This window comes from Lonchura striata, chromosome W, assembly GCF_050655825.1.
Source record: "Lonchura striata isolate lonStrDom1 chromosome W, ASM5065582v1, whole genome shotgun sequence".
Classification (NCBI taxonomy): Eukaryota; Metazoa; Chordata; class Aves; order Passeriformes; family Estrildidae; genus Lonchura; species Lonchura striata.
In genome coordinates this window covers 41,223,731-41,512,088 of record NC_140743.1, presented here as the reverse complement: position 1 = coordinate 41,512,088, position 288,358 = coordinate 41,223,731, and the positions used below count along the sequence as shown (strand labels likewise).

The window sequence follows — 288,358 nt, the reverse complement described above, 5'->3', positions numbered from 1 at the left end:
TATTAAGATATATGTAAAGGTTAGGAAACGGAGTGTGAGAAACGACAGACTGAGGTATTGTTTAGGAAACGGAAGATATGCAAATAGCCTGCGGGCACAACATTTGCAAGATAAGAGAACCACAATCACTTACACCTGGGGACTGACGATACAAGATAAAGATAACCACAATTACTTACAGACTGCTTACGTAAACAGAAGGAAACTGCAAGAGGATCCAGGAATTAGCTTGCAAATTCCAGGAAAACAAAAGGAGGCCCCCAGAACTTCATGGAAAGGATGGAATAAAAAGAAGGCTGTTTGAACGAATCGGGGCGGCAGAGGTGGAGCAGAGACTCCCCGTCCATCCAGCGCTGTCTTTGCTCATATCCTACTTGCTGTAATTAATAAAATTCTAATTGGATTATGATCCGTTGTGGCGTAAATTTATAACAATGTCTGTTGACTTCTTGCCAAAATCCTGGCTCAAATAGCAAATGGGATTCTGAATGTGGATAATTACAACGAACCCATAACAAAAGGTCTTTGAGCTCCTTCTCATGTATCGTCACTGAGCAAGTGGCTGTCATGCTCTGTAGAGCTGACAAGATGTTAAGTTGCTCCTGGAAACGAGCTCCACCTCATGTTCTTAATTTTGACCGGTCTTACCAATAGCTGTGTCACCTGCAAAATCGATTCAGAGGTTTTCCTGGTCACTGGCCAGCAGATCTCAGGTGGAGAACACCCAGGGCCCTTGGATCTTCTCCTTTCAGAGTCAAATTTGAAGTGATCTTTTCTCCGGAGTGTTCAAGCTGTCTGCTCAGGAGTTCTTCTTGGGCACTGTTCCTTTTCTCGGGCTGGAATTTGATGTCTGATATTCTGATGTTCTGATGGTCTGGGCTCAAGTCTTTTGAGCTTGTGCCCACTTGGACTCGTACCCACCCAGGGACACCTATGTCTTGGGGTTCTGTGGTCAAGATGACCCTGAGATCGTAAAAAGTCTTTTTCTCCCAGCCCTGCAGCCAAAGAAGAAGTCCAGATGCATCGGTTTTGCTTCTCAAGATTGTTTATTTTCTCTTATCTATAACATTCTTTCTCTGACCTGCTAAGCTCTGTCTATCAAGTCGGATCATGGCATTCTGTTTGCCCTCTAGGGCAGTGTTTACATTTTATACTATGAATTATGTGTACTTTATTTACTATTAATTCCCAAAACCTATCACCTGTGTTAGACAGCGTGTCTCAGCTCTAAACCAATAAAAAGTGTCACCATCACAGTGAAAGATGGAGGACAAGAAGAAGGAGAAGGACAAGCCACACCCAAATTCCTCCATCTTGCCTCCTGAACCCCATTCCAAAAAATACTAAAATTCTACTTTTTCACCCTGTTTTACATTAACTGAAACTCTTGTGACCTGTAAATCTTCACACAAAGTTGGCAGTTTTTTCCACGGGCTAAAATCAAAGCCACAGGTGTTTTTGACTTCGTGCCAAGTTCTCCGAGCCCCCTGCCAGGGTCTCGAGACAGCCAGGGCAGCCTGAGGGATGTGCTGGGTTCCCATACCCAAGAAGAAAAATTGGAATTTGTGGTAGACACAGGGGCAGAAAGAACCTGCCTGTTAAATATTCCAAAAGGTTATAGTGTAAGCAAAGACACCGTTGTTGGGGAAGATGAAACAGGAAAACCTTATAAATATGATTGCCTTACAATAGATTTTGAGAATATGGAAACTATAAGCGAGACTGAAATGAAAGCAAGCTTTGAGATACCAAGATTTAGTTACTGAACAACTAGAAAACAATGGTATGGCTGGATGAAGGTAATCCCCTTTTGATTAAACAATACCCTCAGCATGCAGACAGGTCCAAAGGTCAGAGCAGACCCTACTAGCTTGGCAGAAGGTGTCCAAAGAGTCAATTTTAGGGTTTAAAATGTAACACACAATGGTAATGTAATGATTCTTATAGGCTGTATGTAAATGCTATAGGATTTGTATCTCGTACTAGATTGGTTAGTGAAAATTAGAATATTCAGCACAGAAGAAGATTTATTGTATTGTAACAGGAACTTCCTCATGATGCTGTTGAGGCAGGGACGGACAAAAAGACTCACTCGGTTCAGAAGGCAAAAGAATGTTTATTAGCAGGAAGTAGCATCCCTTTATAGTCAGGACCGCTAAGGTGAAAGCCTCAAAGTAAAAACCTTTCACACCATGGGTGCACTATGAATAGCACACTGTGGTAGAACAGATCTATAAACAACATGAACAGAGAGATAACCATTGTTTTCATTCCTTCTCCTAACTTTCCCAGGCTAGGCCTGGGAGAATGTCTCTCATTTCTCTCTGACTGAACTGAGAATATCCACAATTTCCCCTTTTTGTTTAAAGGAGGAGGTGGTGTTTGTTGCCCTCCTGCGGGGCCCCTTGCAGGACAGAGAACAAACACAGCTCAGAGGTTTATCAACTGTCAATCAAAACCTCAATTGGATATTGGCTCAGAATAGTCGAAGAGATCCCAAAATTATAAATTCTCTACCATTACATTCCCTTTATAAGCTTAACTATTAATTCTAAGAAATCCATCACCAACCCCAGTATAGTAACAAAACATTGTTAGTCTGCTCATAACACAGGCAGTCTAACTCGTCAACAATCTGTTTCCAGAAACAAAGATAAAATGTTCATTCTCCACTCACAGAGGGGCCAGTGGGCTGATGGTCGGTGTCTTGATCTTCGTTTGAAGACTGTGATGGATGGTCAGCACCTTTGTCACTATTTGAAGGTTGCCTGCTGGCCACATTCTCTTTCTGATGTCTCACGTCAGGGCGAAAACACCTTGCAGGTATCCATCATACTTCTGTACCTGTGGAGACACATGCATACCTGCAGCCCCAAGTGATAAGGTTGCACGGGCCCTCCCACTTATTGATGGCATGGTCCTGTATCCAGACCTTCGCTCGAGGCAGGTGCGTCTCACCTGCTGTGTGCAACGAAAGAAAATGATTTAAAATAACAGGGGTTTCAGAATTCTGTGCCACTGTCAGATGGTTAATTGTGTATAAGGCTTTTTCCAATCGACTGTGTGACGTCTCTCCAGGCATTCCCCTTTTCTGTCTGGGCAGAACACACTTTAAAGTGCCATGAGCACATTCAACAATAGCTTGACCCGTTGACGAATGTGGAATACCAAGTTTGTTTGGGACTCCCCACAAGTGTAAAAACTGACGCATCTTCTGTGAGATGTAGGCAGAGTCATTGTCAGTTTTCACAGAAGAAGGTATTCCCAAGACTACAAAAGCCATCCTCCAATGGGCAATCATGTTGCGACCCTTTTCTCCAGTGTGAGCAGATGCCCACATGGCAGAGGAGAAGGTGTCAATAGGCACATGCACATATTTGAGTCAACCAATCTCAGCAATGTGAGTAACATCTGTTTGCCAAAGCTGCAAGGCCTTTAGGCCTCTGGGGTTCACCCCTGCTGGTAAAGATGCAGCAAGACCATGACAGTCAGTGCAAGAGCTGACAATGTCATGAGCTTCAGTCAATGTTAATTCAAATTCCTTTTGCAGAGGATGTGCACTTTGAAGAAAAACATTGTGTGACATGCCATGGTTTGACACAGAAAAAAGAATTTTCTCCAAAGGAAGAAGTCAATCCAGTCAGGGGTCAGGGTTGGATATTGACATTTGGAGTGACCAATTGAGGGTGGACATGCCTCTGACAACACAGAGGGGTTAAAAGCAGAATTCCCAGAACTCGCTCTCTTTGGTTCTGGTCATTGGAGAGTGCAGACCTCCCCTGCCCAGGAACGGTCTGGAAGGGGAGGGGGAGCCATATGGCCTGTGGAGGTAGTCCGAAGGGTGGAGGGACTGGAACCGGGCTGGCCCCCTGCAGATGGAAGGGTGGAGAAATGTGGGATGTCTGCGTTCCCCCCCCCCCCCCCCCCCAGAGTTGAGAGAGAGAGAGACAGCGACAGTTTGTCAGCAGTACACCGTGGGGAAGGAGGAGAGCTGGGGGGGCGAAGGAAGGTGCCCAGCTGTAGAAGCCAGAGATTCGGGCAGAGAGCCATCCAGGGAGTCAGGACTTTTAACCCTTCCTTGAGAAAATGAAAGCTTTGTGAAATATTACTCCTCCTCGGTTTGAAAGAGAGAAAGAGAGACAGCCTGGGACCTGGGATGTTAGGGAAAGAAGATTGGGGGGGACGATGATGGAGTGGCTTTTGGCTGGACTTTTTCTTATTAGCCATAGACTGAACCAATTTTCTCCTCCAAGAGAGACTGTATTTTAGGAGGATGCCAGTGAGCCAAGTGACCTGCTTCAGCAGCTGAGAAAAGACAGGAGTGAAGGAAACAGAGAAAAGTTGGGGAGGTTTGTGGTGGTGTCTCCTGTCTTCAGAGAAGAAGAAGAGAAGAAAATCTCTGTTCCTGAGACCCTCGGCCCCAGGGGAGGAAGAAAATGGGGGGGACTGTGGTCCCAAAAAATGAAAAACTGAACTTTTGGTTTTTCCCCTCTTGGCAGAGCATCCTTGAAAGGAAAAATCCTAAGAGCAGTCTGTCCATCCATGAACTGGTGGTGAGAGCACTGTGCATGGAAAGGAGAGTGTCATCATGGCAAACTTTTTCTCTGGGCAGTGCCATGTGTGACATGGAAACACAAGAAGTGGCAGCTGTGTTTCTTGGGGGTCTATGGCACAGGAGAGGCTCCTCTTCCCTCGATGAACTGAGTATTGATTATCTGAAGGGTGGGAACCTGATTGGGGGTCCAAGTTGTGTCTCACTGGTTTGTTGGAATTGGGGTGGGGGGAGGAGGAATGTTTTGGAAGGTTTTCATTTTGGATTTTGTGTGTGTTTTTCTTTCCTTTTTTTCCTTTATAGTAGTAGTAGTTTAATAAAGTTTTTCCTTTGTTATTAAGCTTGAGCTTGCTCTGCTCTGTCTCTTGATCGCATTTCACAGCATTCAATTGAGAGTTTGCATTTTCATGGGGGTGCTGGCATTGTGCAAGTGTCAAACCATGACAGGCGCTTTGGCCTGCGCTATCTTGTCAGGCTGAGGTGCCACCCATGCAGGGTTAGTCAACCTGTGAGCCCTGGCATTACCTTCCATTATGAAACCTGGTAAAGTGGTGTGCTCCGAATGTGCAGGATGTAGTACGGATGAACCTGGGTTTGAATTGCACACCACAAGGCTTTCAACAACTGAAACAAAGCTGTGTTATTGACCTCCTTCAGAAGTGAGCAATCCAACCGCGTGGTTACGTCTGTGACATAGGCAGAGTCAGTGACCAAATTCAGAGGCACCTAAGAAAATCTCTGGAATGCCATAGCAACAACCTTCAGTTCAACCAATTGGGCTGAGCCTCACACGTGGCCTTCCAGCACTTGCCATCCAGACTCATCCTTCCAGGTCACAATGGCCTTTCCTGTTTTTCCCAAGCCATCGGTGAAGACGGTGGGTCCCCACACTGGCACTCGACTATTTTTCGGTCATAAGGACAGACTGGTCATTTTTGCCAGTTGCAGCAATTTTTGACTGGGCAGATGATAAGCAATTTGCCCTGAAAAGTTTTGCAGCACACTGCAAAAGAACACTGTTAATGAAACCCCATTCAAAAGTGTCCCGCTCCACTGGAAGAACAATTCTCACGGGATCCGCTGCCATCAATTGCAAACACCGCTGACGGCATTTGATTATCAAATGGGCGAGCAAGTCAAGCAGCAGGTATGCTGTCTTTTTAGGGTTATTGGGCAAGAAGACCCATTCCAAAATGTGCAAGGGATGAGGCCATTTGTCATTCCATTGGGAAATGACACCTGTAGGATGATCATCTGGATAGGTAATAAAGACAGTGATATCAATGGAAGGATCTACTCGATAAACCTGATGAGCAGAAAGATCCTGCTGGACATCCTCCAGCAATTGTCATGCCTCAGGAGTCAATTTCCAAGGTGAATTCAGATCTGGGTCCCATTTTAAAAAGTTAAACAGTGGGGACGTTTGTGCCACAGTCAGTCCCAGATAAGGACGTAACCAACTGACGACCTCTAGCAATCTCTGGGCATCATGCAAGGTCGCAATAGACTTTGCAAATTGCACCTCTTGATGCTGAATAGTTTGATCAAGAATCTTGACCTCCAAATATTTCATAAAAACATCAAACTGCTGAAACATGGATGAAAAATCAAAACCCTACAATTCTAATAAAGATCTATTTGCTCTATCAAATCCCAATCACCAGCCTCCAAAGTCTGTGCCCTGACTGCATCCCAAAAGCGGCGGGGGGTTATTATTGGCCGCACAGTCACCCGACAGTGAGGCAGCATCCAGAGATCCCTCTGAGACGCCGTTCCCCCCTGTTGGCACTGGCATTCTATCTTTCAGTCACACCCCCGTCGCAGGGTTGAGCATCGCTATCACTGCCTGCCTCCTGGGATGGGGGTGAGCGGGACTGCCTGCGACCCGCAGGAGAAGGCAAGCTGGTGAGAGGCACCAAGGCAGGAGAAGCGGCTGCTGACTGTGAAACAGAAGAGCCAGGCACAATCTCTGTGCTGGGAAGGATGAATAAATATAATTGCCTGGCAAAAGATTCGCAATAGTACAGCCAGAATGAAAACAATCCCCCCCTACTGGCTGGACAATGCCCTTACCTACAGATAGGTCCAAAAGTCAAATGGACTGTTCTATCTCAACCCCCAAAATGTATGGTTCATCCCACACCTGTAACCCTCCCCTGAAACATCAGGTGTCTGTGACCCCATTGGCCTAGGTCTTGTTCCAGCCCACCTTGAAGCCCCTTGATAAGGGGTCTCTGAGGGGCCAGATGCTCTCTTGGAACTTCCCCCCTCTTGGAACTTTCACCCTCTCCTAGGGCGTCCTCTCTACCCCTTGTCAATCCCCTCCCCCATCCCCTCAGGCCTTGCCACATGCTGCATCTGGCAGCTCCAAGCAAGACCTTTCACCATCCTTAATAAACCTTATATTCTAAGAACAGACTTCAGAGATCTCGTCTCCATTCATCAAAGCCGTCCTGGAGCCCAGCGTTACCTACACTCTGGGCCTACAGCCTCCGGGGCATGGAAGGCAGTCATCGGTGATGGAGTGGAGACCGGAGCCATGGCCGGTGGCGTGGCAGATCCCCCCATCGCAGGCGGCGGCACGAAGAGACCAACCGCAGCCCGTAACACAGCGGGCGATACGGACGCCAGAGATGCAGTCACTGGAGCCACAGTCCGTGCAGGCTGCAGAGCCACAACAGGCTGCCCGTGCACCAGAGCCATGGCAGGCGGACCAAGAGGCAAAGCTGCTGCTGCTGGTGCGGTGGGTGGAGCGAGAGGGAAGTCTGCTGCTGCCGATGTGGTGGGAAGTACAAGAGGCAAGGTGGCTTCACTGTTCCAGCCTCTGATGCCCCCCCTCTCCGAATCACGGGGGGGGGGGGGGGGGGGGGGGGGGGCGGTGCCACCCGCAGTCTGTGATGCAGTTGGAGCTGCTGCCCCCCCCCGGCTCCTTCACTATCGACTATGGAGCCTGCGCAGATGTACAGGCCTCCCCCCCATGGCAGCAGCCATGCACCAGCACATCTTGGGTGGAGCCCCCATGTCATTCTCTGCCCTGCCCTCTGGTAGACTGCCTTCCATGCCAGTGACGATGGCTGCCTTCCCCGCCCCGCCATCTGTGGCGCTGCCTCTACTGGCGGCTGGGTTCAGCGTGCCGCCCACCGCTTCAGCAGCAGCAGCAGCCCTGCCTCTCCACCCACCACTCCAGAAGGAGCAATCAGTTCTTCCGTGTTTTGGGCCGGCACTGAGCTGGCCGCCACTGCTGCCTACCCCGGGACTGACAGAGTTGCCGCAGCCACCAGCCCCAGTCCCAAGAGAAACCACCGCAGCGCTTTTTCGCACATCTGTGGCCCGCCCACCCCCCGCCAGCCAGCTCGCCTGCCTATGCTGCTGCCTGCCACGGTGGCTCCAGCGGCACCTGCTGATTTGATGACTGCGATACCAGTGCCGATCAGCACCCCCGTGCAGCAGCCCACTTTGCTTGGAATGGCCACGTGCCACTGCCCACCACAATGCCAGAACTGGCTGCCCCTCCCGGACCTCCGGCTCGATCACCTGAAGCCGGCTCATCAGCAGCAGTTCCGCTCTGCAATCTGCCGTCAACAGTGGCTGCCAGCCCCGTGCAGGACAACACATCCAGCCCACTTGTTTCAGAGCCTGCACCCAGCCCACCTCCACCTCCGCTTCCCCCAGACTGCCCCCAGCTGCGTCCCTCTGAGGCAGAGGCAAGGGCACCAAGAGGGAGCATGGGCTTCACCTGCAGCAGCATTGATGCTGCTGGTCCCATGCCTGGGGAGGAGGGGCATGGGGCTGCGAATCAGGGAGCTGGGCAACAATCGACTGTATTACTCAGAGAGCAGACACACAGGGAGCAAGGAGCAGCCCCTTGTAATGGGCAGGCATGGGCAGTGCCAAGGGCCCCAAATCTAGGGTGGAATTTTATATTCCCGGGAAAATGTCCCCTGCCCGCACCCTGCACATACTGCTCCTGTTCACAGAGTGGGAGAAGCGGGATCCCAAGAAGCTGTGGCTTGATCCATGGCTGGGTGGGGTGGGGGAAGGGTGAAAAGCCAGAGGACTTCCTGAGACTCTGGCAGCCTGGTGGGGGCGGGTGCCGAAAAATAAGGTTGCAATGGGTCGCCCATCTGTGGGTGGCCATGGGGTGTCCCAGGGACCCCAGATCCAGGGGCCCCAAGTGATACCAATGAGAAGCTGGGGGGAGGGACTGAGCCGAGTTGATCTTGGCTTGGCAGAGGAGCTGGGCTCCCCACCCCCCCGGCCAGATCTGGGTCTCTTGGCCCAGCCCCCGCCTCACCCAGCACCACAGGGTCCTAAAGCCTGAGTTGTTCATTCAGGACATGACTGCATGGGCCAAAAGCCTTGCATGATTCTTCTCTCAAGTGCACATACCTTGCAAAAAGCAATTTCGATAAATACCAACCAAGACTAGACCTGCTGCACCTTACTGGCTGGGATAAATCCCAGAGGCCTAAAGGCTTTGAAGCTGTGGCAAACAGATGTTACTCATCTTGCCAAATTCCAAATTTGGCTGATTTGGGTATGGTGTACATGTTTGTTAATACCTTCTTTTCTGCTATGTGGGCATCTGCTCACACTGGGAAATGGGTTTTGACAAGTTGGACTGTCAGTCCTTTGGCAGACTGACAATGAGTTGTTACTATCCTAGAGTTGGTAAATGATTTCTTGGAATTTATAAGTTAGAGATCTCTTTGACCATTCTGAGCCAATGTCTGATTGTGTTTTTGATTGACAGTTGATAAACCTCTGAGCTGTGTTTGTTCTTCTTCCTGCAGAAGGGCAACAAAAACCGCCTCCTCCTTTAAACAAAAAGGGGGAATTGTGGATATTCTCAGTTCAGTCAGAGAGAAATGAGAGAGAATTCTCCCAGGCCTTGCCTGGGAAAGTTAGGAGAAGGAATGAAAACAATTATTATCTCTCTTTCTCTTCATGTTGTTTATAGATATGTTCTACCACAGTGTGCTATTCATAATGCACCAATGGTGTTAAAGGTTTTTATTTTTACACCAATCATATTTCACCTTAGCAATCCTGGCTATAAAATAGGAACACTACTTGTTAATAAAGATTATTCTTTGCCTTCTGAAGATGGAGTTTCTTCATTTCCATCCTTGCCTCAAAAGCGACATCGCCTGACCGAGTGTCTTGGTTCGACAAGACAGGAGTCTGTGGAAGAGGGCAAAGCCTCCTGTGCAATGGAGAACGGCAAACCCCCCTCCCTTTGAATTACCAGGATCTTTAAATTAAAAGGCTCTCAGGCAAAGATGTGGGAATGGGAGTAACAATTCTTTACTAGGAGAAAACTAGACAACAATTTAAAAAGGCAAATGCAATCGGTACAAACAAAACCAGTGAGAAAGTCCAGAACCTGAGGAGTCGGGGTGCCCGTAGCAGTTCTGCTGGGACAATTGCTTCCCTTGCAGTGGATGATGAATTGCACCTGCAGTGGTGATCTTTAGAAGGGTACAGTTTTCCTCTGAAGATCTGGTGGCAGTGGGGCCGGTCTTCCTCTGCGCCGGGGTTGCCTCTGAGCTCCGCTGCCGTCGCCTCAGCGCGCTCCGGCTGCTTCGCTGCGAGATCCCGCGAAGAGAGAGAGAGAGAGCTGCTTCTCTGGGAATCCCGCGAAGAGAGAGAGAGCGAGCTGCTTCTCTCGGAGTCCCGCCCAGAGAGCTGCCTCCTCTCCCCTGAAAGCTACCCCTTTAAACAATAATAGAGTGCTTGGCTTCCCCCTCTGGGTGGGACCCCTCACGGTGTTACATTTACCAGCCCGGCAGTGAGTCAGTCAATAGTGTATAAACAAACCATTGCCTCTACGGGGCAAACCATTGTCTCTGAGAGAGATAACAAAAACCTGTCCAACCGGTTTGCCTTCAACAGATGGCAAATGGAATACAAGCTTATTTTACAACCCAGGACACCGAGGTTACACCCAAGATGGACAATGGGTCACACATTTTCACACTTTTATAAGTTTTGGTCTATTTACATATTGGGGTTAATTGTTCGATTACAGCTTCAGGTTATGAAGTCGCATCCTCCCAATTTGCTCCCTCAATTCGCTATTGTTTATACTTTTTGGGCCTGAAGTTGCAACGGTGTCATTGGTTCTTGGGCTGGAAAAGGATTGTTTTGTCTAACTAAACTATGAGAAGAACTTGCTAACACTTTATATGAATTTCAGAGTTATAAACTAATGCAGTACAGAATCTGGATAATATGAAAGCTAAAACTTAAGGCATCATTCATACCTCTGAAAACACATCCCTTACTGCTGTCTCCCAGAGGCAGGTGTGTCAGCCCTACACATTTCCTCCAGAAGCTGCTGCCGGTGGGAAAGAGTCCAAAACATACAAATGACCAGTCTGGTGAAACAAAGGCCCCCCACCACAGCAGCTTGAGCCAGTGTGCTGCTTTAAAAAAAACAGCTGGAAAATTAAACCCCACTTAAACTGCTGTCTTCCCCCACCCCCCCCAGTGAGAGGGAGACTAAAAGTAGAGATTTTGAGTTAAGAAACATCTACTTGAAAAAGAAACAGAACTGAAATAAGAAAAGTGAACAGTAACAGTAACTATATTAAAGTGCACAAAAAGAGTGTGATTTACATACAAAAGTGCGACAAGGGGCCTCAGACAACAGGAAAGCTGGACAGGACAGAACGCACATCCAATCAATATGATTAATGCAACGTTTTCCGTTTATTCAAGAGAAGATGGCCGTTTTTATACACTTTTATATAGTTTACAGTTTACAAAGGCACTCTCATTGGCAAGCCAACATTGTTTGTCTTTGTCTTAAGGTGGCCTAAACCTTACACTATAAACCTATACTACTTCACACCCAGACAGCCCAGTGCTTCCTATCACACCTTAATACAATTTCTAACTGTGCCACAAGCTCTTAATTTCTAACTGCATCAGAGGCTGGAAGGCCTCACAAGGCCCAAATCTGAGGCCTAGACTGGAGTAGCTCAAATCTCATTCCAGACATACATCATGCCCTCTCTCTCTCAGAAATTCTGTAACACAAAAGGGTGTTCACTAACCAAGGCCCCTATCAGTCTCAGACAAAGATGAAAAAATTATGTCCCCCTGTACTGGGCCGTGCAATACCTAGGAAGCTATTTAGTCCAGACAGAATTTGTGCTGCCAAGAAATTCTGGAGGCTGCAGCAGCAGTCCTGCTCCTTTCCCTTGGGGCAGCAGTAGTCCCAGCAGATGCTGCAACTTGTGGCAGTAGCAGCAGTTGCTCCTTTTTTTCCCACAACCTCAGTAACAGTAGCAGTAGTAACAGCTTGCCAAATGTTAAGGATAACATTTTCCACCTCTTACTCATAACCATCCACATCATGTCCAGATCTTATACCTTTCAATTATATACATATATATACACACATATAACTATACACAAGTATGGTTATTATTTCAGTAGTCATTGACCATCCCCCCCAAGATGTTGGTTGAGTTCATTTAGTCCATGACTGGTATAATTGGAGTGGTCCATACTCATTATCCATGGTATTTATGACATGCAGTGGCAGCATCATTCGGCAACCAGTATAACATATATAATTCAACATTACAGACTGTTCTCACCCAAAAATCAAAGCCCGTTGAAGCACATCATGTTCCCCCATCCCTCTGCATTATCCACCAAGTGTACCCAGGTCCTTGAAAAAAAAAATCCCACGGATGGGTTTGACTTTTCTTTGGCCAAGATTAGGCCAAACTGCCTTTCATCACACATTTCTCATGCACCATGGGGATTTTATCCCCTTCTACAGTACCTAGAGGTTCAAATTGAGCAGGATCATCTTGATTGGTAGACCCTCAAGTTTTAACTAACCAGGTGGCTGTCGCTAAATCTAGATCTCAATGTTTCAAGGTCCCCCTGCCCATTGCTTTCAGTGTGGTTCTCAACAGTCCATTGTACCATTCAATTTTCCTAGAGGTTGGTGCATGATAGGGAATATGATACTCAATCCTGTGCTCTGTGGCCTGGGTGTTTATGAGGGTATTTATGAATGAGTCTCATTGTCCCACTCAATTATTTCTAGGGTGCCATGTCACCACAGGACTTGCTTTTCAAGGCCCAAGATTATGTTCCAGGCAGTGGTGTGAGGCATACAGTACATCTCCAGCCACCCAGTGTCTGTTTCCACTATGTAGCACTTGCCAAGGTGGGTTTGTGGGAGTGTGATGTAATCAATCTACCAGGCCTTCCAATTTATATTTCAACCATCATCACCCATACTGCAGGGGTTTTTCTCTCTTGACTTACGTGATTGCTGCACGTTTCACAGCTATGGATAATCTAGGAGATACTGTCCATTGTTAAGTCCACCCCTTGATCACAAGCCCATCTTTATCTTGACTTTCTTCCCTGATGATCTGAGGTGTCATGGGCCCACTGGGCCAGAAATAAGTCTCCCTTGTGTTGCCAGTCCAAATCTACCTGTAACACTTTAATCTTGGCAGCTTGGCCCACCTATTTGTTGTTGTGATGTTCTTCATGTGGTCCGAATCCTAGGTATGTGTGCATCTACATGACTGTCACAGACAGAAACAAGATGTTTTCTATTGCCATCTGTGTTAAGTAGGCAGTTTTCCTTATCTCCTGTTAATGGGCCCATCAATGTCTTTCCACATGACTCAGAGATAACTCCCTCCAGGAGCCATTTCTGTTTAATGGGTAATCAAAGACACACCGCATGACTCAGAATGACATCAGTCCATTGTGAGATGCTCTGTCCAGGGTGAAGGAGCTAAGCATCCCCACCTAGATATATTCTGGGGTTTGGGACAGAGCAGTCAGCCTTCCCACAGGTTTCCATAAGGAACAGCTGGGGCTTCCCACTGGACCTTCAGAAGGAGACTTCAGAGGGTCCTTCTACAGGACCACTGCTCCAACAGAACCACATCTGCCACTCCAGGAGGACTGCAGCCACTCCAATTTGGACTACTACCAACACACTGGCCAAAGGGGTGTCAGGTGGTATTCTGACTGTCAGTGGTTTTCCTTTTGTATTATTGCATGTATTTTGTTTATTTTCTCTTTTCTTAATAAATTGTATTTCTGACTTAGAGTCTCTCACTGGTTTTGCTTTCAAATCAGAACAATGACGGTCTTTCACAACCAACTTCTCTACCCAGGCAGCAATGTCTTGCCGCAATTCAGCAGCCCAGGTCGGTTTTCCTCTGTGCTGTCTATTGGCCTTTTTCCATCAGTCTAGACACCCCTGCAGAGCATTTGCCACCAACCACAAGTCAGTGGAGAGCGTTGGCCATTTTTCTCATTCAGCAAGATCTAAAGCCAACTGGACAGCTTTCAGCTCTGCAACCTGACTTGATCTACCTTGTCCTGCAATAGCTTCTGCAACTCACTGTGTAGGGTTCCATATGGCAGTTTTCTGTCTTTTATTTGTGTCGTGGCTTGACACGGAAAAATAATTTTCTCGGAAGGAAGAGGTCAATCCAGTTAGAGGTCAGGTTTGGATACTGACACTTGAGGTGACCAATTGAAGGTGGACACGCCTCTGAGAACACAGAGGGGTTAAAAGCAGAATTCCCAGAACTCGCTCTCTTTGGTTCTGGTCATCGGAGAGTGCAGACCTCCCCTGTCCAGCAACGATCTGGGTGGGGGAGGGGAGCCATGTGGCCTGGGGAGGTAGGCCAGGGGATAAAGGATTGGGAAACGAGCTGGGCCAGCTCCTGCGGACAAAAGGGTGGAGAAAATCTGAGATGTCTTTGTTCCCCCCCCCTGCCCCAACCTAGAGGAAAGAGACAGAGAGCCTGCAGACACCTGGAAGTTTGCCAGCAGAGGAGAAGGAGAAAGGGGGGGAAGATGCCCAACGTGGGAGACGGGCGACGGAGTCCTGGGCCAAGATTTCAGCTGTCTGGGTAGTCTGGTACTTTTAACCCTTTCCTAGGAAATGAAAGATTTGTGAAATATTACTCCTCCTCAATTTCAAAGAAAGAGAGACAGCCTGGGACCTCAGATATTAGGGAAAGAAGGTTGGGGGGAGATGATGGAGTGGCTTTTGGCTGGACTCTTCTTGTTGTTAGGAAAATAAGGCCTTTTTGTTCATATAGAGTCTCTCATATTCACAGAATAGAGTTTTAATTAGAGCTTGTACTTGTCTGAACATGTTCTCATCTTGTCAGGCATTCCAGTGTCTATCTCATGCATTCCAGTGTCTATCTCATGCATTCCAGTGACTATCTTTCAAGGTTGACTTCGTTACGAAGTTTTTAGGGAGTTAGAACTGTTTTGAAAAGGCTGCTACTAGACACCCAAACACCTAAGCAAATAGATATGTTTCAAGGATAGTTCCGTTACAGACTTGGCAAAACATGTAAACGTGCCTCGAGATAACATTTCTTGTTTTTGAGGGAATTTCCAGGTCGCAGAGACAACCTTAAAGAAGACCACTGGCGCCATCAAGAGGCAGAGAACGACCACCTAACAACAGGGTGCGCCTGCGCAGAAGAGACACTGGAGCGTCACCAGAGCGTCACACACCCGGAAGAGACAACCCAATAAGTGGGGGGGAAACGGGGAGCTAGGCGCGGTAGTTGAACCGACTGCCGCCCAGCGCGCGCTGGTTTGCTTTCGCTTTCTGCTATTAATAAATCCTTTTAATTGGATTTGACAGCCTATTGTGCTCGTTTATAACAATTTGGTGCCGTGACTCGGATCGGGATCTGGGGAACCTCTCTCTGAGAGGGGCGCCACGATTCCGCTCCCTTGAGCGGACTCAGACCGGGGTTTTTTACCCTCATCCCGACCGACGAACCTAAAAGCCTAGAGAGCGAAAGCAAAGAAAGGGAAGCGGGCCCAGGGTACCCCGTAATTTTTGTGCACAAAGTCCGGACGAAGAGAAGACGCAGGACGCGTGAGTATAAAGGGGATCCGTTCGGGCGGGGTTCGGGATCCCGGAGTACGGCGAGTGTGTGTGTGTGTGAGAGGAGGACTGGCAGCCGGATTCTCCAAGCGAGTGTGGACCCTCAGTAGTGCGTTTTCCAGAGCCCGCGAGGGCCTGGGCCACGAACCAGGGGAAGCGATTGTGCTGTCGTGAGTGACTGAAGGTACTCCGGAGGACATGGGGCAGGGGGGAAGCAAGGATAAATCCCCCTCCCCGGTGGGGGTAAAACTTCCCCCAATTCCTAAGGAGAGTCCCTTAGGGTTTATGCTAACAAATTGGGAGCACTTTCCAGGGGCACCTGGAAAGGATAAGGCAAAGATGATACACTATTGCATAGAAGTATGGGGAGGACAAGAGATTTCTAAAGGAGTGTTTTGGCCCGTCTTTGGATCCTCAGAGGACTGGGTAAAGCAACTGTTGAATGGTTGGGTACACGCTAAGCAACCTTCTAACCTTGAGGAGAGTGCCTATGCCCAAGTCTGGATAGAAAAGCCGGAGGTGCTCGTGTTTAAACTCTCGGAGGCTTCAGGGAAAAAAAAAAAGAAGGGGCGAGCGGAAGAAGTAATCATTGCACCCCCGCCCTACATTCCCCCTGCACCAAATGCACCCCCTCCTCCTCCACAATCGGATGAGGAAGAATCAGACTCAGACTCTGATCAACCCTCAGGCTCGCGTGGTCCTCTTACCCGAAGTAAGACGCAAGGCAAACTATTTCCCTTAAGGGAAATGCCGATGGGGGGACCAGAGCCGGGGATTGGATTTATTTCGGTGCCCTTAAGTTCGGGGGATGTTAGAGACTTTAAGAAGGAGATGGGAAATTTGCTAGAAGACCCCTTGGGCGTGGCAGAGCGGGTGGATCAATTTCTAGGTCCTAATATATACACCTGGGAGGAATTACAAGCTATACTTAACATTTTATTCACGGCCGAGGAAAGGAACATGATAAGAGTTGCTGGAATGCGAGCCTGGGATGCCCAACCCGCACATGCCCAGCAGCGGGCCGATACCAAATGGCCTCTGCAGAATCCTAATTGGGATAACCAGGATGAGGCTCATAGAGCTAACATGCGGGACTTTCGGACCATATTAATTGATGGCATAAGAGAGTCCGTTCCTAGGGGCCAGAATATAAATAAAGCATTTAACGACCGACAAAAGAAGGATGAAACCCCCACTGAATGGTTAGAGAGGTTAAGGAAAAGTTTCCAGCTGTACTCGGGATTAGACCCGAATAACCCAATGGGACAGGCAATTCTCAAAGTCCAGTTTGTCTCGAAATCTTGGGATGATATCAGGAGAAAGATACAGAAAATGGATGATTGGCAGGACAGGGATTTAGCAGAATTATTGCGAGAGGCGCAGAAGGTTTATGTCCGCAGAGAGGATGAAAGTCAGAAAAGACAGGTGAAAATGATGGTTGCTGCAGTGAGGGAAAGCAGGCGGGTAGAGGAAGAACAAAAGAGAGTTACTCGGAAAGGGGGGGGTGACAAGGGAAAGGTAGGAGAAAGGGTATGCTATTATTGCGGTAAGAAGGGACATTTCAAGAGGGAGTGCAGGAGGAGGCTAAGGGACGAGGAGGAGTTCAAAATCGAATAGGGGAGTCAGGGGCTCTATTTTATGGGGACCAAGAAACATCAGAAAGAGCCCTTGATAAAATTGAAGGTGGGTCCCCAAGGCCAGGAAATAGATTTCCTGGTCGATACAGGGGCAGAAAGATCTACTATTCAATTTCTGCCTCAGGGCTGTAATTTGTCAAAACAGACAGCCACGGTAATAGGAGCTAAGGGGGAACCTTTTGAAGTACAAATTATCAAAGGGGTGGTGGTGGAATCGGGAACTAAAGTGGGGTTGGGTGACTTCCTATTAGTTCCTGAAGCGGATTACAATTTGTTAGGGAGAGACCTGATTGTTGAATTGGGAGTTCAAATTGAGGTGGTAGAGAAGGAATTAAAGATCAGACTTTGTTCCCTCCGTTTAGAAGATGAAGAGAAAATAAACCCCGAAGTGTGGTATAATCCAGGGACTGTGGGCAAATTAAATATAACCCCATTTACAGTGAAAATCAGAAATCCTGAAATCCCGGTAAGAATAAAACAGTATCCAATTTCACTAGAAGGGAGGAGAGGGTTAAAACCTGAGGTTGAAAGGCTGTTAAACCAAGGACTGCTAGAGCCTTGTATGTCGCCTTTTAACACCCCTATACTCCCGGTAAAAAAGGCAGACGGATCCTATCGGCTGGTGCACGACCTTAGGGAAATTAATAAGCGAACCGTGGCCCGATTCCCAGTAGTGGCGAATCCCTATACTCTTTTAAGCAAACTGGGACCTGAAAATGAGTGGTATAGTGTAATAGACCTGAAGGATGCCTTTTGGGCTTGCCCTCTGGACGAATCCAGCCGAGATTATTTTGCCTTTGAATGGGAGGACCCTGACACGGGGAGGCGACAGCAACTCAGGTGGGCGGTACTTCCACAAGGCTTTACGGAATCACCTAATTTATTCGGGCAAGCCCTGGAACAAATTTTGCAAGACTATAAAACAGACCCAGAGGTAAAGCTAGTTCAGTATGTGGATGATTTGTTAATAGCAGGTAAAGAAGAAGACAAAGTCCGGAAGGAAAGTATTAAACTATTGAATTTCCTGGGACTAAAAGGATTAAAAGTCTCTAAAGCAAAACTACAATTTGTAGAAGAAGAAGTTAGGTACCTGGGACATTATTTGAAAAAGGGAGAAAAGAGAATTGATCCAGATAGAGTACAAGCAATCCTATCTCTGCCCCTACCGCAAAGTAAACGGCAAATTCGTCAGGTATTAGGACTTACAGGATATTGTAGGCAGTGGATTGAGAACTATAGTGGGAAGGCAAGATTTTTGTATCAAAAACTTACCCAAGACGGGCACCTCAAGTGGACAGAGGAGGAAAAATCTAAATTCCAAGAATTAAAAGAAACTCTGGTCCATGCTCCAGTCCTAAGCCTCCCAGATTTAAAGAGGCCCTTCTTTTTATTTGTTAATATCGCAGATGGAGTAACTTATGGAGTACTTACCCAGGACTGGGCGGGGAAAAAGAAACCTATTGCATATCTGTCTAAAATCTTAGACCCTGTAAGCAGGGGATGGCCGGGCTGTTTACAAATAATTGCAGGCTGTGCGGAGTTAGTAGAAGAAGCAAGGAAGATCACCTTTAATGCCACTCTGAAGGTATTAACTCCACATAACATACGGAGTGTAATGCAACAAAAAGCAGACAAATGGATCTCCGACGCTAGGCTCCTAAAATATGAGGGGATTCTATTAGAAACCCCTAATTTCACTTTAGAAACCACCTCATTACAAAATCCAGCCTCCTTCCTCTTCGGAGAGCCCGAAACTGAATCACTGATACATGACTGTGTAATTACTATAGAAGAACAAACCAAAATTAGACCTGACCTGGAGGAAGAAGAATTAGAGACTGGAGAAAAATTGTTTGTTGATGGGTCATCCAGAGTAGTTGAGGGGCAAAGGAGATCAGGATATGCCATAGTGGGGGGGGCTGATTTAAAAGTAATCGAATCTGGACCCCTAGACAAAACATGGTCAGCCCAAGCCTGCGAGATATACGCTATCCTAAGAGCCTTGGAACTATTAAAAGGAAAAGAGGGGACCATCTATACAGATTCTAAATATGGATACGGGGTGGTGCACACTTTTGGAAAATTATGGGAAGAGAGAGGCCTCGTAAATTCACAGGGAAAGGACTTAATCCATCAGAAACTAATAATAGCCCTCCTGAGGGCCTTGAGAGGCCCTACTAGGATAGCAGTGGTCCATTTAAAAGGGCATCAACGGGGAATGGATTACCGGAGTAGGGGTAACAATGCGGCAGACTATGAGGCAAAGAAAGCTGCAATTATCAAGACATTAACCTTAAGTGAGGGAATTAGGAAGGACCTTGTAGATACCCCAAAGAACCCTGGGTCTACTACCCAGGATAAGCTTATATTTACAAGGGAAGAGCAAGAGAAGCTTACAAAATTGGGAATAAAAGAGGAATCAGGGAAATGGCTGTTAAAGGATGGGAGGGAGGTTTTACCTAGAGCCATAGCCCAGCGGATGCTCAGTAAATTACACCAGAGAACACACTGGGGCGCTCAAGGACTGGTGGATCACTTTGCCACCCATTATATGACAGTGGGCCTACATGACTTAGCGAAAGGGATTACTAGAAGCTGTCCAACCTGTCTACGAGTAAACAGAAGAAACCTAAGGAAGCTACCCCTGGGTGGGAGGCCAGTGGCAAAGAGGCCCTTTTCAAATTTACAAGTAGACTTTACTGAGCTCCCCAAGATAGGGAGACTAAAATATCTTCTGGTTATAGTGGACCATTTAACACATTATGTAGAAGCAATCCCCACTGCCAGAGAAACAGCTCGGACGGTAACAAAAGCCTTGCTGGAAGAAATAATACCTAGATATGGGGTCCCAGAAACGATAGACTCTGATAAAGGCCCCCATTTCACTTCAAAAATAACACAGATGCTAGCAGAAGCTCTGGGCACAAAATGGGAACAACATACTCCCTGGCATCCACAGAGTTCAGGAAGGGTAGAAAGAATGAATGGGGAAATTAAGAAACAACTCACCAAATTAACACTAGAAACTAAATTATCCTGGATAAAATGTTTGCCGTTGGCATTATTAAATGTTCGAACTCAGCCACGAGCTGATGTAGGACTATCCCCATTTGAAATGCTATATGGGATGCCCTATTCCCTAGAAAAAGTTCAAACCAATCCTAATATTACTGATCAAAGTATTAATAAATACTTAACCATTTTAATGAAATATAAAAAACAGTTATGGGAAAAAGGGATGTGGGCCCAAAGACCACCCCTAGATCTTGTGTTACACCAGGTACAACCCGGCGACTGGGTCCTCATCCGGAGCTGGAAGGAAGATTCAATCACCCCAAAGTGGGACGGACCATACCTGGTTTTAATCACCACTGACTCCGCAGTCCGTACAGCAGAGAAGGGATGGACTCATGCTAGCAGAATAAAGGGGCCGGTGGATCCAACTCGATTTCATACAGCTTCCAAAGAAGCGAGCTGGAAAATTGACGGGAAGCCGGGGGATTTAAAGCTAACAGTAAAGAGAACTTACAAATAATTTTCATGAGCTCTATCAGCTCTAAAGACATTTGGGTTGGAGATAACTGGGAACTGCAAGTACAACTAGTTGGAGAAACAAAACCTCCAGGATACTGTAAACGTCTAGAGGATTCAGCCCAGCAGCCCTTCTATCGGTTCATCCGACTTGAAAAAGAACAGAGACCTTGGGAAGGGGAGGGCCACGCTGAACATCAAAGTATTAGAGTAAGGTGTAGTTGGTTAGATTGTCGTTGTTACCCTTTTGCCTGTTTTTCCTGCAAAATCTGTAAAGGATTGTGGTGGGCTCACTGCAGAAAGGGGAGAGCTCCAAAAAGTGTATGTCAACGCTGCTGGCTGGAGCAGCGCAAATTGACATCTGAAGTACTAAATTACAAGGTTGCCACTCGGGAATTGACTAAAGGATCCCCTGAGTGGTGGGAGGTTTTCGTAAAGGGAATCAACCCTGAATTCCACTGTTACCATTCCAACGAGCCCCTGGGTCCGTTTCTCACGGATATAGTCCAGGTTAAGTGTCGCAAATTAGTTAAAAAACTCAGGTGCGACACTCCACAGTTGAATACAAAAAATTGGATCTCCCGGAGATCAAAGTGGGAGAGAGGGAACAATCCCACCCCTGAAGAATATCTCTGCTGTCGGGAAGATGGCTTGCCCTGTAACTTGTAGCAACCAAGTTGACAGGCGAGACAGAGAGGTAGATAGTGGGGATGAGGGGCCCTCCCAAACCTTGAAAGAGAACGTAAATCATCATGAGTATGAGAATGGTGACAACGGAATGAGGGAAAATGGGAATGTAAAACTGAGCATGATAAGTAACATCCTCCCCTGCAGTGCGTATCACTCAATCCTATGGGTTTTTATGTTTGTATGGTTTCCCCTTCAGAGTGCTACAGCTAACACACATGAACCCTTTAAATGGACCTTAAGCAGATGGGAAGATCACGATACCCGTCATATTTTACAAACAATAACGGGACCTGGAGCACCGAGCTTCAAAGTTGGAATCTGTGATTTAACTCGGAATTTAAAATGCGGGCGACTGTTAAACTTAACAAGCTTCTATATGTGCCCCGCTTCAAACCCAGGGAAGCAATACTGTAATTACCCCAAACATTATTACTGTGCCTATTGGGGCTGTGAAACAATAGCATCAGCGTGGGCTCCGGGTGGGGGATTAGATAAATATTTAACGGTAGGACATGGACCAGTAGGATGTAAACGACCACGAGAGTGGCCTTGGACTGGGAAAAACTTACTTGGGAACTGCACCTTTCTTTACCTAAATATCACTCAACCAAGCGATTCTGGGTGGTTAATAGGCAAAACATGGGGGGTTAGGCATTGGATAGAAGGACATGATCCGGGAAATCTGATTCAAATAAAAAAAGAAGTAGCACCGCACGACCCTAGCCCTATAGGCCCAAATCCAATAATAAGCAATGACTTAAAAGAAAGTAATAAAGCCAGAGATAATGTTATAGACAAAGGTAATCAAGAACCTCAGTTATTAGTGCAGAGGTATACAACTTTATGGAAAATCATGCAAGCTACTTTTGGGGTTCTAAATCATACCCATCCTAACCTAACTAAAGGATGTTGGCTTTGCTATATGATAAATCCACCCTTTTATGAAGCTATTGGGATTACATCCGAAGCAAGGGAAATAAATGGTACAAATCCAAAGGAGTGTCTCTGGAAAAAAGAAGGAGATAATGTTCCAGGCATTACCTTGTCCCAAGTTAGTGGGCAAGGAAGATGCGTAGGAAAAATTCCTGCAGATATGCGACACCTCTGCAACACAACAATAAGCATTAACAGAACAGACAAACCTTTTGATTGGCTTATGCCAGCAGTCAATACTAAATGGGTATGTCAACAACTTGGAGTTACACCCTGCCTATCGGTAAAAGCCTTTAATAATTCAGACTTCTGCATTCAAGTTCTAATAATCCCCAGAATCGTATACCACCCAAAAGAATACGTGTTAGAACATCAACAAACCCCTGAACACTACTTGGTTAAGAGGGAACCACTTACAGCACTAACGGTAGCAATCTTGCTCAGCATAGGGGGAGCGGGAGTCGGAACAGGGGTCGCTTCCCTAGTAAGTCAAACCCAAGGTATGAAAGCTCTGCGCACATCTGTAGATGAAGATCTAAGTAGAATAGATAAAGCCATAAGTGAACTAGTTAAATCAGTAAAATCCCTTTCTGAGGTAGTCCTCCAAAACCGAAGGGGATTAGATTTGTTGTTCTTACAGCAAGGGGGACTATGTGTTGCTTTACAAGAAGAATGTTGCGCTTATGTAGACCACACAGGTATTGTAAAAGACACGATGGCTGAGTTACGCAAACAAATAGAACAACGAAAAAGAGAAAGAGAATCCCAGCAAAGTTGGTATGAATCCTGGTTTACATATTCTCCCTGGCTGACCACTCTATTATCCACCCTTGCGGGACCAGTAATTTTACTAATTCTAATACTTACTTTTGGACCATGTATCCTTAGCAAACTTATTACCCTAGTGAAAAATAGGTTAGAAGCTGCACATTTAATGATAGTAAAGCCAAAGTATGAGCCACTTAGCGAAGTAGAGACTGAAGAGTATTTAGAGTTAAGCAAGAAAGAGTTAGAACGCTTTAATGAACAAAAAGGAGGTTAAAATAAAAAGGGGGGATATTGTTAGGAAAATAAGGCCTTTTTGTTCATATAGAGTCTCTCATATTCACAGAATAGAGTTTTAATTAGAGCTTGTACTTGTCTGAACATGTTCTCATCTTGTCAGGCATTCCAGTGTCTATCTCATGCATTCCAGTGTCTATCTCATGCATTCCAGTGACTATCTTTCAAGGTTGACTTCGTTACGAAGTTTTTAGGGAGTTAGAACTGTTTTGAAAAGGCTGCTACTAGACACCCAAACACCTAAGCAAATAGATATGTTTCAAGGATAGTTCCGTTACAGACTTGGCAAAACATGTAAACGTGCCTCGAGATAACATTTCTTGTTTTTGAGGGAATTTCCAGGTCGCAGAGACAACCTTAAAGAAGACCACTGGCGCCATCAAGAGGCAGAGAACGACCACCTAACAACAGGGTGCGCCTGCGCAGAAGAGACACTGGAGCGTCACCAGAGCGTCACACACCCGGAAGAGACAACCCAATAAGTGGGGGGGAAACGGGGAGCTAGGCGCGGTAGTTGAACCGACTGCCGCCCAGCGCGCGCTGGTTTGCTTTCGCTTTCTGCTATTAATAAATCCTTTTAATTGGATTTGACAGCCTATTGTGCTCGTTTATAACATTGTTAGCCATAGAGTGAACCAATTTCTCCTCCAAGAGAGACTGTATTTTAGGGGATGCAATGGTGAGACATGAGACCTACTTCAGCAACTACCAGTCCAGGAATGAACAGAGAAAAGCTGAGGAGGGTGTGATGATGCCCTCTGTCTTCAGAGAAGAAGAGAAGAAGATCTCTGTTCTTTGACTCTTGGCCCCAGGGGAAAATGGGGGGGGACTGTAGTCCCAAAATGAGACACTGGACTGTTGTTCTTTTTGGTCTTTGGCAAAGCTTCCTTAAAGGAGCCCTATAATCAGTCTCTGTCCATACACAGTGGTGAAAGCATTGTGACATGGAGAGGAGAGTGTCACACTGGCCGGTGTGTCTGGGCGGTGCCATGTGTGACATGGAAACACAAGAGGTGGCAGTTATGTTTCCTGGGGGTCTATGGTGCAAGGAAGACTCCTCTCTCCTCTGATGGGCTTAGATTTGATTATATTGAAGGATGAAGACTTGATTAAGGGTCCAAATATGTCTCGCTGTGGTTTGTTGGAGTTGGGTGGTGGGATGAGGAATGTTTTGAAAGGTTTTCATTTTGAATTTTGTGTGTGGTTTTTTTTCCTTTCTTTTTTTTCTTTTATAGTAGTATAGGAGCTTAATAAAGTTTTTTTTTTTTTCCCTTTGTTATTAAGCTTAGGCTTGCTTTGCTCTGTTCTCAATCACATTTCACAGCATTCAGTTGAGAGGTTGCATTTTCATGGGGGTGCTGGCATTGTGCCAGTGTCACACTATGACAATTTTTCCCTACAATAAGGCAGGAAGTGTCAGTGAAAAGATCAGGTCACCTTTCATTTTCTGGTAGCTGGTTATATGGTGGGGCCTCCTCAGCACGTCATCTGCTTCTCTTCCTCTTCTGATGATATTCCACAATTTTCACCTTCAGTCCAGTTCATTATGATCTCCAGGATCCCTGGATGACTAGGACTTCCTCTCTGAGCTTGCTGTGTGATTAGCAATCCAATTACTCCATGTGACATCAGTAGTATGATGTGTGAAAGGGACTTTCCCTTTGAACATCTACCCAACACTGGCAGTTGGAGTGCCAAGAGGATCTGTGCTTCAGTGCCAATCACTTATGAAGAAGCTCAAACCCCTTCATAACATGCTAGTATGTCTTTTTCAGTTGGGGTGTAGCAGGCCTCAGATCCTTTGTATCCCTGGCTCCAGAACACCAGGTTCATTCTCAAGTCTTCCTGGGTACTTTTTCCCAGAGGTTCGAGGAAGGACCATTCTCTCCATCTGCAGTGTAGAGCACGTTTGTTGGCATCCTGTTCTGTCCTGACTGGCCCAAGGGCTACTGCATGAACAATCTCCTGTTTAATTTGTTCAAAAGCTAATTGCTGTTAAGGACCCCACTTGAAATTGTTTTTCTTCCCCATCACAAGGTAAAGAGGGCTTACAATCTGACTGTAATCTGGGATATGCATCCTCCAAAAACACACAGTACCTAGGAAAGCCTGCATTTCCTTCTTGCTGATTGATGGGGATACAGCTGCTAATTTGTTAACCACATCCATCTCAGTCTGATGACATCCATCTTGCCATTTTACTCCTAGGAACTGAATTTCCTGGGCAGGTCTTCTGACCCTACTTTGTTTTATAACAAAACCCACTTTCAGGAGTGTGAATGTGGGGGGGAGTGGGTCAGAGACTATGACAACCACTCACCCAGTGTCCATGTGGCAAAAGAGTTTATTTCTCGAGCCCCTCCTTATAAAGGGGTGTTTGAAAAACCTGGTCTGGATAGCCCATTGGTCTGATCTTTGACCCCGCCCAGTTCCCGGACCAGTGAGATGTCTGCAGCTTAGGATGGACTGTAATTGGTTGAGGTTCCTGTCAGTCAACCCAGGGACCAATTTTATGGAGCTGGCTGGGTTTATCTATAGCTGAATTAATTGCCCAGTACAAGCCAGCTTGTACTGGACATAATGTGACATCTCCTCTGTTCTTTCTTTATTAAAAATCGCAACCTGTTCTCTGTCACCCATCTACAAGAGCCCTTTGCAAACCAGGTGACAGAAGAGAGCATGGGCTTAATTTGCATGAGACCATGTATCACTGGAGTTGCAACATTCATGTCCAGGAGCTGTTAGGCAAGAACTAATATTCTTTCAGGCTAACATATCACAGGCTATTTTCTTAGAAGTTACAAGTTACAACTTATCTCTAAAAACATGAAACCATTTAACCCTTAAACCATTTAACTTTTAGAACTGTTAGAGAAAAATCCAACTTCTAGAAAAAACAATCTGTAAACAGAAAACCAGCTTGTAAACAGGAAAAAATAAACAAATCAAGCCCTTATATGAACTGTCACTTTAAGAGTCTCAGATTTCCATGAGGTAGGTGATCAATTGTTCTGGTTACACAGTTCTGTTGAAGGGTTAGCAGGTGGATTCTGCCTGTGGTTCCAAGCAGGATGTAGTATAGGCCAAACACATCTGGCAGGTATCCAACATGTCTCAGTGTCCATTGAAACACATTCATATCTCTGTTCCTAGGAAATAAAATCTCATAGACCCTCCCCCCCCCATGTATTAGTGAGGAGGTCTCTCACCATCACCTTGGGGTTGGGCAGCTGAACATCATAGGATGATTGTACTGCTATATGATTGACTGAAAGATGAGAAAAACATGAGAACATGATATCACCTAAGACTTAAAGGAGGGTGTACATTCACCCCAACCTTTTCTCCCTTTTCTTTGTTTTAATAACTAAAATAGGAATAAAACATGGACTTTTGAACAGCATTAATAACGTACTATGACTAGGCTCTGCTATTGCTGAGGGACTTCTTTATCACAATGAGGACTTGAAAGAACCTCTTCTAGATGAGGCATCCTCATCTCAAAGGAAAAAGGGTTTAGCTTTTGCAAAGTTTACACAGAATCATCTAAGTTTAATAGTATGTTTTTCCTTTACCAGCCAGGCTCAGGGCTTGATCAGGGCCAAGACCTTGGTTGGGAAAGGTTTTCCCTAATCATATTTCAAAAACAAGCCTTTATTAAGAGCCACTGCAAAAATTATTTAACATGAACAACTTATGAATCAGTTATTATGGTAATAGTGCAAGCATTATACTTTTCTTCTTTTTGTTAGAAGTTAGAAATTTGTTATTGACCTCAGTAGGTGACTTTTAGCTTTTAAAATGGTGACTGATGGCAAATTTTTAGTTAGAAAAATTTTGTCACTGAAATTTGCTTATGATATTACTAAATTTGTGGGTTTGTGTTTGCTTTAATGGATCTACAATGTAAGAATAAGCAAATCAAGCAAATTCCCTGAGTTTTTCAGGCTGATCTAGCTTGTATGCTGCTTGCATTGTGCATAGAATTAACATTAATAAACTTTGTATCATAAATTCTAGGATATATTTAATAAACAGTAGTCCATACTTGAAACAGAGATGCAATAACATCTTAGTAACTGTAACACAATTGGCTAAGAATGACACTTTAATTTTGGTTTTAGCACAGGCAAACAATAACAACAAATATTGTATTATGAATTCTAGGACATATTTAGCAAACAGTTGTGCATATTTGTAACCCTTGCGTGACACTTTTATTATAACTGCGATAGAATTGGTTAACTTAGTTACGTTGCATTAGTCAGTTTCAACTTTTACACGTTATCAGTTTATTAGAGTCGGTAGAGTGGGCAGCTGTGAGGCTTTGCTGAGGTATGTGGAGTAGGAACTCAGCACTGCCTTTGTTGGTATTGCTTTGGCTGGTGCTGTTAAATTTTTCGGTTTGCCTCTTCACTGCCCACATGCAGGGAGCTGCTGACTTCCTGCTAGACTCGGTGAGAGGGTGGCCCACTCTTATCTGCCGAGTGATGGCTGTGCCATGTGGCCAGCACCATGTTTTTGGGGACGCTTGTTTGTTACTCTTCCCACGATACAACACCCCCGCATGCTTTCTCCCTCCTCCTTTTGCTTGATGGGTCCCTTGCAGGGGCTTTTCCTACACTTTGGGAAACTTACAATTGCTGTTCAGAGATGTAGAAAGGCTTGGAGAGGCTGCAGCAGTGGAAGGATAGAGCAGGACTGCCGGCAATAAAACAGCTGCGGTGTTCTCATGGTGTTCTGCAGGGGGGTGATGGCTTTGGCTTCCTCTGCTGGTATCCCTTGAGTTCCTTGCTGGCATATATTCCAGGGAAGGCTGTAGCTCCAGCAGACGTAGTGCAGTGGGAATAGTGTCTCCGCTTATGTGTTTGACATCTGCAGGAGCTCTTAGTGATGTCATTCCCAGACCCGCCCATGGAGTAGGGGATGCCAACATGGTGGTGCAGGGTAGCGGAGCAGGGCAGCATAGTGTGTGCCCCCAAGGTGGCGGTATCACTGCTTGACCCGGGACTGCAGCCTCATGCAGCTGCGTGGGGATCTGGCGCTGTGCAAAAGGTCTGTGGCGCAGCCAGAGGGCATCTCAGCCCGGTGCAACATCTTGGCGCCGCTGGAGCTGCACAGTTCTCCGGGGCCATGGCAGTCGCCATTACTCCATATGGCTTGATTGCATAAGCTGTTTTGCCACCTCCTTGGCATTGTCTGCAACTGCAGCATGGGCAGCCCCCGAATTGTCTGTGTTTGCGGAGATTCCCCCATTCCCTAGGGCAGTGCTGCTCCCTACGGTCATTTTGCAGTGGCCAGTCACGGTCCCACTGCAGAAGGGTGCGTTCTCGCAGTGGTGGCTGGGGCTGGTCGGGGCCGGCACGGTGAGGCATAGTGAAGCAGCCGTGCTGCCATCCAGCGTGGCTTGGCAACATGGTGTTTCCCTGCCTCTTTGCCCTGCAGAGGAACACCCCGCCAGCAGCGCATCCCCGCCTGGGGCGGCTTCCCAGCTCCATGCGGAGGTTTTGCAGCACACTATGACTGCTCCGCCCATCCTCTTTCACCGTTCATAATTTAACTGTTGTAGTAATTCCAGGACAATCCTCCATGGCTTTATGTGAAAAATGCCATTTACTTGTGTTAAAATTTTCAAAGTTTAATAGTAATAAAATAGTAATAAAAATAGTAATAAAAATTAGGACAAGAAGAATTTGAACAATCAAAGTTAGGACAATAAAAGACAATAAAAAGCAAAGAATTATGGATGTCTAGATGCTCTTGGGCACTAAGTGTAATGAACAAAGTTCCCAGTGCCCCCAGGGTCACTGGGCAAACAGGGCCTTCCTGGTTCCCATAGCAACATAGTTGCTTGTTCTAATTAAGTACCAATATTGAAATGTTAATTAGATAATTGCTCTGTTTGTTTTCTCTAAACCACCTGGAGATCACCTACCCTCCACCCATGCTGGCATTCTAGGACTAAGATGCAAATAGGGAAAACCATGGAACCATGGGAGCGTGTTTTGAGGGGTAAGGACACCCCTAAATGGAGAACTAAACACAGTAGAGGGAGCTGGACAGGTACGGTACACTGGCTGAGGAAGAGGAAAACACATCCCCCAATGGACATTTGACCTGTCACCATAACCTACGGAAGACTAGACTAGAGTGGACTGTGGAAAGCAGGAACAAAGAGACAAGATTTTCCTGGTGTTACCAGGAGGAAAGGAGAGGGGACAGCTGCTGCTGGGACTTCAGCAACAGACTCTGCATGCCTCCTCACCCTTCAGCTGCCTGGAAAAGCTACAACAGCAGGGACGATCTCCGTGTCAGGCCCCCTGCCCAGCTGATCTTTTTAATATAGAGCTGAACATTAATAAAGGCATAAGCCCTGTTCATTTTACTGTTATGTGTAGTAAACTTAATTTGCGCCATTCCTTGTATGAAATGTGTAATATTGGATACTTGTTAGATTATGCTCATGTGTATTAGCCTCCCCCACCCTCACAGGCGAGACCAGGTGTATATTGGAAACTGATTTACAAGTAAGAGGGTGCGGCTACGAGCCGAGATGGATATCATGGAAATCCTTGGGATGGATATTATGGAAATCCTTGGGCAGATACATGTGAATGCAGTGTTCTGTAAATTTCATCAAGGGATTCAACAACTCCGGACACTGAATTGTTCTTCCTCATCACCAAAAAAGAAAATCGTATTAACCTATGGACTCTGAGTACAAGAAAAGACTGATTTCTGAAATCTTGGCTTCAGGTGGAATTTTTTCTATAAAAACCGCTTGTGTCAGGATGGAGGTGTGTGGGCATAGGGGAAAAACCTTTCCTGAGGCTGACTCCTTGTGGCACACCCAGGGTCAATCCCCGGCTCAGCACTGTGGTTTTTTTTCTGTGGCTGGCTAGATAGAATTTGACTGCTAATAAAGCTATTTTATTTTTAATTTGGCCAAATAAATTTTCATTTATAACATTATTAAGCCCAAAAAGCATGCCTTGCTAACAAAGGATTAACCCTTAAAAGCAATAGCCTGTTGCATATTCATTTATCTCGTACATGATTCAAAAGTTCTTTGCAGGAAAAGGGTGTTTTCTGATTATTGTCAACTTCCCCCTCTCATCTTGTAAATTAATGTTTTGGATCCTCAAAATGAAACACAGATAAAAAATCAAAACCCCACAATTCCAATAAAGATTTGTAGGGATGGTATGTTTATTACAGCGCTGGGTGCACATAGGAATTGTTACCCTTCAAAGGACATGAGCACCCCTGAGAACTCCTGATCCTTTTTTATCACTCTTACTAATTTACATATGCATAGAATTTCACCCCCTCCCGTATAATTAGAGCTGCTGTTGCCTGCATCAAAAACTGTGCTTGTATAAAACTGAAAGCTAAAGACACATTATCTTGAACCATACCAAGCGCTACTACTAACTTGTGATCTTGGACCCCGGACTTTTAGGGATAACTGTAGGGGTTGTTTTAAGTTTGCCAGTCCACCTGCTGCAGTGGCCAGCTCTCTCATAAATCCAGTGCACTGATTAAAATCTGGAACTAAGGCCATTCAGCATTTTTGGATAGAGGTATTCTAGGACTTCAATTACAATTATACACAAAACAATTCTATAAATAAAATTCCAAACTACCTTCTCTGCAATACACTCATTTTGCCTGAATAAGTTTTCGTCTAAGTTCACTGTTTCTTGGTGTCAATTTCCAAGGGGCTTCTGGGGACTGCATCATTCAAGCGTGGTGGATCCAGGCATTCTGCTTCTTAATCTTGATTGTGGTGAAGGTGGTGAGAAGCGTCTGGAATGGTCCTTCTCACTGTGGTTCCAAAGTCTTTTCTGTAAGAGACTTAACGTATACTTAATTCCTAAGCTGTATGTTATGTACTGGTTCACTTAGTTCCCTGCTCTGAGTTCCAGCCACATGTCTTTTCATTTTCTTTGACCTGTCTACTTAAAGCCACCATATCGGTCTCTGGCACTATTCTGGAAATAAAATGTGATCCTTTGTCTGGGAATATTGTGACTGGAACTATGAAAGTGGTATTATTTACTCTGGTCACCTTGACAGTTTTGGTGGGGAATGCTTCTGGCCACCCTGAAAATGTATTTGTCAATACTCATAAATACTGACACCCCCCCTTTCCATGGGGGTTTTGAAAAGCCAATTTACCACTGCTGTCCAGATCCATGGCCCCTCCCAATCTGACCAAGTTCTGGTCTGGGGGTATTCTTGGGGTTAGTTTGGAGGCAAGGATCACACTGTCAGTTCACCTGAGTGATAGTAGCTGTTCTGGTTTGAAAGCAAAACCAGTGAGAGACTCCAAATCAGAAATACAATTTATTGGGAAAAGGGAAAAGAAACAAAACACATCCAATAATACAAAAGGAAAACTACTGACAAAGTCAGAATACAACCTGACACCCCTTTGGCCAGCGTGTTGGTAGCAGTCCAAATTGGAGTGGCTGTAGTCCTCCGGGAGTGGCAGATGTGGTTCTGTTGGAGCAGTGGTCCTGTAGAAAAGGTGTAGTCCATCCAGTGGAAAAACCCCAGCTTTATCCTCTTGGGAACCTGTGGAAAGGCTGCCTCTCTGTCCAAAACTCCCAGAATATATCTAGGTGGGAATTCTCAGCTCCTTCCCCGTGGGTGGAGCATCTCATAATGGGCTGATGTCATTCTGAGTCATGTGGTGGGTCCTTGATCACCTGTTAAACAGAAATGCCTCCTGGAGGGAGTTATCTCTGAGTCATGTGGTGAGACATTGATGGGCCCATTAACGGAAGATAAGGAAACCTGCCCAAAAGACAACTGCTACACAGGTGGTAATATAAAACATCCTGCTTTTCTATCTCAGACAGTGGCATATAAATTCCTGGCAATGATCCTTTAAATCAGATATGTGTTATAAAAAGCGTGTGGAAACTACCACTTAGAGGTCAACACTTCTTTTTGATGCACTCTGTAACACTGGCGGCCTTGGTCATTCTGGGAAAGGAGCCACACTTTATAAAAGCTTTTAAGTAGTTAGGCCCCAGTGTGTTTTCTGGTGCTCCTCTCTTACTAGTGACCACATGTATGGGAAGGGACTTCTAGCTCGCTTCCAATGGTAGCCCACCCTTCTTGGTTATATGTCCCTTTTGATTAGTATTATTATTTTCTGGCTTACCTTTAAGGGAATTCTGTCCATAATTACCTCACCTTTTGCTGCTTTCTTTGCCTTTCCATCCACCAGCTCATTTCTTTTTCCCAATTCTGAGCTCACTCTCTAGTGTGCTTTAATATGCATACTTCCTGCAGCCGGATTATCTCTTGCACATGTTTCATGTTTTTTCCTTGTGAGGTCAGCAGTCCCCTCTCTCTCTCTAGACAGCTCCATGTGCATGCACAACTCTGAATGCATATCTAGAGTCTTTAAAAAAGTTTATTCTCTTTCCTTTTGCCATTTCCAAGGCACGGGGCAGTGCAATAATCTCGGCCTTCTGTGCAGAGGTGCCTGTTGGTAAGGGTCCAGGTTCTATTACCTCTCTGCAGGTAGTGACTGCATATCCAGCATGTCGCTTTCCACTGGCAACGTAGCTACTCCTGTCAGTGAACCAGGTCTCTGCATGGTCCAAAGGAGTGTCCTTTAAGTCTGGGTGGCTGGAGTAGGTAGCTTCATTAGTCTCCAGGCAACCATGGTGTACTGCTTCTCCTTGTTTTCTACTGAGAAAAGAAGTTGGATTGACAATGTTAGTTACGACTCTCTCTATGTTATCTTGTTCTACCATGATGGCTTGGTACTTCAGGAACCTCTGTGGTGAGAGCCAGTGGCTGCCCTTTACTTCCAGTACTGCAGACACTGTGTGGGACACTAGTACAGTCAATTTCTGTCCCAGGGTAAACTTGCATGTTTCTTGTATATTCAGCACGACTGCTGCTACAGCTCTGAGGCAAACCTGGCCATCCTTTGGCATTGCATCTAGTTGCTTGGAAAAGTAAGCCACTGTCCTCTGGTATAAATTCAAGTCCTGAGTCACATGGGAGAACAGAAAGAATGGTTTACTTACATCTGGAAGTCCCAAATATGGAGCTGACATGAGGGCACTCTTTAGCTAGTAAAAGGCCTGTGTGGCTTCCTTTGTCCACTGGAGATGTCAGACAAACAGTCTGTAATGACAGACCCACAGCCAGCACCACCCTGCCATGCCTGTGTCTTTTTCTTTCATACTCTGTATCCTTGGAGTTCTAGGAAATTTGAAAGGCTTCTTCCTTCTTCCTGTGGAGTTTCCCAAGATTCTGGATCTTTGCAAGATGTTCTCCAAACAGAGTGGGGGAATTTTGAAGTCTTGAGGCACATGGACCATGTGAGCTAGGTTTTGCGCCTGCTATTAGGGCTTTTCTATTAAAATGCAAAATTTTTTTGGCTGGCTTCATGGATAGGGAAGCAAAAGAAAGCATCTTTCAAATCTAAAACAGTAAACCAGGTTAGCTCAGGTGTTAAACAAGTTAGTAAAGTATATGGATTTGCTACCACAGGATATCAATCCTTTGTTATCTTATTGACAGCCTTCAATCCTCTACTATCAATGATTGAGCTGATTCCTTCCCTGTCCTTTTTTTTTCAGGGGATACTGCTTAATTCTTACTGGTCATGTCCCTTCCTTAAGCTTGATTACAATGGGGGGGGGGGGGGCATTTTTCACTTTCCTTGGTATATCAGAGGCCCCTGAAAATACTTGTCCTAATATTTTGTCACTAATTTCCTCCTTATTTTCAATGGTCATTAATGTTAAGCTTAACACCTCTATGTGCCTTTGATCATTTACCTCCAGAGTAACCTCCCCATTATAGAATGTTTAGTAAGTTGGATATATACAAAAACTTGTAAATACCCCATTGTTACTTTAAAGGTTTGCAAAAGTATGCCTTCTCAGACTGGCCAGTTGTTCCCCACACTACAACATAATCATTCTCCACAGGTACTAAAGCTTTATTTAAAAGTGAATATATGGCCCCTGTATCAACCAAAATTCCACCCTTTTCCTTTATTCTGGTCCCACTGCCTCTCGCAGAGGGGTCTGTTACCTTCTAGTTCTGGATGAAATTGGACTGCCAGGAGGGGGATGGGTTCAAGTGGGTATACCTTGGGAGCCTGAGTCCTCTTCCCTTTTGGGGAGGTCCTCCTCATCCTTCCTTACCTTAGGAGGAGCCTTTAACAAATCATGTATTTCGTTTTTGCGTTTCAGCATGATAAACGTTGTCTGATTTCATACATCACTGCCTCATATGGCATGCTGAACAACACATTTGATTTGCCTTCTCTTTGCTCTGTTTTTTCAAGAGCTAACACCAGTGGGTCAGAGGTATTATGTATAGTAAATATAATTTGCGCCATTCCTTGTATGAAATATGTAATATTAGATACCTGTTAGATTATGCCCAGTTTGTATTAGATCCCCCCCCCCCCCCTTTACAGGCGAGACTGGGTGTATATTGGAAACTGATTTACAAGTAAAAGGATGTGGCTTGGACAGGAGATGGGCCATGTCTGGACTCCAGGTGCTGACCATCGGGACTCCAGGTATTGATCATCGGGTTCTGATCATCACATAAATGGCCCAAGATGGATATCATGGAAATCCTCAGACAGATACATGTGGATGCAGCCTTCCCTTAAATCTTATCAGGGATTCACCTACTCCGGACACTGAATTATTCCTCCTCATCACCAAAAAAGAAAATCTTATTAACCTATAGACTCTGAATAGAAGAAAAGACTGATTGCTGAAATCTTGGCCTCAGGTAGAATTTTCCCTATAAAAACCGCTTGGGCCAGGATGGAAGTGTGTAGGCATGGGGGAAAACCTCTGCTGAGGCTGACTCCTTGTTGCACAACCAGGGCCGACCCCGGGCTCGGCTCTGTTCTTTCCTTGTGGCTGGCTAGATAGAATTTGATTGCAAAATAAATATTTTATGTTTTCATATAAAGTTGGCTGGACAAATTTTCATTTATAACAGAGGGAACTCTGAACCCACAGTTACTCTGCCATTCTGGGTGATTCTTTAAGGCAAAAAACATATCAGCATACAAAACCTCACTTTATTTGCTTTCCCATCTTAAAACAGCATTAATTGCAATATAAATATTTTTATTTTCCGAGCCACCCCTACGGGTGGCTTTCTCCCAGTGAGCTGCCCTGTGAGAATAACACTCTCCAGCACAGTGTGGGTGGAGGAAGGCAGAGATCTCCGAAGTTTGCTTTTCGGGAAAGAGGTTTATTGGGGGTGCAGGAAGGTCCTGCCTCGTGCTCTCAGTGTAGCACGTGGCGGGCCCTGAGAGGGTGGGGGAGGGGAGAGATAAAAGGAGGGTTTAGGAGAGGGGAAGCCCCAGGAGGGGAGGAAGTTCCAGGAGGGGGGAAGAGGTTCAAAGAGGGCGCGAGGCCCCTCGGAGCCCGCTTATCAAGGGCTCCTAGGTGTGTTGGGATAAGGCATGGGCCAATGGGGTTACATACACTAATGTTTTAGGGGAAGGTACAGAGGTGTGGGATGAGCCATACATATCTTTTGGGGGGTGGGATGGAACAGTACATTTCACCCCAGGACTCATCCGAGGGCAGGGGTGTAATCCGGCTAGCTAGCTGTATTATTTATGAACAATCATATCTATCTATCATCTGCAACACTGCCCCAAAGGGGCTAGTTTGGGAACCTCTTTGGTCTGGTTAGTTCTCATTCCTTATACTATTTTGTTTCCACTCAAGCGTCACAGTCTTTTCTCAGTTCTTCTCACACACAGACCTCCAGGTAGCAGGTATCAGATGTGATCCTCCACAAATAAGCTTTAAGATCTCAGGTCCTGAACCAGCTTGATCAGTGTTATGAACAAAACAGCCTGGCTGGGACACTTGGCTCGAACTAAGTACTGACATTGAAATGTTAATTAGCTAATCACTCCTGGGAATCACCTACACCCCCACCCAAACTAGGACGAGGATGAAAAATAAGCCAGTGGAATCATGGGAGGGGGTTTTGGGGATGAAAAACACCCCAAAATGAAAAAGAGGGGCACAGTGGAGGGGGCTGGATGGGTGTGCTGGTTGGGGAAAAGGGAACCCCACCCCTAGTCTGTGTTTAACCTGTCACTATAACCTGCAGAGGACCAGATTGGACTGGGCTGTGGGAAGCAGGCACAAGGAATCAGACAATCTACCTGGTGTTACCAGGAGGGCAGGAGAGGGATAGCTGCTGCTGGATCTCGGCAGCAGGCTCTGCACATCCCTCCACCCTTCGGCTACCAGTGTGCCAGGAGGAAAGGAGAGAGGATGGTCTGCTGATCGGGACTTCAGATACAGACTGGACACCTCTTCACCTCCGGCTACCAGTGTGCCACGGAGACTCCAGGGACAGACTCTGCACACCTTCTCCCCCTTCAGCTACTGGAAGAAGCTACAACACCCCCCCCGCCGAGCTGACTTTTTAATAAAGAGCTGAACACTAATAAAGGCATAAAACCTGTTCATTTCAATTTGGGGGCTCGTCCGGGATAGCCACATCCGAAGAGGAACCCTGGACTGCTGGACAGCTCGAGCACCGGCTTCGAGAGACCCTTGGGATTTGCTGGCTACTGGACCCTAGGATCAGTGTGAGATGAGCCATGCAGAGGAGCAACGCGGACGAGCCACATGGAGGAGCAACGTGAAGGGACGACGGATTGGTGAGAAAAACCAGGAGACGAGTGAGTGAGTGAGTGAGTGAGTGAGACAGGGGCCGTCAGCTCGGACCCCCGAAGTGAGAGGGACCCGCTAGTACCACGTTTCCGGACTCCTGCGAAGGGGCCAGCCGGGAACGGGGGGAAGTGAGATGAATAGAGGAGTGACTGAAGTGTCTCCTTAAAGGTAAAAGCCCTCCTCTGGGCATGTGGAGATTCTCTAGGGATAAAGTCCCTGGCAATCAGGGCGAGGGGGTTGTCCACAGCGGGGCAGGTAGGATGTCCCTGGCAGGTGGGGAAGGATGTCCTGGGAGGCAGAGGGCATGTCCTGGCAGGCAGGGTGCATGTCCTAACAGGCAAGGCGCATGTCCTGGTAGGCAGGGGCCAGTGTCCTAAAGGCAGGGGCCAGTGTCCTAAAGGCAGGGGAGCATGTCCTAAAGGCAGGGGGGCATGTCCTAACAGGCAAGGAGCATGAGCGGGCAGGCAGGGGGCATGTCCTGGGAGAAAGAGCGCATGTCCGGGCAGGCAGGCAGGTCCTGGAAGTCAGGGGCATGTCCTGGCAGGGAGGGTGCAGGTCGTGGCAGGCCGGATAGGTGTTATGGCAGGCAGGAGGCATGTCCCAGCAGGCAGAGTAAGCAAGCAAGTAAAGAAGCAAGTACAAAGGCAAGCAGGCTAAGCCTATTAAGAGACTTAGGCGAAGGGACTTTGCCGGAGTTCGAGTGTTAGGCTCGGCAGGATGTTCGACCTTACCTCGGCAGGGAGACCAAGCTTCCTAAGCCTAGTAGGAGTCAGGCGAAGGGACTTGGCCGGAGTTCGAGTGTAAGGCTCGGCAGGACGTTCGACCTTACCTCGGCAGGGAGACCAAGCTTCCTAAGCCTAGTAAGGAGGTTGGGCAAAATGCCAAGTAAGAATTGGGGCAAGACCTCCCCAGGGTCCAAGCTTAGAAAGTCCATCAAGAAGTCCAAAAAAGAACTGGAAAGCAGAAGACAATATATGTGAGTGTGATTAGTGGTTATCCTGGGCAAGGGACAGATATAAATGCCAAGATTGGGAGGTTAGCTCGAAGAGATTAAGTTCAGTCAAGAGATTTAAAATACTAAGTTGTGGGAAAGAGCCAAATGAACTATAGTTGCATATCTGTATATTCCATTTTAGAGGGGGCACCATTTGAGGTATTTTTTTCTTTTCTTTTTGAGGCCTGGAAATGGGAACAGGTTATAGCAAAAGGAGCTGATCCTTCAAAAGAGAAAGCAAAGAGAATTTCCCCTTAACAGGCCATTAGGGCAATAGTTTGACCAATGGGATTCTTGAGAGACCACAAATGGTTCAGACAAGAGTACAGAAGTATGGCCAGAGTTAAAATTACAGGGAGAGTGGCCATGGTATGGAACCTAATATCAGTAGATGTATAATCAGCTAAACCAACACCTAGAAACCCTAAGAATATATTTAAAGAGGGAGGAAGAAAAGGCCAAAACCAAAGCCAGAATTATGGTTGCAGTTGCTCGAGAAAGTGTAAGAGTAGAGACCAACCAACACCATCATATGAAATAAATAAGAGTCTTAACAAGTTCAGGAAATCTGAGGCCTCACAAAGCAACAGGAGGTGCTATTACTGCGGTGAGATAGGACACCTTAAGAAGAATTGTAAGAAATTTCACCTTGATGAAGCAATTCAAAAAGAACAAGAAGTCTTAGAAGAGATTTCAAGAGGAGACAACTAGGGGTGTCAGGGGCTCTATAAGTTAGGGGATCCGATGAACCATCAAGAAGAGCCCTTGGTAAACTTTAAAGTAGGTCCCCATTATGAAGATTTTGAGTTCTTAGTTGACACAGGGGCAGATAAGTCCAGTACCAGTAGGAGTCACCATTGGAAAGAAGGTCTGTGAGGTTTTAGGGGCGGAAGGAAGGCCATTTAAAGCATCTATAGCTGAAAATATAGAAATCAAGGGGAATTCTAGACAAGGTTTGGCAGACTTTATCTATCTGCCTAATTTAGGAAGTAATCTCTTGGGAAGGGACTTGCAAGTCCAATTGGGGGTAGGGATCATCCCACGAGATGGAAGGATGGTAGTCCAGGTCATGAGACTGACCCAGAGAGACATAGAAGAAATAGACCCCAAAGTATGGGCGGAAGAAAGTAAGTGGGGATATTTAAACATCACACCAATAAAAATAGAAATGCAAAGAGATACACCCCCTATCCGAGTCAAGCAATACCCAATATCCCCTGAGGGCAGGAGAGGATTAGCCCCAGTGATCGAACGACTACTAGAGCAAGGTATTCTAGAATCATGTATGTCCCCCCATAACACCCCTATACTAGCTGTAAGAAAAGCAGAAGGGAAATACAGGCTAGTTCAGGACTTAAGGGAAGTAAACAAGAAAACTATTACCAGACATCCCGTGGTATCCAACCCCTATACCCTGTTAAGCCAAATTCCAAGAGAGCATGCCTGGTTCACAGTTATAGATTTGAAAGATGCCTTCTGGGCATGCCCGCTAGCAGAGGAATGTCGTGACTGGTTTGTATTTGAGTGGGAAGATCCTGACAGAAGGAGGAAGCAGCAGCTAAGATGGACACGTCTCCCACAGGGGTTTACAGAATCCCCAAACCTCTTTGGGCAAGCACTAGAGAAATTATTGGGGCAGTTCACCCCTGAGGAAAATGTTCAGATCTTACAGTATGTAGATGACTTATTCGTATCTGGAGAAGAGCGAGGCTGGGTCAAAGCCACTAGTGTTCGACTCCTAAATTGCCTAGGAGAAAATGGCCTAAAGGTATCCCAAGAAAAACTACAATTTGTAGAATCTGAGGTGATCTACCTAGGTCAAATAATTGGAGAAAGATATAAGAAATTAAGTCCTGAAAGAATCTCAGGTATCCTGTCTATCCCAGCTCCCAAGACGAAGAGAGATGTAAGGAAGCTACTAGGCTTGTTTGGTTATTGTAACCTGTGGTTAGATCAATACACTAAAAGTGTGAGGTTCCTTTATGATAAATTAGTAGACTCTGAGACTATAAAATGGACAAAAGAAGATGAAGAACAACTACAAAATTTGAAAACGAAACTATCCTCAGCACCTGTTCTAAGCCTGCCTAAACTTAAGAAAGAGTTTAACCTCTTTGTGAGCACAGAAAGAGGAATTGCATATGGGGTATTAACTCAGGAGTGGGGAAGGCATAAAAAGCCAAGAGCCTCCCTCTCAAAGCTACTAGACCCAGTACCTGGAGGATGGCCAACTTGTCTGCAAGCAATTGCAGCAGCAGCCATCCTAATAGAAGAAGATCAAAAGTTAACTCTGCAAGGAAAAATTGCAGTCCATACCCCCCATGACCTAAAAACGGTACTAGGCCAAAAAGCTCAGCAGTGGTTGACTGATTCTAGAATATTGAGGTATGAAATCATCTTAATGAACACAGGTGACCTAGAGTTAGTCACCTCCAAATGTCTAAACCCTGTAGTTTCTTGCTGGAGAACCCCTGGCTGATCTAGAACATGATTGTATTGAACTCATAAATCTACAGACCAAAGTGAGAGAGGATTTAGAAGATGTACCCCTACCATATGGGAGATCTCTTTTTATAGATGGGTCCTCAAGAATAATAGTAGGGAAAAGAGCCTCAGGGTATGCTGTCATAGATGGGGAAAGCATGACAGTCGCAGAAAAAGGGAAACTACCCTCAAATTGGTCAGCCCAGTGTTGCGAAGTCTATGCCTTGAAAAGAGGACTAGACCTATTAGAGGGAGACCAAGGAACTATTTACACAGACTCGCAATATGCGTTTGGGATCATCCATACCTTCAGAAAAAATTTGGGAAGAGCGGGGCTACCTAAACTCAACAGGGAAGAATTTGGTGCATGAGAGGCTGATAAAACTAGTATTAGAATCCTTACAAAAGCCCACAGAGATAGTTGTGGTGCACATAAAGGGACATCAGAAAGGACATACCCATGAAGAGGAGGGAAACAGATTAGCAGATCAGATAGCTAAAGAAGCAGCCTCAGACACAACAAGCCCAGTAAAAGCTTTTAGAATGGAAGTAGGACTAAGTAGAGATGGAGAAGAGCCAAGGTTCAGTGAAAAATAATTAAAATTAATAAAAAACTAAGATTACATCAAGGGGAACAGGGAGAATGGTTAACTCCAGATGGGCGTAAATTCCTAAATAAAGCCCTAGCTCGAAGAGTGCTAGTAGAGTTACATGAACTGACACACTGGGGAATACAAGGTTTGTGTGACCACTTTTTACGGGAAAATTTATGTATTGGAGTATATGATCTGGCAAAAGCAGTCACAAGAGGGTGTGCAATTTGTTTGAAAACTGACCAAAAGGTAATGAGAAAAAGAGCACATGGGGGAGGAAAACTTGCTTTAAGACCTTTCCAGAACATACAAGTAGATTTCACTGAAATGCCTTCTGTGCAGAGGTACAAACATTTACTAGTGATCGTAGATCATCTCACTCACTGGGTGGAGGCTTTCCCAACCAAAAAGGAAACCGCTCAAGAAGTTGCAAGAATAATCTTAGAAAATATCATACCTCGATACAGGCTAGTCAATAACATTGACTCGGACTGAGGTCCACATTTTGTTGCTCAAACTTTGCATCAAATAACAAAAGCCCTGGGGATAAGGTAGAGATTGCACACCCCATGGCATCCTCAGAGCTCGGGAAGGGTAGAAAGGATGAATAAAACTCTTAAAAATGTAATAACCAAATTAATTGAAGAGACAAAAATGAATTGGCTCAAGTGTTTACCTCTCGCTCTCTTGCACATCAGAACAAGACCTCGGTCCAACATAGGGGTTTCTCCTTATGAAATGATGTTTGGACTCCCTTTTCTAATCACCCCTTTCAGTACTGCAGATTATTTAGAAGGGGAGGCAGCAACTCAAAAATATTTAAAAATCATAGGAAAATCCCTAGAAGGCCTCAGAAAGAAGGGATATCTTCCCCAGACCTCCCCTCTGGATACCAATGCCCACAACATCAGTCCTAGAGATTAGGTGTTAATAAAATCCTGGAACAACACCACTCCACTAACCCCCAAATTTGAAGGACCTTTCCAGGTGTTACTCACCACACACACTGCGGTGCGAACCCAAGAAAAAGGCTGGATCCATATCCCCAGAGTAAAAGGACCAGTGCCACCCCCAGATGCCAGACCAGACCCAACAAGGTCACCCAACTCCTCTTGTGCATAGACGGTAATTAAGGAACCAGAAGACTTTAAATTTACTTTAAAGAAGACTTGCTAGAAGCTGATATACAGTAAGGTGGTAACCGCTTTTGAGTTAAGGTACCATGGTCAAAGTTTAAGTACTTTGTAACTATTTAATAAGAGTAAGTGTCCTTTAGAGGGTCACCCAACCCACCTCCTCTTGTGCATAGACAGTAATTAAAGAACCAAAAGACTTAAAATTAGCTTTAAAGAAGGCTTGCTAGAAGCTGATATATAAAATTAAGAAAATTACCCAAAGAAGCTAACCCTCAAAAGCCAGAGACTGTAAGTTGATGTGGGCTTAAGCCCGATCAAAGAAATAGAGGAGGGATTTGTTATGAACAAAACAGCCTGGCTGGGACACTTGGCTCGAACTAAGTACTGACATTGAAATGTTAATTAGCTAATCACTCCTGGGAATCACCTACACCCCCACCCAAACTAGGACGAGGATGAAAAATAAGCCAGTGGAATCATGGGAGGGTGTTGGGGCGCGGCATGCGCTCCGAGCCGCGGCACTCCGAGCCGTGCTGTGCTGGGCGGTAAGGGAAGAGAACGGGCGGCCGCTTTCCCCCGCAAGCTCTGCAGTTTCAGTTCGTGGCGCGCAGGGACAGACGAAGGCGACACGGGACTTGGGGGGAAACGAGATGGTTTTATTCCATGAGCCCCAAGACCCCGGCGGGCGGGGGGGCAAAGGTTTTATACAGAACTCAGGAGGACGGGTGTAGGAACAGTAACCAATGAGGGAATAGCAGGGGAGGAGTTTAGGGCAGAACTAACATCTGGAAGCTGAGGAGGGGGCTAGAATGAATGACAGGGAAGGTTCTAGGGAAAGGGGCAGGGAAAGGGAGGATTGGGGGGGGGGAAACAGATATTAAACAAATATCAAATGAAAGAAAAACACACCACCGCATCTCCCTCTTTTTCTTTACAAAAAGAAGGAGAATTTTGTGGTTTAAGCAAATTAATAAAACATGCAAATAATATAAAATCATATGATAATATTGTAAATTACTTAAAGGATATGAAAGACACATTATTGCATTTATAGGGCAGGAAGAGTAGTAACAGCTTAAATTAGACACAAGACTGCACAAAACTTGCTGTTTTGCTGCTCTGAGTAACAATCTAAAATAATGTAAATAATGTAAATAATTGAAATAGAATGAAATAATTGACAGAAATTAAATTTTAAAATTTAATTAGAATGATTAAAATTACAATTATCTAATTTAAATAAAATAATTAAATGGAATTATTGGAATTAAATATAATAAAAAATTAACTAAATATAACTAATAAATTTTTAAATTTCGCAGCAATGCAGCAAGCCTGAAGCGATATAGTAGCTGAGTGATTCTTGTAGCAATAATGGTTAAACACAGCCTTTAAGTTAAAAAATATCAGAAAAGACTGAATTAATTATAATTACAACAAAACAACTTAATATAAAATTAAATTGTAACATTACATATTATTAAAAAAACATAAATTGAAAGACATTAAAAAATGATAAACTAATTGTGATTACAACATATGAAACATATAAAAACTTCATCTGGAATATATAAAATTGTTTTAAATGAGAGTCCAAATTAAGGGTACAAAGCACAGCAGGATTTGTGACTTCATCTGATTTAGAATTTGCTGCGTCGCGGCGTTTGCGATGTTCAGCTTCTTAAATTTTTAAAGCAGAGTCAGCGGATAACGGCGCTTGTCTTAAAGCAGAGTCAGCGGACAGCGATGTGGTTTGTTCAATTTGAATGTCCGTTTGAGAGGTGGGCATAATATCTTGAGTATTAATTAACTGGGATGGTATTTCTTTCTATAAAATATAACTCAACAAACAGATTATTCAAAAATAATCAAAAGCAAAAAGAGGAATTTGTAGTTAAATAAAAAGGAATATTGGGTAGGGTACATTAAGGAATAGGGTAGGGGAATCAGACAATCACTTAATTAGTGATTGCCATGATTAACAGGGGGTATCGGTAAGGGGTGGACCGGGGCGCCGCCATTTCAGGGGGAAGACAAAATGACGGATCCCCAGTCCCGGGTTTCGGCTCCATTTCCTCGGGAGAAGATCCCTCCCGACCCTCCCCCCGGAGGACGAGCCCGAAGAAGGATGGGGAATATCCAACCCCGCCTCCCCACAATAGGGACTAGCCTCGTGCAGGGACGGTGCAGGGCTATTGGGAGAGAGATGGGACTGGCGGGAAGCCAGGGGCGGAAAAGAAGGGTCAAGGCGGGAAATGGGTCCCGAGCGGCGTGGCCAGCGCCATCTTGAGAGGGGGTGCCAGATACACTGCACTTGGCCTGAGCAGTGTCCGGCAGGGCACTTGGGGCGGCTCGGCCACAGCAATCCCCAAGGGAGGATAGGAAAGGGTTTTAGGAAAGTCCGAGGGGATGGGGATATAGGGAGCTTCACAGAAGCAAAAAGGGGAAATTTATAGGAGGGGGGGGGGGCCGCCCGACGCAGCTGGATGTCGGCGCAATGCGTGGGTGTAAAGGGCCCCTTTTAACAACGCTCCTATAGCTAACGTGTCGCCCTCTTAGCTGATCCCTACTGGTGTCTTTTCTACCCCCTCCGTCCAGCCCAGAATGGGGAGGGGAGGATAGAGAAGACAACTTTTTCGAGGAGAAGAAAAAGCGATCTAATCTAGGTCCCCACAGAAGACTAGGCGAAGGATAGCACTCAGTGCTAGCTTCTCCCAGAAAAAGAAAACCCACCCGCTTGCCAGGGACATGCACGGCTACAGCCCCAGTCTGGGCGCAGACGGGGGTTAAAACGCGAGAAAAAAAAAGGTGGCAGACCCAGCCGTCCGTCGGGGCGACCCCCACCCCGTGTAGCCCACCTTACCTTGCAGGCTCGGACGGAGATGGCTTGAATCTTCTCCTCGACTCGATGGAAAAGTCGCGCTAAAAACTGGGGATGTTCCTTCCCGGTTTTGGCCCTTCCGGAAGCCTGGGTGTTCCCGTTAAACCAAGACTCGTCCCCGAAGCCTTGGTTTCGGCCACTATCAGCCTCCGGTGGTCTCACTGCAGATGCTGACCGAGGAACTAACCTCTTCTCGGTCAGCCCCTCTTCAGGCTCCCCCGAGCCGCTGCCAAAACCGCCCTCTGTGTTCTCGGGTAAGTCTGCCCGCCAAAAAGCTCTGCAGCCCGGCTGCCCGTGCAGCGCGGCTGCTCCCGGGCGGGTAGATGGCGAGAACAAAGAGGTCCCGGAGCCTCAATCTTTTTCGCTCGGCGCTCAGCTCCTCATAGCATCAGGCAGAGCTTTTATGGCCGTAGATGTTCCTCTTCCCTCCTTCTTCTTCTGTGAGGCGGGCGCCCCCACAAATTTGCCCGTTTTTTTTACAAGACGAAGGAGGGAACCATCCTCTCGCTACCAGATGTTGGGGCGCGGCATGCGCTCCGAGCCGCGGCACTCCGAGCCGTGCTGTGCTGGGCGGTAAGGGAAGAGAACGGGCGGCCGCTTTCCCCCGCAAGCTCTGCAGTTTCAGTTCGTGGCGCGCAGGGACAGACGAAGGCGACACGGGACTTGGGGGGAAACGAGATGGTTTTATTCCATGAGCCCCAAGACCCCGGCGGGCGGGGGGGCAAAGGTTTTATACAGAACTCAGGAGGACGGGTGTAGGAACAGTAACCAATGAGGGAATAGCAGGGGAGGAGTTTAGGGCAGAACTAACATCTGGAAGCTGAGGAGGGGGCTAGAATGAATGACAGGGAAGGTTCTAGGGAAAGGGGCAGGGAAAGGGAGGATTGGGGGGGGGGGAAACAGATATTAAACAAATATCAAATGAAAGAAAAACACACCACCGCATCTCCCTCTTTTTCTTTACAAAAAGAAGGAGAATTTTGTGGTTTAAGCAAATTAATAAAACATGCAAATAATATAAAATCATATGATAATATTGTAAATTACTTAAAGGATATGAAAGACACATTATTGCATTTATAGGGCAGGAAGAGTAGTAACAGCTTAAATTAGACACAAGACTGCACAAAACTTGCTGTTTTGCTGCTCTGAGTAACAATCTAAAATAATGTAAATAATGTAAATAATTGAAATAGAATGAAATAATTGACAGAAATTAAATTTTAAAATTTAATTAGAATGATTAAAATTACAATTATCTAATTTAAATAAAATAATTAAATGGAATTATTGGAATTAAATATAATAAAAAATTAACTAAATATAACTAATAAATTTTTAAATTTCGCAGCAATGCAGCAAGCCTGAAGCGATATAGTAGCTGAGTGATTCTTGTAGCAATAATGGTTAAACACAGCCTTTAAGTTAAAAAATATCAGAAAAGACTGAATTAATTATAATTACAACAAAACAACTTAATATAAAATTAAATTGTAACATTACATATTATTAAAAAAACATAAATTGAAAGACATTAAAAAATGATAAACTAATTGTGATTACAACATATGAAACATATAAAAACTTCATCTGGAATATATAAAATTGTTTTAAATGAGAGTCCAAATTAAGGGTACAAAGCACAGCAGGATTTGTGACTTCATCTGATTTAGAATTTGCTGCGTCGCGGCGTTTGCGATGTTCAGCTTCTTAAATTTTTAAAGCAGAGTCAGCGGATAACGGCGCTTGTCTTAAAGCAGAGTCAGCGGACAGCGATGTGGTTTGTTCAATTTGAATGTCCGTTTGAGAGGTGGGCATAATATCTTGAGTATTAATTAACTGGGATGGTATTTCTTTCTATAAAATATAACTCAACAAACAGATTATTCAAAAATAATCAAAAGCAAAAAGAGGAATTTGTAGTTAAATAAAAAGGAATATTGGGTAGGGTACATTAAGGAATAGGGTAGGGGAATCAGACAATCACTTAATTAGTGATTGCCATGATTAACAGGGGGTATCGGTAAGGGGTGGACCGGGGCGCCGCCATTTCAGGGGGAAGACAAAATGACGGATCCCCAGTCCCGGGTTTCGGCTCCATTTCCTCGGGAGAAGATCCCTCCCGACCCTCCCCCCGGAGGACGAGCCCGAAGAAGGATGGGGAATATCCAACCCCGCCTCCCCACAATAGGGACTAGCCTCGTGCAGGGACGGTGCAGGGCTATTGGGAGAGAGATGGGACTGGCGGGAAGCCAGGGGCGGAAAAGAAGGGTCAAGGCGGGAAATGGGTCCCGAGCGGCGTGGCCAGCGCCATCTTGAGAGGGGGTGCCAGATACACTGCACTTGGCCTGAGCAGTGTCCGGCAGGGCACTTGGGGCGGCTCGGCCACAGCAATCCCCAAGGGAGGATAGGAAAGGGTTTTAGGAAAGTCCGAGGGGATGGGGATATAGGGAGCTTCACAGAAGCAAAAAGGGGAAATTTATAGGAGGGGGGGGGGGCCGCCCGACGCAGCTGGATGTCGGCGCAATGCGTGGGTGTAAAGGGCCCCTTTTAACAACGCTCCTATAGCTAACGTGTCGCCCTCTTAGCTGATCCCTACTGGTGTCTTTTCTACCCCCTCCGTCCAGCCCAGAATGGGGAGGGGAGGATAGAGAAGACAACTTTTTCGAGGAGAAGAAAAAGCGATCTAATCTAGGTCCCCACAGAAGACTAGGCGAAGGATAGCACTCAGTGCTAGCTTCTCCCAGAAAAAGAAAACCCACCCGCTTGCCAGGGACATGCACGGCTACAGCCCCAGTCTGGGCGCAGACGGGGGTTAAAACGCGAGAAAAAAAAAGGTGGCAGACCCAGCCGTCCGTCGGGGCGACCCCCACCCCGTGTAGCCCACCTTACCTTGCAGGCTCGGACGGAGATGGCTTGAATCTTCTCCTCGACTCGATGGAAAAGTCGCGCTAAAAACTGGGGATGTTCCTTCCCGGTTTTGGCCCTTCCGGAAGCCTGGGTGTTCCCGTTAAACCAAGACTCGTCCCCGAAGCCTTGGTTTCGGCCACTATCAGCCTCCGGTGGTCTCACTGCAGATGCTGACCGAGGAACTAACCTCTTCTCGGTCAGCCCCTCTTCAGGCTCCCCCGAGCCGCTGCCAAAACCGCCCTCTGTGTTCTCGGGTAAGTCTGCCCGCCAAAAAGCTCTGCAGCCCGGCTGCCCGTGCAGCGCGGCTGCTCCCGGGCGGGTAGATGGCGAGAACAAAGAGGTCCCGGAGCCTCAATCTTTTTCGCTCGGCGCTCAGCTCCTCATAGCATCAGGCAGAGCTTTTATGGCCGTAGATGTTCCTCTTCCCTCCTTCTTCTTCTGTGAGGCGGGCGCCCCCACAAATTTGCCCGTTTTTTTTACAAGACGAAGGAGGGAACCATCCTCTCGCTACCAGATGTTGGGGCGCGGCATGCGCTCCGAGCCGCGGCACTCCGAGCCGTGCTGTGCTGGGCGGTAAGGGAAGAGAACGGGCGGCCGCTTTCCCCCGCAAGCTCTGCAGTTTCAGTTCGTGGCGCGCAGGGACAGACGAAGGCGACACGGGACTTGGGGGGAAACGAGATGGTTTTATTCCATGAGCCCCAAGACCCCGGCGGGCGGGGGGGCAAAGGTTTTATACAGAACTCAGGAGGACGGGTGTAGGAACAGTAACCAATGAGGGAATAGCAGGGGAGGAGTTTAGGGCAGAACTAACATCTGGAAGCTGAGGAGGGGGCTAGAATGAATGACAGGGAAGGTTCTAGGGAAAGGGGCAGGGAAAGGGAGGATTGGGGGGGGGGAAACAGATATTAAACAAATATCAAATGAAAGAAAAACACACCACCGCAGGAGGGTGTTTTGGGGATGAAAAACACCCCAAAATGAAAAACAGGGGCACAGTGAAGGGGCCTGGATGGGTGTGCTGGTTGGGGAAAAGGGAACTCCATCCCTAGTCTGTGTTTAAACTGTCACTATAACCTGCAGAGGACCAGATTGGACTGGGCTGTGGGAAGCAGACACAAGGAATCAGACAATCTACCTGGTGTTACCAGGAGGGCAGGAAAGGGATAGCTGCTGCTGGATCTCGGCAGCAGGCTCTGCACATCCCCCCACCCTGCGGCTACCAGTGTGCCAGGAGGAAAGGAGAGAGGATGGTCTGCTGATCGGGACTGCAGATACAGACTGGACACCTCTTCACCTCCGGCTACCAGTGTGCCATGGAGACTCCAGGGACAGACTCTGCACGCCTTCTCCCCCTTCGGCTACCGGAAGAAGCTACAACACCCCCCTGCCGAGCTGATTTTTTAATAAAGAGCTGAACACTAATAAAGGCATAAAACCTGTTCATTTCAATCAGGAACCTTCAATTTATACTTGGGGCATAGAACAGCAATACCAGCCCCTCTCACAAACTCTTAATTGCAATAGTACTCACACAAGGTGCCAGCCTCTCAATGCACCAAAAGCTCTCGGGAATTGCCTGCAGGCTATTCCATTTCTCACTTTGCCATTTCTCCTTTATTTAAACTCTCTTTTACAAAATCTCAGTTATTTCCAGTTCTCTTCCCGGACAATCTAATTAAAGCATTGTTTCTACTGACACTTACTTTGCTGCCCTGCAAAAGGCTGTGACTGTTACAGCAAAAACTCTGATATGCACACAAACATAAAGCCCCCCTCCTTATCTCAAATTCACAAGAATCAGGGCTTAAGGTTCTGTGGGCGTGTGAGAACCCCAGCCTTGCTCTGGGGTCTCCTATGGTGGTGAAATTTCTCCTTCAACCCGTGCTTCCAAAGAAAAACTCCGCAGGCTTTAGCTGTTCGGTCTCAAGGCAGTTTATTGCTAGTTATCTAACAGATTATGTTCTTGGACTGCGGCTATTTGATCAGCGGCCTGGGTAGAGGCACACACACACACTGACATCCTCTCTATCTGCTCTCTTCTTCATCTCTCCCCCCCGCCCAGGGCTGCTGCTATCTTTTATAAGATATATTACGTATAACATGTTTAGAATTATTCCCCAATACCTACTACCTACATTGCCAAGTGTTTTTCTACTCTAAACCAATCTGTGAGTGCCAACATCACCAAGAACATGGAGGTAAGGAAAAAGAAGGAGGAAGAACAGGATCAGCCCACTTTCCTCCATCTTAGAACTTCTGACCCCCATGTACAAAGTGAAAACCCCCCTGTACAATACTAAAAAAATTTCCCCTCTACTTTGTAACTACTTTTACTATACTATCTAACCTTTTGTGACTGCTTGTTCCACCTCCAAAGTTGGTAATTCATTCCATGGCTCAAACTCAAAATCACAGCTGTTTTTCAGCTTTCTGCCAGGGTCTAGAATGCCTCTGACCAAGGCCTGGAACCTCTAAAAATGTCTGAGAGACATTTTGAGTTCCCACATGGGGGAGGAATTCCTGGAATTCCTCTAATTTGTTTTACCACAGTTAAACATAAATCACCATACTGTAGCTCTTCTGCATAAAATGCTACACTTGTTGCAAACAAAATCATAAAATCTCTACAAACGCAACCATACAAATCCGGGAATCAAATTACCACAATGCAGGGGAATAACCACACAAACTCACTGGGAAAGGTGGTATCTCTTGAAGTGTCCACTTTTCTCAACACAACACAGCATCAGCACCTATCCATATCAGCTTCCTCTGGTCCCCACACACTCTGGACACAATCAGAATAACAGCACACAGTAAAATTCCAGGAATCAAGTCTGAACCAGTGGGGCAGAGGAACCCCACAAGTTCCTCTAACCACAGTAAAAATGTGCACCGTCTACACAAATCACCACCTTTAAACACAGTAAGCATCCTCACCCACGTTTCTCCACTTGTTCCACTTCTCTGCAGGGCACTCCCTGCCCCCACAGCTTATCCCAGCCAGGGCCTCGGGCCTCACTCAGCTGCTTCAGATGCAAGTAGAACTTCCCAGCCCCGCGCCACGGGTACACTCATTCGCTTGTTCACTCTCTTTATACATCACGCACTCGCACGATTAAAAACACATTAACTACACAATGTCTGGACACAACAAGCATACAAACTTCGGGATCATTCGACTCACCACCAGAGCTGCTCGCGGTCGCTCTATTGAAGAATGAACCCATCTCAAGCCATCTGCAGCCGCTCTGTCGGCAAATGCACCCATTTCCAGACGTTCTATCAGCTGGGCTGCCTGCAGGCACAGGAACCAGACATCTCTTGAGTGACTTATCAGCAGTCCTGTCTCTCTCTCCCCCGGGCCCTGTGATATACATACAGTTTATCCGCACACCAGCAGGTCATTGTCTGTCTCCGCAGGTGGCAAGCCGAGGCAGAGCGGAGCCCCATCCAGGGAAATTCCCCGGGGCACGCCAAGGAGGTCCGTTCTCCCCTCTGCCACTGCGAGGACAGAAAACCTTCCTGCCTGGCTCGCCATAATGAAACGCGGATGAAAAATCAAAATCCCACAATTCCAATAAAGATTTGTAGGGATGGTATGTTTAATACAGCGCTGGACGCACATGGGAATTGTTTCCCTTCAAAGGACATGTGCACCCCTGAGAACTCCCGATCCTTTTTTATCACTTACTAATTTACATATGCATAGAATTTCACAATAGTCTCATGCATATTCATTCTGCTGATTTCGGGTTACATTTACAGCAAGTTACACTTGTACTCAGTTTTTGTCAGAAAGTACAAAAATAACTCCTGGGTCACTCTGCACTGTCTGTTTCAAGGTCTGAGGAGTCTTTCTTATCTCTTTAGCTTGGAAATTCACATTCTTTCTCCTCAACTTGGGCAGTTTTGCTACTGCTGCAGTTACCGGATTAACAGCATATTTTACTTATGTTAGCAAGCTTAAAGCGGTACATTTCACCTAAATGCAAATGGATTTCTACCCTGTTAAATTTTCACTCTGTCTCAGAAGTCTGGAAGAAGTCTGGTTCTTCCCGATAAGGAGGCAATAATTCTTCTTTTGCGATCTTAGTGTTTGTTGCTGTTTTCTCTATGCGAAGAATTTCTTGATTATCTTATCCATTCCTTGAGCTAGTTACAGAAAGTATCTTACATAGCATAGTTCCTTTTTTAATATTATGTTATAGCCTAAAACTATATTTACCACACTACTTAAAAAATATTAATACAACATAACTTTCCAACTTAACACATATAGTATTCATTTTAATATTTGCGAAAAGCCAATCATATAATATGCATCTATAACACTTTATAACATCGATGGCTGTATCATCGCTGTGATAGATGAATAATGCAATGATTGACTCTCACAATTAACAGACAAATATAATGTATATAAGTTACATTTTATAGATTTATAGTTATATTTTACTCCCTTGCATTGTTATCAAGGGATAGCCGGGGTTGGGACATTTTAAAGGGTCGGCTTGTCACTATGGTGACGTCTGACCTCCAGTCAGGATTTGAGGAAGTAAAATCTATCATTGGTCAGCGAAGAAGGAGTTGATGGACAGGACTTTGGGAGGGGCTAATGGGTTAAAAGGCGAAACCTCCATTGTGTAGGTGAGCACATGGTGGGAAAAATCCTTTACTCCTGGCGCCATAATATTTTCTCTATTTAGTCTTCTGTTGTATTTGTGATAAGGTTTAACAAACCTTTCTAAACTTATGAAAAGTGTATAACAATGTCTCACAATCGCCAGTGGAGGCTGCTGCAAGTATATTTCGTCCAGCCTGCTCCCAATTTGACAAGTTCCTTTGGACACATTGAGTTCATGGCTTTTGCACCATGTGAGCAGGACTTGCAGAGCCTGCTCATCGTAATTAATTACTCTTTTTTAAAGAAAAAAAGTCCATACCTTCAGAACAGGGTCTTCTGGTGCAGAAATCTGTTATGCAATGGGCTCCCAGCCAGATAATTGTGGGAGTACAGGGCATCCCTCTCACTGCCCTTGAAGGTCTAGGACCCTGGCAGGGGTCAGGAACCCCCCTGTACAGAGCCCCCAGAGACACTGGCTGTGATCTCTGTCCATGGAAAAGAGTTTTCAATCTTACAGGATGAATTACAAGCTCTGAGTGTTTGATATAATAATTAAGTGTGGCACGGGTGCAAAAGTAAAATTTTAGGATTCTAGATAAGGGGTCCAAAGGGGACAAGATGGAGGAAATTGGGTGCGTCTTGTCCTTTTTCGTCTTCTTCATGCCCTCCATGTTTCACTGTAGTGTTGCCATTTTTCTATTGGTTTAGGCTGGGGACACACTGTTCAACGTAGGTGATAGATATTGGCACATTATTGTAAATATAGTACACATAGTTTCTGGTATATAATATTTGTAACATCCCACTGAGGGGCAGAGCCCCACACGTTGTCCTGCAGGACAGACCTGCGTCAGGGCAGAGCCCCACATGTTGTCCTGCAGGACAGACCTGCGTCAGGGCAGCAGAACATGTTATAGGTGAGCAAGAATAAACAACCTTGAAAAACAGCACAAACTATTTATGACTTCTTCTTTGGCTGTGGGGCTCAAAGACAGAGACTTTCTACTATCTCGGAATCATCTAAATACCACAGATTCCATCAGGTAATAATTGGCATTGACTCCATGTATTACAGAAGGCTGATCAATCCTTTATTAAGAAACCCGTTGCTCTTTTATAGACAGTTATGACACAGCTGGACCTAATTGGTCCTCCAATACAAACACCATCACCATCGGCTTAATTAAGAAATCACCCTTTGGTAAACAAAGCTCCATAACACATTTCACATGTTCACAACAACAGGTGCAACAAGTTAAGATAAGAATTGATTCTCATTATTTTCTCTGATCTTCTCACAACCTTTACCAGAACAGTGCCTGGGAAAGTTGTTTTTCTCTTTGTGGCCAGAGAGCTGCTGCCACAGGTCACCCTTTTGTGTTTAAAGAGGAAGGCTGCATTTGTAGTTCTTGCAGAATTTCTGAGAGAGAGAGGGCATGATTTATGTCTGGAATAAGATTTGAGCTACTCCAGCCTAGGCCTCAGATATGGGCCTTGTGAGGCCTTGAAAGACTATGACACAGTAAGAAAAAGAGCTTGTGGCACAGTTAGAAATTATATTAAGGTGTGGATGTGAAACACTGGGTTTTCTGGGTGTGAATTAGTATAGGTTTATAGTGTGGAATTTAGTCCACCTTAAGACAAAGACAATGTTAGCTTGCCAATGAGAGTGCCTTTGTAAACTGTGAACTATATAGAAGTGTATATAAACTGCCATCTTCTAACTAATAAACAGAGAACACTTGACTGACCACATTGGCCTGATCTGCGTTTGTCCTGTCCGGTTTTCCTGTCTTACGACGTCCCTGGCTTTGTGTAGTCCTCTGCAGGACCCTTTGTAGGAAGGAGAACAAACACAGCTCAAGAGGTTCCCTTAGCAATTTGCTGGTTATCAATCAGAATCTCAATCAGATGATGACTTAGAATGGTCAGGGAGATTCTCTACCTGTAGAATATATTTCTATCATATCATTGAGACAGAGTTTACAGTATGAGAAAACCAAATAGTAATGTCTAATATATCTTAGGAGAATGCAATGAATGATCATTGTTTTAAAGTCCAAACAGATGAATTTCAGGAGAAGGTCTATTAGTTGGAAGTGTTGATCTTTGACATCACTGAATGTCCTTCTTGATCCTGAGACAAAGAACAGCTGAAGAAGGTTAATAGGGACATCATACTATGATGATGACAAAACCTCCATTGACGAATTGCTTATATGTTTCCAGACACAGGTGTGTTCTGGTTATGAGTGTGAGGAAACGTCAGAGCAAAACCATGCTGTCCTGGTTTGTAAGATAAGCTTGTATTCTATTTGCCATCTGTTGGAGGTTGGGCAGGTTTGTTATCTCTTCCAAGAACAATAGTTTGCTCCGAAGAGGTAATGGTTTGTTAATGGGCCATTGACTGACTCAATGCAGGGCTGGTAAATGTAACACCATCCCATTGTGAGATGCTCCACCCAGAGGGGGAAGCCAAGCACTCTTTTATTGTATAAAGGGGTACCTTTTGGGAGACAGAGAAGCAGCTCCTTCGGTGGGATTCCCAGAGAAGCGGCCGGAGCGCGGTGAGGCGGCGGCGGTGGAGCTCAGAGGCAGCCCCAGCGCAGAGGAAGACCAGCCCAACTGCCACCAGATCTTCAGAGCAAACTATACCCTTCTAAAGATCACCACTTCAGCTGCAATTCATCAGCCACTGCAAGAGGAGCAGCTGTCATTTCAACTGGACTGCTATCAACACCCCGAATCCTCAGGGTGTCAGGTTGTGGGCTTTATCACTAGTTTTGTTTGTACCAATTGCATTTGCCTTTTTTAAATTGTTATCTAGTTTCTCCTAGTAAAGAATTGTTACTCCCATTCCCATATCTTTTCCTGAGAGCCTTTTAATTTAAAAATCCTAGTAATTCAGAGGGAGGGGGTTTACCTTCTCCATTGCACAGGAGGCTTTTGCCCTCCTTCACAGACTCCTGTCTTGTCAAACCAAGACACATGCAATTAGGAATGGATCAGAAAATGTACATAATCAATAACACATGTGACATTATATAATTATCAGGCACTATAGCACTGTCATCCCAGAGTCTACAACAGATGATAGTCCTCAAATCAGCAGAGAATTGGAAATCATGTCTGGATTCATGCTTTTCCAAACTCCCTTTGAAAGTATGCTCAGCTGTCACATATATGAGATAAGTAGAAGATCATTTGTTCACTGTGGTATGCTTGCTTACCTTGGTTTGCATAAGAATGTACTGGTGTGTCTTTGAAATGCTTATTTGCTTACAAGGTGATAAGGAGGTTGAGATTAAAGTCCTGGGTGTGTGTATCTGGTCTGCTTGCTGTATCTCAAAAGAAGAGACTTAGAAGCTATCACAACGACCAGACTCAGACTACATCTGGAGAGTCACGCCTGCAAGGAGAAGGGGGGGTGTCATGGTTTGACACTGGCACAATGCCAGTGCCCCCATGAAAATGTGAGCCCTACCTGGAATGCTGTGAAGTGGAATCTAGAATAGAGCAAAGCAGGCCCAAGCTTGATAACAGGAAAAAAACTTTATTAAACTACCACTACAAAAGAAAAGAGAAAACTAAAGAAGGGAAAAAAAACACACAAAGATCCAAATGAAAACCTTGCAAAACATTCCTCCCCTCCACCACCCAACTCCAACAAACCACAGTGAGACACAATCTGGACCCCAATCAGGTTTCCACCCTCCAAACAACCAATACTCAGTCCATCGAGGGAACAGAGTCTCTCCTGTGCCACAGACCCCCCAAGAAACACAGCTCCACATCCTGTGTTTCCATGTCACACAGGGCACCGCCCGGAGAAAAAGTTTGCCATGGTGACCCTTCTCCTTTCCATGCACAGTGCTCTCACCACCAATGCATGGATGGTCACTGCCTTTAGGATTTTTTCCTTTCAAGGATGCCCTGCCAAGAGGGGAGAAAACAACAGTTCAGTTTTTCATTGTTTGGGACCACAGTCCCCCCCATTTTCCCCTGGGGCCAAGGGCTCAAGAACAGAGATCTTCTTCTCTTCTCTTTTCCTTTCCAGGGCAAGGGGGCGCCACCACAAACCCCCTAACCTTTTCTCTGTTCACTCCACTTTTGTCTTTTTCTCAGCTGAAGCAGGTCTCTTGACTCACTGGCATCCTCCCAAAACACAGTCCCTCTTGACAGAGAAGATTTGGTTCGGGTTGTGGCTAACACGGAAAAGTCCAGCCAAAAGCCACTCCTTGTCCCCCTCCCATCCAGAATTCCTCCTTCCAACATCCCATCCCAGGGTCCAAGGTGTCCCTCTTCCTCTCTTTCAAACCGAGGAGGGGAAAGGAAAATTCACAAAGCTTTCATTTCTCAAGGAAGGGTTAAAAGTCCGAACTCCCAGGATGGCTCGATGCCCGGACATCCAGCAACTCCCACACAACTGGGCACCTTGCAGCAGCTCCCCCCGCTCCTCCTTCCTCACGGCTTTCTCTCTCCCTCTCGGGAGAGGAACTCTGGGGGGGGGGAAATGGAGACATCCCAGATTTCTTCCACCCTTCCATCTGCAGGGGCCAGCCCGGTTCCAGTCCTTTCACCACCCTTCGGGCTTTCGGCCTACCTTTCAGGCCATGGAGGCTTCCCCTCCCCCACCCAGCTCGTGGCTGGGCAGGGGAAGGTCTGCACTGCACGCTGACCGGAACCAAAGAGAGCGAGTTCCCCTGGGAATTCTGCTTTCAACCCCTCTGTGTTCTCAGAGGCGTGTCTACTTTCAATTGGTCAATATCTAAATTGACCTCTTCCTTCCGGGAAAAATTATCTTTCCGTGTCAAACCACGACATTCCACCCTTCGCCTCTGAGAACACAGACTACAAAAAAATCATTATCAAAATTACATTCAACACATTCTACATGAAACAGCAACTTACACTAAATCTCCACCCCAATTCATCTCAAAACCCAACACATGCTTTGCTCTTATTCCTCCTGATCCCATTTCACAGCATTCACCTTATCACCATCTTATCTTATCTTATCTGATCTTATCTTTTCCCGGTCAGGGAACCAAATGTCATGGTTTGACACTGGCACAATGCCAGTGCCCCCATGAAAATGTGAGCCCTACCTGGAATGCTGTGAAGTGGAATCTAGAATAGAGCAAAGCAGGCCCAAGCTTGATAACAGGAAAAAAACTTTATTAAACTACCACTACAAAAGAAAAGAGAAAACTAAAGAAGGGAAAAAAACCACACAAAGATCCAAATGAAAACCTTGCAAAACATTCCTCCCCTCCACCACCCAACTCCAACAAACCACAGTGAGACACAATCTGGACCCCAATCAGGTTTCCACCCTCCAAACAACCAATACTCAGTCCATCGAGGGAACAGAGTCTCTCCTGTGCCACAGACCCCCCAAGAAACACAGCTCCACATCCTGTGTTTCCATGTCACACATGGCACCGCCCGGAGAAAAAGTTTGCCATGGTGACCCTTCTCCTTTCCATGCACAGTGCTCTCACCACCAATGCATGGATGGTCACTGCCTTTAGGATTTTTTCCTTTCAAGGATGCCCTGCCAAGAGGGGAGAAAACAACAGTTCAGTTTTTCATTGTTTGGGACCACAGTCCCCCCCATTTTCCCCTGGGGCCAAGGGCTCAAGAACAGAGATCTTCTTCTCTTCTCTTTTCCTTTCCAGGGCAAGGGGGCGCCACCACAAACCCCCTAACCTTTTCTCTGTTCACTCCACTTTTGTCTTTTTCTCAGCTGAAGCAGGTCTCTTGACTCACTGGCATCCTCCCAAAACACAGTCCCTCTTGACGGAGAAGATTTGGTTCGGGTTGTGGCTAACACGGAAAAGTCCAGCCAAAAGCCACTCCTTGTCCCCCTCCCATCCAGAATTCCTCCTTCCAACATCCCATCCCAGGGTCCAAGGTGTCCCTCTTCCTCTCTTTCAAACCGAGGAGGGGAAAGGAAAATTCACAAAGCTTTCATTTCTCAAGGAAGGGTTAAAAGTCCGAACTCCCAGGATGGCTCGATGCCCGGACATCCAGCAACTCCCACACAACTGGGCACCTTGCAGCAGCTCCCCCCGCTCCTCCTTCCTCACGGCTTTCTCTCTCCCTCTCGGGAGAGGAACTCTGGGGGGGGGGAAATGGAGACATCCCAGATTTCTTCCACCCTTCCACCTGCAGGGGCCAGCCCGGTTCCAGTCCTTTCACCACCTTTCGGGCTTTCAGCCTACCTTTCAGGCCATGGGGGCTTCCCCTCCCCCACCCAGCTCGTGGCTGGGCAGGGGAAGGTCTGCACTGCACGCTGACCGGAACCAAAGAGAGCGAGTTCCCCTGGGAATTCTGCTTTCAACCCCTCTGTGTTCTCAGAGGCGTGTCTACTTTCAATTGGTCAATATCTAAATTGACCTCTTCCTTCCGGGAAAAATTATCTTTCCGTGTCAAACCACGACAGGGGGGATAAAAGGAAGGTTGGGACAGAACATTTTTGCGTGCCGTTGGTGGAGCAGGAGACTCCCCGGCCACCCAGCGCTGTGCTTTGCCTGCCTTACTCGCTTGCTATTTTAAATAAAATTGCTTTATTGAATTAAGACACTTCAAATTGTCGTGTCACAATTTATAACAATTTGGTGCCGTGACTCGGATGGAGAAGTAGATCAGTCGCTACGGGACGATCGGGAGGCGCCCCGCCCTTATGGCGGCCCGGCTGCCCCAGGCTCTCTGATCACTCTCCACCGACGAACCTAAATTGAGTAACGGGCAAAGGAGAACCGGTTACCCCTGTAAACTTTGTGCACGAAGAACCAAGCGAAGACGCAGGACGCGTCAGTATAGGCCGGTTTCCCGCTCGGTTTGGGGTGGTTTTCCCGGAGTGCTGTGTGTGAGAGGTCTCGTGGAGACCAAGTGAGTGCGGACTCTGTATTAGTGCGTTTTCCATTCCCCGCGAGGGGCTGGGCCACGAACCAGGGGAGCACGTGTGTGAGAAATTGAGTGCACTCCGGAAGATGGGACAGAGGAAAAGCAAGCCCTCTGGTCCCATGGGAGAGGGGACCCATGCTAAGCTTCCCCAGATTCCCAGGGATAGCCCCTTGGGTTTGATGATAATTAATTGGGATGCTTTCCCATCTAGAAAAGGGAAAGACAAAGTTAAAATGATACATTATTGTATGGAAGTGTGGGGGGGGAAACAAATTAGGGGAGACCATTTGTATTGGCCGGTATTCGGGTCCTTTGAGGATTGGATTTGTCAGGCTCTAAATATATATGTTAACTCAAAGGAAGCCTTTGATTCAGAAGAGAGCGAATATGCTTCCCTGTGGACAGTTGGGGAGACAAGGACAAAACTATTTGCCTTATCAGCCAGGGAAAAGAACAAGAAAAACAAGGAAGAAGATAATATGCCCCCCTACGTTCCTCCTCCATATATTCCTCCACTCCCACCCCCTGCTAGTCAAAATATATATCCCCAGCTGCCTGCGGACCCGGTTGGCCCCAGGGTCCCCACGGCTCCTTCAGACTCTGATGATGAGGCAGAGAGTGGAGGAACAAGGGAAAACAATCGTAGGGTAACTAGAAGTCAGACTAGGAAAAAGGAACAGGAATTGGGGATGTTTCCCCTAAGAGAACAAAGCATTGGTATGATCCCGAATCCCCAAGCGGGACAGGAAGGTCAGCCACCCCAAATAGCAGGGGTTGCCTATGTAACTGTGCCTTTAGACTCTGGGCAAGTCAGGGACTTTAAGAAGGAAATGGGACATTTGTTGGACGATCCTCTAGGAGTGGCAGAACGGTTGGACCAATTTTTGAAACTAGAAAAGTTGGACGGATGGCAGACTAGAGGATTAGAGGAGCTCTTGAGGGAAGCGCAGAAGGTTTTTGTGAGAAGGGAGGAGGATTATGGCTGCAGTTGTGCGGGAAGGGCCTAACCCTAATTCCCGTGCAAGGAATGTAGAACAAAGGGAGAATCGGGAGCAGAGTTATATTTCTAGGGAAGGAAAAGGAAGAGGTCGTGAAATTGTCTGCTTCTACTGTGGAAAGAAGGGACATAGGAAGAGGGGATGCAGACAACGGATAGCGGATGAGAAGGCCTTTAAGGAAGATTAGGGGTGTCAAGGGCTCTATTTGTTGGGGAAGAAACATCATAAGGAGCCCTTGGTAAAGCTTAAAGTGGGACCCCAACAACAAGAGATGGAATTTTTAGTGGATACCGGGGCTGAAAGATCCACGGTGCAAGCCTTGCTGCTTGGATGTAAAAAGTCATCTGACACTGTACATGTAATTGGGGCAAAAGGAGAGCCCTTTGAGGTATCTGTTATCAAGGATGTGATGGTAGAAACTGATTCCAAATTTGGTATAGGTTCTTTACTACTGGTACCTGAAGCAGATTACAATTTATTAGGGAGAGATCTGATAATAGAATTGGGTATTAATTTAGAAGTTGTAAATAAAGAATTACAGATAAAGCTCTGCCCTTTAAGGGTGGAGGATGAAAAGAAAATTAATCCTGAGGTGTGGTATACCCCAGAAACGGTGGGGAAATTGCAGATTAAGCCTTTCTCAGTGGAAATAAGTGATCCTGGCAAACCCGTAAGAATAAAACAATACCCTATCCCTAGGGAGGGAAAATTAGGACTAAAACCTGAAATAGATAGGTTATTGGAAAAAGGGCTTTTAGAGCCCTGTATGTCTCCCTTCAATACTCCCATCCTGCCTGTAAAGAAGTCAGATGGGTCCTACAGATTAGTGCACGATTTAAGAGAAATAAATAAGAGGACTTTGGCCCGGTTTCCAGTAGTTGCAAATCCATAAAAAGATTTAAAGGTAATTGAATCCGGACCACTAAGTAACTCCTGGTCTGCACAAGCTTGTGAATTATATGCAGTACTCAGGGCTTTAAGGTTATTAAAAGGAAAAATTGGAACAATATACACAAACTCTAAATATGCATATGGGATAGTGCACACATTTGGAAAAATTTGGGAAGAGAGGGGACTTATAAACTCACAGGGAAAAGATCTAATTCATCAAGAGCTAATTGTCCAAGTTTTAAATGCCTTAAGGGGCCCGGCTCAAATTGCTGTGGTCCACTTAAGGGGACACCAGAGAGGATTGGACTTTAGAAACAGGGGAAATAATTTAGCTGACCAAGAAGCCAAGAAAGCAGCCCTACGAACTCGGGGGGACATGGGGCAGAGCGACACTGTATCTGTGGACTCCCCCAAAGAAAAATGGCAAATATATAGTTTTACCACTCAAGAAAAGGAAAAATTACAAAAGATGGGAATTGAGAAGGGGTCTGAAGGGCAATGGAAGCTCCCAGATGGGAGAACTGTTTTACCTAAAAGCAAGGCCTCAGAAATTTTGCAAAGATTGCATGACCAGACTCATTGGGGAACTCAGGCATTAGTAGATCAATTTGCCACTAAATATATGAGTATTGGAATCTATGATTTGGCTAAAAGAGTAGTGGGAGATTGTCTGATCTGTCAAAAAGTAAACAGAAAACATCTTAGGGAAAGGCCCATGGGAGGAAGGGAATTAGCTCACAGGCCTTTTGCCAAAATACAAATAGACTTCACTGAATTGCCTAAAGTGGGTAGATATAAATATTTGTTAGTAATAGTAGATAATCTCACCCATTTTGTAGAAGCTTACCCCACTACTCGGACTACTGCTCAGACAGTGGTCAGAATATTATTAGAAGAAATAATCCCTAGATATGGGATAGTAGAAACAATAGATTCTGATAGGGGACCCCACTTTGTGTCCAAAATAACTGAGGATATCTCACATGCTCTGGGAATTAAGTGGGAATACCATACCCCATGGCATCCCCAAAGTTCGGGAAGAGTAGAAAGAATGAATGGGGAACTAAAAAAGCAATTAACCAAATTAATAATAGAAACAAAATTGACATGAGTCAAGTGTCTCCCTTTAGCCCTATTGTACATAAGAACAAGACCCAGAGCAGATGTTGGGATTTCCTCTTTTGAAATGCTATACGGGATGCCATATGATTTGGAGGAACCCCGAGACCACCCCCGGTTGAAGGACTATAAAATAACCTCATATATTATTGCCTTAATGAAACGCCGCAATGAACTTTGGGAAAAAGGAATCATTACGCAAAGACCCCCTTTAGATTTAAAAATACATAAAATGCACCCAGGAGACTATGTGTTAATAAAATCCTGGAAAGAATCTACACTAACCCCACAATGGGAAGGTCCTTATCTTGTGTTACTCACTACAGAAACTGCAATTCGGACTACAGAAAGAGGATGGACACATGCCAGTCGAGTAAAAGGACCAGTTAACAACACTGTGTGGCAAGTAACCAGTCCTCCCGGGAACCTGAAATTGAAGTTACAGAGAAACTAATGGACTCTTATCAGATTGAATACACATCAGACTTATATTACTTAGATAGTGGACTAATTAGTAATTCAAGTGTTAAAGTGTAAAAATCAAAATTGTAATTGCTATCCTTTTGTATGCTATATCTGTAAGGTGTGTGGGGAACGGTGGTGGTCACATTGCAACAGAGGGTATCCTCCACGAGGAACTTGCAATTCCTGTTGGAACGTACAAAGAGAGATTACAGCTTGGGTACTGACCTGTAAAGTGACTAGAGGGGAAATCCGATTGGAATCTAAAGAGCGGTGGGAAATTTTCTCAAAGGGCATTCACCCAGACTATTACTGCTACCATACAAACGAGCCGAGCCCATTTGTGGCAGAGATCATAGAAGGCCTTTGTAGGAAAGACCTAAAAGGGGTCAGTTGTACCGCACCGAAGGTAAAAGATCAGAATTGGCGTTCTTATTGCATGCGGCAAGGCACTAGAGGGCATAAATCCCCTCCTGAAGAATACTCTTGCTGCCGAGAAGATGGTACACCCTGTGGCTCGAAGCACCCGAGTCGACGGGCGAGGCAGAGGAGTAAACAGCTGTGGAGGAAGGAGCCCTCAGGATGGAATACGCAAGCAATATTTGCGGAACTACCCCGGGACTGGGAGTAACAAAGGCAGAAATAGTTTTTGGGCTCAAGGGTATTTTGGTGATAACCAGCTAATAGAGGGAAAGAAGTCACAAGGGTATAATTGTTGCAGTGTGAGAAACCAGACCCCACATGCCATTTGCTTACTGCTTGTGATTTTCCTTTGTATATCTTGTAATACTGCGGAAGTAACAACTCATGAACCTTTCAAGTGGACTTCAGGAAGATGGGAGGATTCACGAGTTATAAGGAGCTGGAACTGGGGTGGCATCCCTAGTAAATCAACAAAAGGAATTTAAAGCATTAAGAATTTCAGTAGATAAAGATCTGAGTAAAATTGAGCAGGCCATCGATGGATTAGTAAAATCATTAAGGTCCCTATCTGAGGTGGTGTTGCAGAACAGAAGGGGTTTAGACTTGCTATTATTACAAGGGGGATTGTGTGTAGCCCTGAAGGAGGAATGCTGTGCATACGCTGATCATACTGGAGTTGTTACAGACACCATGGCAGAATTAAGGAGAAGATTAGAGCAGAGAAAGAGGGAAAGAGAGGCACAGCAAAGTTGGTATGAATCATGGTTCAATCAATCTCCTTGGTTAACTACCTTGTTATCCACCCTTGCAGGACCTCTGATACTGATAATATTGGGACTGACCTTTGGGCCATGCATCTTCAATAAGGCAATAGAAATAGTGAAGGGACGCTTAGAGGCAGCACATTTAATGCTCATTAGGGCAAAATATAAACCCATACACGATGTAGATGAGACCCTAATACTAAGTCACCAAGAGTTACAAAGATTCAGTGAACAAAATAAAGATGAACAAGAAAAAGGGGAGAATTGAGATAAGTAGAAGATCATTTGTTCACTGTGGTATGCTTGCTTACCTTGGTTTGCATAAGAATGTACTGGTGTGTCTTTGAAATGCTTATTTGCTTACAAGGTGATAAGGAGGTTGAGATTAAAGTCCTGGGTGTGTGTATCTGGTCTGCTTGCTGTATCTCAAAAGAAGAGACTTAGAAGCTATCACAACGACCAGACTCAGACTACATCTGGAGAGTCACGCCTGCAAGGAGAAGGGGGGGGATAAAAGGAAGGTTGGGACAGAACATTTTTGCGCACCGTTGGTGGAGCAGGAGACTCCCCGGCCGCCCAGCGCTGTGCTTTGCCTGCCTTACTCGCTTGCTATTTTAAATAAAACTGCTTTATTGAATTAAGACACTTCAAATTGTCGTGTCACAATTTATAACATATATATTGTCAAATTGCCAAGCCAAAATTACTTGAATACTTTGGATGCAGAAAACATCTGGGTTGATTGTTAATCATCCCATCCAGGTAGAGTCAGGGCCTGCCCACAGGCCAAGCTCTAATTGGAGGGTGTCACAACACATTTCAAACAAGACTCTTAAGAATAACCTTTATGTGCGAATTAATGGTTCAGATATTCTTTATCTTATTCCTGTATATGTGCCCTCTGGGCTTCCTGCTTGTTGGGTTTGCAGGATTACCTTTTCTGCCTTTTCTCTGTATAACTGTGATCAAATTCAGAGGTATTTCAGAAAATCTCTGGAATGCCATGGCAACGGCCTTTAACTCAACTAATTGGGCCGAGACTGACTCGTCGCCTTCCAGTACTTTGAGCAGTCAATGAAGACAGTGAGTCTCTGTACCTCTATCACCTTTTTTTTTGTTGTTTTTCAGAAGCCAGCAGCGGGGCGGCCACTCCACCGATGCCGGGCCCAGATTCATTTGGCTTGTTCCCTTCCCCCAGCTTTGCACTGGTGTCATTTCGGGCCCCTGGATCTGGGGTCCCTGGGACAGCCTGTACCCGTCCCTGGACGGGCGATTCACTCCCACCTTCTCCTTTACCGCCCACCCCCACCACGCAGCCGATGTCTCGGCAAATTCCCCAGCGCTCCACCCTTTCCCCGCCCCTCCCCGGCATTGTGCAAGCCGCAGCCTTTCGGGATCCTGCTCGTTCCGCCCCGCGAATGAAAGCGGGACACACGGGGCGCTCCGAGGCATGTCAGGGACTCCAAAGAAAAAGGGGACCCCCGTCCCAGGGAAAGTGCTGATCCCAGAAAAGCGCTGATCTTCAGATTTCGCAGCAATAGTCGGGCCGGCGCCCAGCTGCGAGGGCCCTCCCCTGCAGAGGGACTGGCTGCTGGTGTCTGCTTCTGTCCTTGTCCGTCTTCCCTGGCAATCTGATGGAGGCAGCGGGGGGCGGGCCAGCTGGAAGCGGCGAGGCGGGCTGGGGATCTTCTCCAGCGTCACAGCTTGCATCCCGGGTGGGAGCCGGGCTGGCTGGAGGAGCCGGAGCAGATGGGGGGGGCATCCCCAGCCGGCGCTGTAAGCGCCGCTGCCGATGACCCAGCTGCAGGCTGCAGGGCAGAGGGGCTGGTTGTGAGTTCCAGTGCGGGGGAGCCGGCCGCTGTGGTGGAACTGGGTGCATCCCTTTTCGGCGGCGGAGACGGCTGCGCCCCCACCTGCGGTGCAGGAGAGAGGAAACCCAGTACCGGGGCTGAGGAGCTCCTGGCTCCCGCCGTTTCATCCGCCTCAAGTGGGGCCGATCCACACGGCGCGCGGGGGGGGGGGGGGGGGGGGGAAGAGGAGGAGGCGATTGTCCTCTTTGCGCTGGTGAAAGCGGAGGGGCAGGAGTGACCGCGGCTCTGGTCAGAATTGCTGACCGTGGAAGCAGAGCCGCTGAAAGCGTCGGTCCTTCCTGCGCGTGCGCCGGGAATCCGGGAGAGAGCGGCACTGGGGGCGATGCCTCCCCCACCCACGATGCGGGGGGGAAAGGAACCAGCGGTGGCTGTCCGTAAAGGGATCATTCCCCGGCTGGCCGCGGTGGAGAGGGGAGTGGGGTCGACATACAAGGCCAGCCGGCTTGTGGAACAGGGAACGCCACCACCGGCAATCGGAGCAGTGCCGACCGTGGCGAAGGCTCGCCAGCTACTACGTATGGAACAGGGAAAGGCCGATCCGCTGGTCGTGGCAGGGGCATTCCTGCTGCAGTCTGCGATGCAGGAGAGGCTGGGGGCCACCCGCGCGGAGGGAGACGCTCCTCCAAGTCCGATTGAGACATGCCTACCGAGGTGGATTCGCTTTCCCTTGGGGTCCAGCCCTGTATCGCTCTGGAAAGGACTCCCCAAACCGGTATTAGTCAAGGCACAGCCGCATTTCCCCTCGTGAGTTCCTCCCACAGACAGTAACCTAGTGAGTCCCAGGCTTGTGGGTACAAGGTGCTTTCCACATCTATGGGGAAACCATTAATTTTGGCCCAAATTAAAAGCTTGTAGAGAGCATCTTCTGACACAGGAAGTCCCTTATGATGGATCATATGTCCCCACACTGTAAGAGTTACGTGTTCTGCATAGAAATTCGGTTGCCCATTTTTGCAGGCACCTCTTCTCAACTGCAAGCCCACCCTGGGTTGCTGGCAGTGCTATGTTGGGAAATCTGTTCCCCGCCCCAGCTCCTAGGCTATGCGGGTTAAATCGCAGTCCCGAAGGGACATACTGTCTCCAGGAAGACACAGGGAAAGGTCCCTGTTACCTCTTCAGGGGAACAGAAGGTGTCCAGATGCAAGCGCCCCGAGGTCCCGGCGGGGTCCTGGCGGGGTCCCGGTGTCCTAGTTTAGGGCAAATTTGGGGAAAACCCTTTGGAAGAAGCCCCCAGAAAACAAACCCCCACGGCCCCTCCCACCCACCTGGTTCGGGAAAAAATTTTCTCTGAGAGGACTGGAAAATAACCTGTTTATTTAACAAACAAAGCACTCCCCAGCACCAAAAAAAAAAAAAAAAAATTAACACCAGATGACAACAAAACTCTTTCACCACTCTGAAGAGATGAACAAATCCAGAAAATCTTTCCTGGGAGTGGTCGCCACGGTCTGGACGCTGGGGATTGCTCTCCTTCACTGGGGATGGCTGTTGCAGATCACAAAATGCAGGCTCTTGGTGTTCCTCAGTGTTTCCAGGTCCCAGTCCGGAGCAGGTTGGATGGTATTCAGGAAGAGGAAAGGAAAAGAAACAGTCCAGACAAAGAATTGGACTGCTTAGCTAAACTAACTAGGAAGCAAAGGCAAAAGAAGAAGCAAGAAAAGCAAGCAAGCAAGCAAGCAAGCCAGCCAGCACTAGCCTTTCCTAGACAGCAGACCATGGGGGGAGGTGAACCGGCTGATAACAAGGCAAAACAAACCTTCACTTTCAGAGTCAGTTCTGAAAGCACAGAACATAATATCAAGCATACCAAGCATACACAGAACACACGATTGGAGATAGAAACACCATAACGTCACCCTAGGACACGGTGATAGTAAAAGTGTTGCGGAAGATAGATAAATATGATTATTTATAAACAACACAGACAGGATGAGAACAGTTCTCCCAGCTAGCCGGACAACACCCCTGCCTAAGGATGGGTCCTGGGGTCAAGTGGACTGTTCCATCTCACCCCCAAAAGATGTATGGTTCACCCCGCACCTCTGTCCTTCCCCTAAAACATCAAGTGCCTGTAACCCCATTGGCCCGAGCCTTGTTCCAGCCTGTTGCAGAGGATAGATAGATATGATTGTTATTTTAGCTAGCCGGATGTCACTTCTACCCTTGGATGAATCCTGGAGTGAAATGGACTGTTCCATCCCACCCCGCAAGAGATTGTGGTTCATCCCGCACCTCTGTACCTGCCCCTAAAACAGAGTCTGTAACCCCATTGGCCCATGCCTTGTCCCAGCCCACCTGGGAGCCCCTGATAAGGGGGCTCTGAGCGGCCATGCGGCCTCTTGGACTTCCTCCCTCTCTTGGACTCCCTTCCTCCCTGGGGCTTCCCCTCTCCTAAACCCTCCGTTTCTCTCTCCCCTCCCCCGTCCTCCTAAGCCCAGCCACGTGCTATGCCTGAGAGCACGAGGCCTGGGCATCCCTGAATTCTCCAATAAACCTCTTCCCCCAAGAGCAAGCTTCAGAGATCTCTGCCTCCCAACACCCCCAACCGTGCAAGAGGAGCCTACTCTTCCCACAACTGGCGCCCAACGTGAAAGAAAAAGGAATCCACGAATTTCGACACCTCCATGCACGGTAATTACCTGTGATAGCCTCCTCTTCGCTCTGAGCACAGGCTGTCGTTGCTAAGCAACGTAGAAGCCTTATCTCTTTAAAGTTTGCCGAGGCATTTTACCCTCGAGCACCATCGCCTGTGAATAGCGGGCTTTTGGAGCTCTTGGGACTGCCCGAGCAAGGAGCTGTGAGCTGGTGACACGTGGCCACGTTAAGAGAGCGCACCGAGCACTGCCTAGCACTGCCTGCGCTGGAAGCCCCGAGGGGGGAGGTCTGAAGGTCCCGAGCACGGAAAAGCCGTCCGGAGAGACGCCCGGAGCTCTGAGGGGACCTGTGCAGAGTCCTGAGGAGAGGATCTCTGCTTTTGCGAATTTGAGGTGAGCTACACAGGTCTAAAATATGGGACAATCCCACTCTACCCAAGATAGAGATCTCTATAAACAATTGAACCATCTGTTACGTAGTCATAATAGTACTTTGCCCAAGAAAGAGTTAAAATCCCTCTTGGAATGGGTCCTGCCCCACTTCCCTCATGCGGATCGATCAGCCGCCTTTACCAAAGAATTCTGGGACTCAGTAGGTGATAAGCTTTTTATTGAGATTTCCAGGAGAGATGCCGTTGCTTGCGAGTTACTCCCAGCTTTTAGAGCTGTGGCCGAATTGTTCGTTCCGCGAAAGCCGGTCCCGGCCATGTGGCCGGCCCACGCGGCTGCTGACGGCCCCGCCGCGATCCCCTTCCGCCCCGCCCCTCCCCCTCCCGCCGCGGCCCCGGCTGCAACCGCCCCCCTGAAGGACGTGGTTCCCGCCGCCCCCGCCCTGGCCCCTGCGACCCCCCACCCAACCCCCGCGCCGCGCCGCCGGCCGCCGGCCCCCGCGGCCGCTTCCACCCCTGCCGCTTCCGCCGCGACCGCGACCCCACCCCCAACCGCCGCGGCTGCGCCGGCCCCCGTGACCACCCCCCGCACCCCCCCGATCCCCGCGCCGCGCCGCCTGCCGCCGGGCTCGGCGGCCCCCGCCGCGGCCGCCCCCGCCCCTCCCGACTCCACCATGACCCCAGCCCCCGCGGTCGCCGCTCCTGTCCCAGCCCCCGCGGCCGCCCCGCCCCCGCCACTGGCCGCGGGGCTCGTGCCCGCCCTGGCTCCCCCCGAAAACCCTCTAATAGCAACGGCTGTTGCTACTTTCGCTGGCTCCTTACAAAGCGCCTTCGCCGCGTTTCTACAAACGCTCAATCCAGCGCTCGCCGCTGCCTTGCCGCCGTCGCCTGCGCGGGGAGAGCGCGTGGCCACGCCCCCAATCCCGGACGTGCGACAGGAAGCACCGGGAAGCCCGGTGCGCCCACCCCAGCCCAAGCCCCGGCCGTGGGGGGACACCCCGGGTCCCCGCGCCGCGACCCCGTCACCCCCCGCCCCCCGCAAACCCCCCCGCGGAACGTGCCCATCGTCAGCATGCTCCGGCGGGGCGGCAGACGCGGCCGCCATCTTGGTTCGGCCGGCGGACCACGTGGTGCGCCCCGCACATGCGCAGTTCGCGGTGCCCCCGGTCCGGCCGGTCCCCGTCGCCTCTGCCGCGCCGCCTGCCACTCCCGCCGCGCCCCGTGCCGCGACCCCACCACCCCCCGCCTCCCGGCAACCCCCCCGCGGTGCGGGCCCAACATCAGACGGCTCCGGCGGGGCGGCAGACGCGGCCGCCATCTTGGTTCGGCCGGCGGACCACGTGGTGCGCCCCGCGAATGCGCGGTTCGCGGTGCCCCCGGTCTGGCCGGTTCCCGCCGCCTCTGCCCCGCCGCCGACGGAGCCCGCCGCTCCCCCCGCGCCCCGTGCCGCGGTCTGCGATCAGCCAGACCCCCCGAGCTCAGCGGCGGCGCCGGCAGAACCCCCGGAGCCGCCAGAAGGAGCCCCACCGCCGACGCCGGGGACCACCGAGTCGCTTCCGGGTTTGCCGCTAAAGCCCTCCGTGCCGGGTGCCCGCCCGGAACTCCGGCCAGCCGTGCAACAAGTAGTTCTCGTCACCCCACCGCCGCCCCTACAGCCCCTGGATGCCCCCGCTTCCTCTCCTAGGCTGCATCCACATTCCACAGCTGCAGCCTCAGCTTGGAGAGATCCCTCCGCATCCTCAGGTTTCTCCCATGAGCCTTTGCTGACAGTCTCCACTCCTGCCCCTCTGCCCCAGCTGTTGGCAGCTGCTGCATCTAATTCACAGCTTAGCATGCAGCCAGGGAAAGAGGAACAGCACCTGGCAGCTGCTTTGACGAGTACAGGATCCACAGAGAACTGTGCTAGCCCTACCAGTACCACCCCTGCTGCCTCAGTTTCCCAGGATGCTCAGGGGAGCATTGATGGCCTCCAACTGATGGACAGGCATATATCCAAGCCTCATGGTCCCAGAGAGTGGACGGCTGTCCCATCTCTGGACAAGAGAGAATTCCTAGTAGCGGCAGGAGATAGTTGCTTCCCTTTCTCCTATGGTTACCAGCTGTTGGGGGGTACCATAGAAAAGACATCTAAAGCCCTAGAAAGCAGCTTATTAAAACAGAAAAGGGGAATATATAAGGCCACACCCCAAAATTGGTTCAGCAAAGCCCCATACGCATACAATCTTTCAAATTACTGTATAGGACAGCCTGACATGCCCATTTACAGACACTTCCTGAACAACAAAAAAGTAAAAATAAAAGTCTTGATCAAGACCTCAGTCACAAGACAAATAGAAAGCCCATGCAACCTCGTAACATGGGAGAGAGGGTTTGCTTGTGTCTCTACAGGTGAAGGACTCAGATGGATCCCGGCAAAGAATGTAAAGCCTTACCATACACCGAAATCTGGCAGTGCCCTCACCAATGGCAGTGACTTTGCAGGTGCAAACCAAGAAGCAGGCGCTCAGATTTGAACTGTGCTAAGACGAGATGAAAACTACCTGCCAGAAACAATTCAAGACTATGGACATTTATTTTCACATGCATGTTAATTTTGTACCCTTGTTGTTACATTTGTTCTCTTATTTCAAATTTTTGTATTGAGATTTCACCTATAGGTTAACCAAAGACAAATGCCTGGGTAACTCTGGCCAAGACTGCAAGCTCTGATACCATATCTCTAACTGATACAAAGCTCTAATAGACTTTTTCAACCTAGTCAATTATAGAACCTTCCTCAAAAGATTTTAATAACACTACCTCAGTTAAATTCTTCCATTAGACTAAAGCAGTCAAAAGGTTAAAATGCTCAATCAGTAAAGAAATAAACGCCACCTTGATTACAATTAATAATCTAGCTAAACAGTTTATCTGAAAGTTTGAGCTCTGCATCTTGGCTGAAGGAACTCTGTAAAGTAAGCTTGATTGTTTTTAGAGTAATAAGTATAGTTTCATTAGCAATATGTTATGTACCCCAAGTTGTGCAAAAATAGTAATTAAGTCTGTATTTACCTTTTCAAAAGTTTAATGAAAAGGGGCAATTGTTGCAGAGGATAGATAGATATGATTGTTATTTTAGCTAGCCGGATGTCACTTCTACCCTTGGATGAATCCTGGAGTGAAATGGACTGTTCCATCCCACCCCGCAAGAGATTGTGGTTCATCCCGCACCTCTGTACCTGCCCCTAAAACAGAGTCTGTAACCCCATTGGCCCATGCCTTGTCCCAGCCCACCTGGGAGCCCCTGATAAGGGGGCTCTGAGCGGCCATGCGGCCTCTTGGACTTCCTCCCTCTCTTGGACTCCCTTCCTCCCTGGGGCTTCCCCTCTCCTAAACCCTCCGTTTCTCTCTCCCCTCCCCCGTCCTCCTAAGCCCAGCCACGTGCTATGCCTGAGAGCACGAGGCCTGGGCATCCCTGAATTCTCCAATAAACCTCTTCCCCCAAGAGCAAGCTTCAGAGATCTCTGCCTCCCAACACCCCCAACCGTGCAAGAGGAGCCTACTCTTCCCACACCAGCCCACCTTGAAGCTCCTTGAAAAGGGGGCTTTGAGGGGCCACACGGTCTCTTGGACCTTCATCCCCTCTCTTGGAACTTCCCCTCTCCTAGAGCATCCTTTTGTTTCTCCCCTCCCCCACCCTCTCAAGCCCAGCCACATGCTGCATCTGGCAGCACGAGGCAGGACCTTTCTGCATCCCCAATAAACCTGATCCCCCAAGAGCAGCCTTGAGAGATCTCTTGTCTGCATTCACCCAAACTGTCCTGGAGAGGCAACAATTTTCTACATAAAAGGGTTTTAAAATCATGGGAATTTGGGGAGTTAGAAGGAACATTAGGCTTCGTAGGCCCTGGGAAAATACCCTGGAAAAGTATTGGCCTTGTACTTGCTAGAACTGCACCTGTGTAGCTAGTATATGATATATGATATAATTGTTAGATGTGATGATTGTTTAGTAATTAAATATAATTGCTGTTTAATCATAAGAATAATCATGAGAAACTGTGGTCAGGGGCCTAAGAAAGATCACGAGAAACTCATGTCAATGTATACAATAGAACAATATAAGTTTAATAATTAATATGTAAGTTATATAATGATAGAATATAAAATACGCTCAGCTCAAAAGCCATGTTGGAGTCAGATTTGGGTCTGTACCCCTGATTCCCAGAGCTCTTCAATAAAAGCACCTGCATATAATCATATCCCGTGATTATGTGTGTTCCTGAACACTAACACCGGCAGGAAGAGAAAGTTCAAAGGATGCCACCTTGGAAGTACCTGGGCTTGGAGATCACTGCATGGACCATTGTTCCGCAGAAATTGGAAATTGATAGTGATCCCAAAACCTAGCAGTTCTCCATTCCCTGTGTGGGTCTTTGAACTGGGTCACGCCTTGGCTAGGCCTGACCAGCGAGGAACTAGATCCCCTCCCCAATTTATTGAAGGGGTTATTTTTATTATTTGTCCTGGTTTAGGGCAAATTTGGGAGAAAACCTCCAGGAGGAGCCCCCAGAAAGCAAACCAGCATGCCTGGTTCGGGAAGAATTTCTTCTGAGAGAAGTGGAAAAAAACCTGCTTATTTAACAAGCAAAACACTCCCCAGCACAAAAAAAAAAAAATCAATAAGTGTCTCCTGCCAAGTGGTCACCCAGTTCTCGGTCTCCAGTGCTGAGGATGCCTGCTGCAGATCACAAAATGCAGGCTCTCTGTGTTTCTTGGTTTTTCCCCAGTTCCAGTCCGGAGCAGGTTAGAATGATATGCAGGAAAGGGAAAAAAAGCAAGCAAGCAAAGCAAAAGCAAGCCAGCCAGCACTAGCCTCTCCTAGACAACAGACCATGGGGGGAGGTGACCCGGCTGATAACAAGACAAAACAAACCTTCACTTTCAGAGTCAGTTCTGAAAGCACAGAACATTATATCAAACATAAACAGAACACACAATTGGGGATACAAGCATGATAACATAACCCTAGGACAGCTGAGGAGAAAAAATGCAAATTTCAGAGCTGAAGAGATAAGAGAGGCCCCTAGAACCTTGAAACAAACAAAACAAAGCAAAACAAAGACTGTTCTCTGTATAAGGACTACTTGCAAGTTGTAGTGTGAAACCAGTAAAATGAATATGCATAAACCTATTGCGAAACTGTCTGCATATGTGCTAATAAAGAATAATAATAAAAAGTTCTCAAGAACACACATGTTCTTTAAGGAAAGACAATCCCCGCATACATCCAACATTGCAATAAACATACCAGCTTTACAACTTCTACAAGTTTTAAAGTTAGGGTTTTTTTTCACAAATCACTTCTTTATCTTGGGAGTTCTGCCAAATGTCCTTGTAGCCCATAAATTCTGCATTCCTTGTGTCCATTATCAGTGGTACATCCTTCTTCTGAAATGTTAATCTCCCTTCCCCCCCCCTTCCTCCCCCATCTGAGATCACTGAAGGATGTCAAGCCCTAAATTTTAATTTATTTATCTAATACCTGGACATCACTCAGAGCTTGTCAGCTGCTCTCTGTTTCACGGATTAAATCTTCCTTCATGTTGATTAGGCTAGAAAGTTACAAAGATGAAACATCAAAGAATATCCTTTCTTAAAAAACATTTTTACATATTCCACCTATTGTAGCAACTAGGCAGGGCCTTGTCTTACCACCTCCTTCTCATTCCCTCTAACTCTCTGAATTAATTGTTAACTATTTTTGACTCTTGAGATGTCTCAGCATCAACAAAACTAAACACTATTTGTTACAATTAAATATTTTCCCAACAGTATCTCTTCTTTGAGCAAATACTTAGGTTGGAAATGGGGGTGTGTATTCTACTCCTATCTGATGGGGCAGTTAGCTTCTGTTAATTGGGCAGTTTTTCTTTATCTCTTCCACAACCAATCCTCCCTCTGGGGAAATATCTTCTGTTAATAGGCCATTGAGTGTTACTGCATGACTGATAAATTTACATCATCACCTTGTGAGAAGCTCTGCCCAGAGAGAGGAGCCAAGCAATCCTAACTGGATATAATCAGAGATTTAGAAGACCACACTCAGCCTTTTCTGCTGGATTCCCAGAGGAGCAGCCCTTTCCCACTGGATTCCCAGAGGAAGATCAGGCCCATCTACACCACCACTGGACCTTCAGAGAAAGACTACATCCTTCTACAGGATCACTGCTTCAACAGAACCATATCTGCCATTCCAGGAGGACTGCAGCCACCATTTCAATTGGACTGCTACCAACACCCTGACCAACAGGGTGTCAGGTCGTATTCTGACTCTGATAGTGGTGTTTTGTATTACTGCATTGTTTATTTTTTTAAAAAAATTATTTTCTTCCCTAATAAAGAACTGTTATTCCTGCTCCCATATCTTTGCCTGAGAGTCCCTTAATTTCAAAATTATAACAATTCAGAGGGAGGGGGTTTACATTTTTCATTTCAGGGGAGGCTCCTGCCTCCCTTAAGCAGATACATCTTTTCAAACCAAGACACTTATTTGATAAAAATAAGAGTGATAGCTATATCCTTAAGCTTTGTTTTGGCATTTGACCTGGTACATTAAAGCATTTGTGTTGGTTCGTGTGAGAAACACGTTCACCCTCCTGTGAAAATTTAAAAAGTTTAATAAAGGACAATAGGAGACAAAGACAGTAAAGCAAGGATTATGGCCAGGCCGGCTAGGCCTTGGTACTCAGCCAAGAGCACACCATCACCTTCTGGGATGCCCCTTAAATACCTTTTCTATTCCATCATCCCGTTGCATATTCATAGACCCTTAGGCATATCCATAAGCTAGTTTACATTTTCCAGGAACTATTTTACATGGCCCCTCCTTGGGTCTGCCTTTTTAGAGCATGCGTGTTTCTTGGCTGTGGTTTTGGCTCCTTTTCCTTATCACTTCCAGTTTGGGCCTTGGTCCACACTGTCTTCAGATTGTGAGTGCTGATAGTTGGCATATCTGTAGCAGGGTCCACATTACATGTTTGCTGGATGTTATCCTGACCAAACAGACAGTTCACTCATAACTATCAGCTACCACTGCTACTATGTCTAAGTTTTTGTTAATAGCAGAAATAAAAGCAAAGTTATTTTAACATTATACATATAACCTTCATTCTAATATTTGCAAAAAGCCAAGAACATAATATGCATGAAAAACACCAGTCACTTGTTTTAAAATTTTAAAAGTTTAATAGTAATAAAATAGTTATTGTCAGAACCCCGGCCTGGTCCAGGGGTTCCATGCGGTGGTAAAGTCTCTCCTCCAACCTGTGCTTCCAAAGAAAATTCTGCAGCCTCTTGTTGTTCAGTCTCAAGGCAGTTTATTGTAAGCTATCTAAAAGATTGTCTTCTCTGGCTACTGCGGTTTGGTCAGCAGCTCAGGCAGAGGCACACACACCTCTGACACCCTCTCTGTCTGGTGTCTTCTTCTTCTCTCCCCCCGCCCAGGGCTGCTGCTATCTTTTATATGATATATTACGTGATAGATGTTTACAGTTTTTCCCCAATACCTACTACGTATATTAAAATGTGCTTTTCTACTCTAAACCAATCCATAAGTGCCAGCATCACTAAGAACATGGAAGGAAGAAGAAAGAGGAGGAACAGGATCAGCCCACTTTCCTCCATCTTAGAACTTCTGACCCCCATGTACAAAGTGAAAACCCCCCTGTACAGGTGCTAAATCCCCCCTGTACAATACTAAAAAATTTTCCCCTCTACTTTGTAACTACTTCTACTATACTATCTTGTGAAAACCCTTTGTGACTGCTTGTTCCACCTCCAAAGTTGGTAACTTATTCCATGGCTCAAACTCAAAATCACAGCTGTTTCCAGCTGCCTGCCAGGGTCTCAAATGCCTCTGACCAGGGCCTGGAACCTCCAAAAATGTCTGAGGGACATTTTGAGTTCCAACAAATTATAAAAACAGTAATAAAAATTAGAGCAATAAGAATTTGGACAATCAGAGTTAGGACAATAAAGGACAATAAAATTCAAAGAATTATAGATGTCCAGGTGTCTGGCACTCTGCCATAGAAACACACCTCGCTAACAAAGGATTAACCCTTAAAAGCAATAGCCTGTTGCATATTCATATATCTCATACATGATGCAAACATTCTTTTCAAACAAAGAAACAAAGGATGTCTTCTGCTTAATTTCTGCCCCCCCCCCCCCCCCCCCATCTTGTAAATAACTTTCTTGGCTCCTAGAAGTCTGGAAGAAGTCTGAGTAGTTCTAATAAGGAGGCAATAAGTCTTCTCTTGGAATCTTGGTGCCTTGTTGCTGTTATCTGTATGCAAAGAATTTCTTGGTTATCTTAACCATTCCTTGAGCTAGTTAGAAAAAGTATCTTACATCACATAGTTTCTATTTTAATATTATGGTATAACTTAAAACTATATTTACCACACTACTTAAAAAGGTACTACAAAGAAATTAATACAATATAACTTTCCAACATAAAACATATAGTATTCATTTTGATATTTGCAAAGGGCCAATCATATAATAGGCATTTTTCACAATATGTATTTATAAAAGTTTAGCACGGCCTGTTTTTTTGGTAGCAGGAGGGCCACAGAGGTGGCTTCTATGAGAAGCTTCTAGAAGCTTCCACCATGTTCAGCAGAGCCAATCCCAGATGTCTCTGAAGATGGACATGCTGCTGGCCAAAGCTGGGCCAATTAGAGAGGCTGGTAATGCCTCTATGATAACATATTTAAGAAGAAAATTAAAACAAAGCGAGGCACAGTTTTTTCTTTACCCAGAGAATAGGAGGATGTGAGGGAAACAACATGGAAAAAATGTAGTAGATAGGGACAGGCAAACGGAAGATCCCGGGATGTGACGAAAAGAAAGACCCCCTTCCCCCTCTCCTCCTGCAACAGGTTATCCATTACCCCAAAGAATGTAACCACACCTAACCCAGTAGTTTTCCACTCCTGACTAACCCTAGAGACCCTACCAACCCCCCCCTGACGTAGCAAAGACCCCCAAGACTATTTAAACCCATGAGATAAGATAATAAAGGCTTTCGACCGTCCACCACACTGGTGCCTGCGTGTGTCGTTTGCCCGAGTAGCCCAGACTAGGCTTGGCTGCCATGCTGTTCCTTGCAACCAGGTCGCCGTTGCCTCCCATGAAGGCAACATATCTGGTGCTGAAGCCCGAGAAAAATTCGCTTGGGTAGCGGGTGTCGCCTGGACAAGAGCAGCGGCCAGAGCGGTGAGACCGTATCTTGGCGAGGGAGACGTCCCAAGACCCGCGATCGTCATGGACGCCATCGCCAGGGTCGTAAGTGCGATTCATAGGCAGTGGGGTATTGAGTGTAAGCTCAGACTTTTATCTTGCTATAGCAAGGCTCTTGGAGCTTGGGGCAGTTGACCACCCCGTGGATGTTTTGCATCTGGAGATATGGGAGAAATGCACAGCCACGCTTGCCGCGTCCCCGCTCCAGACCCCTGTCCTCAGCCTCGGCTAGCTCTCCTGCGGGGCGAGTAGGGCGAGTGGAAGCACCCTCTTCTGTACCCGGCTGGGCTTTGGAGAGTACTTTGTGGGTCCTGAGGTCGCTGCTGATTCCAACGGCGAGGAAATGAGGAGAGGCACTTGTTGGGGGCAAAGATTCGATATTTATTGAGGTCCTGTGGATCCAACAGCACCGGAGGGGGCCAGCCAACAAGAGCAACTCGGGGGTGCTTGTGGGAACTCAAAATGTCTCTCTGTCATTTTTAGAGGTTCCAGGCCTTGGTCAGAAGCATTCTAGACCCTGGCAGACAACTGAAAAACAGCTGTGATTTTGAGTTTGAGCCATGGAATGAATTACCAACTTTGGAAGTGGAACAAGCTATCACAAAAGGTTAGATAGTATAGTAAAAGTAGTTACAAAGTAGAGGGGAAATTTTTTTAGTATTGTACAGGGGGGTTTTAACACATGTACAGGGGGGTTTTCACTTTGTACATGGAGGTCAGAAGTTCTAAGATGGAGGAAAGTGGGCTGATCCTGTTCTTCCTCCTTCTTTTTCCTTACCTCCATGTTCTTGGTGATGTTGGCACTCACAGATTGGTTTAGAGTAGAAAAACACTTGGCAACGTAGGTAGTAGGTATTGGGGAATAATTGTAAACATGTTATACATAATATATCTTATAAAAGATAGCAGCAGCCCTGGGCGGGGAGAGAGATGAAGAAGACAACAGATAGAGAGGATGTCAGTGTGTGTGTGTGCCTCTACCCAGGCCGCTGACCAAATAGCCACAGTCCAAGAACATAATCTGTTAGATAACTAGCAATAAACTGCCTTGAGACTGAACAGCTAAGCCTGCGGAGTTTTTCTTTGGAAGCACGGGTTGGAGGAGGAATTTCACCACCACAAGAGACCCCAAAGCAAGGCCGGGGTTCTCACAATTGGCGTCCCTTGGCGAGCATCAACAAGAAGAAGAAAAAGAAACATCAAACAACCTCCAACCTTCATCGGCAGGAAAAAAAAAAAAAAAAAAAAAAAGGAAGAGCAGTACACACTCTCCGCATTTTCAAGAAGAGAGGGAGCGGAAAGCTCAAGATAAGAACCTGACCTTCACCAAGTCATTTCGTCTGGAGGACAGCCAGGAGGAGAGAAACTAGAAGCGTGCCTGGGATTCCTCGCCTGTGGCCTGCTGGACGATGGACAGTGCCATCTCTGGACTGACTTCATGCTGACTCAGCTTTTGGTGAGAATGGTCGAAATTAAGAACATGGAGAGGGAAGGACTTTTCCCAAGGACACACCAAAGACTTTTTTTTAGCCCTATAGGGCGAAACTTCTACCCATCAGGTAGAGACAGCCCAAATGAAATGAAAGCTTTGTTATTATAGGTGTGGTGTAGTCACTCGCACACAGATAAATATTTTTTCTTGGGATTGAATTTTTGGCAAAGGATCAATAAGTACCTTTATTACTGAGCCACAAAAGGACAAAAAGATAAGACTGCTGCAAAACTTTTGCTTTTAACAAGGACAATATTATAGCCAGCTCTACGGCACGGCACGTCCAGACGGACAGCTGGGGCTCCTATGGGAACACAAAGTGGGAAGATTGCCCAGTCAGCAGCTTGGTGCACTTTTCCTCACCACAGATCCAGGGGAGGATCAGGGGATGGTCTGTCATCATGCCCTGTGTGTCCGGGTTCCCACTGTTCCTCAGTTTCCCTCGAACCTCAATCCCTGAGCTCCTCCAATGCAAATCCCCCAGACAGAGAGATAAGCCAAGCACAGCCGCAGCCCCCGGTGGGGGAAGGGACCAAGCGCTGCTCGAGTCCAAACCCGCGGTGAGAGGGGCAGCGGCGGCGGCGTCTCCACGGGGGAGGGTGCAGAGTGAGTGCAGAGCAGAGAGGGAAGAGGAGGGGAGAGGAGAAATCTTTCGTAGCTGTGTGGGCGGGGAGTTCAAAACAGCCCGCGGTGCAGATGAGAGGGGTGCAGCGGGAACAGCGCAGACACGGGGCGGCAGGGGCGCGGGTGAAGTGGCCAGGCGTCCTGAGCATCCCGTGACGCATTCGGTGTCGAGAATCCGTGAAGCCGCAAGAGCGGCCACCCAAGAGACGGGGGGCAACTCCCTGACCACAGCAGCCAGACCCGCTGAGGAAATAGCAGAGGGACAGCGACAGGCGTCCCTCGCTGCAACTCAGGCGGTGAACATGCGCGTGAAGGTTGAGCAAAGCCCGAGAGCCTCGGGTGCAGGGGAATTTTCGCATCTGGAACGCGTGGGACGGGTGCGGGCGGGGCGGGGCCGGTGCGCGCGGGCTGTGGGTGCTGGAACAGAGTCAGGAGAGGGGCAAAGCGAGATGGAAGACATCAGGGCTGAAATGGGAACAAGAAGGTGATTACGTCAGCCCGGGGGGGGCGGCAGTGGCTCTGAACCAGGCGCTGCGAGCCTGAGTTAGGAGCAAGCACGGCCGGGACAAGAGCAGGAGCGTCCTCACCCCCAGGGTGACACAGGCAGGGATGGAGCATGGCCAGGATGACTCAGGGCACGGGTCCGTCGCAGTTCCCATGGCAACAGCCAGCATAAACCCATAGCAACCCCTGTCAGTTTCAGACACGGCCAGAACAGAATAGTTCTTGCAACAAGAATCAGTTACACACGGATCAGTTGTCAGAAGAAATGTTAGACTGAAAGTTTATCAGGAATTAGTACGGGGTTTGCAAATGTAAATCAGTTGTCGGAAGTACAAATTGGAGAGCGGAGTGGGTGGAACCGTGGCGCAGGGTCTCTTGTATCTCAAGCGCGGTACGGGCACTGATGGCATCAGCGGAGGCGGCGGCCAACAGCCAGCCAGGCGTCCACAGGCTACGCGGCAACCGTGGGTGGGGGGAAACCCAAGCGCGGGGCGCGGCGGTGGCGGGAAGCGGCGGTCGCGCGCTGATGACGTCAGCAGAGCGCCGAACCACGCTGAGACAGGGACAGCCACCGGGGCCGGGTGGGACGACCCGAGCGGGACTGGAATGGTGCCAGGTCCAATCGGGAGAGGGGAGGGAGCATTCTCGAGCTCACGGCCGTGGCCAGAGCCAGCGCGGCGGGTTGAAGTCGGGGCTGGTGTTCCTCCTCTCGTTCCCATGGCGACACAGACAGAGACGGGTGAATCCAGGATGCACACTGCGTTTGCAGAAGTTAAAGCGAACGCAGAAGTGTCTGAGGGACAGATTAAAGGTACGGGTCCAGCGCAGCCGACACTGGGCGTGAGCGGGGGCTGAGAGCAGGAGAGAGACACAGTCACCCCAATGCAGGCAGAAGCAGGGTGTGACTGTGCCAGAACTGCTCCACTCCGTACCGCTCAGGCTGTGCAAATGGGAACTGGGCAGAGCCAAGGCAAAAATTTCCTCGGTTGCTGCCTCTCCAAAGCAGAGCTGTGGTGTGACAGATGCCGAGATTTTTTCCACTGCAGTGCACATCCAAACATTAACAACAAATACACAGCACAGCCTAGAAACCACAGCAGCCAAAGTAAACAACTTTTTGTAAGCACATCTATTGCACCAAATGTTGTCCCACAGAAATGATGAGATGGAATTCCAACATTCACCCAAAAATAAGATACAGTTAAGTCGCCACTTGAAATCATAAGGGTCTCCTTCAAACTTCTCCAATGTTTCTAAATGCTATCCCCAGATTTTTTAGTTAGGTGAGAGAATTGATCAGCAGATGCACCCATCCGGTGTGATATTGTTTATGGAACATAATGTGAAAAAGAGATATCATAATGAGAATTGAGATAGAAAATTGAATAGTATGAAACTTTAGTAATTTATTATGTTAAGGTTTAAGTTAAGTTGTATTTTAGCATTCTATTAATAATAGAATTGAATTTTATATATAGTTTAATTTAAGTTTAAGTTAAGCATTGCTTAATTAGAGTATATAACTTTAAGTTTATCTTAGTTTGGGCCCTGAAAAAGTTAAGTTTATAAGCGTTTAATTGATGATGGATTTATATTCTGTTAATTTGATATATATATAGATTTCATAAAGTTAATATAATTTAGGGATTTTTTACCAATATTTTATATATTTAGTTTAAGTAATGTTTAATTCAAAAATTATTTTAAGTTTTTCAAAGGTTAAGTTTGTTTAATTAACAAAGTTTAGTTGTTTTTCTTTAAGGATAAGAAGGTTTTGACTGAAAGATTTGATGAGATGATAATGAATATTAAGTTAAAGGGAAGACACAGTCTATCAGATTCTTGGTTTTATTTTAGTCTTTTCTGTTTTATTGTAAGTTTATCAGTGTATAAGAGTCTTGAAGAAATTTATTCTGAGTTTTTCTGAGATTGATTTCATTGTTTAATGATCACCTGTTTATTTTGTTATTTCTTTGTGTAATGATACAAAGGATTGTTGTTTCCAAATTCTTTCTTTTACATTTAACTATTTAAGTGTTTTATACATGTTATTGTTAAGAAATTTTATCATGTTATCAGGTGAAGCTCTGTGCTTTGTTTTTTCATTGCAAATTTTCGTATGTTTTATTGTTGTTTTTGTAATCTCATCCAGGTTACATGTCATTCTGAAGTCTCATTTTGGATTTTAACTATGTTGTGCATTTTTCTAGGTGAACTCTCTGGTTTGTTTTTACGTTTCTTGTGAGTGGAATCATTGCATTTCTATTTTTTAACATTCTTGAATGTTTTTCAGAAAATCAAAGAGACAGATGCCTGAAGCATTCTGACAGTCTTTTGTTAATGTTAATTTTATGGTTTCTTTCAATTGAAAAAACATCTGTTTCCTTCAAAGGAGTTTCAAGAAGAATGAATCCTCGTGTCATTTGATCAATTTATCAGTTTGAACTTTGAGTGTTTATTTTATATGAAAATGTTATAATAAGTTGTTATGTTTTAGGTATCATATATGTAATGTTAGTATAAGCTTTGTTTAAGATAGTATGTTAAAGATCATCACTCCAATTTGAAGTTTGGGTTTTGGCCAGGCCCTGATTTTAACTTGGACGGATGAGTTTGCCAGCAAAATTCAGAGGTTTTTGCACAAAAATGAATGTTGTATAGATCATTTTGATCCATCAATTCGATCCTACAAATTTGACAGCTGACACAGCTTTGGAGTGAGACTTGTCAGCCCTGCCCGGGAAGGGAATGTCAGGTTTCACTGGAAACAAGTGTTTCAGCTGTTTGCAGACTCTGAACCACTGGCACAATGTTTCTGATAATTATGCTTTGTTCAATTTTATATATGTTATTTAGAGTCTTTCTTTTGAACCCTTTTGAATTGTTACTGATTTTGATAAGTTTTCTGCATTTTATTATTAAGATATTTTGTCTTGTTCTATATTATGTTTTATATTTTAACCTTCTTGTTTCAAAAGAGAAGAAGAGAAAGAGAGAAAAAAGAAAATGGTGTAAAGAGAAAAAAGAAAAGAAGTGAAGAAGTGCCTGAAATAAGGCTGGAATAAGCAATGAAAATTTTGTATATTTTAATCTTTTGAGATTGTTCTTTTGTAGACTTGATTTCACTGATTGTCGAGGAAAATATGAGGAGAGTGCCAGACACTGGACAGATCAAATTGAAAAAATCAGTCAAGTTAATAACTTTGAGCAAGGATCATGGTAATGTTTTCATGAAGTTTAAAGTAGGTATTTGTTTTTTTCTTACAGGCCCTCAAAAAGTGTTCTTATAGATTTAGAGATAATGGCTCAGATCATTGTTAAGGCAAACACCAGATTGCTGACAATGTCAGGCAGAGATTTCTTAATCATTCATTTACATTTAAAAAAAGAAAAAATATTTTGAGTGGACAATCCAAAGTCACAAGATTTTTCAATCACGTTGTTAGAATACCCAGAAGTTTGCACAGTTCATTTTTTAGCTCACAAAGCGTTAAATGCAAAAATAAGTTTTAGAGAGAAATCAAAAATAAGTTAGGAATCAATAGAAAAGATGACAGTGTTTACTGATAGTTCAAGGAAAACTCACAAATCACATGGAAAATTCCAAAAATAAAGAAATGGGCATCAGATGTAAAAAATGGTATAAGGTTCACCACAAATTGTAAAATTAGTAGTAATAGTCAGAGTTTTTCAGTTATTTCAGAAGCCATCAATCTGATCACAGATTCAGTGTATATTGCAAATGTGGCCAAGGAATCACTTTTAAAACATATGGACAATGAAGTTTTATAATCATATCTATTATGCATAAAAATAATCCTAAAAGACAGAGATCATAAATATTTTGTTATGCACATCAGAATGCATTCTTCATTTCTGAGGTTTTTACTAAAAGTGTATGTTTATGTAGATAGATTTACAGTGTCCATCTCACAAACACTGCCAGACATTTTTGAGCAAGAAAAATTGAGCCATGTATTTTTTCACAAAAGTATACAAACAATGATGGAATCCTTTCGCTTTCTAAAGGTCAGGTAAAGGAAATCATCAGTGCTTGTCAGAGTGTCAGTTTGTACAGCGTCCTGTATTTACAGGAGTGACCAATTTGAGAGGTTTGAAAAAGTCTTCAGCTGTGGCAAACTGATGTCACAAAATATGCATCTTTTGAGAGGCTTGAAAACATTTGTGTTTCAGTTGATATGTTTTCACATTTATGTTTCAGTTCACACATTTTCAGGAGCAATTTTTGGATCATGACATACAGGAGAAACCACAGAATATATCATACCTTAAAATCCATTTGGATAAACAGACAAGGAGGAGGCAGGAGCAACATCTCACATGCCGTTGAACATAGCTTTGTATGTGAATTGTCAGACATTTTACAAACAGTGCACGAGCAGTGCTAAGGGAAAATTCTTTAGCTTTGGTCAAAAACCCAGAGTCAGGACAAATTGAAAATCCATTTACATTAATAACTTGGGGCAAGACTTTCGTTTGTGTTTCTATAGAACGAGGATCGAAGTGGGTGTCGGCAAGGCATGTGAAACCTTATCGGGTGCAGATGCCAGTGAACGTGGACCAGAGAAGCAGAGACGCAAGCACGCAGATGAAGATGGACAGCAATTCTGCAGACATCTCATAGGACAGCGATTGAGAACTCAGAGACTTGGGGTTTTTCTGGGGAATCAAGTGTTGTTTGGGTGTTGCTGCATTGCGGGGTTTCTCACAGAGGTTGGGGACATGGACATGGGGTTCAGACAGATAGTGTTCATGTGCTTCATTCCCTTGCATGTTGCCTTGGGCAATGGGACAGGCTTTCCCATGAGACAACCAAGGGAAAAGGTGTGGGAGACTTTGGCAAAGGCAGCGGGTCTGGACAGCATTTGCCTGACCCATTCAGAACTGGGGAAACAATTTTTGAAATGCTTGGTAGGTGTGCCAGTGAAGGAATGACCAATTCCAGGGGACACCCCTCCAAAAGGTTCTGAAGTCCTTTTCGGATCCTATGGAGGGATGGCATGTCTGGACACAGTTCCTTCCTGTGGCTCACTTTGAACCTCCAGAGTTGGAAATTTTTGGGTTGACAAAAATGGAATTTGGTATAAAATTCAATCCATTGAAAGAGACAAAGATAGATAATCATATAGTAGATATCATTCCAAATCAGTTTTTTTTATAGAAATGCTGTCATCCTGGTGCAGTTACACCAAAGTGATGAGCAAACTATCCCTTCAACACCCAGACAATTTACTGAAGGGAGTGTTTTTTGATTTGCGGGGACAGAATTTGGCCTGCTATCCCTGCAAAAGTCAAAAGCAGTCCATGCAGCATGGAGGAGCTCTCATTGATAACACCTGATTTGAGAACTTTAAAGGAGCAGACACACAGGAAAGAGAAAAGATCCTTTGAACAATATAGCCAAATTGTGATAATGATGTTTGTACTTGGGACAAGGCTCGGAGAATTTCAGTAGCAATTCTCTCACCCCAAAAACAGCGTTGGGGGTGGCCTTGACACAATTGGACCACATAGCATGCTAGATTGAGCAAACACAGTCGTGCCATTTCGTCTGCACTGAGTGACATGTTAACAGATATCAGCAGTGCAAGACAAGCGGTGCTTCAGAACAGGGCAGTAGTTGGTTATTTGCTGCTGTCACATGGGCACAGATGTAAAAAATTTGAGGGGATATGCTGCATGAACTTGCTTGATCATTCAAAATCTATTCATAAGAATATGAAACAGATGCAAAGTAGTATCAGCAAATTGAGAAAAAAAGAAAGTTACAAGATTCTGGTGAAATGATTTCATTGGCTTTTTTAATCTTTCACCATTGTGGAAAAACTTTTTAAAATAGTGTTATATATTCTTATAGGGTTTGTAGTTCTACTTGTTCTGCCATGCATTTTCATGTGCATTCGAAGAGCCTTGAACAACATGGCAAAGCAGGTGTTTCTGATTCAAACAGAGAGGGGAGATGTGGGAACTCAGAATGTCTCTCAGACATTTTTAGAGGTTCCAGGCCTTGGTCAGAAGCATTCTAGACCCTGGCAGACAGCTGAAAAACAGCTGTGATTTTGAGTTTGAGCCATGGAATGAATTACCAACTTTGGAGGTGGAACAAGCAATCACAAAAGGTTAGATAGTATAGTAAAAGTAGTTACAAAGTAGAGGGGAAATTTTTTTAGTATTGTACAGGGGGGTTTTAACACATGTACAGGGGGGTTTTCACTTTGTACATGGGGGTCAGAAGTTCTAAGATGGAGGAAAGTGGGCTGATCCTGTTCTTCCTCCTTCTTTTTCCTTGCCTCCATGTTCTTCGTGATGTTGGCACTCACAGATTGGTTTAGAGTAGAAAAACTCTTGGCAACGTAGGTAGTAGATATTGGGGATAATTGTAAACATGTTATATGTAATATATCTTATAAAAGATAGCAGCAGCCCTGGGCGGGGAGAGAGACGAAGAAGACAGCAGATAGAGAGGATGTCAGTGTGTGTGTGTGCCTCTACCCAGGCCGCTGACCAAATAGCCGCAGTCCAAGAACATAATCTGTTAGATAACTAGCAATAAACTGCCTTGAGACCGAACAGCTAAGCCTGCGGAGTTTTTCTTTGGAAGCACGGGTTGGAGGAGGAATTTCACCACCACAAGAGACCCCAAAGCAAGGCCGGGGTTCTCACAGGTGCTGGCAACGTTACATAGGGAGAGGGAGGGGGGCCGATCAGCCAGTGGGGGAACCGCAGGAGTTACTCTTGTGGGGATTGACATCTGGGGGATCCAGTGAGGGGGAGATAGGGTAGGGGTCCCAGGCCCTAATCCAATCACTCGGTGCCCTGGATGGAAGTTTCTAGAGGTAGGGGAAGGGACACCAAGTGACAGACAAAGCACTTGGGAGGGGGCAGGGAACTGACTTGGCATTTTCTAGGGAAACTGACACTTGGGGAAAGGCAGGAAAACTCAGGGAGAAACCAATACAGTATGGGGGTACACTGGATCAAACCATGACAGAATAAAGATGTAATAAAACATATAAAATCGCAACTCCACACACGCTGGCCGAGGACACGAAATCCTCAGGCAGTGGCGGAAGCCTTAAGGCATGGGGAAAAGTAGAAAAAGCTTTACGCAAAGCATTAGAAGAGCAAGAGACATGGAGCGCGGAGCGTACGAGTTTATTAGTTACACCCAAGCTAGGGGTAGGAGCGGCAACGCAAACTGCCCCTGATGGCAATCCGCCCTGGAGCGGGGACCCGGGAGGGCCTGGCGCGTCGCCACCCTCCCCGGGCCAGAGCCCAAAACCCCCCGCGGAACCTTCCCAAAAATCCACGGCTTCTCCATCCGTCCCGCCACCGCCGATCGGTGACCTGTTGCCGGAGGTGCAGCAACGTGCAGAGTTCTTTTGGCAAGGGCTGGCAAAGGAAGACAGAGAGGCAGAAAACGCGGCTCGGGAAAAAAATCCTAACCACGCCGCCACCCTACTCCGTTGAAAATGGCGCTGGCAGCCAAGGAGAGGGGCGGGGCGTGGGAGGTCTCGGCGCGAAAAGCCCAGAGCCGCGGGGTTTCACGAATGCGCGTATGCGGGACAAAGAGGAGGAGCGCGGCAGAGGGCACAGAGCCAATCAGCAGCCGCGCCTAACGCCGCAACCATGTAAGGGAGAAATCCCCCCCTGCAGGAGGCAGGGCAAGCCCGGGGGCGGGAGCGGTGCCAGCCCCGGGCAGAGGAGCGACCTCGGAGGCGAACAAAAAGGCACAGAGCCCCAGAAGTTCGCTGGTATTCGATTTCCGACTCGGAGTCCGGCAGCAGCTCCAGCAGCTCGGAAGAGCTGACGGAAGCCGGCTGGGACTCTGAAACGGAGGAAACGGAGCCAACGCGATTTGAAACAAAATCGAGTAAAGCTTTAAGTCGCACCAAAAAGCAGCCACAATACAAACCAGCCCAGTTTACCGACTGGGGAGATGTGAGAACCCCAGCCTTGCTTTGGGGCCTCATGTGGTGGTGAAATTCCTCCTCCAACCTGTGCTTCCAAAGAAAAACTCCGCAGGCTTAGCTGTTCGGTCTCAAGGCAGTTTATTGCTAGTTATCTAACAGATTATGTTCTTGGACTGCGGCTATTTGATCAGCGGCCTGGGTAGAGGCACACACACACACTGACATCCTCTCTATCTGCTCTCTTCTTCGTCTCTCCCTCCGCCCAGGGCTGCTGCTATCTTTTATATGATATATTACGTATAACATGTTTACAATTATTCCCCAATACCTACTACCTACGTTGCCAAGTGTTTTTCTACTCTAAACCAATCTGTGAGTGCCAACATCACCAAGAACATGGAGGTAAGGAAAAAGAAGGAGGAAGAACAGGATCAGCCCACTTTCCTCCATCTTAGAACTTCTGACCCCCATGTACAAAGTGAAAACCCCCCTGTACATGTGTTAAAACCCCCCTGTACAATACTAAAAAAATTTCCCCTCTACTTTGTAACTACTTTTACTATACTATCTAACCTTTTGTGACTGCTCGTTCCACCTCCAAAGTTGGTAATTCATTCCATGGCTCAAACTCAAAATCACAGCTGTTTTTCAGCTGTCTGCCAGGGTCTAGAATGCTTCTGACCAAGGCCTGGAACCTCTAAAAATGTCTGAGAGACATTTTGAGTTCCCACATCTCCCCTCCCTGTTTGAACCAGAAACACCTGCTTTGCCATGTTGTTCAAGGCTCTTCGAATGCACATGAAAATGCATGGCAGAACAAGTAGAACTACAAACCCTATAAGAATATATAACACTATTTTAAAAAGTTTTTCCACAATGGTGAAAGATTAAAAAAGCCAATGAAATCATTTCACCAGAATCTTGTAACTTTCTTTTTTCTCAATTTGCTGATACTACTTTGCATCTGTTTCATATTCTTATGAATAGATTTTGAATGATCAAGCAAGTTCATGCAGCATATCCCCTCAAATTTTTTACATCTGTGCCCATGTGACAGCAGCAAATAACCAACTACTGCCCTGTTCTGAAGCACTGCTTGTCTTGCACTGCTGATATCTGTTAACATGTCACTCAGTGCAGACGAAATGGCACGACTGTGTTTGCTCAATCTAGCATGCTATGTGGTCCAATTGTGTCAAGGCCACCCCCAACGCTGTTTTTGGGGTGAGAGAATTGCTACTGAAATTCTCCGAGCCTTGTCCCACGTACAAACATCATTATCACAATTTGGCTATATTGTTCAAAGGATCTTTTCTCTTTCCTGTGTGTCTGCTCCTTTAAAGTTCTCAAATCAGGTGTTATCAATGAGAGCTCCTCCATGCTGCATGGACTGCTTTTGACTTTTGCAGGGATAGCAGGCCAAATTCTGTCCCCGCAAATCAAAAAACACTCCCTTCAGTAAATTGTCTGGGTGTTGAAGGGATAGTTTGCTCATCACTTTGGTGTGATTGCACCAGGCATTTCTATAAAAGGACTGATTTGGAATGATATCTACTATCTGATTATCTATCTTTGCCACTCTCAATGGATTGAATTCGGTACCAAATCCCATTTTTGTAGATCCAAAAAATTTCCAACTCTGGAGGTTCAAAGTGAGCCACAGGAAGGAACTGTTTCCAGACATGCCATCCCTCCATAGGATCCGAAAAGGACTTCAGAACCTTTTTGGAGGGGTGTCCCCTGGAATTGGTCATTCCTTCACTGGCACACCTACCAAGCATGTCAAAAATTGTTTCCCCAGTTCTGAATGGGTCAGGCAAATGCTGTCCAGACCCGCTGCCTTTGCCAAAGTCTCCCACACCTTTTCCCTTGGTTGTGTCATGGGAAAGCCTGTCCCATTGCCCAAGGCAACAAGCAAAGGAATGAAGCACATGAACACTATCTGTCTGAACCCCATGTCCATGTCCCCAACCTCTGTGAGAAACCCCGCAATGCAGCAACACCCAAACAACACTTGATTCCCCAGAAAAACCCCAAGTCTCTGAGTTCCTAATCGTTGTCTGACGAGACGTCTGCAGCGTTGCTGTCCATCTTTGTCTGCGTGCTTGCTTCTCTGCTTCTCTGGTCCATGTTCACTGGCATCTGCACCCGATAAGGTTTCACGTGCCTTGCTGACACCCACTTCGATCCTCGTTCTATAGAAACACAAACAAAACCCTTGCCCCAAGTTATTAATGTAAATGGATTTTCAATTTGTCCTGACTCTGGGTTTTTGACCAAAACTAAAGAATTTTCCCTTAGCGCTGCTCGTGCACTGTTTGTAAAATGTCTGACAATTCACATACAAAGCTCTGTTCAACGGCATGTGAGATGTTGCTCCTGCCTCCTCCTTGTCTGTTTATCCAAATGGATTTTAAGGTATGATATATTCTGTGGTTTCTCCTGTATGTCATGATCCAAAAATTGCTCCTGAAAATGTGTGAACTGAAACATAAATGTGAAAACATATCAACTGAAACACAAATGTTTTCAAGCCTCTCAAAAGATGCATATTTTGTGACATCAGTTTGCCACAGCTGAAGACTTTTTCAAACCTCTCAAATTGGTCACTCCTGTAAATACAGGACGCTGTACAAACTGACACTCTGACAAGCACTGATGATTTCCTTTACCTGACCTTTAGAAAGCGAAAGGATTCCATCACTGTTTGTATACTTTTGTGAAAAAATACATGGCTCAATTTTTCTTGCTCAAAAATGTCTGGCAGTGTTTGTGAGGTGGACACTGTAAATCTATCTACATAAACATACACTTTTAGTAAAAACCTCAGAAATGAAGAATGCATTCTGATGTGCATAACAAAATATTTATGTTCTCTGTCTTTTAGGATTATTTTCGTACATAATAGATATGAATATAAAACTTCATTGTCCGTATGTTTTAGAAGTGATTCCTCTAATTGTTTGGTCACATTTGCAATATACACTGAATCTGTGATCAGATTGATGGCTTCTGAAATAACTGAAAAACTCTGACTATTACTACTAATTTTACAATTTGTGGTGAGTCTTTTACCATTTTTTGCATCTGATTCCCATTTCTCTATTTTTGGAATTTTCCATGTGATTTTGAGCTTTCCTTGAACTATCAGTAAACACTGTCATCTTTTCTATTAATTCTTAACTTATTTTTGATTTCTCTCTAAAATTTATTTTTGCATTTAACATTTTGTGAGCTAAAAAATTAACTGTGCAAACTTCTGGGTATTCTAACAACGTGATTGAAAAATCTTGTGACTTTGGATTGTCCACTCAAAATATTTTTTCTTTCTTTAAATGTAAATGAATGATTAAGAAATCTCTGCCTGACATTGTCAGCAATCTGGTGTTTGCCTTAACAATGATCTGAGCCATTATCTCTAAATCTATAAGAACACTTTTTGAGGGCCTGTAAGAAAAAAACAAATACCTACTTTAAACTTCATGAAAACATTACCACGATCCTTGCTCAAAGTTATTAACTTGACTGATTTTTTCAATTTGATCCGTCCAGTGTCTGGCACTCTCCTCATATTTTCCTCGACAATCAGTGAAATAAAATCTACAAAAGAACAATCTCAAAAGATTAAAATATACAAAATTTTCATTGCTTATTCCAGCCTTATTTCAGGCACTTCTTCACTTCTTTTCTTTTTTCTCTTTACACCTTTTTTCTTTTTTCTCTCTTTCTCTTCTTCTCTTTTGAAACAAGAAGGTTAAAATATAAAACATAATATAGAACAAGACAAAATATCTTAATAATAAAATGCAGAAAACTTATCAAAATCAGTAACAATTCAAAAGAGTTCAAAAGAAAGATTCTGAATAACATATATAAAATTGAACAAAACATAATTATCAGAAACATTGTGCCAGTGGTTCAGAGTCTGCAAACAGCTGAAACACTTGTTTCCAGTGAAAATTGACATCCCTTCCCGGGCAGGGTTGACAAGTCTCACCCCAAAGCTGTGTCAGCTGTCAAATTTGTAGGATCGAATTGATGGATCAAAATGATCTATATAACTTTCATTTTTGTGCAAAAACCTCTGAATTTTGCTGGCAAACTCATCCGTCCAAGTTAAAATCAGGGCCTGGCCAAAACCCAAACTTCAAATTGGAGTGATGATCTTTAACATACTATCTTAAACAAAGCTTATACTAACATTACATATATGATACCTAAAACATAACAACTTATTATAACATTTTCATATAAAATAAACACTCAAAGTTCAAACTGATAAATTGATCAAATGACACGAGGATTCGTTCTTCTTGAAACTCCTTTGAAGGAAACAGATGTTTTTTCAATTGAAAGAAACCATAAGATAAACATTGATAAAACATTGTCAGAATGCTTCAGGCATCTGTCTCTGAGATCTTCTGAAAAACATTCAAGAATGTTAAAAAATAGAGATGCAATGATTCCACTCACAAGAAATATAAAAACAAACCAGAGAGTTCACCTAGAAAAATGCACAACATAGTTAAAATCCAAAATGAAACTTCAGAATGACATGTAACCTGGATGAGATTACAAAAACAACAATAAAACATACGAAAATTCGCTATGAAAGAACAAAGCACAGAGCTTCACCTGATAACATGATAAAATTTCTTAACAATAACATTTATAAAACACTTAAATAGTTAAATGCAAAAGAAAGAATTTGGAAACAAACACCCTTTGTATCATTACACAAAGAAATAACAAAATAAACAGCTGATCATTAAACAATGAAATCAATCTCAGAAAAACTCAGAATAAATTTCTTCAAGACTCATACACTGATAAACTTACAATAAAACAGAAAAGACTAAAATAAAACCAAGAATCCGATAGACTGTTTTCCCTTTAACTTAATATTCATGATCATCTCATAAACTCTTTCAGTCAAAACCTTATTCTCCTTAAAGAAAAATAACTAAACTTTGTTAATTGAACAAACTTAACTTTTGAAAAACTTAAAATAATTTTTTGAATTAAACATTACTTAAATTTAACATATAAAATATTGGTTAAAAAATCCGTAAATTATATTAACTTTATGAAATCTATATATATATCAAATTAACAATATATAAATCCATTATCAATTAAACACTTATAAACTTAACTTTTTCAGGGCCCAAACTAAGATAAACTTAAAGTGATATACTCTAATTAAACAATACTTAACTTAAACTTAAATTAAACTATATATAAAATTCAATTCTAATATTAATAGAATGCTAAAATACAACTTAACTTAAACCTTAACATAATAAATTACTAAAGTTTCATGCTATTCAATTTTCTATCTCAATTCTCATTATGATATCTCTTTTCCACATTATGTTCTATAAACAATATTCTTCACTACACCGGATGGGTGCATGTGCTGATCAATTCTGTCACCTAACTAAAAAATCTGGGGTTAGCGTTTAGAAACATTGGAGAAGTTTGAAGAAGGTCCTTATAATTTCAAGTGGCGACTTAGCTGTATCTTATTTTTTGGGTGAATGTTGGAATTCCATCTCATCATTGCTGTGGGACACTTGGTGCAATAGATGTGATTGCAAAAAGTTATTTACTTTGACTGCTGTGGTTTCTGGGCTGTGCTGTGTATTTGTTGTTAATGTTTGGATGTGCACTGCAGTGGAAAAAGCCTCGGCATCTGTCACACCGCAGCTCTGCTGTGGAGAGGCAGTGACCAATGAAATCCCTGCCTTGTCTCTGCCCAGTCCCCGTTCACACCCAGTGTCGGCTGTGCTGGACCCGTGCCTGAAACCTGTCCCTCAGACACTTCTGCGTTCGCTTTAACTTCTGCAAATGCAGTGCGCAGCCTGGATTCACCCGTCTTTGTCTGTGTCGCCAAGGGAAGGAGAGAAGGAACACCAGCCCCGACTGCACCCCACTGCGCCGACCCCGGCCACGGCTGTGGGCTCGGGAATGTCCCCTCTCACGCACGACTGAATCTGGCACCGTTCCAGTCCCGCTCAGGTCGTCCCGCCCGGCCCCGGTGTCTGTTCCTGCTCAGCGTGGTTAGGCGCTCTGCTGACGTCATCAGCGCGCGACCGCCGCTTCCCGCCACCGCCGCGCCCCACGGCGCGTCCCGCGCTCGGGATTCCCCCCCCGCGCGCCTGTGGGCACTTGGCTGGCTGGCGGCCGCCGCCGCCGCTGACGGTCTCAGTGCCTGTGCCGCGCTCGAGATGCGAAAGACCCCGCTCTACTGTTCGGCGCACTCTGCTCTCTAATTTGTACTTCCGACAACTGATTTACATTCGCAAACCCGGTACTAATTCCTGATAAACTTTCAGTCTAACATTTCTTCTAACAACTTATCCATGTGTAACTAATTCTTGATGCAATAACTATTCTGTTCTGGCCGTGTCTGAAACTGACAGGGGTGGCTGTGGGTTTATGCTGGCTGTTGCCATGGGAACTGCGACGGACCCGTGCCCTGAGTCATCCTGGCCACGCTCCGTCCCTGCCTGTGTCACCACGGGGGTGTGGACGCTCCTGCTCTGGTCCCGGCCATGCTTTCGCCTAACTCTGGCTCGCAGCGCCCGGTTCAGAGCCACTGCCGTCCCACCCCGGGCTGACGCAATCACCCTCTCTGTTCCCATTTCGGCTCCAATGTCTCCCATCTCGCTTTGCCCCTCTCCTGACTGTTCCAGCACCCACAGCCCGTGCGCGCCGGCCCCGCCCCGCCTGCGCCCGTCCCACACGTTCCAGATGCGAGAAATTCCTTGCACCCGTGGCTCTCGGGCTCCGCTCAACGTTCACGCGCGTGCCCGCCGCCTGAGTTGCAGCGAAGGACGCCTGTCGCTGTCCCTCTGCTATTTCCTCAGCGGGTCTGGCTGCCGCGGTCCAGGAGCTGCCCCCCGCCTCTTGGGTGGCCGCTCTTGCAGCTTCACGGATTCTCGACACCGAACGCGTCATGGGACGCTCGGGATGCCTGGCCACTGCACCCGCGCCCCTGCCGCCCTGTGTCTGCGCTGTTCTCGCTGCCCCCTCTCGCCCGCACCGCGGGCTGTTTTGAACTCCAAGCCCGAGCAGCCATGAAAGATTTCTCCTCTCCCCTCCTCTTCCCTCTCTGCTCTGCACTCCCTCTGCACCCTCCCCCGCGGAGACGCCGCCGCCACCGCTGCCCCTCCCGCCGCGGGTTTGGACTCAAGCAGCGCTTGGTCCCTTCCCCCACCGGGGGCTGCGACTGTGCTTGGCTTATCTCTCTGTCTGGGGGATTTGCATTGGAGGAGCTCAGGGATTGAGGTTCGAGGGAAACTGAGGAACAGTGGGAACCCGGACACACAGGGCATGATGACAGACCATCCCCTGATTGTCCATGGAAGGCAGTCCTACTTCCCCTGGATCTGTGGTGAGGAAAACTGCCCCAAGCTGCTGGCTGGGCAATCTTCCCCCTTTGTGTTCCCATAGGAACCCCAGCTGTCCGGCCGGACGTGCCGTGCCGTAGAGCTGGCTGTAATATTGTCCTTGTTAAAAGCAAAAGTTTTGCAGCAGTCTTATCTTTTTGTCCTTTTGTGGCTCAGTAATAAAGGTACTTATTGATCCTTTGCCAAAAATTCAGTCCCAAGAAAAATATAAATCTGTGTGCGAGTGACTACACTGCACCTATGATAACAAAGCTTTCATTTCATTTGGGCTGTCTCTACGTGATGGGTAGAAGTTTCGCCCTATAGGGCTAAAAAAAAGTCTTTGGTGTGTCCTTGGGAAAATTCCTTCCCTCCCCATGTTCTTAATTTCGACCATTCTCACCAAAAGCTGAGTCAGCATGAAGTCAGTCCGGTGATGGCACTGTCCATCGTCCAGCAGGCCACAGGCGAGGAATCCCAGGCGCGCTTCTCGTTTCTCTCCTCCTGGCTGTCCTCCAGACGAAATGCCTTGGTGAAGGTCAGGTTCTTATCTTGAGCTTTCCGCTCCCTCTCTTCTTGAAAATGCAGAGAGTGTGTACTGCTCTTCCTTTTTTTTTTTTTTTTTTTCTTTCTTTTTCTGCCGATGAAGGTTGGAGGTTGTTTGATGTTTCTTTTTCTTCTTTTTGCTGATGCCCGACCAGGGACGGCAAATGTGAGAACCCCAGCCTTGCTTTGGGGCCTCATGTGGTGGTGAAATTCCTCCTCCAACCTGTGCTTCCAAAGAAAAACTCCGCAGGCTTAGCTGTTCGGTCTCAAGGCAGTTTATTGCTAGTTATCTAACAGATTATGTTCTTGGACTGCGGCTATTTGGTCAGCGGCCTGGGTAGAGGCACACACACACACTGACATCCTCTCTATCTGCTCTCTTCTTCGTCTCTCCCTCCGCCCAGGGCTGCTGCTATCTTTTATATGATATATTACGTATAACATATTTACAATTATTCCCCAATACCTACTACCTACGTTGCCAAGTGTTTTTCTACTCTAAACCAATCTGTGAGTGCCAACATCACCAAGAACATGGAGGTAAGGAAAAAGAAGGAGGAAGAACAGGATCAGCCCACTTTCCTCCATCTTAGAACTTCTGACCCCCATGTACAAAGTGAAAACCCCCCTGTACATGTGTTAAAACCCCCCTGTACAGTACTAAAAAAATTTCCCCTCTACTTTGTAACTACTTTTACTATACTATCTAACCTTTTGTGACTGCTCGTTCCACCTCCAAAGTTGGTAATTCATTCCATGGCTCAAACTCAAAATCACAGCTGTTTTTCAGTTGTCTGCCAGGGTCTAGAATGCTTCTGACCAAGGCCTGGAACCTCTAAAAATGTCTGAGAGATATTTTGAGTTCCCACAGGGAGAAATAAAAATAGCCTGTGCTGAATGGTCCCCAGCGGCTGCCATACAAACCTTCCCAGTGAGGATCACCGGCCTGGAAGGGAACCAGCAAAGAGTATATACCTTGGTAAACCCAAAAGATGTACAGTCAATTGTCAAAGCCATTGCCGAAAAGGGAATCAATTCTGCCATAGTTTCCACTTTAATCGATGGTCTTTTTAGTAATGACGACCTGCTTCCCTTTGATATCGAGCGAATAGGTCGCATGATACTTGATGGTGCAGGAATGATTGTGTTTAGACAGGAATGGGAGGATAATAGTACAAAGCTATTAGCCCAAGCATCTGGTGCGAGGCAACCAATACGCAGATTGAGTTTATCCAGGCTGATAGGAAAGCACGATGATATTGTTATAAATGAGAATTTATTCAGCCAAATTAAAAAATAAAAATCATTTTATTTGCGGTCAAATTCTGTCTTGTCAGCTGTGAGGAACTGCATTGACTTGTTTGTTCATCAAAAGTATGAAATTAGGATAAAAGGGGGGGAAGTCGGGACATGGAATTTGCAGGCTTGACTGGTAACCACAAACAAAGATTGTGAAAGATTTTGCAGGACTGGCTGGAACTGATAACCGCAGTGGAAACCCATTGTTGCTGAAACTGATAACCACAGTGGAAGGAGACTCACCACCCCCACTTGTGAAACCCATTGTTGCTGGAACTGATAACCACGGTGGAAGGAGACCCATCACCCTCACTTATGCAGGATAAAAAGGGACTGAAGAGAAGGAAAGGGGGTCAGCTTTTGGCGGAACACAGTCTCCGCAGCTGCACCCAGCGCTGTTTGCTTGCTACGGCTTGCTGTAATTAATAAAATTATTACTTGATCTTAAAAGGCTGAATCAAATTATTCGCCTCAATTTATAACAAATTTGGTGCTGTGACTCGGATCGGAACACCCGGAGAGGAGGCCTCGCTAAGGAGGCGCCCCACTGCCTTTGCTTTAACAGTGGCCTTATGGGGACACTCCTCCCCGGACTCCGACCGACGAACCTGAAATCCGATAGCAAGCAAAGAACTGCCGGCGACTCCCTTAATCTTTGTGCATGAAGCCCCGGGCGAAGATACCGGATGGTGTAAGTATTTTCCGAAGGACCTGGTGTCCAGAGGAGGCCTGTTCTGGGAGAACGGGACCGCTCGGTCGGGGGTCGGGGATCCTGGAGTGTGACGAGTGTGGTGTATGAGAGGGGGGCCAGCAGCTCGGACTCCCCAAGCAAGTGCGGACCTCATAGTAGTGCGGTTCCCATATCCGGCGACGGACTGGGCCACGAATTGAGGGAAGCAAGTGTGTGTGTGTTAGAAGGCACTCCAGAAGATGGGTCAGAGGAAAAGCAAGCCTGCTGAATCCATGGGTGGGGGAATCCCTGTAAAACTTCCCCATATTCCAGAGAATAGTCCATTAGGCTTAATGATTAAATATTGGAATGCCTTTCCTTCTAGGAAGGGAAAAGCTAAAGTAAAAATGGCTCATTACTGCATGGAAGTTTGTGGCGGGGGCGGGGGGAAACAAATAAGAGGGGATCAGTTATATTGGCCGGTATTTGGGTCTTCTGAGGATTGGATCTGTCAGGCCTTAAATATCTACGTTAATTCAAAAGAACCCTTTAATCTAGAAGAAAGTGAATATGCAGCCCTCTGGATAAGAGGAGAGACAAGGGCAAAATTATTTGCTCTCAATACCGGGAAGAAGAAAAAGAGGACAAAAGAAATTGAATTACCTCCAGGCATTCCCCCTCCATACATACCGCCACCACCCCCACCTCTTCCATTGCCACCTCCACCACCACAACTTTTATACCCCTCCCTCCCGGAACCTTTGCTAATCGACCACCCGGGTCCCTCGGCACCCACCCAAGAGTTATCGGAGGATGAGGGACCGGAAGGTGAAAGGTTGGAGGAAAATATCCCTGAGGGTTCTTGGCGAGTAACCCGAAGCCAGACCCGACAAAAGGGAAAGCAAGAATTGGGTATATTTCCCCTTAGAGAGCATGGAATGGGAATGGTGCCTAACCCGAATGCTGCGCAACCAGGACAGCCTGCCCAGATTCTGGGAATAGGATATATATCCATTCCAATAAACTCAGGGGATGTTAGGGAATTTAAAAAGGAAATGAGACATTTGTTAGAAGATCCTTTAGGGGTGGCAGAGTGGTTGGATCAATTTTTGGGACCTAATATTTATACTTGGGAGGAGATGAAATCCATGTTAGGGATTTTGTTTTCTGCAGAAGAAAGAAGAATGATTAGAGAAATGGGCATGAGAATCTAGGATGATGAACATCAACAGGGACCATTAGCAGATATTAAATGGCCCCTACAGAATCCCCAGTGGAATAATCAAGACCCGTTACACCGTACCCATATGGGCGATTTGCGAAATATAATAATACAGGGAATAAGGAAGGCTGTCCCTCATGGACAGAATGTACAAAAGGCATTCAAGGAACAACAAAAGAAGGATGAAGATCCAACTGAGTGGTTGGAGAGGCTGAGAAAAGCCTTTCAGTTATATTCAGGGATGGACCCTAACACTCCTGAAGGAGAGACATTGTTGAAAGTTCATTTTGTGGTAAATTCGTGGGTGGATATTCAAAAGAAGTTGGAAAAGTTAGAAGGGTGGCAAGCAAGGGGGCTGGATGAGTTACTGCGGGAGGCCCAGAAGGTTTATGTTAGGAGGGAGGATGAGAACTACAAGAAGCAGTCTAAGATTATGTTAGCAGCTGTAAGGGAAGGACAGAGGCAATCTCCCCAGAGAAGGGGTGGTGGTCACCCAGGAGGTTTGAAGGGAGCTGGTCAACAGGTGCATGAAGGAAGACAAGGTGGAGGAGATAGGATTGTTTGCTTTTACTGTGGGAAAAAGGGACATATGAAACGGGAATGCCGACAAAGGATGGCTGATGAAAAGCAGTTTAAGGAAGATTAGGGGTGTCAGGGGCTCTATCTGCTGGGGACAAGAGAAAGAACAAAGCCCCTGGTAAAATTAAAAATAGGTCCCCAGCAGCAAGAATATAAGTTCCTTGTGGACTCAGGGGCAGAAAGATCGACCGTCCAGACCCTTCCCCTAGGGTGTAAGATTTCATCTGAAATAATACAGGTGATTGGAGCCAAAGGGGAACCCTTTGGAGTACCTATAATCAAGGATGTACTCTTAGAAAGTAACTCCAAATTAGGAATTGGGTCGTTTTTATTAGTACCAGAAGCAGATTATAATTTACTGGGAAGGGATTTGATGATTGAATCGGGGATAGGGATAGAGATTAGTGAGGGAGAACTAACAGTAAAATTGTGTCCTCTCTGGGCTGAGGATAAGGAAAAGATTAATCCAGAGGTGTGGTATACCCCTGATAGTGTAGGAAAATTGAATATTGAACCCTTTGAAGTAACTATTAGGAACCCAGAGATACCTGTCAGAATTAGGCAATATCCTATATCTAAGGAGGGGAGGTGTCGCTGTGGGACACGTGAAAGCACAACGTGGACCACCTGCTGCTTGCAAGGTAAAAAAGGGACGTTTATTATCTGACTCTGTCTTTTATATCTTCCCAAGGGTGACATTGGATTGGAGAGTGAATGGGCCACCTCTCCAAAGACATTGGACAAACCACCAGTACATCAAGTGTTCTCCACCCCCATAAAAGAATGTAAACAATACGTTGTTTACAGAAATTGTGTGGGAAAGTTCTCCAAAGGAATGTAAACTCAGAAGGCTTTAGGAAGTCTTAAGAATCAGGGTGACATCTGACCCTTTTTAGTTTAAAAGAAAAGAAAGAAAAATAAATAAATAAATAAATAAATAAATAAATAAGGTTCAATGTCCATTCACGGAGGAATCGTCAGAGTGATCACCCACCATCATCCTCAACTGAGTCATCACTCGACGATCCATCCATTGGATGCCTTTCAGTTTGGTCACGGTTTCCATGTTGCCCGTTGATCGGGTTCTGTCTCTGCGGTTGCAGATCAGGACAAACACACTTCGAAGGTACTCAGCGCACCCCAGTATCTGTGGATACACAAGCATACCCGCGCCCCGAAGTGATAAGGTCATAGGGACCTTCCCATTGTTTGGTGACTAAATTCCGCACTCGAACTTTTGCTCGAGGCTGATGTGCCTCGTCTGAAGCCTGCAACGAGAGATGATGATTTAAAATGACAGGGTTATTTGAATTCTGCTGCACCGTAAGATGATTGATGGTGTACAATGCTTTCTCCAACCAACTGTGCGGGGTCTCACCCTGCATTCCCCGTTTTTGTTTTTGAAGAACCCGCTTCAGAGTACCATGAGCACGTTCTACAATAGCTTGGACAGTTGGAGAATGGGCGATACCAAACTTGTGTGACACCCCCCACAACTGCAGGAACTGCCGCACCTGCTGCGATGCGTAAGCAGGACCATTGTCGGTTTTCACAGCAGAAGGTATGCCTAGAACGGCAAAGGCCTGCCTCCAGTGGGCAATGACATCGCGGGCCTTTTCTCCAGTGTGAGCGGAAGCCCACATTGCAGAGGAGAACGTGTCCACCGTGACATGCACATACTTGAGCCGGCCAAACTCAGCAATCTGGGTGACATCAGTCTGCCAAAGCTCCAGGGCCCTAAGGCCTCTAGGGTTTACCCCTGCTGGTAGAGGTGGAGCAAGTGCATGGCAGTCGTCACAGGACTCAACAATGCCACGAGCCTCTGTCGGTGTCAGCTGAAACTGCTTCTGCAGAGTATGTGCATTCTGATGGAAAAACCCATGCGATGCCTCGGCCTGCGCGAGTGTATCAGGCTGAGGTGCTACCCACGCTGGATTAGCCAACCTGTCAGCCCTCGCGTTACCTTCCACCACAAACCCTGGTAAATTGGTGTGACTTCTCACATGCAGAACGTAAAACGGATTAACCCGGGCCTGAATAGCACACCACAAGGTCTTCAGTAAATGAAACAAGGCAGGGTTACTGACCTCCTTCAAAACTGAATGACCCAACCGCTGTGCGATGTCAGCCACATAGGCAGAATCCGTGACCAAATTGAAAGGTTCCTGGGAAAATCTCTCAAATGCCATAACAGCAGCCCTCAACTCAACCAATTTGGCCGACCCCTCCTGATGAGCTTTCAGAACCTGCCACTCAGATCCGTCCTTCCAAGTAACAATGGCCTTTCCTGTTTTCCCTGAACCATCAGTAAAGACGGTGGGTCCTTGCACGGGTTCCTGACTATTTTTGGGCCACAAAGAGATCTGCGTAGATTTCGCCACCTGCAGTAGCTTGTGGCTGGGCAAATGATAAGTGATTTGCCCTGAAAAATTTTCCAGAGCACATTGCATGGACACACAGTGTGCAAAGCTCCAGTCAAAGTCCTCCCGGGATATTGGGAGTACGATCTTTGCAGGATCCGCACCCATCAATTGCAAACACCGTTGCCGGCATTTGATTATCAACCAAGCAATCAACTCAGCCAATGTCGTTGCCGTCTTCTGCGGCTGATGGGGCAGGAAAACCCATTCCAAAATATGCAAGGGATCAGACCATTTGTCACTCCATTGACCAATGATACCTGTGGGATGCGAATCTGGAGTGGTAACGAACACAGTGACATCAACGGAAAGATCAATGCGATAAACCTGACGGGCAGAAACAGCCTGCTGAACCTCCTCCAGCACCTGACGTGCCTCAGGGGTCAATGTGCGAGGTGATTTTAAATCAGGGTCTCCTTTCAACAGATCATACACAGGAGACAGTTGTGCGTCAGTTAGTCCCAAGTATGGACGTAACCAGGTGATGACACCCATCAGTTTTTGAACATCATTCAGTGTCTTCACCGAATGCACAAATTGCACCTCCTGGTGTTGGATTGTCCGTTCCAGAATTTTGACCCCCAAATACTTCCAAGGAGGTTGTTGCTGAACCTTTTCTGGAGCCACCTGCAACCCATGAGCATGCAAAGCATCGAGCAACCGAGGCTGAATCCTCAGCAGCTCCTCCTGAGTGGACGCAGCCACCAGGATGTCGTCCATATAATGATACAGACATGCATCAGGGAACTGCTTGCGAACTCCAGACAAGGCACGAGCCACATACCATTGGCATATAACTGGGGAATTGCGCATCCCCTGTGGCAGAACTCTCCATTGATATCGCTGTGCGGGCTCATCATTGTCAACTGCTGGCACTGTGAAGGCAAATTTTGGTCTGTCATCAGGATGCAAAGGAATTGTAAAGAAGCAATCCTTCAAATCCACGATGAAGATCGGCCAGCCTGCAGGAAGCATGGTAGGCGATGGCATGCCCGCCTGTAATGTTCCCATGCCTTCCATGACAGCATTGACCTTCCGGAGGTCCTGTAACAACCTCCATTTCCCAGACTTCTTTTTGATTCAGAAAACAGGGGTGTTCCAGGGGCTCCTGGAAGGCTCCAGACGACCCTGGTCCAACTGTTCCTGCACTAAATTTTGAAGGGCGGTCAGTTTATCTTGAGGGAGGGGCCACTGGTTTTCCCAAACAGGTGTATCCACCAGCCACCGTATAGGAGGCGTAGGACACTCCTCGCCCTTCGCTGCAGTGGCCCCCATCAAAAACCCGTCCCGATGCACACCCCCCATGCAGACAAAACATCCCTCCCCCAGAGGTTAGCAGGAGAAGAAGTAACATGAGGCCTGATCCAAGCCGTCTGTCCCTCTGGGTTTGTGACCAGCACGGGCTGCTGGCTCACATAACATCGCGCTGTTCCTCCCAGGCCCGCAACAGACGTCTCCGCTGGATCCAGGGGCCAATCTGGAGGCCAGGCGGCAAGGGAGAGAACCGTGACATCAGCGCCGCTGTCAAGGAGCTCGCGCAGGCGGATCTCTGACGGCGTCGCACCAGGGATGGACAGGGTACACAGCATCTCGGGACGGTCTTTAGTCAGGACAGCGGTCCAGTGAACTTGAGGCGGTCCAGTGGATCCAAAACCGCCATCCCCTCGTGACTGGTCAGCCGTCCTGCGAACAGAAGACTTAAAAGGCGCAAGTTGAGCAAGCCGTGTCCCTTTTGGGATTGTAACGGGGGGGGTGGGCGTGGAGATCATTGCACAGATCTGCCCTGTGAAGTCTGCATCTATAAGACCCAGATGCACAGTGATGCCCTGAAGGGTGGCACTAGACCTCCCCATAAGGAAGGCACTCATGCCCTCACCCAAAGAACCAAAGGCGTCCAGGGGAACCTTGTGCACCTTGCAAGAGTCTAAAACAACTGTTGCTGCTGTGCAGACATCCACACCTGCTGACCCGCAGGTGCTGGCTACGAGATGGCTGAGCAGACCTCCATGGGCTCCGGGGTCTGGAGAGGAACTTGTGTCTGAGCGCGCCCCCCTTTCACGCTCCGCTTCCCGTTTCCCGAGCTCGGGATTGCCTGGTCACTTGCATGAACAGTCGCCTTGCAAACATCTGATAGATGGCCTGGCCTTCCGCACCGGCCACACACATACAAGGGAAATTTTCCCTTCTGTGTTTTCTTCCCTCGTTTGGTGCTTGTCTGAGCAGCCCCCTGCGGCTGCTTCCAGACTGGCTGTGCGGCAGCAGCCCAAGAATCCACCTTCCGAACCGACGGGCCTATGTCTACACAGGCTGCTGCCATCTGTGAAATGGTAGCCCCTTCAGGAAGAGCCTGTATGACTCTTTTGCATTCTGCGTTACAATGGATCCTAGCAAATCTTGCAAGGACCATTCGCCTCAGCTCAGGTTCTACCACCTGCCGCTCTACAGAGGCAGTCAACCTCAATGCAAAGTCCATGAAAGGCTCGTCAGCCCTTTGAACAACAGTCAGAAAGGGCTCCATTGGAGCAGCCATTTCTAGGGCCTGGATTATAGCTGCCAAGCCTAACGTCCGGCATTGATCAAGCACAAGAGGATCGTATCCAGCCTGCCCCCGAGGATCAACATAATTTCCTGTGCCCATCAACATGTCAGCATTAACAACACGCCTGGGATCCTGCTGCCCCCGTGTAGCATTCTTCCGCACTGCACTAGCCACTAGACTAACCCATTTGTCCTCAAACAGGTCAAACTGCACAGGGTTAAAAAGAGCCTGTGCCACAGCGCGAATATCAAAAGGCGTCAGCAGCTCAGTAACAAGTAGCCGAATCGTGTGCATAACCTCATCAGACCCAAGACCATATTGTGCCACAGTGTCTCGGATTTCCTTCAACACCTTAAACGAAAAGGGCTGATGAGTGTTGTGAGTAACACCCCTGAGCACAGGGAAAGCCTGAAGACCCCCTGGCAAGGCTGCATCGTCCACTGTTTCATGTCCCGTGGACTCTGGGACAGTGGAAGCTCCTGGGCTGTGAGGCAGTGCGACATCACTGGACACCACACCCCCTGCAGCATCAGCAGAGCCAGAGGAGCCTTCCCCGTGATCCGGCAGGCTCTGCGAGGGACCAAGGTCACACATCTCCTCAGCCTTATCGAGGACCTCCTGCCAGAACCGCCCATAGTTTCTCGGGCGCACGGTCACCTGGCAAGGGGGGAGGGTCCACAAGGACGACGGGGAGGATCCACGGCCACGGGGAGTCACCGGTCTCCCGCCAGCCACGTCAGCAGTCCCAGCCCCCGCGGCAGGCGGGGAAGATGGAGCCGACCCAGCCGGCGTCCCAGCAGTGCCCTCCGAACCATCAGCAGAGGACACTGCGGCGGACGCAGGCAGCGGCGCGGACCGCAACCCCAGCTCAGCACTCCTGTCCCCCGGGGCGGGGGAAGGGCGGGATGTAGAGGGAGACGCGGAGCGCGGAGAAATGTCACTGCGGGATGACACAACGGAGGCCGGCATGCCCCCAAGGAGTTTTGGACCCGCAACCCGCAACCGCCCGGCGGGGACCGCCCCCATCAGCCGGGACCGGACGGGCTGCCCGCCTGCTGGGGCGGAGCCCGACGGAACAGAGACCAACGCCCCGTCCTTGGCGGCGCCCACCGCCTGCGCACGCCCAGCAGGCTGCGCAGACTCAGGGATTGGAGCTGACTCATCCTCGGAAGATGAACCCGAAACCGATCCGGGTGAATCCGCCCGGGTCACTTTCAAGGGGAACGTGACCCCGCAATTCGGGCAATTCACCTTCACTGAGCCAGATGCAACCCGAGGCGAGGGCTGGTCCACAAGCCCCCGTTCGCCCCTGAGCGCCGGGAAGGCACAAAGAGGAAGTGCTTTCCCCTTCGTCCCACCACGCCGGCGGCGCAGGGCAGGGCGGGGCGGTCGGACCCGCTCCACCGATCGGACGCTCGGAGCCAGCGGGCTGGGAGCCCAGGGCTCCCCAGAGGAGAAGCTGTCCTCCGACTCACTCTCCTGGGCACAAGGGGAATCTGGGCCACGCCCCAGGGACTCGGCCTCCCCAACATCAGAGGTAGAAAAATTTCTCAGAGAATCACGAGAGCCACCAGTATCAGAGCCCTGCCAGATGGCATCCAATCTCTTCCACAACATCATCAGCGGCCCAATGCTTTCAAAACGATTATCAAGCAGGGCATCCATGAGGTGTTCCCCCACAGGACCCCAATTCTCCCAGGACAGAGCCTCGGCAAGACTGGGAAAGAATCCCTGTTCCCTTGCCCATAAAAACAGCCTCTCAAAATCATCCCAATAAAAAAGAACGCGTTTCCGCTTCAACACCTCCCTCCAAACGCTCAAAGCCACTGACTCCTCCCTGATGCTCTCAAAACTCTCCATTACCAACAATAGCGACAGGCAGAGCACTGGACAGAGAGAGAAAAAAACCTCACCCGCGTGCTTTCAGCCTAAGCTGCAATACACGTCGGCGGTCACCAGATGTCGCTGTGGGACACATGAAAGCACAACGCGGACCACCTGCTGCTTGCAAGGTAAAAAAGGGACGTTTATTATCTGACTCTGTCTTTTATATCTTCCCAAGGGTGACATTGGATTGGAGAGTGAATGGGCCACCTCTCCAAAGACATTGGACAAACCACCAGTACATCAAGTGTTCTCCACCCCCATAAAAGAATGTAAACAATACATTGTTTACAGAAATTGTGTGGGAAAGTTCTCCAAAGGAATGTAAACTCAGAAGGCTTTAGGAAGTCTTAAGAATCAGGGTGACAGGGAGGCAAGGACTGAAACCAGAAATAGAAAGGCTTTTAGAAAAGGGACTTTTAGAACCATTTATGTCCCCTTTTAATACCCCCATTTTACCAGTAAAGAAACCCAATGGTAGTTATAGGTTAGTACATGATTTACGGGAAATTAACAAAAGAACCGTTGAAAGGTTCCCCGTGGTAGCTAACCCACATACCCTTTTAAGTCAACTTGGCCCAGAAAACCAGTGGTATAGTGTAATAGATCTCAAAGATGCCTTCTGGGCTTGTCCCCTTAAGGAAACTTCTAGAGATTATTTTGCTTTTGAATGGGAGGATCCAGATACACATAGAAAACAACAATTGAGGTGGACAGTCCTTCCCTAGGGATTTACAGAATCCCCAAATCTCTTTGGACAAGCTTTGGAACAAGTACTGGAAGGTTATTCTTTAGGGGAAGGGATGGTGTTACTACAATATGTGGATGATTTATTAATTGCAGGGAAAGAGGAAAAAAAAGTAAGGGAAGAAAGTATAAAACTCCTAAATTATTTAAGCCTTAAGGGACTTAAAGTCTCTAAGTCAAAATTGCAGTTTGTAGAAGAAGAGGTCAAATATCTCGGGCACTGGTTAACAAGGGGAACCAAGAAATTGGACACTGATAGAATCCAAGGAATACTTTCCCTACAGGCCCCACAGAGCAAAAGACAAGTCCGACAGTTACTGGGACTCTTCGGGTATTGCCAACAATGGATCGAAAATTTTAGTGGAAAAGTCAAATTTTTATATGAAAAATTAACTAATGATGGGTTATTGAAATGGAGCACCAATGATGAAGATCAATTAGAAGCATTAAAAACTGAACTAGTCAATGCTCCAGTCCTTAGCATTCCAGATTTGAAGAGATCATTTTACTTATTTATTTGTGCAAATGAGGGAGTAGCATATGGTGTATTAGCTCAGGATTGGGCTGGGAAAAAGAAACCGGTAGCTTATCTCTCCAAACTCCTGGATCCCGTTAGTTGGGGGTGGCCCACATGCTTACAGGCTATAGTGGCTGCTGGTCTCCTGGTAGAGGAAGCTGGGAAGATAACCATTGGAAGTGAGCTAAAAGTCTTATCTCCCCATAACATTCGTGGAGTTTTGCAACAGAAGGCTGATAAATGGATAATGGATGCCAGACTTCTAAGGTATGAAGGCATCCTAGTCTCTTCTCCTAAGTCAAGTATAGAAACAACGAGCCTGCAAAACCTGGCCCAGTTTTTATATGGAGAACCAATTACAGAACTAACACATGATTGCCTTCAACAGATAGAGGAACAAACAAAAATAAGGCCGGATCTTGAGGAAGAAGAGCTAGAGGAAGGGACTCGATTGTATGTAGATGGGTCCTCTCGAGTTCTGGAAGGGAAAAGGAAATCTGGGTATGCTATAATAGATGGGAAAACATTTAAGACAGCAGAATCGGGTCCCCTTAGCCCCAGCTGGTCAGCCCAAGCATGCGAATTATATGCGGTGCTTAGGGCTCTAAAATTATTGGAAGGAAAAAGTGGGACTATTTTCACTGATTCTAAATATGCCTATGGAGTAGTTCATACTTTTGGATAATCTGGGAAGAAAGGGGACTTATTAACTCACAGGGAAAGGGGCTGGTACATAAAGAATTGATTCGGCAGGTATTACAAGCTTTGAGAGGGCCAGAGAAAATAGCCATTGTCCATGTAAAAGGACATCAAGCAGGGATTGGAAATTCGATACAAGGAAAGAATTTGGCGGACCAGGAAGCGAAACGAGCAGCCCTGATGAATTTAAAGCCATGGACAGGGCTTGTCACAAGGAGAGAGGATTGCTCCACTTGTGGAGCTGACTTAGAAGATCCACCGTGTTGGGTTTGCTGGAAATACTATGGGATAGACTCAATAAAATGTGCCTGTGATACCCCTTGAAATAAACATTGCTGGTTTCATGGACCTATTGATTACATACTAGCCTTCACTGTGCAAGAAAAGGAGAAATTAGGCCAGATGGGGATAAGAGAAAAAGAGGAAGGCAAATGGGTATTGCCCGACGGGCGGGAAGTACTCCCAAAAGGGATGGCAATGAGGGTCCTACAAGCAATCCATGAGAAAACCCACTGGGGTACACAAGCCTTGGTTGATCAATTTGCTATAAAATATATTTGTATAGGAGTCTATAACCTAGCAAAACAGGTAACTCAACAGTGTTTAACTTGTCAAAAAGTGAATAAACAACAACTGAGAGAAAGACCAATGGGCAGCAGGGAGCTAGCACAAAGACCCTTCTCACACATACAAGTAGATTTTACAGAATTACCAAAAGTGGGGAGATATAAATATTTATTGGTACTGGTAGACCATTTGACCCATTACGTGGAAGCCTATCCTACTGCCCGAGCCACCTCTGTCCTGGGTTGTAAGATAAGCTTGTATTCTATTTGCCATCTGTTGAAGGCAGACCTGTTGAGCAGGTTTTGCTATCTCTCCCAAAGACAATGTTTTGCCCCGTAGAGGCAATGGTTTGTTTATACACTATTGACTGACTCACTGCCGGGCTGGTAAATGTAACAGCATCCTATTGTGAGGGGTCCCACCCAGAGGGGGAAGCCAAGCACTCTATTATTGTATAAAGGGGTAGCTTTTGGGGAGAGAGGCAGCTCGCTCTCTCTCTTCGCGGGATTCCCAGAGAAGCAGCTCTCTTCGGGGGCACTCGCAGCGAAGCAGCCGGAGCGCGCTGAGGTGACGGCAGCGGAGCTCGGAGGCAACCCCGGCGCAGAGGAAGACCGGCCCCACTGCCACCAGATCTTCAGAGGAAAAATATACTCTTCTAAAGATCACCACTGCAGCTGCAATTCATCAACCACTGCAAGGGGATCAAACGTCCCAGCAGGACTGCTACTGGCACCCCGAATCCTCAGGTTCTGGACTTTTTCACTGGTTTTGTTTGTACCGATTGCATTTGCCTTTTTAAATTGTTGTCTAGTTTTCTCCTAGTAAAGAATTGTTACTCCCATTCCCATATCTTTGCCTGAGAGCCTTTTAATTTAAAGATCCTGGTAATTCAGAGGGAGGGGGGTTTGCCGTTCTCCACTGCACAGGAGGCTTTGCCCTCTTTCACAGACTCCTGTCTTGTTGAACCAAGACAACCTCAAATACCGTAGTAAAAGTATTACTAGAACAAATTATTCCCCGATATGGATTAATTGAATATTTAGACTCAGATAGGGGACCTCATTTCACTTCTAAAATCGCAAAAGATGTTTTAATGGCCTTAGGAACCCAGTGGAAATATCACACTCCTTGGCATCCACAGAGCTCGGGGAAAGTGGAAAGGATGAACAGGGAAATAAAAAAACAACTGACGAAATTGATGTTAGAAACCAAGATGTCATGGGTAAAATGTTTGCCTCTGGCTTTATTAAATATTCGAACTCAACCCCGAACTGATGTAGGAATCTCCCCATTTGAAATGCTATTTGGAATGCCTTATGATATGGAAGCCCCTACAGACCATCCATGCTTGAAGGATTCCCAGATTAAGCATTATATCATACAAATTATGAGCCGAAGGCAGGAATTGAGGGAAAAAGGGATGTTGACACAGAGGCCACCTTTAGACATCACAATACATAAAATCAAACCAGGGGACAATGTGCTTATTAAATTCTGGAAAGAAAATTCTTTAACCCCACATTGGGAAGGCCCCTTTGTTGTTCTGCTTACCACAGGAACTGCGATACGGACAGCCGAGAAGGGGTGGACACATGCCAGTCGAGTTAAAGGTCCGATCACCACAGATGACCAGTGGAAAGTGACCAGCCTGCCTGGGGATTTGAAGGTTACCATTAAGAAAAACCGATGAACTCTGTGTGTACCATTCAAGTTGATCACAAAGGGGAACAAAAGGGATATGATTACCTGCTTGTTAGTGATTATTTGATAATTTGTAATAAGGTAGATTGTGATTGTTATCCTTTTGTGTGCTTTGCATGTAAAGTTTGCCAAGAACGGTGGTGGGTCCATTGCCAGAAGGGGAGGCCGCCAACTGGGGTCTGTACAGAATGCTATAAGGCTGAACGAAAGTTAACCAAAATTGTGTTAAAATTAGGGGAATTGGAAAATCAGTGGGTTCGTTTCGAGTCTGAGGATTGGTGGAAAATATACACAAAAGGAGTGCATCCAGGAAACTTTTGTTTCCATACTAACAAACCCACTCCATTTGTTGCCCAAATTATAAAAGGGTGTTGTCAGAGGGAACTAAAGGGTATCTCGTCTGACCCACCCCCAGTCAAAGATAAAAATAGGGAACAGTACAAGGTTAGGCAGGAGCAGGGGAAGGGACGCCCAGGCGAGTACTGCTGCTGCCGAGAAGATGGTTCACCTCGCGGCTCGAAGCACCCAGGTTGGCGAGCGAGGCAGAGGGGAAAAAGCCAGGTCCCCCCACAATGGAATAATGCTAAAATGCTCCAACTATTGCCAACTGAGTACTAGGTTGCCCTGGACGACCCGTCTGATTGCCTCTGAAACACCAAAAAGGCAACAAACCCAAAAAGGGAAAACAGGATATTATGCAGTAAAAACAAGGTCAGGACCCCACCCTTATTGGCAGATTATAAGTATTTTAATGCTTTGTATCATACATAAAGGGGAGGGTTCCCCGGCTCTGCACCAGCCCTTTAAGTGGACGCTAACCGGAATAGATGGCAGGGTAATTCGGAGTCAGATAACATCTGGACCCCGTATTTTTACCCCACAGTTATGTGAACTAGCCCCTGTAGAGCCCTGTTTTAATACCGCAGGATTTTACATGTGTCCAGCATCGAACCCAGGAAAGGGGTATTGCAATTACCCTGGAGAATATTTCTGTGGGTACTGGGGGTGTGAAACAATAGCCTCAGACTGGCAAGCAGCAGGAGATAAATTTCTTAAAGTATCATGGGGACCCTATGGGTGTACACCTCCACAAAAGGATTCTAGTGGCGCCTTCTTGGGCGGGTGGAAAGGGAGTTGCCAATTTGTGCATTTAAACATAACTGAGCCCACAGACCCAGGATGGATGGTGGGAAGATCATGGGGCTTTCGGTATTGGGAACCTGGAAAAGACAGAGGGAGCATATTTACCATAAAGAAAGTGCCTGTACCAGCAGACACACAGGCAGTGGGCCCTAATCCTGTAATAGTTGGGGATTTAACAGCTAGGAACCCGATAACGGATAACCAAACTACAACTCCTACAACACCGCCAAGTGGGGATTCCCGGTTTAACACTCTCTGGAAATTAATGGAGGGAGTATATAAAGTCTTAAATGCTACTCAGCCAGAATTAACAGAACACTGTTGGCTCTGCTTTGATGTTAGGCCTCCATTTTATGAAGCTGTAGGGATATCTGAAAAGGCGAGACGTCTTAATGGTAGCAATCCCCCGCAATGTAATTGGAAAGATTCCCGGGGTAAAGGAATTACTTTGGCTTCAATAACGGGGAGGGAACGATGTATTGGCAGAGTACCCACACACCTGGAATATTTATGTGAGACTGTTACTAAAGCTAAACAGGAAGATACTCCAGCTAAATGGCTAGTTCCCGCTAAAACCACCAAGTGGATCTGCTCAAAAGGAGGATTCACCCCCTGTATTTCCTTAGAAATATTTGACGAAACCTCTGACTATTGTATACAGGTGGCTGTGATTCCCAAAATTATCTATCACCCCAACGAATATATGTATAATGTACAAAACATCCCAGAACACCACATACAAAATTAAGAGCCTTTAACCGCACTTACAGTGGCAATTTTAATGCTTGCAGGGGGAACAGGTGTCGGTACGGGAGTAGCCTCCCTAGTAAAACAAACAAAGGAGTTTAATTCCCTGAGGATTGCTGTAGACGAAGATTTGGAACGTATAGAATAATCATTATCAGCATTGGAAAAGTCAGTAAGGTCCTTATCAGAAGTAGTTCTGCAGAATAGAAGAGGACTAGATCTGCTATTCTTACAACAGGGAGGACTGTGTGCGGCTCTCCGGGAAGAATGTTGTATGTATGCAGATCACACTGGGGTGGTACGAGACACTATGACAAAACTGAAGCAGGACTTGAGAAAAGGAAAAGGGAAAGGGAGGCCCAGCAGAGTTGGTATGAGACCTGGTTTAATCACTCCCCTTGGTTAACTACCTTGCTATCTACAATTGCGGGTCCTTTAATATTATTAGTGTTAGGATTAATATTTGGCCCATGTATATTCAACAAGGTAATTGAAATAGTAAAAAGAAGATTGGAAGCAGCACACCTGATGCTAATCAAAGCCAAATATGAAACTCTCCCTAGAGATCCTGAAGTAGAAGAGACTTTGATTCTAGCCCACCAAGAAATAAAACGATTTGATGAACAAAATGATAAAATATAGAATGGGGGACTGTGAGGAACTGCATTCACTTGTTTGTTCATCAAAAGTATGAAATTAGGATAAAAGGGGGGGAAGTCGGGACATGGAATTTGCAGGCTTGACTGGTAACCACAAACAAAGATTGTGAAAGATTTTGCAGGACTGGCTGGAACTGATAACCGCAGTGGAAGGAGACTCACCACCCCCACTTGTGAAACCCATTGTTGCTGGAACTGATAACCACGGTGGAAGGAGACCCATCACCCTCACTTATGCAGGATAAAAAGGGACTGAAGAGAAGGAAAGGGGGTCAGCTTTTGGTGGAACACAGTCTCCGCAGCTGCACCCAGCGCTGTTTGCTTGCTACGGCTTGCTGTAATTAATAAAATTATTACTTGATCTTAAAAGGCTGAATCAAATTATTCGCCTCAATTTATAACATCAGCCACACGGAAAGGACTGAGCCGAGCCCGGGGTCGACCCTGGGTGTGCAACAAGGAGTCAGCCTCAGCAGAGGTTTTCTCCTATGCCCATACACCTCTATCCTGGCACAAGCGGTTTTTATAGGGAAAATTCCGCCTGAGGCCAAGATTTCAGCAGTTAGTCTTTTCTTCTATTCAGAGTCTATAGGTTAATAAGATTTTCTTTTTTTGGTGATGAGGAGAAATAATTCAATGTCCGGAGTAGTTGAATTCTTGATGAGAGTTTACGGGAAGGCTGCATTCACATGGATCTGTCTGAGGATTTCCATGATATCCATCTTGGACGATCAGCACTGATGATCGTGATGATTAACACCTGGAGCCCAGACATGGCCGATCTCCTGGCCAAGCCACATCCTTTTACTTGTAAATCAGTTTCTAATATACATCCAGTCTCGCCTGTAAAGGGGGGGGGGGGGGAACTAATACGACGGGCATGATTTAACAAATATCCAATATTACATATTTCATACGAGGAATGGCGCGAATTATATTTATTACACATAACAATCCCCCACCTTCTATATTAACTCATTAATTCACGCCTTAATTTCTACCTCTATTCACTCGCAAGGTAGTGTGTTGACTACCTTGAGACTGGCTTTTAGTTTACATCTGGAATATCTTGGTAAATTTTGTAGTTTTGTTCTTTTCCCTTTATTCGCCTTTCAAATTTTGCTAGAGCCTCAGCCGCCCGGCTGTGCGGAATTTCTTCTCCCAGTGTCATTATTTTTGGTATTTGATTTGTTTTTCCAAGGGCAGCTTCTGGGTCTGTGGGTAAAGCTGCTATTTGCATCCCCTGTACCACCGAATGAATGAGTCTTATAAAACAGGGGATGAGACAGGGTAGGAATATGACTCCTGCTATTGAACATAAAATGAAGAAAATTATTTTCTTCCACCAAGCCCCATCAAACAAATGATCCCACCACGATGCCTGGAGAAGTGAGTTCCACTTTTGTACTGGAACATGGGCTACTTGTTTAATTTTTGTGGTTAGATTTCTAATGGTTTTTCTATAATCATCTATTTCTACACAGCACTGAGATTCGTTAAATTTTCCACACACACCTCCTTCTCCAGCTAGTAAGTAATCAAGGGCTATCCTATTTTGATATACAAAAGCCCTCATTTGAGAGTGTTGCTGGGATAATAATTCAAGAGTACCTGAAATGTGATTGGATACAATCTCCACTACAACTTGCAATTTTATTAAGTGAGTTAAATAGATGGTGGTTTGGTATCCCCACGACCCATCCAGTACAGTTACATTCATTATAAACTGGAATTGAGATTTCCCTGTGCTCTTTTGATGCAGTTGATGAGCTGACTGTCCATTTTTATGGTATGTTTTTTATATTTTTTTTTTTTTTCCCTTTTAATTTGTATACCCCCTGTTGAGTGTTTGTCTCAAGATACTGTTAATTAGGCTTACCCCTGCTGCAGTTCCATGAGGTGAGGGATAACTTCTCTGGGTATTTATCCCCAAGTTTCCCCTTGAGGCACATGGCTAGGCTCAGGCTCACCAGGATTACTCCCACTGCTAGGATCCCTCTGCCGTTCCCAGCGCCCACTGGGGTGCTTCCAGCGGCGGGGCAAACCATCTTCTTGGCAGCAGGAATCTTCGTCTTGTGGTTTCATGTTCAGGCTGAGCTGTATACCTGTTTAAAAATGCCTCCCTGGTGTAGTTCAGCAGAGCCTGCGTGTTGTTCAACCTATGACACTCAACAATAATAATTTTAGTTTTGCAAGTAATTTTTCCCTTAATCCGTTCTAATATGGGAAAACATCAGATTATTGAATTTAATTGAAACAATCTCAGCCTTGTGGCTATTACCAGAAAGCGGATAGTCAGGTCTAACTCCTGCTCAAAGCACTCCCACATAACCCACTTAGTTGGAGCAGTCTAACAGTATTCATAGGGGAAGCATACAAAGAGGATACTAGTTACACTCTGGCACTGAAAGTTTGATTGAGATGTTTTCAGTCATTTACTTTGTCGGTGCAGGGTTATCTTCATATCTCCAGGGCGGGAGGTGATTTTCCACTCTGGTGCCTGATCCTGGAGTTCGACTTTCTTTATCCTTGATGCGTGTGTCCACCCCTTTTCTGCAGTTCGTATAGTATAGCAGTATCTGTGGTCAAAAGAACAATGAAGGGTCCCTCCCAATGAGGCGTTAATAGGGATTCCCTCCATGCTTTTACAAGAACTTTGTCCCCAGGTTGTATTTTATGTATCGAGAAGCTAAGAGGACTGTGCTGCATGATCACCCCCTGCCTTCACAATTTTTTAAGATTCTTATTTAATGCTATTAGGTATGGTTGCATTTGTCTATCCTCTAATTTCGGATGCCCTACAGGCATACTGTGGGTATAAGGCATCCTATATAACATTTCAAGAAGTGAAAGTCCTGTTTCAGAGTGAGGCATAGTCCTTATATTTAATAAGGCCAACGGGAGGCATTTTGTCCATGACATTCTTGTTTCTAACATCAATTTGGCTAATTGGGCTTTTAGTGTTTGATTTATCTTCTCAACTTGTCCTGAGCTCTGGGGGTGCCACGGGGTGTGGTATTCCTACTGAATGCCTAAAGCATCTGCCAATTGCTTAATAATTTTTGATGTGAAATGTGTTCCCTGGTCTGAATCATTGTAGCTTACTAACCCATATCGTGGTATAATTTCTTCCAATAAGATTCTTGACACTGTTTGGGCTGTAGCCCGAGAGCTTGGGAAAGCCTCTACCCAGTGGGTTAGTTTGTCCACTATGACTAATAGGAATTTGTATCTCCCGACCTTAGGTAGATCAGTGAAGTCTACCTGGACTCTTTCAAAAGGCCGGTAAGCCGCTGGGCGACTCCCCATTGTTAACCTTTGGGAGTTTGCTCGATTTATTTTTCTGCAAATTATACACCCCTGTACCTCTTGTTTAGCCAATTCGTATATACCTCTGCAGCCAAAAAATCTTAGGAATTGTTCTGCCAGAGCTCGGGCTCCCCAGTGTGTTTGTTGATGTAATCTTTTTTAAATTTTCCTGGTGTATTCCTTTGATAACAATTCCTGCCCATCTGATAACTTCCATTTACCTTCTTCTAACTGTCCCCCGTTCTCTTGATAAGCTTTTATCTCTTTTTCAGAGGGGTGGTGAGGGAATTCTTGAGCTTTTCCTTTCCCAAGTTCTGGGGTACTTAGTTTTAACAAAGCAGCACTCTTTGCCTCTTTGTCGGCTAAATTGTTTCCTCGAGTCCTGAATTGCATCCCAGTTTGGTGTCCCTATACATGGACCACAGCAATAGCTTCTGGTCTCCTAATGGCTTTTAGGATTTGTCTAATTATTTCTTCACGAATTAGCCCTTTTCCCCGTGTGTTTAGCAGACCCCCTATTTTTCCAAAGGTGTGTACTACCCCAAATGCATATTTGGAGTCAGTGAAAATTGTTTCCTTTTTCCCTTCAAGTCCCAGTAGAGCCCTGTATACAACATACAGCCCACAGGCCTGAGCTGACCACCCTGCACTCAGGGGTCCAGATTCTACCACCCTTCCCGTCTTCCCATCTATGACTGCATATCCTGACTTTCTTTTACCTTCCACAATTTTTGCAGAACCATCCACAAACCATTTTTCCCCTTCTTTGGGTTCTTCTTCTTCTAAATCTGGTCGTATTTTGGTCTGTAATTCTACAATTTCAGCACAGTTATGGAGGGGGTCCCCTGGGACTGCCCCAAACAGGAATTGGGCAGGATTTTGTGTCGGGGTAGTCTTTAGCTCCAGGTCCTGGGAATGGGTTAGAATGGCTTCATATTTCAGAAGCCTGGTGTCTGTCAGCCACTTGTCAGCTTTTTGCTGCAAGATGCTTCTTACATTATGGGGGGAGTAGATGGTTAATGAAGCCCCGAACGTTACCTTTTTGGCTTCTTCTACTAATATTGCCACTGCCACAATTGCATGTAAGCAGGTGGGCCACCCCCTGCTGACAGGGTCCAGAAGCTTGGATAGATAACCGACTGGTTTCTTGGCCCCTGCCCAGTCCTGGGTCAGAACCCCATGGGCAGTGTGGTTACTAACATCTACAAAGAGCTGAAAGGGCCTTTTTATGTTAGGGAGTATTGGAGCTGCTATGAGGGTTTCTTTTAATCCTTGGTAACCCTCTTCCATCCTTTTTTAGTCCACTTAAGTCTGTCTGTGGTAAGTTTGTCATATAAAAACCTTACCTTTTCACTGTATCCTTCGATCTATTGTCTGCAAAAGCCCAAAAGTCCCAGTAATTGCCCGATTTCTCTTTTTGTCTTAGGAGAGGGTAATGCAATTTTCCTGCCACCCGGTCTGGATCTAGTTTCTTTTTCCATTTTGTTAACTAGTGCCCTAAATATTTTACTTCAGGTTCAGTGAATTGTAATTTAGACTTTGAAACTTTCAACCCTTGTCCTCCCAGGAAGTTTAATAAAGCTATGGTTCCAGCCCTGACTTCTTCCTCCTTAGAGCTAGCTACCAATAAGTCATCTACATATTGTAACAGTTTGGTCCCATTCTCATTTTAGGCGTAAAATGCACAACACAACTTTATACTGACTAGCAACAAAACAAATTCACTACTGATTTCTAAAAATTGTGGTTGAGAAGCGAAACGCGCTTAGATTTCAACCCTGCAGAGCAGCAGCAGCTTGTGCTGCTTTTAAAACTGCCGCCTGCAGGAATGGGAACTTCTCACGCTACGTGGCCGAGCCGGGCTCCCCCGCTGCCCGTGCGTGTCAGGGAAGCCCGAGCCGTGCTCCCCCCGCCACCCGCGCTCCCTGCCCCCTCCGGGAGCCGCCGCCGTCGCCTCCCGCCGCTATCGCGGTAGGTCGGAGCCCTCTCCCCCTCCCGCCACGGAGAAACTAAAGCCGCTCCGCACCGCTGCGAAGGGCAGGGGCAGGCAGAGCCTCCCCCCCGCTCCCTCTGAGCCGGCACCGCCGCCTCTGCCGCTGCCGCGCGGGTTCTAAAAACTGCAGAGCCACGCTGCCTGCGGCTGCACGGGGCTGCGCAGCCTTTTTAAAACATTAACTTAAGGGGCATTTTACTGCTCCCCTGTCCCATATTTAAAAGTTTTCCTTACCGTATTCTAAGTCAGTGTCTGTAAGCTGTTCCAAGAAGTCAGCAACCCGCGTGCTAAAATGTGTATTTCAGTCCTGTCCCAGACTGAGTCTTACCAAGTGTTTAAACCGGTCTATTCCCGACCGAACCTTGCCAACCTAGTTACCTCACGGCGAACCGGTCCATGGGTTTTCAGTTGGAAGAACAGTGAGCTCTCTTTTACCTTTTTGTCGGGCTCCCCGAGCCCGGGGCCAGTGAGGTTTACCATTCTCTCGAATCCACGAGAACGTACCTTCCCTCCCCCGACCCGTCTGTGGGTGGATCCCCATAACTCCCCGAGTTTCAGGTCGTATGCGTGTTGTGAGTATACCGGAATCCTTTCGCTTCCCCCGTGACCGACCACCTCCCTCTCGGGCTAGTGGAACTGCGGTTCATTGGGGTCCGAACTCGCGCCGTGACTATGTCACGTCTCACACACACACCCACTCATGCCCCACTCAACCACGCGATACTCACGGCTCCTTTTCCCGCGTGGGTTCTTCGTGCACGCTGATTTTATGAGTGAAAGTTTGCTGCTGCAGCCTCGGAGATTTAGCTCCGAGTTCCGAGAGCTCTGGGCCCGTTTATACGTTTTCCTTAACATGGCTTTTCGGCTGTTTTCGGAATCTGGTTGGTCCCATGGAGTTTCTCAGTCCTGTCCGGCCGTTGAAATCAGCGGGGCGCCGCCCGGATCAAGGATAGGGGAACCCTCTGGATACCCCCAAACCAGATCACGTCGGGGTCACCAAGATTGTTATAAATGAGAATTTATTCAGCCAGATAAAAAAATAAAAATAATTTTATTTGCGGTCAAATTCTATCTAGTCAGCCACACGGAAAGGACAGAGCCAACCCCGGGGTCAACCCTGGGTGTGCAACAAGGAGTCAGCCTCAGCAGAGGTTTTCTCCTAATGCCCACACACCTCTATCCTGGCACAAGCGGTTTTTATAGGGAAAATTCTGCCTGAGGCCAAGATTTGAGCAGTTAGTCTTTTCTTCTATTCAGAGTCTATAGGTTAATAAGATTTTCTTTTTTTGGTGATGAGGAGAAATAATTCAATGTCCGGAGTAGTTGAATTCTTGATGAGAGTTTACGGGGAAGGCTGGATCACGCCTCAGCAACAAGCCACGCAGATGCGGGCTGAGGAGGTCAGGGCGACCACTCGGGCTGCAAGGGAGGCTATCCGTGCAGCCTCTCGGGTCGTGGCCAAGCCGGCGCCGTGGTCCACCGTGAGGCAGGCAGAGAGTGAAAGCTTCACGCAGTTTGTAGATCGCCTGCAGGCAGCGATAGATTCCTCTACCCTGCCGGCAGAGGCAAAGGGCCCCGTGGTAGCTGACTGCTTGCGCCAGCAGTGCAACTCTGTCACCAAGGATATATTACGCTCCCTGCCAGCCGGAGCCAGCCTGGCTGACATGATCAGACATGTAGTAAGGGAAGAGCACCTGAAACCCATTCAGGCAGCCGTCCACACCCTGACCAGTGCCATGGCATGTTTTAAGTGTGGTGAGGTAGGTCACATCGCAGTGAGCTTCCCCCAGCCGGCACAGCAGCTCGTGGCACCTCCACCCCAAACATGCCCGAGAGGAGCCTGTTGGGGCTGCAGGAAGAAAGGGCATCTCGCTAAGGAATGCAGGTCCTGGCCCCAGGGAAACAGGAAAGGGAGGGGGCGTGCGGGCCGCACTCAGCCTCCTCCCGCCGCGAATGCAAGGCAGCCCATCTATGCCAACCCCCAGTGGGGCGGGGAGCCCTTATACCCCATACCCCCACAGGAGACAGCCAGCTTCATACCCCCGCCAGCGACACAACTGCAGAGTTTCGCAACACAGCCTGAGGTACCTTCGTACCCACTACCACCGCAAGCAGCGCCTGTGCCGCAGGGCCAGCAAGGAACGCCCCAGAGCGGGACCCCTGGGTGGCCCTGGCCATGAAAATAGGGAAGGAGCCCCTGAAGGTGTGAGGGACATGCCGCCTTTACGGCAGTCAGGACCCCTACGTCATAGGGCTTCAGTTTTGGGCAGACACAGGAGCAGACTGCTCTATTTTTCCCCAAACACTGTGGCCCCAACACTGGCAATGCAAAGAAGTCCCCCCAGTGAACGGAGTGGGGGGGGGGCCGTCCCAGTCATGGATTGCAGTGACAGTAGACACTTACAGCAGAGTGATCATGGCAACACAGCACCTCAAATTCAACTCTAAAGCCACAATCCAGCACTGGCTGACAGTTATGGCATGGCTTGATATCCCCAAGCAAATTAAAACTGACAATGCTTCCAATTTTATCTCCAAATCAGTGCAGGAATTTGCCTCGGTGTGGGGCATCACCTTAGTACAGGGATCCCATATAACAGCAACGGACAGGCCATTGTTGAGCGAGCAAATCAGACCCTAAAAGCCAAGTCAGAAGTATTGGCAAAGGCAGAGGGCTTTGCCAATTCCATTCCCCCAAGAGACCAAACACACATGCTGGCAACTGCGTTGCTAGCACTGAACCAATTCCCTAGGGGAGATGAGACAAACAGTCCCATTTGAAAACACTGGGCCACCCAGACACTAGAGGAGGGCCCGCAGGTCATGATCAAAAACGAGCTAGGCGAATGGGGACGGGGCTGGAGACTGGTGCTTACGGGACGAGGGTACGCGGCAGTCAAAAAAGAGGACAGAATCAGGTGGTGTCCGCTCAGGTCAATCAAACCTGACCTTCAGAATGAAACGAATGAAAAACTGTGAGTTTCTGCTTGCAGGACATGTTCGTGGACCGTCCCCGTGACGTGTACACCCCTGTTCCAGAGGGAGATGACGGACCACCAAGCCGCCAGACAAAACCCAAGAGTCCCACACCAGTGAAACCCAGACATGCACAGTGTCTTTGTGCGATTTTGCTGTTGGGGCTTGTGGCCGGGGGGCAAGCCAACCCAGGCCACTACCCTCATCAGCCATTTAGGTGGGTCATGCAACATCTTTCAAGCGACAAGGTGTTCAAAGAAGTCACCACAGCAAACACCCCATCCTTCGTGTTCCACATAGCCGATCTGTTTCCAGGGCAACCAAAACTACGGCCTATTAACCCACGTATCATACTCATGTACATAGCCTACTGGTGCCCAGCATCCAACCCAGGGAAAAGGTACTGCGACTACCCGGGGTGGGGACATTGCGGATATTGGGGCTGCGAAACCATCGTTACAGATGCCAGACCATGAAGAGATGGGTGGCAACCGCAGGAGCCCGACAAATTCTTACAGTTCACCTGGGCACCCTTTGGCTGTGGAGACCACAATGTACAGCCTAGATATCGGGGGTGTGTAAGTTATAACATGACCGTTTTACAGCCAGATCACCCTAGTTGGGCCACGGGTAGAATGTGGACAGTGGTCCTCAGAGGACCGAGAAGGTGGGTGAATGTACGAATTATCAGGCTTCAACCACCAGCACCCCGACCAGTAGGACCCAATAAAGTTATCAAGAACGTGCTAAAAGGGAAAAACACAACCCACCCCAAAACCTTGCCCCCAAAGGTCACCAATACCCCGACCGGTCATGCGGATGCCTTCCAGATAGGCCGCATGGCTGAATCAGACCCAAACCCAATCTTTTGCATGCTAGAAGCTACCTTTCTAACCCTAAATGAAACCAAACCAAACCTAACTAACTCCTGTTGACTAGGCTGGGCTGCCGTGCTGTTCCTTGCAACCAGGTCGCCGTTGCCTCCCATGAAGGCAACAAAAAACTAAGGTCAGTTGAGGAGAGGGAGAAGGTGCTCCAGGCACCAGAGCTGACATCCTTCTGCAGGCCGTGGTGATGACCATGGTGAAACAGGTTGTCACTCTGCAGCCCATGGAGGTCCATGGGGGATGCAAAGACTCACCCGCAGCCCATGGGGGAGGTCCCCACGCTGGAGCCAATGGATTCCTGGAGGAGGCTGTAATCCTGTGGGAGACCTGGTGGAGGGAGGGGGCCTCTGCTTCCAGGCTGGAGCAGCCTGTCCTTGGAGGACTGCACCCCGTGGAAGAGTGATGCATGCCGCAGCAATTTTGGGAGGACTGTCTGCCCGTGGGAGGGACTCACATTGCAGCAGTTTTGGGAAGACTCTGCTCACGAGACTGGAGCCATGTTGAAGAAGTTCTGGTGTACTGGCTCCCGTGGGAGGGACCCCATGGTGCAGCAGGGGAAGGACTTCTCTCCCTGAGCAGTGGAAGAAAACCTCGGGTGACAAACTGGCCAAAACCTCCATGCCCTGTGTTCCTGAGCTGTTGGTGGGAAGGAGGGAGGGATTGGGGTAAAAAAATGTGGTTTTGAGGGCTTATTTTACTTCTTATTATCCTCCTCTGACTTTGTTAGTAATAAATTCACTTTGCAACTCTAAGCTGAACCTGTTTTGCTCTTGGAGTGTTTTCCCCCAGTCCTCATCTCAACTAATGAACACTTTAATTTTTTTTCTCTCCTCTGCCAGCTGTAGCAGGGGAGGGTGAGCGAGTGACTTCCATGGGTGTCTGGCATTTGGCCAGTGTCAAACTGACATTTTAATTAAAACAACTAGAAAGATAAAAAATTCAGAATGCCACACACTAAGTGAACTTTGAATAATTGGCAGGCCTCCAAACAGAAGAGGAACAATCAGCAAACATTTGTGTGAATGATTCAGATCCTCTCAGGATCAGTTTTGTCAGTCTGCTATTCTTTTTTATCAATGGTCATGAAGAAGTTATACTGAATTATCACCATGTCACATTAGCAGATTATGCAAGAATTGAGGGTGTGAGAAATAATGGAATGACTTGCAAAATGACCGGGAGATCTTGGTAAAGAAGGTGCACCTAAATATATATTTATATTTATATAAATATTTTATTTATATCTTAGATACATATTATACATATTATTTTTAAAAATCTATGTTATCTCAAAATGGCCAAACACAATATCGTAATTATAAACTGTGAAAAATGCATATTAAGTGATTTGCTCTTCATAAACATTAAATTGAATACTATATGTGTTATGTTGGAAAGTTATTTTGAAGCACTGTATATGAGGTAATCAAGAAATTCTTCGCACAGAGAAAACAGCAACAAGACACCTAAGAGTTACTGCCTCATCAGAAAAGACAAACATTCCTCCACTTCCTCTCCCTCTTTAAGGAGCCACCAGGATTAAGAGGAAGAAATTGACGATAACCAGAGAACACCCTTTGTTTGAAAAGAATTTATGCATCATGTATGAGATATATGAATATGCAACAGGCTATTGCTTTTAAGGGTTAAACCTTTGTTAGCGAGCCATGTTTTCAAGAGGAAAGCATCCGAACGTTCATAATTCTTTGCTTTTTATTGTCCTTTATTGTCCTAACTCTGATTGTCTACATTCTTATTGCTCTAATTTTTATTACTATTTTTATAACTATTTTATTACTATTAAACTTTTAAAATTTTAAAACAAGTGATTGGTGTTTTTCACATAGACTAAAAAGTACAGGTGATCCTTGCATCTTAAGCATTTTTAATCTTTAATAAAATATGCTACCTAGAAACATATATAGGATTCAGCCTTGTTAAGTAGTTTTTAGTTTTTGGCATGCCATGCTCAAAAGGACTCAAGGTTTGAAAAGATGCCTCATTGACAGCAGAGACGAGGGACTCCATTTACTCAGTTTAAAGACAAGACTCTTGAGAGCTCTGTGTGCTCATCTAAGTTTAGTTGCTGAGTTTATATAGATATATATATGTGTAGATTAATTTAGTCCTGGGGGCTACACTAGCAATCAGACTTGGGGCTACAAATGAAATCCAGCTGATTTAAGGTTGCAATAAGAGCGTACTACCCAGCCTCCGGGTTATGCCGCGGCGGACACCAGCTCTCCAGCCCCTCTACCCCTCCCCCCTGAGCGTTGAATTAATCGTCCTCCACAGCCCTGGCTAATGATTAGTAATAATCAATAACAGCCGGCACCACCCGCACTCCCTAAGGCTGAGGGGGCCGCATCCCTGAGGCTCTCTGTTCACAGCTCCAGCCCCGTGAGGGGCTCCTGCCGCTCGCAGCACTTTCCGGTCGTACCCCTCCGCCTGCCACTACCACATCCTCCGCTGACATCAGCCTACACCGCCATATTGGAGGAGAAGTTACCTCCGCCAGCTCGGCCACAGCAGGCGGGGAATGCCGGCTTCTACCGTCACTGCTTCGGCCGAATCCCGCTCCCCATGATTCCCCGCGGCTGGCCGTTGCCCCCGTGGGGATAGGGCGGAGGCAGGAGCGGCTGCAGTCTCTTCTTTCCCCCTCCCGGTCTGTCGCAAATTTCCTCTCCCCGTGGCGCGGGCCTTTGACCTTCCACCGCCTCCAGCCATGACTTCCTTGACCCAGCGTAGCTCCGGGCTGGTGCAGCGCCGGACAGAGGCCTTTCGCAACGCCGCCGCCGCCAAGGAGCGGGAGGTGGGAGGCAGCTCTGAGGATGAAGGCCGCCGGGACGAGCCCGGCGACGATGAGAAGGCTGACTCCAAGGAAACACGCCTCACCCTCATGGAAGAGGTGCTGCTCCTGGGTCTCAAGGACCGTGAGGTGTGGCCGGGCGCGCTGAGTAGGGGGTGGCTGACGGGATACCGCTTATTTGTGGGCTTATGGAGGCTGTTGATGGGAAAGGGGAACGTAAGTGGCTCTAGGGCGCGGGTGGGATGGGAGCAAGGGTGTTGCTAGGTGAGTGTTGCTGTAGGTTTGGGGCAGAAGCGTTGTGGGGGACGGTGGACTGTTATGTAGCTTAGGGGTAGGGGCGCATAGTGGAAAAGGCTCGGGATTTAGGAGAGGTGGGGAAGGTGATTGGATGTTGAGCGGAAGGAAACCTGTAGGAGGTTTTGGATTGCCCTTTGAATGTAGGGTTTGCAGAGATGCTCTAATATTTGTAGCATCTCAAGGAAGGCAGAGTAGGGCTTGGTGGAGGAAGAGGACCTGGAGCCTCTGATAGCGTTGGTAGTTGACTTAGAGGCTCTGATTAGACCTCTAATATTTTTGTACTCTTGTACTTACCTGTAATTCTAATGTGGAAGGCTTATGTACTCCTATGTATTTTGTCAGACACAACTTTATGGTGCTTATGGGGTTCTCAGGTGCTTTAGTATGCTTAGTGGCTCTTATTAAAAAGACTTTCTAGAGTACTGTTGTGTTAAAAATGTCTAAGTTTGGGGAGTTTTCCTAACAATACATTTGACAAAAATGGGCCTTGAATAATGAGAAGTTTGTCAAAATGAGGAAATGGCATTATTATGTAGTTCTTAATTTTTACCGAATTTATAGCTTAATTAGGTGACATGAAGCTGTTAATAACAGTCATTGAGGAAGGTATATTTCTACCAGTGTGCTGGATTTTTTGTTTGATTTGAAAGAGGTAATCAATATAAAAAGCATGCACACTACAGAAAATCCTGTCAGTTTAGTTTGATGCAATGTATGGTGAAGCATAAAATAAATTTATTTATGTATTATGAATTTTACTAAGCAATCTGCTTTTCTTTTTGGTGAGAAGTAAGCTAACGAAGCAGTTCATTGATTTGGGTAGAAGTCTCCTAAAACTGTGTGTGTGAGTGCAGAATAATGGGGTGAAAGCTCCTAAGTTATGTGTTCTTTGACTCTACACTGCATCTAAAATAGATTTGATGGTTGATAAAGAATTGGTTAAAGAGAATTTTCCTAGTTAACATTTGTTTTTTAATGTGTGTTTGTATATCTGTATGCATACTTGCTGCAGTAGCATATTTTATTTCTCCTTTAGATTGTGTATTTTGGGCCATATTCCTGTAATCACATTTTTTTTTCAGTTGGACCTTGTCATGGCATCCTAACAAAGTCAGTAGATATTCAGTGTTGTGTTCTTCCATCTGCTGAATCTGAAGGCGTGTGTATATGCACATTTCTCTTTCTACATACCTGAATAGCTGCATGAAAGTAAGTTAAGCATGACAAGACAGATATCTGTCAGGATTACCTAGGAGGTCTTGCCTTGAGGAAGGTGGGATAGACTGGATGATCATTCAGCCTTTTTTTTCCCCCCCTCATGAGTGTGTGCTAAATCTTCTGAATTTTGCAGACATTAGGTTGTAAAGATTTCAAGGCAAGGAACAATCTGTCTGCCTAGAAATAATATATGGTGCAAGTATACCTAGTATATCAAACACTGGGCCTAAAAATCCAGCTTTGCATTGGTGTGCATCAAAATTATAAATCATCCAACATTGCTACATGCAACAGTGGCAAACACTGCAGGTAATCTATTTATGTGCATGCAAAAAGTAACTAAGTGATTACAATGACACATACGTTTGTGACTCCCTTGAGATTTTACAGTTGAGATGTCAGACAAAAGGGATGATAATGTCTCTAGGGTAGGGATCTTATGTGCACAAACCTCAATGTGCACCATTTCTGTGCTTTGTTAGATGTGATTCATTAGGGTTTGTATTTTGGTTTTGTGTCTGATTGTACTCTTTTTTTCTAACACTACGTAAACGGCTTTGTCTCCATGAATTAAAATCTCCATGATTTAAATTTGAAAATAAAATATAGATTAATTTTAAATTTTTTTTTTTTTGTTCTCTGTTGTTCTAATGATAAGTTAGCAAAACTTAGGTACTTCATGCATCTGGAAATGCTTTTAATAAAATTTTTACTACTGATAAAATTTATTTCCCATGACATTTGTGTGAGATTTTGTCATGACAGCAAGCAGAGAAAAGTAATATAGGGTCTGTAAAATATAATTGTGAAACTTCATGAAGTGTAAGGGAAAGGCAAAGAAAAGCCAGTAAATTTAAAGTTGATAATGTCCTTCCTTTTTATTGCAAGAGGATAAAATAATTAGTGTTGAGTTTAAAATAAATAAACAAAGTAGTTTTAATTAGCCTAAGAACGTTTCTCTAAAAATAGCTTTTGTCTCAGAAAAGTCACTGAGAACTGCTTTGATAACTTAGTTTTGAAGGTTTTTTTTTTTTTTTTTTTTTTTTTTGTAATTTCACTTCTAATATTAAACACTGGTGAATATGGCTTAACACTACATAAATTCTATTAAAGAAGCCTTGCATGTAAGGACCTGCCATTGATAATTTTTAAGTGTAAATTGCAGAACCTTTACTCATAGGAGAGAGAATTTCAGGCAGATTTAGATAGTGATGGATTGATTATTTTAGTGTTTCTAGGACACTGTCATATATTGATGTGAATCCTGTTTTCAGGGTAGTGGAATGGTTGTAACAACCGCAGACAAAAGTCTTCTGTTGTTGCTGCAGTATGGGTGCAATCATGGGAATGTCCAGCTGCCCCAAAACAAACACAGCACACCTCAGTACCATTCTCAATGCTTGAACAAAATTAAGTATTTTTTTTTTTCATTTTGCCTAATTAAATGGTAGTTTATGTATATGGGTTGGTTGCTCTTTTTTTTTTCACCAGTGGCTCTTCCATTTGTATATTCTGTGTATATATAACTATTTCTGTATTTCGAGGTCAAGATAGGTTTTAAGGGGTATGTGCTAAAATATATTCATGACAGATCTGGTGTCCTTAGAGGAACAGGAGCACTGGAACAAAAGGAACATCTATAATTTATTTGGAAACCCTTCAGAAACATGATTGGGAAAGGGAATAATGTTCCTCTATTTAGAATAGAGCAATAGCCTGTTGCTATAGGAATAAAAAATACTGAAACAAAATACTTTGCTGTGTTAGGTTAAAAATAATGTTGCAGTAGGACCGATCAAAGTCATAGCAAAAGGGAAGTTATTCTGTAGAACTACTGAAGCTTCTGAGGTCACCTCTCCTGTTGCCCTGATTTTTAAAAGTGTTAAATTTTCTTTTATAGTTGTTTTGAAAGTCTTAAAAGTTCTCATAAAACTTCTTCAGCCTTCTGATCTGTTTACGTATTTCTACTGGAGTTCTCATGAACTGTTCATGTAAATAACAATTGTTTTGCATTCTTCTTTGTGGGAGGAGAGAATTGATGGACTGTTGGTTTGACCAGTGTGGCTGGAGAGGTGGTAATTCCACTCTCCAATTCACGGTCACCTCTGGAATTCTATAAATATCAGATGCTCGAATTAATCACTCTCTTTTTTGGCCTTTGAACTTGCCAAGCGTTTGTGTACTTACTTCATGTCCAATAGCGACACTCTCCCAAAAGAAGGAAGTGGTAAATATTGTTAACTGATTTACAAATGACAACTGAGATGAGTACAGGTCACTTTTCATTACAGTTGTTTCAGACATCTCGTAATTCAGTCCCATTGAAAACTGAGAGATTGCTAGGTTCTTTGTAGCTGTCACTCCTTTTAAAATTTTATACATGTAGGGGGTTTTATGATTGGTTTGTTGTTTGGTTTTTTTTGTGTGTTTTTGTTTTGGGTTTTTTTGAGTTATCATTCAGTATAAGTTGAGAATCTATTAAAATGCAGTAATGCAGAGAGCTGATCTTGTCCTCCAAACAATATGCTACAACTAAGCAAATTGAAGCAGCTATAGAGACACAACACCTTCTGTAGTTCAGATAATTATATTTAGTAAGATAAAATACTTATTTGATCTGTAACTAATTCCTTATTTGCTGAAAGAAAACTCACATAATGTACACTGAAATAATTGTCATGTACTGCAGTCTGCTGCAACAGTAAATATTTTTAGTTTTATTTACACTTTCATTGGTGAAAATTAAAATGTCTTTCATGAGAGTGAAGTAATGTTAAATCACTTTGGTACAGAAATTGTCTTGGACCTTAGCTACTCATGTTTGGCTTTTAGAAACTTAATTTATTGCTGAAGATTTAGTGTTACAGCATAGTTTTTTGTCATGTGCAGGTCTCTAGTTTATGATACTTTTAATTGTATTGAAATATGTTACTAGGGAGCTAGTTTGCTTGCTTCAAATGTGCTGTATTGTGTTGATTAGATTAATTCTAAAATGTAGTTTCTTTATTCTTACAAAATCAGAGTAGCTGGATTTCTTACTGAATTTTATATTTTAATCCTAAAGAGATATTTTTGGAAAGGTGAAATAGGAATTTTGAAAATATTCAAAATATGAGTGGTGTTTTCCCCAATTTTAAGATTTGCCTTTGTGAAATTCATATTAGGATTCAGAAGTCTGTGATTTTTTTTTTTTGCCCATGTAACAAGCGAGTTTTCAGAAGGCATCTTTGTATATTTTTTTTTCTCTTCCTCCTCTCTTCCCTCCCTCCCCTTAAAAAGCTTTGGCAACAGCCTGAATGTCAACTCAAAAGCTCCCAAGTATTTTTTAAATTTCTGACACAAATTAGTGAAACATGAAGAGGCATCTATTGGGAATTTGCATTTCAGTTGAAGAATGATGTATAAATGTGTCAAAACTTTGAAAAAGGCATGCTTTATCTCAAATCTTAAAATCATTTAGGTTGGAAAAGCCTTCTAAGATCATAGAGTCCAACCATTAAACTAATACTGCCAAGTCCACCACTAAAGCATGTCCTTAAGTCCCATATCTACATGTCTTTTAAATACCTCCAGGGATGGTGATTTGACCACTTCCCATGGCAAAATGTTCAGGGCCTAATAACAACAAAGTATGGGATGTATGTGATGAAAATTTTTTTCTTTTATAGTATAGGCCTTTTTGGTCCTTTTTTTAGTTTAATGTCCATACCTAAATTACAGTCTAGCAGAAGGTAGGAGGTATGTGCTACAAGATGCAGTGAAGTGCCTCTTTACTGTGATGCTGAGTAAATCCTGCTTTTGTGCTCTTTGGAGAACAACATGCTGATTTGGAAGCAGCACTTTGGATACAAGTTGACTTTGTGTTGAAATGGTATTTATAGTTCATGGTTCTGTATGTAGCTAATGTGGTTATCTAGCATGGCTAATCTATAACCTATATTATCTATTCATCGATAACTGAGTTTAGTGTAGTCCCTTCTTTCATGTCAAGCTGTCTAGTGTAGGACAAAGGCAAAAACAATATGTTAAAGTGTCCTGGTTCAGGGCAAATTTGGGAGAGAACCCCCAAAAGGGTTCCTCTAGGAAGCAGATTAAATTGGCCCCTCCCCCAACCAGTTTGGTAAAAAATACCTCCTTGGAGAAAAGTGGAAGAAACTGTTTATTAAACAAGAAAACCTAAACAATATTAAACAATAAAACCTCTTGCCGCTCCAAAAGAGAGACAAACTGAGAAAGTCCCCTCCATGGGTTGCAGCTCAGCTCTCTCAGTCTCTTATCAGTCCCTCCAGCATTGGAAATGCCATGGCCCAGGCTTGGCCTGCTGGGCCACTGGTGCGAGCTGCCGCTGCTCTTCTGGGTGTTCAGTCCAGAGCAGTTTTAAACAGGTCCAAAGAAAATGAAAAAAAACCACAGTCCAGGGAACTTCTTTGCCTCAGCTAGCTAAAACTAGCTAAAAGCAAAGGAGAGCTCTGTCCCGCTATCCATCCACAGACAACACAGTCCAGGAGCCGGAATGTGGAGGAGTGAATGCAGTTTTCTGAAAACAAACTGCACACTTCTTCTCTTCCCCCTTCACCCTTGGAACAAGTCTTAAAGGTGCAAAACTTATTATTCAGCATAAACAGAACAGACAATTGGGGATAAAAGCATCATATAGTCAACCCAGGACATAAAGCCTTTCTAGTGATACTTTTCAGTATTTTTAAGCACTCTTAAAAAAACAAAACTGTAACCTTTTCCTCGCCTGTAGCAAGCTGTTTTTATAAAACATTTTGCACGAAGTATAGCTGAGAAAGTATTGCTAGAAGTGGAACTAAAAGTTAACAATTTTATGTCAAAGAAAAATTGATGTTATTTTAGGTGTTCTTTGATCCTAAAGTAGTTGAAGTACTGGAGCATTTATCTCAGTTACTTAAGCTTCACAGTAACTAGTCACCTTTGCAATGCTAAATTGACCAGGCTAAGTGTTACAGATAGTATATTCAAGAATGACTTTGCTACTCGCGGAGGAAATAATTACTAGAGCACATAATCATTTCTGTTTTGCATTACTGGGGAAATCATGCAATGCTTTTAGTTGAAAGGGACATCCAAAAGTCATTTCATCTAACCTCCCTGCAATGAGCAGGGACATCTACAAGATCAGGTTGCTCAGAGCCCTGTCCAGTCTGACCTTTAATGTTTTCAGGGATGGGGCATAAAAGCCAGGGAGCCTCAGGAAAACGGGAAGCTGGACAGGACAAACGCAGATCTGAACCAATGTGGTTAATCAAACGTTCTTCCTCTATTCAAAATAAGATGGTAGTTTATATAAACTTCTACATGGTTTACAGTTACAAAGACACTCTGGCACACTAACATTGTTTACCTTTTCCTTAAGGTGGTCAAACTTTTCACACTGCAGCTCTACTCTAATTCATGCTCGGATAGCTGATTACTTTGTAGTTACCTTAACACAATTTCTATCTGTGCCACAACTGAATTCTCACTGCATCAAAGGCTTCGAGGCCCTATCAAGGCTGCTTATCAGGCCTAGTCTGACTGGGTAGCTCAAACCTCATTCCAAACATAAATCATGACCTCTGTCTCTCAGAAATTCTGCAACAGGGCATCTATTATCTCTCTGAGCAACTGTCCGGGGTTGTAAGATAAGCTTGTATTCTATTTGCCATCTGTTGAAGGCAAACCTGTTGGACAGGTTTTGTTATCTTTTCCAAGAACGGTTTTGCTCCTAAGAGGTAATGGTTTGTTAGTGGGCCATTGACTGATTCAATGCAGGGCTGGTAACATAACACCATGCTATTGTGAGATGTTCCACCCAGAGGGGGAAGCCAAGCACTCTTTTATTGGGTATAAAGGGGTAGCTTTTGGGGAGAGAGGCAGCTCGCGCTCTCTCTTCGCGGGATTCCCAGAGAAGCAGCTCCTTCGGCGGAACTCGCAGCGAAGCAGCCGGAGCGCGCTGAGGCGACGGCGGCGGAGCTCGGAGGCAACCCCGGCGCAGAGGAAGACCGGCCCCACTGCCACCAGATCTTCAGAGGAAAACTATACCCTTCTAAAGATCACCACTGCAGCTGCAATTCATCAACCACTGCAAGGGGATCAAACGTCCCAGCAGGACTGCTACTGGCACCCCGAATCCTCAGGTTCTGGACTTTTTCACTGGTTTTGTTTGTACCGATTGCATTTGCCTTTTTAAATTGTTGTCTAGTTTTCTCCTAGTAAAGAATTGTTACTCCCATTCCCATATCTTTGCCTGAGAGCCTTTTGATTTAAAACTCCTAGTAATTCGGAGGGAGGGGGTTTACCTTCTCCATTGCACAGGAGGCTTTGCCCTCTTTCACAGACTCCTGTCTTGTCGAATCAAGACAGCAACCTATGCCAGTGTTTCACCACCCTCATAATAAAAAAATTCCTATATCTAGTTTCTTATTTCTTCCTTATAGTCTTTTTATATATACCCTCTTTTAGTTTAAAACCATTACCCCTTGTTCTATTGCAACAGACCTTACTAAAGAGTTTTTCCCCATCTTTTTTATAAGCCCCCTTTAGATACTGAAAAGTCACAATGAGGTCTTCCTGGAGTTTTCTCCAGGCTGTACAACCCAAACTCTCTCAGCCTGTCTTCACAGGAGAGGTGCTCCAGCCCTTTGATCATCTTCATGTCCCTCCTCTAGATTTGCTCCAACAGGCCCATGTCTTTCCTGTGCTGAGGACCCCAGATGAGGTCTCATGAGAACAGAATAGAGGGGGAGAATCACCTCCCTCGACCTGCTGGACACACTGCTTTTGATGCAGCCCAAGTTTGGCTTTCTGACCTGCCAGCACATACTGCCATCTCATGTTCAGTTTTTCATCCACTAAAAGGATGGGAAAGGAAAGCTAGTCTGGAGTAAATGTGTGGTTCAGTTTCCTCTGCATAGACAACATTCTCAATCTGTTTTCTCATAACTTATAATAAAGAAAGAAAAAAATAGTATTCAGTTAATCATGTGCCACTTTTAACTGTTTTTTTTTCCCGTTTGCAAACAGGTCTTAAATCAATTTCAGTAATTTATTTTCTTTCAGAAATATTAATTAAATGTTACTGCAGAATGATTTCACATACACATATCAGACATTAAAACATTATTTTGTTTTCTGTTTTTGATGGATCATTAAGATAATAAAATAGTATGTCTTTTAAGCTCGATCTTTGTAATTGGAGAGCTTTTAAACACTCATAGGTCTTTTATTATTTGTGGATTTTACAGGCTTTATTAATCACAATAGGAAATTAAACTATCAAGCTTTTTGCATATCTTTCTGTTGCTGATATTCTTTTAAGCACTTGTAAGTTACTGCCCTGGTTCTGGCCAGGACGCAGTTAATTTTTGCAGCTGCCAGGATGAACACAGCCAGCTCCTTCAGGTTATTTAATACCACTTCATGCCATTTGCAAGGGGAAGGAGTGGGGTGGGTACCCTTCTGATTTGGCCAGGGTGTGTGGAGTGTGCAGTCCAGGTTCCCCAGTGAGCAATCGTGTGTGAATGATTCACCTATCTTGTCCACTGTGCTATTAGTATTGTTGCTGTTACTGTTGGTTTTCTTCTCTCATTGCTGTTCCTGGTAAATTGTTCTTATCTCAACCTGTGATCTTTGCCTTTTTATGTCTCCAATTCTCCTCTGGGGGGGAGAGTGGAGAGTGAGTGAGTGAGCCAGAGTGGGTTGGAAACAAATTTGATCTAAGCATTTGTTGTATTAGGTACGGAGCCACTGGTCACAATGTTGCTTGATCTGTTCATGTGAGTATGGTACCTAACCCTGTATATATTCCTGTATGTGCTCCTCATGGTGCTCTTTTTCAGAGCAGGGAGAGGGAACAGGATTACTTTGTTGCTGTACTGTGGGATATCAGTTTATGACATGATAACATCAAGGACAATGGGGGTTATTTGTGATATGTATTCAGTGTTGTTCTTCTGCCCTTACTTCAGGTGCTACCTCTGGGAATTTTTTAATAATTGTTCCCAGTGTGTGGGGGAACAGGGGAGGATAATTTTCCCCAGCTTTTCACCCCCTTTTTCTTCTTCAGGCCTGTTACAGCAGCATTTGAGAATTTTGAATTCCCTCTGGATGTTAAGGAAAGCATGTTCTTGTTGCTAAGTCTGCCAGGTATCCTCAGTGTGGTTCACACTGTGTTTAGAGTCAAGAAAGATTCCTAGGAAGGTTTTTCAGAGATCTGCCCCAAGGATGGATAATCATGAGTGGCATGGAATGTGAGAGGAAATGGGCCAGCTTTTGAAGTATTATTCTGCTCCAATGGTTTGGAGGTTCACCCCTGAAAAAATACAAAACCCTGATAAAGTAGAAGAATATTTCAAAGAAAATCACTGTGGCAGTTCCAGAGAGAGGCAACTTATTGCAGTGTGCTGGGCCCTGGCTACTACTAATTGGACACTGCTTGTCATTAGATGGCACCCTCAGGGGGAGTGGAAGGAAAGCAGATCAACAGGCACTGTGTCCACTCAAACTGCAATTGAACCAGAGGGACAACCCGAGCTGGCAGCAGTCGCTCCTATAAGAGAAGAAATCCAAGACAAAATCAGTTCACATAGTGAGTGATAGGGCCCTCACAAGAGGAGGAAGAGGCAGGGCCAGAGAAAATCACCCAATCCTTATTTCTGGGTAAGCTGCAAGATATGTAAAAAGATTTCAACTACCATCTGGGTGAGCCCCTAGTGACCTGGTTGCTCTGATGCTGGGATAGTGTAGACCACAGTTGGAAACTATATGGTAATAAAGCCAAGCAACTGGGATCCCTGTCCAGGCATGCAGGCATTGACAAGGGGTTTGAGAAAATGATAGAAATCTTCAGCCTCTGGAGGCAACTCCTGTCATGTGTGAGGGAAAAGTATCTTTTCCAGGACAATCTATCAGTGCACCAAGGCAAGTGGAACACCATGAAGAAAGGTACCTGGTACTTTAGAGAACTAACTGTGTTGGACATACTCTATTAGGATTCAAGTAACGAGCAGTCCCCTATAGATCCAGATGAAGTCCAGTGTACACAACCCATGTGGTGTAAGCTCCTGTGGAGCAGAACACGCCATCATCATATGGTAACTCATAGGCAGTGATGTCATGGAAAGAAGACCAAACAGTGGATATTTTGCTTGTCCAACTCCAGCAATATAAAGAAAGTCTCTCTTTTCCCCTTTGGGCCTGTGTCTCATCCATGGAAAGACTGTCCAAGGACCTCCAGCAATTTAAAGAGGAAACGTCCCATGCCCTGCCAGTACAGACCAATGTCTCTGGTATTGGGAGCAAGTGCCTTCATGCTCAAGAGAGGATTCACATGACAAGGTAACCTGTGATTTTTACCTACATGACCATGGAGAGGGTATGAAGAAGTGGGATGGAAAACCCACCTGTGCCCTAGGAACATGGATATGTGAGTTGAAAGGAAGAACAACCACTGCAGGAAATTTTTTAAGGATAAATGCTGCTTCAGTTTCCAGTGGGCAGGTCCTCAGACAAAATAGGAGGGCTGATGTTACTTCTGATTCTCTTGAAGGGACCTCCAGATCATATTTACAAGAAGTGAGTAATGAGTACTATGACCAGGAATAGAGGGGTCCTGCCTCCATCCAGGTGGAAGAAAGGGACAATCAGATCTACTAGACTGTGTGGACCTGATGGTCTGGTCTGGCACATCAGATCCATAAGAGTATAAGGCTTTAGTTGACACTGTGTCTTGGTTTGACAAGACAGGAGTCTGTGAAGGAGGGCAAAAGCCTCCTGTGCAAAGGAGAAGGTAAACCCCCTCCCTCCGAATTACCAGGATTTTTAAATTAAAAGGCTCTCAGGCAAAGATATGGGAATGGGAGTAACAATTCTTTACTAGGAGAAACTAGATAACAATTTAAAAAAGGCAAATGCAATTGGTACAAACAAAACTAGTGATAAAGTCCACAACCTGACACCCTGAGGATTCGGGGTGTTGGTAGCAGTCCAGTTGAAATGACAGCTGCTCCTCTTGCAGTGGCTGATGAATTGCAGCTGAAGTGGTGATCTTTAGAAGGGTATAGTTTTCTCTGAAGATCTGGTGGCAGTTGGGCCGGTCTTCCTCTGCGCCGGGGCCGCCTCCGAGCTCCGCCGCTGCCGCCACACCACGCTCCGGCTGCTTCTCTGGGAATCGCACAAAGAGAGAGAGCTGCTCTGTCCCCCAAAAGGTACCCCTTTATACAATAAAAGAGTGCTTGGCTTCTGTGGGAACCCCAGCCTTGTTTTGGGGCCACATGTGGTGGTGAAATTCCTCCTCCAACCCGTGCTTCCAAAGAAAAACTCCGCAGGCTTAGCTGTTCGGTCCCAAGGCAGTTTATTGCTAGTTATCTAACAGATTATGTTCTTGGACTGCAGCTATTTGATCAGTGGCCTGGGTAGAGGCACACACACACCCTGACATCCTCTCTATCTGCTGTCTTCTTCGTCTCTCTCTCCGCCCAGGGTTGCTGCTATCTTTTATAAGATATATTACGTATAACATGTTTACAATTATTCCCCAATACCTACTACCTACGTTGCCAAGTGTTTTTCTACTCTAAACCAGTCTGTGAGTGCCAACATCACCAAGAACATGGAGGTAAGGAAGAAGAAGGAAGAAGGATGGGTTCAGCCCACTTTCCTCCATCTTAGAACTTCTGACCCCCATGTACAAAGTGAAAACCCCCTTGTACAATACTAAAAAAATTTCCCCTCTACTTCGTAACTACTTATACTATACTATCTAACCTTTTGTGATTGCTTGTTCCACCTCCAAAGTTGGTAATTCATTCCATGGCTCAAACTCAAAATCACAGTTGTTTTTCAGCTGTCTGCCAGGGTCTAGAATGCTTCTGACCAAGGCCTGGAACCTCTAAAAATGTCTGAGAGACATTTTGAGTTCCCACATCTCCCCTCCCTGTTTGAACCAGAAACACCTGCTTTGCCATGTTGTTCAAGGCTCTTTAAATGCACATGAAAATGCATGGCAGAACAAGTAGAACTATAAACGCTATAAGAATATATAACACTATTTTAAAAAGTTTTTCCACAATGGTGAAAGATTAAAAAAGCCAATGAAATCATTTCACCAGAATCTTGTCAGTTTCTTTTTTCTCAATTTGCTGATACTACTTTGCATGTTTCATATTTTCATGAATAGATTTTGAATGATCAAGCAAGTTCATGCAGCATGTCCCCTCAAATTTTTCACATCTGTGCCCATGTGACAGCAGCAAATAACCAACTGCCGCCTTGTTCTGAAGCACCGCTTGTCTTGCACTGCTGATATCTGTTAACATGTCACTCAGTGCAGATGAAATAGCACGATTATGTTTACTCAATCCAGCATGCTATGTGGTCCAATTGTGTCAAGGTCACCCCCAACGCTGTTTTTGGGGTGAGAAAATTGCAACTGCAATTCTCCGAGCCTTGTCCCAAGTACAAACATCATTATCACAATTTGGCTATATTGTTCAAAGGACCTTTTCTCTTTCCTGTGTGTCTGCTCCTTTAAGGTTCTCAAATCAGGTGTTATCAATGAGAGCTCCTCAATGCTGCATGGACTGCTTTTGACTTTTGCAGGGATAGCAGGCCAAATTCTGTCCCCGCAAATGAAAAAACATTCCCTTCGGTAAAGTGGCTGGGTGTTGAAGGGATAGTTTGCTCATCGCTTTGGTGTGATTGCACCAGGCATTTTTATGAAAGAACTGATTTGGAATGATATCTAGTATCTGATTATCTATCTTTGCCACTCTCAATGGATTGAATTCGGTACCAAATCCCATTTTTGTCGATCCAAAAATTTTCCAACTTTGGAGGTTCAAAGTGAGCCACAGGAAGGAACTGTGTCCAGACATGCCATCCCTCCATAGGATCCGAAAAGGACTTCAGAACCTTTTTGGAAGGGTGTCCCCTGGAATTGGACATTCCTTCACTGGCACACCTACCAAGCATGTCAAAAATTGTTTCCCCAGTTCTGAATGGGTCAGGCAAATGCTGTCCAGACCCGATGCCTTTGCCAAAGTCTCCCACACCTTTTCCTTTGGTTGTCTCATGGGAAAGTCTGTCCCATTGCCCAAGGCAACAAGCAAAGGAATGAAGCACATGAACACTATCTGTCTGAACCCCATGTCCATGTCCCCAACCTCTGTGAGAAACCCCACAATGCAGCAACATCCAAACAACACTTGATTCCCCAGAAAAACCCCAAGTCTCTGAGTTCCCAATCGTTGTCTGACGAGACGTCTGCAGCATTGCTGTCCATCTTTGTCTGCGTGCTTGCTTCTCTGCTTCTCTGGTCCATGTTCACTGGCATCTGTACCCGATGAGGTTTCACGTGCCTTGCCGACACCCACTTCGATCCTCGTTCTATAGAAACACAAACAAAACCCTTGCCCCAAATTATTAATGTAAATGAACTTTCAATTTGTCCTGACTCTGGGTTTTTGACCAAAACTGAAGAATTTTCCCTTAGCACTGCTCGTGCACTGTTTGTAAAATGTCTGACAATTCACATACAAAACTTTGTTCAACTGCATGTGAGATGTTGCTCCTGTCTCCTCCTTGTCTGTTTATCCAAATGGATTTCAAGGTATGATATATTCTGTGGTTTCTCCTGTATGTCATGATCCAAAAATTGCTCCTGAAAATGTGTGAACTGAAACATAAATGTGAAAACATATCAACTGAAACACAAATGTTTTCAAGCTTCTCAAAAAATGCATATTTTGTGACATCAGTTTGCCACAGCTGAAGATTTTTTTCAAACCTCTCAAATTGGTCACTCCTGTAAATACAGGACGCTGTACAAACTGACACTCTGACAAGCGTTGATGATTTCCTTTGCCTGACCTTTAGAAAGTGAAAGGATTCCATCAATGTTTGTATACTTTTGTGAAAAAATGCATGGCTCAATTTTTCTTGCTCAAAAATGTCTGGCAGTGTTTGTGAGATGGACACTGTGAATCTGTCTACATGAACATTTACTTTTACTAAAAACCTCAGAAATGAAGAATGCATTCTGATGTGCATAACAAAATATTTATGTTCTCTGTCTATCAGGATTATTTTCATACATAATAGATACGAATATAAAACTTCATTGTCCGTATGTTTTAAAAGTGATTCCTCTAATTGTTTGGTCACATTTGCAATATACACTGAATCTGTGATCAGATTGATGGCTTCTGAAATAACTGAAAAACCTTGACTATTACTACTAATTTTACAATTTGTGGTGAGTCTTTTACCATTTTTTACATCTGATTCCCATTTTTCTATTTTTGGAATTTTCCATGTGATTTGTGAGTTTTCCTTGAACTATCAGTAAACACTGTCATCTTTTCTATTAATTCTTAACTTATTTTTGATTTTTCTCTAAAACTTCTTTTTGCATTTAACGTATTGTGAGCTAAAAAATGAACTGTGCAAACTTCTGGGTATTCTAACAACGTGATTGAAAATCTTGTGACTTTGGATTGTCCACTCAAAATATTTTTTCTTTTTTTTAAATGTAAATGAATGATTAGGAAATCTCTGCCTGACATTGTCAGCAATCTGGTGTTTGCCTTAACAATGATCTGAGCCATTATCTCTAAATCTATAAGAACACCTTTTGAGGGCCTGTAAGATAAAAACAAAGATCTATTTTAAACTTCATGAAAACATTACCACGATTCTTGCTCAAAGTTATTAACTTGACTGATTTTTTCAATTTGATCCGTCCAGTGTCTGGCACTCTCCTCATATTTTCCTCGACAATCAGTGAAATCAAATCTACAAAAGAACAATCTCAAAAGATTAAAATATACAAAATTTTCATTACTTATTCCAGCCTTATTTCAGGCACTTCTTCACTTCTTTTCTCTCTTTACACCTTTTTTCTTTTTTCTCTCTTTCTCTTCTTCTCTTTTGAAACAAGAAGGTTAAAATATAAAACATAATATAGAACAAGACAAAATATCTTAATAATAAAATGCAGAAAACTTATCAAAAATCAATAACAATTCAAAAGAGTTCAAAAGAAAGATTCTAAATAACATATATAAAATTGAACAAAGCATAATTATCAGAAACATTGTGCCAGTGGTTCAGAGTCTGCAAACAGCTGAAACACTTGTTTCAGTGAGAATTGGCATTCCCTTCCCGGGCAGGGCTGACAAGTCTCACTCCAAAGCTGTTTCAGCTGTCAAATTTGTAGGATCGAATTGATGGATCAAAATGATCTATACAACATTCATTTTTGTGCAAAAACCTCTGAATTTTGCTGGCAAACTCATCCGTCCAAGTTAAAATCAGGGCCTGGCCAAAACCCAAACTTTAAATTGGAGTGATGCTCTTTATCATACTATCTTAAACAAAGCTTATACTAACATTACATATATGATACCTAAAACATAACAACTTATTATAACATTTTCATATAAAATAAACACTCAAAGTTCAAACTAATAAATTGATCAAATGACACGAGGATTCATTCTTCTTGAAACTCCTTTGAAGGAAACAGATGTTTTTTAAATTAAAAGAAACCATAAGATAAACATTGATAAAACATTGTCAGAATGCTTCAGGCATCTGTCTCTGAGATCTTCTGAAAAACATTCAAGAATGTTAAAAAATAGAGATGCAATGATTCCACTCACAAGAAATATAAAAACAAACCAGAGAGTTCACCTAGAAAAATGCACAACATAGTTAAAGTCCAAAATGAAACTTCAGAATGACATGTAACCTGGATGAGATTACAAAAACAACAATAAAACATACGAAAATTTGCTATGAAAGAACAAAGCACAGAGCTTCACCTGATAACATGATAAAATTTCTTAACAATAACATTTATAAAACACTTAAATAGTTAAACGCAAAAGAAAGAACTTGGAAACACTCTTTGTATCATTACACAAAGAAATAACAAAATAAACAAGTGATCATTAAACAATTAAATCGATCTCAGAAAAACTCAGAATAAATTTCTTCAAGACTCTTATACACTGATAAACTTACAATAAAACAGAAAAGACTAAAATAAAACCAAGAATCCAATAGACTGTATCTTCCCTTTAACTTAATATTCATTATCATCTCATAAACTCTTTCAATCAAAACCTTATTATTCTTAAAGAAAAACAACTAAACTTTGTTAATTAAACAAACTTAACCTTTGAAAAACTTAAAATATTTTTTTGAATTAAACACTACTTAAACTTAACATATAAAATATTGGTAAAAAATCCCTTAATTATATTAACTTTATGAAACCTATATATATATATATTAAATTAACAATATATAAATTCATTATCAATTAAATGCTTATAAACTTAACTTTTTCAGGGCCCAAACTAAGATAAACTTAAAGTGATATACTCTAATTAAACAATACTTAAACTTAAATTAAACTATATATAAAATTCAATTCTATTATTAATAGAATGCTAAAATACAACTTAACTTAAACCTTAACATAATAAATTACTAAAGTTTCATGCTATTCAATTCTCTATCTCAATTCTCATTATACTATCTCTTTTTCACATTATGTTCTATAAACAATATCACTTCACCACACCGGATGGGTGCATGTGCTGATCAATTCTGTCACCTAACTAAAAAATCTGGGGTTAGCATTTAGAAACATTGGAGAAGTTTGAAGAAGGTCCTTATAATTTCAAGTGGCGACTTAGCTGTATCTTATTTTTTGGGTGAATGTTGGAATTCCATCTCATCATTGCTGTGGGACATTTGGTGTAATAGATGTGATTGCAAAAAGTTATTTACTTTGACTGCTGTGGTTTCTGGGCTGTGCCGTGTATTTGTTGTTAATGTTTGGATGTGCACTGCAGTGGAAAAAGCCTCAGCATCTGTCACACCGCAGCTCTGCTGTGGAGAGGCAGCAACCGAGGAAATCCCTGCCTTGGCTCTGCCCAGTCCCCGATTGCACGAGCCCGAGCGGAGCGCAGGGGAGCAGTTCTGGCACAGTCACACCCCGCTTCTGCCCGCATTGGGGTGACTGTGTCTCTCTCCTGCTCTCAGCCCTCGGTCACACCCAGTGTCGGCTGCGCTGGACCCATTCCTGCAATCTGTCCCTCTCTGACACTTCTGCGTTCGCTTTAACTTCTGCAAACGTAGTGTGCATCCTGGATTCACCCGTCTCTGTCTGTGTCGCCATGGGAACGAGAGAAGGAACACCAGCCCCGACTGCACCCCGCCGCGCCGACCCCGGCCACGGCCGTGAGCTCGGGAATGTCCCCTCTCATGCCCGACTGAACCCGGCACCGTTCCAGTCCCAGCCTGGATCGTCCCGCCCGGCCCCGGTGGCTGTCCCTGCTCAGCGTGATTCGGCGCTCTGCTGACGTCATCAGCGCGCGACCGCCGCTCCCCGCCGCCGCCGCGCCCCGCGCCGCGTCCCGCGCTCGGGATTCTACCCCGCGGTCACCGCGCAGTCTGTGGGCACTTGGCTGGCTGGCGGCCGCCGCTGACGCTGTCAGTGCCTGTGCCGCGCCCGAGATGCGAAAGACCCCGCGCCACGGTTCCATGCACTTCGCTCTCCAATATGTACATCCGACAATTGATTTACATTCGCAAACCCCGTACTAATCCCTGATAAACTTTCAGTCTAACATTTCTTCTAACAACCGATTCATGTGTAACTAATTTTTTATGCAATAACTATTCTGTTCTGGCCGTCTGAAACTCACAGGGGTGGCTGTGGGTTTGTGCTGGCTGTTGCCATGGGAACCGCGATGGACCATGCCCTGAGTCATCCTGGCCACGCCTCGTCCCTGCCTGCGTCACCCCGGGGGTGAGGACGCTCCTGCTCTGGTCCCGGCCGTGCTTTCGCCTAACTCCAGCTCGCAGCACCTGGTTCAGAGCCACTGCCGTCCCCGCCCCGCACTGACACAATCACCCTCTCTGTTCCCATTTCGGCCCCGATGTCTCCCATCTCGCTTTGCCCCTCTCCTGACTGTCCCAGCACCCACAGCCCGCGCGCACTGGCCCCGCCCCGCCTGCGCCCGCCCCACGCGTTCCAGATGCGAGAAATTCCTGCACCCGTGGCTCTCAGGCTCCGCTCAACCTTCACGCGCGTGCCCGCCGCCTGAGCTGCAGCAAGGGACGCCTTTCGCTGTCCCTCTGCTATTTCCTCAGCGGGACTGGCTGCCGCGGTCCGGGAGCTGCCCCCCGCCTCTTGGGTGGCCGCTCTTGCGGCTTCACGGATTCTCGACACCAAACGCGTCACGGGACGCTCGGGACGCCTGGCCGCTGCACCCGCGCCCCTGCCGCCCTGTGTCTGCGCTGTTCCCGCTGCCCCAACTCTCGCCTGCACCGCGGGCTGTTTTGAACTCCCAGCCCGAGCAGCCACGAGAGATTTCTCCTCTCCCCTCCTCTTCCCTCTCTGCTCTGCACTCACTTTGCACCCTCCCGCACCGGAGACGCCGCCGCCGCCGCTGCCCCTCCCGCCACGGGTTTGGACTCGAGCAGCGCTTGGTCCCTTCCCCCACCGGGGGCTGCGGCTGTGCTTGGCTTATCTCTCCGTCTGGGGGATTTGCATTGGAGGAGCTCAGGGATTGAGGTTCGAGGGAAACTGAGGAACAGTGGGAACCCGGACACACAGGGCATGATGACAAACCATCCCCTGATTGTCCATGGAAGGCAGTCCTGCTTTCCCTGGATCTGTGGTGAGGAAAACTGCGCCGAGCTGCTGGCTGGGCAATCTTCCCCCTTTGTGCTCCCATAGAAGCCCCAGCTGTCCGGCTGGACGTGCCGTGCTGTAGAGCTGGCTATAATATTGTCCTTGTTAAAAGCAAAAGTTTTGCAGCAGTCTTATCTTTTTGTCTTTTTGTGGCTCAGTAATAAAGTTACTTATTGATCTTTTGCCAAAAATTCAATCCCAAGAAAAAATATATATCTGTGTGTGAGTGACTACACCGCACCTATGATAACAAAGCTTTCATTTCATTTGGGCTGTCTCTACCTGATGGGTAGAAGTTTCGCCCTATAGGGCTAAAAAATATCTTTGGTGTGTCCTTGGGAAAAATTCCTTCCCTCCCCATGTTCTTAATTTCAACCATTCTCACCAAAAGCTGAGTCAGCATGAAGTCAGTCCGGAGATGGCACTGTCCATCATCCAGCAGGTCACAGGCGAGGAATCCCAGGCGCGCTTCTGGTTTCTCTCCTCCTGGCTGTCCTCCAGACGAAATGCCTTGGTGAAGGTCAAGTTCTTATCTTGAGCTTTCCGCTCCCTCTCTTCTTGAAAATGCGGAGAGTGTGTGCTGCTCTTCTTTTTTTTTTCTTCTTTCTTTTTCTGCCGATGAAGGTTGGAGGTTGTTTGATGTTTCTTTTTCTTCTTTTTGCTGATGCCCACCCAGGGACGCCAGATGTGGGAACCCCAGCCTTGTTTTGGGGCCACATGTGGTGGTGAAATTCCTCCTCCAACCCGTGCTTCCAAAGAAAAACTCCGCAGGCTTAGCTGTTCGGTCCCAAGGTAGTTTATTGCTAGTTATCTAACAGATTATGTTCTTGGACTGCAGCTATTTGATCAGTGGCCTGGGTAGAGGCACACACACACCCTGACATCCTCTCTATCTGCTGTCTTCTTCGTCTCTCTCTCTGCCCAGGGTTGCTGCTATCTTTTATAAGATATATTACATATAACATGTTTACAATTATTCCCCAATACCTACTACCTACGTTGCCAAGTGTTTTTCTACTCTAAACCAGTCTGTGAGTGCCAACATCACCAAGAACATGGAGGTAAGGAAGAAGAAGGAAGAAGGATGGGTTCAGCCCACTTTCCTCCATCTTAGAACTTCTGACCCCCATGTACAAAGTGAAAACCCCCCTGTACAATACTAAAAAAATTTCCCCTCTACTTCGTAACTACTTATACTATACTATCTAACCTTTTGTGATTGCTTGTTCCACCTCCAAAGTTGGTAATTCATTCCATGGCTCAAACTCAAAATCACAGTTGTTTTTCAGCTTTCTGCCAGGGTCTAGAATGCTTCTGACCAAGGCCTGGAACCTCTAAAAATGTCTGAGAGACATTTTGAGTTCCCACAGGCTTCCCCCTCTGGGTGGAGCATCTCACAATGGGATGATGTTACGTTACCAGCCCTGCATTGAGTCAGTCAATGGCCCATTAACAAACCATTACCTCTTCGGAGCAAACCATTGTTCTTGGAAGAGATAACAAACCTGCCCAACCTCCAACAGATGGCAAATAGAATACAAGCTTATCTTACAACCCAGGACAGCCTTAATATGCATAATTGCTACCTTTTCAGGCAGCTGAACTGCTTCCAGCAGCCGGATTACGTCTTGCACATGTTTCATGTTTTTTCCTTGTGAGGTCAGCAGTCCCCTCTTACTCCAGATGGCTCCATGTGCATGCACAACTCTGAATGCTTACCTTGAGTCTGTATAGATGTTTATTCTCTTTCCTTTTGCCATTTCTAAGGCATGCGTCAGTGCAATTATCTCAGCCTTCTGTGCAGAGGTGCCTGTTGGTAAGGGTCCAGATTCTATTACCTCTCTGCAGGTAGTGACTGCATATCCAGCATGTTGCGTTCCACTGGCAATGTAGCTACTCCTCTCAGTGAACCAGGTCTCTGCATGGTCCAAAGGAGTGTCCTTTAAGTGTGGGCAGCTGGAGTAAGTAGCTTCAGTAGTCTCCAGGCAATTGTGGTGTACTGCTTCTCCTTGATTCCCACTGAGAAAAGAAGCTGGGTTGATAATATTACTACTATCTCTACATCATCTTGTTCTACTATGGTGGCCTGGTATTTCAGGAACCTCTGTAGTGAGAGCCAGTGGCCACTGTTAACTTCCAGTACTGTGTGGGACACTAGTACAGTAATTTTCTGTCCCAGGGTAAACTTGCATGCTTCTTTAATATGCAGCATGACTGCTGCTACAGCTCTGAGGCAACCTGGCCATCCTTTGGCATTGCATCTAGTTGCTTGGAAAAGTAAGCCACTGCCCTCCGATATGGACCCAAGTCCTGAACCAATATTCCCAGGGCAATTCCCTGTTTTTCGTGGGAAAATAGAAAGAATAATTTACTTACATCTGGAAGTCTCAAAGCTGGAACTGACATGAGGACACTCTTTATCTGGTGAAAGGCCCATGTGGGCTCCATTGTCCACTGGAGATCTCTATTTCCATTGGAAATAAGAGCATAGAGGGGTCTGATGAGCAGTCCATACTTATAAATCCACAGCCGGCACCACCCTGCCATGCCTAAGAAGGCTCAGAGTTCCTTTATTGTCTGAGGTTTCGGGGTATGGCATATTGCTTGCTTGCAAGCCTGCCCTAAAGTCCGTTGCCCAACACTGACCTCATACCCCAGGTAGATTACTGTCTGCTTCACCACCTGTGCCTTTTTCTTTGATACTCTGTATCCTTTGAGCCCTAGGAAATTCAAAAGGCTTACCATCCAGGCCACATATGCTTCCTTTGTCTGAGTGTCTACTAGAAGATCATTCACATACTGCAATAGCCTTCCTTCTTCCTGTGGGGCTTCCCAGGACTCTAGATCTTTTGCAAGTTGTTCCCCAAACAGAGTTGGGGAATTTTTGAAGCCCTGAGGCAACATGGCCCATGTGACCTGGGTTTAGTGCCTGCTTTTAGGTCTTTCCCCTTTGAATGCAAAAATTTTCTGGCTGGCTTCATGGATAGGGAGGCAAAATAAGGCATCTTTCAGATCTAAAATGGAAAACCAGGTTAGCTCAGGTGTTAAGTTAGTAGGGTATATGGATTTGCTACTACAGGAGATAAATATTTTGTTATCTTATTGACAGCTGTCAAATCATGTAGTATCCGATATGACCCATCAGGTTTCTGAACGGGTAGAATGGGAGTATTGAAATCACATTCCTTCAATAACCGTAACCGCAGGAAATTTTCAATTATTGGTCTGATTCCTTCCCTGTCTTCTTTTTTCAGGGGGTACTGCTTAATTCTCACTGGTTGTACCCCGGGGGGCAGGGGCATTTTTCACCCTCCCTGGTACATCAGAGTCCCATACCTGAGGGAATACTTGACTTAATATCTCTTCACTAATTTCTTCCTTATTTTCAATGGCTGTTAATGTTAACACTGCTATGTACTTTTGATTATTCACCTCCAGAGTAGCCTCCCCATTTTTGAATGTAATGGTTTCTTGTAACTGCCCAAATAAGTCTCTCCCTAAAAGTGCCTTTAAAAAATTGGACCTATACAAAAACTTATGAATATTTTGATGGTTTGCATATCATAATCTTATTTCTAATATAAGAAATTTCTGCTCTGATAAAGGAGGTGTTTGAAATTTTTAGTATTGGCTTGAAAAGTCTGGTATCAGATTTGTTGGACAAAGATTTTATAAAATAGTCTCAAATTAAGCATATATATAGCATCAATGTTGATGACTTTCACTCCCTTCAAGAGATTCAGAAATTGTATTTGTTATTCCTTATAGAATGATGATGTTTCTAAATAAAATTCTAGCTTTTAAAAGTTTTTCTTATTTAAAGAATACATAAACTTATTACAGTAACAGTTATTGACTGATCTAACTGCTTATAGTTACATTATCACAAAGAAGAGATTTATTAACCTGCAACAATAGCAGGCAATTTTTCAATTTTTCTTTTTTCCTAATCAGCAATTTTGCTTTCAGCTAAAAGGGTAGGAGCCAGAGAATCGTGTAAAAGTGTCAGAAGCTGATGTTCACTTCTTCTTTGTCCTCTCCTACCTATGTCTTGATAGAACCTCCATTTCATTGTATGACTTGATGTGAATATCCAAGAGGATGTAGTGTTTCTGTTGTAAAGTAATACTGATCTATGAATTTGGAATTTGGAATTCATAAAATGAAGCTTTTGGGTCAACAGAAAGGATTGAAAGTCTATGCTAAAACATAATTTATAATAAATCAGGTACTTTCATTATCCTTTATATAGGATGCTGCTTGTATTTTGTATTTTATCTCTTTGGATTTGGGAGCAGTTTTAAGAAGATTTTTTCAGAAGTTCTTCAGATGATCTCAGCTGCTTTCAAAAAATAAAAGAATATTAGTAATTGTAGAGAGACTACAAAAAGAAACAGTATATTAATACGGTTCTCACCTTTTGGGAATATGATAGTCCTATGCTCCTCAGTCTGCTAGTACTCTTCATTAAAGTCAAAATACTTAAAAGCAGTGTTTGTCATCAATAATCATAGCTATGAAGCAGATTAAAGTTGTAAAGTTGCTTGCAGCAGATTCTTATGTTGCCAATAGGATGCAAGGGGAAGGAAACAGCCATCTTTGACATGAAAACTGTGGCAGATCAAAATTCCTATTAATTTTTAACCTGTTACAATGTACTTGGACAGCATATGCTGTTATTCCTTTCCCCTCTACCCTCCCCAGCTGTCTTTCTATAGATCCAAAAATTACTACTTCAAACTGGAACTCCTTGACTAAAAACATGAGAGTTCTGTCACAATTATGATCAAATCCATTATGAAATACAACTCGCCACAGCTCATATGTTGAGAAAAATCATCTATGCCTGTCATTTTAAGTAGGTTTCAAAGGGGTGACAGATTATGATTTTGTATTATTATGTTCTGTCTTCTGTGTTACTAGTGCTGTCCTGTCATATTTAAAGAATAAAACTTCAAATAATGTTGAATAAGGTAATCATTGCTGAGGTCCAGAATAGGAAGCTCAAGGTAGCAATGAATATAGTGCATATCTTAAGCATTATGTCCCTTGTGTTTTCTGAGCAGACAGTGCTCATGAATGACTTCGGTATAGGTAGCCCAATTTTTTGGTTTTTTTTTTAGTAATTTTTTTGAGCTCTTTATCACAAAGACTAACTTAATAGTTCTAGCTGTAACTATTCAGGTTGTGAAAACTATTCAGTTTTTGAAGTAGGTTTGTCCATTGAACTGTGGAGTTTCACAGAAGGAGATGCTCTTGCCTTTTGTTTTCTGTCCCAACTGTGTTCCTTCCCTTTTCTATGCTGCCTCTGCAATTTGCTCATCTTCTCACTGAATCAGGTGAAGAGACTGAACATTAGCTTTCAGACAGGTCATGTTCTCATCTAGTTGAGGCGTCAAAAGAGATAGCAGCAATGGGGTGAAAAAATAAATACTTTTCTTTAGAAGCCGTTCACGCTTTCTTGGACTTCATTGTTTGGTTTAGCCCTCAAATGAGTAAAAATTAAGACATGAGGGAGGGTATACCTTCTCAAGTTACATGTTTTTTTACAAGGTTAAAATGAGATGTGCATCATTGATTTGAAAGGTCAATAAAACTGAAATTATTCCCTCAAAGAATAGTTGGTGTGCACAGAAAGTAATGGTTCAAAAGAGATGCTTATACCTTGAAAGTAATTAAACACTGGGGTATCCTTTTGTCTTCAGTTTATTTTCCTGTTCCCCCTCCCCCTCATCATTTCTACCACTTTAAGTATTTCTAAGAAAAGATATCTGAATTTATGTATATACAAAACATGAATCTTTTTCTCAGTATTGAGATAGCTGCTCAGAGCAATCATTTGGGTATTCTCACTTCATGACACAGCTGTGTAAATGTTAGAAGCAAGCATACTTTTTGCCAGTGGTGCTATGCAACATCAAAATCATTGCATATATAATTTATACTAGCAGACTACTCAATTTGCTTTGCCTAATCCTACAAATGACCTAAATGGACTTTCAAAGTTTCTCCAAGTTCTGTATTTGTTTTAGTACGTCCATCTCAGGCTATACATCTGTTGACAATTATTTCTAAGGCTCATGGGGAAAGATAAGTACAGGGAGGGATCACTCACCAATAACCATCATGGTCAAAACAGACTCGACTTGGGGAATAAAAATTAATTTAACATCAATCAAATTAGAGTAGGATAATGAGAAATAAAAAAAAATATTTAAAACAGTTTCCCCCACCCCTCCCTTCTTCCTAGGCTCAATTCCTGAATTGTCTACTTCCTCCTCACCCCAGCAGCATAGAGGAATAAGGAATGGAGGTTGTCATCAGTTCATCACATGTTCTTTCTGTTGCTCCTGCCTCCTTAGGGGAAGGACTCTTCACACTCTTCTGCTCCAGCATGGGGCTCCTTCCACAGAAAACAGTCCTTCACAAACTATTCCAACATGAGTCCTTCCCACAGGCTCCAGCACGGGTCCCTCTAATGGGGTGCAGTCCTTCAGGCACAGGCTGCTTCAGCATGGGCTCCCCCACAGGGTCACAAATCCTGCCAGCAAGCCTGCTCCAGCAGGAGCTCCTCTTCCTGCCACAATCCTGCTCCAGGGCAAGCTTCCCACAGGGTCACAGCCTTCTTCAGGCATCCACCTGCTCTAGTGTGGGGTCCTGTATGGGCTGCAGATGGATCTCTGCTCCCCTGCAGACCTTCATGGGATGCAGGGGGGCAACCTGTGTCTCCATGGTCTTCACCATGAGCTGCAGAGGAATCTGCTCCAGCACCTGGAACACCTCCTCTGCCTCCTTCTTCACAGACTTTGGTGTCTGCAGAGTTGTTCCTCTCATATTCTCACTTTTCTCTGGCTGCAATTGTTTCTCCACAATAGCTTATTTCCCCTTCTTAAATATATTATCACAGAGGTGTTGCTACAGCCATCACTGATTGACTTGGCCTTGGCCAGCAGTGGGTCCCTGTTGGAGCTGACTGGCACTGACTCTCTCTGACATGGGGGAAGCTTCCAGCATCTTCTCACAGAAGCCACCCCTGTAGCCTACCACCCTAACCTTGCCATGCAAACCAAATGCAAGAACATATAATAAAAATAGTCTGCCGCATATCAGAAAGAATAGATAGAAAGGAAGAAACCATTGTTTAAGAAAGTTAACTAGTTTATGTATAAACAAAACAATAGTTTTATGTCTCACAACTTGTATATTGCTACCATTGACACAGTATTTGAATGCCATCCATACAGAATTAATGAAAGTAAAATCAAACTCCAACACAGTTCAGGAACTCTAGGTTTTCTATCTTTCAGCATCCAAGTAGAGCTGGCTGAAATTTTTCCTCTGAAATATTCTTCTAAGGGAAAACAGGCTATCTGTATTTTCAGAATGTACTGTTTGCTGAAGTGAAAGCTTTCTCTAACATACTTTGTGCCTCCTAGCAGAGAAACCCTGAAGTTTCATGTCTTCTTGATAGACTGTCAGATATATTGCCTTAGAACTAGGACTTTCAGATTCCTCAGGAGCTGTAATTGTCTATCTTGGCTGTTTATTTCCAGATTGGCCATCTCCCTTTATGATGGGACTATCATGCTAAAAAGGGTTAAAACATTTTATTTCTGCTGTCTCTAAATGATCTTTCAGAAATTGCATTCATTACTAAATTTTGAAGTCTTTTTGTTTGTGTCTTTCATAAAAGAAGAACTTGGAATTTCCTGAGAACAGGTTTTGGGTAACTCTGGTGATGTTTCTCCTTCAGAAGGTTCCCCCTTTGTTTCATTTCAGTTTGGTTACAACAGATCTTGTGTTTTACTTTCAAGTAGAGGGTGCTAGGTAAGGATTTTAGGAGTACTATTAAGTATGAATATAAAATGAAAGGCAGTTAGAAAGTGAATTTTAGACTGGGCAGTGTTACATGCATTATCCCAGAGTTCTGTTATTGTTGTTCTTCATAAGTGTAGATTGAGTTCGAGTTAGGGTTATAAAAAAAAAATTTAAACATTGTAACATTTCCAACACTTGGAGTGGTATAGTTAAGGTCACTTAACTGAAAAATACTTTTAAAATAAGTTCAATTTTCATTGCTAAACAAGGAAAAAAAAATTCTAGCACTTGAATTGTTTGCATAATAATGTAGCACTTTCTGGAAATAGAAAGAAGTATATATTTATCATGCCACAGCTGTAAGTTTGCTTGTGTGTTGTCTGATTTAAAAAATTATTTTTATGCAAAGAGGCTATTTAATTGAAAATGGTAGAGTGTAGGAGTCTTTCTTTTTGTATATATTACACACCATCTTGCATGTTTTTTGGAAAAGAAATGTTTGGTGCCAACCAAAATCTTAATTTACAGAATGTCTCACTTCTTTGACAGTAAGAGCTACTCTCATATCAGCTCTGAGTTGACTTATCCAAATTCTTAAATGCCTTTCCAACCTTGTATTTATGGCCTTTAAAAAAAAGTCTGTGACATATTTCAGTAATTACTTTCTAGAGATCCAGAGCTTTTTTATAACTTTCCAAAGTATTGGTCATGTATATAATCTATATTATATTCCTAGAAATCTATATTTAATGACATGCATGTGTGTTGTGCGCGGTGTTTCTGTTGGTTGGTAGGTTTTAGCATTTCTGGTAGTAATGGTTTGTACGCGATCCAAAACTGTAGTTAGTACGAGTGTATGTAATCAGATGGAACACTCCAAAAAGGATGTGTCTGTTCAGACCCATTCCTGTGTAAATTGATTGAGCTTATAATGGTTTCAGGGGGCGTTGTGGAGGAAACCTACCTGTGGTGTGAACAGGTGAATGATCTCCTTTCACTGATGGCTGAGCTTAGAGAGGAAGTTGAAAGACTAAGCAGTATTAGGGAAAGTGAAAGATTGGTGGAGTTCAGCCCTTCCATCCTTGAGGGAGGCCCACCAAGAGTCAGAGGACTCCCATGCCTCTCACTGTCAGACAATAGAAGGACACCTGGTAGATGAAGAGGAATGGAAGTAGGTACCTACTTGAGGAGGTAATAATAAAAATTCTTCCCGACCCCCACTCCCAAGGCAGGCGCCACTTCAGAATAGGTATGAACCCCTGGATCTAGAGAATCAGCCAGATGATTTAGAAGAAAATTATCTGCACAGTGAGCATCCCAATTATGATTAATCTGTGAGAAGGATCACCACCTCTAACATCAAAAAGGAAAGAAGGGTAATTGTAATGGTAATTCCCTTCTGAGGGGAACAGAGGGCCCCATATGTTGACTGGACCCACCCCACAGAGAGGTAAAGAGGTCTGCTGCCTCCCTGGGGCCCAGGTACAGGATATTACTGAGAGACTTTCTGGGCTGATTCAGCCTTCTGATTATTAGCCACTGCTGATACTCCAGGCGGGAAGTGATGAGATTGAAAAGAGGAGTGTCAGGGCAATTAAAAGGAACTTTAGGGCACTGGGACAAGTAGTTGATAGGACAGGTGTACAGGTAGTCTTTTCCTCAGTCCCTTTGGTGGCTGAGAAAAACGGTGAAAGGAAAAGGAGAGCTCACATTATCAATAAATGGCTCAAGGGTTGGTGCTATCCGCAGAATTTTGGATTCTTTGATCATGGGGCAACTTTTACAGCACCTGCTCTACTGGAACCAGACAGGCTCCATCTCTCTGTTAAGGGTAGAAGGTTTTCAGCTTGTGACCTGGCCGAACTTGTTGAGAGGGCTTTAAACTAGGTTTGAAGAGGATGCTGTTGGGCTGTCTGGAAGCAGGCCCAAATGTGGTAAGCCTGAGATAGGAGTGAAATCAGCAGCCCAGCTGAGTTGCACGTATACTAATGCACACAGCATGAGCAATAAACAAGAGCTGGAGGCCATGGTGCAACAGCAGAGCTATGATGTAATTGCCATCACAGAAACATGGTGGAATGACTCACATGGCTGGAGTGCTGCCCTGGATGGCTACAAGCGCTTCAGGAGAGATAGGAAAGGGAGAAGAGGTGGAGGGGTGGCCCTTTATAATAGGGAGTGTCTTGATTTGAAAAGAAAGGTGTCTGCTTAAGGAAGGTAGGACCCTCCCCTGAAATGGAAAATGTAAACCCCCTCCCTCCAAATTGTTATAATTTTGAAATTAAGGTACTCTCAGGCAAAGATATGGGAGCAGGATTGACAGTTCTTTATTAGGGAAGAAAAGGAAAAAAATAAACAATGCAGTAATAGAAAACAACACTGACAGAGTCAGAATGCGACCTGACATCTTGTTGGTCAGGGTGTTGGTAGTAGTCCAATTGAAATGGTGGCTGCAGTCCTCCTGGAGTGGCAGATGTGGTTCTGTTGAAGCAGTGATCCTGTAGAAGGGTGTAGTCTTTCTCTGAAGATCCAGCAGTGGTGTAAATGGGTCTGGTATTCCTCTGGGAATCCAGTAGAAAAGGCTGCCCTGGTGTCCCAAAATCTCAGATTATATCCAAGAAGGAATGCTTGACTCCTCCCCCTGGGCAGAGCATCTCACAATGGGATTATGTAATTTTTCATCAGTCATGCAGTGAGACTCAATGGCCTGTTAACAGAACATATTTCCCGGAGGGAGGATTGGTATGGAAGAGATAAAGAAAACTGCCCAATTAACAGAAGATAACTGCCACACCTCTAACAGATGGCAAATAGAATACACACTTATCTTGCAATCCAGGACAGAGAGGCTTTGGATGCCATAGGTATTGAAAGTAATGATGACAAATTTGAATGCCTATGGGTAAGAATTAGAGGGGAAGGCCAATAAGGCTGACATCCTACTGGGAGTCTGTTATTGTCCACCCAACCAGGAAGAAGTGGTGGACAAAACATTCTTTAAGCATCTAGAGAATGTTTCTGGATAATCTGCTCTTGTTCTTGTTGGTGATTTCAACCTGCCAGACATTTGTTGGGAACTTAGTACAGCTGAAAAGAGGCAGTCCATGAAATTTTTAGAGTTTGTGGAGGACAACTTTTTGTCGCAACTGGTGGGTGAGCCCACCAGGGGAGGGACTATGTTAGATCTGTTATTTGCAAATAGAGATGGGTTGGTGGGAGATGTGGTGGTTGGCGGCCTTTTGGGGAATAGTGATTATGAAATTATAAAATTCACAATATTTGGTGAAGTCTAGAGGAGCATTATAAGACTTTTACATTGGACTTTCGGAGGACAGACTTTGGCCTATTCAAGAGACTTATTCAGAGTTCCTTGGAAAGTAGTCCTTAAAAATAAAATAGTTCAGGAAGGCTGGGCATGCTTCAAAATGCAGATTTTGAGGGCACAGGGACAGACTGTCCCTGTCTGCTGAAAGACAAGTTGACAAGGCAAACGTCTGGCCTGGATGGGCAAGGAGGTTTTGGAGGAACTCAGGTATAAAAAAAGGATGTATTATCTTTGGAAGGAGGGTCAGGTCTCTCAGGAAGTATTTAAGAGGGCTACTCTAGTATATAGAAAAAAAATAGGGAGGCTAAAGCTCAGTTTGAACTTAAAATGGTGACTTTTGTAAAGGATAATAAAAAATGTTTTTATAAATATATTAATGGTAAAAGGAAGAGTAAGACTGACCTTTGTTCTTTATTCGATACAGAAAAGAACTTAGTAACTGCAGATGAGGAGAAGGCAGAGGTGCTTAACGCCTTCTTTGTCTCAGTTTTTAGTGAGAAGACTTGCCTTCAGGACAGCTGTCCTCTTGGGTTTCTCGATGATATCAGGGAGCAGAGTGGTCCCCCTATTATCCAAGAGGAGGTAGTCAGAGAACTGCTGCGCCACCTGGACATTCATAAATCTTTGGACCAGATGAGATCCATCCCAGGGTGATGAGGGAGCTGGCAGATGAGCTTGCGAAGCCACTCTCCATCATTTACCAGCAGTCCTGGCTCACTGGTGAGGTTCCTGATTACTGAAAGCTGGCCAATGTGACACCCATTCATAAAATGGGTGGGAAGGAGGATCCTGGCAATTATAGGCTGGTTAGCCTGACCTCTCTACCAGGTAAGGTTATGGAACAGTTTATATTGAGTGCCATCACACAGAACTTACAGGACAACCAGGGTATTAGACCCAACCAGCATGGGTTTAGGAGGGGTAGGTCTTGTTTGACCAACCTGATCTCCTTTTATGACCAAGTGACCCACCTGGTGGATGCAGGAAAGGCTGTTGATGTTGTGTACCTGGACTTCAGCAAGGCCTTTGACACTGTCTCCCACAGCATACTCCTGGAAAAGCTGGTAGCCCATGGCTTGGACAGGAGCACTCTGCTGGGTTAAGAACTGGCCCAGAGAGTGGTGGTGAATGGTGCTGCATACAGCTGGTGGCCAGTCACCTGTGGTGTCCGTCAGGGGTCTGTGCTGGGGCCAGTTCTGTTTGATATCTTTATTGACGTGGATGAGGGGATTGGGTCTTTCATTACTAAGTTTACGGACGATGCTAAGCTAGGATCATGTGTCGATCTGTTGGAGGGTAGGAGGGCTCTGCAGAGAGACTTGGAATGGTTGAATGGATGGGCAGAGTCTAACAAGTTGAAGTTTAATAAATCCAAGTGCCGAGTCCTGTATTTTGTCCACAATACCCCCTGGAAACATTATAGGATGAGGACGGTGTGGCTGGACAGTGCTCAGGCGGAAAAGGACCTGGGGGTACTGGTCGATAGCCAGCTGAACATGAGCCAGCAGTGTGCCCTGGTGGCCAAGAAGGCCAACGGCATCCTGGCTTGTATCAGGAAGTGTGGCCAGCAGGACCAGGGAGGTCTTCCTTCCCCTATACTTGGCACTGGTGAGGCTGCATCTTGAGTACTGTGTCCAGTTCTGGGCTCCTCATTTAGGGAAGGATATTGAGATGCTTGAGCACATCCAGAGGAGGACAACTAGGTTGGTGAGGGGCTTGGAACACAAGCCCCATGAGGAATGACTGAGAGAGCTGGGGTTGTTTAGCCTAGAGAAAAGGAGACTCAGAGGTGACCTTATCACTCTCTACAACTTCCTGAAAGGTGGTTGTAGTCAGGTGGGGGTTGGTCTTTCTTCAGGCAGCAACTGACAGAATGCGAGGACACAGTCTCAAGCTGCATCAAGGGAAATATAGGTTGGATATTAGCAAGAAGTTTTTTACAGAAAGGGTGATAAAGTTCTGGAATTATCTGCTTCGGGAGGTGGTGGAGTCACCATCCTTGAATGTGTTTAAGAAAAGATTGAATGTGGCACTCAGTGCCATCGTTTAGTTGAGTTGTTAGGGCATGGGTTGGACTCTATGATCTTTAAGGTGTCTTCCAACCTAGTCATTCTGTGAATTCTGTGATTTAGTGAGTTGTAGATATTCTCAGTTCAGTCAGAGAGAAAATGAAGGTTTCTAACCAGGTAGAAGCCTAGGAAACAGTTGAGAAAGAATGTAAATAATTCTTTTTATCTCTTGTTGTTCACATTGTTTATAGATAAGTTCTGCCACTGTGCATCATTCACTGCACACGAATGGTTGAGATGTTTTTACTTCAGGACCAATAGAATTGGTCTGGACAATATTCTCTATAAAAGAGCGATGTATTTGAAATAAATCAGAATTCTACTCTCAAGCCTTCTGAAGTGGAGTCCTTTCATACCATCCTGCCTCAACGGCATAATCTGGTGACCAGACGTGAACTACGGCCTCAGCTGAGGGCCTGAACCCTAGCGTCTTGCAGGGGGGCTCTCCTTGTCACTGCGGTTCCACACCAGCAACTTGGAGGCTCTGGCCGGACACCTTTGCCTTCTTGAGAGGTAACACTGAAACCGCATGCCTTCTAGAGAAGGCTTGGTCCTGTTTGGACTGTGGATCGGCTCCTAGAAGCCGGAACTGAGTGGGACAGTTTTCCCTGAAGTAGCGGACTGTCTGTCTCTAAAAGTGGATGTCTGCTAAGGGAAGGTTTCCTAACAATGGGAAACCAGCAATCTGCAACTGACCGGGTTGTCTTGACCGCTTGGCGAGCCTTTGTCCCTCATATGGGAATCCAGATCTCTGATGATGAGCTCATGAGGCTCTTGGGTTGGGCTTGGGACTGAGGATTTTCTGCAGACCTTAGACGCACCTTTGATTGTAGTATCTGGCACAACTTGGGACGCTGCCTCATGAAGCAGATATGCAAGGGGGATGCTACAGAGTCCGTGCTGGCTCCAGTCTGGGTGGGCATTGACATAGCCCTGCACAGAAGCAGTGGTTCTGACTGGGACATTTTGGGGTTCCGGACACAGACTGCGGCACAGCCTGCGCCGCGATCAGTTGCACAGGTACACCCTGCCCTGAGCTCGGTGCCATTGACATCATCTGCCTTTCAGGAGGCAGCCATGGTGCCTTTGCCACAACTATCAGCTTCGGCACACCCGGCATTGCAAAGACTGCATGGGGCAGCCCCGGACCAGTGGGAGCTGCCACTGCTTGCGGCACCGCAGCCCCCCGCTTTTCGGACTGCATTCGTGGGGAGGCCGGTGCTGCCCACAGCACGTGACTGAGTGGGGGCTGGCACCCCCCCGACTTCTTTGCTGATGGAGCCTGCGCAGACAGCAATTCAGCCTTTGGTCCATCCCCTGGCACGCCCACCGCCACCCACGGGAGTTTCGACTCTGCCAGCGGGGCAGGCTCTGCCTCCCGGTCCTCCCATCTGCGCGCCATGCGGACCAGCTGATTTGATTTCATTTACAGTGCCGGCATCAGTCATCTAACAGCACGTCTTGGGCGGGACACCCATGTTGTTCTTCGCCCTGCCCACTGTGGGAGTGACTCCCACGCCAGGGCTGGTGTCTGCCTTCCACGCCCTGCCTGCCATGGCACCACCCCTGCTGACAGCAGGGTTCAATGCTCTGACTTTCGCTCCACCCACCGCTCTGGTTGCAGCAAGTCCACTGCCACCACTGGCGCCGAGCTGACCGCCACCGCTGATACCAGGACCAGCAGAGGTGCTGTGACTGCTGCCGCAGCCGCAAACGCGCAGAGATGCAGCTGCGCTGCCCGCGCCGCTGGAGCTGGCGGCGTGCCATGTGGCGGGGGGGCAGTGGCCAGAGAATGCAACAGATCCTGCCACCGCGGGGGAGACTGCTCCCCCCGTGCTGCTCGTGGCAGGGGGGCCGCGCCTGCGGAGTGCAGCGGCTCCCGCCGCCGCACCCCATGATGGTGCCCCATCAGCTGCAACTCCACCCTACAATCCAGTGGCCAAGAGCCCAGTTCTAAACAATTCCAGCCTGATTGTTTCAGGCCCTGCACCCAGCACACCACTCCCTCCACTTCACCCAGATTGCCCCGAGCTCTGTCCCTCTGAGGTAGAGGCAGCAGGAAGGAGCACCGGCTTGGTCCGCAGCAGCATCGCTGCTGCCGGTCCCGAAGCTGGGGGGGAAGGGGGTGGGGCCACGAATCAGGGAACTGGGCAACAATCGATTTTATTCCGCGGCAGCACAAACACACTGGGAGAGAGGAGCAGCCCCTTGTACTGGGCAGGCATAAGTGGTGCCCAGAGCCCCAAAACCAGCGCGGAATTTTATATTCCCAGGAAAACCTCCCTTGCCCGCGCCCTGCGCGTCCTGCTCCTGTTTGCAGAGCGGGATGCTGAGAGGCTGTGGCATGGTCCATGGATGGGTGAAGCGATACGCGGAATAAATAAATAGACTCCACAACTCGATGTAGTTATGAAGTGGGTATGTATGACAGCGCCCGGCACAAGTGAGATCGCTCTCCAAAATCCTGTGCCCCGAGCTGAAGTTTGTCCCACAATTTTATTCACAAAGGTGTTCTATATGCAATACATTACACAACTTTTCTATGCATATTCAACCCCTGGCCCTGCCTGTCTTTGCCTCTCATGGTAAATAGGTCCACGCCCTTCTGGGCATGCATGGTTTTTTGTGGTGGTCTTTACAGGGGTCTCTGGTGGTCTTTTGAGGCTGAAACCATAGTCTTCCTCTGCATTGAACTTTTGAACTCTTCTCCTCTGCGCATGTGCTTTTGGTCTTCTGTTATCTTATCTGGATAAGTCCATCATCCTTGACAGAGGGGCCTCCTTATCTGAGTTCTTTGCATTCCTGGTCTTCTCTGGTATTTGTCTTTTTGCAAGAAGCTTTAAAGATTTTTTTTTTTCTCTCTCTTTCCTATGCCTTTTGCGCCATGGCAGAGGTTTCTTAAAATTCAACACATGATTCTACAAACATGATACATTCGTTTTTTGATACATTCATTTTTGATACATTCATTTTGTTAGCTCAAGTGATCTCTGGAAAATCTCTTATTTCAGTCCCCCCTTTTCTTAAAACATAGTAAATTCTTTTACTACAGGGGTCCTGGTCTAAATTCTAGCCTACTATTATGACAGTTTTCTTTTAGCAGGATTCCATGAGTTCTAGAGAGTGAAGTCAGAATGGCCACACGTTGTAACATATTCCAATTCGACAAGAGTGTTAAAATAGACATTATTAGACTTATAGTAACTAATATTAATAAAACAATAATGGGGTGACACAGAGTGTTCATGATCCCCGTTGCAGTCGGTGACCATCCAAATAGTGCATCCCACCAGTTATGACTTCCGTCTTGTTTTATTTTTTGCAGGACTCTGTTTATTTCAGTTATGTCATGATGGACTGTAACCAGAGTTCTCTGCCCATTCTTGTGAATCTCTTCTATAATTTTGATTAGATCTTGATGTTTCATTAATTGTTTTACCAGGGTTAAATTCATTCCAATAGGTGTGGGTGGTAATTCATTGTAGGTTGTGTAGTTTGATTTTATTAACTGGTGGGATACGACTGGTGCTGAGTATATAAAGTCACACCCAGTAATCTTGATGAAGTTGCAAATACAGAAATTGGAATGATTTTTACTAGATAAGGGGACTTTGTTTTTATCAATTTCTATAACGTTACACACAGTTCTCAAACACACACAGACATCGCCTATATATACTAGTATAGTTTGTTGGTTGGTGTCTGGGTGGATTTCAAAGTGGCAAATGCCCTGATCAATGTCAAGGCATACGTCTTGAGCACTAATCAGATTACTCTCACAGATGAATCCCTGTTGTTCTCGAGCAATGCAAGGCTCTAGGTTAATGGTTTGCCATTTCCCTTGGTTTTTCTAGGCCCATGCCCTGTGTTCTGAGGGGTATAGTACTGACTTTTCATGACCCAACCCTAGAGCAACAATGGGGTGAATAGTGTGAACCGTGGCATTACGAATAGTGAGCACAAAGGCAGTAGCAGTGTTAGTGGTAGGATCATATATAAAATTTACCATGGTCCACCAAGACTGGAGGTCTCTCTCAAAGTCTGTAGCACTGTCCCAGACAACTTTTCGTATTTCAGCTGGAAACACCCCTTTACTCCCTTCCCTTATGATTAAAGCAGCTGTTGACTGTATCCATAATTGCGCTTGTATACAGCTAAGGGCTAAAGATATGTTCTCTTGTGCTCCTTCTAATGCATCTACCAGTAAGCTATGGTCCTGATCTTCAAAGTCTCTCCATTTTGGCAGCACTCTTGAGACTTGCCACTGACTATTTCCTAGTGCTAATAGAGATGACTGTAAAGGCTGTTTTAATTTTGTCAGATCGCTAGTTGCTATAGCTAATTTATTCATTAATATTTCAGAGTCAATCCCATTTAAAACTCCCAACCCGGTCCCTAATATCCCAGTTAAATCCCTTCGCATTCTATCTCGGAGGTGTACTTGTTTTTGTAGCCACTTTGTCCATCCTTTGAAGGATGACCTTAGGAAAGGGGAGCAGGCTGGCTGAACTGTCGAGATATTAGCTTGCATTAACAGTTCAACACGTTTAAGGGACCATTCTGGGTTAAATAACAGTTTTTGTTGACCCGTATTCCTTATAACATATGGCCCGATTTCATAAACTCTGGGTTCAAGATTGAATGGTATATTTTGGGTTTGCGCTTGAGTGCTGGAGTGGCTTGTAGCAGGTTTGGCTATAGCATTTATTGTAAATTTGAAAGACAGCCCAATAGTGTCACGGGCCCAGAGGCAAACCACATCAACAGTTTGTCTTAATTTGAATTTGTACCAACAGTCTAATTCACTTGGATGATTGCAGATCTTCTGGCGCTTATTCACACTGATTTGGGTTACTTTACTGTGGGTAGTCCCATTAATCATTCGACACCCTATTTCAATTACCTCTCCTATGGTCCCTTGAAGTGACCACAACTTCTGTTTTTGCCACTCTTGTTGTGTATATATTTGGTTACTGTGCATGACCAGAGTTGTTAGATTTAAACCTTTTAAATTGGAAGACTTCCCCATGGATCTAGTGTATTGAGTAAAGGCTTGGGACCAAAGCCATTTAGCGTTGTTCTGACTAGGTTTACCTTCTAATTGTTGGAATGCAGCTATGATTGTAAACAACATTTCAGTAAAAGTCCCCACCCGCCATGATACATTCATTTTGTCCAAGTAAATTTTAGTTTCAGTTCACCATCACCCGGTGTTATCTTCCAAGTGGCTTCTGGAGCTTTCTTAACCCGGCTGTGGTGAATCCACGTGCTTTGTTCTTTAATCTTGATTGCAGTGAAGGTAGTAAGGAGTACTTGGTATGGTCCCTCCCACTGTGGTTCCAGGGCCTTCTCTGTAAGAGACTTAACATATACATAGTCTCCAGGTTGTACGTCATGTACCAGTGCATCCAGCCCCGCACCCTGAGTTCCAGCCACATATTTCTCGATTGCTCTAAGTCGTTTATTTAGAGCGATCATATAGGAGGTTAGTGATACGTCCTGGGCAGACGTTCCCTTCTGCACCCCATATGGTCTCCCATAAAGCAATTCAAAGGGACTCAGTTTTTCTTTGGTCCTGGGTTTGGTTCGAATCCGCAGTAGTGCTAATGGGAGGGATTGAGGCCACGGCAAATTAGCCTCCTGTCCCAATCGTACAATTTGTTGTTTGATCAAATGATTCATTTTCTCTACCTGACCACTTGATTGTGGGTTATATAGGGTGTGAAGTTCCCAGTCTATGCCCAAGTATTGGCTCACCTGTTGTACTAATTTTGCAATAAAATGTGATTCTCTATCTGAGGAGATTGTAGCCGGGACCCCAAATCGTGGTATGATTTCTTGTACCAATACCTTAGTTACCTCCCGAGCTTTAGAAGTCCTGGTGGGGAATGCTTCTGGCCATCCTGAAAAAGTATCTGTTAAGACCAGTAAAAACTTATACCCCCCTTTTCTTGGCAATTCCGTGAAATCAATCTGCCATTGTTGCCCCGGCCCATGGCCCTTCCCAATCTGGCCAAATTTTGGTTTGGGAATATTCTTGGGGTTTGTCTGGAGGCAAAGGTCATATTTTCGAGTCACTTGAGTGATAGTGGCTCGCAAATGTCTAGCTATGATCCTTTCATTCAGATATTTATACAGAGCATCAATTCCCCAATGTGTTTTCCGGTGCTTCTCCCTTACTAGGGACCATAATAAATAGGAGGGTATGACTAACTTTCCTTCTATGGTGGCCCATCCCTCTGGGTTATAATCCCCTTTTTGCTCCTGAATCAATTTTGTGTCCAATTTATTGTATTTTGGCTTACCTTCAAGGAAAATCTGCCCATCTGGAATCAGGGCTGCCTCAGTTATTACCTCAATTTTTGCCGCTTCTTTTGCTTTCCTATCCGCCAGCTCGTTTCCTTCTTCCAATTCTGAGTTTATCCTCTGATGTGCTTTAATGTGCATGATTGCTACTTTCTGTGGCAGCTGAACTGCTTCTAGAAGTTGCAGTATTTCAGATGCATGTTTAATGTTTTTCCCTTGAGAGTTCAGCAGTCCTCTCTCTTTCCAGATGGCTCTATGAGCGTGCACTACTCCAAATGCATACTTTGAGTCCGTATATATATTTATCTCTTTCCCTTTTGCCAATTTTAAGGCCCGAGTTAGAGCGACTATCTCGGCCTTTTGTGCAGAGGTATTCGTTGGCAGGGGTCCAGATTCTATTACCTCTTTGCAGGTAGTTACTGCGTACCCGGCGTGCCGTTTTCCACTGATGACGTAACTGCTTCCATCAGTAAACCAGACTTCTGCATTCTTGAGAGGGGTGTCCTTCAGGTCAGGGCGGATGGAATAGGTGGCCTCGATGGTCTCTAGGCAGTCATGTTCCACTGGTTCTCCTCGGTTTCCACTGAGGAAGGAGGCTGGATTGACAATGTTAGTTACCACTATCTCTACATCATCTTGCTCTACCATAATAGCTTGGTATTTCAGGAATCGCTGTGGGGAAAGCCAGTGTCTGCCTTTCACCTCCAGTACTGCAGACACCGTGTGGGACACTAGCACAGTCATTTTCTGGCCCAGGGTGAATTTACGTGCTTCTTGGATATTCATTACGACTGCTGCCACAGCCCTGAGGCACCCAGGCCACCCTTTAGCATCTGTGTCTAATTGCTTAGAGAAATAAGCAACTGCTCTCCGGTATGGGCCGAGGTCCTGTGCTAATATTCCCAAGGCAATTCCTTGCTTCTCATGGGAGAACAAAAGGAAAGGCTTACTCACGTCTGGCAATCCCAGAGCCAGAGCTGACATGAGGGCTTTTTTCAGTTGGTTGAAAGCCTGCGTAGCTTCCTTTGTCCATTGGATGTCCCTACTTTCGGTTGCAATTAGTTCATATAAGGGCTTCACAAACAGTCCATAATTATAGATCCATAATCTGCACCACCCCGTCATCCCCAGGAAAGTTCGTAATTCCTTTACAGTTTGAGGTTTTGGGGTTTGACATATTGCTTCCTTCTGGCTTTGGCCCAGGCTACGTTGTCCAGCACTGACTTCGTAACCCAGATAAATTACTTTCTGTTTGACTACTTGGGCCTTTTTCTTTGATACCCGGTACCCTTGGAGCCCCAGAAAGTTCAAGAGGCTTACCGTCCAGGCCACGCATGCTTCCTTCGTTTGTGTGGCTATCAGGATGTCATCTACGTACTGTAGCAGCTTCCCTTCCTCGGGAGGGGCTTTCCAGGTCTCTAATTCCTTTGCAAGTTGCTCTCCAAACAGAGTGGGTGAGTTTTTGTATCTTTGTGGGAGTCTCATCCATGTAAGTTGGGTCCTTCGCCCACTTTTGGAGCTTTCCCATTCAAATGCAAAAATTTTCTGACTGGCTTCATGGATAGGAAGGCAAAAGAAGGCATCTTTTAAATCTAAGACGGTAAACCAAGTTAATTTGGGTGTTAAGCAAGTTAATAACGTGTAGGGATTGGCCACCACAGGATACAGATCTTCAGTTATCTTGTTCACAGCTCGCAGATCTTGTACTAACCGGTATGATCCATCAGGTTTGCGGACCGGTAGGATAGGGGTATGTCATGGTTTGACACTAGCACAATGCCAGTGCCCCCATGAAAATGTGATCCCTACCTGGAATGCTGTGAAGTGGAATCTAGAATAGAGCAAAGCAGGCCCAAGCTTGATAACAGGGAAAAAAACTTTATTAAACTACCACTACAAAAGAAAAGAGAAAACTAAAGAAGGGAAAAAAAAAAACACACAAAGATCCAAATTAAAACCTTGCAAAACATTCCTCCTCCCCACCACCCAACTCCAACAAACCACAGTGAGACACAATCTGGACCCCAATCAGGTTTCCACCCTTCAAACAACCGATACTCAGTCCATCGAGGGAACAGAGTCTCTCCTGTGCCACAGACCCCCCAAGAAACACAGCTCCACATCCTGTGTTTCCATGTCACACATGGCACCGCCCGGAGAAAAAGTTTGCCATGGTGACCCTTCTCCTTTCCATGCACAGTGCTCTCACCACCAATGCATGGATGGTCACTGCCTTTAGGATTTTTCCTTTCAAGGATGCCCTGCCAAGAGGGGAGAAAACAACAGTTCAGTTTTTCATTGTTTGGGACCACAGTCCCCCCCATTTTCCCCTGGGGCCGAGGGCTCAAGAACAGAGATCTTCTTCTCTTCTCTTTCCTCTCCAGGACAAGGGGGCGCCACCACAAACCCCCTAACCTTTTCTCTGTTCACTCCACTTTTGTCTTTTTCTCAGCTGAAGCAGGTGTCTTGACTCACTGGCATCCTCCCAAAACACAGTCCCTCTTGAAGGAGAAGATTTGGTTCAGGTTGTGGCTAACATGGAAAAGTCCAGCCAAAAGCCACTCCTTGTCCCCCTCCCATCCAGAATTCCTCCTTCCAACATCCCATCCCAGGGTCCAAGGTGTCCCTCTTCCTCTCTTTCAAACCGAGGAGGGGAAAGGAAAATTCACAAAGCTTTCATTTCTCAAGGAAGGGTTAAAAGTCCGAACTCCCAGGATGGCTCGATGCCCGGACATCCAGCAACTCCCACACAACTGGGCACCTTGCAGCAGCTCCCCCCGTTCCTCCTTCCTTGCGGCTTTCTCTCTCCCTCTCGGGAGAGGAACTCTGGGGGGGGGAAATGGAGACATCCCAGATTTCTTCCACCCTTCCATCTGCAGGGGCCAGCCCGGTTCCAGTCCTTCCACCACCCTTGGGGCTTTCGGCCTACCTTTCTCAGGCCATGGGGGCTTCCCCTCCCCCACCCAGCTCGTGGCTGGGCGGGGGGAAGGTCTGCACTGCACGCTGACCGGAACCAAAGAGAGCGAGTTTCCCTGGGAATTCTGCTTTCAACCCCCCTGTGTTCTCAGAGGCGTGTCTACTTTCAATTGGTCAATATCTAAATTGACCCCTTCCTTCCGGAAAAAATTATCTTTCCGTGTCAAACCACGACAGGGTATTAAAATCAGACTGACATTCCTTTAATAATCCTAGATGCAAAATGTTCTCAATTACTGGGCTAATCCCTTCCCTATCCTCCCTCCTCAAGGGATACTGTTTAACTCTGACCAGTTGCTTTCCTTCTTTTAGCCGGATCTGTATAGGGGAAGCGTTTTTCGCTCTCCCTCGTACATCAGAGGCCCACACCCCAGGGAATACCTGATCCATTACCTCTTTATTAATTTCAGTTTCCCTCGTGACTTCATTAGTGGTGTTCTGGTTTGAAAGCAAAACCAGTGAGAGACTTCAAGTCAGAAATACAATTTATTGGGAAAAGGGGAAAAGGACAAAAATACATGTAATAATACAAAGGGAAAGGCTACTGACAGTCAGAATACAACCAGGCCAGCGTGCTGGTAGCAGTCCGAATTGGAGTAGCTGCAGTCCTCTTGGGATGGTAGATGTAGTTGCTGTGTCTTCTCAGAGAACCTGTGAAAAGGCTCTCCTCTGTCTAGAAATCTCCAGTTTTATCCAGGTGGGAATGCCTAGCTCCTCCCCTTGGGCAGAGCATCTCACAATGGATTATTATGAGTCACAAGGTGTGTCCTTAATTGCCTCCTCCTGGACAGTGTTATCTCTGAGTCACGTGGCCAGGCATTGATGGGGCTATTAACAGCAGATAAGGAAAACTGCCCTAAGGCAACTCCTACTCAGATGGCAATTGGAAAACTTTTTTTTTTTTTTTTTTTTTTTAATCTTGGACATTATCCACCCCGTTTTCCTATTTCCATCTTCGTTATGATGAAACTTTATACATAGTTCTCACTTAAGACTAAGTTTCCCTGTGGTACACAACGGGTTTGCCCATCCTTCTGCATTACCCACCAAGTATAACTGGGTCCTTGAGCAAAAACAATCCCACGGATGGGTTTGTCTTTGCCTGGGGTGGGATTAATCCAAGCGGTCTTTCTTAAAATACCTTTCATATGTACCACAGGGACTTTATCCACTGTCTGCAAGGGTTCAGACTGGGCAGGACCAGCTCGATTGATGGACCCTCGGGTGTTGACTATCTAGGTAGCTTTTGCTAAGTTCAGTTCCTAATTCTTGAAAGTTCCCCCACCGAGTGCCTTTAGGGTGGTGTTAAGCAGTCCATTGTATCGTTCGACTTTCCTGGCAGCTGGAGCATGATAGGGGATATGATATATCCACTCAATCCCATGTTCTCTGGCCCAGGTGTTGATGAGGCCATTCTTGAAATGTGTTCCATTGTCTGACTCAATTCTCTCAGGGGTGCCGTGTCTCTACAAGACTTGTTTTTCTAGGCCTAAGATGGTGTTCCGGGCAGTGGCATGAGGCACAGGGTAGGTTTCCAACCATCCTGTGGTTGCTTCCACCATGGTCAGTACATAGTGCTTGCCTTGTCGGGTTTGGGGAAGCGTGATGTAGTTAATTTGCCAAGCTTCCCCATACCTGTATTTCAACCATCGCCCACCGTACTACAGAGGCTTCATCCGTTTGGCCTGTTTGATTGCAGCACAGGTCTCGCAGTCGTGCATGACCTGTGAGATGTTGTCTATAGTAAGGTCCACCCCTCGGTCTTGTGTCCATCGGTATGTTGCGTCTTTCCCCTGATGACCAGAAGCGTCATGGGCCCAACAAGCTAGGAATAGTTCTCCCTTATGCTGCCAATCTAGGTCTACTTGTGATATTTTCACTTTGGCAGCTCGGTCTACCTGTTCGTTGTTGTGATGCTCCTCAGTAGCCCGACTCTTGAGTATGTGTGCATTCACGTGTCGAATCTTCACGGTCAGCTTCTTTACTCGGGAGGCAATGTCTTGCCAGATCTCGGCGGCCCTGATGGGTTTCCCTCTGCGCTGCCAGTTAGCCTTTTTCCAGCGACTTAGCCATCTCTAGAGAGCATTAGCTACCATCCATGAGTCGGTGTAGAGATAGAGCCTCGACCACTTCTCTCGCTCAGCAATATTCAAAGCCAGCTGGACGGCTTTAAGCTCTGCAAGCTGACTTGATCTACCTTGTCCCTCAGTAGCTTGTGCCACTTGTCGTGTGGGGCTCCACACTGCAGCTTTCTATTTCCGGCTAGTGCCTATGATTCGGCAGGAACCATCCGTAAAAAGGGCATATTGTCTTTCAGTTTCTGGTAGCTCATTATATGGTGGGGCCTCCTCAGCGCGTGCCACTTGCTCCTCTTCTTCAGAAGACAATCCAAAAGTCTCTCCCTCAGGCCAGTTTGTTATAATTTCCAGAATCCCAGGGCAATTCGGATTTCCAATACGGGCGCGCTGAGTGATGAGGGCAATCCATTTACTCCATGTGGCATCAGTGGCATGATGTGTAGAAGGAACCTTTCTTTTAAACATCCACCCCAGCACTGGTAGTCGGGGTGCCAGAAGCAGCTGTGTTTCAGTGCCAATTACTTCTGAGGCAGTTTGAACTCCTTCATAGGCAGCCAAGATTTCTGTCTCTGTGGGAGTGTAGTTTGCTTCAGAGCCTTTGTAGCTCTGGCTCTAAAATCTCAATGGTCGACTCTGAGTCTCCCCAGGCACTTTCTGCCAAAGGCTCCAGGACAAATTATGGTTCTCAGCTGCAGAGTAGAGTACGTTCTTGACCTCTGGTCCTGTCCTAACTGGGCCAAGGGCTACAGCATGAGTGATTTCCTGCTTGATCTGAGTGAAGGCTTGTTGCTGTTTAGGGCCTCAGTGGAAATCATTCTTTTTTCGGGTGACCAGGTAGAGAGGGCTTACAATTTGGCTGTATTCGGGAATGTGCATCTTCTAAAAGCCTATGGCACCTAGGAAAGTTTGTGTCTCCTTCTTGTTGGTAGGTGGAGACATAGCGGTGATCTTGTTGATTATTTCTGTTGGGATCTGACGACGTCTGTCTTGCCACTTGACTCCTAGAAACTGAATTTCTTGAGCTGGTTCCTTAACCTTGCTTCGTTTAATGGCAAAACCAGCTTTCAGTAAAATCTGGATAATTTTTTCTCCTTTTTCGAAGACTTCCCCTGCTGTGCTCCCCCACACAATGATGTCATCGATATACTGTAGATGTTCGGGAGCCTCATTCTTTTCCAGTGCAGCCTGGATCAGTCCATGGCAGATGGTGGGACTGTGTTTCTAGTCCTGGGGCAGTCAGTTCCAGGTGTACTGCACTCCCTTCTAGGTGAAGGCAAACTGAGGTCTGCATTCCGTTGCCAAAGGAATGGAGAAGAAGGCATTTGCAATATCAATGGTTGCATACCACTTTGCTGCCTTGGACTCCAGCTCGTACTGAAGCTCCAACATGTCTGGCACGGCAGCACTCAGTGGTGGTGTAACCTCATTCAGGCCGCGGTAGTCCACCGTCAGTCTCCATTCCCCACTGGACTTGCGCACTGGCCATATAGGGCTGTTGAAAGGTGAATGGGCCTTGCTGACCACCCCTTGGCTCTCCAATTTACGAATCATCTCATGGATGGGGATCACAGAGTCTCTGCTGGTACGATATTGCTGATGGTGCACTGTTGTCATGGCAATTGGTACCTGCTGTTCTTCAACTTTCAGCAGTCCCACAGCAGAAGGGTCATCTGAGAGACCAGGCAAGGTATTCAGTTTCCGGATGTCTTCTGTCTCTACAGCAGCTATCCCAAAAGCCCAGCGATGTCCTTTTGGGTCTTTGAAATATCTATTTCTGAGATAGTCTATGCTAAGGATGCATGGGGCCTCTGGGCCAGTCACGATGGGGTGTTTCTGCCACCCGTTCTCAGTTAAACTCACTTCAGCCTCTAATACAGTAAGCTGCTGGGATCATCCTGTTACCCCAGAAATAGAAATGGATTCTTCTCCTACATATCTTGATGGCATCAGGGTACATTGGGCACTGGTGTCAACCAAAGCTGTATATTTTTGTGGTTCAGATGTGCCAGGCCATTGAATCTACACGGTCCAATAGATCCGATTGTCCCTGTCCTCTACCTGGCTAGACGCAGGGCCCCTCTATTCCTGGTCATGGTACACGTTGCTCTCTTCTGGTAAATAGGTTCTTGAGGTTCCTTCAAGAGGATCAGTTATATCATTATTCTTATATTGTCTGGAACTCTGTGTTTGAGAGACTGGAGCAGCATTGATTCTTTTTGTGTTAGGTGTTCTTTTTAGTTCACGTACTCGGGCTGCTAAGGAAGAGGTGGGTTTTCCATCCCACTTCCTCATGTCTTCTCTATGCTCCTGAAGAAAAAACCAGAGGTTTCCTCGTGGAGTGTATCTTCTCTCCTTGGCTTGGGAGTGCTGGCTCCTAATGGCAGAGATTCTTCTTGGTTCTGGTGAAATATGGTAGCCTTCTTCCTTAAGTTGCTTTTTTAGTTTCTTATGACTCTCTTCAATCAAGTCCCGGACTTGGTCAGCCAACCTTGTTTCCACGGATGAGACATGGGTACGAAATGGGGCGGTGACCGTATCCTCATAAATTCTTAATTTATTGGCTAAGACGCCCACCCTGTCCTCGCCTTCTCTCCACTGCAGTGTTGCCAGGTAACGAGAGTACATCTCTGGTCTAAGCCTTGCAAATCTCAACTACATTTGTGATGTGCACTGGACACAGTCTGGACTCTTAGGAAATCTCTCGTCTTCTGCGAAAATTATCTCCAACACAGCCAATTCCCTCAGGCATCGGATACCTTGTTCCATGGTATTCCATTTTCCTTGGAGCACCTGGAGGTCTTCTTTACAAAGGTATCTGTCCCTCACACTTGTGAGCAGTCGCCGCCAGAGGCTGAGAGTTTCTTGGGTTCTCCCAATCCCCTGGTCAATGACCACAACCCGGGATAGTGATCCCAGTTGCCTGGCCTCACTTCCATCCAGAATGGTGTCATTGGCTGCAGCGTCCTAGATGCGGAGAAGCCAGGTCAGGATGGACTCATTTGTCTGGCGGGTGAATTCTCTCCGCAGATCACGTAGCTCACCCAGGGATAGAGAGCGAGTGATGATCTCTGGTTCTGTCTCTTCCGCTGGGTGCGAGGGTCCTGCAGTGTCCTCATCAGTCACTATGCGGACTGATTTGCTCCTCGATTTCTTCTTCTGAACGGGGGCAACTACTATGGGTTCAGGCTGCTCTGGTGTGGTGATGGTTTGTGTGGAGATGCTGATGGTGCTTTCGGTTCCTTCCTCCTCTGTGCCGGTCTGTGTAGACATAGACACTTTTGCTTTGCTTTTTGTTTCTTCCTCCATGACAGTCTGCGTAGACACGGACACTGTTGTTTTCCTTTTGGTTCCTTCTTTCTCTATGGCAGCCTGCGTTGACATGGATGCTGTTGTGGTATTCTGTACAGGCACGGACACTGCTGCTTTGCTTCTTGTTTCCTCTTCCTCAAGAAGACGCTGCATCACACTATGTATGTTTTGCTGCACAACACTATGTAGTGTTTTGTTTCTAAGCATGTTGCAGACTGTGCAGAGAAGACAAAGAAGAATTAACAACAATATTATGCTGTCCTTGGCATCTAGAGGGAACTTAACATTTTCAAAAACTGCTGTGTCAAGCCTGAAAGGTTTGAAAAATCAATCTTTACTCCTCCCCCCAGGGGCTGGGTGAGGTTGCGGAGGCCCCAGACGTAGCAGCCTAGATTAGGACAAGCAAACAGAATTGAGTACATATTCCAAATCATGTTCATTGCCTCAGAGGTCATAATGCAATAGACATAGTAGACCAATAAAGCAATTCTCATACCATACCCTGGTCTACACATGAGCATTACATTTGCCAAATAATTCCCCACATTCGGGAAAATATAGAGAGCTAGGTATAAGACCCAAAAAAGCATGTTAAGCATCATAGTGAATAGGTACCCTCTACAATACAAGATTGTAATTCTGACTTCTCTCAGTACTTTCTTGCCTCACGTTGGGCGCCAAAAATATGTTCTGGTTTGAAAGCAAAACCAGTGAGAGACTCCAAGTCAGAAATACAATTTATTGGGAAAAGGGGAAAAGGACAAAAATACATGTAATAATACAAAGGGAAAGGCTACTGACAAAGTCAGAATACAACCTGGCCAGCGTGCTGGTAGCAGTCCGAATTGGAGTAGCTGCAGTCCTCTTGGGATGGTAGATGTAGTTGCTGTGTCTTCTCAGAGAACCTGTGAAAAGGCTCTCCTCTGTCTAGAAATCTCCAGTTTTATCCAGGTGGGAATGCCTAGCTCCTCCCCTTGGGCAGAGCATCTCACAATGGGTTATTATGAGTCACAAGGTGTGTCCTTAATTGCCTCCTCCTGGACAGTGTTATCTCTGAGTCATGTGGCCAGGCATTGATGGGGCTATTAACAGCAGATAAGGAAAACTGCCCTAAGGCAACTCCTACTCAGATGGTAATTGGAAAACTTTTTTTTTTTTTTTTTATTAATCTTGGACAAGTGGTTAATATCAAACTTAATATTTCTACATATTTTTGATCGTTTACCTCCAGGGTCATTTCCCCATTTTTAAACATAATGGTTGCTTGTAATTGTGCTAGCAAATCTCTTCCCAAAAGTGGCTCAGGGGAGTTGGGCATATATAGGAATTTGTGGATTCCCCACTGCTTTCCCAGTTTGTATTTGAGTGGCTTGAAGAAAAATGCCTTTTCAGTTTTGCCAGTCGCACCCGTAACTATAGCATAATCATCTCCTATGGGCATCAAAGCTGTATTTAGAACTGAATATGTTGCCCCAGTGTCAATTAGGAATTTTACTTCTTTCTTCATTTCCCCCAGCTTCATATTTATAACCAGAGGGCCTGCTGGGGTAGTCTACTTCGGTCCCCCCTAATTTTCCTGCACATGGGCCACTACTCCCCACCTTTGATTCCCTTTACCATTTTGTTTCCATTCTGGACAGTCCCTCTTCCAATGGTCCTGTTTCCGACAGTTTGCACATTGATTTTTGCCCAACCGGGGGGGGGCCTTGCCTGGATGGCCCCTGCCTGCTTCCATGTTTTCCTCTCTGCTCCTCCTGTACTATTGCTACTAAATTTTTTATCCCTCGCTTATATCCTTCTTCCCTGTTGCTAAAGACCCTCCAAGCTTCTCCCAGTAGAGTTTCTAAATTCTGGGCATTTTCTTCTGAAACCTTTTGGAGTTTGCGCCTAATATCCCCTGTGAACTGCCTCAAAAATAGATTAAGTAGTTGTTGTATCCCCACCTCAGATGCAGGGTCTAGTGGTGTATAGCGCCGCATTGCATTTCTCAAACGGTCTAGGAACTCTGTGGGGGATTCCGAGGGTCCCTGTTTAATAGCATATAGAGCTGACCAATTTATGGTTTTAGGCATTGGTCTTTCTACTCCCATTATCACCCAGTCTTGATATTTCTTTAGCTTTTGTCTCTCTTCTGGTTGGTTTGGGTTCCAGCCCAGGTCTTGAAGTGGAAAATGTTCCCTTAGATCTACTTGTTGTTGTCTGAAGTGGTCCGCTACCAGATCTCCTGCTGTTTTTAGAACCAACTGCTTTTCTGTTTCAGTGAATGCATCTAATAACAATTGAATGTCACCCCAGTCTGGGTTGTGCTGCTTCATAATGTACCGTAGACGTTTAGCAGTGTTGACTGGGTCATTTCGGTAATCTCCCGTGACCCTTTCCCATGCTTCCAAATCAAGGGTGGAGAATGGTACCTTAACTAGTACCTTTTCTCCCTCCGATGTTACTGTCTCCCGTAAAGGAGCTTGCAATATTTGTCCTCTGGTTCGGGATGCAATTGGGCTGCTTGCGGGGGTTGGAGCGTGTGTTCTTTCTGAAGGAAGAGAAGGGGTAGGTGGAACAGGTGGTGTGTAGGTGGTATAGGCGGTGTATGTGATGTAGGTGATGCAGGTGATGCAGGTGATGCAGGTGGTGTGTGTAGTGTAGGTGTTGCAGGTGATGCAGGTGGTGCTGATGCCTCTCCTAAGTTCTCACCCCTTCCTTCTTGCCTTCCTAAGTGAGGACTAAATAGATTGCTTGGATCTTGTTCTTGTTCTTCTAGTGCTGTGCGATAAACTTTATCTATCCTGGTGCACCTCTGTCCTATACTACAGGCTGAGCAGCACCATTTAAGTTTCCTCATTTTGCCTCTGTTTTCTTTTTCAAGAGCTAGAACGAGGGGATCAGAGGCGGCCCTGATGCCACAGTCCCTTTGCCAATCAGGGTTATTTCGGAGGGAGAAAAACATATCACAATAAGAAACTTCCTCCCATTTCCCTTCCCTTCGTAAAAATAGCATTAGCTGTAACAAGGTATTATACTCTAATGTACCTGTAGGAGGCCATCTGGCCCCCTCCTCTAGGTGATAGAGTGGCCACCAATGGGAGCAATATTTGATTAAACTCTTTTTATTTTCCACACCCCCTTTGCCTGCTATTTCTTTCCAGTGAGCTAAGATGCATCCTAATGGACTGGCCTTGGATACTTCTGTACTTTGTCTTGCTCCCATTATGTCTCCTTAACTTATTTTAATCACGTATGTAACTTGTTGTTTGCCCCTTCCCGCACAAATTACAAATTCCTATGAGTTTAATCCAGACCACTGGGGAGGGAAGAAAAAGGAAGAAAAAAAAAAATTTTTTTTTTTTTTTGTTAGTTAGAACTCAGCAGCAGATGCTCTTGATCATGAACGACAGTATCACCGCATAACAAACACTTAGTAACCAGTGATGCTTGTAAGTGGTGCTTGCAAGTCCTAACTTGTACTAGCTGCGCTAGTAGCTAGCTGTGTTCAAAGCAATTTTATAAACCGCGGCTTGTGCACGCCCACCCCACTATTGGCCAAACTGGGCTTAGAGCATTTTTGTTAGTTCTGAGCTGCGCTCTCACTCACCAGAGACAGCCCTTGCCCTGCATGCGCACTGCTTACCCCACTAAGCAAATGCGCCCGTCTGCTCTATCAGACAGTGCTGGCTTAGAGCTGCCTCACCCCCGCGCATTCCAGTAATATCGCAACGCCGCGCCGCATTCAGGTATCCTAGCACCGCCACGCCACACTCTCTTAAACTCACACAGACACCCACACGTATGCAAGCACGCACGTCCGGACGTAACAAACACACCACACTGAAACTGGGATTTCTCCCTTTCCCCAAGCCGCTCTATCGACCACGGGGAAACCCTTTCCCCCCCTCCAGCCACGCAATCAGCTTCGGGGGGGTGCAACCTCTCTCCCTCCTCGAGCTGCACAATCAGCTTCTGGGGGGAACCTCTCTCTCTCCCGAGCTGCACAATCAGCTTCGGGGATAACCTCTCTCCCTCCCCAAGCTGCACAATCAGCTTTGGGGGGGAACCTCTCCGTTGCCGATCTTACTCTCCGTGGTTGTCTGCTTGCAAGCCCTTTGGCAAACTTGCGCGCAAAAACGTCTTAATGCGACTTATCAGTGCCGTTCCTTAACAAAAGAAAATAATACATACTGCTTTTGGTCCGCTTATCGATGGGCCGTGGTCTGCCCTCCGTAGTGTACAGCCGAGGCATAGAATCCCTCCGGGGAAGTCCCCCCGGCGCCTGAGGGTGTCTGCCCTCAGCCGGACCCACAGATGAGCAGAGAGGTCCCTTCGTGGTCGCCAAATGAAGCGATACGCGGAATAAATAAATAGACTCCACAACTCGATGTAGTTATGAAGTGGGTATGTATGACAGCGCCCGGCACAAGTGAGATAGCTCTCCAAAATCTTGTGCCCCGAGTTGCTGTCTGTCCCACATATTTATTCATAAAGGTGTTCCATATGCAATACATTACACAACTTTTCTATGCATATTCAACCCCTGGCCCTGCCTGTCTTTGCCTCTCATGCTAAATAGGTCCACGCCCTTCTGGGCATGCGTGGTTTTTTGTGGTGGTCTTTACAGGGGTCTCTGGTGGTCTTTTGAGGCTGAAACCATAGTTTTCCTCTGCATTGAACTTTTGAACTCTTCTCCTCTGCGCATGTGCTTTTGGTCTTCTGCTATCTTATCTGGATAAGTCCATCATCCTTGATATGTTTGGAGACAGAGGGGCCTCCTTATCTGAGTTCTTTGCATTCCTGGTCTTCTCTGGTATTTGTCTTTTTGCAAGAAGCTTTAAAGATTTTTTTTTTTTCTCTCTCTTTCCTATGCCTTTTGCGCCATGGCAGAGGTTTCTTAAAATTCAACACATGATTCTACAAACATGATACATTCATTTTTTGATACATTCATTTTGTTAGCTCAAGTGATCTCTGGAAAATCTCTTATTTCACGGGTGGGGTGGGGGGAGGGCAGAAAGCCAGAGGAATTGCCAGGATTTTCGCAGCCTGGTGGGGGTGTGCACGAAAATATAAGTTTGGAATTGGTCGCCCATCTGCAGGTGGCCATGGAGTGTCCTAGGGACCCCAGATTCAGGGGCCCCAAGAGATACCAAAGAGAAGCTGGGGGAAGGGGCCGAGCTGAGTGTATCTTGGCTCGGCAGAGTGCCGTGGCTCCCCACCCACCAGGCTGGGTCTCAGACACTTGGCCCTGCCCACAGGGCCCGCCCCCCTGCCTTGCTAAGCATCACTGGGTCCTAGAGCTCGCCGATGCTGCTGGCTCTTTTGGAAAAATAGAAAAAAAAAAAAAAAGAAAGGCAGAAAGAGCTGTGTTTTTACTGACAGCTCAACGTACTGGAAAGCCACAAATCAGCCTCAGCCCAAGTGATTGAATTAAGGGCTGTGGCCATGGCATTTCAGAGATTTCGTGGCATTTCAGAGATTTCTCAAGTGTTTTGCATTTGGTCAATTTCTGAATTGGGTCAATTTCACTCAATTATTTTAAAAACTTTAAGGATGCATTTTGGACCCGAGTTCAATTTCATCACTCAAGTTGTCCATTGAGGACATGACTGCATGAGCCAAAAGTCTTGCATGATTCTTCTACCAAGTGCACACACCTTGCAAAAGCAATTCTGATGAATGCCAAACAAGGCTTGACCTGCTTCACCTTACTGGCTGGGATAAATCCCAGAGGCCTAAAGGTTTTGCAGCTGTGGCAAACAGATGTTATTCATCTTGCCAAATTCAAATTTGGCTGATTTGGGTATGTGCATGTGTTTGTTGATACTCTTTTCTGTGACGTGGGTATCTACTCACACTGGGAAATGGGTTTTGACAACTTGGACTGACAGTCCTTTGGCAGACTGACAATGAGTTGCTACTATCCTAGAGTTGGTAACTGATTTCTTGAAATTTATAATAGAAGTTTAGAATCTCTCTGACTGTTCTGAGCCAATATCCAATGGGGGTTTTGAATTATCAACTGATGAACCTCAAGGTCATGTTTTTCCGCTTCTCTGCAAGGGGCCCTGACAAACACCGCCTCCTTCTTTAAACAAAAAGGGGGAAATGTAGATATACTCAGTTCAGTCAGAGAGAAAATGAAGGTTTCTAACCAGATAGTAGCCTGGGAAACAGTTGGGAAAGAATGCAAATAATTCTTTATCTCTCTTGTTGTTCACATTGTTTATAGATAAGTTCTGCCACTGTGCGTCATTCACTGCACACGAATGGATGAGATGTTCTTGCTTCAGGACCAATAGAATTGGTCTGGACAATATTCTCTATAAAAGAGCGATGTATTTGAAATAAATCAGAGTTCTACTCTCAAGCCTTCTAAAGTGGAGTCCTTTCATACCGTCCTGCCTCAATGGCATCAGTGAGTGGTTTGTGTGTAGCAGACTTAAGATATATTCATCTGATATCTCTATAAATTGGTAGATTTTATTTGCAAAAAGAATAAAATTGTATTGCCCTTGATTTAAGTGAGTCTTTGCTTCTGGTTAGGATAAATTTTATGAAAAGGAGTATTTTTTTTTTCAGAATTTTTCTTTGAAGATGCACAAAGTGGATGCATTCACAGAGATGCAACAACATGGGAGTTTTGCAAAGTGTGAGAAATGAACCTCACTCTTGAAAATTTTTAAAAGTTCAATAAGGGACAAAATAACAGTGCTGGGTGCTTGGTGACGACCGGAGGCACATCAGTTAACCATAGCAACTCTTATATACTTTTTCTATTGCATTGGTCAAATACATATACATAAGGATTATACATATTTAAACATTCCTTTGAACTCGTTTACATGTTCCAGGAATTCTTTAGCTTGGTTCAAACCCTGACTCACCTTTTTAGAGTACATGCAGTAATTGTGGATCTGGTTTTGAGGGTCATGTGTCACTTCCTAACAATGGCCCCCTGTTCTGTCGTTTCAGCAGGCGACAGTTATTGATAGTTGAAGGGTCAGTAGCAGGGGTCCTCATCACATCCATTCCTTAAGTTATCTGACCATGCAGACTATTTTAGCTATCTCCATTATTTTAAGATTACCACAAGTACTTTAAATCAGCATTCAGCTATTTCACAAATGTCTGAGTTATTTTCATTATTGTCAGTTAGTTACAAAAATAAAAGTATAGTTATTATTTCACAATTACAGCTACTTCTGCAAAAGTTAACATTATAATGCACAACACATAGTATCCACTTTAATATTTGGGAAAGCTAAAACTATATGTTTATCACACTGTCCACAAACTAAAATATCATCCATAAATGATGTTCTGAGGATACAAGCTACACAGGGGCTAGAGCATTGGCCACAAAAAGCTGACAAATTATACTATATCAAAAGTGGTTATAAGTGATTAAAAACTGTACTATATCAAAATCATTATGATTAATAAGAAATTGCAAAAGCCAATACATAATAGCAAAAGCCAACAACTACATAGTTATTTATAGCGAAGTCTTTCAGGATTGTAATGTGAGAAACGACTGCTCACTTAAAAAATTTAAAGGGTTTATTAAACCTTAACAAAAATACAACAAAAGGACTAAATAAGGAAAAGTAGGCCTGGCAACTGTCCTCGTGGCTTCCCACCACGTGGCTGGCTCATCTTCAAGATGGATTTTTCGCCTTTTATATCTCTAGCCCCTCCAAGCCTTGTCAGTCAACTCCTTCCTTGCTGTCCAGTGGTAGAAGTCACTTTCTTACATTCTGATTGGAGGTCATGTGCTGCCATAGTAACAAGCCAACCATCCCAAATCTCCGGATTACCAAGACTATCCCATGATAACACATACTGGGGGGAGCACATTGCAGTAATATAACTATACATTTATAAACCTTTTTTTTACCATACATATAAAATTTACCCCTGAATTGTGAGAGCCAACCATTTACTCATCTATAACAGTAACAAGTGTTTTCATAGTAATTTCTCAAAAAACAATTTCTTAGAAATATTTTGTTTTGTCTTAGATACTGTTCTTGCATGTTTTTTTATATTTAATGGTTGCTACTCTTTTGAGAGATTGTAATGTTATGGTTAATGGCTTAAACATTGTTATGAAGTACTTTTTGCCCATTATGCCAAAACTGTATATAAAAATATAGTTGAAAAAGTGTGGTAGTGTGGTTCATACAACAAATGTAGCTTGAAGTTTGGCAGTCCATATTAGAACTACTGTATTGTGTTTGTGTGGCCAGGTTTTGGCAGCAGGGGACTACAGGGATGGCTTCTGTGAGAAGTGCTGAGAGCTTCCTCTATGTCCAGCAGAGCTAATGTCAGCTGGCTCCAGGACAGACCCGCTGCTGGCCAAGGGCGAGCCAATTAGAAATGGTGGTAACGCTTTTGTGATAACATATTTAAGAAGGGGGGAGGAAACTTCATGAGAGCAATTGCAGCCAGAGAGGAGTGAGAGTATGTGAGAAACAACTCTGCAAACAGCAAGGTCAGTGAAGGAAGGGGAGGAGGTGCTCTGCATCACGTGCTGGAGCAGATTCCCTTGCAGCCTGTGCTAAAGACCATGGTGAAGCAGTGGTGTCCCTGCAGACCATGGAGGTCTTCTGACTATGTATAAACTACACTTTATATCTCTCAGTTCTTGATATCTTGCTGGTTTGTTTTGCATCTCTTTCCTGAAGTTTCCCTTCTTTTTAAAGAGCAGAGACCAAATGTCGAAACAAATAATGGATGAGTCTGTTTTCTCTTTCATGTTTCAGTATAAGAATGGTAGTTGACTAGTGATGCTAGTGTATGAAGGCCAGAGAACAATTTAGAGAATGCAGTAAGCCTCATTTTCTATTTGCTTTCAGGTGGAAATGGAAATATCTTACTGCCTTTCATTCTTCACAGGGTTACACATCATTTTGGAATGATTGCATCTCCTCGGGATTGCGTGGCTGTATGTTAATTGAATTGGCATTGCGAGGGCGTCTTCAGTTAGAGGCTTGTGGAATGAGGCGTAAAAGTCTATTGACAAGAAAGGTAAGTGGAGGAAACTTGATCACATTTACTTTTGTGTCATGCTTCAGGCAATATAGTAGCTGTAAATTAAGGGTGATTGTAACAAATACACCTTTTTTTTTCTTTATATGGGTGTTGAAGTTTAGGATTTTTTCATTTTTTTTCTTGCTATCATGGAATTTTGTCCTATTTGTTGCTAAGAGACAATAATGACCAGTACTTAAGAGAGACAAAAGATGTAGCCAAGGGGGAGGGGGAGGAGTGCAGCTGAAGGCACTATCTTGGCTGGGCAGCTTTCTCTTGGGAAGGGCAGAGATACCCTGAGATTTTGGCTGGGTGGTGAGGGGATGGGCTTGGCAGATACCCTGAGATTTTGGCTGGGTGGTGAGGGGATGGGCTTGGCTTGTCTCTTGCTCTCCGGATTGAAGGGGAGACAGGCTGTGGTTGCTGTGGGAAGAATTTGCCACCACTGCGGGGTTCCATCTCCTGCTGTCTTCTACCGTGAGTGAAGTTCTGCTCATAAGAGCAGCCATTGGACTGGGACCTTATTAACACCCTACCTCACTGGAAAGGACCCTCACCATCTACTTGGGTGCCTCAGGGGAAAACCCGGTACCCCTCCCCCCTCCAAGGGAGCCTCTCCCAACCATGTTTGGGAGCCTGGCTGCTGCTGCCCAGCCCTACCCTTTCTCTGACACTGCTCTGGGTTTTTTGCTACACTGTAACTCCTCACCTCCTGCCTGCTGTGATACCCTGTGGCTTCTGCTACAGCTGCAGAGTTTCTGTTATATTTTGTTTGCCACTCCGGGGGCTGCTTATCTCTACTATTCCAGCTTGCTGCTTCCAAGGTTCCTGCTACAGCTAATTTCGCTATCTGGAGGGGCGCCTGGACTGGCTGCCCCTATGAGATTGTAAAGGAAGCCCCTTTTCAGTATCTTCCACTGGCTGTGCCCACCATTACCCACATAAAGAAGCAACTGAGCTCGCACCACAGCGCCCCCTGCAGCCACAGGAGAATTATCACACCTGCCTGGCCAGGAGCCAACAGTGCCCCTGCCAGCTCTGACCATAACTACACCAAAGGGGAAAGTGCTTGACAGCTGAGAGAAGGCTATGGTTGGGTTTCTGTTCTTCGTTGTTGTTGCTGCTGTTGTTGTTTTTTGTTTGCCTTGTTATACAAATACCTACTAGCAAAGAACTGTTATTCTTTTTCCCATATCTTTGCCTGAAAGCCCCTTAATTTCAAAGTTAGAATAATTTGAAAAAAGGGGCACATATTTTCCATTCCAAGAGAGGTTCCCACCTTCCTTGGCAGACACCTATCTTTCAAACCAAGACAAGGTGGATAGGGATTCTGAGTAGCAACCTAAGGTAGGTGCAGAGTTATTACCTAAAAGGTTTTAATGGTGAGCTGAAGTACCTTGTAAAATCTGCATTTGTTCTCTGTTCCTCTTTATTCTCTTGATGTGTTCATACTGCACACAATCAGTTGTCAGTGGCTCTGGCCAGGGTGCTGTGGCAGCATTTGCTGCTGAGAAGCCAGTAGCACTAGTTGCAATCTGATGAAGGAACTGCATTTTGCAATGTTTGTGAGATGTTGGTTGGCGCTGGGAGACTCAGGTGTATTCTGCAAGTCACCAGTTTGATACTGGTGTACACAGTGCTGCGATTAGTGCTTGCAATGCATGTGTTCGGGTTTAGGAATTCTCCTTTTGTTTCTTTCTCTCTGAGAATTTTCTCCCATTTCTTGTTGCTAAGAGACAATAATGACTGAGTACTTAAGAGAGAGACAAGAAGTTTCCCTGGGAAGGGTGCAGCTGGCTGCCCTCTTATGTGGGACGTTTCTCGTGGAGGGGCAGAGATACCAGGAGAATTGGGCTGGGGAAAAGGGGTTGGGTGCAGTTCCCACCTCTCTCTTGCTCTTGACTTTGGATACCACAACAGGAGCCCAGCCAGGTCCTCCTTCTTCTGCAGTGGGGTGAGCATTTGCTCATGAGAGCAACCACTGAACTGGGACTTTACTAACACTCTACCTCACTAAAAAAAAAAGGACTTTCACCATCTGCTCAGGTGCCTCAGGGGAAAACCCTGGGCTCCCCGAGCCCCCTCCCCCTCCAAGGGAGCCTCTCTCTCCGGGCCGTGTTCAGGAGCCAGGTGGCCACTGCCCAACCCCTGCCATTTTCTCTGCCACTGCTCTGAGGATTCTTTGCTGCACTGTAATTCACACCCCCTGCCTGCCCAGACGCCCTGTGGTTCCAGCTACAGCTGCAGAGTTTCTGATACATCTCATCTACCACTCCAGGACTTTGCTCATCCCTGCCTTCCCAGCTTGCTACTCTGAGATACCTGCTACAGCTCCTTTTGCTATCCAGAGGGGCCACTGGGATAGACTGTCCCTGGGTGTTCATAGAAGAAGCCCCTTCTCCATCCTGTTATAAATGAAAATTTGTCCAGCCAAATTAATATGAAAAAATAAAATATTTATTTTGCAATAAAATTTTATCTAGCCAGCCACAAGGAAAGAACAGAGCCGAGCCCGGGGTCGGCCCTGGGTGTGCAACAAGGAGTCAGCCTCAGCAGAGGTTTTCCCCTATGCCCACACACACCTCCATCCTGGCCCAAGCGGTTTTTATAGGGAAAATTCTGCCTGAGGCCAAGATTTCAGCAATCAGTCTTTTCTTCTATTCAGAGTCTATAGGTTAATAAGATTTTCTTTTTTGGTGATGAGGAGGAATAATTCAGTGTCCGGAGTAGGTGAATCCCTGATAAGATTTAAGGGAAGGCTGCATCCACATGTATCTGTCTGAGGATTTCCATGATATCCATCTTGGGCTGTTTACGTGATGATCAGCACCCGATGATCAACACGTGGAGTCCCGATGGGAGTCCGGACATAGCCCATCTCCTGGCCGAGCTACATCCTTTTACTTGTAAATCAGTTTCCAATATACACCCAGTCTCTCCTGCAAAGGGGGGGAACTAATACAACGGGCATAATCTAACAAGTATCTAATATTACATATTTCATACAAGGAATGGGGTGAATTATATTTACTACACATAACAATCCCTTTCTGCTGTCTGCATCCACCATTGTCCATGTGGAGAAAAGATGGCCGTCTAATGCCACAGCACCCTCTGCAGCCATGAGGGAATCATTACACCTGCCCTGCCAGCACCCCTGCCAGCTGCAACCGTAACTACACCAAAGAAGAAAGTGCCTGCAGCTGAGAAGGCTGTTACTGGGTTTCTGGTTCTGTTTTTTGTTGCTGCCATAGTTGCTGCTGGTTTTTTGCCTTATTATACATACTAGTAAAGAACTTTTTTTCCTTTTCCCATATCTTTGCCTGAAAACCTCTTAATTTTGAAGTTATAATAATAATTTGGAGAGAGGGGGGTCATATTCTCCATTCCAAGGGAAGTTCCTGCCTTCCTTAGCAGACACCTGTCTTTCAAACCAAGACAGCATGGAAAGGAAACAATCCTTGTTCCTTGGGCCCATGAGAACACAAAACTAACTGTATCTAGTTTAAGCATGTGACCACTGTATTAACTTTCTTCTACTCACTAACCTTTAAGATGGGCAAATTTTTGAGATTATTTACTGAATTACACTGAATATTTGAGGCACCATTGTTTATTACTTTTGGCACTGGATCTTTTTTCTAAGTACAAAATATGAAAAGTCACACTTTTTGAAGAAGTTTTACTTAATCAGCATTAGAGGATTCTTGAGGTTCATAAGGAGCCTCAGGAAGAAATTTGATCCAAACACCCCAACGGTCCACTGGATTTAAAATGAATCATGACAGTTTCAAAGGGATATTTTCTGGAATTGGCCATTTGTCTACCGGTAAACCAACCAAACATGTTGAGAATGGCTTTATTGGCCTTGAGTGAGTCAAGCAAATGGTGTCCAGACCTGACACATCAGCCAGTTTCCCAGACATTTTCCCTTGGTTGACTCATGGGCAAGGCTGCATTGCTTAAGGCAACCAGTGAGATGATAAGGCAGAAGCATAATATCTGACTGAGCTTCATGCTCATCTCTCACAAAAATCCCCAAACCTCAACACAACCCTCCCTCACAAAACCCAGTCCGCAAATTCTGCACGCAAGATGAAAAGATGACTGATGTCTGTGACGTCAACCACAATTTTGACACTGGTTCACGTCTGTGTGCTTGCTTCTCTGTTCGCAGGGTCACCACCTGCTTGCTTCTGGACTCAATAGGGTTTCATGTGTTTTGCTGGAATCCATTTCAGTCCTGCACCAGTGGAGACACAAGCATACCCTTTGCCCCAGGTTATTAGTTGGAATGGGCCTTCAATCTGCCCTGTCTCTAGGTTTCTGATCAATACTAAAGTATTTTCCCTTAGTTTTGACTGGGTATTGTTCAAAAAATGCCTGACAATTGGCGGAGTGGGTTCTGTGAAGGAGCTGTTCAAGAAGTTCAAAACATACAGAGCTTTGCTGAACTGCATCTGTGGTGTGGCTTCTGCCTCCCCCGTTTTCTGTTTCTCCAAAAGAGATTTCAAAGTGTGCTGTGTCCTTTCAATGATGGTCTGGCCCATAGGAGAATTAGGGATGCCGAAACTGTGACAAAAACCCCAATTTTTTAATAATGTGTCAAGGGTTTGTCCCCTGTAAGTTGGGCCATTGTCTGTTTTGACTTCTTTAGGAACTCCCAATGATGCAAATGCCTGCAAAAAATGCTGACATGCGTGCTTTTCTGTTTCGCCTGTGTGTAGGGAGGCAAAGATGGTGCCTGAGAAGGTGTCCACTGGCACATGAACATTTTTGAGTCTCCTGAAGGATGGGTATTTTGTGACATCTGTCTGTCACAACTGCAGACTCTGGAATCCTCTCAGATTGACCGCTCCTGTGGAAACAGGAGGTTGCATGAGCTGACAATCAGGGCAAGCACTTATGATGACCATCGCTTGGTCTTTGGAAATGTAAAATGTCCACATCAGTGCTTATTCATTTTGATGAAAAAAATGCATGACTCAGTTTTGCCTGCTTAAAAATGTTTGCAAAGGTGTTTGAAATGATCATGGTCAATTCATCTGCTCGTGCGTTTCCTTCCACTAAGAATCCTGGAAGAGAAGAGTGTGCTCTGATGTGGGAGATAAAGTATTTGTGGTTTATCTGCTGTAGCATTTTCTGCATGCTTACAAGATAACAATAAAAATCCTCATTATCAACCTTTTTCAGAAGTGACCCTTCTACTCTTTTGACTATATTTGCTACATAGGCTGAATCTGTTTACTAGATTGAGAGTTTCTTGAAACAATTGAAATACTCTGACCACTGCTGCTAATTCTACAATTTGAGGTGAGCCCTGTATTGTTTGGATGTCCAATTCCCACTCTTTTGTGGTTGCGTTTTACCAAGTTATTACTGATTTATGTGTTCTCCCTGAACTGTTGGTGAATAATGTTATTGCGTCCAACAGTACTTCTCTTATCACGGGTTTTTCTCTGAGGCTTAATTTTGTTTGCAGCAGCTTGTGACTTGGGAAATGAATTGAACAAACACCTGAATAATTTAGCAAATCCTCTGATCTTTGCAATGACCAATCAAAATATTCTTTTTTCAAAGGCAGGTAAATTATCGCAAAATTGTTGCCTGCCATTGCTAACAATCTGGCTCTGGCTCTGATTATAATCTAGGCTGTCATTTCTAATGTGGTAAAAATCATTTTGGGAGATCTGTAGGGTAAAAAAATCCATTCTGTTATCAACAAAGGATCTTTTTCTGACGAGTCCCATTGAAATATAAGACCATAGAGTTGTATTTTTTTTCTCCCAAGACTGCAAAGAAAAAGGGTTGCATCATTAGGAAATGATGGGCTTGTCTCTGTTGAAGAGCTTCAGCAATCTTCTCAAGGTCATCTTGAGCCTCAGGCATGAGAGTTCTGGGGGATTTGATCTCACAGTCTCCTTTCAACAGATTGAAAAGCAATGAAAGTTAGTTGTTCATGATGCCCAAAATTGACCTGATCCAATTGATCTTTCCCAAAAGTCGCTGTAGGTCCTGTAGATTGTTGACTTGAGTCCTAATTTGTATCTTCTGTGGTCTTATTGTTTGTTCTGTGATTTTTCATCCCAAGAAGTTCCATGGTGAGACTTCCTGAATTTTTGAGGTGGAAACTTCCAACCCCGCATTCTGGACTTCCGCAATCACACTGCCATGAGCCTCTCGCAACTCTTGATATGTTGGCACTGCAATGAGCAGATCATCCATATAATGAATGATTATTGCCTGTGGATAGTTTTTCCGCTCCGGAGACAAGGCTTGTGCCACAAACCATTGGCAAATTGTTGGCGAATTCTTGAGGCTTTGCAGAAGAACAACCCAATCATATCTTTGCAAAGGTTCCTGTCTACTGATGCTTGGGACAGAAAATGCAAACCGAGGAACACCTTTTGGATGAAGTGAAGTGTTGAAGAAACAATCCTTGAGATCAGTGATCACAAGTGGCCAATCTCTTGGAATCATCGAGAGAGATGGAAGCCCAAGTTGAAGTGGTCCCATCTCTTCAATGACCTCATTGATTTTTCTGAGGTCATGGAGCAATCTCCATGAATCAGAGGATTTTTTGTGTGTCACAAACACTGGAGAGTCCCAGGGACTAGTTGTTAGTTTGATGTGACCTTTCTGCAACCAGTTTCTTGAGGGCACTCAGTTTCTTTTGTTCAAGGGTCCACTGATCCACCCATATGGGATCATCCGTCTTCCAGGTCAACTTCAAGGTGGTGAGTGCTGCAGTGACCTGCACTAAAAATCCATCTCTATCTTCACTCCCCATTGTGATAAAATGTCTTTCCCCTACACTGTGATGGGTTTCTGCATGACAAAGGGACAAATGATGCCTGTCTTCCCTCCTGACCCTGAGACGACAATGGGGTTCTCACTCTGCAGGCACAATGTGTTCCCTCCGATACCTAAGAGGGCACCCAAGGGTGTCCTCAAGTTCAATTTTCTGGGCCAAAAGAGGTAGGAAATGACTATGACATCCACGCACACCTGTGTCCAGCATGCCTCTGTTCAAAATAATTTTGTCGCTGCACGTCAAGCTGCAGATGATCATGGTTCGATCATGACCTATTTGCTTCACTCAGGAGTCATGAATGTCCACGTCTTCATTGACAGATAAAACCTGCTGACCCATCACTGGCATGATCTGCTCTGTTGCATGAGTTAGTAAAGCAATGGCTTTGGAGTATTTTCCGGAATGATCAATGGAGGATGTAAAGGTTGAGCCAAAACTGTTAGTTTTTCATTTTGATCTGCCGAGGTAATTGATGGATAAACAATGAGCCCTAAAATGATACATCTGTCTTTGCCTATGATTAAAAAGTCTTGTCTCTTCCATGATGTTCCAGCGACCCCCATGGGAATTGCTTCACGATCGTCATTCAAAAAGCATACTAATTTGGACGCTGCCAATTCACATTGTGTGTCTGGGGGTAATAATTCTGGGTCGCTGGGGAACTGGCAGATGGTCCTGCTGATGGAATCTGATTGACATTATCCAATGGTTGCATTCCCATTGGGAACACCTGTGAGGTTTATGGCTGAGGCATCACCATCACTTGTGTTGTGGCATGTTGGCATTCTGCGCACTTCTTCAAGTTTCCCGGAAGGGGTAGAGGTCTTCTGTCTATATCTGTTTTGGAGTAACATTGATTTGCATTATGTTTTCCTCTTCTGCATCTTGGACAAAGGCCTTGCACTTTCATGCTTTTTGCTGGTTCTGGGCAGTTTTTTTTAATGTGTCCATATCTTCCACATTTGAAGTGTGGTCCTCCAGCTGTGGATTTCTCTCTTGGGGTTCCTAGGTCAGGGGGGCACCCCAAGAGAGATTGCAAAGAGTCTTTGCTTCCCTTGCCTGAACTGAAACGTGGATGAAAAATCAAAACTTTTATAATTCTAATAAAGATTTGTAGGGACGGTATGTTTTTATTATAGTGCTGGACACATGTTGGGACTCATTGCTTTTTAATGGACATGCACACCCCTGAGAACTCCCAATCCTTTTTTATTACCCTTAACTAATTTCTGTATGCATAGAATGTTACAATAAGTTCATGCATATTCATTCTGCTAATTTCATGTTACACTTACAGCTAGTTACACTTGTACTCAGTTTTTGTCAGAAAGTACAGAAAGAACTCCTGGGTCACTCTGTGCTGTCTGTTTTAAGGTCCGAGGAGTCTTTCTTATATCTTATATTTTTAGTGTGGAAATTTGCATTTTTTCTCCTTAGCTGGGGCAACTTTGTCAGTGCTGCAGTTACCAGACTAAACAGTATATTTCACTTATGTTAGCAAACTTAAAGCGGCACATTTCACCTAAATCCAAATGGATTTCTACCCTGTTAAATTTTCACTCTGTCTCATTCCCCCCTTTCCTTAAGATGATAAGTAAATTCTCTTATTTAATGCAAATCCTTATATTAGTAAGTGTCTCTTAATGCTTTACGATGTACATTTGATGTATTGGGTACAATTATAATAGTACAAGGAGTTCTTAAGCATACACAATCTTTACTAGTATATACAAGCACAGTTTTCTGATCACAGATGCTTTTCACCCCCTCCTGTATGATTAAAGCTGTTGTTGCCTGTATCCAAAACTGTGCTTGTATAAAACTGAAAGCTAAAGACATGTTATCTTGAACTATACTAAGTGCTTTTACTACTAACTTGTGATCTTGGACCCCAGCCTTTTAGGGATAACTGTAAGGGTTGTTTTAAGTTTGCTAGTCCACTTGCTGCAGTGGCTAGGTCTCTTATATCTCTAGTATACTGATTAGAACCTGGGACTAAGGCTATTTAGCATTGTTTTGTATAGAGGTATTCCAGGATTTTAATTACAATTATATATAAAGCAATTTTATAAATAAAATTAAAAACTACACCCCCCACAACACACTCATTTTGCTTGAATAAGTTTTAATCTTAGTTTATTGTCTCTTGGTGTCAGTTTCTAAGGGGCTTCTGGGGCTTGTTCCCAGCAGTGAACTAGTTTTCTGCATCATTTAAAGGAGTGTCCTTTAAGTCTGGGTGGCTGGAGTAAGTAGCTTCAGTAGTTTCTGGGCAATCGTGGTGTACAGTTTTTCTTTGATTTCTCCTAAGAAAAGAAGCTGGATTGGCAATGTTAGTTACTACTCTTTCTATATCATCTTGTTCTACTCTGATGGCCTGGTACTTTAGAAAACCTTTTGGTGAGAGCTGGTGGTCGCCCTTTACTTCTAGTACTGTGGATACTGTGTGCGATACTAGTACAGTCAATTTCTGTCCTAGGGTAAACTTGTGTGCTTCTTGTAGAGTCAGCACGACTGCTGCTACAGCTCTGAGGTAACCTGGCTATCCTTTGGCATTACATCGGTTGCTTGGAAGCAACTGCCCTCTGGTATGAATTCAATTCCTGAGCCACATGCGAGAATAGAAAAAATAGCTTACTTATATCTGGAAGTCCCAAAGCTGGAGCTGACATGAGGGCACTCTTTAGATGGTGAAAGGCCCATGTGGCTTCTTTTGTCTACTGGAGATCTCTGTCTGACAGTTTGCAATTATAAACCCACAGCTGGCACCACTCTGCCATGCCTGTGCCTTTTCTTTAATACTCTGTATCTTTGGAGTTCTAGCAAATTTGAAAGGCTTCTTCCTACATTCTGTGGAGTTTCATAAGGTTCTGGATCTTTGTAAGTTGTTCTCCAAACAGAGTGGGGGAATTTTGAAGCCTTGAGGCACATGGACCATGTGAGTTAGGTTTTGTGCCCACTTTTAGGGATTTTCTATGCAAATGCAAAATTTTTTTGGCTGGCTTCATGGATAGGGAAGGAAAAGAAAGCATCTTTCAAATCTAAAACAGTAAACCAGGTTAGTTCAGGTGTGTCTTGGTTCAAAAAGACAGGAGTCTGTGAAGGAAGGCAAGAGGCTCCCGTGAAATGGAAAAGGTAAACACCCTCCCTCCGAATTACCACAATTTCAAAATTAAAAGGAAGTCTATGCCTAGAATACACGGAGCCTCTGGGCCAGTCACTATAGGATGTTTCTTCCACTCCTCAGTCAGGCTCACCTCAGCTTCCACCAGGGTCAATTGCTGCGATCCCCCTGTCACACCAGCAATGGAAACAGCCTCTGCCCCCACATGTCCCGATGGTATCAGAGTACACTGTGAACTGGTATCAACTAAAGCATCATATTTTTGTGGCTCTGATGTGCCAGGCCATCGGATCCACACTGTCCAGAAGATCCGGTTTTCCCGTGCCTCTCCCTGGCTAGAGACAGGGCCCCTCTAACACTGGTTATCATTCCTTCCCTGGGCATACATACTAGAGGTTCCTTCAAGGTGATCTGACAGATTGTACCCAAAAGCTTGGTCATGGGAGGTTGAGGCTACCTTCACTTTGGTGGAACTCCCTCAGTTAGAGTTTCTCTCCTCAAGTTGACGGACCCGTGCTGCCAGGACAGAAGTGGGTTTCCCATCCTACGTTCCCATGTCTTTCCCATGCTCACGCAGGAAGAACCACAGATTAGCCCTTGGGGTGTACCCTCTCTCTCTAGCTGGGGATTGTTGGGCGCTAATTCTGGGGCCTGTGACTCCCATGGGTGCTGCATTAACCTTCCTCATCACCTCCCTCATCTCCTCTTTAAACTCCTTAATCACAGCTGAGATATGAGCCTGAATTGGGCCATTAATCATACTCTCATAATTCCTAAATTTGTTGGCAACAGACCCCACTGTCTCTCGGTTAGTGTCAGCATCAATTGTTGCAATGAAAGTGGTGTACTGAGATGGCCCAAGATTTGCTAGACTCCACAGCATTTGCCCTGTGCACCTGACCTTGTCAGAGTCATTATTATACTATCCATTCCTCCCAAAAAAGTACCTCTAATACTGCTACTTCTCTCAGCTGTTGGATCCCTTCCCCAAGGGTCTTTCAGCGCATTCTATGATGGTGCTCCTGCATGCTCTCCCTGTGGACAAACCTCTGTCTGTGACACTCATTAAAAGCTGCTCTGTCGTGGTTTGACATGGAAAAAGAATTTTCTCGGAAGGAAGAGGTCAATCCAGTCAGGGGTCAGGGTTGGATATTGACACTTGGAGTGCCCAATTGAGGATGGGCATGCCTCTGAGAACACAGAGGGGTTAAAAGCAGAATTCCCAGGAGAACTCTCTTTGGTTCCAGTCAGGGTGCAGTGCAGGACTCTCCCCTGCCTGGCCCATGGCTGGGTGGGGGAGGGGAGCCATGCGGCCCAGGTTGAGGTAGGCCGCAGGGTGGAGGGACTGGAACCGGGCTGGCCCCCTGCAGATGGAAGGGTGGAGGAAATCTGGGATGTCCGCGTTCCCCCCCCAGAGTCACTCTCTCTCGAGAGAGAAAGAGACAGAAACAGTCTGCCAGTAGTACACCTTGGGGAAGGAGGACAGTGGGGGGCCGCAAGGTGCCCAGCCGTGGGAGCCGGAGATTTGGGCAGAGAGCCATCCAGGGAGTCGGGACTTTTAACCCTTCCTTGAGAAATGAAAGCGTTGTGAAATTTTATTCCTCCTCGGTTCGAAAGAGAGAAAGAGATACAGCCTGGGACCTGGGATGTTAGGGAAAGAAGATAGGGGGGAAGATGATGGAGTTGCTTTTGGCTGGACTTTTTCTTGTTAGCCATAGACTGAACTGATTTTCTCCTCCAAGAGAGACTGCATTTTAGGAGGATGCTGGTGAGCCAAGAGATCTGCTTCAGCAGCTGAGAAAAGACAGGAGTGAAGGGAACAGAAAAGTTGGGGAGGTTTGTGGTGGTGCTCCCTGTCTTCCGAGAAGAGGAAGAGAATATCTCTGTTCCTGAGACCCTTGGCCCCAGGGGAGGAAGAAAATGGGGGGGACTGTGGTCCCAAAAAATGAAAAACTGAACTTTTGGTTTTTCCCCTCTTGGCAGAGCATCCTTGAAAGGAAAAATACTAAGAGCAGTCTGTCCATCCATGCATTGGTGGTGAGACCACTATGCATGAGCATGAAAAGGAGAGTGTCACCATGGCAAACTTTTTCTCCGGGCGGTGCCATGTGTGACATGGAAACACAAGAAGTCGCATCTGTATTTCCTGGGGGTCTACGGTGCAAGGGAGACTCCTCTCTCCTGTGATGGACTTAGTATTGATTATATTGAAGGGTGAATACTTGATTAAGGGTTCAAATGTGTCTCACTGTGGTTTGTTGGAGTTGGGTGGTGGGAGGAGGAATGTTTTGAAAGGTTTTCATTTTCGATTTTGTGTGTGTTTTTCTTTCTTTTTTTCCCTTTATAGTAGTATAGCAGTGCTAGCTTAATAAAGTTTTTTTTTCCTTTTTATTAAGCTTGGGCCTGCTTTGCTCTGTTCTCGATCGCATTTCACAGCATTCAATTGAGAGGTTGCATTTTCATGGGGGTGTTGGCATTGTGCCAGTGTCAAACCATAACCGCTCCTAGAGAAAAAGGGACTCTGGCTCCCTTACAAAAATCTGATTCATACCTGAGTCCTGGGTCAAGGGTCCCAGGTTCCTTGCCTCACTACCGTCCATCTGCATGCCTGTACCCATAAGGTCCCAGACTCGGAGTAACCAGGTAGTATAAGCCTCACGCCCTCGTTGCACAATGTCTTTATGCAGATTATGGAGACTTTCGTATGTTAGGGACTCGGTGATGATCACAACTTCTGGCTCCCCTGTGGATTGTGAGGTTTCTCCATTCCTGTCCTTATCTGGGTGCTCTGCTTTCAGCTTAGACCTCCTTGTTTCTACCAGAGCAACTGCTGCTGGCTGTGACTGCCTTTGTGGTTCAGCTGGAACCTGGACAGTTGTAACATCTGTGGGTTCCATAACATTACTATTAGACTGTCATTGTTCAAGGCATAGGGAGGGTTTCTCACCAGCTGGGGAAATGCACTCCTTCAGCATCTCATATATCTCCTTAAGCAGAACCCTCACCCAATCTGGGCGGTTCATTTCTGAGGTGGGCTGTGGGGCAGGGTCAGGCTCTGGAGCAGCATCCCTAGTCTCTGGTGTAGGTGTCAGGGTATTTATTCAGGTTAATCTTCCCTTATCTCTGAGTGCTAAATATAACATGCTTAACAGGCATATCAGCAGCACCACCCATTGTATGATATCATTAGCATTTAGAGTGGATCTTAACCTTTCGAAAACTGGTGGAGCAGACCTAAAAAGATGGTTAAAAGGTTGGGAGAAAATTTCCCCAGGTGTCATTTCCTCACAGTAGGTACCATTATTAAAGTAACCCCAAAAACATACAGTTAGTGTGTGATAGCTCTGAATCCATGTACCTGCCTTCCAGAGGAAGTTAAAAATCCATGAATTCCTCACCTTATTAACCCATAAGGCAAACTGGATAATAGCCACAGTAGCTTTAGTTATAGGACCCATGTCTAGATAAGGGCCTGCAAATGGGAGAAATACAGCCATGACCACGTGTGTCAAGGTTCGACAAGACAGGAATCTGCGAAGGAGGGCTAAAGCCTCCTGTGCAATGGAGAAGGTAAACCCCCTCCCTCCGAATTACTAGGAGTTTTAAATCAAAAGGCTCTCAGGCAAAGATATGGGAATGGGAGTAACAATTCTTTACTAGGAGAAAACTAGACAACACTTTAAAAAGGCAAATGCAATCGGTACAAACAAAACCAGTGAAAAAGTCCAGAACCTGAGGATTCGGGCTGCCAGTAGCAGTCCTGCTGGGACAATTGCTCCCCTTGCAGTTGTTGATGAATTGCAGCTGCAGTGGTGATCTTTAGAAGGGTATAGTTTTCCTCTGAAGATCTGGTGGCAGTGGGGCCGGTCTTCCTCTGCGCCGGGGTTGCCTCCGAGCTCCGCCGCCGCCGCCTCCCTGTGCCCCGGCTGTTTCGCTGCGAGATCCCGCGAAGAGAGAGAGAGAGAGCTGCTTTTCTGGGAATCCCGCGAAGAGAGAGAGAGAGAGAGCTGCTTCTCTGGGAATTCCGCCCAGAGAGCTGCCTTGTCTCCCCAAAAAGCTACCCCTTTAAACAATAATAGAGTGCTTGGCTTCCCCCTCTGGGTGGGACCCCTCACAATGGGATGGTGTTACATTTACCAGCCTGGCAGTGAGTCAGTCAATAGTGTATAAACAAACCATTGCCTCTACGGGGCAAACCATTGTCTTTGGGAGAGATAACAAAACCTGCCCAACCTTTCGACAGATGGCAAATAGAATACAAGCTTATCTTACAACCCAGGACATTATCCACCCCTTATTCTATTTCCATCTGCACACCATGAAATCTTACACCCAGTTCTCTCTTAAGACCAAGTTTCCCTGTGGTACACAGCGGATCTCCCCATCTTTCTGCATTACCCACCAAGTGTAACCAGGTCCTTGAGCAAAGACAATCCCACGAATGGGTTGGTCTTTGCCTGAGGTGGGATTAATCCAAACAGTTTTCCCTAAAATACCTTTCATATGTACTACAGGGACCTTATCTCCATCTACTGTGTGTAAGGGTTCTGACTGGGCAGGGCCAGCTTGATTGACAGACCCTCGGGTGTTGACCATCCAGGTTGCTTTTGCCAGGTTAATTTCCCAGTTTCTAAATGTTCCCCCACCAAGTGCCTTCAGGGCAGTCTTAAGGAGTCCGTTGCACCGTTCAACTTTGCCGGCAGCTGGAGCATGATAGGGAATATGATATATCCATTCGATACCATGTTCTCTGTCCCAGGTGTTGATAAGGCTGTTCTTGAAATGGGTGCCGTTGTCAGACTCAATTCTCTCAGGGGTGCCGTGTCTCCACAGGACTTGCTTTTCCAAGCCTAAGATGGTGTTCTGGGCAGTGGCATGAGGTACAGGGAAAGTCTCCAGCCATCCAGTGGTGGCTTCCACCATGGTCAGCACGTAGCGCTTGCCTTGGCGTGTCTGGGGCAGTGTGATATAGTCAATCTGCCAGGCCTCCCCATACTTGTACTTGGACCACCGCCCACCATACCATAGGGGCTTCACTCTCTTGGCCTGTTTGAAGGCAGCACACGTCTCACAGTCATGGATAACCTGGGAAACACTGTCCATGGTTAGATCCACCCCTCGGTCTCGTGCCCACTTGTAGGTGGCATCTCTGCCGTGATGACCTGAGGCATCATGAGCCCATCGAGCCAGGAACAACTCCCCCTTATGGTGCCAATCTAAGTCTATCTTTGACACCTCTATTTTTGCTGCCTGATCTACCTGCTCGTTGTTTCGGTGCTCCTCATTAGCCCGACTTTTGGGGACATGGGCATCTACATGACAGACTTTCACCGTCAGCTTTTCCACCCGAGAGGCAATGTCTTTCCATATATCAGCAGCCCAGATTGGCTTTCCTCTACGTTGCCAGTTGGCCTTCCTCCACCTTCCCAGCCAGCCCCACAGAGCATTGGTTACCATCCACGAATCAGTATAAAGGTAGAGCTTTGGCCACTTCTCCCTTTCAGCAATTTCCAGAGCCAGCTGAACGGCCCTGAGCTCAGCAAGTTGGCTTGATCCACCTTCTCCTTCGGTAGCTTGTGCAACTTGGCGTGTGGGGCTCCATACGGCTGCTTTCCACTTCCGGTTCATCCCTACAATGCGACAGGAACCGTCAGTGAAAAGAGCGTAGCAGGTCTCCTCTGCTGGTAGTTGGTTGTATGGTGGAGCTTCTTCAGCCCTTGCCACTTGTACCTGCTCCTCATCATCAGTGAGACCAAAGTTTTCACCTTCTGGCCAGTTCGTAATTATCTCCAAAATCTCAGGGCGATTCAGGTTTCCAATACGGGCGCGCTGAGTGATGAGGACAATCCATTTGCTCCATGTGGCGTCAGTGGCATGGTGGGTAGTAGGAACCTTTCCTTTAAACATCCACCCCAGCACCGGTAGTCGGGGTGCCAGGAGGAGTTGTGCTTCTGTGCCAATTACCTCCGAGGCGGCTTGAACTCCTTCAAAGGCAGCCAAGATTTCCTTCTCTGTGGGAGTGTAGTTGGCTTCAGACCCTCTGTAACTTCGACTCCAGAATCCCAGTGGTCGGCCTCGAGTCTCCCCAGGCACTTTCTGCCAAAGGCTCCAGGACAACCCATGGTTCCCGGCTGCAGAGTAGAGCACATTCTTGACCTCTGGTCCCGTTCTGACTGGGCCGAGGGCTACAGCATGAGAGATCTCCTGCTTGATCTGGGTGAAGGCTTGTTGCTGCTCAGGGCCCCAGTGGAAATCATTCTTCTTTCGGGTAACCAGATAAAGAGGGCTCACAATCTGGCTATACTCAGGAATGTGCATTCTCCAGAAACCTATGGCACCCAGGAAAGCTTGTGTTTCCTTTTTGCTGGTTGGTGGGGACATAGCTGTGATCTTGTTGATGACCTCAGTGGGAATCTGGCGCCGTCCATCTTGCCATTTCACTCCCAGGAACTGGATTTCTCGGGCAGGTCCCTTGACTTTGCTCTTTTTGATGGCGAAGCCAGCTTCTAGTAGTATCTGGATGATCCTCTCACCTTTCTCAAACACTTCTGCCGCTGTGCTCCCCCACACAATGATGTCATCAATGTATTGCATGTGTTCTGGAGCCTCACCCTTTTCTAGTGCAGCCTGGATCAGTCCATGGCAGATGGTGGGGCTGTGTTTCCACCCCTGGGGCAGTCGGTTCCAGGTGTACTGCACGCCCCTCCAGGTGAAAGCAAACTGAGGCCTGCATTCTGCTGCTAGAGGAATGGAGAAAAACGCATTAGCAATATCAATGGTGGCATACCACTTTGCTGCCTTGGACTCCAGCTCGTACTGGAGTTCCAGCATATCCAGTACAGCAGCGCTCAGCGGTGGAGTCACTTCATTTAAGCCACGATAGTCCACAGTCAATCTCCATTCTTTGTCAGATTTGCGCACAGGCCAGATGGGGCTGTTGAAGTGTGAGTGGGTTTTGCTGACTACCCCTTGGCTCTCCAGCTCCCGAATCATTTTGTGGATGGGGATCACGGCATCTCGATCCGTCCGATACTGCCGGCGGTGCACTGTCGAGGTCGCAATTGGCACTCGTTGCTCTTCCACCCTTAGGAGTCCTACTGCAGAGGGGTTTTCTGACAGTCCAGGCAAGGCGTTCAATTGCTTAATGTCTTCTGCCTCTACAGCGGCTATTCCAAAAGCCCACCTGAGTCCCTTTGGGTCTTTGTAATAGCCGTTCTGGAGGAAGTCTATGCCTAGGATACACGGAGCATCTGGGCCAGTCACTATAGGATGTTTCTTCCACTCCTTCCCAGTCAGGCTCACCTCGGCTTCCACCAGAGTCAATTGTTGTGATCCCCCTGTCACACCAGCAATGGAGACAGGCTCTGCCCCCACATGTCCCGATGGTATCAGAGTACACTGTGCACCAGTATCAACTAAAGCATCATATTTTTGTGGCTCTGATGTGCCAGGCCATCGGATCCACACTGTCCAGAAGATCCGGTTTTCCTGTGCCTCTCCCTGGCTAGAGACAGGGCCCCTCTAACCCTGGTTATTATTTCTTCCCTGGGCATACATACTAGAGGTTCCTTCAAGGGGGTCTGACAGATCGTACCCACAAGCTTGGTCACGGGAGGTTGAGGCTACCTTCACTTTGGTGGAACTCCCCCGGTTAGAGTTTCCCTCCTTAAGTTGACGGACCCGTGCTGCCAGGACAGAAGTGGGTTTCCCATCCCACCTCCCCATGTCTTCCCCATGGTCACGCAGGAAGAACCACAGATTAGCCCTTGGGGTGTACCCTCTCTCTCTCTAGCTGGGGATTGTTGGGCACTGATTCTGGGGCCTGTGACTCTCACGGGTGCTGTATTAACCTTCCTTATCTCCTCCCTCATCTCCTCTTTAAACTCCTTAATCATGTCTGAGATATGAGCCTGCATTGGGCCATTAATCATACTCTCATAATTCCTAAGTTTGTTGGCAACAGAACCCACTGTCTCTCGGTGAGCGTCAGCATTGATTGTTGCAATGAAGGTGGTGTATTGAGATGGCCCCAGATTTGCTAGACTCCACAGCATTTGTCCTGTACACCTGACGTTGTTGGGGTCATTATTGTGTCGTCCATCCCTCCCAAAGAGTACCTCCAATACTGCCACTTCCCTCAGCTGTTGGATCCCTTCCTCGAGGGTCTTCCAGCGCATTCTATGATGGTGCTCTTGCATTCTCTCTCTGTGGACAAACATCTCCCTGACACTCATTAAGAGCCGCTCCCAGAGAGAAAGGGACCCTGGTTCCCTTACAAAAACCTGATTTATACCCGAGTCCTGGGTCAAGGGTCCCAAGTTCCTTGCCTCACCACCGTCCAGCTGCACGCCTGTACCCATAAGATCCCAAACTCGGAGTAGCCAGGTAGCATAAGCCTCACGCCCTCGTCGCACAATGTCTTTATGCAGATTACGAAGACTTTCGTACGTCAGGGACTCGGTGATGATAGCAATCTCTGCGTCCCCTGTGGGTTGTGAGGTTCCTCCATTCCTGTCCCTATCTGCAGGGTGCTCTGCTTTCACCTTAGACTTCCTTGTTTCTACCGGGGCAACTGCTGCTGACCGTGACTGCCCTTGTGGTTCAGCTGGAACCTGGACAGTTGTAACATCTGTGGGTTCCACAGCTGTACTATTAGACTGTCCCTCCTCAAGGCAAAGGGCCGGTTTCTCACCAGCTGGGGAAATGCACTCCTTCAGCATCTCTCGTATCTCCTTAACCAGAATCCTCACCCAATCTGGGCGGTTCATTTCTGAGGTGGGCTGTGGGGCAGGGTCAGGCTCTGGAGCAGCAGCATCTCGAGTCTGTGGTGTAGGTGTGAGGGTAGTTATCCAGGTTAATCTTCCCTTATCTCTGAATGCTAAATATAACAGGACTATCAGCAACACCACCCATTGTATGGTATCATTAGCACTTAGAAAGGATCTTAACCCTATGAGAACTGGTGGAGCAGACCCAAAAAGATGGTTAAAAGGTTGGGAGAAAGTTTGCCCAGGTGCTATTTCCTCGCAGTAGGTACCGTTATTAAAGTAACCCCAAAAACATACAGTTAATGTGTGATAGCTATGAATCCATGTACCTGCCTTCCAGAGGAAATTAAAGATCCATTAATTCCTCACCCAATTAACCCAGAAGCCAAACTTGATAACAGACACCGTAGCCTTAGTTATAGGACCCATTTTTAGATAAGGGTCTGCAAATGGGAAAAGTATAGCTACGATCACATGCCACCCAAACCAAGGTAAACTAGACCACATGGTGATGCTGAAGATGTTTCTATACGCAACAAAAAACCAAATTACTTAAGAACTGTTAATCCTTTTTCCCTCTCAATGCCCTCGAGCCGCACATTGGGCGCCAAAATCTGTCAAGGTTCGACAAGACAGGAATCTGCGAAGGAGGGCTAAAGCCTCCTGTGCAATGGAGAAGGTAAACCCCCTCCCTCCGAATTACTAGGAGTTTTAAATCAAAAGGCTCTCAGGCAAAGATATGGGAATGGGAGTAACAATTCTTTACTAGGAGAAAACTAGACAACACTTTAAAAAGGCAAATGCAATCGGTACAAACAAAACCAGTGAAAAAGTCCAGAACCTGAGGATTCGAGGTGCCAGTAGCAGTCCTGCTGGGACGTTTGATCCCCTTGCAGTGGTTGATGAATTGCAGCTGCAGTGGTGATCTTTAGAAGGGTATAGTTTTCCTCTGAAGATCTGGTGGCAGTGGGGCCGGTCTTCCTCTGCGCCGGGGTTGCCTCCGAGCTCCGCCGCCGCCGTCTCCCTCTGCCCCGGCTGTTTCGCTGCGAGATCCCGCGAAGAGAGAGAGAGAGAGAGCTGCTTTTCTGGGAATCCCGCGAATAGAGAGAGAGAGAGAGAGCTGCTTCTCTGGGAATCCCGCCCAGAGAGCTGCCTCGTCTCCCCAAAAAGCTACCCCTTTATACAATAATAGAGTGCTTGGCTTCCCCCTCTGGGTGGGACCCCTCACAATGGGATGGTGTTACATTTACCAGCCCGGCAGTGAGTCAGTCAATAGTGTATAAACAAACCATTGCCTCTACGGGGCAAACCATTGTCTTTGGGAGAGATAACAAAACCTGCCCAACCTTTCGACAGATGGCAAATAGAATACAAGCTTATCTTACAACCCAGGACAACGTGCCACCCAAACCAGGGTAAATTAGAGCACATGGTTACACTTAAAGATGTTTCTATATCAGCAGACGCAGACACACAAAAAAATTAGATTACTTAAGAACTGTTAATCCTGTCTTCCTCTCAATGCCCTCGAGTCCCACGTTGGGCACCAAAATCTGTCTTGATTTGAAAAGACAGGAGTCTGTGAAGGAAGGTAAGAGCCTCCCGTGAAATGGAAAAGGTAAACCTCCTCCCTCCGAATTACCACAATTTCAAAATTAAGAGGCTCTCAGGCAAAGATATGGGAATGGGAATAACAGTTCTTTACTAGGAAAAAAAAAAAATTAATTAGTACAAAGAAAAGTACTGATTGAGTCAGAAACCTGACACCCTGAGGAGTCAGGGTGTTGGTAATAGTCCAGTTAAATGGTGGCTGCTCCTCCTGGAGTGGTAGATGAAATGCTGCTGAAGCGGTGATCTGTAGAAGGGTGTAGTTTTCTCTGAAGGTCTGGTGATAGAGTAGATAGGCCTGGTCTTCCTCTGGGGATCCAGCGGGGAAGAAGCTGCTTCTCTGGGAATCCAGCGGAGAAGATTCTGTTCCTCTGGGAATCCAGCGAAGAGGCTTCCCTGATGTCCCAAAAAATGCTGATTTTATGCAGCTAGGAATGCTTGACTCCTCCCTCTGGGTGGAGCATCTCACAATGGGATGATGTAACTTTTTCAGTCATGCAGCCCGTCATTCAATGTCCCATTAACAGAAGATATCTCCCCGGAGGGATACACTGTTCTTGGAAGAGATAAGAAAACTGCCCAACTTAACAGAAGATACTTGCCCCACCTCCAACAGATGGCAAATAGAATACATGCTTATCTTACAAGCCAGCACAAACAGTTGTTTTTAAAAACAGTAGAGGATCTGGTAGCAGACCACTTTAGACAACAAGTGGATCTAAGGGAACACTTTCTACTTCAGGACCCAGGCTGGAACCCAAACCAACCAGAAGAAAGACAGAGGCTAAAGAAATATCGGGATTGGATTATATTGGGAGTGGAAAGAGCAATTCCTAAAACTATAAACTGGTAAGCTTTATATGCTATTAAACAGGGACCCTCAGAATCCCCCACAGAGTTCCTAGACCGCCTGAGGAACGCAATGCGACGCTATACACCACTGGACCCTGCATCTGAAGTGGGGATACAGCAACTACTTAATCTATTTTTGGGACAGTCCATGGGAGACATAAAGCACAAACCCCAAAAAAATCCGAGAAGATGCACTATTTGGATGGTCACCAACTGCAACTGGGATCGTGAACACGTTATGTCACCCCATTATAGTTTTATTAATTTTAGTTACCAGAAGTATAATGATGTCTACTTTAACACTCATGTAGAATTGGAGGATGTTAAAACGCGTGGCCATTCTGACTTCACTCTCAAGAACTCATGGAATCCTGCTTAAAGAGAACTGTCATGATGGTAGGTCAGACCTCTGTAGTATAAGAATTTACTATATTCTAGGAAAAGGGGGTACTGAAATAGAGATTTTTAGAATTCACTTAAGTTAACAAAATGAACTAAGCATTTATATTTTAGTTTGTAGAGTTATGTGTTGAATTTTAACCTTTTACTTAAGAAACCCTTGCCATAAGTACAAAAGGGCATAAGAAAATGCAAATTTCTGAAGCTTCTTGCATAAAAGAACAATGCCTCAGAATGCAAAGAACCCAGATAAAGAAGCTTTCCTGTCTTCAAGCCTATCAAGACTGACAGACGCACACAGATAAGCACTGAAGGACCAAAAGCGCAAGCACAGAGAGGAAGAGTTCAAAAGTTCAACCATGAAGAAGACCACGATCTTCAGCCTCAAGAGACCACTAGAGACCACTGCAGAACCACCACGGCAAACCACATGTGCCCAGAAGGGCGTGGATCTATTTAGCATGAGAGGTGAGGACAGGCGGGCCAGGGGTTGAATATGCATGGATAAGTTGTGCAATGTACTGCATATGGAACACCTTTCTAAATAAAAGTGTGGGTCGGACTGAGGATCGGGGCACAAGTTTTTGGAGAGCTATTTCACTTGTGCCAAGTGCTGACAATACATACCCACTTCATAACTGCCCCAAGTTGTGGAGTCTATTTATTTATTCCACATATCGCTTTAGGGAAAGGGGCCAAGCCTGCAGCAGGACCGCCTATCCTGGCCTGGCCTAGACGGAGGTGCCGGGGCCAAGGCCTGCCACCTCCTCACTGACCGGAAAGGAAAGAAAAAGTTCCTGGTTTTTTTCGTCTTTAATATGTGTGTTTCACAGAGGTGTGTCCAGCTTCTCAGTGGTTCAACAGACTGCCAGTTGCAGAAAAAGCTTTGCATCACTTCCCTGAATTTCCTCCCATTCCAAACCATGACACTAGGCAATTCTTCTTCCCTGCCAGCTTGTCTTTTTGGCACATGGGGACAGCCTTTTTCCATGCCTTTGAGATTTTCTTCTTGAAGAATGTCCAACCTTCCTGGACACCCTTGCTCTTCAGCACCACCTCTCAAGGGACTCTGTCAACCAGTGTCCTAAACAGTCTGAAGTCTGGACTCTGGAATTCCAAGGTTGCAGTGCTGCTAACAATTCTTGTGCTAACAATTCTTGTGCTGTTAGGACTCTGGAGTTAACCAGGAAGCATCTGTCAGTACATTGAAACACGGATGAAAAGTTAAAACTCTATAATTCTAATACAGATTTGTAGGGAAGGAATGTTTTATTACAGCGCTGGATGCACGCAGAGATTTACTCCGTAGGGATTTCTCTTTAAAGGGCACATGCGCCCTTGAGAACTCCCAATCCTTTTTTATTACTCTTAACTAATTTCTGTATGCATAGAATTTTACAATAGGTTCATGCATATTCATTCTGCTGATTTTGCATTACTGCTAGTTACACTTGTACTCACATTTTGTCAGAAAGTACAGAAAGAACTCCTGGGTCACTCTGCATTGTCTGTTTTAAGGTTTGAGGAGTCTTTCCTATCTCTTATCTTTTTAGCTTAGAAATTTGCATTCTTTCTCCTTATGTGGGGCAACTATGTTAGTGCTGTAGTTGCCAGACTAAACAGTATATTTCACTTTAATTGAAGCTCAAAGCGGCACATTTCACTTAAATTCAAATAGATTTTTACCTTGTTAAATTTTCACTCTGTCTCAAAATCTCTCTTTAAGAAAGAGCAGATTCTTGAGCATAGGAGAGAGGTGGATGGGCTTCCCCTGTTGTCTATGTGCATGTGCTGGGAAAAGAAGGGGAAGGGAAATACAGTGAATGTGTGAGCAAAAATACTTTTGTTTGAGAGTAGGGTGTGCTGGTTTTAAAACTCAGCAGGAAAATTAAGCCTACTCAAACCACCCCCTTTCAATAGTGGTGGAAAAAGACTAGGAAAGATTATAAGTTTGAGTCACAATTTACTGAAGAAATTGTGATGAACATACCAGTTGTACAAAAGATTGTTTTACCCACAAAAAACGGCTGTTCACCACTGAAAGATGTCACCTGGCCCACTAAGACAAAACCAAGATGGTGGTTGTTCCCAAGCTGCTGGCTCCATGTAGTTTTCCCAGAAAAGGCAAGATGGTGGCTGTTCCCACACTCTGCACCATGCGGCCCCCTGGGAACAATGGCAAAATGGTGGGGGGCTTCTGGACTGGACCAGTGGCTCAGGAGAACAAAGGAAACAATGTGGCAAATGAGTTTCCATGGTTTAATGCCATCCCTTAGCCAGAAAACAATGGAAAACAGGGGCAAAGCAAAACCTGAAAAGTAATTTTGTCCAAAAAGAGTTATGCTGCTGAGCTGCTCATTCCACATCACCCAGCAGGGTTCTCCCTGATGGCGGGGATGTCAAGTGGTGGCGGGGATCTTGCAGGGCAACTCCATCTCCTGAGTGAGCCTGACAAAAGAAAGAGGACCCCTCCATTTCTGGTCGTGTTTTTTAAAGGGGACAAAGCCACTACCTTCCACAACCAGGGAAAAAAAAAAAAATTCTGGTTCATTGCCAAAAACTGCTCCCCCTCCAATGAAGTTGGTGGTGTGGAATAAACAGTGCTAAAACTCTGCCCCTTATCCCTGTACCTAGGACATAAGGGTAATTAGAAGAATCTGTGCAGTGAATATGCAATGTAGCAGAGATGTGAAAAGAAATAGTGCTGTATGCCTGGTTGCAGACAACAGTAAATTTAGAAACAAAATCACTTTCTATTGTGGCTTCCCAAGAGCTTATAGAGCCCTGAGTTGAATGGGAAAGTCTAAACTCCTTATAGGTCTTTCCTCTAAATGCCTGTATGTTTAGGCTTATACTGCCATGGTGGATTATATCCAAAGAGCTTCTTAATCTTCTTTAATGTGGTAAAAAAACATATCTTAACCCCAAATAAGCAAGAAAAGCTGTTTTCTAAACTTTAAAAAAAAAATCTTACTTTAAAAATGCTTTTACATTTGTGATACATCTCTAGTGAGGTTTATGTTTGTGTGTTTGTTTGCTTGCTTTTAATAAAGCAGGTAAAAAAAATGACTTCACACCTTACATGTTAAAGTGAGATGATGAGTAGTAGGTTACCAACTGCAGTAAATTGGAGTGATCCAGTGTAACCAAGGTTACTGAGAAACAACTCATATGAATTACATCAAAGAAATGAAAATACTGATGGAACATAATTTTTAAAAAGAAGTTAAGATAAATATGTTGTGTGGTTTTAGGCTAATTATTAAAGGGCGGCTATTAAGGTTTGACGCTGGTGCAATGCCGGTGTCCCCATGAAAAGACACCTTCCCAAATAAGTGCTGTGAGTCGATCAGGAACAGAGCAGAGCAGGCCCAACTTAGAAATAAAGAAAAGAAGAACTTTATTAAACTACTACTATGTTAAACGATAAAAAAGACACACACTAAATCCAAAATTAAAACCTTCCAAAACACTCCTTCTCCCCCCACCCCAACTCCAAAAAACCACAGTGAGACACAACTTGGACCCTCAATCAAGTCATCACCCTTCAAAAAGATCAATACCCAGTCTATCAAGGGAGAGAGGAGTCTCCCTTGCACTATAGACCCCCAGGAAACACAATTGCCACTTCTTGTGTTTCCATGTCACACATGGCACTGCCCGGAGAAAATCTGCCAGTGTGACACTCTCCTCTATGTCACAGTGCTCTCACCACCGTCGTGCATGGATAGACTGCTCATAGGGCTCCTTTAAGGATGCTTTGCCAAGGACCAACAGGAACAACAGTCCAGTGTCTCATTTGTCCACTCCAGTCACGTATTGATAGTTGCTGAAGCAGGTCTCTTGTCTCACCATGGCTTCCTCCTAAAAATGCAGTCTCTCTTGGAGGAGAAATTGGTTCAGTCGATGGCTAACAAGAAAAGTCCAGCCAAAAGCCACTCCATCATCTCCCCCCAACCTTCTTTTCCTAACATCTGATGTCCCAGGCTGTCTCTCTTTCCTTCAAATCGAGGAGTAATATTTCACAAAGCCTTCATTCCCCAGGAAAGGGTTAACAGTCCCAGACTCCCCGGAAGGCTGAAATCTCAGCCCAGAACTCCAACTCCCACCTTCCCCCCCCTTCTCATTCTCCTCTGATGGCAAATTTCCAGGTGCCTTCAGGCTCTATGTCTCTTTCCCTCTGGGGGGGGACGACACCAAAGACATCTCAGACTTCCTCCACCCTTCATCCTCAGGAGCTGGCTCGGTTCCAGACCCTTCACTCCCTGGGCCTACCTCTACAGGCCGCATGGCTTCCCCTCCCCCACCCAGTCTGTGGCTGGGCAGGGGAGAGTCTGCACTCTCTGATGACCGGAACCAAAGAGACAGTTCTTCTGGGAGTTCTTGCTTTTAACCCCCTGTGTTCTCAGAGGCATGTCCATGCCTTCAGTGGTCACTCCAGGTGCCAATATCCAAACATGACCACTGATTGGTTTGACTACCAACTTTCTTAAAAAATTCTCTTCCATGTCAAACCACGATATAACCACAGTTTAGCATCTTAAAACCTCAAAGTATGCTCTTGTATAATTAGAGGAAATAAAAAAAAATTCAGTCTTGATCTAAATTTGGAAGATATGCAATATCATTTTATGGAGTTAATAAAGGTTAGTGCAAGCTTGTAAATCAAAGATAAATATGCATCATTTTGTGTTTAGTTTTAAATGGGACTTCCTGGATTAAAACATTGCTTTGTTCTTAAAACTAAATATCTGATATTTTTGGCTGGAGTGATCTCCAGCTTCAAAAAGTGTAGATCAGACCAGTATCTCAAGGAACCATTTAATCTTGATGCAGTAACACAAAATTATGTGTCTCTGGTTCCTCTCTGGCAGATGTTTAGTCTTAACATTCTCCACTGAATGCAATTCAACAACCTCCCTGAATGTTTCATTTGCCTGCTGAAGTTTTTGACAATACATCCTGCATCTTCTGTATATCCAGAATAAGCTGGTATCTTTTATTTCTCCCAAAGTAGACAACCTAAACTACTGTTTGTTACCCTCTTTGTAAAAATATCTTTGTGCTGGTTTTGATTTGGTTAGAGTTCATTTTCTTCCCAGTGGCTGGTATGGGGCTGTGTTTTTGATTTGTACTGAACACGGTTGATAATAAAGAGATGTTTTAATTATTGCTGAGCAGGGCTTACACAGAGTCAAGGCCTTTTATGCTTTTTGTGCTGCCACGCTGGCAAGGAAGTTGAGGGTGCATGGGAGGTTGGGAGGAGAGACAGTTGGGACAGGTGACCCAAACTGACCAAAGGGATATTCCAGACCATATGACACGGTGCTCAGTATATAAAGAGAGAAGAAGGAGTAAGAGATGGACATTTGGAATTATGATATTTGTCTTCCTGAGTAGCGATTATGTGTGATGGTGCCCTGCTCTCCTGGAGATGGCTGAACACCTTCCTGCCCATGGAAAGCAGTGAATGGATTCCTTGTTTTGCTTTGCCTGTGTGCATGGCTTTTGCTTTACCTAATAAACTGTCTTTCTCTCAACCCATGAGTTTTCTGGTTTTCACCCTTCCAATTCTGTCCCCAATCCTGCTGGTGGGGGAGTGCATGAGTAGCTGCAAGGGGCTTGGTTGCAAGCTGGGATGAAACCATGACAATCTTACATGCTTCTTTTTAGAGCTAAACATTGTTATTTTTAGCCTGGCATTGAGGACTGGTTCATTCTTGCTGATTTTTATTTAAATCTTAGTTTCTGTGCTTTATAGACATAATCTAAATTGAACATAGTATTCCAGCTATGACGTGTTAGGTATTCACAAATATCTCTCCAGCAATTTCCTGTTAATACAGCTTCAAATTAAAATCTTACTTTGTTGAAAGACTTGGCTTTTGTTGATTCATTTGGGTCATAGTAAACTGCTAGAATTACTAGATGTTTTTTTCTATCATTCCGAACTATATAATAATTTATTAAACCTTTTATATTTGTCATCTGTTTTCTCATACTGACTATACTATTTGTGTTTCTTTTTCATTTCATTTAACTGACTTTGCACATATCAAAAGCCAGGGGCCTCATAAAATCGGGGGAGCTGGCCAGACAGAACACACATCCAATCAATATGAGTAATGCAACATTCTCCATTTATTCGAGAGAAGATGGCAGTTTTTATCCACTTCTACATAGTTTACAGGTTACAAAGGCACTCTGATTGGCACACTAACATTGTTTACCTTTGCCTTAAGGTGGTCAGACTTTTCACACTGCAGCTCTACTCTATTTCATGCTCGGATAGCTGATTACTTTGTAGTTACCTTAACATAATTTCTGACTGTGCCACAACTGAATTCTCACTGCATCAAAGGCTTCGAGGCCCCTTCAAGGCCGCTTATCAGGGCCTAGTCTGACTGGGTAGCTCAAGTCTCACTCAAGACATAAATCATGCTCTCTGTCTCTTAGAAATTCTGCAACACATATCTGTGCTGGTTTTGCACAGCTTGGTTTTTGATAGTGGGGAGGGGCATGGAGGTAACTTCTGTGAGAAGCTGCTAGAAGCTTCCACTGTGTCTGGTAGAGCCAATCCCTGATGGCTCTAAAGATGGACATGCCGCTGGCCAAGCCTGGGTCAATGAGAGATGATGGGAACACCTCTGTTATTGCATATTTAAGAAGAAAATAAAACAAAGTAGAGACAATTTTTTCTAGCCAGAGAAGAGGAGGAGATGAGAACATGTAAGGGAAAACAACATGGCAACATCAAGATCAGTGGAGAAGGAAGGGGAGGAGGTGCTCCAGGTGCCGGAGCCAAGATTCCTCTGCAGGCTATGATGATGACCATGGTGAAGCAGGTTGTTTCCCTGCAGCCCATGTAAGTCCACAGGGAATGCAGAGATTCACTCGCAGCTCATAGGGGAGGTGCCCACACTGGAGCTGGTGGATGCCTGGAGGAGGCTGTGATCTAGTGGGAGACCTGGTGGAGAGAGGAGGCCAGTGCTTCCAGGCTGGAGTAGCCTGTCCTTGGAGGACTGCACCCCATAGAAGAGTGACCCACACCACAGCAGTTTTGGGATGACTGCCCATGGGATGTACTCATGTTGCAGTAGTTTTGGGAGGACTGCTGCTCGTGAGAGTGGACCCATGCCAGAGAAGTTCACAGAGAACTGCCTCCCATGGGAGGGACCCCACAGAGTAGCAGGAGAAGGACTCCTCTCCCTGAGCAGTGGAAGAAGATCTCAGGTGACAAACTGACCAAAACCCCCACACCCCTCTCCCTGCGCTGTCAGTGGGAAGGAGGGAGGGGCTGGGAGAAGAAAATTTTTTTTTGAGGACTTATTTTCTCATTATCCTCTTCTGACTTTGTTAGTAATAAATTCACTTTGTACCTCTAAGCCGAGCCTGTTTTGCCCTTGGAGTGTTTTCTTCCAGTTCTTAGCTCATGAAGCCTTCATTACATTTTTCTCTCCTCTGCCCAACTGTGTCAGGGGAGGATGAGTGAGCAGCTTTGGTGGGTGCCTGACGTTTGGCCAGTGTCAAACCATGACATCTCCAGTTTGGAATCATCTTGTCAGTATTTAAGCTGTCTTGACATTGTAACTCATTTCAGTGTCAACCTGAAAATGTATTGTGCTCCTCTGTTGTTTGTAGTAAGTATTATTAGAACTACAGAACAGAACTGAACTCGAGATGCATTTCAATAGGACACTTAAAGCTTTTCCAGGGCACCTTTGTAACTACTGTGTAGCTTTACCAAAATGAAGATCTTTCACTTGCTGCTTCCCTTGTATATGTGGAACAGTTTTGATGCGTTCATTTTTCCATCAATTGCCTGTTATCTTTTTACCTGATGCTTATAAAGTGTTACCTTGTAAAACTAATAAAATTGTCAGATTAAATTGTTATTTTCATAAATAGCTGTGAAACAGTAGTAATTCTTCTTTTTCTAAAGAAAGATAGAATTTTAGTTTTGTTTTACTTTTATTCAAACATATTGACTTGGGCTAGACTAGATTATGTCACGATGATGATCTGCTCAGCCTAGTGGTGGAACTGAGAGATGAAGTAGAAAAGCTAAGAAGTATTAGGGACTCTGAGGAGATTGACTGGTGGCACTGCACTCTACCATGCCTTAGACAAATGGACCTACCATCCACTTCGCAAGAAGCAATGCATCCCCTACCTTTTCATGACCAAGCGGAAGGAGGACACTTTAGAGAGGGAGGGTAGTGGAAACAGGTTTCTCCTCAGGGTGGCAAGCAAATCCACTCCCAATCTACCTCACCTTCCCAGGTGCCCTTATACAATAGGTATGAGGCCCTGGAATCTGAGGACCAGGAATATGAGGAAATGGATGAAGGTTCATCGGGGTTGGAAGGGTTATGTAGGGCAGGACAGGAAGGGACGGCCTGATATGCCAACCAGACCCAACCCATAAGGAAGTATACTGCCTCCCTGGGGCCCGGGTAAGGAATGTGTTGTGGTTTGACACTGGCCAAATGCCAGGCACCCACGAGAGTCACTTGCTCACCCTCCCCTGCCACAGCTGGGCAGAGGAGGGAAAAAAAAATGAACACTTCATGAGTGAGATAAGGACCAGAAGAAATATTTCAAGGGCAAAGCAGGCTCAACTTAAATTGCAAAGTGAATTTTATTACTAACAGAATCAGAAGAGGATAATGAGAAGTAAATTAAGCCCTTAAAACACTCTCCCCCCCTCCCCCCCCCCCCCCCCCAGCCACTCCCTCCTTCCCACCGACACCACAGGGAGACAGGACGTGGGGATTTGGTCAGTGCATCACCGAGATTTTCTTCTACTGCTCTGGGAGAGGAGTCCTTCCCCTGTGAGGTCATGGGGTCCCTCCCACGGGAGACAGTTCTCTGTGAACTTCTCTGGCATCGGTCCACTCTCACAAGCAGCAGCCATACTGCAACTGCTACAACGTGAACTCCCCCGCCGGGCAGACAGTCCTCCCAAAACTGCCATGACATGGGTCTCTTTCTACGAGGTGCAGTCCTCCAATGAAAGGTTGCTCCCGCCTGGAAGCACCAGCCCACTCTCTCCACCAGGTCTCCCACTAGATCACAGCCTCCTCCAGACATCCACTGGCTCCGGTGTGGGCACCTCCCCCATGGGCTGCGAGTGAATCTCTGCATTCCCCATGGACTTCCATGGGCTGCAGGGGGACAACCTGTTTCACCATGGTCATCACCACAGCCTGCAGAGGGATCGCAGCTCTGGCACCTGGAGCACCTCCTCCCCCTTCTTCTCCACTGACCTTGATATTACCATGTTGTTTTCCCTCACATGTTCTATCCTATTCCTCTTCTCTGACTAGGAGCAAAAACTCTGTGACTTTGTTTTGATTTTCTTCTTAAATATGTCATCACAGAGGTGTTACCAACCTCTCTCATTGGCCCAGTTTTGGCCAGCAGCATGTCCCTCTTCAGGGCCATCAGGGATTTGCTCTACCAGACATGGTGGGAAGCTTCTAGCAGCTTCCCACAGGAGCCATCTTTTTGGCCCTCTTCCTGCCAAAAAACAGGCCGTGCCAAACCAATACAGGATGTCACCAATAAACTTCCCAGCCTGGTAAGGCCCACTGACTATTACCTGCTACTGGTTTTCCAAGTGAGTACCAATGAAGTCCCAACAAGAAGGCTGTAGAGAATCAAGGGGGACCTCAGGACCTTTTGATGACTGGTCAAGGGATCTGGAGCAGAAATTACATTCTCTTCTGTTCTGCTAGTTGCGGGGAATGATGGGGCAAGAAACAGGAAGACCTTGCAAATGAACCTGGCTTCAGGACTGGTGTTACCAGCAGAATTTTGGGGATTTTGGTTGTGGGTCAGTTTATACAGGACCAAGCCTGCTGGCAACAAACAGGGTCCACCTATCTCAAAGGGGGAAAAGGATCTTAGCTCAGGAGTTAGAAGGGCTCCTTAAGAGAGCTTTAAACTAGATTTTAATGGGATGGGGACAGGGCAGGCTCAACAGAGATAAGGTGTGGGAAGGGGAGAACTTTAGCAACCACTCAAGTAGCAAAAGGAAGTTTAAGAGGGAATACCCCATTCAAGCACAAGCAGCCAAAGGCGTAACCACAAGACAGGACTATGGGCCATCCCTTTGCACCCCCACTCAGATATTAACACACTGAAATACCTCTATAAAGTGCCTGCACACCAATGCACCCAGGATGGGGAAAAAGCAGGAGGAACTAGAGATCTATGTGCAGTCACAGGGCTTTGATCTCATTGTGATTACAGAGACATGGTGGGATAGCTCACAACTGGAATGTTGCCATGAAGGGCTACACGCTGTTTAGGAGACAGATCAGGAAGGTGTGGTGGTGGAGTTGTCCTTTATGTGAGGCAACACTTGGAATATATTGAGCTCTGTCTTGGGGTGGATAACAAGTGGGGGGAGAGCTTATGGGTTAGGATAAAAGGGCAGACTAGTAAGGGTGACACTGTTGTGGATATGTGTTAGAGGCTGCCTGAGCAGGAGGAAGAAGTGGATGAGGCCTTCTATAGGCAGCTTGAAGCAGCCTCACAGTCACAGGTCCTGGTTCTTGTGGGGAACTTGAACTACCCTGACATCTGCTGGAGAAGCAACACAGTGAAGCACAAAGAGTCCAGGAGGTTCCTGGAAAGCATTAATGACAAGTTCCTGTCACAAGTAGTAGAGAATCCCACAAGGAAAGGTGTGCTGCTTGACCTTAAACTAACAAAGAGGGAAGGGCCTTATTTGAGATGTGAAGGTTGGGGGAAGCCTTGGCTCTAGTGACCATGAGATTGTGGAGTTCAGTATTGGGAGAAAAGGAAGCAGAGTAGTAAGTAACATTACAACTGAGGACTTCAGGAGCACTAACTTGAGCCTCTTCAGGGATCTTCTTGGAAGAATCCCATGGGAACAGGCCCTGCAGGGAAAAGGGGTCCAAGAGAATTGGTTGATATTCAAGAATCACTTCCACTAGGCTCAAGAATAGTGCATCCCAATGAGCAAAGAATTGGGCAAAGGGGGCAAGAGACCTTCATGGATGAATAAAGAACTCAAGCATAAGCAGGAAGTACACAGGAGGTGGAAACAGGGTCAGACCATTTGGAATTAATATGGAAAAGTTATCAGAGAAGGTACAAATGAGACAAGGAAGGCCAAGGACCATCTGGAATTAAATCTTACCATGGATGTCAAGGGCAACAAGAAGGGCTTTTTCAATAACAAAAGGAAAACAGGATAATGTGAGGCCATTCCTAAATGGAGGGGGACCCTAGTGTCAGAGGATGCAAAGAAGACAGAGTTACTGAACGCCTTCTTTACATTGTCTTCACTGACAAGATCAACCCTCAGGGATCTCTGACCCAGAAGACCGGGGTTAAGGAATACTGGAAAGAAAACTTGCCCTTGGTCAAGGAGGATTGGGTTAGAGAACACCTAGGCAAACCTGACATCCACAAGTCCATGGGCCCTGATGGGATTACACCCATAAGTACTGAGACAGCTGTCAGACATCATTGCTAGGCCATTCTCAATGATCTTTGAAAGGTCGTGGAGATGAGGAAACATGCCTGAAGACTGGAAGAAAGCAAATGTTATTCCAGTCTTCAAGAAGGTCAAGAAGAAGGACCCAGGGAACTACTGGCCAGTCAGTCTCACCTTAATCTCCAGAAAGCTGATGGATCAGAGGCCATCTCTATCCACATATCCACATGGAGAACAAGGTGATCAGGAGTAGTCAGCATGGATTCACTAATGGTAAATCATACTTCAACAACCTGATTGCCTTCTATGATGAAACAATTACCTGGATAGATGATGGGAGAGCAGTGGATATTGTCTACCTGGACTTCAGCAAAGCTTTCAACACTGTCTCTCGCAACATACTCATAGGCAGACTCAGGAAGTGTGGACTGGATGAGTGGACAGTGAGGTGTATTGAGAAGTGTCTGAATAAGAGATCCCAGAAGGCCATGATCAGTGGCACAGGGTCTAGTTGGAGGACTGTCACTAGTGGTATCCCCCAAGGTTCTATACCGGACCCAGTATTGTTTAACTTAACCACCAATGACTTGGACAAAGGGGCAGATGCCTCCTCACCAAGTTTGCTAATGACACAAAGCTGGGAGGAGTGGCCGATACTCCAGAGTGCTGTGCTGCCCTTCAGAAGGACCTTGACAGGTTGGAGAGATGGGCAGAGAGGAACCATCTGAAATTCAACAAAGTCAAATGCAGGGTCGTGCATCTGGAAAAGAACAACTCCATGCACCAGTACAGGCTGGGGGTGACCTGCTGGAAAGCAGAGCTGCAGAGAAGAACCTGGGGGTTCTGTTTGATAACAAGCTGTCCATGAGCCAGGAATGTGCCCTTGTGGCCAAGAAGGCTAATGGTATCCTGGGGTGCATTAGGAAGAGCATTGTCAGCGGGTTGAGGGAGGTGATCCTGCCCCTCAGCCCTGGTGAGGTGCATCTGGGGTGCTGTGTCCAGTTCTGGGTTCCTCAGTGCAACAGAGAGATGGAGTTTCTGGAGCAGGTCCAGTAGACAGTGAGAAAGATGATGAGGGGATTGAAGCAACTTTCTTAAAAGGATGGACTGAGAGAATTGGGCCTATTCAGCCTCAAGACAACTGAGAGGTGACCTTATCATTGTCTATCATTATCTGAAGGGAGGGTGTCAGAGGATGCAGCCAGGCTCTTCTCAGTGTTAGCAACCAATAGGACAAGAGGCAACAAGCAGAAACTGATTCACCTGAATATGAGGAAGAACTTCTTTCCTGTGTGGGTGACTGAGGACTGGAACAGAGACCAGAGAAAGTGTGGAGTCTCCATCACTGGAGATATTCAAGAACCATCTCGACACAATCCTGTGCCATATGCTCTGGGATGATCCTACTTGAGCAGGGAGGTTGGATGAGATGAACCCACTGAGGTCCTTTCCAACCTTACCCATTCTGTGATTCTGTGACTTAGTTAAATCTGTATATTTTAGTTTGGCGTTCTTGTTTTTCTAACCAGAAAAAAAAGGGCATCTGTACATAGTTTATACAACTACTTATACTGGTAAACAAGCAGTTACTCGCATTCTTAACATTTATTATGCTACTGTAATATTTTCTCTCTCTCTCCTGTGCTCTCTTGGGGGAAAAATAATTTTCAAAGTTATTTAATAACAAACTGAAGTGACGTTTCATTTATGACTGCATATTAAGAGGTTTATTGGTGACATGTTGGTGTTCCTGTGTCTGAGACTTCACATAAGACAGACCACTTGTGTTTCCTCAGACAAACAGCCTAATTTATTGAATCCAACACCCTTTTATAGACAATTCAAAACTCCCAGTGTTATGCAGACATTGGCCTATCTCTGTGTGCCCCCAGACTCTGAACCAATCAAATGCCTGTATGTCAGGAGAGCTGCCACTGGCCAAAGATTCCGTCAGTCATCCCAGAGTCTAGTTCATGGAGCTGGGCTGGACTTCTTATCCATAACTGGATTAATGCTAACTACAGATCAGCTTGCAATGCAACATATTGGTGCATACATATTTTGCCTAATATGTGTATTTTAACTGTTAGTGAATGGAACTTAGTGTTGCTGGTTAAAATGTTCTTCAGAGCTGTAAAACCGATAGATGTTGTCTTGAACCTATTTTATCCATCAACATACAGAAGAAGAAAAACATTTTTCCTGCCTTTTCACTTTCTAATTTATTTCTCAATTTCACATGGCCTAATTGAAGCATGGACAGACGACTCTTCAACTAATTAAATGTCCTGGTTTGTAAGATAAGCTTGTATTCTATTTGCCATCTGTTGGAGGTTGGGCAGGTTTGTTATCTCTTCCAAGAACAATGGTTTGCTCCAAAGAGGTAATGGTTTGTTAATGGGCCATTGACTGACTCACTGCAGGGCTGGTAAATGTAACACCATCCCATTGTGAGATGCTCCACCCAGAGGGGGAAGCCAAGCACTCTTTTATTGTATAAAGGGGTACCTTTTGGGAGACAGAGCAGCTTTCTCTTTACGGGATTCCCAGAGAAGCAGCTCCTTCGGCGGGATTCCCAGAGAAACGGCCGGAGCGCGGTGAGGTGGCGGCGGCGGAGCTTGGAAGCGGCCCTGGCGCAGAGGAAGACCGGCCCAACTGCCACCAGATCTTCAGAGAAAACTATACCCTTCTAAAGATCACCACTTCAGCTGCAATTCATCAGCCACTGCAAGAGGAGCAGCTGTCATTTCAACTGGACTGCTACCAACACCCCGACTCCTCAGGGTGTCAGGTTGTGGACTTTATCACTAGTTTTGTTTGTACCAATTGCATTTGCCTTTTTAAATTGTTATCTAGTTTTCTCCTAGTAAAGAATTGTTACTCCCATTCCCATATCTTTGCCTGAGAGCCTTTTAATTTAAAAATCCTGGTAATTCGGAGGGAGGGGGTTTACCTTCTCCATTGCACAGGAGGCTTTTGCCCTCCTTCACAGACTCCTGTCTTGTCAAACCAAGACATTAAAGTTGAAAAGAAGGGTATTTATTACAGCGCTGGATGCATGTGGAATAGTTTCCAAAGACATGCACAAGGAGTTGTAGACTCCTGCTCTCTATTTATACTAAAAAGGTTTTATATATTCACACGGTTTCTAAGGATGCATAATACATAATCATTACCTGCCCACTTCATATTATAATCAGCTGAATACCCATTATGGCTGCTCAATTGTACTCCCTTAATTAGGTCAGTGGGATTTTGAAATAAGGGAGTGGTCATATGGGAGGAAGAAATCCGTCTTCCTCATTGTGAACTCTTTACCTATAACTAGTTGGCAGTACCTTTTGACCTGCTGGTCACAGTCCAAGACTCTCCTAACTTTTTGATTATTATTGAGGTATTTCTATAGTTTCTGCTCCTTCACAATAGTTCCATCTGTTCCTGTCACTCCTAGTTTCTCTTTCCTAATATATTTGTTATTCTTTAACTAAGATACACGATTCTTATTAGCTACATGTCCTAGTTGTCATGGTTTGACACTGTCACAATGCCAGTGCCTCCATGAAAATGCAATCTCCCAATTGAATGCTGTGAAATGCAATCGAGAACAGAGAAAAGCAGGCCCAAGCTTAATAAAAGTAAAAAACTTTATTACGCCACTACTAAAAAAGAAAAAAAAAAAGGAAAAAAACCACACACAAAGACCAAAATGAAAACCTTGCAAAACATTCCTCCTCCCACCACACAAATCCAACAAACCACAGTGAGACACAATCTGGACCTCAGTCAGGTTTCGACCCTCCAGACAATCGATATTCCATCCATTGAGGGAGAGAGGAGTCTCCCCTTCACCACAGACCTCCCAAGAAACACAGCTGCCACATCCTGTGTTTCCATGTCACACATGGCACTGCCTGGAGAAAAAAGTTTGCCATGGTGACCTTTCTCCTTTCCATGCACAGTGCTCTCACCACCAATGCATGGATGGACAGACTGCTTTTAGGATTTTTCCTTTCAAGGATGCCCCTGCCAAGAGGGGAAAAAATAACAGTTCAGTTTTTAATTTTTTGGGACCACAGTCCCCCCCCCCCCCCCCCCATTTTCCCCTGGGGCCGAAGGTCCAAGAACAGAGATCTTCTTCTCTTCTTCTTCTTTGAGGACAGGGGGCACCACCACAAACCCCCTAACTTTTCTCTGTTAGCTCTACTTCTGTCTTTTCTCAGCTGAAGCAGGTCTCTTCGGGTCACTGGCATCCTCCTAAAATACAGTCTCTCTTGGAGGAGAAGATTGGTTCAGTATATGGCTACCAAGTAAAAAGCCCAGCTGAAAGCCACTCCATCATCCCCTCCCATCTAGAATTTCTCCTTCTAACATCCCAGGGTCCAAGCTGTCTCTCTTCCTCTCTTTCAAACTGAGGAGGAGTGAAATTTCACAAATCTTTTATTTCTCAAGGAAGGGTTAAAAGTCCTGACTCCCAAGGATGGCTCACTGCCCAGATTCTCCGACTCCCACAGGCAGCTGGGCACCTTGCAGCCCCCCCCCCGCCTTCTCCTTCCCCGCAGAAAACTGATGACAAAACCACTGCTGTCTCTTTCTCTCTCTCTCTCTTTCAAGAGAGAAAGAGAGACTGGGGGGGGGGGGACGGAGACATCCCAGATTTCTCCACCCTTCCATCTGCAGGGGGTTCCAGTCCCCTCCACCCTTTGGCCTACCTCAGTCAGGCCACATGGCTTTTCCCCTCCCCTACCCAGCTCATCGCTGGGCAGGGGAGAGTCCTGCACTGCACACTGACCAGAACCAAAGAGAGCGAGTTCTCCTGGGAATTCTGCTTTTAACCATTCTGTGTTCTCAGAGGGGTGTCCACCTTCAATTGGTCAATATCCAAATTGACCTCTTCCTTCCGAGAAAATTCTTTTTCGTGTCAAACCACAACACTAGTTTAGGGTAAATTTAGGGAAAACCCTCTGGAAGGAGCCCCCAGAAAACAAACCTTCACTTTCTGAGTCAGTTCTGAAAGCACAGAACATAGTATCAAACATAAACAGAACACACGATTGGAGATACAAACACCATAACGTCACCCTAGGACATTCCACCCCTTGTCTCCATATCTTCCGCATCATGTAAAACTCCAAGTTAGAACTTCTATCTTTCACTTACTCATACCTTCAACACTTACACATTTCCTTCTATTTCACTTGCTCAGACCTTTGACACACATTTTCTTCTGTCTCATGTCTCTGTGTTTTCATGTACAGACACTGGCAGTAACATCCAGGAAACAGTGATATTTGCACGAGTCTCACCCCACAATCAGGTCTCCCTGAGGTACACCGTGTTGTTCCATCTCTCTGCATTATCCACCATGTACAACCTGGTCCCTGAGCAAAGACAATCCCACGAATGGGTTTATCTGTACTCAAGGCAGAATTGATCCACACTGATTTCCCTAACAAACCTCTGACATGTACCACTGGGACTTTGTCTACTATATTCAGGGGTGTCTTGGTTTGATCAAACCTGCCCAACCTCCAACAGATGGCAAATAGAATACAAGCTTATCTTACAAACCAGGACAAGGGGCTCAGACTGGGCAGGACCTGCTCGATTGGTGGAACCTCGGCTGTTAACTACCCAGGTGTCCTTTGCTAAATGTTGCTCCCAATTTTTGAAAGATCCCCCACCCAATGCTTTTAAGGTGGTTTTTAACCGTCCATTGTACCTCTCCACTTTGCCTGCAGATGGTGCATGGTAGGGGATGTGGTACACCCACTCAATGCCATGTTCCCTAGCCCAGGCGTTGATAAGGCTATTCTTGAAATGAGTCCCTTTGTCTGACTCAATCCTCTCAGGGGTACCATGCCTCCAAAGGACCTGCTTTTCAAGGCCCAGGATGGTGTTATGGGCTGTAGCATGAGACACAGGGTAGGTTTCCAACCATCCAGTGGTGGCTTCTTCCATTGTGAGCATGTAGCGCTTGCCTTGGCGTGTCTGGGGCAGTGTGATGTAGTCAATCTGCCAGGCCTCCCCATACTTGTATTTGGATCACTACCCACCATATCAGAGGGGCTTCAGCCGTTTGGCCTGTTTGATGGTAGCACACGTCTCACAGTCATGGATCACCTGAGAAATACTGTCCATTATTAGATCCACCTCTCGGTCTCGTGCCCACTTGTAGGTGGCATCTTTACCCTGATGGCCTGAGGCATCATGGGCCCATCATGCTAGGAACAACTCTCCCTTGTGTTCCAAATCGAGGTCTATCTTTGACACCCCTATCTTTGCAGCCTGATCTACCTGCTGATTGTTTTGCTGCTCTTCATTAGCTCTACTTCTGGGGACATGGGCATCTACGTTGCGAACCTTCACAGGTAGCTTCTCTACCCGGGTAGCGATATCTTTCCACTCTTCAGCAGTCCAAATTGGTTTTCCTCTACGCTGCCAGTTAGCCTCTTTCCACCTCTCCAACCACCCCCAAAGAGCATTGGCTACCGTCCATTAATTAGTGTAGACATAGAGCTTTGGCCACTTCTCCCTTTCTGCAATGTCTAGGGCCAGTTGAATGGCTTTGAGTTCAGCAAGCTGGCTTGATCCACCTTCTCCTTCAGTGGCCTCTGCAACCCCTCTTGTGGGACTCCATACAGCTGCTTTCCACTTCTGATTCATCTCTACAACGCGACAGGAACTGTCAGTGAATACAGTGTAGCGTGTTTCCTCTGCTGGCAGTTGGTTGTATGGTGGAGCTTCTTCAGCCTGTGTCAGTGATTCTTCTTCATCTGTGACACCAAAACTTTGACCTTCTGGCCAATTTGTAATTACTTCCAAAATCTCTTTTCTAGTGCAGTCTGAATCAGTCTATGGCAGATGGTAGGACTGTGCTTCCACCCCTGGGGCAGTCGGTTCCAGGTATACTGCACTCCCCTCCATGTAAAGGCAAACTGAGGCCTGCATTCTGCTGCCAGAGGAATGGAGAAAAATGCATTGGAAATATCAGTACTGGTGTACCACTTTGCTGCCTTGGACTCCAGCTCGTACTGGAGTTCCAGAATGTCTGGCACAGCAGCGCTCAGTGGTGGAGTCACTTCATTCAAGGCACGGTAGTCCACTGTCAATCTCCATTCTCCTTCAGATTTACGCACAGGCCAAATGGGGCTGTTGAAGGGTGAGTGGGTTTTTCTGACCACCCCTTGGCTCTCCAGCTCTCGAATCATCTTATGAATGGGAACCACAGCATCTCGAGTTGTTCTGTACTGTCAATGATGCACTGTTGAAGTGGAAATTGGTACCTTTTGTTCTTCTCCCTTCAGAAGTCCTACTGATTTTGGATTCTCAGACAGTCCAGGCAAGGTGTTCAATTGCTGGATGCCCTCTGTCACTACAGCTGCTATCCCAAATGCCCACCTGAGTACCTTTGGGTCTTTAAAATACCCCCTTCGAAGGTAATCTATGCCCAAAATACATGGGTCCTCTGGGCCAGTCACAATAGGGTGTTTCTTCCACTCATTTCCTGTCAGACTTACATCAGCTTCCACCAAGGTAAAGTCCTGTGATCCACCATTCACACTGGCAATAGAGACAGATTCTGCCCCTACATGTCTCGATGGAATTAACGTGCATTATGCACCAGTATCAACCAAAGCCTTATGTCTTTGTGGTTCCGATGTGCCAGGCCAGCAAATCCACACAGTCCAAAAAACATGGTTTTCCCTCGCCTCTACCTGGCTAGAGGCAGGGCCCCTCTAAGCCTGGTTATCCTTCTTGCCTTGGGAATATGTCTTAGAGGTTCCTTCAAGGGAATCAGACATGTCATCATCATCATGCCTGGAAGTTTGACAACAGGCAACTGGAGCTGCTCTCCTTTTGGTGGCACTTCCTCTCTGAGTCTTGCGTTCCTTCAATTCATGCACCTGTTGTGCCAGAGCAGCAGTAGATTTTCTGTCCCATTTCCTCATGTTTTCTCCGCAATCATGCAGGAAGAACCACAGCTCAGCTCTTGGGGTGTACCTTCTCTCACCATCTGAGGAACGTCTACATTGGACACCAGAACCTCTGATCTGTACTGCTGAGATTTGGAGAAGGTCCTCCTTAATCTCCTCCCTGAGTCTCTTATGATTCTCCTCTATCTTGTCTTCTAATTTCTGCAGACGTATTTCCACTGCTGCAATTCTGGCATGGGTTGGGCCATGTACAGCATCTGCATATGCTCGGAGCTTCTTCACTATATCGAGTACGGTCTCATCCCTCTCATCCCGCTTCATTATTGCTAAAGCAGAAGCGCATTCATGTGGCCCAAGCCGTACAAGTTTTTGCCACATCACAGATGTACATGGCACCAAGTCTGGATTCCTAGTTGTTATTTCATCTGAGAGGATAATCTCTGCCAGTGCCATTTCTCTCAGACATTGGATCCCCTGTTCTATAGTCTTCCACTGGGTCTGCTGCATATAAAGATCATCTGCACACAGGTATCTTTGTGCTACACTTTCCAGAACCCGTGCCCAGAGGCTGTGAGGGTTAGCCCCCCTCATCATTCCTTGATCAATGACAGGATCATGTGACAGGGATCCCAAATGTCTTGCCTCAGTACCATCCAGAATTGTAGCCTCACCTGCAGCATCCCAAAGATGGACCAACCAACTAATTATAGACTCATCAGGTCATCAAGTGTAATCCTTTCTTAGGCCACAAAGGTCCTTTAGGGAAAAGGACTCAATATTGGCCTCTGATCTTGTACCAGTTGCTTTGACTTCTGATTTTATGTCAGCAGGCATTGAGGGTCCTTCTCCTGCATTATCATCATCATTGTCATCATCCACTGGTCGATCGGTCTTTTCTGTGCGCTTCCCACTTCTTGTGCTAGTAGCAACAGCCATTGGTTGAGGCTTAGCTGCTGAGTCTGGTTTAGCTGCTAGCTTAGGCTCACTGTCTGGTTTAGCTGCTGGCTTCGAGCCTGGGGTGTTGGCTGCAGCCTGAGTGACTGGGATATCTGCTGATTTATCTCCTTGCCCCCCTTCCTCTGTCTGCTGTCCTACAGTATCTAGCAGGATGCAATAAGCATATGCCAGGGCCCAGCTCACTGCAATGATCTTTTTGTCCTTAGAGTTATCATGGCACTTCTCTTTCAGGTACTTCGTCACCTCAGCCGGATTCTGAATTTGTTCACAGGGAAAATCCCAGGCTATAGGGTCAGAAAATTCCTTTAAGATTTGGCCCATATCCTCTAATTTTCCACACCACTCAGGATTTCTCACACCTGGGTCTCCTCCTGGGTCAGAGGTCTCATAAGCCCCTCTAGAAATCTCAGCCCTCATTCTAGAGAGACTGCAGACTGTATAGAGAAAGCTTACCAGATTAAACACCAGGAAGATGGTCTCTAACAGTCAGGGGAAACTGAACATTCTCTAATAGGGAGGTAACAAATTCAGAGGAGAAGGAAAGGAAAGGCTGAAAAGCCTCATCCCCTACTTCCCCTCTAACAAACTGGCTGCACAACCATAACCATGAACCATACATTCCAGGAACAGACTTCAGCACCTTCATAAACCCCTGGAAGCCATTACACCCAAGCCCAGCCCGATGGATATTCTGGTCAGTGCCCTTCTACTGCAAAAACTATGTATTAGGGACAATACCGGAGCTATTCCTGGATAAAAAAATAAACCTAGGGACCATAGAGGGATTAAGATTTAAAAAAACCCTAGGGACCAGAGACACATGCAGGCCTTCACCCCAAGAGACACTATGAATTCAAGCAACATAACCAGTAACTGCTCCATACCAACACAAAGTAATTGGAACAAAAATATGATTACAAGAGGGTTTTTTCCACTCTCTTGAGCCACGAGTTGGGCGCCAAAATATTTGTCCTAGTTTAGGGCAAATTTGGGGAAAACCCTCTGGAAGGAGCCCCCAGAAAACAAACCTTCACTTTCTGAGTCAGTTATGAAAGCACAGAACATAGTATCCAACATAAACAGAACACACGATTGGAGATACAAACACCATAACATCACCCTAGGACACTACATTACTAACTTAGCTACTTAACTAATTTTAAAATCTTAACAAAAATATGCAGTCTTCTACTATCCTAATTATATTCTCAGCTGGCCCCTCAACTCATCTGCAGTTTTCAGTTATCCTAATTATATTTCTAGCTGACTCCTTGACTCATAATTGTCTATCTGCACTATTCTGAATAAATTGACTTGAAGCAGTAAAATAGACTGCTATCAGAAAGCAATTTAGCACAGCAGTATACTTTGTTTTGGGGAGAAAGTGAAGGACCTGGCCATGTTAGCTGATTATCTTCCTTAAAAAATTAGGTATTAAACATGTTATTAATACTATAGCTCTGGTCAATTAAGGTTAATAGAGATTATAGGTAACTTAAAACATAACAGAGCTTGGTAATTAATATCCTAAATAGCTTTTCTAAGAACTAGGTATTTTTAAAACAAGCATATTCTTTGAGAACATTCGTCACTCCTTACAATTTTCCTTTGTTCTGATAACAGGTAGATTTTTCAAGTTTTTATTTTTGGATGTTTATGGTATGGTATATGAATTAAGTAAAAATACCAACTGCATTTTATTCTATCCTAGGTAATTTGCAAGTCAGATGCTCCTACAGGGGATGTTCTGCTTGATGAAGCTCTGAAACACATAAAAGAGACCCAACCTCCTGAAACAGTACAAAATTGGATTGAACTGCTGAGTGGTAAGCCTTGAACATAATGTATTTGCTTTTTCCTTCTCAAATAAAGCTAATTATCTGGTATCACTAGAAATTATACTGTTATATTTTTTGTGGAGATAGCATGCAAAAAAGTTCATCACCCTGTCCTCTAGAGTAGTCTTTTGCTAATTTTAGCCTTTAGTCAAATATAACTTACTTGCTTTTGACTTAACTTGGTACAGAAAGCATCTAGATGGAAGTGTCAGAGGACATCTCTACTCTGTGGAAGAGGTGTCTTCAATATCCCCAGCTCCCATCTTGTGCCCACGTGGCTGACCCATATACTTCCAGTATGCATTCAGGGGGCCATTCCTCTTCTCCCCATTTTTTAAATCCTCCAATTAATTCCTTTTTCTTTAAGTCTTCATAAACTGGTACTTCTAGTTCATCCCCATCTTGCCCTGGCAAAAGGAAAAATCCTGGCTGTATGATTACCAGAGTACAACTCTCTTTCCACCAGGTGGGGAGTTTTAGGTAAGCTCTTTTCCCACATATCCAAAATAAGCCATCTGGTGCTTTCCAATAATCATTATCCTGTTGATTTATATTTTCCCAAAATTTGGATATTTCTGGGATTCCAGAATATGGATTCCCGCCTGTATTTTTACATTGAAAAAGTTTGGTTTCGTTATTATATTTACAATTTTTCCTATTTTTTTTACTCTGGGCCCAATACAGCATTGGTTCTTCTGGGACCCACCATGTAAAAGTCCCATTACTAACTTTATATCTCTTACAGGGAGTACTTCCTACTCTGTTAAGAAAATTTTTCCCAGTGTGACGGAGGCATTCTTCTCCTCTTAATGTTGAACAAAAACCCACCCTTCTGGCTCGTTCTCCCCTCTTATATTTGTACAGTTCCATTTAAGAAGTTCAACACAGGGCCTAGGCTACTGCCTTTCCATGGCCATTCCTCTGTCATCAAGACCCCCCACAGACCTAACTGTTGGTTACGTTTAGTTCTTTACTTATTCTTTCCCCCAAATCTGCAAACAAGCTTTTCCCTAATCTGGGGATTTTTAATTTCATTTTTTAATTGTTGTTTGAGTTTTGTATACAAATCTTCATGTGTGGTTGACCCAGGATTAGATTTCAGCATTTGCTTAGTAATTTTGTTTACTATCTTTTCCTTTACCGAATCCTGGACCCAACCCCTAAGACCAAATGTAAAGCAAACCCATCTTTCTCCCTTTGGACATTCACTTCTTAATCTATTATCACTTGTTCCTAAGTTTTCTGCAATTCAGTATGTTTGCCCATCTTGTGTACAGGTATCTAATTTGGATGGGTCATAACAATAACTGTCAACATGGGTATGGGAAGTAAAAAAGGAACCTTGGGTTTTTCCCAAATAAAGTGATTGTTAGCATTTTTGACATGAATTTGCTTGAATCCCAAAAGGGAAAAGACAAAAAAGGAGTGACAGTTGAAAAACGAATAGCAGAGGTCCAGTATGGCTTATACCCCCACCTCTCATGCCTAGGGGTTGCCACCCATAGCAGGTGCATATGATCTTCTTGTCAGCGAGTACAGTGGCCAATCCGGTCTTGCCCTCTATTTCCTTGTCACTTCATATTTGCTACTTTCCAGGCAAATTGCTTTTGACACTACTTAACTATGGTTTCCCACTGTTCCTCAGGGACTTCCCACTCAATTGGTATCAATAATTCCCACCCACAAAGTAAATTAACTATTTCTGCATCTGATAGCTACTATCTGTTCAAAATTGGTGAGCCACGCTTGTGACATATCATACAACACGAGTGTCTTTTATAAGAACTACAATACCATTTTTGTTCACAATCTGTATATTTACATATAACCCAGCTAGCATGTCCTGTATTGGGGTTTACAAGGCACAGTATATGCGTTGGTACAGAGGGTGGCTGAAATTCAACCCTTAGGTCAGGATATAAGCAATTCTCTTATTTATATTAAATCACAAGCTATACCAAATATTCTCTGGGTCTGAGATCTATATAAACCAAATCCTCCGGTTTGAAGAGGAAGTATGTCTCCCCAGGGAGGGTATCTGAGTTTACTCAGAGTTTCTCCAGGGGGCACTTGAAACCACTCATATAAGCTTCTCCTTACTTCCCAGTTGTCTGCTATCCATGGGAGATTATTTGGATCATCCCAGTCCACTACCACCTGATCCTGGTTTAAGAGTCAATTTTGTATCACCTAGTGCTGATGTTATAGTTAACTCCTTAAGTTCTTCCACAGGTCCTTTGATTCTGCTCTCATGTATCCACCCTCTTTCCTTGGTCTGGATCGCTGCTTCAGTCGTCAGCAGTACCGGAAAAGGACATTCCCATTGTGGAGTTAAAGATTGCTCTTTCCATGTTTTAACCAGTACCCATTCTTCTGGGTAGACACTATGAATTTTAAATTCTAAAGGTGCGGTTTGAAGGAATATCCCTCTCAATCGCAAATTTTCTGGAGTTCATGCAATTGTGGTGACATATTTTCTAACACTTGTTTCCCCTTCTTTGTAAGTAGCGGTTTCATGTTGAGTGGTCAAAAAGGGCAGCCCGAACATCATTTTATAGGGTGATACTCCCAAGTCTGATCTGGGTTGGTGTCCAGACCCTTAGTAGGGCCAAAGATAAACACTTGACCTATGATGTCTGGGTTTCAATCATCAGTTTATTTAAGGTCCTTTTTAAAGTCTGGTTCATCCTTTCTACCCGGCCCATACTCTGTGGGTGCCATGGAGTATGCAATTCCCATTCTATTCCCAGGGCCTGAGTTATTTGTTGTAAGACACTTGACGTAAAATGTGTTCTATCTTTCTTGTTAACCATTCCATACCAGGGAATAATTTGTTCCAAAAGGGTTTTACATACCATATTAGCTATAGCTCTAACAGCTGGGACAGCTTCTACCCACTGAGTTAAATGGTCTATTATTACTAATAAAAATTTCCATCTCTGCACTTGGGGAAGTTCAGTAAAGTCCACTTGGATGTTTTGAAATGGTCGCAGGGCTAACTCACAACGTCCTGGTGTTGTTTTTCTCATAACTTTTTATTTGCCTTTTGGCAAGTTATACATGTCTCAGTTACTTGCTTTGCTAATCCAAAGATCCCAATGCATCCATAATTTCTTAAAAAGTGATCACACAAAGCCTGAGTACCCCAATGAGCCTTCTGATGTATGTGTTCTAATATTTTCCTAGTAAGGGGCTTATTAAGTAACTGCCTCCCATCAGGGAGTTTCCATTTTCCAGATTGATCTTGTTCTCTCCCTATCTTAAGTCCTTTACTGCTTCAGTAAATTTTGGAATTTCCAATTCTTCCTTACCTGGAGTCAAAATTAATCTAACTTTTCTGCTCCCATTTTCTGCTGCATCTCTAGTCTCTTGATCTGCCAAATTATTTCCTCTTACTTCTGGGGTAATTCCCTTTTGGTGTCCTCTAACATGTACTACAGCTACTTCTTCAGGCAATTTTAATGCTTCTAAAACCTCTCGAATGAGTACCTCATGAATCAGCCCTCTTCCTTTTGAATTCAGTAACCCCCTTCCCAAATTTTTCCAAAAGTGTGCACTACCCCAAAGGCATATTTCTAATCGGTATATATGGTTCCTTTCTTATGTGCTAAATATTCTATGCTCTCTTTAGAACATATAATTCACAATATTGAGCAGACCAATTTGAAGGTAATTTCCCTTTTTCAATTGTCTGCATATTTTCCCCATTGACTAAAGCATATCCTGACATTCTATTTCCCTGTAAGCATCTAGATGAACCATCAACATATATTCTTTCCCCTTCCAGAAGCGCCTGTTCTGCTAGATCTTCCTGAACTTTAGTTTGATACTGTATAACGTCTAAACAATTATGTGTTAAGTCCCTCTTTGGTTCTCTGTAAAAAAATTATGCTGGGTTCAGATTTTTGCCTACCTCCAGGGTCAAGTCATCACTGTTTATCAGAATTGCTTCATATTTCAGCATCCTGGAATCTGTTAACTATTTTTCAGCATTTTGATTTAACACATTTTGGACTGCATGAGGTGTGTACACAATTAGTTTACTTCCAAAAGTAAGTTTACAGCTCTCCTCTACTAGGATGACAGTAGCTGCTATGGCTTGAATACATATTGGCCAGCCACAGCTCACTGGATCTATCAATTTAGATAAATAGGCTACTGGTCTCTTCACTCCTCCCCATTCCTGGACTAAAACTTCATGAGCTACTCCACCTTCCACATTAATATACAGATAAAAAGACTTTTCTAATGAGGGTAAACTCAAAGCTGGTGCTGAGGCTAGTTTAAACTTTAGTTCCTCTAATTTATTGTCATCTTCTCAAGTCAAATTTACCTTGTCTTCCTCGGTCAACTTTTCATATAAAAACTTCACTGCCTGTGTATATCTTTCAATCCACAGCCAACAATACCCTAATAATCCAAGCAGTTTTCTAACTTCTTTCTTTGAAGAGGAGTGGGAAGGCATAAAATTCTGGCAATCCTCTCAGGATTTAGCTTTTGGCTACCTTTACTTATTAAGTGACCAAGATATTTCACCTCTGTCTCCGCAGATTGTAATTTCCCTTTTGATACTCTTAATCCTTTTTCCCCAAGAAAATTCAGAAGTTTTAAGTAGCATCCCTAACTTCAACTTCAGCATCTTTTGATAATAAAAGGTCATCTATATACTGGGTAATCTGTATTCCAGGAAGAGTAGGGAAGTTCTGTAATATTTCTTCTAAAGCTTGCCCAAATAAATGTGGAGACTCAGTAAATCCCTGTGGCAATTTTGTCCATCTTAATTGATGTTTTTGTTCAGTACTTGGATCCTCCCCTGAGGGAAGATTATGCTCCTGCACGGTGTGGGTGGAGGGAGGCAGAGATCTCTGAAGCTTGCTCTTGGGGAAAGAGGTTTATTGGGGTGCAGGAAGGTCCGAGCCTCGTGCTGTCAGGCGTAGCACGTGGCCGGGCCTAAGAGGATGAGGGAGGGGAGAGACAAACGGTAGGAGAGGGGAAGCCCCAGGGGGGAGGAAGTCCAAAAGGGGGAGAGGTCCAAGAGGGGGGAGGGAGGAAGTCCAAGAGAGGGGAGAGGGTCCAAGAGGGCGAAGAGGTTCCAAGGGGGGGAGAAAGTCCAAGAGACCGCATGGCCCCTCAGAGCTCCCTTTTCAGGGGCTCCTAGATGGGCTGGGACAAGGCATGGGACAATGGGGTTACAGACATCGATGTTTTAGGGGCAGGTACAGAGGTGTGGGATGAGCCATACAATCTTTTGGGGAGTGGGATGGAACAGTCCATTTCACTCCAGGACTCATCCAAGGGCAGAAGTGACATCCGGCTAGCTGAGAGAACAAGCATATCTATCTATCATCTGCAACACTCCCCTCCAAAAGCAAAAATATTTTGACTATCTTCTGCTAACAGACAAACCCAAAATGCATCTTAAGATCCACCACGCTAAACCACTGATGTTGAGGCAGGACTTTACTTAAAAGGGTATAGGGATAAGGTACCATTGGGTAGCGGGTCCGGGTTCTTTTGTTAATTTCCCTTAAATCTTGAACTAATCTCTAAGTCACATCCTGTTTCCTTATTGGGAGAATAGGGGTATTATGAGGAGGCATGCAAGGTTCCAATGTCCCATCCTTTATCAATAGTTCTGTGATAAATTTGACCACGCATTTAGATAAATGTGATTGAATCAAGGATTTTATTAATTACAGCAAGCAAGGCAAAAGCAAAAACAGCGCTGGGCGACAGGGGAGTCCCCGCTCCTCCAACTGCTGCAACCACAACAGGTTTTAGTTCATCTCTTATACAGTTCTAGAAGCCGTGCTCTGCCTCCTGGTGGTCCTGTGATAAAGGCTGAGTGGTCTTCTTCATGCTTGAGTTCCTGGAACTTAAGGCTTGTTGAGCAATTACACACTAAGCAAGAGCATGTTTGCATATGAGTTTCATCTTGATCTTAGAGCCTTAGTTTTCTGGTTTTAACCCTTTAATGAACAAAACATACCTCAATCTATCACAATCCCCCCTTTTTCTCTTGTTAATTTTTGTTCATTAAATCTTTGCAACTCCTGTCTGGCCAATTCCAATGCCTCTACAGTTTCATCTTCTGGTATTTGATCATATTTGGCTCTAATAAGCATAAGGTGTGCAGCTTCTAAGCATCCCTTTACTATTGCCACCAATTTATTAAATATACAAGGCCCAAACGTCAAGTCAAGAGTTAGTAAAATTAATGGTTCGGCCATGGTAGACAGTAAGGTAGCTAACCAAGGGGAGTGATTGAACCAAGTCTCATACCAATTTTGCTGTGCCTCCCTTTCCCTTTTTCTTTGTTCTAGTCGTTTTCTCAATTTTGCCATTGTATCTACCACTACCCCGGTGTGGTCTGCATAAGCACAACATTCCATTTTAAGAGCTACACATAACCCACCTTGTTGTAAAAACAATAAGTCTAATCCTCTTCGGTTTTGCAAGACTACTTCTGAAAGAGATCTTATCGATTTTACTAAACCATCAATGGCTTGTTCTATTCTGCTGAGATCTTCATCTACCGAAATCCTTAATGCCTTAAATTCCTTCTGTTGGTTAACTAAGGAAGCTACCCCTGTTCCTGCTCCTATTCTCTCTACTGTAAGGAGAGTTGCTATGGTTAGGGTGGTAAGAGGCTCTCTTTTTTCCAAGTAGTGTTCTGATGTTGTGTGTTGTTTGTAAATGTATTCATTTGTATGGTAAGTAATTCGGGGTATAATAGATATTTGAATATAATAGTCATGGGTGTGGTTACACAGTTTTAGTGAAAGGCACGGGGTGATCCCTATACTTTTGCATACCCACCTGGTGTTGGCGGCTGGTAATAACCAGTCAGCCGGTGGTTTTCCCGTTCTTATTACTGACATGATTGTCCCACAAAGATGTTCCTTATGCTTTGGTATATTTCCCATGCATCTCCCTTTTCCTGATACTTGAGAGAGAGTTAATCCCTGGAGCGTTTCCTTTTTCTTTTTCTAGAGGCATTGTGCCGGGTTAGTTCCATTAATTCTTCTGGCTTTTGCTGTTACCCCAATGCCTTCATAGAATGGTGGTCTAATATTATAGCATAACCAGCATTCCTTAGTTAATTCTGGGTTTGTCTTGTTTAAGATTCCATAACTAGCTTGCATAACTTTCCATAGAGCACTATATTCTAACCCTGTTTTGAATATAGTTTGGTTTTCTTTTCTCTGCTGAGTAATTGTAGTATTGTCAATTTCATTAGTAACATTCCATTGATTTCTCAATTCCTCATTTGGTTCTCCTGCTTCTGGGTTGGGTCCCACCAGTTCTGGATCAGGGGGTACTTGCTCTTTCCTGATAAGGATATGTCCTCCGCTATCTACCTGAGGTCTGGGTTCCCATATCCTTACCCCCCAGGTTTTTCCTAGGAACCATCCTGGTTCTGCAGGTTGTGTAACATTAATGTAAATCCAGTGACAGTTTCCTTTTTGACTAATTCCCCCCACAAAATCACGTATCGGAGGGTTGCATCTTTAGGGATCCCATCCCACCCTTATGTATTTATCTGTTTTTTCAACCTGCCAGTCTGAAGCAATGGTTTCGCAACCCCAATAGCCACAATAATAATGTCTAGGATAGTTACAATAGCCTTTCTCCAGGTTTGAACTAGGGCAGAAGTAGAATCCAGGATCAAATGTTAATTCAACATGTACAATGTCCCTTAGAGAGCATGTAAAGGAAGGGGCTCCAGGTGTAATTATAGTCCAAAGTGTTTTCTGATCTTCCTATTGAATTAAAGTCCATTTAAAGGGTTCATGTGTATACTGTATTTCCCCTATACCTTCAATACTATCAACCTCCTTTGCACACAACACACTCAGAAGAAAGAAAATATATTGGGCTAAGTGGTGGAGATTATTGGAGGCGTAGGCTGTTCGGTAATTCTGATTTATTAGTGCCTTTCCCTTGTTCAAATAATTTGGGTCTCGCAGATCACACCAAGGCTTTTTAGTCCCACTCCTGAGGCAACTCCAAGAGCGCTGCTCTAATATCCCAATTCGGGGTTTTTTTCTTCCACCATCTTTTACTCTTCTGCCTCGCTCGTCAACTCGGTTGCTTCGAGCCACGAGGGGTACTATCTTCTCAGCAGCAGGGGTATTCATCAGGATGTATTTGAGATAGAGCATATCGCTTCCTCTGCCTGTTGATATAGGAGTGCCAGTGGACTTCCTTCAGGTGTCTGCGGCAAATGCTTTCAGTAATTTTGGCTACAAAAGGGACGGGCTGGTTCAAATTATAACAATAATAATTTGGTTCAATTCCTTTAGTAAATATTTCCCACCATTCCTCTGATTCTACCCCTCATTCCCCTTTAGACTCCTCACTTTAGGATCTAATCAGTAATCTCATGCTGGAGCTTCCAGCAAGGACCGCAAATTCCTCTGGGTGGAATTCCCCGCCTACAATGAATCCACCACTTTTCCCGGCATACTTTACATATATAGCAAACAAAAGGGTAGCAATTACAGTCAAGGTTCCCACACCTTACCCTAATATCACTATTACTCTAACATTACTATTACAAATCAGTCCTTCTTCTGTGTAATATGGGCTGGGTAAGTAATCATCAATAGTCCTTTAGTTGGATTTTCAGTTTTAAATCTCCAGGAGAACTGGTCACTTGACACTTGGGTACTGGTTTCTCCACTGGTTCTTTAACTCTGTTGGCATGGGTCCATCCTTTCTCGGCTGTTCTTATTGCGGTTTCTGTAGCGAGCAATACAAGATAAGGACCTTCCCATTGAGGGGTTAGTGATGTCTCTTTCCATGTTTTTATTAATACCCAATCTCCTGGTTGTATTTGATGTATTCTCATTTCCAGTGGAGGTCTCTGAGCTATCAATCCTTTTTTCGATAGCTCATTTTTGTATTTCATTAAATTAACAATATAGGTGTTCATGTTTTTATCCCTTAGACTTGGATGGTCTTGGGTCTCTTCTAGATTATAAGGCATCCCATATAGCATTTTAAAACGGGAAATTCCCATGTCGGATCTCGGTTGGGTTCTTATGTTCAAAAGTGCTAATGGTAAACACTTTACCCATGACAGTTTAGTTTCTATCATGAGCTTTGTCAATTGTTTCTTTATTTCCCCATTCATTCTTTCAACTCTTCCCGAGCTTTTAGGGTGCTATGGGGTATGGTAGTCCCATTTTATCCCTATTGTTGCTATTACTTCTTTGATCATTCTGGACACAAAATGGGGTCCCCTATCTGAATCTATTGTTTCTGTGACCCCGTACCTGGGAATTAAGTTTTCCAGTAAGATTTTTACTACAGTCTGCGCTGTTGCTTTTGTTGTTGGAAATGCTTCAATGAAATGTGTTAAATGGTCTATTATGACAAGTAAATACTTATACCTTCCAACTTTAGGTAGCTCAGTAAAGTCTAATTGGATATTTGTGAAAGGCCTATATGCTAATAGTCTTCCTCCCAGTGGTTTTTCTCTCAGGTATGTTTTATTTACCCTTAGGCAGGTTATACAGCCTCTAACTATTTGCTTAGATAAATTGTATAATACAATACACATATATTTGGTTGCAAAGTGATCTGCCAATGCCTGTGTTCCCCAATGGGTCTGACTATGGAGCCTCCTCAAAATTTCCAGAGCTATGGATTTTGGTAATACTATTCTCCTATCCGGGAGTTTCCATTCTTTTTTTAGATTTTCTGTTAGTCCCATTTGTGACAATTTTTCTTTTTCTTGTATTCTAAAACTATAAATGTGCCATACTTTACCATGTAAGTAACAATGTTCAGCAGTGGGTGAATCACAGGCACATTTTATTGCATTGATTCCCCAATCTTTCCAACAGATGTAACATGGGAATTCTCCTAAACTGTCCCCGCATGCATTGCATTTCCGTCTTTCTTCCCACGGGTCTTCTTCTTTACCTTGTCTTACAGGTAGTAATGCAGCCCTCTTTGCCTCTTGGTCTGCTGCATTGTTCCCCCTGCTTTTAAAATCTAACCCCCTCTGGTGTCCCTTTAGGTGAACCACTGCAATCCTCCTTGGTCCCCTCAAGGCCTGGAGTAATTGTTTTATGAGTTCTTGATGGACTAGATCCCTTCCTTGGGAATTTATTAGCCCCCATTCTTCCCAGATTTTCCCAAAAGTATGTACCACCCCATATGCATATTTGGAATCTGTATATATTGTTCCTATTTTCTTTTCCAACAATTTTAATGCTCATAGGACTGCATATAATTCACATGCCTGAGCAGACCAGGCTTTGCTCAAGGGTCCCGATTCTAAAACTCTTAGTTCCTTTCCTTCAATGATTGCATAACCCGATACTCTTTTTTCTTTAACCACTTGTGATGATCCATCCACAGTCTCTCTTCCTCCTCCAGTTCCTCTTCTTCTAAGTCTGGTCTAATTTTGGTTTGCTCCTCTATAGTCATCATGCAATCTTGTGTCAATTTGTTCTCGTCTGGTTCCCCGTATAGAAACTGGGCGGGATTCTGTAACATGGTTACTTCCAGGGTTAATTTTGGTGAATCTAGTAAAATCTCTTCATATTTCAGGAGCCTAGAGTCTGTTACCTATTTTTCAGCTTTTTGTTGCAATATTCCCCTGATGTTATGCGGTGATAACACTTTTAGTTCCCCACTAAAAGTTATTTTATTAGCCTCCTCCACCAAAAGGGCACATGCCACAACAGCTTGTAAACATGTTGGCCATCCTTTACTAACTGGATCTAACAACTTAGAGAGTTAACTTACTGGCTTATTTTTCCTAGCCCAATCCTGGGTTAGTACCCCGTACGCTGATCCATTTTCAGTATTTATATACAAGTAGAATGGCCTTTTTAAATCAGGTAATCTTAATACTGGGGCGTTAACCAGATCATGTTGCAGTTCTAAGCTCTGTTCATACTCCCTATTCCATTTTAGTAACCCATCCTGACTGAGTTTGTTATACAAAAACTTTACTTTGCTGCTGTAATTCTCAATCCACTGTCTGCAATATCCCACTAACCCTAATAACTGCCTCACCTGTTTTTTATTTTTCGGGGGTGGAAATGAGAGGATCCCATTTACTCTTTCAGGGTCTATCTTCTTTTCTCCTTTACTTAAATAATGTCCTAAATATTTCACTTCTTCTACAAATTGTAGTTTTGTTTTTGAAACCTTTAGTCCCTTTAAACTTACGAAGTTCAATAACTTAATGCTTTCTTCACAAACTTTACTTTCTTCCTCTCCTGCGACTAGCCGGTCATCCACATACTGGATTAGGGTTACACCTTCCCCTACCTGGTATTCTTGGAGGATTTGTTCTAAAGCTTGCCCAAACAGATTAGGAGACTCGGTGAATCCTTGGGGCAACACTGTCCATCGTAGTTGCTGGCGTCTATGAGTTTCTGGGTCTTCCCATTCAAAGGCAAAATAGTCTCTACTGTCTTTTTCCAGAGGACAAGCCCAGAACGCGTCTTTCAAATCTATTACACTATACCAATTATTTTCTGGTCCTAATCTACTTAAGAGAGTATATGGATTGGCAACCACTGGGAACTGAGCTACTGTCCTCTTATTAATTTCTCTTAGGTCATGCACTAGGCGATAGGATCCATCGGGCTTTTTGACTGGTAAGATAGGCATATTAAAGGGGGACATACAGGGTTCTAAAAGTCCTTTACTCAGTAGCCTATCAATTTCAGGTTTTAGTCCTCTTTTTCCTTCTGGAGATATGGGATATTGTTTGACCCTTATGGGGATCTCTGGGTTCTTCAGAGTTACTGAAAAAGGTGGAATACTAAGTTGGCCAACACTATCAGGTGTATACCATACTTCAGGATTGATTCTCCTTTCATCCTCGACCCTAAGAGGACATAGTCTTATCTTCAACTCTCTATTATTTACTTCTAAGTTTATTCCTAATTCTATTATTAAATCCCTCCCCAACAAGTTGTAATCTACCTCAGGTGCCAATAAAAGATTTCCTATTCCAATCTTTGATTCTGTTTCTATTAATACATTGTTAGTAATGGGAACCTCAAAGGGTTCTCCCTTGGCCCCTACTACTAGTGCTGTTTCACGGGACACCTTACATCCAGATGGCAAAACTTGGATTGTCGATCTGTCTGCTCCCGTATCTACCAGGAATTCGAATTCCTGGTGCTGGGGACCTATTTTAAGTTTTATCAAGGGCTCCGGGTATTTTTGGGTCCCCAGTAAGTAGAACCCCTGATCCCGCTAATCCTCTTTAAACATTTTCTCATCCTTCTGTCTCTGTCTACAGTCTCTCTTAAAATGCCCCTTTCCCCCACAATAAAAGCACACATTCACTTCTCTCTTTTCTACCTTTGAATTTTCCTCCCTACCTCTGGGAGTAGTTCTCCGGGCTTCTCCAGGCCTTCGGGGGAAATCCTTTTCCCAGCTTTCCCTCACCGCAGCCACCATCATTCTTACTTGTCTCCTGTGTGTTTCTTCATCTCTTCTCACGTACAACTTCTGGGCTTCGCTTAACAGCTCATCCAATCCCCTATCTTGCCAATGATCTAACTTCTCTAGCTTCTTCCTTATATCATCCCAGGATTTAGCAACAAATTGTGTTTTTAGAAGTGCCTGACCCACTGCAGTATTCGGGTCCAATCTTGAGTACAGTTGTAGGTTTTTCCTCAATCTTTCTAACCAATCTGTAGGAGTTTCATCTTTCTTCTGCCTCTCACTAAAGGCTTTATTTATATTTTGCCCCCTAGGTACTGCTTCTCTTACCCCTTGTATAATTACTGTTCTTAAATCTTGCATATGAACTCTATCTGCTTGATTCTGATGGTTCCAATTAGGATTATTTAGGGGCTATTTGATATTTGCTTATGGACCTTGGATATGTTGTGCATCCCAAATTCGCATTCCCGCATTTCTGATCATATTCTTTTCCTCAGCAGTAAAGAGGATGTTCATGATTGACTGTAACTCATCCCAAGTGTATATATTAGGACCCAGAAATTTATCTGATTTCTCTGCAACCCCTAGAGGATCTTCCAACAAATTCCCCATCTCCTACTTAAAATCTCGTACATCTCCCGAGCTGAGGGCAACCGAAATAAACCCAATACCTGGTTGTGCCCCTCCCATGGGCATTTCCCTCAACGGGTACAGGTTATGCTGTCTAGCTCTGCTCCTTGTCATCGGTCCCTCATGCTTCGGGGATTCGGGATTCTCATCCTCCTCTTCCGAGGACATATCTGGGGGTGGGGGAGCATTTGGGCCTGGTGGAGGTATATACGGGGGTGGAACTAGCAGGATTTCTTCCTTCTTTTTATCCTTTCTTCTTGCCCCGGAGTTATCCACGGGTGATTTTTCTTTCAAGGGGTATAAAAACACTCTACTGCTAGGACTTTCTACCCATATTTTTGCATATTCACTCTCCTCCTGACTGAAAGGGGTTTTGGTGTTTACCCATATGTTCAGGTCCTGCTTCATCTAATCTTCTGAGGACCCAAATATGGGCCAATAAACATTGTGTGATATTTGTTTCCCCCCCCACACTTCTACACAGTAATGAATCATTTTTGCCTTATCCTTATCTCCAGTGCCAGGGGAATGTCTCCAATTGTGTAACATAAACCCCAATGGGCTGTCCCCAGGAACTGGGGGAAGTTTTACAGGTACAGAGGGCTTGCTCTTCCCCTGCCCCATCTTCTGGAGTGCCTTCAATCGTTACACGCAACCACTCGCTTCCCCTGGTTCATGGCTCACGCCCTCGTGAGCAATGAGAACCGCACTACTAAGGGTCCTCACTCACTTGGGGAGTCCGAGCTGCCGACCCCCCTCTCATACACACACTCGTCACACTCCAGGATCCCGACCCCGACCAAACGGCTTCCCTTTTAATACTCACACTTCCTGCGTCTTCGTCCAGACCTTTGTGCACAAAGTTTATAGGGTTGACCGGTCCCTTTGCTTTAATGCCTTGAATTTAGGTTCGTCGGTGGGAGTGAGGCAGGTACCGATCACCAAGGCCACCAGTCGTGGGGTGCCTCCTCAGTAATCGTGCCCTATTGTACCAATCCCATCTGAGTCATGGCACCAAATTGTGATAAATTTGACCACGCATTTAGATAAATGTGATTGAATCAAGGATTTTATTAATTACAGCAAGCAAGGCAAAAGCAAAAACAGCGCTGGGCGACAGGGGAGTCCCCGCTCCTCCAACTGCCGCAACCACAAGAGGTTTTAGTTCATCTCTTATATAGTTCCATAAGCCGTGCTCTGCCTCCTGGTGGTCCTGTGATAAAGGCTGAGTGGTCTTCTTCATGCTTGAGTTCCTGGAACTTAAGGCTTGTTGAGCAATTACACACTAAGCAAGAGCATGTTTGCATATGAGTTTCATCTTGATCTTAGAGCCTTAGTTTTCTGGTTTTAACCCTTTAATGAACAAAACATACCTCAATCTATCACAATTTCTATTACCGGTGTTAAGCTTTCTCTTCCTTCTACTGGTATAAGGTACTGACACACATGCATAGGACATTCTTTCTCAAGCATTACCCTTATGGGGTCAATATCCAATCCTCCCCTATTTTCTTCCCCAGCCCAAACTTTTTTTAATCCTTTCCCTCATCTTCTTGGCAGAGTTTTAGCACTTTGGCTACCATATTTCCTTCTTCAGGTATAACCGCTATTCATATGAAACATAAATTTTAAGGAATTTAGAGATTCTAGAGGAGCTAAGATTTTAGTTGGAGATAAGCCTTACTAGAGTTAATTAAAATAAATGAGTAGGCCTTGATGAAGTTAAGAGTAAGTAGTTAACTAATAATTGATTGCTTGTCAGCACAACGTTTAGTTAGCTGGGTTTATAATGAAGAATAGAGAAACTGACAAATAACTTTTAGGAACATAAGACAATTGTGGGCCTCCTCTGTTCTGAAAGCAATTGAAGACAAGGAATGGGAGTTCTACCAAGAGTTCATTTGTCATATTTGCATTGAAAAGGTAGCAAGGTCAAAACAAGGAAGACTTCATTTACTTCCTCATTTTGGGACCCCCCCCCCCATGAAAGGGACCACTGACCCATTTCAAGGAACAAACTACGCATGCTTAATAGCTTTTGAAATGATTAGCATACGAAGAGAGGAATGGGATGTACCAAAATTATGAATATGTATTTGTATTTTGGGTATTCAATACTTGTATGGATAAAAGGACTCTGTAATCACTTGGAAGGTGCGGTGTGTACTTGGGAGCTATCCCGCATGCTGCCCGGCGTCGAATAAACATACACTTTCTAACTTTAAACTGTTAGAGAGTTTTTGTCCGTCACAGTTGGATATTGGTACTAGATAAATATCCATATGTCCTGGGTTGTAAGATAAGCTTGTATTCTATTTGCCATCTGTTGAAGGCAAACCGGTTGGACAGGTTTTTGTTATCTCTCAGAGACAATGGTTTGCCCCGTAGAGGCAATGGTTTGTTTATACACTATTGACTGACTCACTGCCGGGCTGGTAAATGTAACACCATCCTATTGTGAGGGGTCCCATCCAGAGGGGGAAGCCAAGCACTCTATTATGGTTTAAAGGGGTAGCTTTTGGGGAGAGAGGCTGGCTGGCTCTCTCTCTTCGCGGGATTCCCAGGGAAGCAGCTCTCTTCAGCGGCTCTCGCAGCGAAGCAGCCGGAGCGCGCTGAGGCGGCGGCGGCGGAGCTCGGAGGCAACCCTGGCACAGAGGAAGACCGGCCCCACTGCCACCAGATCTTCAGAGGAAAACTATACCCTTCTAAAGATCACCACTTCAGCTGCAATTCATCAACCATTGCAAGGGGATCAATTGTCCCAGCAGAACTGCTACTGGCACCCCGACTCCTCAGGTCCTGGACTTTTTTCACTGGTTTTGTTTGTACCGATTGCATTTGCCTTTTTAAATTGTTGTCTAGTTTTCTCCTAGTAAAGAATTGTTACTCCCATTCCCACATCTTTGCCTGAGAGCCTTTTAATTTAAAGATCCTGGTAATTCAGAGGGAGGGGGGTTTGCCGTTCTCCATTGCACAGGAGGCTTTGCCCTCTTTCACAGACTCCTGTCTTGTCGAACCAAGACACCATATTTTTTTAATAAATCAACTAATTGTACCTGCAAGTCTCGCCCCAATAAGTTGCAACATGATCCAGAGACTAATAAGACATCTCCCACCCCTATTCTAGTTTCCCCTTCAATTACCACATTTTTGATTACAGGAACCTTAAACCCTTCTCCTTTGGCTCCTGTTACTTTTATGGTGCCATTTCTTACATTACACCTATTCAGAATAGTAACTACACAAGTTCTCTCTACCCCAGTATCAACTATAAATTCGAATGCTTTCCACCAGGGGCCTACTTTTAAAGTTATCAAAGGCTCTAGGTGGTATTTATCCACCAGGAAATAGAACCGCTGACATCCCTGGTCTTCTGATTCTTCTGAATGTGTCTCTTGGAATACTTTCAGGTTCTTCTTTAGGTGAGGGCAATCTCTCTTATAGTGTCCCTCTTCTCCACAATTTTTATTTTTGGTTTGCTCCTGAGATTTTGATTGTGCTGGGGTTCTGTTTCTCCCCCTGTCCCTATCTCTAAAGCCTGAATACCTGGGAATGGTACCTGGGGGCTTCAGATCCCTTGGAGAGTTACTCTCTCACATGGTGGCTATCATAAATTTAGTTTTTGCCTTGGCTTTTTCTTCATCCCTCCACACATAAACATTTTGGGCTTCTTTCAATAATTTATTTAATGCCTTATCTTGCCAGTCCTCAATTTTTTCCAACTTCTTCCTAATATCTGGCCAGGCATGGGTGACAATGTTAACTCTTAATAGGGATTGTCCTGCTATACTATCAGGGTCTATCCCAGAGTACTGCTACATGTTCTTCTGGAGCCTTTCTAACCATTCAGTTGGAGTTTCTTCCTTACCTTGCTGCCCATCAAAAGCTTTGTTAACATTTTGCCCTCAGGATGCTGCCTCTTTCATCCCTTTGATTATCAAACTATGATAATCATTCATATTTCCTCATCCTCCTGCGCCATTATGATTCCAGTTAGGAGATGCTATTGGTGTTTTCTGGTCCCCTAGGGGGCCTTCTTGATTTTCTCTTTCCCAAATTCTCATTCCGGCAGCCCTAATCATCTGCCTCTCCTCTTGGGAAAATATAATGCCCATTATTGACAGCATTTCTTCCCAAGTAAAACTGTCGGGGTTTAAAAATTGGTCTAATTGTTCAGCTAAATTGGGGGATCTTCTAATAACCGTTTTATTTCCCTTTTAAAATTTCTGAAGAGGTCAAAAGAGCATTCACAAATCCTATCCCCCCTTGAGCCCCTCCCATAGGTACTTCCCTTAAAGGAAATAAGCTGATTTCTTGATCAGACTAGCCATTCTGTTCCTCAGTCATCACAACCTTAGGAAGGACTTTTTTCACTTGCCATGGAGTGGTGGCAGGGGAGGAATTATTGAGCAGACCTCAAGATCTTGCTGAACTTCCCTTAGTGTTGTGACAGGGTCCTCCATTGAAAGGGGGGGTGGGGGGGGAAGTGGAGCAGCAGGAGTTGCCGGAGGGGCAGGGATTGTTGGAGGGGGGCAGGAGCCACTGGAGGGAAAGGATATGGGGAGGGGGGGAAATGCCTCCAATAGTTGTTACCTCTTTTCCTTCTTTTTCTCTGCTTGCTCTGTCTCTGAGGCTCCTGATACCTTAAAAATGTTTACTCACAGGGGCCAAATTTCACCCGTCCAGCAGGAGGCATATTTACTTTCCTCAGGATTGAAAGATTCTTTTGCATTTACAAATGTTTAAAGCTTGACAAATCCAACCCTCAAAAGACTCATACCTAGGCCAATAGAGATGACAGGATCTTATTTCATTTTTTGTCCACTCTGTCATACAATAGTGAATAATTTTGACTTTATCTTTTCCTTTTGTACATGGATTGCTATCCCAGTTAGCTAACTTAATTCCCAGTGGACTATCCTGGGGTATATCCGCCAGTGCCTTTCTGGTCCCCTTTTTCCTCGGACCTGACTTACTTGTTCCTTGTCCCATGTTGCTGGAACCTGACCTGATTGTCCGTGAGCCCTATTTCTTTGCTCTAACTCACTCCTCCAGCAGCTTGGACACCACTCACTCCTCACAGTTGTTTCTCACACTAAGCACAGAAAATCTTTCCTCTCCAGAAATACAATCCACCACCTTCCAATCAACAATTGATATAACGCATACTCATTCACTCATAATCTCTCACTTTGTGTCTATGACACATTTCACTCACTCTCATTCCATTACCATGACAAAGTGACAAAACAACAATAAGATATTTTTATTTTCAAATGTCTTGTTAACACTCACCCACAGGTATTACTTATCACGTAAAATGCTTTAATTTGGGGCATATGATCTCTGTCTGCCCCTTCCATGTACTAAAGGACAGCAGAACTCCAAAACTCTTAGGGTAGCTATCTAGAGATCTGTTTTTTCTCAGATCTGGCAGCTGAGCAGAAAGTCGTATCAATAAAACCTCAAATGTTGTTGGCCAACCCCAGATGCTCTTGCGTACAGGATCCCTAATGAATTTTCCTCTTAACCTCCACAGATCCCAACCCTAAATCTGACACCCCTTTTGGGACTGAAGACATTAACTCTCGTCCCCTATTTCCTAGTGGATTGCCTAGGAAATCCTTTGCTCCCTTTCCTGGGGTCCAACCTCTCCCTGGGACCCAGTCCCAGTTACCCCTGGGGATTGCTCACTCTACCTTTTGCTTCGTCTCTTTCCTGGCTGGTCTCCTCGCAGAGACAATGGAACCGCGGCTAGAAGGACTCTGCACTGGCTTTGCAGATACAATCTGTCCAGAGACACACTGGCTAACCATACCAACTCTGCTTATATGCCCTTTTTATTGCATCAGTCAAATATATATTAATAAATGATCATACAGATTCAAACATATCTTTGAACTTGTTTACATGTTCCAGGAACTTTTTAGCATAGTCCCTCCTCTAATCTGCCTTTTTAGAGCATGTGCAGTAATCTTGGGTGTGGCTTTGAGGGTTGTGTGTCACCCCCTACAATGGCCCCCTGTTCTGTGGTTTCAGCAGGTGACAGTTATTGATAGCCAAAGTGTCAGTAGCAGGGGTCCTCATCACGCCTGTTCCTCAAATGTTATGTGACCATGTAGACAGTTTAGCTATTTCAGTTATTGTAAGTTAACCTCAAGTACTTTAAATCAACATCAGCTACTTCACAAATATGTCTGAGTTATTTTAATTATTGCCAGTTATCTACAAAAATAAAAGCATTAGTTATTATTTCACAACTATAGCTACTTCTGCAAAAGTTAACATTATATTATAATGTACGGCACATAGTATCCACTTTAATATTCCAAAAGCCAAAACTACAATATGTGTTTATCACATTTCCCCACCTGCCGAATCGGAGCTACCCCCACCAGGTAGGAGCTGGGTTCCACCCAGTGCCACCCCGGAAGCACTGGGGCATGCATAGGAAGTTGGCAAAACTATTGGCCCAAAACTGGGTCCCACTCCCCCATCCTGGGCTGTGTAAGTGGGGGAGAGGCGAGGGGCAGACAGGGGAAAGCCAGGTTCCTGCCCACAGCCTCATTGCTGTGGCACAGACTACTGCCCTCAACCTGAGCAGCATAGACAGGAGGGAAGAGGGAAGCAGCTGGGATGGCTCCTCCCACTGCAGGAGCCAGGTTCTTGACATCCCCACCCTGGACAGTTGGCAGTGCAAGGGCCCCGCCCCCACCCTTACTGGCAGAGGATACATCCGCACCGCCCACCATGACAGTCACAGCTGCACTGCCTACAAGAAGTAAGTCATCCTCTGGGGTGGGCTGGTCCCTGCTCCTAGCCCCTCCCTGCAGCAGTAGCAAAGGCAGTGAGGCTACCGTGGGCAGCTCAGGTGGGGCTGGGGAGGTCACCACCAATGGCGGCGGTGACCAGGATTGTAACAAAGGTAGCAGAGCCGAGGCCAGAGCCACCCCTGGCAGCAGGGGCGGTATGGGGCTCTGCTCACAACCTCGCCTCCACCCACAAATGGCAGTGCCCACAAAAGTCACCCCAGTAGCACTCTCGGGAACCACATCCCCAACTTCTACGTGGGCAGCATAGAGGGGTCCCAGAGGCAGGAGGTGGGTTGGGCTATGACCATGTTTGTGCAGAGGGGCAGCTCCACCTGGCAAAGGCTGCAAAGGAACCAGCGGCAACTGCAAAGGAGCAGGTTGAGGCAGTGGCGGTGGCAGCAGTGGCTGCAAAGGGATGGGTCGTGGCTTCAACAGAGGTGGTGGTGCACTGGGAGCCACTCTTGTGGGTCCCTGATTCCCTAGTCCCCTCAAACTCAGAACTATCAATAAACCTAAGTCTAATATCTCTGGATGTCTGACACAGATTTTGTTCTCTAGGGGCTCTTTACACTGTTTCTCCTCATTATCTTTCTTTCCTTTCAAAACCATAACAGGCTGCTGCTCCACCAGAGTTTAATTTGATTCATAACATTTTCGTTAGTCTGGGCGGTTTATAAGGAGTAAAAATAGTTCTGAATACAAAATTTCCCATAATCTTTTTTCATGGCGGAGAATAGACAGAAGTTGAGATACCATCATGTTTTCTGGGGTTCCATATCATGGCCAAGCCTTTCCTCCCTCCAAATTATGTAAAGGCCAAGGCTGCATAGACAGTCTAATTAATTCTTGGCTTTCAAGAGATGTCTTAGAGCCAGTCAATGCCCCCTAATTTCGTAATGCCAAACCTAAGGCAGAATTATCAGGAATTTTTCATCTTTTGAAAGTCCACACCCCATATTCTATTTTAGCAGGGGAAAGAAAAGAAAAATAACACTTCCAAGAGCATGAGTTGAACCCACTACCTTGAGGTGTCAAGTCAAATTCCTAACTCTGTGCACCATCTGCTTAGATCAGCATGAGCAGGCTACTGCAGTCTAGGAAGCACTGGTCCAGAGCACCCTCCTCCTCCCCGCCTCTTTCCACAAAACCAAGATGGTGGCTGCTATGTGGCACACTGCAGCTCACCTGAGCCACTGCGGGGAGGAATGTCTACCTACACTCAACAAAGTGACCAAAACTGCACAGCGTGGATTACGAAAAACTGAGCCAAACCAGGTTAAATTCTGACTGGAGAGGGTGAATGAAAAAAAGAGAGGAAAAAACTCCACTTCCCTGAGTCGGGAGTAGAACCGGCATACCCGAGGTTTTGATGCTGGTGGCTAGTGCTGGGCACCACCACTAGAGCCGGGTATTTCTTGCTGCACTATAAAACTCTTGCCTCAGAACCAAGCATGGTTCAGCGCCCCAACTCCCTCCCTCCTTTTCCACAAGCCGAGCTGAGCTGGGGTTAACCTGCAGTTCCCTGGGCAAAAACGCAAAGGGGAGAAAAGCCTCTAGGAGCCTCAAGCGGGACCTCCAGGCCCCCTCCCCATGCTGGGGAAAACCTTCAAAGGCTGAACAAACAAATGACCTCCTAAGACAACAAACAAAAGGATCCCACAAAAAGGTCATATTCCAGTCCCCAAAACATGTCTATTTCTGGAAAAAACAAAAATTGCTAGCACAATTTAAAAAAATAAATTGCTTTTATATTACCTTCTGCTTCTGTGTGTGATCGAGACTCACAGAGCCTCTCAGATTGCCACAGGAAACTCCTAAAAGGTGCTGGCAAAAGAGTTTCTAGCAGAATGTAACTCAATTCAGAGATGTTTCATAGGATCCCAGAGATCTTGTCTGGTGGTGCCAAAACTGTTGCCTGGGATAAAACACAGATCTTTTCCAGTGTTAAAATTATAATATAAAAGCAAATCTTTAATCAAAAGCCTTCAAGGTGCACAATTTGGTGATAAGCATTTGTGATATGGTATTTATACAATTTTTATAAGATTAGTTGATTAGTATACCTATCAAATACTATCCAATTAGAAGAGCATTTGGCTAGGTAATTTTCCTCCGGGTACTGCTGCATTGGAATTGGTCCAGAGGCTTCTTTGCTCCATTTCTTGCTGTGTCTTCTCAGATTCTGGTTGGAAAACAAAATGTCCTTGTTTTAGGTTCTCTTCTTGAAAATAAGACTAAACAGTATTTCAGGATTGTGTTAGAAGGTTAGCTTATTGTTCTAAAATGTAGGGGGAAAGGGTAGGAAAAATGCTAGAAGCTACAACCATGTATTAGCAGTCTACAAAGATAAAAATATATGAAAAAAATATATAGAAAGCTAAAAATCTTTAGGCATCAGTTGCTTTCCAGTTCTTCTTCCTACAAAATAAGCACTGTGGGGTTCCATAGGTGTTATGAATGGAGACAGGAGAGCTTAGACAAGTCCTGCCTTTGTCTCAGATTTCTGGCAGTAGCTCTGTTTGAGGCAGCCTGCACCCCAAATGTCTCTCATTTGCAAGTTTTTTAAAATGGCCAATTAGGTCTATTACAAAATGGATTATTTATTGAATAGACACAAGATGAACAAACATAAGACTTTAACCAGACTACTTACTACACAGTATAAAACAAAAGAAACACTACTAGTAGATTCATAATACAAGTGCACAATAATAAAGGTGTATATGTTATAGCTAGCAAAGAAATAGCATAGATTAGGAGCCAATGACTTACCAATGAATTATAGTTATGTACAGAAGTCTCCTTTCACTCAACTTCCAGAAGAGCAACTCGAGGTTGACGTCTTGACTTTCAGGAGAACTCCCCACACACTCAGAGTGTATGTAAGAGATTTCTAATTTTATGAAAATTATAGTGATCTTTTATAGTTTGTAAAAATGCTGTGTCTGTCAGTCACAAATCTTTGCTTATCCTTTGCCCTGAATTCAAGGCAGGATGTTTATTGATGGCTAAAGATGTTTTTCAGCCAAGATAATTCACCACAAAACAAGATATTCTGGCTTGATTGAGCCATGGGGGGAAAACAGATAAGCTTTTGCTGTATCAGGGGTGAAAGGTCCTGTTATAATAGGCCACTGGGTTTTGAAGAATAAGCATGGTATTAGCCCACCAGGTGCAAACAATTATTTGTTTGGCAGCATTCCCCCCCCTTTGAGGCTTGTGAAGCTAATCTTCCCTTCAAGCCTTCATAAGCCTCACTTTGGTTTTTTACAAACATCATATCAGTTCCTTGTGTTGCATTAGCAATCAGTTTTTATGCAGCTTAAAGCAAGTATCCTAATCACAATTATTACTGTGATCACAATTATACTTTGCAAGAATGAGATCAATCAACCAGTCAGAAAATCCGAGTCTTTAAATATTTTATTCAACCATTTACTTTCTAATCCTGCCCTTAATTCTCTGCTAGATGCAGCAACCTGTCGCTGTTGAGCAAGAAATGACACAGATTGACCAGAAGGCTGGTTTGTACAACAGCCACTTCAATACGAAAAACTCTCCTCTTTTATAGACAGCTTTGACACATTCTACTTGATTGGCTAATTAACAAAAACATCTTTCTCACAAAAAGTCCTTGAGAAGAACAGAAAAACAGAGTAGGAAAACACCATCTGCAGGTTGTTTATACTAACAAGTTATCGTTTCTCTACAACTCCGTAAAAAGTCTCACAAGTCTGCTGTGAGAAAACTGATCTCATTTACTTGCTCTCTGACCAGGCTGTCACATCCACAGCAACCAATTTTATCCTCTCTATCTGATAATCCAATTTAGCAGTTGCATTTAGAATGTACACACAATAAGTATTGTTTAAATTCACATAACCACATATTCCATGTTCATGTAAGAGCAATAGGTCTAAAGCCAGTCTTGCAATTGTTCTTTTATTTCAGTAAACCCTTGTTATAGATCAAGTGAGAGCCCTTAGACCAGCCCTGCCTTTGGTTCAGATTTTTGGCAGCAGCTTTACTCAGGTGACCTGCACCTAAATCACTCAGGCTTACAAATTCTCAAGAATGGCTGATCAGGTGTATTAAAAAATGAGTTATTTATTGAATAGACAGAAGATTAACAGACAAAAGACCTTAAACAGAGTTACTTACTACACAGGTTAAAAACAAAGAACTACTAGTAGATTACATAAAACAGTGCACAACATAAAGAGTACCTATATTACAGCTAGCAAAGAAATAGTAAAGATTAGGAGTCAATGTAACTTACCACCAATTGATGATGGGGCACACATAGAGTCCTTTCATTTAACCTCCAGAAAAGTAGCCTCAATGTAGGTGTCCCAACTTCAGGGAAAAGCCCCACACTTTTCCAGGGAATGTGAAGAAGACGTCTGCTTTGTGAAAGTTTTGTGTAGCTTTTATAGTTTGTTAAGTGAAGTGTCTGTCAGTCAGAAATTCAAGCTTATCTTCCTTCAATCTTACTCTCAAGGCAAGATATGTATTGTCAACTGGGAATTCCACCTTCTTGGCACCAGAAAAAACTCACTAGCAGACAGATGTCCTGATTGCATTGTCTCACCAATTAGCAAATTCATGTGAGGGGGAAGATGCCCTGAGCTATCCCACCAGCTGACAGGCAGAACAGATAAACCCTCCTGTGGTAGTGGAATGTCCTGCTACAACCTAAATTGAGTTGCAGTCAGTAAAGTTTACATTTGTAGAGTCAAAATTTGAGGAGTAATGTGAGTTTGTTGGCCCCAAGTTGGCCAACTCCCTGGGGGCTCCCCTGGCAGGGGAGACCCTCCTGGAGCAGTTCTGTGTCAGGAACGAGAGACGCATTGGACTTTTTTGGTCTTCAGCTTCTGTTTATTGTTATCTTATCAAAACTTCATCACAATGTCTCCACCAGATTCTGCGAGCATGAAAAACAGCACAAAAAATGGCTAACAATCTCTTGTTACAAGAACTTTTAAGTCTAATAAAAAACTAAACTAAGCTACCCAATTAAGAAGTGACACCTAGATTATTTCTCTTTCTAACCCAGTAACTGACCTCTAAAGACCTGCAATGCGGATTTTTCTATCCAATTACAAGATACCACCTAAACCCAAGAAGAAGGAAGAAGAAAAAAGAAAGGAACTCGAGACAACACCCTGTACCCTCCATCTTGTATCCATCTATAACATACTAAAAATCCTAAAACCCTTGTGACATACTACACTACTCTTTACAATCTCTACAATCTATTTCACACTTTCATGGTTTCTAGTTTACCTTGAGGCTTTGGAAGTTTTCTCCATGAATGAGGGTCAAAGTCAGTGCTCCCCTAGAGCAGACAGAGAAATATTCCCAGTGCCCTGGGTTTCCACAGAGTAAACATGGATTCTAAAATCCATCCCACTATAGTTCCCATACTGGGATGTTTCCAAGTTTCATCCCATTTAACTTTCCGCCATAGTCAGGTTCCCAAGGCTGACTCCTTCCACAAGGGACATAATGTTAATACTCTCAGTGTCCATTGCACTTTTGATTCTCCCAAGGACAAATGTGTGGTCCAAATTCCATTACTTCCTACCCATACTGTGGGTCATAATGATTTCACTGTGTCCTGCTGACAGTCTATATCTATCCAAGTCTCGTTGTTTGTTGGGTGAGACCAGGTGTCATTAAGAAAGGTAGAATAATTTCTACAAACACATCCCAATCTTAGAGCCTGGGCCACAGTCATGAGCTGCTGTGCCTCAGGATTCCTACTAGTATAAGTGTATATTTGAGTGCAATTCCACTTTTCCTTTGTCCTTGGATCCTTTTGCCTTGATCTTATTAAATCAGGATATTTTATACCTACCTGTAAGGGGTCCTCTGGGAGGCCCAGGCTCACTTCCCAGTCTAGACACCACTGACCTGGCTGGATATATCCCATTGTCCTGTTTGAAGTCTATTCCATACTTCTGGTATTTGACATTCTCAAGGCATATTAGTGCAATCTGTCAGCCGATAAATAGTTCCTGAAATTATTTTCAGATCCAAATGTGAGATACTGCAATTCTCAAGAGTATCATTCTTATGTGTCCATTTTATTCTCCTTCTATCCCTGTCCAATTGGCATGGGTACTATTTCCTTCCCACATGTGTTTCCATATTTTTGTCAGATTGCTGACTAAGACACTCCACAGAACTGGATTTTCTGCAGAGGTTGGTATTGGTAATCAACCTGTTACAAAACTCTAAGCAAAAACCAAGTAATACAAATTCCTCCCATGAGAAATAAAATAGAAAACTTCCCAGTGATACTTAATCTTGTTTCCTTCATATTTTCATGCATAAAGGATTATCCACCAGTTCACAATATGTGATTGCTTTACCCATGTGTGATGAACCCAGTGCTTGAATCCTTCTACCTTGAGTAGGTGTTATGGATGAGAGTTTGTAATTGCTTAAAAAATCACTATCAAGGGTATGAGCAAAAGTCAGATTTAATATTAAGCAACAAAGCATGATGAGTTCATTGGCAAGATTGACTCTATTACTTACAGGACAGCTAAGGCACAACAAGGCAAAACAAACAACAACAAAACCAAACAAAATCTAGGCAATCAAACCAGAAATTATATGAGAACTATCTAGGGGACTGTGTGTATATGTGTGCGTGTGGGGGGCTGTGTGTGTCAAAAGAGTACGGGCAAGGAGAAAAAAAGGAACATGACCTAAAAGTTTAACAGTCAAACTTAGCAGTACTTTTAGTTAACTTACACCTTAAGCCTAACAATTTAACATAGGAGAAACACTTAACTTATACCTAACTTACTTTATAGCTTAACCGTAACAATCTAACAGAGGAATAACACTTAACAGCAGTTAACCTAACTTATAACTTCAAAGTTATACTTAACAACTCAGCAGGAGAACACTTAGCAACACTTAGTTTATAAGTTGTTTAGCAACTTAGCAAAAGAACAACACTTAGCAGCATTTAAGTAAGTTTATAACTAAACTTAACCTTACTGACAGGCCTAACTTACTTGGATATCTGAGGTACTTAAATATTTAAGAAAGCAGTATTTTTCTCAGCTTTGCTATAGCATATGCGCAGGGGCATGCACCCAGGCAGAAACAGTCAGTGCAAGGAAGGTACCTGTGAAAAATTCCCCTCAGAGGTCAGTGAAATACTCACTTCGGATCCTTTTGCATCTCCTGATGGGTGAAGGATCTGGCCTCAAAAAGTGAGGATATTGGCCCAGGATACATTGTGTTTCAGTGGTCCTCCAAGTATAGCAAACCTGAGGGTTTGCTGGCTCTGAGAGGCACCCTACTCAGAGGGAGGTTGCTGGTCATAGCCTGCTGCATTCCAGGAGAGCTCAAAGGGTCTCCTTTTGGACCGCTGTCATGGTTTGACACGGGCACAATGCCAGTGCTCTTATGAAAATGTGATTTCTTCTTTGAATGCTGTGAAGTGGAATCTAGAATAGAGCAAAGCAGACCTAAGCTTAATAACAGAAAAAAAACTTTATTAAACTACTACTACAAAAGAAAAGAGAAAATTAAAGAAGGGAAAAAAAACACACAAAGATTAAATTAAAACCCTGCAAAACATTCCTCCCCCCACCACCCATCTCCAACAAACCACAGTGAGACACAATCTGGACCCCAATCAGGTTTCCACCCTCCAGACAATCAATACTCAGTCCATCGAGGGAACAGAGTCTCTCCTGTGCCACAGACCCCCCAAGAAACACAGCTCCACATCCTGTGTTTCCATGTCACACATGGCACCGCCCGGAGAAAAGTTTGCCATGGAGACCCTTCTCCTTTCCATGCACAGTACTCTTACCACCAATGCATGGATGGACAGACTGCTTTTAGGATTTTTCCTTTCAAGGATGCCCTGCCAAGAGGGGAGAAAACAACAGTTCAGTTTTTCATTGTTTGGGACCACAGTCCCCCCCATTTTCCCCTGGGGCCGAGGGCTCAAGAACAGAGATCTTCTTCTCTTCTCTTTCCTCTCCAGGACAAGGGGGCGCCACCACAAACCCCCTAACCTTTTCTCTGTTCACTCCAATTTTGTCTTTTTCCCAGCTGAAGCAGGTGTCTTGACTCACTGGCATCCTCCCAAAACACAGTCCCTCTTGAAGGAGAAGATTGGTTCAGGTTGTGGCTAACACGGAAAAGTCCAGCCAAAAGCCACTCCTTGTCCCCCTCCCATCTAGAATTCCTCCTTCTAACATCCCAGGGTCTAAGGTGTCCCTCTTCCTCTCTTTCAAACCGAGGAGGGGAAGGAAAAATTCACAAGCTTTCATTTCTCAAGGAAGGGTTAAAAGTCCGAACTCCCAGGATGGCTCGATGCCCGGACATCCAGCAACTCCCACGCAACTAGGCACCTTGCAGCTCCCCCCTCCCCCCCCCTGCTGACTGCCGCTGTCTCTTTTCTCTCTCCCTCTCGGGAGAGAAACTCTGGGGGGGGGGGGGAATGGAGACATCCCAGATTTCTTCCACCCTTCCATCTGCAGGGGCCAGCCCGGTTCCAGTCCTTCCACCACCCTTGGGGCCTACCTTTCAGGCCATGGGCTTCCCCTCCCCCACCCAGCTCGTGGCTGGGCAGGGGAGAGTTTGCACTGCACGCTGACCGGAACCAAAGAGAGCGAGTTCCCCTGGGAATTCTGCTTTTAACTCGTCTGTGTTCTCAGAGGCGTGTTCACCTTCAATTGGTCAATATCTAAATTGACCTCTTCCTTCTGGAAAAAAATTCTCTTTCCGTGTCAAACCACGACACCCTGTGTCACACTCACTACACTTAGGGGTTCCAAGCTAAATTTTCCTCTGCACGTATTCAGTACCGAATAAGCTGCTCCTGTATCAATTTAAAGATTTACATTTTCCTTCTCCAGCAATAATGTAACTAGAGGCTCAGCTGAGGATGATTCCCTCAATCCCCTTCAGGGAAATTCTTCATCTTTGCTTAAGTTCATGAGCTTGATGGTTTGAAGAGCCAGGTTTTGGTTTCCTGTCTGATTTCCCCTGACCTTTTCCGATGTTCCTGTCTTTACAAATTGCCAAAGTGTACTTCAGCCACCAATTATTACAATACAAAATGTCAAAGTATACTTCAGCTACCAACTATTACAATACTCAGCCAATTGTTTCTGAGTGAGGGGTCCTGTCTTAGGTATGGTTTATTATCCCATACCATTTTGGGGGGTTTTGTTCTTTTTTTTCTTGTTTCCGGGGTGGCTGCTGCCCCCTCCCTCCCCCCGCCCCCATCCTCCCTGGTTCTGGGAGTATCGAGATGAGTGGGGAGCCAAGCCAGGGATTCAGAAGAGAGATGAGGGTGGGGCGAGGAGCAGCCACTTCTTTCCAGGCAGGCTGTTCAACTGGCCATGCGGCTGGTATCTCTGACCAGGGATACTGCTGCTTCCGTGGGTTTTACCTGTTTCTTTTTGTTTCCTTTGCTTTGTCACTGTGACTGGGCTTGACAGCTTACTTCTCTGCTGCTCTGCTCTTGGGAAGCCCAGAGCCAGTGCGTGCCGTGCCAGCACCCAAGAACACCCTTGTTTTCTGCTGGAGGCTAGCCCCCTCCGCTCAGCCCGGACCCACGGACCAGCCAGCGCCACTGAGAAATCCTGAGGAGCCTCTCCCTGTCGTGTTCAGGAGCCAGGGTTCCGCTGCCTAGCCCCTGCCATTTCTCTGCCACTGCTCCGGGTGTTTTGCTACACTATAGCCTTTCACCCCCTGCCTGCTGGGACGCTCCACGGTTCCAGCTACAGCTGCACAGTTTCTGATACATCTCATCTACCACTCTGGGATTTTTCTCGTCCCATCCATTCCAGCTTGCTGCTTCCAAGGTTTCCTGCTACAGCTCCTTTTGCCATCCAGAGAGGGCATAAAGATCGGCTGCCCCTGTGTATTTGTAAAGGAAGCCCCTTTCCCATCCCTTCTGCTAGCACGCCCACCATTGTCCATGAAATGAAGGGGGCTTATGCCTTTATTAATATTCATCTCTTTATTAAAAAGATTAGCTGGGCAGGGGGCTCGACACGGAGCTCGCCCCCGCTGTTGTAGCTTTTTCCAGGCAGACGAAGGGGGAGAAGGCGTGCAGAGTCTGTTGCTGAAGTTTTCGTGGCACACTGGTAGCTGAAGGGTGAAGAGGTGTGCAGTCTGTTGCTGAAGTCCTGATCAGTAAGCTGTTCTCTCTCCTTTCCTCCTGGTAACACCAGAAAGATCTTGCTTCTTTGTTCTTGCTTCCCACATCCCATTCCAGTCTAGTCTTCTGTAGGTGATGGTGACGGGTCAAACGTTGATCAGGGGATGTGTTTTCCTCTTCCTCAGCCAGCGCATCTGTCCAGCCCCCTCTACTGTGTTTAGTTTTCCATTTAGGGGTGTCCTTATCCCCCAAAACATGCTCCCATGGTTCCATGGGTTTCCCTATTTGCATCTGTCTTAGAATGGCAGCGTGGGTGGGGGGGGTAGTTGATCTTCAGGCAGTTTAGAGAAAACAAACAGAGCAATTAGCTAATTAACATTTCAATATCAGTACTTGGCTAGTGTCCCACTATTACCATGGAAACCAGGAAGGCTACACCAGAGGGGAAGGTGCTTGGCGGCCAAGACAAGGCTGTTAATGAGTTTCTGGTTTTGTTTGTTGTTGCTGCCATTGTTGTTTTTGTTTGCCTTCTTATACATACTAGTAAAGAATAGTAAAAAACTGTTCTTTCTTTTTTCATATCTTTGCCTGAAAGCCTCTTCATTTCAAAATTAAAATAATTTGGAGTGAAGAGGGTCATATTTTACATTCCAAGGGAGGGTCCTGCCTTCCTTGGCAGGCACCTGTCTTTCAAACCAAGACAGGTGCTCCCACAATTTTCCCCACTGTTTTAAGATGCATCCCAGGGGGAATTTTTCCAGAATGCCCCTTCTTCACTCGATGATCCATTCCCCATTTAAACCATGTGCTATTCCAAACCAATTAGTATTTAGCAGCTTCTAGAAAGAACATTCCCTGTTTCCACCTTAGGTACCTTTAAATTTAACCCTGTGAAGCTTTTGCTGCACCTTATGCGCAGGTTAACACCTTTAAAGTAAAGAATGCCTTTTTCTTGCCAGGGATCTTGCTCTGATTTCCTTTGGTCCAGGGATTGCATGTTATCCCCAACAATCTTTCAGTGCCAGCTGGAGGTCCTGTGATCCCTCGTATCAGTTGAGATCCAACAGTAGGTCATTTGGAGTCTCCAAAACTGTTACCAAAAATCAGTTACAAAAAACCTCCTTAACACCAATGTAGCATTAAAAAGCAGGCATTCTTTATTTGGCTGGATGCACAAGGGAATATTTCCTCTAAAAATTGTGCATGCTGAGTACAGAAAAAAAGTTCCTGTTTATATACTATATTTTACATACATATTCATCGATTTTCCTGGAATAAACACACATATGATAACCATTTCCCTAAAATCATTAACATATGTTCCCTCCCCATTATGCATACATTCTTCTGTCCTGGGGGTCTCTTTGGTGATCCCTGGTGGTCGGCGACCCCAAAATCATACCTGACCATCTTGTGAGCTGGTAAAAAATGGCACAACTGGGCTGGTTGCTTTCCAGTTTTTCTTCCTACAGAATAAACATTGTGCGGTTCCATAGACCAGTGGGTTTTGAAGAATAAGCATTGCATTAACCCACCAGGTGCAAACAATTTTTCATCTGGAAACCTTAGCTTTCTCAGGAGTTGTTGATGCTGATTTTGTGCTTTTAAAATTCCCTTCTCTAAGCACACACATTGAAGTGCCCAGTTCTCCTGCCTTTACAAAGAAAAACATTAGAGAAAAATTTTTTTGAAACATCAAATCTGTGCCCATCATATGCCTGTGTGTAATGCACACACCTACACTCACACAGTGCATGTCACTGTTTCATCCAGTGGGAGCAGAAAGTGAGAAAAGAATGCAAACATGAAGAAATAGAGAAGGGAGTAGGACATATAGTGCAGGTGTTGCTTATCCCTGTGGCAGAAAGAATTCCAGTTTTGAATTGATAAAACCCTGGAAGTAGACAAATGGACACGATTGGAGAAGATGCTTATTTTTTGTTAACTTATTCTTCATAGCTGTGTGTGATGTTTTGTTTGGTGGTTTGTTTTGGGGGTTTGTGGGGTTTTTTCTTTCCCTTCAGTACAAGACTGGTTATTTATCATATCCCTAATCAAGACATGGTGTCTTGGTTTGAAAAGACAGGTGTCTGCTAAGGAAGGCAGGAGCCTTCCTTGAAATTGGAAATGTAAACCTCCTCCCTCCAAATTATTATAATTTTTAAATTAAGGGGCTCTCAGGCAAAGATATGGGAATAGGAATACCAGTTCTTTACTAGAAAAATTAACAATACAAATGCAATAATACAAAAAAAGAAAACCACTGACAGAGTCAGAATGTGACCTGACATCCTGTTGGTCAGGGTGTTGGTAGCAGCCTGATTGAATGGTGGCTGCAGTCCTCCTGGAGTGACAGGTATGGTTCTGCTGAAGCAGTGATCTTGTAGAAGGGTGTAGTTTTCCTCTGAAGATCCAGTGGTGGTGTTAATGGGTCTGGTCTTCCTCTGGGAATCCAGTGGAGAAGAAAGCTGCTCCTATGGGAATCCAGTGGGGAAAAGGCTGCCTCTGATGTTCCAAATCTCAGATTATATCGTGGTAATAATGCTTGGCTCCTCCACCTTGGCTCAGCATCTCACAATGGAATGATATAATTTTATCAGTCATGCAGTGAGACTCAATGGCCCATTAACAGACAATATCTCCCCAGAAGGAGGATTGGTTGTGGAAGAGATAAAGTAAACTTCGCAATTAACAGAAGATAACTGCCCCACCTCTAACAGATAGGAAATAGAATACACACATATCTTACAACCCAGGACACATGGCTTAGTAGTATTTTGTCCAAACTTTAAATACTGACGTGGGTACAATATCTTAGTGTAATTAAGCTATAGTAATTTAAGAGCTCATTCTGCAGCGGGCGGGGGAGACAATCACTGTAATAATACAGTTTAAACTTTGCTTGACTCTTGGCTTTTTTCTTTTTTCTTTTTTTTTTTTTTGTTTTGTTTTGTTTTGTTTTGTTTAGGTGAAACATGGAATCCATTGAAGTTGCATTATCAATTGCGTAATGTCCGTGAACGGTTAGCAAAAAATCTAGTGGAAAAAGGTGTACTGACCACAGAAAAACAAAACTTCCTTCTTTTTGACATGACTACACACCCTCTCACCAACAACAATATCAAGCAGCGCCTCATTAAGAAGGTTCAAGAAGCAGTTCTTGACAAATGGGTAAACGACCCTCACCGCATGGAGAAGCGCTTACTAGCACTTGTTTATTTAGCCCATGCTTCAGATGTTCTGGAGAACGCTTTTTCCCCCCTTCTGGATGAGCAGTATGATTTAGCCACAAAGAGAGTGCGGCAGCTTCTAGATTTAGACCCTGAGGTTGAATGTATGAAAGCCAACATGAATGAGGTTCTATGGGCTGTTGTAGCAGCTTTCACAAAATAACTGCATTGAGACCAAAGTGTTCTCTCTTCTCTCATGTAAACCAGTTGTTTCTCTTTTATTGACTATTCATGTTTTCTGTAATTTGTACCTTCTCACATGATGAATCAACTCTTGTTTAATAGAAATTATGTGGTGAATTCCCTCCTTCTCTATCTGTATACAGGATTCTGCTAGTACAAGAGACCATCCCATTTAAAAACAACTACAATTTTTTTACTGTCATATTGGCATTCTAATTCCTATTCAGTTTTGAGTTATCTGAAATAATTTGTTTAGTCTATTTTTCATCTTACTGTTATTGAAATTGTTTAATGTGGAAAATACCTCAAGAAGGAAATGTGCATACAGTTGGATCACTAGTCTCAGCTGACACAGATGTGTGCATGCATCAGTGCTTCTGCTGTACAACTCCTAACAGATTGAAGAAGGGCCTTTTAAAATCACCAAAACTTCATGTTGAAGTATCTGTCAGGACATTTTATATACAGATGTTGTTTCAATTATATCTAACAAAATTAACAGCAAAAATGCCATTAAGCAGCTTTTTCAATAGTTCCTGTGAAATGCCCCATAAATTTTACTTTTCATTAAAGTCTCTTGCATACTTATGTTTACATTAAAATGATATCTGAGTCATAAGGCTGGAGTTGAAAGGTCCAGTTTTTACATAAGCCCATTTTGGGATGGGATGCATTCCATTATATTGTATATATAGTTCAAATTGTAAATTAAAAACTGCCCCATCTTAGTATTTTGCAAGTTTTACACCTGGTGCCCCTGATTTTCCATCAGCCATTTGATGGGAAAAAAAGCTGTTTGTTTCCAGTGTCTACAGTTTACCATCCAGGTATTCTAAGTCTATGCATTGTCTTTGAGAATTACTATATAGAATGAGACCACTTTCCATCATCATATCATCATTTGTACTTTTTTTTTTCTTCTCTTCTTCACTATGGAAGAGGCTTGTGACTAGCACAGTTATTGACTGAAGTTTTTATGTTTGTTTGTACACAAATTATTTGTCTCAAAACTCTCAATTTATTTTACACTTTAAAACAAAAAGTTAGTTCTAGTAGGTGTTGCATTTAAATGGTTAGCAAGTAATGACTGCAGTTCAGATTATTCAAATTTCTGTAATGGGATGCTGTGCTATCTTTTATTTTTTTCATATAAAATTATGCTAATTAGCACACTATTGTAAATATATATACATAAGACTTTGTCTTTATAAAATGAATTGTCTTTTTGACACTGCTTGTTATCTCCCATTTGTTTCACAGTGCAAATATGCATTGAACAAATTATGGCTCAATCTTTGTATTTTTTTCCTCATAACAATGAAGATTTATGGTGGGGCTTACAGGTGTCTAGAAACTTTTTTTGTTTAATATTCAGAGTAAGAATACTAGATGGTATATAACTTGAGAGTTGAAATTTAGGAGATCCCTTAGTCTGTATACTAGCTTTTTACCTACAGCAAATAAACTATGATCTTAAAAGTGCCTAAAACAGAGCAAGCATGTAAATTTTTTGTTGTTGTTGCTAATTAGAAAGATTTTATTGCTTAACTGAAAGCTTTCATTAATATTCTTCTTAGAAAGAGAGAGTTTATATTAAGTAGATCAAACTGACCCAATCAGCAGTGTCACTCAGATCTGCAGGATTCATGGCTGGGTCAGACTGAGTTAACTTGTGAGTGTTCAGTTGTGTCTGCCATAGGTAGGCCTCTTCTATCTTGAACATTACTCTACAGCCTCATCTGTGACTGGACTTCCAATTTTGCATTTAATTTTAAATAATTTAAATGCTTAGGTAGTTGACTTGAAAATGCAACTTAAATTCATCATAGCTATTGAACCTCTTTAAAATAAAGATTTAAAAAATATAGTCCTTAACTTTTAGTGGCACATCGTTCTTTCAGTTCTTGAATTATGTTTCTTTATAAAAATAAAAGTATAATGTAAGGTATTTCAAATTTTGGTTTACAAATAAAAAGATAAACACTGTTCTCCTAACTGTAAGATGCTGTGTTTAAAACTTTGAGGAGCATGGGCATGAACTTTGGACATTTTCTTTCAAACATTTTCAAAATGTGATTGTTTTAAGTGAATGAAAAATGAAAGTTGCGGTTGTGGCGCGGCATGCGCTCCTCTCGCCGCGGCACTCCGAGCTGTGCCGTGCTGGGCGGTGAGGGAAGAGAAACGGGCGGCCGCTTTCCCCTGCAAGCTCTGCAGTTCAGTTCGTGGCGCGCGGGGACAGACGAAGGCGACACGGGACTTGGGGGGGAACGAGATGGTTTTATTCCATGAGCCCCAAGACCCCGGCGGGCGGGGGGGCAAAGGTTTTATACAGAACTCAGGAGGAGGGGTGTAGGAACAGCAACCAATGAGGGAATAGCAGGGGAGGAGTTTAGGGCAGAACTAACATCTGGAAGCTGAGGAGGGGGCTAGAATGAATGACAGGGAAGGTTCCAGGGAAAGGGGCAGGGAAAGGGAGGATTGAGCACTTGGAGATGGGGGGGGGGAAAACAGATATTAAACAAATATTAAATGAAAGAAAAACACACCACCGCAAGTTGCTGTGTTACTCTTGTGAAAAATGAGGTTCACTCACCTGGCAAAATTTAAAAGATTAATAAAGGAAAATAGGATTCAAAAATAAAGCAAAGTTTAATGACCGGGTGCTTGGCATTCCACCAAGAGCACACCTGCTATTTCAGAGATACCCTTTACATACCTTTTCTATTGCATCAGCCTAATGCATATTCATAAATAAATATGCATATTTAAACTTTTCCCCAAACTAGTTTACATGTTCCAAGAACTGTTTAACATGGCTCCTCCTCAGGTCTGCCTTTTTACAGCGTGTGCATTTCTTGGCTGTGGTTTTAGTCCGTTCATATTACCACCTCCAGCTTGGGCTTTGGTCCATACTTTCTACAGATGGTAGGTTCTGATAGTAGCAGGGGTCTTCATCATATGTTCATTGGATATTTATCCCAGGCAAGCAGGCAGTTCAATTGCTACAAGCATAACTATATCAGCTATTTCACTACTATGTCTATGTTTAGTTAATAGCAGAAATAAAAACTACATATTTATAGGAAACTTATTTTAGCATTATACATATAGAATACATTTTGATATTTGTGAAAAGCCAATATTATAATAGGTATTTATAACACTCATATTTGAAAACTTACAGAATACTTTCTGTACTTGATAGTATATGTTAATTCTTTGCTTTCATCGTCTTTCTCTCCGGTGATCTTTTTTCTCATTTTCTGTTGCTGTTTAAGAGGAGAGAAAATTAATTAGGCAGAAAAATCAGAAAAAAAAAAAAATAGTGGCATATTTGGGACCAAGCTGGGTGCACAAAACTTTTAAAATGGCTTTGAAAATCTAAGCTAATTGAAACATTATTCAGACTAAAAGTATCTTTCATAGTCCCGTTTCTGTCCTGTCATCTTCACTTTGTCATGTTCCTGCTGGGTTCATTTTGCATTACCACCCTACCTCACTGAAAAGGACTCTCATCATCTATTTGGGTGCCTGAGGGGAAAGCCCAGAACCTCAAGCACTCCCCCTCTGAGGGGGTGTCATTGTTTGACACTGGCGCAATGCCAGGACCCCCATGAAAATGCAACCTCTCAACTGAATGCTGTGAAATGCGATTGAGAACAGAGCAGAGCAGCCCAAGCTTAATAACAAAAGGGAAAATAACTTTATTAAGCTACTACTACTATACTACTATAAAAGGAAAAAAAGAAAAACACACACAAAATCCAAAATGAAAACCTTTCAAAACATTCCTCCTCCCACCACCCAACTCCAACAAACTACAGTGAGACACAACTTGGACCCTTAATCAAGTATTCACCCTTCAGTATAATCAATACTAAGTCCATCAGGGGAGAGAGGAATCTCCCTTGCACCATAGACCCCCAGGAAACACAGCTGCCACCTCTTGTGTTTCCATGTCACACATGGCACCACCCGGAGAGAGTCTGCCAGTGTGACACTCCTCTCCATGTCACAGTGCTCTCACCACTGTGCATGGACCAAGACTGCTTATAGGGCTCCTTTAAAGATGCTTTGCCAAGGACCAACATGAACAACACTCCAGTGTCTCATTTTGGGACTACAGTCCCCCCTATTTTCCCTTGGGGCCAAGGGTCCAAGAACAGAGATCTTCTTCTCTTCTTCTCTGAAGGCAGAGGGCATCATCACACCCTCCTCAGCTTTTCTCTGTTCATTCCTGAACTGGTAGTTGCTGAAGCAGGTCTCTTGTCTCACCATTGCATCCCCCTAAAATGCAGTCTCTCTTGGAGGAGAAATTGGTTCACTCTATGGCTAACAAGAAGAGTCCAGCCAAAAGCCACTCCATCATCTCCCCCCAACCTTCTTTCCCTAACATCTCAGGTCCCAGGCTGTCTCTCTTTCCTTCAAATTGAGGAGGAGTAATATTTCACAAAGCCCTCATTTTTCAAGGAAGGGTTAAAAGTCCCAACTCCCAAGGATGGCTCTCTGCCCAAATCTCCGGCTCTTCCTTCGCCCCCCCCCCCCCCTCCCCGCTCTTCTCCTTCTCCTCTGCCAGCAAACTTTCAGATGCTTTCAGCTCTCTTATCTCTTTCCCTGTAGGTTGGGGGGGGGGGGGGGGGGGAACAAAGACATCTCAGACTTCCTCCACCCTTCCATCCGCAGGAGCTGGCTCAGTTCCAGATCCTTCACCCCCTGGCCCACCTCCCCAGGCCACATGGCTTCTCCTCCCCCACCCAGCTCATTTCTTGGCCGGGGAGGTCTGCACTCTCCAATGACCGGAACCAAAGAGAGCAAGATCTCCTGGGAATTCTGCTTTTAACCCCTCTGTGTTCTCAGAGGCGTGTCCACCCTCAATTGGTCACTCCAAGTGTCAATATCCAAACCTGACCCCTGACTGGATTGAGCTCTTCCATCCAAGAAGATTCTTTTTCCCGTGTCAAACCACGACAGGGGGCCTCTCCCAGTTCAGGAGCGAAGCTGCCCCTGCCCAGCGCCGCTGTTTCTTTGCCACAGCTTCAGGTTTTTCACTACACTGTAACCCCATACTCCCTGCCTGCCGGGACACACTGCGGCATACCAGTAAAGAACTGGTAATCCTTTTTGCAAATCTTTGGCTGAAAGTCCCTAATTTCAGTGTTATAATAATTCAGAGGAAAGGGGGTCATGTTCTCCATTCCAAGAAAGGTTCTCACCTTCCTTAGCAGACCCCTGTCTTTCAAACCAAGACACCCAGTTACAGCCTTTTCTTGGCTGTCAAGCACCTTCCCCTTTGGTGTAGTTACAGTCACAGCTGGCAGGGCAGGTGTGATGATTCCCCCTCGGTGTGAGCTCAGACACCTCTTCATGTGAGTAACGGCAGGCACGCTGGCAGGAGGGATAAAAAGGGCTTCCTTTACAACTTCATGGGGGCAGCTAATCACAGTGCCCCTCCAGATGGCAAAATGGGCTGTAAAGGGAATCTCAGTAGCGGCTGGAATGGCAGAGGCGTGTAGATACACAGTTTGTGGTAAGTGGGAGTGGGGCTGCGGTCGCGCCTCATCCCTAATGGGCTACAACTTTGAAAAGCAGGTGAACAGCAATGAGACATGGAGTGCCAAGGTATACTGACCAATCACGAAAAGGAACAGAAGGCACGCAGGTGCAATGCATGAACGATGAGGGGAATAAAAGGTTGTGCTAAAGAACAAGAAGGGCAGATGCTTGAAGCCTTCTGAAGTGGTATGGTGTTACTCTGTATGGGTTGAAGCCTTCTGATATTGTATGAAGATACTCTGTGTATCATGGCCATCTCAACTGTGACATGTGCTGTGACATATGTTTCAACATGTGGTGATCCTGAGGTGATCTGGGATTGGGCTGTAGGACGAGGTACAGCAGGACACAGAGCCCAGCATAACATTGAAAGCAGTGGGGGGATGCTGCCTGGTCACAACCAGGCTGATTTTGGCACGTGGGGTAAAGGTGAGCTGCTGGGGACATAATGGGAAATTGTATTGCTCTGGGGAATGTTTTTTCCCTCCCCAGAGACCCCTGTATCTGTGACCATGTTAGTTTATCCCTTCTTTCCTTTCTTGACACAATTGGCTTGTAGCCAAGTAGCCCTTCCTGTACTGAACCTAGATAAGGCTCTGTCTCTTCCTTGTTCACTCTCTTTCCCTGTTCCTCCTGAGAGAGAGTGAAAATTTAAGAGTCAAAATCTGTCTAGATTTAAGTGAAATGTGCCACTTTGAACTTGCTAACATAAGTAAAATATACTGTTTAGTCTAATAACTTCAGCACTAGCAAAGTTGCCCCACCTAAAGAGAATGCACAAATTTCCACACTAAAGAAATAAGAGATAAGAAAGACTCTTCAGGCCTTAATACAAACAGCGCAAAGTAACCCAAGAGTTCTTTCTCTACTTTCTGACAAAAACTGAGTACAAGTGTTACTAACTGTAAGTGTAATGCAAAATCAACAGAATAAATATACATAAGCCTATGGTGAAATTCTATACATATAAAAATTAGTTAAAGGTAATAAAAAAAAATCAAGACTTCTCAAAAGTGCACATCCATTAAAGGACAATAAGTCACCACATACGTCCAACACTGTAATAAAAACATAACATCCCTACAAGTCTTTATTAAAATTGTAGAGCTTTCATTTTTCACTCCCATGGAATAAAGATCTTGGACCACATCGGGGGTTGGATCCTCTTTTGGAATCTTTGTCTTGCTCCTGAAATACTTCCCTTCAAGGCCTCGCAGATCTGGGCTAGTCTGGTAACTTCGGGGGTCTGCGGGGGATAGATATTTCAGTTGGCTCCCAGCGTGGTTTTTATTGAAATATTAAAAGCCCACACAGAAGCTGCAGCCCTTATTTGAGGGTCTCAAAAGCTCTTTGGGAAGTTCAACTACCCTGTTGCTTATTAGCTGCTTTCTGGGTGCCTTTGAGTGACGGGGGTGGGTTGGGAGCTTGCCTCAGCACCTCAGGCGAGCCAACCTGGAGCACAGACTCCTGACACTTGCTACGTATTGTGGAGTTGCGTTATTTGTATGTTTTATTATCCCTGTATTATGTATTGGTTTATTCCTTTGTACCCCCGTGTGCAACTTGGTTTATCCCCAGTTTTCCCGCCTTGTCCTCCCTTCCCGCCTTCCCAGTATCTATCCATCACCCTGAAAGAGGCATTTTACCCCCCCCGGGTGCCTTGTCTATCACTCAGTGCCCCTTCCCATCCATCCAGAAGCTTCTACTCAGGGCACCGGGTGATTGGGCGAGGACCTGGGACTCCCCCCATATCCTTCCCCCATTGGACCCCACCATATCCCCCCATCCCGGAGCCACCCCCTATCCCTATCCCCATTGGTCGTTGGATACCCCTCCCTTACAGTTTATAAGCCAGTGCAAGCACCTTGTGCTTGTTCCTGTTAGCTGGCACCGTTCTAAGATATTTGGCCCCGTTGGGCTACAATAAACTCGGACTTAGCCCCCAGCAGGATCCGCTCTTCATTTACCACCGCGAGGCTTGCTAGCGCTGCCCGGAACCCACAAAGGCACTCTCCAAACCCCAGCTGGGAGCGGCAGAGGGTGCCTCAATCGCCCACTCTCGCCCCAAACTGAGAGCTAGCCGGGGCGGAGGAAAAGGGAACCGGGGCGGGAGCGCGGCAACGTATGGCACCCATGGTCTGAAAGGAGAGGTAAGACCCCTCGCGTGCAGTTTATGCTGGGCAAAACCCCTAGCTGCGAGGAGGTGTTACCATAGGGACCATGGAAACTGCAGCTGGGGTAAGCTAGGACCCAGCAGTCGCAGTTTGTAACAACAGGAGGGCTTGTGTGAGTTTTTCTGCATATTGGAGCTCCGTAGCGGTGGGGCCGCCCCAACTGACAGAACCCGGGTTTTGGGGTGAGGACAGCATGGGACGGGCACCTAAAGCCAGGAAGATGGTGGGAAAACCCCCTGTGCCCGCGGGGAGCCAAGAAAAAGCAGAAGCAACTGCTCTTCCCGGCACCGTGGCTTCTCCTCTCCCCCCCCCACCCCCGCTCCCTGTGCTCTTTGCACAAGTGGGGAATTCATCCTGCATTGTGTCTGGAGGTAGATATTGGACAGATAGCATTTAAAAATGGGTGTAGAGTTATCTGTCCAGCAAAAGAGTACATTAAAACACCTTAACAATATTTTAATTAATGTTGCATTCCCAAATAAGCTCCTAGTTCGCTTTGTCTGCTGGCTGACAGTTGAATTACCAAATTATACCCTTCAAGATATGAGTTCCATTTAATTTTGGGCTAAAAATGAACACTTACTAACCTTAAAAGTCGAAAATGGAGATCATAAAGCTTCTCCATTTATTCCAATATTTTTACAAGCTCGAAACCGATTTTAGAAGCGGAAAAACGCATACAGACAAGAAGCAAGGGACCTTATAAATAATAGGGAATGCTGGACAGGACAAATGCAGACCAAGCCAATATAGTTACTCATGCGTTCTCCCCTTATTGTTTATAAGATGGCAGTTTATATACACTTCAATATAGTTTACAATTGTGAACACACTCTCATTGGCAAGCAAACATTGTTTGTCTTTGTCTTTAGGTGGTTAAAGTTTCACACTGCAGACCTATACTAATTCATACCCAGAAAGATCATTACACTGTGTTTACCTTAACATAATTTCTAACTGTGCCACAAACAAATTTCTTACTGTGTCAGAGGCTTCAAAGGCATTGCCAAGACCCATATCTGAGGCCTAGGCTGCAGGTAGCTCAACCTTCACTCCTAATATAAATCATGTCCTCTCTCTCTCAGAAATCCAGCTACACAGACACAGAGTCTGATTAACCCTTTTCCCGATTCCCCTGTACCTCTACAGTATCCTGGTCCTGAAATCGGACCATTCTCCCTGTACCCTTCTATCACACCTGTTTCTTCTCAAGAATACAGTCCTGATTGCTCCAACGGTGAAATGCTCTCCTCCCAGAGCCCTGGCGATTTGGCAGGGTCCCTGAGAACTGCAGAACACATTCTGCAGAGCAATGGAGGATGCAATGTGCTCCCTTCTTCCATAATCCCTCCTTCCCCCCAATCCCCTCCCTGACTCCATATCCCTTTCTCAATCCCTTTGTGCCTTCGGCAGCCCTGCCCCATCCTTCCTCCCAGTGCCTCCCTCTGAGTTGCCACAGGAACAGGGGAGAGGCCGGCCCCTTTGCAGCTTCCAAGCTGGATGATGATGGGGGGGGGGGGGGGGGGCAACCCCAGCTCACAGCCTCGGCGGGGGGAGGGATTCCCCTGTTCCCCCGCGGCAAGGGGACATGAGTTGCTCCTCTTGGGACCCCGGGAAAGGGGTACAGAGCTGTCTCTTGCCAGACCCCAAGGGGTGGGGGAGGGAATACCTCCTGCCTCTTTGGGCACTGGAAGAGCATCAGAATTTTTAGCAACTCAGAAAAATGTTGAAGAAAACATATCCTCTGTAGCACCTGTTAAATATCTTGGTAAGAGAAACTGTACTAGGGCTTACCAAACGTTACTCTATAGAGATAAAACAGATATCTTCAAAATACAGAGAGAATTTGGGAAATTGAGTGAGATTTTCAAAGGGATGATGAGGGCAACCTTTAATTCAAATGAGATGGTACCCAGGGATATCAAAGATTTGTTTAGATGCCTGTTAACTCGCTCAGAATACGATCTGTGGGAAGGCAGATGGAAAGTAGCCTTAGCAGCAGTATTACAGGAGATTCAACAAACTCCTGGTGAAGCACATGTCAGTGATGGTAATTCTATAACAAAAGACCACCTGTGCGGTGAAGGTGACTGGCACTCTCCAGAAAAACAAACTCGAGTGTTATCTAAGTCAGATTTAGATAAGATCTTTAATGTTGAAGAAAAAAATATTTTATCAGCTACCAACAACTGACGCTAAGGGCAGTTATCTTAACATTAAACAGTTTCCTTTAGAGAATTTCTTAGTTTGTGGACCGTCTAAGAACACAAGTGGAGAGACAAGTACAAGATCCAGTGGTGCAGGCAGAATTGCTTAAAGAAATGGCTCAGAGGAATGCTAATGAGACCTGTCGTAGAATTATCCTCAGCCTTCCCCTTGACCCAACACTTAGTCTCTCACAGATGATAGAAGCCTGTACCAGAAAAGCAGAACTATTCAGTACTCCTGACAGAAATACAGGATCAGCACATCCACAGCCTGCAGCAACTGCAGCACCAAATCCAAGGAGGAAACCAATGTCACCAGACCCGCTGCAGCACATCATCTGCCTCCATTGCAAGAAACCAGAACATTTTGCCAGAACCTGCTCCCTAAATCAGAAGCAGAAAAAGTTCAACAAACAAAAAAACTGAATTTACAGCGCGTACCCGCTGTTAATACAACTATGTGCAAAGATGTAAATATAGCGTGACCCACACAGGAAAACGCTTCTGTCTCAACAAATAAGGGGGAGGACGGGACCCATGGGGGGGGGGGGATGGAAAAATAAAAATATAAAAATGTCAAATGTTCCACTAATAAGGTTTTGGCAGCCGCTAGGCCGACTTCAGCTGGTGGCTACCAAAGGTTTTCATTTCATATCTACTGAATGGGGAGTCATTATAGTGGACCTGATGGTTTACCACATGGGATTGGACAGTGAGTATTTTGTTATTGGGGACACAGCACACACAACCTTGGAGATTGAGGTAACTCCCATGACCGCTAAGGGAAAAATAACAGGCCTTATGTTGTTGGCACACTGCATGCACACACCATTCTACCTAGAAAAGGGACAAATTCTGGCCCAGGCCATTCCCATTCCATCAGAAATCACAGCAGAAGGAAAATCACCGGAAGTCTACTGGGCAGAGGTGGTGGGACAGGATAAACCCTCGATGGCATACAACCTAGCCCATGGGTCAGAGCGCCCCCATGTGGAGGGGGTGCTAGACACAGGTGCAGACATCACGGTAATACCTAAGACCATGTGGCCATCACATTGAGAATTACAACCTGTGGCAGGCAAACTTCAGGGCATAGGAGGAACCACATTGGCAAAGATTTAAAAAAACACTGTGCAAATTGAGGGACCTGATGAAAAATTGGCAAGTGTTCGTCCATTCGTTGCAGACTATAAGGCTCCCCTGTGGGGGAGAGACACCATGTCCCAATGGGGAGTCCAATTGGTCATTCCTAAGACACCCCAGGATTTTTGGAAATAGCCACTGTGGAGCACCCTACCCACAAGTTAAAGTGGTTGGATAACACCCCAAGGTGTGTAGCACAGTGGCCTTTGAATAAAGAGAAGTTCAAGGTGCTTGAGGAGCTCGTGGAGGAACAATTGGCTCAAGGACACATAAAAGAGACAGATACCCCTCAGAATTTCCCAGTCTTTGTAATAAAGAAACCAGGGAAGGACAAGTGGAGGTTGCTCGATGATCTCCGAGAAATAAACAAAATTGTAGAGGACATGGGACCACTCCAACCAGGGATGCCTAGTCCAACAATGCTCCCTCAAGACTGGCAATTGGCTTTCCTAGATACCAAGGACTGCTTCTTCCAAATTCCATTGCACCCTGAAGATGCCCCACGGTTTTCATTCTCGGTTCCCACCATCAATCGAGAAGCCCCAATGAAATGCTATCACTGGAAGGTCTTTCCACAAGGTCTTAAATCGAGTCCTTTCATATGCCAACAATACGTAGCCGCATTACCATCTCCAGTACGTGCAGAGAGAAAGGATGCCATCATCCTTCACTACATGGATGATGTGCTTGTGTGTGCCCCCAATGACTCTATACTCCAACACACACTTGACCTAGTGGTTAAGGTTTTAACCTCTGCTGGATTTCAGTTGCAGGAAGACAAAGTTCAAAGGATGCCACCTTGGAAATACCTGGGTTTGGAAATCACTGCAAGGACCATTGTTCTACAGAAATTAAAAATTGATTGCAATCCCAAAACACTAGCTGACCTCCACTCTTTGTGTGGGTCTTTGAATTGAGTAAGACCCTGGCTAGGCCTCACAAATGAGGACCTAGACCCTCTCTTCAATTTATTGAAGGGGGAGAAGGAGCTGGCCTCCCCCAGGGAACTGACCCCAGAGGCAGACAGTAATCCAAAAGGTACAGAAAGCCTTGTCAGAGAGGCAGGCACATCGGTGTGAGCCAAACGTGCCTTTCCGGTTCATCGTTTTAGGAAAGCTGCCACATTTGCATGGGTTGATTTTCCAATGGATTGAGGGGCATAAGGATTCACTCTTGATCATAGAGTGGGTTTTCCTCTCCCACCAAAGATCCAAGACCATCACTGAGCTGCAAGACTTGATAGCTCAGCTGGATTGGAAGGCCAGGGTGAGACTGTATGAATTGGCTGGTTGTGACTTTGCATGTATTTACCTCCCAGTCAGGCTTTCTGAGGAGGGAAGGAACTCTCCTGAGAGCCTGACCAAAGGGATGTTTGAGCATTTGCTCCAGAGCAGCGCCAGTCTCCAATTATCTCTGGACAGCTACAGGGGACAAATATCAATCCATGCCCCGTCTCACAAGTTCTTCAATGAGGAATTCCATCTCATTCCTCGAGAGAAAATGAGTTGGACACCAGTCAAGGCTCTCACAGTGGTCACAGACACATCAGGGGCTTCCCACAAGTCAGTGATGACTTGGAGAAATCCACAGACTCAGCATTGGGAAGCTGATGTCAAGTATGTGGAGGGATCCCCCCAGGTGGCTGAACTGGCTGCAGTGGAAAGAACTTTTGAGAGGTTCTCTGAACTAATCAACTTGGTGACAGACTCTGCCTACATGGCAGGAGTAGTGTCCAGGGCAGAGCAGGCTGTGCTCAAAGAAATAGAGAATGAACATCTCTTCAGATTGCTCTCAAAGCTGATTTATTTAATTTCTCACTGAGAGCACCTGTTTTTTGTGATGCATGTGAGGTCACACACTGATTTGCCAGGTGGGATTGCAGAGGGGAATCCCCAAGCAGACTCCCTTGCTGCTCGAGTTGAAAAAGCATGTCTCCCTGATGTTTTCCAACAGGCAAAACTGAGTCACCAGCATTGCCATCAGAATGTGCCAGGTCTGATTCGACAGTTCCAGCTAACACGGAGTCAGGTTCGAGCCATTGTGGCCAACTGTCCCAACTGCCAGATCCAGGCCATGACATCGATGGGCATGGGGGTTAACCCCTGGGGCCTTGGCAGCTGTGAGGTGTGGCAGACAGACATCACACACATTCCTAGTGTTGGTCGCCTCAAATATGTTAATGTAAGCATTGACACATACTCAGGCGCAGTGTATGCCTCTACCCATGCAGGAAAAAGGTCTGTGCATGCCAAACAGCACCTAGTACAAGCTTTTTCAGTGTTGGGGATCCCAAAAACAATCAAAATTGATAATGGCACTGCCGCGCTCTCGCCCCAAATCCCTTTTCTCTCAGCCCCGGCTAGCTCTTGTGGGGCGAGGGCGGGCAATGGAGGCACCCTCCGCTGCTCCCAGCTGGGGTTTGGAGAGTGCCTTTGTGGGTTCCGGGCAGCGCTAGCACGCCTCGCGGTGGTAAATGAAGAGCGGATCCTGCTGGGGGCTAAGTCCGAGTTTATTGTAGCCCAACGGGGCCAAATATCTTAGAACGGTGCCAGCCAACAGGAACAAGCACAAGGTGCTTGCACTGGCTTATAAACTGTAAGGGAGGGGTATCCAACGACCAATGGGGATAGGGATAGGGGGTGGCTCCGGGATGGGGGGATATGGTGGGGTCTAATGGGGGAAGGATATGGGGGGAGCCCCAGGTCTTCGCCCAATTACCCGGTGCCCTGAGTAGAAGCTTCTGGATGGATGGGAAGGGGCACTGAGTGATAGACAAGGCACCCGGGGGGGGGGTAAAATGCCTCTTTCAGGGTGATGGATAGATACTGGGAAGGCGGGAAGGGAGGACAAGGCGGGAAAACTGGGGATAAACCAAGTTGCACACGGGGGTACAAAGGAATAAACCAATACATAATACAGGGATAATAAAACATACAAATAACGCAACTCCACATCTCCTCCTTTTTTTGTTTAAAAAGAAAGGGGAAATGGGCAAAATGAGTCTTTAAACGGGGGCTGCACAGTCTCTGGGCTCATCTTGAAACTAGATGTTGTTTTCTTTAGGAAGTTCTTCTTCTTGGAACCCTTCCTTGTTTAAGGGTTCCAGTTCATCACTATGCTAAAGCCTGTAATAAACACAATGAGTCCCAGCAGCAGCAAAAGTCCTGTTTTTTTAGAAAGCAACTGAAATTAATGGTTGAGGTAGGGGAGGTCTAACTCAAAGGGGAAGAGAGAATCTCAGGAGCCAGAGAGGGAAGAGGGGGGACCAGGTGAGGGGGACCTTTTCCGCCATCGGAGGGCGGCGTACCCAACTTGAGGACTGTCCGGTTTTCTCTTCTGGGTCTTAGGGACATATGGTCTGACGAATTTGGAAGGGACCTATCTCAGGCCTGAGGGCGTGGATACTCAAGCGTACCCCCATCCCCAGGTGACCAAGTCATAGGGTCCTTCCTGCCGCCAGGTCTCAGGGTTTTTAATGAGAACTGGCGGCTTTTCCCTGACCTTGCTCTGCTCGTAGGAATTAAAGTGCCTCGCGATGGGGGGGTTGAGGCACTCGAAGGAACAGTTTAAGAAATTGATGGTAAAAAGGGCCCGTGCCAACTGAACCTGGGGGGACTAATTTTTAGCTGACGACTGTTGTTGTTTAAGCATCCTTTTGATGCTTTGATGAGTCCTCTCCACCACGGCTTGACCTGTCGGGGAATAGGCGATGCCAGTTTTATGTTCTATTCCCCATTGCTGCAGGAAGCCTGTGAATTCCTTGGACGTGTACCCGGGGGCATTGTCTGTTTTTATCTGTTTTGGGACGCCCAGCATGGAGAAGGCTTGTATCAGGTGTTTCTTTACTTCCTTGGCCTTCTCCCCTGTGTGGGCAGAGGCGAAAACTGCTCCAGAGAAGGTGTCTACGGAGACATGGACGTACTTCATCCTCCCGAAGGAGGGGATATGAGTAACGTCCATCTGCCACACCTCACAGGACTTCAGACCCCTAGGGTTAGCCCCTGCACTCACTGATGGTAGAGGGAGCGACTTACAGGACAGGCATGTGGCCACAATGGCCTTGGCCTGGTCCCGGGTCAGATGGAACTGCCGGACCAGACCAGGCGCATTTTGGTGGTAAAGCTGGTGGCTTATTTTTGCTTGCTGGAACTTGTCCGGGAGCGGCGCCAGCTGTGCGGGGGCGGCAGCGAGGGAATCGGCACGCCGATTGCCCTCGGCCAAGAACCCCGGCAGGTCGGTGTGTGACCTGATATGCATCACATAAAACGGTTGCTCTCGGTGGGAGACTAGCCTTATCAGCTTTGAGAGCAACCTGTTAAGGGCATCGTTGGAGACACCTTGCAGGATTGCATCCTGTGCTCTAGACACTACACCTGCTACATAGGCTGAATCGGTTACCAAATTAAAAGGTTCAGAGAACCGCTCAAAAGCTCGAACGACTGCAGCCAACTCAGCTACTTGAGGGGATCCTTCCACCTCAACAACATCTGCCTCCCACTGCTGAGTTTGAGGATCTTTCCAAGTCACTACTGACTTGTGGGACCCTCCGGACGCGTCTGTAAAAACTGTTAGAGCCTTTAAGGGTTTTTTGCTCTGAATCTGTTTTGTTGATAAAGTGAATTGGATTTCCGAATTGAAAATTTTGTGGGCCGGTCTCAAAACAGAAATTTTTCCGGTGTAGCTGTCCAGTGCAAACTGCAATGATTCATTCTCTTGCAGCAGGTGTTCCAACATTGCCTTTGTGAATTGGCCTGATTCTAATTTCAAAGGAATGTGGATGTGATCAAAGTCACACCCTGCCAGCTCCCGAATCCGCGTTCTCGCTTTGCGGATTAGCTCTGCCACTAGCTCTTGTGGCCGTGTCAACCTTTTGGATCGTGAATGACTCAGGAATACCCACTCTATGATGGAGAGTGGGTCCCTTTTGTCCTGATCCTTGCCCTTTCCTAGGGTGTCTGCCCATTGGAAGATGACACCGTGGAGGTGTGGCAGTCTGCCCAATATGATGAATCTGAAGGGCAGGCCCGGATCGTACCTGTGGGCCTGCCTGGCAGACATTGCCTCCTGAACCTTCTGCAAAGCAGCTTTGGCCTCTGGAGTGAGTTCCCTGGGAGAACTAGGCTCTTCTCCCCCTTTCAATAAATTGAAAAGAGGGGCTAGGTCTTCGTTGTTAATACCTAACCAGGGTCTCACCCAATTTAAAGACCCACACAGCTGCTGCACGTCGGCTAGAGTCCGAATTGAATTTTTTATGGCCAATTTCTGTGGAACAATGGTCCGCTTGTTTATCTCCAAACCCAGGTACTTCCAAGGTGGCATTCTTTGAATCTTATCTTCTCGCAGCTCGAACCTTACAGCAACCAACGCACTGGTTGTCAGTTCAAGCGCGTGTGTAAGTAAATCGCTGTTGGGGGCACAAATAAGAATATCATCCATATAGTGCTGGATGATCACGCCCTCGGTGGCTGCACGCACAGGGGACAGCAATGAAGAGACGTACTACTGGCAAATTCTTGGGCTGACTTTCATGCCTTGGGGAAGAACTTTCCAGTGGTATCTCTCCATTGGGGCTTCTCGGTTGATGGAAGGAACTGAGAAGGCGAACCGTGGTGCGTCATCAGGGTGTAGGGGAATTTGAAAGAAACAATTCTTGATATCAATTACAGCCAATTCCCAATTTTCTGGTAACATCGTGGGGGACGGCATCCCTGGCTGGAGGGGACCCATGTCTTCTATGATGTTGTTGATGGCACGAAGGTCGTGGAGGAGGCGCCACTCGTCTTTGCCAGGTGTTTTCAGGACAAAGACGGGGGAATTCCAGGGGGATGTTGTTTCCTGGATATTCCCTTTAGCAAGTTGCTCCTTCACGAGCTCCTGAAGCGCTTTTAATTTCTGTTTATTGAGCGGCCACTGCTCTACCCACACTGGTGTATCTGTGAGCCAATTAAGTTTCCGGGTAGGACGCTCCTCAGTGACTGTTGCTTGAAAAACCTGGGGGGTCGGGATGTTAATTGTGACCCCCCACTGGGCCATCAGGTCTCTCCCCCACAAGGGTTCCGTGTAATCTAATATGAACGGGCGTAAATAAGCCGATTGTCCGTTCGGCCCCTCAAATTTTACGATGTTTTTTGATTGCTTTGCCAATTGAGAACCCCCTACACCTTGAATTTTCCCTGCCACGTTTTGCAATTCCCAGCGTGATGGCCAATCCCGTGCGGGAATGACTGTCACGTCTGCCCCTGTGTCCAGGAGACCGCTTAGGTGTTTGTACTCCCCATCCTTCTGCAAATAGCAGGAGAGCTTTGGTCTTTCCTTCCTCATGACCTGGGCCTGGCACACCTGGTAGCTCTTCTTCGCTGACTTCTTCCATAGATCCTCAGGGTGTGCCGGAGGCCCAGATGCTGGAATGGCTTGGGCAATGATTTGGCCCTTGGGAAGGAAGACCGGAGGATGGGGGCAGTGCAGCCACACCACTAATCGCTCGGTGTTCCTAGATGTCAGGGATGGTGCAATAGTGACTTCGAGAGGCGTGAATTTTGTGTCCCCAAGAACGATGTACTTACTGTGGAGGTTCCTCCAGGTTCCTGGGTCTTCTGTGTCGATGGCGATGGAGTGCCAGTCGCTGTCCCTTAGGTGCAGAGCCTCAGTCAGGGCCAACCTATATGGGGAGAAATCAGATACGATGTTAAGTATCGGCTTGGGCTGGTTCGGGCCTCGACCCAGCCAGGCAGTGGGAATGAAATCCACATCTTCCCTCATATAGGCTGGTTTGTCAGCTATAGTCCGGTGTATCAAGTCCAGTGAAATGTCCTCAGGTGGGCATTGCAGGTAGTCGTCCCTCCCCTCCTCTGATGTTATAGAGCCCACCATATTTATGTCCTCACGCAGGGAGGGACTGCGCTGATGACTCAGTTTTTTTGTTTTCCCCCCGAGTTGGGGGCACTTTTTTCTTGTCGCTGCTGTTTAAACCTAAAAAACTCGTCCCTCAGTGGGCATTGGGAAGCCCAATGTCGCTTCTGCCTACATAGATTGCAGGCCTGATGGTGCTGTTGTCCCCTCGGGGGTACTCCTGTAGGGCGGCAATCTGGAGAAGGGGTGGCTGGTGGTGTTACAGCTTTAACAAAGGCTACACTCCTAGTAGGTGGTTTAGGAGTCCTTGGAGTGTCCCCAGCAGGAACCGTCACCTTTCGCGTGCAGACCTGAAGTATATTTTGAAGGGTAGGCTCAGGATCCAGGGGCAGGCTGAGGATGGCTTGCCGGCACGCGTCGTTAGCGTTCTGCCTCGCAACTGTGGCAAGCATCCCCTCTCGCAGCCTCTCATCCGGGACCTGAGCCTCTATCGCGTGATGCAAGCGATCCACGAATGCGACAAAAGGTTCTAGGGGTTCCTGCTTTAGGGACAAGGAGTTAATAACCGTACCGCTGGGTCTTAACTTAAAAAACGCCTTTTCTGCCGCCCTAGTGCTGACTTGCAGCACCTCTCTGGGGATTTTTTCTGCCTGCTTGGTCCCCATTTTCCAATCCCCCTCCCCGCAAAAGTGGTCTAGCGATATTACAGCCCCATCCTCATCCCTAGAGCTATCTGCATTGGCCTAGAGGTCAGGTAACACCTCTCTGATCTCCCGCTTCCACTCGGACTTCCAGATGAGGAATTCTCTATGGGTAATTAAACAGGAGAAGAGAGTTCGAATGTCCGCGGGGACATATTCTTTGGAGGAAAGGGTTGCTTTTAATAAGCCTCAGAAGTATTCACTTTCCATCCCGAACCCCTTCTTGGCCTTGCAGAGCTCTTTGATGGTCTGCTGGGGGATGGGGGACCACTGTTCAAGGGGCCTACCCCCCCGCCGTGGGGTACAGGTGACAGGTGCGGCCGAGAAGGCAGGCAGGAATTGGGGTGGATCGGGGTTCCCACGCTCCCCCCCCCCGGAACCGATGCCGTGGGAACCGGAAGTGGGGTCGTGGAAACCAGGGGACGAGGCGTGGTCTGGAGCAGGGGGAGTGGTATGGTGGGGACTCCCCTCCCCGGGGGTGGAGCTGAGGGGTGGGGTGTTGAATAATTCAAGAGAGGGGGAGTTGACGGGGGGTGGAGGAGGGAGGTGGGCGGAGAAATCTGGGGAGCCGAAGGGGTTGGTCTGCCGGAAGGGATTATGGGAGGGGGGAGGACAGGGATTATGGGAAGAAGGAGCACAAGTGGCGGGAAAAGCCACGCGGTCACCACCATCTTGTGTCCTGGGGAAGGGGGGAGAAGGGAAGCCATTTTGTGGGGTTTGGGGATGGTGGATGGGGGATGAGGGATCTTCGGGGGTTTGGAACAATTTAAAACGAACAGAGTTTCCACGGGACGGGGCTGTACAGCGCGGGGAAGAAGGGGAACGGGTAGAAGCAGAGACAGTGCCTGCACCGCCCTGCGGGGTGTCTAGGGTATTCTCAGAGGGGCCAGAATCTGCCTGCGGGCAATGCCGGGATGCCTGTCTGATAATACCTGACTTCGGGAGAGAGGGAGGGTTTTGCCTAAGTTTTCCCGCAGCGCCTGCCGCATCCGCAGCCTCGGGAGCAGTGACAGCAGCTGCCCCGTGCCCCGCCGCAGTGGCGAGCGCCGCATAGTACTGCAGCGACCGGGCTGAGGGACAGGGAAGCGGAGTAGCGTTATTCGAACTAACAGCCGAACTGGGGATCGGTTTGTTTGCGGCTGGCTGTGGCAGACTTTCGTAGCGATATTTAATTATATCGCGAATTTGGAGAGCCAAATGGGTGAATTTGGAGAGAGAGAGATCCGACTGCCGCAGGATCTTTTTCCCTACCTGGTCCCAAAAGGGGGCTTGGTATAATTTAGCTGGCGAAATGTCAGGGAAAGTCTGCGACAACCACTGAACGAACTTCTTAACTTCAGATTTTTTAACCTTAATTCCCCCCACTAAAAGGATACCCACAACTTGGGAATAAATGCTCTTCTGCGGCACGGACAGCTTTGCACCCATGCTGTTAGATGTTAAATCGTGCCGCAGCGCCTACGATTGGGAAAACACGAACGAAAAATAAAAGACCACACTTCCGGCTTTGCCGCAGTCCTTAAGCTTCCCGCCCGGAAAGGGAAGCACCAAAAACAGGAATTTTTTCCCCGAACCCCGGGGAAAAAGAAACCCACCAAAAAGGGATCCTTTCCCTAAACCCTAGGGGAAAGGAACCAACCAAAAAGGACCGGGAAAGCCCCAGGTGCCCCTATACTCACAAACCAAAGGGGTCCGAGAGGGAAGGGTGGAAAAGAAAAACCAATCGTAGAACTCCTCCGCGAGAGGATCGACTCCGGCGGTGCTTTCCGGAGCTGCCGATCCTGTCCCCGAGAGTGCCACCCACTAGAACGTGGGTCTGCTCTCGCCAGGGAAGCTGACGGCCAGAAGGAGGATTCTTCGGGTCCGCACGACCCTAAAATCCGCAAACGAGGGGTCCAACGCAGCAAAAACGGGGCCCCACGTTGGGCGCCAGCTGCCGCGCTCTCGCCCCAAATCCCTTTTCTCTCAGCCCCGGCTAGCTTTTGTGGGGCGAGGGCGGGCGATGGAGGCACCCTCCGCTGCTCCCAGCTGGGGTTTGGAGAGTGCCTTTGTGGGTTCCTGGCAGCGCTAGCACGCCTCGCGGTGGTAAATGAAGAGCGGATCCTGCTGGGGGCTAAGTCCGAGTTTATTGTAGCCCAACGGGGCCAAATATCCTAGAACGGTGCCAGCCAACAGGAACAAGCACAAGGTGCTTGCACTGGCTTATAAACTGTAAGGGAGGGGTATCCAACGACCAATGGGGATAGGGATAGGGGGTGGCTCCGGGATGGGGGGATATGGTGGGGTCTAATGGGGGAAGGATATGGGGGGAGCCCCAGGTCTTCGCCCAATTACCCGGTGCCCTGAGTAGAAGCTTCTGGATGGATGGGAAGGGGCACTGAGTGATAGACAAGGCACCCGGGGGGGGGGGGGTAAAATGCCTCTTTCAGGGTGATGGATAGATACTGGGAAGGCGGGAAGGGAGGACAAGGCGGGAAAACTGGGGATAAACCAAGTTGCACACGGGGGTACAAAGGAATAAACCAATACATAATACAGGGATAATAAAACATACAAATAACGCAACTCCACATGGCACAGCGTATGTGCCCAAGGAGTTCCTGGAATTTCTCCAGCAGTGAGGAGTGGAACATAAAGCTGGCATCCCTCACTCCCCCACAGGTCAAGCTGTGGTCAAGCGTGTGCACCAGACACTCAAGCAGGTCTTGGCTAGACAGAGCAGTTCAACTGCGTGGATGTCTCCACAGCAGAAGCTCTGCAAAGCCATGTTTACCATCAATTTTCTGAACTGTTCGGTTGAAAACATGAGTCCACCAGTGGTACATCATTTTAACAGTGGCAATCAGTTCAAAATGTCTCAGCATCCACTGGTCTTGATTAGAGATACAGAAACTTGGGAAACCAAGGGTCCCTATGAACTCGTGGCCTGGGGTCATGGCTATGCGTGTGTGGCTACTCCCTCAGGCCCTCGGTGGATTCTCCAGAAGTGGGTGAAACCTTTTGTCCCCAGAAATGCAGCTCAAGCAAAAGGGGATGAGAAGCAAGTAGCCAATGCTTCAAAGAGAAGATGCCGACGGATGGAAGAAAGAGAATTTTCCTAAGTGTGAAGTCCTTCCGGCAGAAAGAGAAACTTTTAACATGTTTAAAAATGTTTGTTTTTCCTTTTTACAGAAAACCTACCTCCCACTCAACCCTGTGATGAACCCCATCCAAGTTGTCATCTTGCTACTGCTGAACAGTCAGGCAGCTGCATGGATCATCCCTCAGTCGCATCAAAATGTCTGTGTGACCCTGGCACAGACACTTCAGCAGGAAAACATATGCTTGTCCATAGCAGCAGCAAAGAATCCTATGTCCACCTGTCTGGTAGGAATTCCATTGCAGGCGGCAGAATTTCCAGCAGGTTTGGACAAATATAGTTCCAACAAAATTCCGGAATCGCACCCCCTCTGACCACGCAAAAATCATCAGAGGCTAGCTTTGGTGATCATGAAATCCTTAGAGGAGTGGTTGCGAGGTTTGCCCAAGATAGCTCAGGAACCCCAAGAGTTATAGCTATTGGGTTCTTCCCTTGCAGCTTACTGCATACACTTTTCTGTCCTCCCAAAACCTTCTAGTACTAATGAGTACCACATCATAAAACAATATCATGGGGAGTTTACTGCAAGGAGGTGGTGTCAGAACACAAGCCATATTGGGGCAGACAACCCATCTCACTCAAGTCTCAAAAGTCTCCCTAAGGGATTGTTCTTGATTTGTGGGGACCGGGCGTGGGCAGGAATTCCTTCTCGGCTTTTAGGAGGGCCATGTACCATAGGATGGTTGTCCATATTGACACCCAACCAAAGTCTAATTGGTGAATGGACTCACAAAGACAAATTGGCAAACAAAATTCAAAAGAGGAGTGTGGACAAATTGGACCCAAATTGTAATTCAGAAATTTTTCATTGGGCTAAGTCAAAAAGAATTGCTGTGTGCCTGTTCCTTCTGTGGGTCGCAGCAGCTAAAGCTCTAGGTTAATTGGGCCATCTAGAGTGACGTCTACCGCCATCAGCTCCCTCCTAGAAGATGAGGAAATTACCAGACAGGCCACGCTTCAAAACCACACTGCTATAGATTTCCTTTTGTTACTGCATGGACATGAATGCTAGGAATTTGAAGGACTCTGTTGCATTAACCTCACTGCAAAAGCTTCAAACATCCATGCTGCCCTTTGAAGCATGAACAACTTGATCAGACAAGTGAAGCGAGAATCTGAGTACTGGTTCAAAGAACTGTTCCAGGGCTGGGGATTCACAGGGTGGTGGACTTCCATAGTTAAATCAATTTTGTTATTTCTTGTTATTCTGTTCCTTGTAACCATAGAGTTCAGGATCCTACGTAGCTTGGTTTTCAAAGCTATCAAAGGTCTCATACCTTCTACCTCAGAAGTCAACCACATAGAGTTGGCAAACCTAAAGCAGTCTGACTATGTCGCCAATTGTAGATGGTGGGGAAACCAACACTCAGTGTCAAATTGAATCTAATGATTTCCTGTAACCTTGTTAAACAAATAAGGCGGAGATGTATTGCTCTGGGGAATGGTTTCTCCTTCCCCAGAGACCCCTGTGAGCTGTGACCATGTTAGTTTAACCCTTCCTTCCTTTCTTGACCCAATTGGCTGGGAGCTAAGTAGCCCTTCCTGTACTGAACCTAGATAAGGCTCTGTCCCTTCCTTGTTTACTCTCTTTCCCTCTTCCTCCCATGGAATAAACATCTTGGACCACATTGTGGATTTGGGACCTCTTTTGGAATATTTGCCTTGCTCCTGAAATACTTCCCCCCAAGGCTTTGTAGATCTGTGCTAGTCTGGTAACTTTGGGTGGCTGGGGAGGGTAGGTATATCAGGAAATAATTTATCAAGTGAAGAACAGTGTTTTATCTACATGGAAAGCATTGTTAAAAAAAGGAGGCATTTAGACTACTGACTATACCCTTCATAGTGTTTTACCATGGGCAAAGTCATAAGATTTTAAGACTGATGCAAGTACTGCTTTTAGTGTTTGAAAGAAGTTAGGGAAAGACTCTGGGACCTGGACAGAGCAGCCAACATGCAAAAGACAAGCTGGGAGATGTGGCACACCTCCAGCTATCCAAAGTGGAGAGCTTCTTGTCTTCCCCTTGCAAGAATATCAACAAGGTGATACTGTGGAATACAAATGACTGAATTTCTAGATCTTGAAAGGATCTCTATCAATGACCTGTCTTAATGGGCAGTGGACAAGCCCCCAGTTTGCCTGGTGGCCTGTACGACATCAGAAGAAGATATGGACAGAAACAATATTGAGCTGAAATGGGTTGAGCAAACCAAGCTCTACTCCACATCAGGTGACTATATTGAATTCCATTGTAAACTGGGATATTTGAAAGATGCAAGCACTCCCATCTTCAGAGTACAGTGTGTGGAGGGGACATTGAAATACCCACAGTGCACATCTGGAAGGAACTGCTCCTTGGATAGGAACACTATGGAAAAGAACAATATTCATTTGCAGTCATCCAGCCAATCGAGCCCTTACTATCACTCAGGGGACCCTGTTGTCTTTGAGTGCAAGCGCTGGTACCCACAGGTTTCCCAGAGGGAGAAATTCAGAACACAGTTCCTGGATGGAATGATTCCATATCCTGTGTGTGAATAATTGCTGTTGTTTGGGTAAATGAAAATGGCATGAAGGAGCCCAGTTGTGGAAATGACAGAACCCTCAACCAACCCGGTAACTTGAACTCAGTTTTTCCTGGTGTTTCCCTTTTTGCTGTGCTTTGTTTGCAGCTTAGCCAATGTTCTGTCTTGGAATCTGTTCTTGTTTTTTATTACTGGATGGTTGTCTTTGCATATTATCCACATTAGATCTAGTTTTGTAAATGTATTTACATTATATGCAAAGGGTTGTGCTTGCATTTTATCCAATCTATACTCATCACACTTTTATTTTATTAACAATTGTGAAAGGAATATAACTTGGAATTATATAGCTGTATAATTAGTGATAATATTAAAGTTGTATAGCTACTGGTGGAATTGTATAGCTGTTGATTTTGTTCATATCCTAGTGTTTGGCCTTTGGCTTATTCTTGTATGTTGCTATTGATATTGTCAATATTCTATAAATGTAAGTACAAATATTTTAATGATATGTAAGTTTAAAGAGTGAATCAAGGTTGGTACATGGACGCATTCCAGAGTTAGTGGAACCTACAAAAGAGATACTTGTACCATGTTTACTATTTCTTCTGCAAGGGCCCTGTAGAGAAATAGTAGACATAGCATTTATTTAAAAGAAAAAAAGAAAGGGGAATTGTAGGTACACAGTTTGTGGTAATTGGGAGTGGGGCTGTGGCTGAGCCTCATCCCTAATGGGCTACAACTGTGAAAAGCAGATGAACAGTATTGAAAGCAATGAGACATGGAGTGCCGAGGTATACTGACCAATCACGAAAGGGAACAGAAGGCACACAGATGCAATGCATGAATGATGAGGGAAATAAAAGGCTGGGCTAAAGAACAAGAAGGGCAGATGCTTGAAGCCTTAATCTGCTTTTGATGCAGTGGAACAGGCCATCTCTGACAAAACTGCCTAAAGGCTGTGTGGTGCCACAAGTGCAACATTGAGAACCATGGCACAGAAGCTTGTCTCAACTTGGGAAACTCCCAGTGCAGCACGGCGAGGCTCCGCGCAAAGATATAAGTAGATGCCTTGACACCACAGACTCCGAGAACAGCTTCCTGCTGAAAAACCAACCAGCCACTTGGGGGAGCCTTGGAGTGGATGTGGCCACAGCAACAGAAGTCACTCTAAACTATAAAAAAGTAACCTTAATTCCTACCAATGTATGTGGTCCAATGTACAGCACAACTTCTTAAATTGGACTTTTGTTGCTTGGGAGATCCTCCACAAGTAAACAAGATGTGATCAAGATTCCAGGTGTCATTGATGCAGATTACACCGGACAAGTGAAAAAAATGGTTTATGCCTTGCAACCACATGTGACAATTCCAAAAGGAAGCAAGATTGCACAAATTATAGCAATTGAAAATATCCTGCCACATTGCCAACGTCCAAAAGAACCAACTGAATTTGAAAGACAAAACAATGGCTTTGGATCAACTGGCCACAATGTCTTTTTCACAATTAACATGAAAGATTGACCACACAAGAAGATACAATTACAATGTGGTTCCCACTGCATCCGATTAAAACCAATCCTTGATAGAGGTGCAGATGTCTCAATTATTAATCAGATGTACTCGCCATCTAACTGGCCTTTGCAAGCTCCAAGTTCCCACATTGTAGGAGTGGGTGGAATTCCTTCAGTAAGCAGAGATCCCATCAGCATCATCTTTGAAGACAATCAAGCTATTGTAACTCAATTATACATCATGCCTTTGCCCAAACTGTTTCCAGGATTGATAGGCAGAGATGTGCTTTCCCAGCTTGGAATGGTTTTGACCACAGACCAGCATTTTCCTTAATGGCCACTGCAGAGCAGACGCCCATCCTCAGGATCACCTGGTTGACTGAGACACCCGTGTGGATTGAGCAGTCACCAATGTCAGGAGAAAGGCTGCAAATTGCTGAGCAATTAGTACAAGGGCAACTTGAAGCTGGACACATTCAACCCTCTGTAAGTCCATGGAACACCCCAATTTTCATCATCCCCAAGAAATCAGGAAAATGGAGATTGGTACATGATCTACGAAAAGTAAATTAACAAATGCAGTCAATGGGTGCCTTGCAACCTGGTTTGCCAGCACCAACCATGTTACCACAATGGTGGAACATTGCTGTCATTGATTTAAAAGACTGTTTCTTTATCATTCCACTTCATCCACATGATACCCAGCGATTTGCCTTCACCATACCATCGATCAACAGAACGGCACCAGCAAAAAGGTATGAATGGATTTCTCTCCCCCAAGGAATATGCAATTCTCCCACCATGTGTCACTTGTTTGTTGACTGGACCCTGCAACTAATTCATCAACACTTTTCCAACGCGATGATTTATCATTATATGGATGACATTCTCATTTCCACCAAACAGCCATTGACAGATGCAGATTTAAATTGTCTCTTTTCACAATTGAAGCATCATGGACTGACAGTATCTCCAGAAAAAGTACAGTGATCAGCTCCTTGGAAATACTTAGGCTGGCTGATTAGAGATGCACAAATTCGACCTCAGAAAATTACCTTACACGTTGACATTTCTACCTTACATGATGCTCAGAGACTCTTTGGAGACCTACAGTGGGTTCGTACCATTGTAGGAATCGCCAATTATGATCTACAACCATTTTTACCATGGCTCCACTACAGTGATGCCAACAGCCCTCGAGTTTGTACCCCTGAACAAGAAAGACCTCTGATTCGAGTTTCAGAAAAATTACAACATGGTTGGAGTGCTCATCACATTGAACATTTGCCGTTGTCACTGTCCCTCTCGAATGCTGATGCCTGTCCATTTGCCATTGTTTTTCAATGGCAAAAGAAAAAGGGGGAGTCCCAACCTGGTTTAGCAGAAATTCTGCTTGAGTGGGTGTTTTTACCAGAATGGGGTCCAGGTTGCGTCTCACTGTGGTTTGTTGGAGTTGGGTGGTGGGAGGAGGAATGTTTTGAAAGGTTTTCATTTTGAATTTTGTGTGTGGTTTTTTTCTTTCTTTTTTATTGTATAGTAGTAGTATCTTAATAAAGTTTTCCCCTTGTTATTAAGCTTGGGCCTGCTTTGCTCTGTTCTTGATCACATTTCACAGCATTCAATTGAGAGGTTGCATTTTCATGGGGGCGTTAGCATTGTGCCAGTGTCAAACCATGACATTTTTGGTTCCCTGACCAGGAAATTTAATTCTGGGCAAGATAAAATGGGATGGTGATAAGATGAAAGCTGTGACATGGGATCAAAGAGGAATAAGAGCAAAGCATGTGTTGGGTTGCAAGGTGAATTGAGGTGGAGGTTTAATGTAGGTTATTGTTTTATGTAGAAGTGCGTTGAATGTAGTTTTGATAATAATTTTTGCAATCTGTGTTCTCAGAGGCGAAGGGTGGAGTGTCGTGGTTTGACACGGAAAAAGAATTTTCTTGGAAGGAAGAGGTCAGTCCAGTCAGGGGTCAGGTTTGGATACTGGCTTGGGATGACCAAATTAAGGTGGACACACCTCTGAGAACACAGAGGGGTTAAAAGCAGGATTTCCAGGAGAACTCGCTCTCTTTGGTTCCGGTCAGGGTGCAGTGCAGACACTCCCCTGCCCGACCAGGTGGCTGGGTGGGGGAGGGGGAGGCCTGCGGCCTGACTGAAGTAAAGGCCAAAGGGTGGAAGGGACTGGAACCGGGCCGGCCCCCTGCAGATGGAAGGGAGGAGAAAATCTGGGATGCCTGTGTCGACCCCCGGAGTCTCTCTCTAGAGAGAGAGAGAAAGAGACAGCAGCGGTTTGTCAGCAGTATGCCGCAGGGAAGGAGAAGAGCGGGGTGGCCGTGGGAGCCGGAGCCTGGGCAGAGAGCCAAGCCAGGGAGTCGGGACTTTTAACCCTTTCCTTGAGAAATGAAAGCTTTTTGAAATTTTACTCCTCCTTGGTTTGAAAAAGAGGAAGAGAGACCAGCCTGGAACCTGAGATGTTAGAAAGAGAAATTCTGGGTGGGAGGAGATGATGGAGTGGCTTTTGGCTGGACTTTTTCTGGTTAGCCATGGACTAAACTGATTTTCTCCTCCAAGAGAGACTGTATTTTAGGAGGATGCCGGTGAGCCAAGAGGCCTGTGTCAGCAGCTGAGAAAAGACAGGATTTGAGTGAACAGAGAAAAAGTTGGGGAGGTTTGTGGTGGTGCCCCCTGTCTTCAGAGAAGAAGAGAAGCAGATCTCTGTTCTTGGACCCTTGGCCCCAGGGGGAAATGGGGGGGACTGTGGTCCCAAAAATGAAAAACTGAACTGTTGTTTTTTCCCCTCTTGGCAGGGCATCCTTGAAAGAAAAATCCTAAGAGCAGTCTGTCCATCCATGCATTGGTGGTGAGATCACTGTGCATGGACAGGAGATTGTTACATTGGCAGATTTTCTCCGGGCAGTGCCATGTGTGACATGGAAACACATGAAGCGGCAGCTGTGTTTCTTGGGGGGGGCTGTGGCACAGGAGAGAC

The 288,358-nt window shown here is 45.3% G+C and overlaps 4 protein-coding genes and 4 long non-coding RNA genes across 11 annotated transcripts; 4 read left to right on the top strand and 4 right to left on the bottom strand.

Annotated features, from left to right (window-relative positions):
• The first annotated feature begins 14,625 nt into the window (after positions 1-14,625).
• Positions 14,626-23,909, top strand: LOC146763202 (uncharacterized). Its single transcript, XR_014952552.1, has 2 exons — positions 14,626-15,461; positions 20,388-23,909. It is a non-coding gene; the product is annotated as an uncharacterized LOC146763202 (long non-coding RNA).
• On the top strand, positions 15,442-23,909 carry LOC146763201 (uncharacterized). Its single transcript, XM_085571098.1, has one exon. The coding sequence runs from the start codon at positions 15,669-15,671 to the stop codon at positions 17,085-17,087; it is 1,419 nt and encodes a 472-aa protein (XP_085427224.1). The 5' UTR covers positions 15,442-15,668; the 3' UTR covers positions 17,088-23,909.
• An 18,971-nt stretch (positions 23,910-42,880) lies between these two features.
• On the bottom strand, positions 42,881-45,514 carry LOC146763200 (uncharacterized). Its single transcript, XR_014952610.1, has 2 exons — positions 45,109-45,514; positions 42,881-44,073 (listed from the first exon to the last, which is right to left on the bottom strand). It is a non-coding gene; the product is annotated as an uncharacterized LOC146763200 (long non-coding RNA).
• A 275-nt stretch (positions 45,515-45,789) lies between these two features.
• Positions 45,790-48,424, bottom strand: LOC146763199 (uncharacterized). The gene is made up of 2 exons (XR_014952609.1): positions 48,019-48,424; positions 45,790-46,983 (listed from the first exon to the last, which is right to left on the bottom strand). It is a non-coding gene; the product is annotated as an uncharacterized LOC146763199 (long non-coding RNA).
• Positions 48,425-112,349: 63,925 nt separating this feature from the next.
• LOC146763198 (uncharacterized) lies at positions 112,350-120,328 on the top strand. Its single transcript, XM_085571159.1, has 7 exons — positions 112,350-113,085; positions 113,647-113,739; positions 116,024-116,050; positions 116,135-116,160; positions 118,997-119,002; positions 119,397-119,541; positions 120,141-120,328. Exons 1-7 carry the CDS (start codon positions 112,464-112,466, stop codon positions 120,326-120,328), a joined length of 1,107 nt encoding a protein of 368 aa, XP_085427285.1. The 5' UTR covers positions 112,350-112,463.
• Positions 120,329-126,038: 5,710 nt separating this feature from the next.
• LOC146763195 (Golgi phosphoprotein 3-like) lies at positions 126,039-261,561 on the top strand. The gene is made up of 4 exons (XM_085571170.1): positions 126,039-126,364; positions 182,234-182,365; positions 226,006-226,120; positions 259,122-261,561. The coding sequence occupies exons 1-4, from the start codon at positions 126,152-126,154 to the stop codon at positions 259,544-259,546; spliced, it is 885 nt and encodes a 294-aa protein (XP_085427296.1). The 5' UTR covers positions 126,039-126,151; the 3' UTR covers positions 259,547-261,561.
• On the bottom strand, positions 160,261-163,436 carry LOC146763197 (uncharacterized). Its single transcript, XM_085571336.1, is given in 2 exon segments — positions 160,261-160,788; positions 161,884-163,436. Coding segments are annotated over 2 exon segments (1,854 nt in total). The 5' UTR covers positions 163,210-163,436.
• Positions 247,954-254,689, bottom strand: LOC146763196 (uncharacterized). Of its 4 annotated transcripts, XR_014952627.1 has the most exons (7): positions 254,566-254,689; positions 253,847-253,900; positions 253,190-253,475; positions 251,864-252,023; positions 250,283-250,927; positions 248,776-248,896; positions 247,954-248,185 (listed from the first exon to the last, which is right to left on the bottom strand). It is a non-coding gene; the product is annotated as an uncharacterized LOC146763196 (long non-coding RNA). The 4 variants fall into 4 exon arrangements; XR_014952625.1 differs by having other exon boundaries at positions 248,776-250,927; XR_014952626.1 differs by having other exon boundaries at positions 247,954-248,896.
• Positions 261,562-288,358: the final 26,797 nt, after the last annotated feature.

Coding starts and splice junctions, on each gene's coding strand:
- LOC146763201 (XM_085571098.1), top strand. CDS start 15,669: ATGGGGCAGGGGGGAAGCAAGGATAAATCCCCCTCCCCGGTGGGGGTA.
- LOC146763198 (XM_085571159.1), top strand. CDS start 112,464: ATGCTTTGTATCATACATAAAGGGGAGGGTTCCCCGGCTCTGCACCAG. Junction 116,051..116,134: donor GCTGACTGTCCATTTTTATG/GTATGTTTTTTA, acceptor ACTGTTAATTAG/GCTTACCCCTGCTGCAGTTC. Junction 119,542..120,140: donor CGCCTCCCGCCGCTATCGCG/GTAGGTCGGAGC, acceptor GCGTGTTGTGAG/TATACCGGAATCCTTTCGCT.
- LOC146763195 (XM_085571170.1), top strand. CDS start 126,152: ATGACTTCCTTGACCCAGCGTAGCTCCGGGCTGGTGCAGCGCCGGACA. Junction 182,366..226,005: donor AAAGTCTATTGACAAGAAAG/GTAAGTGGAGGA, acceptor ATTCTATCCTAG/GTAATTTGCAAGTCAGATGC. Junction 226,121..259,121: donor TTGGATTGAACTGCTGAGTG/GTAAGCCTTGAA, acceptor TGTTTTGTTTAG/GTGAAACATGGAATCCATTG.